The following is a 278,900-nucleotide window of genomic DNA, read 5'->3' as shown; positions in this document are numbered from 1 at the left end:
AAAATTATTTATTGAAAACAGCTTATTGCAATTGAAGCTTTCTCAGGGGTCAGAGTTGATAATTTTGTTACAAACCAGTGAATGGTGGCCTGTAACCATGAGTCTCAGCATGGCTGCATGTCACTGCTCGCAGCATGCCTGTCCCCAGTGCCGTGACACGGGAGGGGCAGTTCAGGGAGGAGCTGGGCTATGACCGAATGCCCACACTGGAGCGGGGCCGGCAGGACCCAGGCCGGCAGGACCCAGGCCGCTACACCCCTGACGCGAAGCCCAGCGACCTTCAGCTGTCTAGGAGGCTGCCCTGGTGCTTCAGCCACAGGACCTGGGTCTTCTCCATGCTGATGGGGGTGAGTAGCCTGACAACAAGCATATCCCTTCAGTGAAGGCAGTGGCAGGGGGCGCTGTTGGTTCCTAGGCTGCACACGGGCAGGAGCGGTGGCCAGGGGAATCCTGGGGAGCCTCTGGGATACTGACAATTGTATTGAGTTTGTGCCCTCGGAATTGCATTTCTCAACTAGTACCTACACGGGCCTGTGCTGGCCCACCCTGTGTCTGTCCCACCCCAGTAGGTCAGGGTGGCTGCCCTACTCCTGTGGGTTCCTGAGGCTGGGGCTGCAAGCTGGGAGGGGCTCTTGGGCTCTGGTGGCAGGCTCAGCAGAGTGAATGGCAGGGCTGTGAAGCAGGAGGAGCAGCACAGGCTGGGCCAGGTGGAGCCATAGGGAGGTCTGAGCTGGCCTGGGCGGGGCAGAATCAAACTTTCCGAAGGAGTGGTGTGGTCCCAAGGGCACCTAGTGGCTGAGGGCCAGGCCCCTGGACACACCTCTCCATGGCAGGACCCAGTTTCTCTAGGGCCCTGGGCTGAGAACCAAGATCTAGGCTGGGACTTCTCCCATGCTCAGGCTCTCCCATGCTCATGCAGCACCCCCCCATGGCTGGACACCCCTATATCTGGCCCTCTGCAGCCTCTTCACAACTCAGGGTACAGCCCAGAGCCCTTGGGCTTGTGGACCCTGACTCCAGCAGTCATTTTCTAGATGTTTGCTAGGATTTGCTTCTGCAGAGGGGGTGGGGCAGACACTGTTGTCCAGGGTCTGCGTGAACCTGGAGTCACACCAAGTGGGACCAGGACTTTCCTGGGGAGAGGCACCGCTTATTACCTTTGATTTTGACAACCTCTGTCCTCCTCTCTCCCCCAAATAACAGTATGGAGGTCTCTGCTTTGGCCCTGGGCACAGGACTGCATTTGACCCTGGGGAGGGCCAGGCCAGGCAGGGCCAGACGCAGGCTCTGAGGTGCTGCAGCATCAGGCGGGCCACTCACTCCTCGTGTCTACTCTGTAGACAGAACCACTCTGTGACCTGAGTTTGTGTTGCTCTTTTGCAGAGCTGCCTTCTTGTGACCTCGGGCTTCTCGCTCTACCTGGGCAACGTGTTCCCCTCGGAGATGGATTACTTACGGTGTGCAGCAGGCTCTGTAAGCAGCGCTCCAGCCTCGCCCAGTGCCCTAGTCCCTGCTCTGCCTTTGGGTCCTGCCATTCGTTCCTCATTCAATAGTCTCTTGTATAACTTTAGTTTCAAATAGGATTTACCACTTCTAAACCTCTGGGTGAAACAGGTCTGAATCTAATTACACAGACTTCGGTGCAAGAAATAGCACTTTGATTTCTACCTGTGGTTGCATCAGCTCTGGCTGACAGTGAGCTGGCAGGGGATCTGCCTTTGTGGACCAGAGCTTGGTGCCGTTTATGGAATTTCACTCACCGCCAAGGCTGGCAGGAGAGGAGGCACTGCTTCTCACAGGAGAGGGGAGGAGAGACAACCGCTAACCTCCAGGGCCCTGTGGTTCCAGCCACTCATAGAGCATGCTGTTCCTGGGTCCTCGTGTGTCAGTGGGAAAGCCAGGCCATGGGGAACTCCCCAGAGCTACCCTTAAAGTCTGCATCCTCCTCGGGATTCCAGCTGGTGACAGGCCTGCACAGGCAGAGGTCCTGGGAGTCTTTCCCTTTCCAGTCCCTGCCTAGTTCTCCTGCCCCTCCCGCAAGAACACTGTTCCTGACTGCCCCCATGGATGGCCACAGGTCCTAAGAGACAACACATGATCTTACCCACACCCCACATCTGGCGTCTCCCTTGGGCTCTTAGGACAGAACTTCTTAGAAGAAGCTGATCCTTCTCCCTGCTACTCCCTGGAGCCTTCTTGGCCTCAAGTCCTCAGCCAGTGAGCATCTCTTGTCAGGGCCAGTGACCTCCGGCCTTAGACCCAGAGTGCTCCAGGTCAGCTCCACATTAAGCAGTGGACCTTCCCTGTCATAGTTGCCTGGGTGAGAACCCATCTGTGGCCCTGCCTTGCTCTGCCTCTGGTGGCCTATCTTGGCCACCAGAGTTTGGCCCCTGGGACACCAGAGGGGAGCCCTCGCTGGGCCTGTGCCAGCCTATCCCCCCTGGATCCTTAGCCCAGGCCCCCCATGGGCTCTTCCTGCTCCCATCCCCACTGTCTGCAGATGGATGCATCCTCTCTACATCTTAGACACCCTGTTGGTAGCTCTCCCCAGGCTCTGGGTCCGATTGTCAGCTGGCCTACCCCGGCCTCCATCCAGCCTTCAAACCATAGTGGAGTCAGAGTGCATGGCCTGGGTGAGCACTCCTGGGCCGCGGGTCCCCTGGACACCAGGGACACTTCTGCCTCCCCCTCACCAAGGCTTTTTCCTTCCAGGTAGTTCTCCAGATAAGACCATTCTGGTCCTGTGCAATAGTACTAAATTATGTTCTGACTCTAAGTGCTCCTGGCAAGAAACCATTCTTCAGGATGAATTGTCTTGAAGTACCTGGGGCCATCAGTGTCAGGGGACCCCTGCATCAAATGGACTCGCCACACTTGTTTGCCAACACGACTGGATCATCCTAGAAACTCAGACATCATAGTGCATTGCTGCTGCTGAGGTTTTAACTGTCTGCAGGGCTAGGATCAAAGCCACGGCCAGCAGGGTACTCACCAGGCTCTGGTTTCTTTGCAGTGCATCCCCTCAGCCATCGTGAGCTTTGCTGTTTCAAGGAGAAACGTCAGTGCGGTGAGTCCTTCCATGCAGCTCTCACCGGGCAGCGGGGAGGGGGGAGGTGGCCAGCCGCAGGTCTGACAGCTGAGTGAGCCTGAGTGCCAGATGGCAGGCCAGGGGTGGATGGGATGGAGCTGGGTCACCCCCAGGGGGTTCCCTGGCCTGCCTTCTCCTGCAGGCAGGGCCCACCCCCCTAGTTCTTCCCCTCTCGGGGTCAGAGTTTTCATTGACGGCCTGCCTTATTTTCCAGATCCCCAACTTTCAGATATTGTTTGTTTCCACATTTGCCGTCACCACCACGTGCCTGATATGGTTTGGGTGCAAACTGGTCCTGAATCCCTCAGCGATCAATGTGAGTCACTGGAAAGGATCGGGGCCACACCTTCTGCTGACGTCAGCTGCTGGGGCTCTGCCAGCACTGAGGGGGTGAAGTGGACACCTGAGTGAGTGGGGATATGCCCTGATGTTTTCCAAGGCTCCCGAGTTTGACAGTGTTGAGAACTTTGTTTATGCTTTTGAGGAGAATTATCTCTACTGAACCACTGATTCCAGTGAATGACTTTATTAAGAAGTGATATTTTAACATCTCTTTGTAATAGCTTTTAAAAATCAATAGTAACAGGGCTCTGGATGTGGCTCAGTGGTAGAGTGCTCGCCCAGCATGGGCAGACTCTGGGCTCCATACCCAACACAATCAAAACACGTTTTAATAACTGCGATGCCGTCAGTACTACTAGGAAAAGTGGGAGAGCGCTGGTACCTAAATCATGCCTCAGAATAAAAATCTCACCAGCTGGCGTAGTGGCTAATGCCTGGGATTCCAGCAGTTTGGGAGGCTGAGGCAGGAGGATTGCAAGTTCAAAGCCAGCCTCAGCAACTTAGCAAGGCCCTAAACAACTCAGTGAGACCCTGTCTCTAAATGAAATACCAAAAAAGGACTGGGATGTGACTCAGTGGTTGGGTGTCACTGAGTTCAGTCCCTGGTACCAAAAACAACAACAAAAACTCACCAAAATCAAGGTGTCTAAGCCTCGCAAGATGAGAAACATGGACGCTGAAGGACAGGAAAGGGACTTCCACTTGCCATGTACAGAAGGAGTGATTCCTGCTGGTTTCACACTGTAACTCTGAATAGCATGTAGCAAGGTGCTGTTAGTGAAAACCAGCATAAAACTTTAATTGTATCAACAACCACAAAAAAATTAGAAATACAACCTTTATGGGCTGGGGTTGTGGCTCAGTGGTAGAGCATTTGCCTAGCACGTGTGAGGCACTAGGTTCAATTCTCAGCACCGCATATAAATAAATAAAATAAAGGTCCATTGCCAACTAAAAATTTTTTTAAAACATAAATATGCCCTATATGCAGATATAATTTTGTAGAATTAAACATACCAAGTTCCTGAGATACATCCAACAAGATCCGCTAGATCATGTAGTGAAAAATGACAACACTCCCTCCCTCCTGCCCTCCCTTCCTTTTTCAGGAAAGCAGATACACATTCCAGGGCGGATGTGGAGAGGAGAGTGTCTTTGGGGTAAAGTAAGAAATACACATTCAAGGGAGAGTGCAGGCCACCTCCAAAGAGAGAGACAACACCCCTGGTGTGGTGTTGATGTGGAGTGCAGGGGCTGGAGCTGGACAGAGATGAAGCCAGGCCCAGGTGTGCACTTCCTGGCCAGTTTTCCCTGTACTTGGTCATGGCCCCTGAGTTACTTTTAAGGCAAGGGCATGGATCAAGGGTGGGGGCCAAGAGTGGAGGCTAAGGAAAAGGTGGGGTTGTTCACAGTGCTTTGTTCTGCATTGCAAAAGTTCTTGGGTGTCTCCTATATTCAAAGCTCAGGGTACTTGTCTTTTGGGACAGTTTTTCTTTCCTTTTTTTGTATTCTTAAATTCCTATCTCACCTCCACCCCGAGACTTGTGATCCCTTAAAATCCATGAAGGGTGAAGACCCGTCTTCTATGGCTGCTTCAAGCTGGCAGGGGTGATGGCCCAGCCTCAGCAGGCATCTGAAATCCCTGACTGCCTGGTCCAATGGGAACAGAAGAGAGTGGTCTCAGCTGTTGAAATGGGACAGAATCTCAAGTTGACATCGTCTTAACCAAGGGAGTGTTGCTATCTGGAAGATCCAAGTTTAACTAGGAGATTAAGAAACAGCCAGAGGTCTTGATAGAGGCAGCAGCCAGGCAGAGCAGACAAGGGAGCTCTAAATAGCTTTTAGTTACCTGTACACATCTCAGGATCTGGATTTTTTTTTTTTTTTTTTTTTTTTTTTTGTGGTGCTGGGGATTGAACCCAGGGCCTTGTGCTTGCGAGGCAGGCACTCTACCAACTGAGCTATCTCCCCAGCCCAGGATCTGGATTTTTAAATAGCAGTTCTGTTAGTTCAGACTTAAATTAACTCAAAACAAATGTGATTTTTAGTAGAGTTTCTTTTGCTAGTTATTATCAGACACTCAGGCATATAAGCCTTCTTTCTTCAAGAATCCTAAACTGATGGAAGGCAAGTCCATGCAGGAGGCTCATACATGGCAGGGGGGTAGGGGATACCTCTCGGAACCTTCCAAAATGGATGCCTCTGCAGTTGGAATTCCTGCAGGACTGCATAGGGACTCGGACCAGGAAAGGGAGCCCCCTTGAAGAACAGGTTGAGGCACACCCCCAGGCTTATTAGAAAACTATCCTTGCCAGGGTGGTTTTGGCACATGCAGGGGAACCATCTCTTGCCCAGGTCAGCCTGGGGCTGCCCCGTGTATATGAATAGTAGTCTGTGACTTGGAATGAAGCAAGTGCCTGGTGACCTGGGGTGGACCCACCTTACCTCCCACCTCCCACCTGCCATGGAGATCCAGACCTGACTCCCTAGAACATGCTGTGAGGGAGAGGGTGATGGATGGGAAGTGGCCCAGAGAACATGGGCACCCCTTCAATCCAACAGGGAGACCAGTGACCCAGAGGAAGCCACAGCCAGTGAGAACAGTCCCCACCCCTCGCCCACGCCCAGGGCAACTCGGAGGCCCAGTGCATGTCCTTTGAAAAACCACCTGGGATTTGCTGGACATTCTAAGATACGCACTGTGCCCACCACAGGTGCAAACCCTGGAGAAGTGCTTGCACACCTGCGACCAGGCGGTGCAGGCATGAAGATCACAGCAGTGACACTTGCCAGCAACACCCCACATCTAAACAGACATCCCTTGGCCAGAACGGCGCCTGTACCTGGCAGGCGAGTCGCAGGGTGGAAGACAAGATGGATGAGCAAGCTGTGAAAGGGTCAGGAAGCACGTGCAGTGGTGGCCTGCTCAGGGTGGTGTGTAGCAGCAGTCCAGCATCTCCCGGACCTTGTGCCTGCAGAAGCCCAGTTCCACCTGTACTGTGTTGGAAGCCACAGGTGACGGCCTATGGTCCTGACCACGCTGACCTCTGGCAGGACTGAGCAGTGGCCACCTGAGATGGGGGTGTGCCCAGGAAGGAAATGCGGACTGCTTGTGCTCAAGGACAGGCGTGAGCTGTGGAGGGGAAATCTACCCAGCGGGAGGACAACCGGACAGGCCAGAGGCTGGGCCACGCTCCGTGTGCCCCATGGCCGTCCTGTTAGCCATCACCAGGTCCTCTGGGCTCTCTCTTGGAGGTGTGCCCTGCTGGCATCTGGTGGTACAGCACACCATTCTCAATCTTTCCACCTGCCCACCTCACCATGGGTCTCTGCAGCCCATCACTCTCCCCAGAGCTCCCAGCCACCACGTCCACTGGTGGTGGGCATGTGAATGCCTTGCCTCCTGCACCACTCCCCATTCCAGCTGACAGGGCCGGCTTCTCTGGGCTCGCCAGGAGTGGGGCTGCTGGCCATGGTGGCTGCGGCATCTGCACTCCATCAGGTCCAGAGTGCCGCCTGCACGTCCTCCCCACCAGCCTGCGTGTCCTGTGGCCTGGAAATCACTGGCTGGCGCTGTTCCCCGTCAGAGGGCTGCAGAGATGCAGGTTCGTTCACTCGCGTTTTCTGGTGGTATTCCCATGCTGCTGCCTGGGAGGCCTTCCTGTGAGATGCCCACCCACGTTTCTGTTGTTTCTGGTTGGCAGGAGGACTTACTTTTGGGTGGGACCTTAAGTCCTGTGTGGAAACCCCTGTGGCTCCCCTTGGCTGGTCTGTCCCTGGAGACGCCAGGCTCCCTCAGGATGACTTCAGGGTGCTCTCGCTGTCCCGCGTTCACCCTAGTTCCCTCTTCTTTCTCACACTGGACCTTTCTGATTTGAAGTCTATTTCTAATACGTTTACTGAGTTCCTCAAAAAAATACAGCTGAAATTTTATCATGTTTATTTAACTTTGCAAGCTGATTTGTGAGAACTTTCTTCTTAGTGCTGTCATCCCTCCCAGCTGTTCATGTCAATCTCTGTGCCTTTCTTGGAGCCGCCTTCTGAGGGTCATGTACTCTAGTCATGATGTAAGGACATTATAAATCACTAAGTGGCTGATATTTAAAGATAGCCTCACATGCCTGTTGATCAGGGTCCTGGCAAGAGGCAGAAGGGACAGTGAAAGGGGAGTGGGCCATTAGGGAGGGGACAGTTCACACAGCGTGGTGGGGGACAGCAGGTGTAGCCTCCATAGTGGCTGAAGGGGCAGGGAATGCTCAGACAACCCCGAGCAGAGCAGAGCTGTGGAGCTGCCTCAGCTTCCAGACTGGCAGAACCAGCCAACAGGGAGAAGGCCCAGGTCAAAATCTGGGGAACACGTGCCGCTCCAGAGCCGAGGGAGCCAGTTCATCAGGACAGTGCAGTGGGTGGAAGGGGTGCTGAAACTGCGGCCAGGAGGAAAGTAGAGGAGACGAGTGAGCAGACGCCCAAAAGCTGGGTGTCTGAACAGACTGGCAAGATAGTTGCTGTAAAGATACAAATTAAACCATGGAATCAGAAGGACTGGGGCGTAGCTCCGTGGCGGAGCTTGCCCAGCATGCGCAGCCCCTGGGTCCCATTCTCAGGACTTCCCCACCCCCCCAAAATAAAAGAACTCTGCAAGGTTGTGAGACACAAAACCAATTTATAAAAACCCAGTGCAGTGGGTACAGTGGTGCTCACCTGTGATCCCAGCAGCTCAGGAGGCTGAGGCAGGAGGATCAGGAGCTCAAAGCCAGCCTCAGCAACAGTGAGGCGCGAAGCAACTCAGTGAGACCCTGTCTCTAAATAAAATACAAAAGAGGGCTGGGATGTGGCTCAGTGGTTGAGTGCCCCTGAGTTCAGTTCCTGGTACCAAAACAAACAGACAGACCAACAACCCAGTGTAAGGAGCTGACAGTGGTGGTGCCACCTGCAATTCTAGCAAAGTGGGAACTGAGGCAAGAACCACAAGTTCAAAGCCGTCGGGGCAACTCAGCGAGACCCTGTCTCAAAAAAATTTTTTTAAATAAAAATGTAAAATATTTAAAAGGGTCACATAGGAACTTCGCATAATTTTTGCAAAATCTTTTGAGTTCAAAATATTTCAAAATAAAACTTTCTTTAAAAATTCAATAAGCCTTTCTCTGCACTAGCAGTAGTTATTTGAAACTACAACTTAAAAAAATAAGACTCCATTCTTACCAGCAACAAAGTCCACAAGCTATCTAGGACCCTATAAAACAGGTATGTGGGACTATTTTTAAATATCAGCCACTTTTCGATGCATAATATTATTGAATTATAACCAGAATACATGATCTAGAGTGCTTTGGTTCTTTGGAATTCACCAGGCTTGTTTGTGGACTAATAGATGGTCAGTTCTGTTAGTATCCTACTACTGCTATAAAGAATGAAAATTCTGTCTTGTTTGGCATGCAGAGTTTTGTAGATGAGCTTATTATTTCCATTTGTTTTAAAATCCAGATGTTATTACTGTTCAGGTATGGTGAGGTCAGCAGAGCAAGAGACACCTACCACTGAAACACAGTCTATTGCTAACAGACCTGAGAGGAGGGGGCTCCCCACGCCATGCAGGGCCACTCAGGGTCAGGTGCAGACAGGAGTGAGGGGGAGACATGGGCAGCACTCCACTGTGGCCTCCACAGGAAGGAGCAGGCAGGGCACGTAGGAGGCTTAGGATCGGCCAGTCTGAATACCTTCAGCAAGTGCTGGACACAGAGCTGTCTCTGGCTGCCCTGGGGTGACGGGGCAGGTAGGTGGTGGCCCCGCGTGGGAAGCAGATAGAGGGGTGCAGGTTGGATGGTTTGGACATGATGTGGCCGGCCAACCCTAGAAGTAGCCAGCCCTAGGAGGGTCAGCATGTCCAGGGCAGCTCAGCCCCAGATGGCAGAGCATCAGAGTGCAGAAAAGAAGACATGGTTAACGCAACAACTCTTTTCTGATTATAAGTTCTTACGCATTCGTCTTTTTCCTCTGCCAGTTTCCAAGGAAAGCATGTTAAATTCTTCACCTATCAGTGCTGGTTCACCTATTTCTTCCTGCAGTTCTGTTATTTGTTACTTTATGTATTTTGAGATGCTATTGTTAATTTCATGTGATTCTACGTTGTTTTTGCAGTATATAGGGGATTGAAGCCAAGAGTGCTCTACCACTAAGCCACACCCCAGCCCTTTCTATCTTATTTTCAGACAGGGTCTTGCTAAGTTGCTGAGGCTGGCCTAGTACTTGCAATCCTCCTGCCTCAGCCTTCTGAGTATTTGGGATTACAGTTGTTTATCACTGTATCCAGCACATCCTTTCTTTTATAAAATTATTTTTTAGTTATCAGTTAAATTGACTTGTTTGTTTTTTTATTTATTTGCAATACTGGGATCAAATACAGAACCTTGCACATGTCAGGCAAGGCTCTAGACTCCATGACTCAGCCACGGGGCCAGGCAGGAGGAGCATAGATCAGGCCAGCGAGGATGTGGAGCTGGGCTGTCGTCCAGTCCACCCTGGAGACATGAGGCCCGGCCTCCTGTTTCAGTGACGCCCTGGTTTTTGAGGTTGAGAGGTTATATGAGGCAGTGCGGGAGGGAGGAACACACAGCACACTTTTTGAGGGTGGGCAAGCAGGAGAAAGCACACACCATCTTGTGATGATGGACAGGCTGTGGGTTAAGTTCCCAGAGTGCACCTGCCTTTCTCCAGGGGCCTGACTATCTCAGTTCCGTGAATGTTAACGTGTGCATATTCTGGTAACTGCCAACACAGAATAGTTCTGTTGTTTCCAAACTAGCCTGTTGGCAGTTTTGGCAGTCCCACTGGGAGCTGACCGGAGTCAGGCTGTTGTATGAATGAGAGGGATTAGCTCAGGGGACGGCAGAGGCCGCCCAAGAACCTGATCCACCCGCAGCCTGTTCTTACATTGCCTTTGACGAGAGTGGGAAAAACAAAGATCCCAAAGGCCCGCGTGGGCCAGAGGCAGTGTGGGGACCAGGGCCCCCTCTGGGCCTGGAGTGCTGACCTGGAGCCTGGAGAAGCTGCTGTGCCGCTGCCTGCCGTGCACAGAAGCTGCCGGGCGCCGCTGAGGCTCCTGCTTCCTTGCAGATAAACTTCAACCTCATTCTGCTCCTCCTACTGGAGCTTCTCATGGCGGCCACAGTGATCGTCTCTGCCCGGTCCAGCGAGGAGCCCTGCAGGAGGAAGAAGGTGGGCGAACTTGGCAGTGTGAGGTGACCTGGCTGCAGCCCAGACCGTTACCTGGGGAGGCACCTGTGTCCCACTGTGTGGCCCTGAGGGGGGACCATGTGGAGGGGCCAAGTCTGCCCATGGGCTGGGACCTGCAGTGGTGGCCATTCAGCACATCCCTCAAGTCCCTTGGGCCACACTAGCAGTGGTCAGCCCAGCTGAACCCTGAGCCTGCGCACTGTGGCCAAGGGGTCTTGCTTCCTTCCAGGGCTCCATCTCTGACAGCAGCAGTCTTTCGGAGGAAGTGCCGTTTCCTGCTCGGGTCCTAAGATCCTACTCTGTAAGAAAACCTTCCCTTTTTATTCCGTTGCACTGCTTGGGTGTATGAGGCTGGGTGGGATCATTGTTCTCCTGTTTCAAGGTGGCCAGGCATGGCAGGGCCCTGCGTGTGAGCCCCACCCTCATCTGGAGCCACTCAGGCTGTTCTTGGCACAGTGGCAGGCAGCACCCTGCCCAGAGGCGCCCTGTTCCTAGCTTCCAGGGTCTTGGGGCAGGCTACAGCAGGTGGGCCCGGGGTCTTCTGGCCGGCTGCAGCAGGTGGGCCCGGGGTCTTCTGGCCGGCTGCAGCAGGTGGGCCCTGGGGTCTTCTGGCAGGCTGCAGCAGGCAGATCCTGGCTGGCACTGGGCATGGAACCTCGAGTCCCAGAGGCCCTTTCTGTCTGTTGGTTTAGGGTGGTTTGTTCTGCTGGGGAAGCGCAGTCGGAAGCCTTCAGTATGAGCATGGGTACTGATTTCTTGTGATTCTGGAGCTTTCCAGCTGGGACGGGGGAGCCCTTGTTCTTAATTACAGACAAGCCTAGTTGCCCCTGACAGTTTCATCAGTCAGCATTGTGTAGCATCCCTCTGTGTGGGGTAGTGCTGCCCATAGCCTCTTCCCCTGTGTGAGCACGTCATTGTCCTCCGCTGGCCTTGGCTGAGGGCACCTTTTCCCTTCTTACTTTTAGCTTCTCTTGTTCTATGATATTCTGGTAGTTTTCTTATACACAGTGCATGACTGTGTCTTAGTTTTATGTCTAATCTGCCTGGTTTTTGAGTCTAGCCCATTTCCTTTAAAGGGATTTCTAACATAATTTCATCTATTTTACTCTTTTTTTCTCCCTACTTCTGGGTTTTTCTCCTCTGCCTTTACCTCCTCCTCTGCCTTCTTTTCTGTGAGCTGAGGCTCCTCCCACCCTCTTCTCTCTGGTTTTGGATGGGAAGTAACACATTTCTTGGCCTCTGGAGACCCCCACATGCATGGGCCTGCCTCCTTGTGGACGGGTGTGGCATCCATCCCCGTGATCTGGTCCGGGTTGGGGGAGGGACACCAGGTGCCGTCCCGCCTGGCGCCTTGCCTGGCTCCTGACAGCCAGGGGTGCTCCTAGGCTTCCCAGGCCTCTGTCCTCCCTCCTGCTCCACTCTTCTCCGGTTTCATGCATCTTCCTCAGACATCTGGGGAGGGGTGTCTGTTTTGGTCGGCTTCCACCTTGGGTCCCCTCGTTCACAGAGACTGTCCTGCCCAGCAGAGGGTTAGTTCCAGGCCAACGGTGTCCCTGTGTGTGTGTGCTGGTGCAACACCACTGCCCTTTGCAGGTGTCCCCCCGCTTTGGGGGGCGTTGTGCCCTGTGTTGCGACTGCTTGGAGGGAGCAGTTTTCTCTGTCCACATTGGGTCTGGTGTGTTCAGAGTGCACGGAGAATTGCCAGCCAGTCCTGTCCCCATCCTGAGCCCTGTGACAGCGTGTCCTCTGGCACTCCTGCTGGCCACATCCACATCTAGCTTTCCCGTGGCCTCTGTGAGCCTCACCCAAGGCCAGGTGGGACCCTGTCCATCTGCCTCTGGGGGCTCAGCTACTGGCTTCTCCAGGGTCAGCCAGTCCAGCCTGAGAGCAGGCAGCCCACTGACCCCATGGCCTGCCCTGGGAGCCCAGGGTGCCTTCCCTCTTTCGTGGTGGGTACAGACCCTCAGAGTGGCAGCCCCATGTGGTGATGCTGTCCCACTGTCCCCTGCCAGGTGGTCGAGGTCATTGCTGGTGTTTCTGCTGTCCTTGGTGGGGTCATCGCTCTGAACGTGGATGAAGCTGTCTCAGGCCCGCACCTCTCAGTGACATTCTTCTGGATCTTGGTGGCTGTGAGTACTTCCTGGCTGGCTAGCCTGTCCATGCACAGCTGGTCTGGCCACGCAATCACGGCTGCACCTCTGGGCTCCCCTCCTTGAAGCAAAGCAGCTGGTCTTGAGCTGCTTGAGCTGTCAGTTTTGGTGGCATTCTGACAGGAAAGCACCTGGAGAGGGACCCCACTGACCCCTGATCCAGAAGAACTCGGAAATAGTATGAGATGAATCAGTGTGTGATTTTGTACTAATTGCAATTATTTTATTTTTTTATTTTTTATATACAATTTTTTTGGTTGTAGGTGGACACAATACTTTTATTTTTGTGTGGTGCTGAGGATGGAACCCAGGGCCTCACACATGCTAGGCAAGTGCGCTACCACTGAGCCACACCCCAGCCCTGCTATTATTTTGTATCACTCCTGTTTTTCCTAAGACAATCAGTTACTTTTATTATTCCATGCATCTTGCAGCTTTTATAAAGTGTGACATTTCTGCTAGTTATACTAAGTGCTGACGTGGAGGATACTCAGGGTAACACCTGGCACCTGGGAAGTGGGCATACGGCCTCTGTTCTGACTTGTTCCTCACGTCAGTGCCCAGGTCTCAGGTGCCATGACTCCTGCACTACTCGGGGCAGAGCTAAACCCACACAGTGTATTCCAGGCGGCTGTCCTGGCTGCTTTGGGCTCCTGGGCTCCCTCAGGATGGTCACATCAGATTGTCCCTCCACACCTGGCAGCTGCCCGCACCGGGCTGCACACCCAGAGCTGTGTCTGTCTGCACCTCGTGCTGCAGACGTGGGCGCTGGTCAGTCATTTTGCCCCATGCCACCTGTGTGGCCTGCTGCCAGCCACTGGCTTGTCCCACGCTGCTTGCCTGGCTTTGGGGATTCTTCAGTTTTGCTCTGCCATCTTGTAGAAATGAACAGGACATGGCAAGCACCCTGCGTCCTGTCCACAGGCTCCTCAGAGCCAGCAGCAGTTCTTCCTGAGGCTGCGCAGCAGGTAGAGCCTGCAGCTTGACTGTAGGGAAGCTGGCACTGGCAGGGTCTGATGTGGCTGGATGGCCATGGTTGGCTCCCTGTAGGGGGCTCAGCACGTCCCCATGGGCATGTGACTGAGCAGCAGTGAGCTCCCAAGACCCCTGTGCAGCAGGGGCTCCTGGAAGGTGGTGTGGAGCCGCACAGCTGGCAGGCACAGAGGAGAGCTTTTGTGGGCACAGCCTGACACACCGTCACCAGAAGGAGTAGGAGCTGTGTCTGAAATGTGGAGCTGACTGTGGGTTAAATCCTGAGCCACTCAGTGCAGAGACCTTCACAATGGAAGGTGCTCTTCTTGTCCCCATCACTGTGCCCTGGCACCCCTGGACAGTGCCCCCCAATCCCATCCTCCTTTGGGCTCTCTTCTCTCCCAGGAAGCCACCCCCTTTCCTGCCAGGTACCCTCCTGTCTCCTGGCCATTCTTAGCCCATTTCCCATAGTGCCCTCCCTTCTCTTCCAGGGCAGAAGTCACTGGTGGGTAAGGAGACCCCAGGAGAGGGCAGGGCACTCCAGGTGGGGCATTTTCTAGGGGAGGGAGCTACCTGGCTCGGCTTGCCTGTGTCCCGGCCGGGGTGGCCAGAGAGGTCAAGGGAACAGATCACTGGAAGTCAGGCAGGGTCCAGGGCATAGAGTTGGGCCCAGGCCCAGGTGGGCTGAAAGCCAGGTCCTTCCCCACCCTCTCCATGGCTTGTGGCCACCCCAGCTGCTTCCTGACTGGCTGTGCCATGTCTTTGATTCCCTCCTCTTCACTTGTTCCTACTGTGGCCCTTTTGGAAACGTGTGGATGCGTCTACCTTCTGGCTGAGGCCAAACCCACCTCTGCAGTGCATCTGGTTCCAACCCAGGGCCTTTGCACATGCAGCTTCTGCACCTCCCTCATCAACTCCCCCTCTGTTCACTCACCTTCTCACTAGGGCCCTGACAAATGGGTTGACATTCCTGTGTGGGAGGAGTTGGTCCTTGCTGGGCCAATAGTACTGCCCCAGGGTGAGGGCATTTCCTTTCCCTTTGTGGGTGTGGAGACTGCATGGGTCTCTAGCTCACTAGGCCATGCTAAAGGGATGGCCAGAGGGCACACCTGGGCGGGCAGTCACCCACTACGCTTGCCTCTGCCTGCGCTGTGGAACTAGGCCAAGCTCTTTGAATCAGGCAGGAAACAACACTTCTTGGTTGAAAAGGGAAGAGCCAACAGATTCCCTGATCCAGTGGGCGATGTGGACGCCTGGGAGCTGCAGCTCCTGCCCGCCCAGGGAGGCCGTGGCCGCTGGGGGTGCAAGCCTCAAGAGCATCAGGTCACAGGTGCCAGGGGCCAGGAGACAGTCTGACAGACAGACAACTGCAAAGTGTGATGGGGAAGGACCCTGGATCAGGAAGCAGAGGGTCTGCTAAGTGCAGTGCTGGGACCACGGATGGAAGCAGTGACTGCACACACCTGCTGTGTGAGGACCACAAAACCATGAGAGGCTACCTGCCTCTGCTGTGCCCAGGGACCAGCCCAGGATAGCTGTCGGCCCCGAGCGGCCCCCGCTTCCTGGGCTCTGGATGGAAGGAAAACTGCATTGGTTGGAAGAGCACATGCCCAGGGCTTGACCTCACAGCAGCAGGCTCTAAAACCTTTCTTTTTCACAGTGAGTTGGGAGGCTGAGGCAGGAGGATCATAAGTTCGAAGCCATCCTCAGCAGCTTATTGAGGACCTCAGCAACTTAGACCCTGTTTCAAAAAATAAGAAAAATAAGATCTGTTATTATTCTTCTCTCTTAGTGTTTTCCAAGTGCCATTGCCAGTCACGTGACGGCGGAGTGTCCCAGCAAGTGTCTGGTAGGTGAGGGCTGCCTGCCCCTCCCCGGTGCCACGGACGAGGCTCTGGCCCACACTGGCAGCTACAGGGCTGGGCAGGGGCCAGGGAGGAGAGGCTCCTGAGTTAGTGGGAGGACCAAGGCTGGACCACCCCAGCAGGGTGCTCAGGGCTGTGCTGAGGGCCCACTGCCCTATCTGTGGACAGCACAGAAGTGGGCCCTGTGGGCCTGAGGCTCTGTGCAGGCAGCACAGGGGCTGCAAAGGCCCTGAGTCTGACTGGCAACACCTGGGAGTTGGGAAGATCGGGAGGCCAGGAGGATAGATTTCAGGTGGGGGTCAGCAAGTGGTACGGAAGGGCTGGCTGACAACGCCCTGTGCTGGACAGCAGCAGCCTGCTCCCTGCACTGGGTGACCCCACCCGCCCTGGTCTCCCCTCTGCATTCCCCAGGTGGAGGTGCTGCTGGCCATCAGCAGCCTCACGTCCCCGCTGCTATTCACGGCCTCCGGGTACTTGTCCTTCAGCGTGGTGAGACTCGTGGAGATCCTTAAAGATTACCCGCCTGCCATCAAAGTGCGCATCTGTTCATTTTCTCTGAGACTTTCTAGAAACTGCCACTCCCGTCAGTGAGACCTGAGGAGGACTCTGGGGCACACTGGCTCTGTCCTGGCAGTGGCCAGCACAGACGGGCACCCACCACGTGGCCACAGTGGCTCTGCAGGGGCACCAGTGTGTGTGCAGCATGAGGTGGATCTGACGTGCCCTTCCCAGGGGATGATGGCATGGCTGCCACTCGACTGTCCTGTCCCCACCACTCAGCAGGCAGCTCTGCCTTGGCCTCCCCCCTGGGCTGCCTCTGCTTCTCCAGCTGTGGGCCACTGCCCCGCCTTGGGACGTCCGGTTCCCTGTCCCAGAGGCAGTGGGCTTCCCCACCGCAGGCGAGAGCACGCGGCCTCGCTGAGCTAAGCAAGCCTGCTCCACCTCTGGCCTGCTGTCTGGTGGGCTTTTGGGCTCTGCTGCCAGAGGCGCCCCCCAGGCACACACCTTCCTTGTGAGACGCTTCGGTGTTTTCTTTTTAATTAAACCCATCTTTTCCTCAGCCCCGTGGTCCACAGCACTCCTGCCTGGGAGTCTGTCTGCTCTCTTCCTGTCCTCACCACGGCCGTCTCCCCTGTGCCAGGACCCATGGCGGCGGGGCACTGCCTCCTTCCCTGCCCGGTGCTTCAGGTCCAGGGCCTGGCTCCGGAAGGCTGGCACTGGGTCCCCTGGGGTGGTGTCCTGTCTTCTCCTCCTTCCTCCCCTTCAGCAGCAGTGCTCCTTCCTATCGGTGCTTGGTTGCTTTGTATTTTATCGGGCCACCTGGAGGGACAGCCCTGTGTTGAGCAGAAGCTGCCGGGTGCTTCGCAGAGGTTTCCTCTTGCTGCACCAACACAGTGTCTGGCCCTGAGCTCTCTGGCCACCAGGACCCAGGGCCTGTCCTCCCCCCTGGAGCCCTTCCTGCCTCCTGTCCCCTCCCTGTGGCACTCAGTCCTGTGTCTCCCGCAGCTGGGTCACTCTGCTGGTGGGTCTGCGTCCCACTGCCCTGGACCCTGCCCTCTCTCTCCTTCCCTCTGGAGGGCTGCGGTCCCTCTGCACCTCCCCCCTGAGTGTGAGGCACAGTGGTCTTGTGGACTCCTTAGCTATTCTTGTGGTCAGTGGGGTGGGGAGAGGAGCAGCCACCAGTGCTGTCCACAGGCCCGGCAGCCTCTGGGTGGGCCGGGGAGGGACGTCCGCTCACGGCTGGCTCTGCCTCTGCCTCGCAGTCCTACGACCTGCTGCTGCTGCTGCTGCTGCTGGTGCTGCTGCTGCAGGGCAGCCTCAACACGGGCACCGCCCTCCAGTGCGTGAGCTTCAAGGTCAGCGCCAAGCTGCAGGGCACATCCTGGGATGGCCAGGTTGGCCACCAGGAGCGCCCAGAGGGGGAGGTGAGTAACCTGTTCTCCCAGACTCCCCGTCTGGAGCCTCTGAGGGCCCAGGGGAGGTGACTGTCCCCTGCACTGATGTCCTTCAAACCTTTCATGCCTTTTTGTAACTTTAAAATATCCAGAAAAACCTTGCAGAAATAAACAAGGAAATACATTATTTAAAAAAATAACTAGGCAAGCACAGACCCACTCCTGATCCTGAAAAGTACCAGCGCCTCGGGCTTTCTTTGCTCTCACAGACACCGCCTCCTCCAGGGACTCCCACGCATCAAGAGTTCCCTCCCTGCTCTGGAGGAGGGCTGCCCACCCAGCCCACCTGGCATGTGGACGCCAGTGCTCCCTGGCCCATGGGATGTCATGCCCACCCCTCAGCCAGGTCACAGCTACGTGGACGGTCCTCTGCCCAGATCCTGCCTCTTGCCCACCTCCTCCCCTAGCCCTTGGTCTGGATGCCCCCCACAGCTGAACAGCAGGGGCTCAGCAGCTCCTCCCGGTGAGACGCCCATCCTGGCAGTGTGTTCCCGGGCACAGCTGCTCTTGGCCCTTTAGGAGCAGCAGCTATAGGGCCCAGGCCGCTGGCTGCCCTTTGCTCTGAGGAGGTCTCTGGCAGGCTCTGCCTGCCTGTCCCAGCGTTGTGCCTGGCCCAGTGCAGACCCTCCTGGTTCTACGTAAGTCCAGAAGGGGCAGTGCTGGGTGGATGCACTATTCTTTCAGATTCTGGAACTGCCATGCAGGGCTCAGGCTGGACAGCAAGGCTAGTCGCCATCCTCCCTGCTGCCTGGTGGCATGGGGTCACCTCTGTCTCAGGTGTCCTCTTCCTCGGCTGCCAGGCCTGTACTTAGCCACCCCTGGAGTGAATGAGGGACATGTGCATTTTGAGGACAGCAAGACAATGGAGGCCTCTGACCCTTTCTTAATGGCCCCGGGCCTGTTTCCTCCCTTCTTTCACATGCAGATAAACCTCCTAACTAGCCTGCAGGCCGCTTGGGGGCTGCTCCTCTGCCTTCTGTGGCAGGCGTGGTCCTGGTGGGGTGACCCAGGTCCTGTCTCCCTCACAGGTGGCCAGAAGCCCCCTGAAGGAGTTTGACAAGGAGAAAGCCTGGAGAGCCGTTGTGGTGCAGATGGCCCAGTGACCACAGTGCACGTCCAGCTGTGGGGCCTTCACCTCCTGCGGCCACGACTCTCTAACACACCCTTTCCCCTTCCCGATTGCAACTCTTGTTCTCATCGTGCTTAATCTGAAGTAGGCGAAGGTGGACCGTTTTGTCCTGTGGGATCTGTCAGCTTAGTGCTGCTTAGGTGGCCCCTGGTGGGGATGCAGAGGGGAGTCTGGACAGAGGTGTCCCCACGTCCTGGTCCCCTCTGGCCTGGCATCCTTCATCTGGCCTGTGTGTGCTCTGCCAGTCCTGCTCTGCCTCACTTTACGCTTTCCCTTCTAAGATGACCCCGCTCCAGGGCCCAGCCCAGCAAGTGCCCCTTCCCCACCACAAAACAGGCTGAGCTCTTCTGTCCCGTTCCTAGAACTGGACACCCTCCGCTCTGTGGCCACCACTTTTCCCACACCCCAAGTCTCCATCCTGTCCTCCATTACACCCAGCGTTCCAGAGGCTCCACCTCCTCCCCAGCCCTGGAGGATGTCCCTGGGGTCCTCGCTTCCAGTTTGGAACTTTGCAGGGCTGCGGGAGGGAGCTGAGAGTGGGGCCTGGGAACCTGGATGTGACCTTGTTGCTGCTCGCTACCCACATCAGTGGTGGACAAGGCTGAGCCTTTCCACCTTTGCTTGGCTGCTGCAGGCTGGACCCCACTTGAGGGTGGGCAGTGCCTGGGCCCCAGGCCTCTCACGGCCTGAGTGGTCCCTGCTGGCAGGCTCTGACCAGCGTCTCCGTCTCAGCTGCTTGGTGTCGGAGCACTTGGGTGCTTCTCCGGCTTGTCCTGTCACTCCCCTGCTACAGGCTGCAGGGACAGTGTGGGTGAGAATGACATTGGCTTCAGGTAAAACCATGGCCAAAGAGTTGGTTTGTGCGCCATCTCCCGGCACCTGGAGGACACAGGACCCTCCCAGTTGACGTGGCACTGGAAATCCCCGGTGCATTGGGGCACCTTGTGAAACAGGAATGTGACCGACTGGGAATGGCTTCCCAGCTGGTTCTTTCGGTCTCGATCAAAGCGTTTCTCTTCTTACATGAGATGGACAGCCATGCTCTGGCAGGTACAGTGTCTGTGCTTCACTGAGCTGGGTGTATTAACAGCTCCCCTTCCCAGGGAGCCTGGTGGAAAGACCTGGAAGCCATTAGGACCAATGGACCAGTAGATCAGAGACTTGAAGGGATGGGCAGCCTGGCCAGGGGGTTGTGAGGGACTTCCCAGGCATCTTACTCCTGACCGCGGGTGACCCTGGCTGCCAGGAACCATGATGGGGGGGGTCATTATTTTCAGTCGTAGAAGAGGAATGCAGGTAAGATTCGGGAAGCTGGAGGGTGCCAAGAAAGCTGTCTCCAGCCCTGGGCGACCTCTCTGCAGCCCTTTTCCTGGGCAGATCCGGAGGACAAAGCTAGCTAGCCCAAACAAGCACCACCACCGAGGGCATTCTCCTGCCTGCATGAGACCCAGGTCCTCAGGATGGGTGGCAGCCTCCCTGCACTCTGGGGTGAGGAGGCCAGGACTGCCCTGGGGCAGTAGTCATCTTCTGAGGACCAGAGGTCAGCTTCCAGAGCCAGGACAATGTGGCTGGAGGATTACTGCTGGCTTGCACTTTAGAGAACTAAACAACCCAAGTAGAGTTTCAAAATTGTCAGTTTTGATTTACACTTTTTTGGTATCATTTAATATGCTAGAATAAATGCTAACATACCAAAGTGGCCAGCAGACTGTTTATGTGGGGTCTCAGGGCATCTGCCTGCCCAGGTTCTGAACAAATGGAGATGTAAAACAGAAGGGTGAGCTGAGCTGAAGGCACCTTGGTATCTCTTCCTTGATTTATGTAACCCCTAGAGGTGGGGCCTGTGGCCAGACCAGAGGTGTTGGTAGGTGAAGGGCAGCCCAGGAGAAGCTGCCCTCCCAGCATAGAGGGGAGAACTTCCCAAATTAAAGATGCATTTAAACCAAATGAAGATAACTTCTGTGTTCTGGACTGTCCCCAGCAGTGAATGCCCCGATGGAGCCAGCAGGTCGCTCCTAAACGCCCCCAAGATGCTGGGGTGGCAGGACAAAGAAGAAAGGAACCGTCGGGGCCCTGGGTGGCAAGCAATCCTGGCCTGGAAGACTGGTCCAGCGAATCACCGGGAAGTGCCCACGGGCGGGATGAGTCCCCCCAAGAATGACCCTGAGGGCGCCAAGGCAGCTCCAGGCTACTTGTGGGACGCACTACCTGTTCCCACCACCCCGTCACCACCACCCACGAGGGGTCACCCCGGTCAGGGAGAGGGCGGTGCGCAGCTCGTGGGGAAGGACCCCCACCACCACACCCGTCCCTGAAGCCCCCACTTCTGGCCTGGGTGGGGCGTCCTGTGGGCAGCAAGGGGGTAAAGGGCGGGAAGCGGGCGAGGGGCTGGGCTGGTGACCCGGGAGGGGCAGGGTGTGACCGCGGGTCTTTGTGACTTGGCGGGGTGGCTAAGTGCCAGGGCGGGTCTGTGTGACCCCGACCTCTGGCGCGGGGCGAAAGCGCGTGACCCGGGCGGGGGTCGCGGCCACTCGCGGGCCCTCCCCAGACGTATGGCCCGCGTGGTCCTGCGCCCCGGCCCCCGCCCCCGCGCTTGCTCGGACAGCAGCCGGGGACCAGAACCCCAGTCCGAGCCCAGCCTTAGCGCCACCGACTGCGACCCGGCGGAGCCCGCGCCCCGCGCGCCCCCCGCGCCCCCCGCGCGCCGCCGCCGCGGCCCCCGCCGCCCCCCGCCGCCCGCGCGCCCGCGCAGCCCCACGCCCCGGGCCGGCCGCCGCACCGCGCGACCCGGGCCCGGCCGCCAACGCCGGGGCCCTGCGCACAGCGCCGCGCCGCCGGGGCCCGTCGCCCCGGGCAACCGCAGGACGCCGGGACGCGCGGCGGGGGGCGGGGGCGCGGCGCTGGCCTCGGGGCCGGTCCCGGGTGAGCGGCGCCCCCGCAGCGCCGTCCGCCCGCCCCTCCCCGCCCCTCCCTCCGAGCCGACTCCGCTCAGAACCAGACCTCCCCACCCTGACCTGCAGCTGCCTGCCCCACCCGTGCGCCAGGGAGAGCTGCTCCCCATCCTCGCCCGCAGCCCTCTCAGTGCCTCCCTTTTCTGATCCCAGCCTGTCCCTCCAGCCTAGCTCTGTCCTCCCGCCCCAGATCCGTGCCCCGCCCCAGACCTGCTCTCTCCCAGATCCGTCCCCCCCATCTCCAGACCTCACCCTCAGACTTGTCACCGACCCCAGACACCTCCATCTGTGCTCCCACCTCCTGACCCATCCGCCCATCTGTGCACCCAGACCTACTCTCTCCCAAACCTGCTCCCCTGCCCCTTGGCCCGTTTCCCCTACTCCAGGCCTCCTCACCCCCCAGACCTGTTCCCTTGACCCGTCCCCCTACCTGGACCTTCCTACCCCAGCCCTGCCAGCTGACCTTGCTCCTGTGCCCCTCTCTCTGCAGGGTCCAAGGGCCTGAAGGAGGAGCCGCTGGAGGCCAGCATGGAGCCAGGCGAGAGGCTGTCCTCTGCCTTGTCGGATGGAGACTGCAGAGAAGCAAATAGTCTGTACCCGCCTTTGCTTCCCAGGGTCGGGCAGCACTCAGACAGGCTGTCCCCGCTGTCCTCAGCCTTAAGTGGGCAGGTGGCCAAGGTCTCTGGTGCTCAGAGCGCAGGTGCCTCACCCAGGGCCCACCAGGGGAGGCACTGGGTAGGGCAGGGTGGGGACTCGCACTCGGGCTTCCCCTCATGTTCCCTGCCTGCCTCCCTGAACTTTCCTTTCACCAGTCAGGGGTCGTGGTGGTCAGCAAATACCTGAAGTCCTAGGGGTAAAATCTGTGCGGCACATGGGTGCCCACTTAGCTTTGTAAGGTGCAGAGTGTTCCGCAACCATCTCAGGGCGATGTCTGGGTTGCTCTGGTGGGTGTGCAGGCCCCCTCTGCGTTTCCCGGAAGCCCTGTTGGAGACTTCCTTCCAGATTTGGCCATTGTCAAGTTGGGCTGTTTTGTTGGGAATTCCGTGTGTTCTGGATACCAGTTCTTGTCAGAGCCTATCATACACATCTGTGGGGCCACTTCGGTCACTAAACCATTCCTTCAGCAACCAGAGCTTCTAGTTTCACTGTGTTTGCTTATCAGTCTTCTATAGTTGGTGCTTTGGTGTCTTGTTTAAGAATCTGTGCCTACTCCATTGTCCAGAGAGCACTACCTTGAGTTTTCTTTTATAAGCTTTATAGTTCCACTTTTCCATTTGGGTACACAATCCACTGGGATTGAGTGTTGCATGAGGAGTGAGGCAGGGGTCACCCCTGCCATTTGTATACAGGGACTCAGCCTCTGCCTGAAAGGTCCCCTGGGGTCAACCAGGTGCAGGTTCCCCATTCTGTTCCAAGGACTCAGCCTCTGCCCAGCAGGTCCCCGGGGGTCGCCGAGTCGCGGATCCCCGTTCTGTCCCATCGATCTTGCTGGCCATTCTCACTCTGTACCATCTTTCTGGTTCTAGTAGCTTTCTTCTTTTCTTTTCCTTTTTAAAATTTTGAGACAGGGTCTTGCTCAGTTGCCCAGGCTGTCCTCAAACTTGGATTCTTTTGCCTTTTCCGTAAGAGTAGCTGGGATTACAAGCATGCACCACCTTGCCTGGCTCCGGTGGCTTTATGAAAGTCTTACTGTCTGGTGGCTTCAGTCCTCTGATGTGTTCTTCAAGATTGCTTAGGTTTTCTTGGACTTCTGTACTGCCATGTGAATTCTAGAATCAAATTGCTAATTTACATACATACAAACCATGCTGAGAATTTAATCATCATTACAGTGAGTCTATAGATCAGTTTTGGGGAGAATCAACATCTTAGCAATATTGACTATTCTAATCCATGAACATCTGACCTTTAATTCTTCCCCACAGCATCTTATAGTTTTCAGTGTGCATACATGCAGGACTTCTGTTGTTAGATTTACTCCTAGATATTTGATGTTTTTAAATGCTTCTGTAGTTTTTAGTTTCATTTTCTAACCATTTTTGTATATGGAAATACAGCTGTTTTAGTGCTTTGACATATGAATTGGTGACCTCACTAAATAACACTTATTAATTCTAATAGATTCATTTAGAGTTTCTACCTACACAGCCCTCCTATACAAATCTTTTCAATATTTATGACTTCTTTTCTTGCATTATTACATTGGCTAGCATTCATTTTGTCCCCAGACTTGAGGGGGAACTATGATGTTCTGTAGGTGGTAAAGTTTCCTTTTATTGCTGGCTTAGCAGGAACTTTTAAATGAACAATTGCCACATGTTATCTCATGCTTTCTTCTCCATCTGCAGAGGTGATAGTATTTTTCTCCCATTGGACTGTTAATGTGGTGTATTGTGTTGACAGCTTTTCAAGTAGTAAACCCATTTTTCATTCCTAGAACAGACCCCATGGGGCTATGTTGCAGTTTTTCCTGTCACTGGATTTGATTTACAAATGCATTAAGTTTTCATGCCTGTTTTTATGAGAGACATTGGCATGCCCTATTCTTTTGTCATAGTGTTCTTGTCAGGTTTTGATATTATATTATGGCCTCATAAAGAGAGTTGAAAAGTTTCCTATTTAGTGAAATGGTTTATATAAAGTTTTTCCCCCAAATATTTTTAAAGATTGAAGTGCAATACCCTCTAGACCTCGAGTTTTCATCTTGGGTAACACTTTTTATTTATTTTGTGGTGCTGGGAATTGAACCCAAAGGTGCTTTATCACCGAGCCACATCCCAGCCCTTTTTGTTTTTTATTTTGAGACAGGGTCTCGCTAAGTTGCTGAGGCTGGCCTTGAACTTGTGATCCTCCTGCCTCAGCCTCCCAAGTCTAGGATTACAGGTGTGGGCCACCATGCCCTGCTGATTTGTTTTTTGTTTCTGAAACATGCATTTAGAGCTGTAGACTTCCCCCTCCTTCCCATTTAACTGCATTGTAATGCTTTGATGTATAGTGCTTTCCTTCTCATTGACTTCAAAGCACTTTTAAATTTCCATTTGAGTTCTCCTTCATGTTTCATTTTTAAAGTGTGCTGCTTGACTTAGGAATGGGTCTCCTCACCTTAGAGTCATCACTTCCTGCTTTGCTTGGCAGTTGATGGAGAATCCAGGCTTTGTCTCATCAGCCCTGTGGAATGTGGTGAAAGCTGGCTGGGAAGTGCTCCCGGGACCCCGGATGTCCTCTGCATGGGGTGAGGTCCAGACAGCTAATCGCCATGTCCAGATTTCCTGTATTCTTTGAACCCTTTGCTTAATCTTTCATCTACTGAAGCAGGTTAAAATATCCCCATACAATTGTAGATCTTCTGTCTTTTACTTGTTTTTATGTATTTTGAAGCTATATTATTAGGTGTAAACACATTTGGAATTTTTGTATCTTCCTGACGAACTGATTTTTTTCTTTCTTTTAAAGTACCTGGCATTAAACCCAGGGACTTGCACATGCTAGGTAAGCACTGAGCTACACCCCCTAACATTTTTACCTTTTATTCTGAGACAGGGTCTCATTCAGTTGCTAGGGCTGGTGGCCTCAAACTTGTAATCCTCCTGTCTCAGCTCCCTGAGTAGATGAGCAGATTGATCTTCTTCTGTTTGTTTGTTTATACCAAGGATTGAACTCAGGGGTGCTTTACCACTGAGCAGCATCCCAGCCTGGTTTTGTTTTTGAGTTTGTGTTTGAGGCAGGGTCTTGCTAAGTTGCTTAGGGCCTCACTAAGTTGCTGAGGCTGGTTTTGAACTTACTGTCTTCCTGCCTTATCCTCCCAAGCCACTGGGATTACAGGTGCCACCGCACCACCCAGCCTGGTTGGTCTTTTCAATGTTATGAAATGTCTCCCTGAATTTTTATTAATGTTCCTGTTAGTATCTAGCCATTTATTGTGCATCTCCAAGAGTGAGTTTACTTGTGTAACCAAATTCTTTTTCCACACTCACTCAAATTAACAATAGCTCCTTCATAAAATCTGATTCGCAGGAGACGTTCTTATTTCCCACTTTCTTCAAAACTTCATTAGCCCTGGTCAGAATCCGCTCGCTGCCTGTCTGATCCCCATTTGGCCCGCACCCTGTGTTTGTGTGATCCAGGCTTTTTGTGCAGAAGGGCGTCTGTTCCATGGGAAGCCCCACTCTGGGTTTTGCCTGCCAGTGGCCTCCTGGGATTTGACCTGCCCCTTTCCCCGCCCTGGGCCAGGAGGAGACGCCAGCAGCTCCAGGGCCTTTGCCAGGACACCTCCAGGGTGCTGTGTGCTTTGTCCTGCCCAGCATCTGGAGTGGGACCAGACCCCATTGCACCACACTCTCTCTGCTGTCCTGGCTTTAATCAAAGAGCAGACAGGGCCACCCAGGCGCAGAGCACAGCCTTGTGTTCTCTGGTGCTGCTCTGGAGGGTGCGGCATCCCTGACAGGTGGGGCCGACCTCCGGGTGCAGGGATGGGATTCTGGAGGATGGCTGGGGGCCCTTGGTCGTATCCACGTGTTGTGAAGAACATAGGCCTGGGCAGGGGAACAGGCGGACTGCGGTGCTGACCCCACAAGACTCCAGGCGGTCATCCTGAACCACCCTCTGGTGGGTGTGATCCCAAGGGGTGTGAGGTGCAGCTGCCCCTATGGCTGGAAGGGGACCGGGGGGCCTCCTGCCAGCCTCTCCCAGGTGGTCAGCATTCTGTGTGTTTCCTCGGGCCACGCCTCCCACATGGGTGGCTGGTCAGCTCACCAAGAAGGGCTCCCTCCCCCAGGCCTCCTTCAGGGCCTTTCCAGGCCGCTGGGCACTCAGCCCCAGGGACTCCGGTGCGACAGTGTGTCTGAGAGGCTCTGGTGCAGTCTGGACTCACGTGCAGTGAGCACGTGGGGGTGGCTGCCTTTGGCTGTGATGCCTGCTGGTCGCAGCTGGCTCATGCAGCACCCTCTGGTCTTCAAGCACCCTGAGGTCACCTGGGCCTCCCACACCCCCACTCCTCCAGCGCCCTGGTCTCTCCTGTAGGGAGAAACCAAGACACTAGGCGCAGGGCAGCCGTGTTTCCTAGGGAGCTGAGGGGTTTGATCCTGAAAGGAAACTCATCCCAGTGACTTTTCTGTATCTACTGGGATTCATTTTTATTAATGATCTCTTAATCCTGAACGGAAATCAGTTAGATGCCAGCTTTTCTGTGTCCACTATTGGTTTTTCCTTACTCTGTTTGTTGGGGAACTGCTCTGTTTACTTTCCCCTGTGGCCGAGATCCACCCCTTATCTGCCTGTGGAGACAGGTCGTTCTGTGTGCGGCCTCACTTTCTTGCCTGTCCTGGCTGCGTCCAGGCCCCATGGACAAGGCGGGACCTTGTCTGCCCCAAAAGGAGCAGCTCGCCAGGGCTCACCCTGAGGCTGGCAGGCCTGGAGCATTCCTGCCAGGACAGTTTTAAGACTAAGATTTAATTTCTGTGTTAGACAGTGTTCTTTGTATCTCCCATTTCTTGAGTCTGTTTGGTAATTTGGATTTTCTGCAGAATGCGTCCATTTTACCCAGATTTCAGGTCCATGCGGCGAAGGCAGAGCATCCTCCTGTGGAGCTTCTTATGCTCTTTCTCTGCCTCCGCCTCCTCTGTGACTCGGTCTCGCCAGTGCATTATTCATTTTATGAGTCCAGACTTTGGGATTGGTTGATCTGCTTTATTATGTTTAAAATAACACATTTCATTGACGGCTGCTCTTTATTATTTTTATTATGGTTTCTTTGGGTTTCGTTGTGTTCTTTCCACCTGCTTGAGATAGACACTTAAACTCATTGTTCAGCTTTTTTATTTTCTGTAAGATGCTCATACAACTAAAAATTCCTTTGTAGACACAGCTTTTGGTGCGTTGCTCAGGATTTGGTCTTTGGTGTCTTCATTCTCAGTTCAAAGGTAGGCAGCCCGCCCCACGCAGCTCTTTGACCCATGGAGTGTGTGTAGGTCACATTTCTGAGGGTCATGTTCACGTCCTCATCCCCGCTGGTCTTTTGGCCCCTGAAAGCTGGCTTGCGACCCAGTGCGGCTGGGGGTGTTTCCAGGCGGTTTCGTGAGACTGCCTGCCCCACCCGGGTCCCTCGTGCCTCCCTGTGAGCCAGCCGTCTTGGCCCGGGGTGTTGTGAATACTTCCCCTGGTCTGGGTGTAGTTTTCCTCCTCGTAACGGAGCAGACGTTTTAATTCGATCAGTGCCGTTCATGGATTCCAGCTCCGAGGTTGATGCTCAGTGGGTGCCTTTCAGAGCACTGCCTGCGCGGGGTCTGACGTTTCCTGCCTGCCCTTCTGCCAGAAGCTTGCGCTCAGCATCCGCTTCTGAGCGCGGCTCAGTGCTCACTTTTTCCACGTGGACGTGTGGTTCTCGCACTGTCCCCCCACCCAACCCTCACTTCCCACTGCTTTGTGCTTTCATGAAGTCGCTTGGTCAGCGGGCATGGAGTGGACAGAGAGCACCAAGAGAGGAGGGCGCGGGCAGGGTTGGGCTGGCACCACCTGGGAGCTCCTTGAATAGCCAGGGACTGTGCACCCAGGGCACTTGGCTGTCAGCATGGTCTGGTGGAACATAAACATTTCAAGGGTCTCCAGACTAGACAAGGTGCCCTGGGCATAGGTGCGATGGAACAGTTGCAAGCCAGGGCTCCACACTAGGGCTTGGGAGAGAGTGGGGCTGCCGTGGGGTTGGGGACATGTGGGAACACTGGTAAGCCCAATGCCTGTGCTGCCTGGAGGGCAGACTCGCAGTGGACCACAGGGTGGTCTGGGTGTGTGTGGACTTAGCTCGGCTGCATCTGTGGATGCCCACCAGATGTGGGGTCCAGGAGGGAAGTGGAGAGGGTGGGACAGCAGAGTGGAGGGCCCTGGGCACTACAGCTTTGGGTGTGTGCTTGTGGGGATCCTGGCAGTCAGGGTCAGAGAGTTACCCATGTGTTAGCTTTTTGTCACTGTGACCAAAATACTCACAAGAAAAACTTAGAGGAGGAAAGATGTACAGTTTCAGAGGTATAGTTCATGGTCAGCTGGCTCCATTGCTCTGGGCTGAGGTGAGGCAGAATATCCATGACAGAATGGTATGGTGGAGGAGGCTGTCAGCTCATGACAGCCTGGAACCAGAGACAGAGAGAGAGAAAGAGAGAGAGAGGAAAAAATGTCTGGGCACAAGACCCAGTCCCCAGGAATGGCCTTAGTGACCCACCAGTACCTCCTCCAGCAGGGTCCCACCTCCTCAGTACATCTCCAGCTGGGTCCCACCTCCTGGTACCTCCTCCAGCTGGGTCCCACCTCCTGGTACCTTCTCCAGCTGGATCCCGCCTCCTCAGTACATCTCCAGCAGAGTCCCACCTCCTCAGTACATCTCCAGCAGGGTCCCACTTCCTGGTACCTCCTCCAGCTGGGTCCCACCTCCTCAGTACATCTCCAGCTGGGTCCCACCTCCTGGTACCTCCTCCAGCTGGGTCCCAACTCCCGGTACCTCCTCCAGCTGGGTCCCACCTCCTCAGTACATCTCCAGCAGGGTCCCACCTCCCAGTAGTCCACTCAGCTGTCAGTAGATGCATCCATCACCCTTGGAGAGGGGGTCAGAGCCCTTGTGCTCCAACTGTTGCCTGAAAGTCTCACCTCTGAGCACTTGAGAATTTGGGGGACATACTAAGCCAGACAATGCCACCAGGAGAGGAGCTGGTGTCGGGGAGGGCATCTGGAGGGCAGAGAGGGTCATTTGAGCATGCTCTGAGCAGGAGGGAGGATGGCCACTGGCCCGGGTGGGGCTGAGGTGCCACTCATCCTCTGGCCACACATTTGAAAGATCCAGAGGATGGAGATTCCCCAAGCCAGGGGACCAGGGGCAGGCGGGGAGGGGACAGAGGTGAGGAGGCAGGAGGTGGCAGCCTGGGGAGGAGGTGATGAGCAGAGGGGCTGAAGAACAGAACGGGGTGAGGCTGCAGGGCTTGGGCACTGGTCTGTAAGGCCGGGTGGACACAGGTGGGGCTAGCCCTGAGAGGTGGGGCAGAGGGACGCCCAGCCGAGTGCCCGTTGTGCTGGGGTGCGTGGTGCAGAGCCTGGGCATCCCCTCCTCTGCCCTGACTCCTGCTTCTCTTTTGCAGATTCAAAGCAAGGAGTTTCCCAGGCCTTGGCCCCTTCCCCCAGATTGGACAGATACAAAATAGCAAGGCAGTTGACAGAAAAGGCCATCAAGGTGAATGCCCTTGGGACAGGTGGGAGGGAATGCTTTTTAAAAACAGGAATTTATTTTGGAATTTGGAGGGTGTCAGGCTGGGGTGGCCCTGCATGTGACCTGTGCCAGTATCACTTTGGTTTAGCTGTGGGGACACTTCCCTGCCCTGCACAGAGGCCACCAGCGCCCTCTGCTGTGCGGGAGTGGCCACGCTCCACCTGCACACTTCCTGACAGGAGCACCAGTGTTGGGCCAGGGACCACCACCACCCGCCGCCCCGCTGATACCGTGACCCTGTGACATTGCGGGGTTTGGGCCACAGAAGAGGAGCTCTGGCCTGGGGTTGAGACACGACTCTGCGGGAGGGCGGGAGCCATCTGCTGGGCTGCAGCACACTCTTGTAGGGCTTGGGATATGGGGAAGGTGGAAGGCGGCCCCGCATTCGACACCCTGTGGATGCGAGGCTCAGTGGACAGGGAAGGGGCTGCTGCCTGAGCACCGGTTCTCCTGCCCAGAGGGCCTGGCCAGTGCAGGAACATGAAAGGCCAGTGGCACCAGCAAAAGCCCAGCCCCCTTCTGAGGCGTCAGGAGCAAAGGTGTCGTAGGCTGGGCTCCTGGGATGCAGCCAAGTTTCAGTCCCTGCGTGTGTCCCCTCCCCCCCAGTCCTGGCCACCGCGACGGGGGCACTCTTGTGCCTTCCGTGGCTGTCCTCTGACCTCTCTGGAATCCCATATAAGAAGACTGACAGCTCATTAATTTTCATATTTTTTCCTGAAATCATTGAACATATACACATTTAGGGCTACAAATGTTCCTCTGAGTACTGCGTTAGCTGTATATTCCAAGACTGTATTTTGTAAAATTTTTGATGATGTTCAGCCCAAAGTATTTCATAGTTCATGTTATTACTTATTCATTGGTCCATGAGTTACCTGAAAGCAGGGTTCTTAATGTTTGCACTGTGGATTTTCTGTGACTGAGCTGTTCTTGTTTTCTAGACTGCTCTGTGGTTGAGAATGTGAGGTGTATAGTGTTGTTCTATTGAGTTATGCCTGGACTTGCTTTATGCCTAACATTTTCTTACTTTGTCTGAGAGTGAGTGTACAGTGGTCTATTCATAGACATTAGGGTAGAGTTGTTATTTGAGTTGTTCAAATCTTCTGTGGTCTTATTGTTTTTTTAAAAAATCTGTGTTCTATCATTTACTGAAAAACATGTTAAAATAGCCTTTTGTAATTGTGGGTTTGTCTACTTTGTTGGTCTGCCCACTTTTGCTTTATGTAATTTCTTGCCCTCATAATAGGTGCGTAGAAATGTATATTTCAAAATATGTGAAATTATTTCTTCACTTTAATAATGTTTACTTATCTCAAAGGCTATGTTGTCTCATGTGTATATCCTTTATTTTTCTAATCTAGCTGTAGTTTATTTTTTTTTAATGATCTCTTGTAAAAACAACAGAGTTGATTTTTAAACAAAAATACATAGTCTGCCCTTTAACTAGAGCATGCAGTGTATTTGTCTGTAATCCTGGCTGCTGTGTATGCAGGCATGTCTACTGTCCTATTTCATTTGCTCAGCATATCCTGTTTGCTCAGTATTATTCTCCTCCCGTGCCTTCTTTTGAACTGATTACTCTGTGTGTGTGTGTGTGTGTGTGTGTGTGTGTGTGTGTGTGTGTTGCTGGAGGTGGAACCCAGAGCTTTGTGCATGCCAGGCAAGTGCTCTGCCACTGAGCCACATCCCCGCCCCAGACTGAGGATATTTTTTATTGCATGTCCCTGTCTTGTATAAGTCTTATACTCTTTTCGTCTTTTTGTGGTTCTCTTAGAAATTGTATTCTGCTTACTTACCAGAATGAATCCATTTCCTAAAGTTATTCGGTACAACTGAGCAGGGGCAGCCAGGCCTTGTGGAGCTGCAGGGCGTGAGCCCTCTCGCCACTGTCCAGTTCCCTGCTGGCAGTCAGCTTCCCGCACACGACCTGCCCACTGCACAGCCTGGGCGTGGTTTACCAAGTGGAAGGCAGCTGGACTACTGGCCACTTGATCATGGGTGGGCACAGGAGCTCAGTTCAGGGCTGCCGGCAACAGCTTCCTCAGCTGTGTGCTCCTGCGTGTGGTGCATAGGTCCCTTTTGGAGACCATGCCGTGATCTTACACTGCATGGCCTGTTCCAGGATCAGCTGCATGGAGTAGCACCTGCTGATCATCCTGTGGTCTCTAGGATGCAGCCTGGAGGTGTCTGCCCAGGGTCTCAAGGCTGACATCAGGCGGGTGGGCTGGGGTCTGTTTCTGAGTTCCCGCAGGCATCAGCAGAAACCCCTCCCTGTGGTGTCCTCATAGCTTGTGGAAGCGTGCACGGCTCTGTGGCTGCTGCAGGGCTGTCCTGAGCCTGGACCCAGTGGGGCCTGACTTCTCCCTAACCCAGAGTCAACCTGCAACGGACCCTGACCACAATTGCAGAATCCTGCCACACTTGCCAAGCGGTGCCAACCGTCCTGGTGCCATCCCATCCCCCCCTGATGCAGGCCTCTGTTGGTCAGGGTAGGTCAGAGGCCTGCCTTCAGCGCAGGAGGCGCTTTGCAGAGTTCAGCTCAGCAGGTCACCTTCAGTGTGACTCAGCCCCTCTTCCTGCCTCAGCCTCGCTGACCCTGTGCCTGGCAGTGACTGAGTCCAGGCTGTATCCTCTGCTTTGGTTTAGGGGTGCCCACAAGACTGTCAATCTGTTTTCTCTTGTTATAACAAAATACCCAAGATTGGGAACTTTATCAAGGAAAGAAGTTATTTGCCTCACGTATTGGAGGGTGGAAACTCCAAGCTCGGGTGGCCCTCTCTGTGCAGCCCCTGGTGAGGATCCCCTTTGGCGTGTGTCACATCACTATAGATGGCATCATGGTGGGACTACACACAGGAGGGAGAACACATGGGGAGAGAGGGAGCCAGAGAGCCAGGGGCCAGGTGGTCTTTATAACAACTCACTGTGGGAGAGCTAACTCACCCCCAGAGACCCAGGGTAGCCCCCAGTGGTCTGGCCACCGCCGCTCGGCCCCGCCTCATGAAGACAGCACCTCTCGGCACCCCACACTGGGGACTACGCCTCGTGCCCTTGAACCCTTTGGGCCCAGCAGGCACACCCTGCCTGCTCCCAAGGTTGCTGTGCTCTCTGAGCAGGACGTGGGGTCTGCCCGCTGCACAGTCTGCCTCGTTCTGCTCTGAAAACTCCCCTGTGGGGAGACAGTCCCCTGGTTCTTCTATGCTTCTGTTCAGACATGCTCTGCCATCTTAGGAAAAGAAGATTTTCTCCATCTACGGACACTACCCGGTGATCCGGGCCGCTCTGCGGAGGAAGGGCTGGGTGGAGAAGAAGTTCCACTTCCTTCCCAAAGCCCTTGCCAACATGGAGGACGAAGTGGGAGGGGTCTCTGGTAGAGTATCAGAAAGGCCTGTGCTTTTGTGGGCGGGGGGTGGGGTGCCCACTCATCAGTAGGGCCAGGCTGCATGTGGTGACACCCACCCACTCCGGCTGGGGTCTCACTCTGCGTCCACCACCTCCCAGTGTGCCCACCCAGGCATCCATCCCCTGGGCAAGCCCATCTGAGTACTGGTCATTTCTTGGCATCACCATGTCCAGGCCCAACCCCAGATGGCCCTCCTCTGGCCCAGCCCCCTGCAGTCCAGTTCTCAGGCACCCACAGTGTGGCTGGTCCCCCCTGGACCCTCTGTCTCTGCCCAGCTCCTGCTGTGCACAGTTTGTCTGCACCAGACAGTCCCCTACTGTGGAACCAAGCTCAAACCTCTCCCCCACCCCAAGCCCCAGAAGGGGCCCTCCCCACTGCCCACATCCTGAGGCTCCACCATGCGGACCTCTGGGCTGCCTCCCCTGCCCCTCACCACTGGGGACATCTGGGCCTCCAGAGCCCTGGGGCCCCAACCCTGGCACTACCCTAGGTAGGTGCCATGCCATGGCAATGGCAGGAGGCTGTACTGTCTGCTGTGGTGACTCTGATGTTGGAGGGGGAGCAGCCAGGTGCCCGGCTGCACCAGACTGTGTCTTATGTGTGTTTTGTTTGCAGACAATAAATGCACTGATGTCAAAGAAAACCAGGAAATGGCCCTGGAGAAGCTGGAGGACATCCACAGTGTGATGGTAAGCCCATGCACTGACCTAGGGACCCTGGGGACCATGCCTCAGCAAGGTCTCTTGAGCTGCTATCTTCTTTGGTGTACTCTGGCTAGTGTCAGAGCAGGGACGACAGACCCAGATCACAGCAGATGGGGACAGGTCTTTTGTGGACCCAGGGTGGGGTGGGCTGGCTATGCTATAGGCCAGACCCTGGGGCATGGCCAGAGAGCCAGATGGGGTCCAGGAATACAGCTGCAGGCAGCAGCTGTACCACCACCTTGCATCCGCCTGGCTCCTCTGGAGAGGACCCTCCGTGGAGAGCAGAAAAGTTAACTGCAATACAGGAGGGGGTATGTGTGGTGCAGATGACCTGAGAAATCATCCAGGTCATTTATAAGTATTTATAAGAACTCACAAATCAACTCTGCAAGGAAAGAAGAGGGGGTAGGTGAGGCCAGACACCCCAGGAATGGCCGGGGAGCACACCATTCTGAGCTCTCAGCCTAACTCCAGCTCCAGGTGGCAGTCAGGTGCTGTCCTGGTGTGCATGAAGGACACCAGAGCCCGAGTCGCCTGCTGCAGTGGAGGTTCTGGAGGCTGGCAGTCCAAGACCCGAGCTGCCTCTGGGGGCCTTCTTGCAGGGCCATCCATGGTGGCAGGGCAGCAAGGGGGGGAGATGCAACTCACAGCCCAGGCTGTTTCATACAGGCACAGGTCCGCATGTGAGGGTGGTCCACTGTGATCAGACACCTCCTGCTCTGGGGCCTGTGTGTCCAGCATAGGCTTTGTCAGGCATGCACCACTTATAGGCCTCAGCTCAGGCCGCTGTGACACATGCCACCGACTGGTGGCTGTCTCACAGTTCCAGAGGCGGGATGCCTGAGGCCAGGTGCTATCTGCCTGGTTTGTAGGTGGCTGACCCCTTGCTGTGTCCTTACTTGATGGGAAGGGTCTCTCCAGGGTCCTTTTATACAGGCACTAATCCCATTTTAAGGGCTCCGTCCCAGGGACCTCATCACCTCCCAGAGGCCACACCTGAAACTATCACCGTGGGGGTGAGGATGCTGGTGTGAATGTTGGGGGACAAAACATTCCACCTGTGGCACATGGAAGACCCATGCAGGGAGCAGCGGCAGGTGTCCACTCTGGCAGTGACGCTCCACATAGGGCATGGTGGTTACTGCATCCTGCTGGGGATTTTTATGCTTCTAAGAGAATTCATAACAGGCTTTAGTATGAGTCTTCCACCCAAAAGCAAGCACGAAAACCATGGACATCTCTCTCAGGGTGGGAAGAGGTCAGACCCTGGAAAGAAGAGGGCCCCAGAGTCCAGTGAACCCGGAAAGTCTGGGGCGTGGCCTCAGAGCAGGGTGGGAGGAGGTCCCAGGCCCAGCAATGGAGAACAGAGCCATTGTGGAACCTTGCTGTGGATCCTGCACCTGCCCGGGCACTCGGGTCCATGGGCAGCTCATGTCCTTGGGCTGCACTTGTGCTTGTCTGCAGAAACTGACCCAGAAGGGGTTATCTCTGGGGTAGGATTTTAGAGAATGTTTTCCTCTCCTTTTGTCTCTGCATGGTTACAATTTTAAAAACTCATGCCACTGCTGGTCATTAGAAGGTCACCTACAGCAGGGGTCTCCCTTGCCTATGCCTCCCCTCCGCCCGGTCCCTCCTCCCAGGGGTGGTGGAGGGCTTATGCCTGCCCTGGGAGCTTCCTTCCTGAGAACTGTGCTCCGAGGTCGCAGAGCATCGCGCTCACCCCACATAAGCAGGTGTCATGTACCTGGGTCACGGATGCCCTCGTGCCACCACCTGGGGCCCTTGACAGTGAGTGGCCCCAGCCACAATGGAAGGCGTGGTGGCGCTGTCAGGTCACAGCCCTCCTGGTCTCTCCGCGTGTCCCGCTGTCGTGGGAAGGAACCCGAGTGCCGGCTGATGACAGAGGTCTCTTCTTGCCAGTCTAGGTTGGTAAAGAACGAGATGCCGTACCTCCTCTGGACTATCAAGAGGGACGTTGTCGACTACCACAGTCTCACCTACGACCAGATGCTGAACCACTACGCCAAGACCGCCTCCTTCACCACCAAGGTGGGTGGAGCGTGCGGGCCCCAGGCACCCGCAGGTGGGCGGAGCGCCAGAGGGCGGGGCATCAGCGGTGGGCGGAGCACGCGGGCCGGCCCCTGGCCTCAGGGCTGGACAGGGCCTGGTCACCTCTGGCTCCACCCCGGGATGCCCCACCTCCTGTGGCTGGTGGCTGGATGTCTGCCCAGCCGACCCCCGGCCCCGGGGCACCCGTGTGCCTCTTGCTATGCCACTGGGTGCTCCTGAGGCCGCAGAAGCCCCCTCCTCAGGGCACACTGTCCAAGCCAAGGATAGGTCCCAGGTGGACGAACAGTCCTCGCCTTGCGGGTGCGGTGCAGCTGGGCTGCCCATGCGGGCCCCTGACGTGCCGCTGTCTCTGGAGATCGGGCTGTGTGTGAACATGAGGAGCCTGCCGTGGTACGTCCAGGCGAACCCCGACTCCTTCTTCCCGCGCTGCTACAGCCTCTGCACTGAGAGCGAAAAGCAGGAGTTCCTGGGTGAGTGGTGGACTGCCTCCTGGGTACCTACCGCCCCACCTGCCTAAAGCCTGAACCACCAGGCAAGGACCCCCATCCACTCAGCAAGAACCGACCCAGAAATCTCCGCAGGCAATATTGGGAGCGTGGGGGGGAGGAGGTAACAGAGGCTGCAGAGCTTGGTGTCTGCTGATGGACTCTGAGTCACTCTGCCTGCTTGTCACCTGGGCTAAGTGGCCACTGTGCACTGTGCTGCTGCTCAGAGCCGGGCTGGGCCTCAAGCCTGGGTCCACAGGACCCACCGCTGTGTTCTGCATCTACACTGGTGGGTGCAGGCAAGACCCCTGGGCCAGAGGGCTCAGCCACCTGAGGGTCCAGGGGACCGGGCAGCCCCTGGGATGGGGACAGTGGTTGGGAGACCTCAGTATCCTGGAGCCGTAGCAGAGGGGCCTCTCGAAAGATCCCTCTGGTCCCTTGCTGAGACAGGTGGGGATGGAGGCTGAGACAGGACGGAGGAAGCACAGGGAGGGAAGAGCAGGAAGCACGAGTGGACGGGGCAGCTGCAGGGAGAAGTGGGCCCTGCAGGGTGAGGTCTGCTGGCTGAGAGTGTCAGGGAGCCTGGCCTTGCCCGCTGCACCCCAGTCCCCAGTCCTGGAGATGGGCAGCAGACGAGGCCTCCATGTCCTTCCAGAGGACTTCCGGCGCACGGTGGCTTCCAGCATCCTCAAGTGGGTCGTCAGCCACCAGAACTACAACAGAAACAGATCCAGGAGGCGGGAGGAGGCCAGGCAAAGCGACCCCAGTCCCAGGAAAGGTGAGGGCAGCTGGGTGGCACTGTGGTGCTGGGGTCTGAGCAGCCCTGGACCTGAGGGGCCTGTGCATCTGGTTCATCTGTGAGTCTCACTGTGCTCGCCTTTCCTGTTTTTACTATGGACCTGAGAGGTCATGACTGGCACTCAGGGTCCCAGGCACCCTCATCCCTCAGGGGCACCACAGCCCGCAGGGCCACATCTGCTGATTCTGAAGAGGTCCACAGCAGGAGCGCCCCCCATGGCCTATGGACAGAAGTGGGTCACTCTGGTTATGTTTTTGTTGTTCACTTAAAATTTGTTTTAGCAAATTTTAGCTTCAAAGTAAAATTGTGCAGAAGGCACAGAGGCCTCCCATGTCCTGCCCCAGCACTGTCACCCCGCAGAGTGGTGGTTTGTTACAGTCAAAGGTTAAATGTTGGCATGTTGGCATTTTGATGCGTGTATTTGAGCAGACTGTGATTTGTGAATCCGGCAGCCCCAGTGGCTCGGGGGTCCCAGTTCATTGGAAGATGAATAAGGGGAAGGCTTTTATGGGTGAGTGTGGAAGCAGAGAAATGTTACTGGGCTGCTTCGAGTTGGAGCAGGTGCCTCATCGGCACCGTCCAGGTGGGAGGTTCAGGATGTGTGACCAGCGTTCCCTTGACCACCTGGTGGGCGTGGCCAGCCCCTTGGTTCCTTTGCTGTCTCCACGGTTTTCCCTTCCTGAAGTTCATGTAGGCGGAGTCACAGGCCCTAGCTGTTGCACACTGGCTTCATTCTCTGGGCCGCAGGCCTTTGAGGGTCTTCTGTCTACTGTGGGTTGATGGCTGTTTCCCTGAGGGGCTGAATAACTGGGCACTCTGGATGTGCCTGTTTATCCATTCACCCCAGGGCATCTTCGTGGATAAAGCTGCCGTGGACATCTGTGTGTGGGTTTTGTGGTGGTGAGTCTTCCCCTCGTTTGGGTAAATGCTGAGGAGCGTGATCACTGAGCATTGTGGCAGGACTGTGTTGAGTTTGTCCCTGGGTGGCGGCAACCTTCTGTTCCCACCAGCCTGAGCATGCAGGTCCCTGCTGCACACCCCAGGGCCTCTGGTGATGTCCAGTGCTTCAGGGTGGCTGCAGCCTCACGGTTTTAATTCCAGCCCCCCAGCGACAGCATGTGGAGCATCCTTTCCTGCGTTGCTAGCCATCTCTACATCTTTGCAGATGTGTCTGTCAGATCCCCGTCGATTTTAAATCTGGCTGCTTGCTGTCTTCTTGCTGTTTCAAGAGTTCTTTGCTGCTCTGGACCATTCCTTTACCAAACCAGGAGGTCTTTTCTTCCAGGTGGTGACTTGTCTTTCCTCCTCTTGACAGGGCCTCTCACAGAGCAGAGCATCTGCATCTAGCGGTTCTAACTTCCCAGCGACTTCTTTCATGGATGGAGCCTTTGGCCTCCCTGACAAGGTGCTGGGACCTCAGGTCATCTGGATTTTCTTCTGTTTCTTTTCCACTTTACATCTAAGTCTGCAACCCGTTGGAGTTAATTTGAGTGAAGAGTGTGCAGTCTGTGCCTGGATTTGGTTTTGTTTGTTTTTACGTTTGGACACCTTTGGGTGGAGGACTGTCTTTGCCTGTTGTTCCATCTGCTCCTTGGTGGAGACCAGAGGACAGAGTCTGCATGGCCCTGTTCTGGACTCTAGTCCGTTCTTGGATCCATTTGTGTACTCTGTCTCTGAGACTGTGCTGTCAGGCACAGGAGTTGCTAAGTCAGCCAGGTTTAGTCCTGCTTTGTTTTTCTCCTTTGATTTTGAGTTGAAGCAGATTCTGGGTCTTGGGCCTCTCTATATAACTTCAGAATCAGTTTGTCAATCTTCACAAAATAACTTGCTGTGATTTTGGCTGGGACTGTGTATAGACCAAGCTGTGAAGAGTCTTTCCTACTAGCCTATGTGGAATAACTCTTCACTTATTTAGTCCTTTGAGATGATTCATCAGAGTTTTGTAGTTTTCCTCACATAGATCTTATGCATATTTTCTTAGGCTTATTTATACCTAAATATTTCAATTTGGGGGCTGCTAATGTAAGTGGCATTACTTTAAATTCCAATTGTTCATTGTTGTTACATAAGAAAGTCATTTCCTCCAGGAGCGTGTGTGTCTGTTTTGGATTTTTTACATAGACAACCATATGCTATCAGTGAATAAAGAGTTTTATTTCTTCTTTTCCAATCTGTATACTTTTTATTTCCTTGTCTTATTGCATTATCTAGCATTTCCAACAGTATTGAAAGCAGTAGTGAGAGAGGACATCCTGGCCTTGTTCTGATCCCTGTAGGATTGCTGTTAGTTCCTACCATTAAGTATGATGCTGTTGTGCGTCTGTGGTGGCTGTTCTTTATCATATTAAAGAAGTTCTCCTCCACTGCTAGTTTGTCAAGGGTTTTTATCATGAGTGGGTGTTGGATTTTGTCAAATGATTTTCCTGCATCTGATCTTTAGACTTTTTTTTTTGGTACCAGGGATTGAACTTGGGGTACTTAATCATGGAGTCAGATCCCTTTTATTTTGAGACAGGTTCTCATTGAGTTGTTTAGGACCTCGCTAAGTTGCTGAGGCTGACTTTGAACTTGTGATCCTCCTGCCTCAACCTCCCAAGCCACTGGGATTACAGACATGCACCACCAGTTCCAGCTTCTTGCCTCTTGATGTGATCTGTTAAGTGAGATATTTAAATTATTTAAGTTAGGCTTAATGTAGTCAGATGTGACACATAGAGGGACATTCAGAATGGAATGGCAAAAGACTAGGTGCCTTACAGATCTAGAAAGAAGAGTGCAGTCTGCCTTGAGATCAAAAGCAAGGGTTTTTCACACAGAACATGTGCGCAATAAGTGTGTGGGGAGCAAGAGCTGGGGCACCTCTGGGCAAAGCCATTACTGGGGTCCACAGCACTGCTTAAGGTGGGTTTCCTGAGGTGTGATTGGCTTGGTTAACTTGAAGGGAATGCAAGGCCTAGTACAGAACTTGGGGTGACATTTTCAGATTTTTAGGCTTCTTGTAGAAGTGAAGTGGTCATGTGGCTCCGATGTGGGCCTTATCTCTCTCTAGAAACAACGCAGCATCCAAGTGGAGACTGCCACCAAGTACGCAGGCGTAGGGAGAGAAGCCAGGGACAGGGCGAGGAGCACTAATGTGCATGAGATGTGACAGCCAGACTTGATTTTCAAAAGTTGAACCAGGCTTTCATAACCTGGAACAAATCCCACTTGGTTTTGCATAATTATTTTTCTACTGTGGGATTCAATTTGCTAATAGTTAACTGAGACTTTGGTGAATCTATCTGTGCTTAGTTCTTTCTGATTTGGATTTTTAATTACTGATCCAATTTCTTTAATAGATAAAGGCCTGTTCAGATTGTCTATTTGTATAGGGGCAGATATGGGGATTGTGTGTCCTAGGTAAGCCTGTTCCACGTCCCCAGCCCTTAGGTTGTCTATTCTCATGCGAGTTTTGGCAGAGTGTCTTTTGAGGAACTGGTCCACTTAATTAAAAGTCCATGGGCTCTGTAGTGATATTCCCTCTTTCATTTCTGATGTTAGTAACTTGTGTCTTCTGTCTTTTTTCCTCAGCCTGGTTAAAGACTTATTGATTTTATTGTTCTTTTCAAAGAGCTGGATTTGGTTTCATTGAATTTTTTCTATTGATTTCCCATTTTAAGTTTCATTAATTTCTATTCTATTTTTTATTGTTTATTTTCTCCTGCTTTGACTTGCTTTGACTTGAATTTGTTCTTTTCTAATTTTATGAGGTGGAAGCTCTGATCACTAGTCTTAGATCTTTCTGATATGTGCATCAGTGCGTGAGTTCCGTCTAAGCACTACTTTTGCTGCATTCCACAGATTTTCTCTCTACTTCTGATCTATTACACCTTATATTGTGGTTCTTACAGAAAACAGAGTTGGGTCTTGCTGTTTAATCCTCTCTGGAAATCTCTGTCTTTCTCTCAGTGCATCAGACCCTTGACGTCTAAGTGTGGACTCCGTGGGCAGGTCTCGTTTCCACGTGTGTGGACCCTGTGGTTGGCCTCTCCTGTGTGTGTGGCCAGCCTCTCTGAGCTGTGGCTCTCCCTGCTTGCGGCCCTGCTCCTTGTTCCTCCTCACGTCCCCTCCATCTCTGTAGGCTGTGTTGCACCGACAGTTTATCACTGTGATGTGGGCTTCCCAGTCAGCCTGGGGTCTCTGTGTTGCCTCTCCATATCTCCGGCCCCGGGGGTGGGTGTTTGCCTCTGACCTCACTTCTCTGAGGGATCCAAGAAGAGCTTTGATCTTTCCCGTGCTCAGCTTTCCTTGTGAGAATGGAGTTGGACCCGTCTCCTCCCGTGTTGAATCCAGAAGTGCCGCCCTCCCCCTTAAACTGCTTCACGCCATCTGTGAATTTCTGCTCAGTGGATTTCAGGGCAGGGCTGTGGCTCAGTGGGGGAGCGCCTGCCTGGCACGTGTGCGGCCCTGGGTTCCATCCTCAGCACCACCTACAAAGAGATAAAATAAGGTATCGTGTCCATCTACAAGAAAAATATTAAATAAATCAGAAATAAAATAGATAAAATGAAGGTATGGTGTCCATCTACAACAAAAATTTAAGTAAATCATGAATAAATAAAATAAGGGTATTGTGTCCATGTGCAAAAAAAAAAAAAATTAAAAGGAAGGACTCTAAGTGCCTGCAGTCATCCGTGCGGCTGCCGCACACACTCAGTGCTCCCCCTGCAGAGTAGCTGGACAGGGCGGTGTGGCCTCACTGCTGCTCCTTGGCGCCAGTCCCTGTAAGTGAGTCCTGAGTCCCCTGCTGCTTTTACACACTGCAGGCTCCCTGCTGGCCACTCCCACTCACCTGTCCTTGCCCCACCCCACAGCTGGGCAGCCGGTGGTTGTTCTCAGTCCAGTACCCATATCCCTGAGGCTGCCCAAGACTCGCTTTCACCCTGTGCTCCCTGGGGTTCAACAGTGGTCCCAGGTGTGGGGTTCAGAAGGAGGCGGTGCTGGGTGAGGGACGGGCACGGGGAGCCTCGGAGGTCACCTGTGCAGTGGTCCGAAAAGCCCTGGGTGCTGGGGGAGCACCCACGGGAGCCCAGAGAGGTCACGTCACACTCCGTGAGAGTCTGCAAGGAGTACCTCCTAGCTGCCCGGAGAGCTGTCTGGTTGCAGGGTGTGCGCAGAGGGGAGCGAGTGCACACAGAGCAGAGGGGAGTCCCCGCCCAGAAGCGGCGTCGCTGTGGAGGCACCCAGAGGAGCTCTGTGGCAGTGCTGTCCCCTTGGTGTGGGACACCGCAGCACCTGTGCTTGGGTTTCAGATCCTGAGAATGCTGACGAGAAGTTCAGGAGCCTCTCGGGGCAGCTGGTGGACACAGCGTGCAAGGTGTGCCAGGCCTACCTGGGTCAGCTGGAGCATGAGGACATCGACGTGTCAGAGAGCAGCACAGAGGACCTCTCCGAGGCCGAGTGGAGCGACCTGACCCAGCAGTACTACTCCCTTGTCCAGTAAGACACCGCTTCCCACAGTCCCCGAGTGCAGAGGTACTCAGACCTGAGCACTCCTGCTGACCCGGCGCCCCGTGGGAGCTCAGGAGCTGCCTGGGCACGCAGCCTTCAGCCCTGGGCTCCTGCCTGGGTGTTGAGCTCCAGTGTGGGCATCAGGGGCTTCTGCCTAGGCGTCTGGTGTCTGCCCGGGCATTGGGGCTCCTGCCCGGTGTCAGGGTGCCTGCCTGGGTGCTGCTGCCCAGGTCTTCTGATGCCTGTCCCCTGGTCCCCTGCTGGCTGTGGAAGCAACGCCCTCGGCTGCCCTTGGGGTGCCACCTTCTGCCTGACTCGAGCCCTCAGCAGTCCCACAGGTCTGTGCACTGCGCCTGGCTGGCTCTGGGTGGTAGATGAGGGACTGGCCATGGTTCTGCCCAGGCCTGGACTGTCCAGGATGCTCACTGCCCCTCACTGCTGCAGGGACCCAGCCACCCTGCTCACCTCCCTCGCCTGGGGGCCAAGTCCTTTCCAGCGGCCACCAATGAGAAGAGGGGTGGAAGTGGCCCAGGCGCCTCGGGGCAAAGTCGGGGCCAAGCCCTCGTTCTGGAGGGTCTGCTGGGCCCGGCACCATCCCGGGCACTTTTGTCCCATTCCTTCCTTCCGTTCCTGCTGAGGCATCACATGAATCCCATTCCCAGTGCGAGTGTGGTGTGTGTGCAGGTGCTGAGGGCGTGTGCACCGGTAGCCAGGAGCAGACGCGGGCGCTGCCATCGTGTCCCTTGGAGGGCTCCGAAGGCGTCGGTGCTCCTCGGATGTCCAGATGGGCTGCCCTCTGTGTCCCGAGGTGCCGAGAGCGCCTTCGACCCGCCAGCCGGCCTCTCCACTCCTGCGGCCGCTGGCTCTGCTGCACTGAGAGCACCTTCCCTTCCATGGGTCAGAGAGATCTGTCTCCTGTCGTTACGAAACAGCCCTTCTCCTCTGGAGAAACTGTAGAGCCGTGCTGGCCTCTGTTTACTGCGTGTGTCTGTCTGTCTGTCTCTGTGGTGCTGGGGTGCAGCACAAGCCCTCTCCACTGAGCTATCCAGTCTTCCATACAGCTGTCTTTAATTTGCAAGGTATGTATTTTCTTTTTCTTTTTTCAATCTTGCTTCCTATCTACTGGTACCTTTGTATTTAAAGTGTGTCACAGTGTCACTGTTGTCCCAGTGACTTGGCAGGCTGCTGTAGGAGGATCACATTTGGGGCCAAACCTGGCAACTTAGTGAAACCCTGTCTCAGAAGAAAAGTGAGAATAAACAGGGCTGGGAGCAGCTCAGTGGCAGAGCACCGGGGTTCAGCCCCAGTGCTGCAAAACCGCAGCAGGGGGCCACGGCCAGGCGGGGCCCTTGGTGTGCTGCCCACGGTGCCGCGCTGTCTGCCGGCGCTGTCTGTCCTGGGGCGCCGACCTCCTGCCGCCGGTTTCGGTCTGCCGCTCCTGTGCACTTCTGTGTTACTCTCGGCACCCTTGACCCTGGGGTTCTGCCTCAGAGTTGTGTCTGCTGTTCCCTGGACACGTGGGAAACTCCCAGCAGCCCAGCGCCACCCAGGGTCCCCCTCCTGCAGGGGCAGCCCCACCCGGCACCTTCCACCAGTCCCCTCTGCTGCCCTGCAACTCCTGAGAGCCTTCTCCCCTGCCTCCGGTCTTCCCTGTGCCCTGCTCTGCTCACCGGGTAGATTTTCTTTTCCCTTTTCTGAAGTTTGACTCTTCTGTGCCTGGATGTGTTTTCTTTGGTTTCTCTGTCTCAGGGCTTGAGGGGCTTTACATGTAGGGCGGTCTTCGTGGTTTGGAGAAGTTCTCACTGTTGCCTCTTCTGATGAGGCCTGGCCCTGCCCCGCTGGCCTCCCCATCCGGCTGGCCTCCCGCCCTGCTGGCCTCCTTGTCCCCTGGCTTATGGTGGAAACCGTCCCAGCGTTCTGCTGTCCGCTTGCTCTGTTCTGAGCCTGAGCCTGGGCGTTCTGCACTGACCTGCCTGAGGTCTGCTGGTTCCGAGGGTGTTTGGACCTACGTGCTATGGCGCCACATCTTGTTCTCTCTCGCCGCTCGTCTGCATCCCCACTCAGATTCTGCTGCCGCTTCTTCTGCCTTCAGTTCTTCCCGTCAGCCATCTTGTGCAGAAGGCAGTGGGGACTGGCCGGCATGGACGGGGCCCACATTGTCCTCTGTCCACAGCCGTCAGTGATTCTGAGCTGCACCCTGGAGGCCAGGCCAGAGCTGTGGGTGGCCGTGGCCCAGATCCAGGTCAGGAGACTGGGGGGACATGGGAAGTATGTGTAGGCCCTGGCCCAGAGACCCCTCCTAAACCCCTGACGAGACCCCTCCTAAACCCCTGACGAGACCCCTCCTGAACCCCTGACGAGACCCCTCCTAAACCCCTGACGAGACCCCTCCTGAACCCCTGACGAGACCCCTCCTGAACCCCTGACGAGACCCCTCCTGAACCCCTGACGAGACCCCTCCTGAACCCCAGACGAGACCCCTCCTGAACCCCTGACGAGACCCCTCCTGAACCCCTGACGAGATCCCTCCTGAACCCCAGACGAGACCCCTCCTGAACCCCTGACGAGACCCCTCCTAAACCCCTGACGAGACCCCTCCTGAACCCCAGACGAGACCCCTCCTAAACCCCTGACGAGACCCCTCCTGAACCCCTGACGAGACCCCTCCTGAACCCCAGACGAGACCCCTCCTGAACCCCTGACGAGACCCCTCCTGAACCCCTGACGAGACCCCTCCTGAACCCCTGACGAGACCCCTCCTGAACCCCAGACGAGACCCCTCCTGAACCCCTGATGAGACCCCTCCTGACCTCCTGAACCCCTGACGAGACCCCTCCTGAACCCCTGACGAGACCCCTCCTGAACCCCAGACGAGACCCCTCCTGAACCCCTGACGAGACCCCTCCTGAACCCCTGACGAGACCCCTCCTGACCTCCTGAACCCCTGAGGAGACCCCTCCTGAACCCCTGATAAGACCCCTCCTGAACCCCAGATGAGACCCCTCCTGAACCCCTGAGGAGACCCCTCCTGAACCCCTGAGGAGACCCCTCCTGAACCCCACACGAGACCCCTCCTGAACCCCGACGAGACCCCTCTTGAACCCCTCACTAGACCCCTCCTGAACCCCTGAGGAGACCCCTCCTGAACCCCTCACTAGACCCCTCCTGAACCCCACACGAGACTCCTCCTAAACCCCAGACGAGACCCCTCCTGAACCCTACAGGAGACTCCTCCTAAACCCCAGACGAGACCCCTCCTGAACCCCACACAAGACCCCTCCTGAACCCCTGTGGAGACCCTCCTGAACCCCATAGGAGACCCCTCCTGAACCCCCAAGGAGACCCGTCCTGAACCCCAGAGGAGACCCCTCCTAAACCCCAGACGAGACCCCTCCTGAACCCCACATGAGACCCCTCCTGAACCCCTGACGAGACCCCTCCTGAACCCCACAGGAGACCCCTCCTCAACCCCCAGACGAGACCCCTCCTGAACCCCCAACGAGACCCCTCCTGAACCTCACAGGAGACCCCTCCTCAACCCCCAAGGAGACCCCTCCTGAACCCCAGACGAGACCCCTACTGAACCCCAGACTGGACAGCCTCAGGGTTCCAGTGCTCTGACTGGACTGCCACGGTGGAAGACGGCTGGGACACGCGGTGCCTCCAGTTCCTCTGGCCAAGTGTCCCGGGACAGTCAGTGGCCACGTGGCTTCTCCTCCCTCAGAGAAGCCCTCCCTAGGACTGAGCTGGCCTGTCAGCGGGGAGGAGAATGGCCATGCTGCCCCTGGAGGAGAGGCCCTGAGCCCGTGGCTCCTGCAGTCCGCTGGGCTTCCCCAGGGCCGCTGGATCAGGAGGTCGGCGCTGGCAGCACATCCTGTCCTCTTCAGGTCACCAAGGGCACATGGCCGCTGCCCACCCCAGGCCACCTCGTGAGGAAGCCCCGTGTGCTCCACCCTCAGCACACCTGACCTGCTGGGTGGTCAGTCCTGGACGTGCGCAGGCCTCTGTTCCTGGTGTCCGCTGGCACTGGGCCCCCTTCCACGCGGCCCCGCTCCACGCGGCCCCGCTGGTCCTGTGCTCCAAGCTGTTCTCCGTCGCGGTCAGTCGGTTTGCTCCCTTCCCAGGGCTGCTCCTGAGCTGCCGCCCACGCTGCTGTCGGACGTGCCGCTGTGGACCTTCTGCCCAGTGACGATCTGCTGGCGGGGTCCTCTCAGTTTCGTCTTTTCTGCGAAGGCCTGTTTTCCCTTCATTTTGGGAGGATGCTTTCTTGGAGCAGAGTCCTTGGGTGGCTCAGGCTGCGGCTCTGCCGGAGGGTCTTTGGGCTCCCGCTGCTTTGGGACTCTGGCTCTGGGCTCTGGCCGGCCGTCTGGCGCCGTTGCTGGGAGTCCTTTCTTCCTGCTCACCCTGTGGTGGACTTCTCCCTCTGCTCCAGGAGCTGGCTGTCTCCCGCCTCTTGCAGGACCGCAGGTGCTGCTGTGCCCAGCCCCTGGCCCTTCCGGTCCATGCTCGATTCTAGCCTGAGTCCTCCGTCATGGAGCATAGGGCGTGGTTCCTGCATGCTCACGACTCACGCCTGACCCTGCCAGCACATTCTGTGCTCACCTGGCGAGCTTCCCTCGTGCTTGCTCCTACCCGGGAGCTGTCTCTGTGCTGCTCCTCAGAGGCGCTTCTTCAGGGCCCGGGCGCAGCTCCTGCCCATTCTCCAGGCAGGCTTGTGGGGTGTAAGGAGTCCTGAATCAGGGTCCTGGTGTGGTGTGTGTGGCTGGGACCGCCTTCACTCTTGGACCCCGACCTACCTGCGTTTCTCTTTGGGAGGACACTTTGGAACCCCTGCTGCTTCTGGGTGCCCTGTTCAGCCTCTGTGCTGGCCAGCGGCCTCCAGCTGACTTCCATGTGTAGCTCAGGAAGGACCAAGACACACCTCCGTGTGGATGGTGAGATGCCTGGTTGTCGTGGCCCCCCTGGGCCCATCACAGGCCCTGGGCCACGTCAGGGATGCATGACTAAAAATACACTTATTGAGTTATAATTCTAACATAGGTTCTTGATCTTTACCATTTTGCCAATCTCCAAGCATGTAAGAAGCATGCAGCCCTTTTGAATATATGCATATATGTGAGTCCGTGTTAAATGTGTAAAATGTAATGCTGTGTGTAAGTAACACGTTTGCTCATATTTACACGACCTCTAACATATGCATGTTGTACATAATGTGCATAATTCAGATTAGAAATTAAGAAACAAAATCACCTCCATTCCACCAAATGCAGTAAGCACAGTGAAGACAAGCACTTCTGGAGTAATCTTTGAAAAAAAGCTCAGCTATGTTGGTGGGCGACACCTTCCACATGTGACCGCACAGAGGGAAATGAAACCAACAGAGACGCTCGGGAAGCAACAGCCAGGGAGGCTGGTGGCAGCTGGGTCAACGTCAGACTGACAGGCACCTTTGGAGCCAGAAAGTGAAGCTGGAGCCAGAAGTGAGGCTGGACTTGAAGCCCAATGCTGCCCATCAGACAGAGGCGCAGCCCTGTGGCAGGTGACCAGCAGACTGGCTCAGAACCCAAGGCTGAGCCCAGGTCCACAGCCAGCACACTCACAGCTGGGCATACTGACTCACTTGTGAGCTTTGCAGAGGAGGCCGAAAACTCAGCAGAGACACCTGCTGAGCGGCACGACTACACCAGCAGAGGATGTTAGGAAACTTGATCCAATAACTGAGGGACACACATCTTTGCAGGGCGTGGAGAGCACCATGAGCGCAATGTGGACATCACGGGTGTGGACTTTGGAGAGACGAACGTCAGAAGACAGGAGTAAAAACTGCACATTTGGAAACTAAGAAACACATTTTTTTTAAAATTCATTTTTATTGTAAACAAATGGGATACATGCTGTTTCTGTTTGTACGTGGAGTAACAGCATACCATTTGCATATTCATACATTTACATAGAGTAATGATGTTTTATTCATTCCGTTATTTTTTTCCTTCCCCCCACCCCTCCCACCTCTCTTTTCCCTCTATACAGTCCCTCCCTCCTCGTTTCTTGCCTCCCTCCCACTCCCCATTACATGTCATCATCCACTTATTAGCGATATCATTCGCCTTTTGGACTTTTGAGATTGGCTTATCTCACTTAACATGATATTCTCCAATTTCATCCATTTGCCTGCAAATGCCATAATTTTATTATTCTTTATAGCTGAGTAATATTCCATTGTATATATATACCACAGTTTCTTTATCCATTCATCAATTGAAGGACACCTAGGTTGGCTCCACAGTCTGGTTACTGTGAATTGAGCAGCTATGAACATTGATGTGGCTGTATCTCTGTAGTATGCTGATTTTAAGTCCTTTGGGTATAGGCCGAGGAGTGGGATAGCTGGATCAAATGGTAGGTCCATTCCAAGTTTTCTAAGGAATCTCCACACTGCTTTCCAGAGTGGCTGCACTAATTTGCAGTCCCACCAGCAATGTATGAGTGTACCTTTTTCCCCACATCCTCTCCAACACCTGTTGTTGCTTGTATTCTTGATAATCACCATTCTAATTGGGGTGAGATGGAATCTTAGTGTAGTTTTGATTTGCATTTCTCTTATTACTAAAGATGGTGAACATTTTTTCATGTTTGTTGATTGCTTGTAGATCTTCTTCTGTGAAGTGTCTTTTCATATCTTTAGCCCATTTGTTGATTGGGTTATTTGTATTCTTGGTGTAGAGTTTTTTGAGTTCTTTATATATTCTGGAAATTAGTGCTTTATCTGAAGTATGAGTGGCAAAGATATTCTCCCACTCTGTAGGCTCTCTCTTCACATTGCTGATAGTTTCCTTTGCTGAGAGAAAGTTATTTAGTTTGAATCAATCCCAGTTATTGATTCTTGCTTTTATTTCTTGTGCTATGGGAGTCCTGTTAAGGAAGTCTGATCCTAAGCCAACAAGGTGAAGATTTGGGCCTACTTTTTCTTCTATAAGATGCAGGGTCTCTGGTCTGATTTCAAGGTCCTTGATCCATTGTGAGTTGAGTTTTGTGCAGGGTGAGAGATAGGGGTTTAGTTTCATTCTGTTGCATATGGATTTCCAGTTTCCCCAGCACCATTTGTTGAAGAGGCTATCTTTTCTCCATTGCACATTTTTGGCACATTTGTCTAGTATGAAAAAATTGTATTTATTTAGGTTTGTGTCCATGTCCTCTATTCTGTACGATTGATCTTCCCTCTATTTTGGTGCCAATACCATGCCATTTTTGTTACTATTGCTTTGTAGTATAGTTGAAGTTCTGGTATTGCAATACCTCCTGTTTCATTCTTCCTACTAAGGATTGCTTTATCTATTCTGGGTTTCTTATTCTTCCAGATGAATTTCATGATTGCTTGCTCTATTTCTGTAAGGTACATCATTGGGATTTTAATTGGAATTGCATTGAATCTGTATAGCACTTTTGGTAGTATGGCCATTTTGGCAATTCTGCCTATCCAAGAACATGGGAGATCTTTCCATCTTCTAAGGTCTTCCTCAATTTCTTTCTTCAGTGTTTTGTAGTTTTCATTGTAGAGCTCTTTTACCTCTTTGCTTAGATTGATGCCCAAGTATTTTATTTTTTTTTTTTTGAGGCTATTGCAAATGGAGTTGTTTTCCTCATTTCCCTTTCAGCTGTTTTGTCGCTTGCGTATAAAAATGCTTTAGATTTATGTGTGTTGATTTTATAGCCTGCTATTTTGCTGAATTCATTGATGAAGTCTAAAAGTTTTCTGCAGGAGGTTTTTGGATCCTCTAAATATAGAATCATGTCATCCGCAAACAGTGACAGCTTAAGTTCCTCTTTTCCTATTCGTATCCCTTTAATTTCTTTAGTCTGTCTAATTGCTCTGGCTAGAGTTTTGAGGACAATGTTGAATAGAAGTGGTGAAAGAGGACATCCTTGTTTTGTTCCCATTTTTAAAGGGAATGGTTTCAGTTTTTCTCCATTAAGAATGATGTTGGCCATGGGCTTAGCATAAATAGCCTTTACAATGTTCAAGTATGTTCCTACTATCCCTATTTTTTTCTAGTGTTTTGAGCATGAAGGGGTGTTGTATTTTGTCAAATGCTTTTTCTGCATCAATTGAAACAACCATATGATTCTTATTCTTAAGTCTATTGACATGATGGATTACGTTTATTGACTTATGGATGTTAAACCATCCTTGCATTCCAGGGATGAACCCCACTTGATCGTGGTGCACAATTTTTTTAATATGTTTTTGGATACGGTTTTCCAATATTTTGTTAAGGATCTTTGCATCTATATTCATCAAGGATATTGGTCTAAAATTTTCTTTCCTTGATGTGTCTTTGCCTGGTTGGGGTATGAGGGTGATATTAGCTTCATAGAATGAGTTCGGTAGGGTACCCTCCTTTTCTATTTCCTGGAATACTTTGAGAAGTATTGGAATGAGTTCTTCTTTGAAGGTCTTGTAGAACTCGGCTGAGAATCTGTCTGGTCCTGGGCTTTTCTTGGTAAGAAACACATTTAAAAGTAATTCATGGCAATCAGCGGCTCAGGAGACTGAGGCAGGAGGATGCAAGTTCAAGGCCAGCCTTGGAGACTTAGTGAGGCTCTGAGTCAGAATAAAATAAAATTAAAAGGACTGAGGATGTGGCTCAGTGGTAGAGCACCCTTGGGATTCGCTCCCCTATACCAAAAAAAAAAAAAAAAAAAAAAAAAAAAAAAAAAAAAGATAACCAGCAAATTCCATCACCTTTGCAGAAAAGATAAGTGATGATCTTGAGGTATGCAAAAATGATAAAATTAAATCCCCATCAGCAAAGTAGGAAGAGAAATGCCTGTTGAGGGTAGTTTGTCTATAACAGTCCTACAGCTAACATTCTTAGTGGGGTAGAACAGAAGTGTTCGTCCTGAAATCAGAATGGTCCACAGATGCTCACGGCATGTGCCTGTTCAGCAGACCGGCAGCCATCCAGCAGTGTGGGAAAAGCACAGAGCAGAGGTGAAGTTCTTTATTTGCAGATGGTCTGACCATGCACATAGAAAATTTTAAGAAATTAAAAGATGTTAAAACTAAGTGAATTTAGCAAGGTCCCTGAACTCAAGATGAATACCGAATTCCATTCTATTTCTGGGTGCTAGCAGAGGTGGTAAAATGAACATTTAAAAACACAGCATACAGTAAAAAGCAAGAGTAGACGTCTGGAAATAAACCTCGCAAAACTCCTTCAAGTCCCTGAACTGAAAGTTATAACCTCAAGCTCAGAGACGTCAAGTGCCTGTTAAGTGTGTATGAGCATGTGTAAAATGTGCTCACAAATTGGAAGTTCCAGCATGGGGTGTTTATTCCTCCAGACCAACGCATAGGTCAGTAGAATTCCAATCAAAATCTGGGCAGGGATTTCTTTAGGGGCAAGATTAATTAAAGTGACTAAAATTTATACAACAGTATAATAATAATTTAAGATAAGAAAAGTTTGATCAAGAAAAACAAATTTAGAGGATTTTATGCTCCAATTTCAAGACTGACTCTAAATCTGCAATAATAAAGTATTGGGATAGAACAGGACATCCGTCCAGCGCAGCAGGACAGAGACCCCAGAAGCAGGTCCTCATTCAGGTGGCCATGTGGCCTGAGGCCAGGCCACTGGATGGACTGCGCTGGGGCCACAGCAGCGCCTGGAATCCTGCTTCACAGACACACAAAGAGGAGCCTGGGACGTGTTCCAGGATGTGAGGCAGTTAAGAGACCAACACCGGAGTGGTCTCCATAACCAGCAAGGAAGATCTACCACGCGGTCCACCAGGATGAGAAAACCAACATGGTGCACCTCACAGACCTCAAGGACCATCTCAGAAAGCGCCGTTAAGGGCTAGCTGTGAGGCGACCCTGGACGCTGACATGAGAGACAGTGTAAGGAGGTTCAGAGGCGAGGCGCCTGGGTTCAGGCGGACCTGACTGGTGGGCTAACCCCGGTAGGGATGAGCTGGGGGAGACTGGGCAGGCAGGTGCAGCTGGCTCACTGGGCGTGCCTTTGGGCTGCAGCCCTCGCTGCTTCCTGTTCCACGTCCTGAGCTGCTCTCCTCCGCCGTGATGTGATGCCTCACCTGGGTACAGAGCTACGCAGTCGGCCATCCACGGCCTGAACCTCTGAACTGTGAGCCCCACAGAGCTCTTCCTCCTCTTGTGCTCTGTCTCTGGGTCACAGTGGTGGCAGGCGGACTCCGCCCACCATGGAGACAAGGAGGCTGCACTGGTCAGTGCCCCCCAGGACCACGGCGGCCACGGCTCCAGAGAGGCCTCCCCAGACTCCCGGAGGGCTGCTACAGTCAGGAAGAGGCACCCAATGGAAACGTCCAGGAGTCCACCAGACAGGAGATCCCCAAGGACAGCGGCTTACGGCAGGTGACGCCACACACCCCACAGTGTCCTCTGCGTGGAGGCCACACAGCCCTGGAAAGGTGTCCACGCTCCCTAGAAATCAAGGTGTCTGCACACCCTGGCCCAGCTAGTCACCCCTAGGTCTTTCCCCACGAGGACTGGACCATGTCCTCAGAAGGACCTTGTTTTGAGAGCCCAGACCTGGTAGCTCGTGTCAGTGCACGTGGCACAGCGGCCGGGTGACCTTGCGGCCGGGTGACCTTGCAGCCGTCCCCTGAGAGGCGCAGAGCGCAGCGTGTGGTTCCAGCGTGAGTTCCAGGTGAGCTGGTTTGCGCAGTGGAGGTCCTGGTGGAGTCCAGCAGCCCTCCCGGAGGCCCGTCCTCGGGCAGCTGGGTGCGGAGTGCTCACACAGGAGCATCAGGCTCCCCTTTCTCGTGGAAGGCGTTACTCGCTTGATCGCATTTTCTTAAACCTCCTAAAAGGAGCTCCCAGGTGTTGACCCCGGGGCATTGGGTTGGGAGGGTGGACTGGCCTAGGCTGGGCTGGACTGCTCTGGCGGGGTTGGCAGGGAGCCTCAGGCGCTCTCCTCCTTACTTGCCGAGGCTCCCGGGATCCCCACGCAGCACCGCGCACCAGGACCCGCAAGCCTGGCCACCTGCACCCGTCCTCATCACAGGGCTGGACGACGCCACCTGTTCTCCTGAGCAAGGTGTGACCCGGGTCTTGACCTGTCCTCACGGGCCCAAGAGCGAGAGCTGCACCTCCCTCTCCCGCATGGCGGGCCAGGCGCTGCTGCTCCTCGTGGGGTGTCCTCTGAGGCTGGGCACCGTGTCCTGCGAGAGGCTGTGAGGGCTCCTCCCCTGGGGCAGCCACTGCCTGTCCTCCCTTCACTCCAAAGCCTTGGGAGCGGCCTGTGGCCAGGAGTCACCTTCTCTGCAGGTCTGGAGCCAGCTCAGGCCCTGGCTGTTCTGGGACGGGGCTGCACCTGCTGGCACCATGTCCTGCTGCAGTTGAGCTTTGACATCCGGGCTGGCCGAGGTCTGCCCCTGCTACCCAGGAGGGTGTGCGGGCAGCGGGCCCTGCCTGCTTCTCAGCCAAAAAGGCAGCCCCCATGGTGTCCCCTGCTGCCTGCCCCAGCAGGGCTGTCACTCCTGGGCTCCTGCTCTCCTTCTGACGGCAGCTCCACAGTGGTGGCCACCCACATGGCCAGGGGCCCCATGTTTCGCTTTCTGGACACTGCCCTCCCCTCCCAGCAGGCGAACAGAACACAGATGCCCCTCAGCCTGGGTTGTGGCTGGTGTGTTGGGCCCTGCGCAGGAAGCATGTCCTGAGGCTTTCTCCCGAGGTGCTGGGCTGCCACCTGCAGAGGGCAGGTGGCCCTGGGCAGCTGAGGTGCTGCGGGGTGCTCTCCCAGATGCAAAGTGCCCCACAGACTCCGAGAGCTGCTCGCAACTCCGCTGGCCTTGATGCCCACGATTCTGGGGGCCTCCAGGTCAGGCCCCTGCAGTACGGCTCTGCAAAGCCTCCAACAATATCTTGGGGTCCAGGCAGCCGTCAAACTCACAGGGCGGTCACTTGTCACGGGTGTGGATAGGCAGGTCTGCATGGAGTGTCAGGCAGCACGTGTGCAGGCAGAGCCCTGCACAGGACCTGCCCCCTCCCTGTGGTTTACACGTAGCCTCCGGCGTGGCCTCCCGGGGTGTACGTGCAGTCAGGTCCACAGGGTGGGATCCCCACTTCTTGACGTTCCCGTCCAGGAGCATCCTGGCAGGCCCATGTCCCCGGCGGTCCTCTGATTGGCAGGACACCCTGCCCCCGGCTGTCCTAGAATCCAAACACCCGCCCACCCCCAGCGGACCCTGCTCCATCTCTTGGAGTCTCATGTGCTCTCTGGCTCTTGCTTTATAGTGGCGATGCATTCATCTCTAGTCCAAGAAATTACTTTTCGCAGTGCCAGACTCTGCTGAATAAAATCACTTCCGTGAACCCTCAGACAGAGATCGATGGACTTCGGAACATCTGGATTATAAAACCTGCAGCCAAGTCCCGGGGCCGAGGTGAGTTCCTTAGGAGTGGTCACTCCACGTGGGCCTAAGCCACCCTCCGTGAAGTCCTCCTCATAGATGTCGGGAGCCAGCCATGGGCTCCAACTTGTGGCTCTGTGGGGCAGAGTGGGGAACTGAAGGTCAGGGTTGTGGGGAGGTTGGGGAGCTGGGGTGAAGGTCACTGGGGGCTAGGGACTCACAGGGGCTGGTGTGGAGGAGGAGGTGTCTTCTCAGCACATGTCCCCATCCCAGTGCTGGATTCAGGCTTGCCAGTTAATTAGGATGTCCTCGTCTGCATTCATAGGTTCAACTGGTCTACAGTTGTCTTTTGATATTACCTTGGTTGCTTAGTGACAGGCTTAGGCTAGCCTTCAAAACAGATGGTGGACTTTCATCTCAGGCAAAGCAATTCCTATGCCTTATATTCACCAGCAAACTCACTTCTAAAACCCAGGCTCTTGCTGGGTAGAGGGCCATACCCATAATCCCAGCAACTCAGGAGGCTGAGGCAGGAGTATCGCAAGTCCAAGGCCAGTGTAAACAATTTAGTGACACCCTCAATAATTTAGTGAGACCCTGTCTCAAAATAAAAAATAAAAATGATTGCAGATATAGCTCAGTGGTAAAGTACCCCTGAGTTCAATCCCCAGTACTAAAAAATAAACACATTAATTAACTAAAATATAAACCATGTTCTCTCGGAGCAGATCCTTAACATTGTTTAAATGTTTGTGGTTAAATCGTCTGTGTTTGTGGTTACAGCCTATTCAGGTTTTTTACTTCATCTTCTTGATTTCATCCATGATTACATTCTAATTTTTTTCCTGATGGGGTGTGTATGTCTTTGTGTGGTTCAGTAGAACTTGAGGTGGTTTTCTAATTTTATTTATGTTTTCAATCAACTTTTGGTAGCATTTTTCAGTGTTTCTGTTAGGGATTCTCCCCATTGTCTCTGACTTAAATGCTCAGTTTGTTCATTCCCAGTCTTTCTCGTGCAATGATGAAAGCTCTAGGGCTGTGATATTTCCTCCACTTATGGCTTTGGCTGCATCCTCTGGTTTATGTTCCATAATGTCCTCATTTTCCTTGGTGTCCAAGCCAACTTTATTTTTAGTTTGGATATTCTATTTACCTCTTCAATTATTTCAAATAATTTTTTTTTTTTAACAGCTGCATACAGTCTTTTATTTGGGTCATACTACTTTCATCTCTCTGAAAGTATTTGCTCCGTGGACCACAGAACTCTGGTGTCATAAGGCTAAAGCCCACGTGGCCCAGTGTGACCTTTCTTAGCTTTCCTTCCCTGGGCAGGAATGGTGGCAAACACATATACCCTGCTTTATTTTGAGATAAGAAGGTGACACTAGTGCATGTGCTGCTCTATAAATCAGTCTTCCCTTTAGGTTCGCAGTCTCTGTATAGGATTTTATATCTGTTAGAGCCCCTTACTTGTCTGAGCATGTAGCTTGGCAAAAAAGGAAAGGAGCAGAGCAGAGAAAGAAAAAATAGTAGAAAACGGGCTGGGGCTGCACTCATGGTCCTAGTAAGTCACAAAAATGCTAGCCTGGCATGCTTGAGGCCCTGGGTTCAATCCCCAGCACTGCCAAAGGGGGAGAAAGATATTGAGGGCTGGGGATGTGTCCACAACAGTGGAGCGCTTGCCTAGTAAGTTAAGGTGAACAAGAAGAAAACAAACCTGCTGGGGGTGGTGCCGTACACCTGTGATCCCAGAGGCTCAGGAGGCTGAGGCAGGAAGATCGTGAGTTTAAAGCCAGCCTCAGAAACTCAGCAAGGCCCTAGGCCACGTAGCAAGACCCTGTCCCAAAATAAAATATAAAAAGGGCTGGGGATGTGGCTCAGAGGTTAAGCACCTCTGGGTTCAGTCCCCCCATCCCCCACCCCCAAAAAAGAAAGCAAACCCAGGACTGCCAGTTACCGTCCCAGAACCTTGGACAGCTGTATGCATGACTGGGCCTGTTTCATAGAAGTGGGTTGTAGGCCACGTGTGAAACAGAGGGGGCTGCTCACTCTCCTCCCTATAATGATAATTTTCTAGTTCACAAATTCCCTTGGTAGTTGAAGACAGCTTTTCCATTTTCACCAAGATTTTGGTCAAACCATCCAAGGTAGCCTGCAATTCCTCACATAGCACCTCAAGCTCCTTATCATAGTGTGGATGCATCTTTTCTTCATTCCCACTGGAAGCTGGGCTGCTGCTATTTAATTCGATCTTGTCTTTACTCCTTCCATGGTCGGCAGAAATCCCAGCAAGGAGACCCAAGCCCCGCCCACCCACAGGAAGCGCAAGCGTCCCAAATAATTTATTTTTAATTCACGAAAGATTAATTTTTGTGATGTTAAGAATGTCCATTACTGTGGGTTTGTTGCACTTGGTCCTAAACATCTGCCCTGGAGCCTTCTCACTCACATTCCCACGTCCTGCAGACTTCTCTCTGCTCCTCTGTGCACCCTGCCCTGCACTGTGCCCTAAGGCTCCGTCCTATCCATCCAGCTAGACCTTCTTCCCTCTGCAAACACCTGTACCCCTGGGGACACTCCTTGGGCACCTTGGACCTCCTGTCTAAAGCCAAAGTACCCCTTTTTGCTCATCCCAGACTGTGCCCTCTCCTGCTCCTGGTACCATGTGTGTAGGACTCGGTGACATCAGGTTGGTTGCCATGTCCTGAGCTCTTGCTTCAGGCAGGGCTTCCACTCACAGTAACAAGGAACAAGTCTCGTGCCTTGTGGGGAGAACTCCCTTGTGCCTCTGGGGCTCTGTGGACAGAGCTTCCCTCCACCCTATATCCATCAGAATAGATCCCAGGTGTCATGAAACAAACAGTCCCGAATCTCAGCGGCCCTCAGCAAAACGTTCCCACTCAGCCTTGCTGTCCACTGCAGTTGGCCTGGGCAGACTGTGGGGGTGCTCTGCCCATCAAGTCCCCCACCTGGGGGCCCCATTCCCTCAAGCTTCAGGGTTGTCATGGCAGAGGAAGGCAGCTGGGAGGACCTGAAGCTGGCAGTGAGTGCCGCAGCACATGGTGACGCCTGCCCTCCCACCCACTCATCTCTGGCCACCGCCAGTCACATGGCCTAACTGGGTGATGGGAAGTTGCAGGCCTGCCACAGCAGGAGAGAGCAGAGGCAGAGAACTGAGGGCCCCCTGCCCCCCATGCACACCACATCTATCCAGGCACCTGCCAGTGTCACCGGGCCCTTGCAGCCCTCGGAAGATCCCCCAAGTCCATGCACTGACTGCTTCCCCCATGCTCACGCCACACCCAGGAGCAGGCCTGGGGAGGGTGCCTCTGCCCCTGTCAGGACCCTCCCCTGATCTCCATATCCTCTCTGGAGTGTGCGTGGTGACCCTGAAGAGGGCCAGCTGAGCACTAACTGCAGCTTCCTCCACTCAGGGCGAAGTGGCCCTGCCCAGCCTCCCAGGCTGCCTCCTGGTCCTGAACCCAAGTGCTGGTGGGCGTTGGGACTGAGCTTAGACCATGGAGGCCTTGCCTCAGAGCCTGAGCTTTGGCCTCTTGCAGACATAGTGTGCATGGACCGGGTGGAGGAGATCCTGCAGCTGGTGGCTGAAGACCTGCCCACCAAGGACAGCAAGTGGGTGGTCCAGAAGTACATCGAGACCCCCATGCTCATCTATGACACCAAGTTCGACATCAGGCAGTGGTTCCTCGTCACAGACTGGAACCCCCTGACCATCTGGTTCTACAAGGAGAGCTACCTGCGGTTCTCCACACAGCGTTTCTCCCTGGACAATCTTGACAGGTCAGTGGAGGGGAAGCTCATCATGCCCACAGCGTCAAGCATGGGGCCCCGGGCGGGTGTGGGCAGGTGTCCCACCTGCTGACTGCTCCATTCACTCATGGCCACTTGCCACCCCCAAGGCACTGGGGCACTAAGCAGAGGCTCAGACATCTGGGAACCGGGCACCCAGGGTGCATGAAACCCACGGCAATAGGTGCCAGTGCGGCAGGACAGTGAGGACCACTCTGGGATTGCTCAAGACTTTCCATGCACTCTGGCCTTCAGGATAGCCTCGGCCCAGCCAGGGCTCCCTCTCACAGTTTTGTGAGTGGCCCAATAGTAACCTTGCTAGGGGTGGACTCCCCTGTTGGCCCACATACTTACCCTGCCTGGCCCCATCTAGCCATGAGCCACATGCCTGGCAACTCTCCAACACACCCTCAGGCCCAGCACCAACTGACTGTCAGAGGAATCCCTGAAATGGTCCCAGGGGCTAGAGGACCAAGGTTAGGGAGCCGCTGAGTGCTAGCTGGCACTGTAAGTCAAGGGCCCCACCAGGGAGCACCTGAATATTAGCTACCACTGTGAGTCCAGGGACACTCCAGGGAGCAGCTGAGAGCTAGCTAGCACTGGAGTCCAGGGACACGCCAGGGAGCAGCTGGGTGCTAGCTAGCATTGGAGTCCAGGGACACTCCAGGAGGCAGCTGAGAGCTAGCTAGCACTGTGAGTCCAGGGGCACTCCAGGGAGCAGCTGAGAGCTAGCTAGCACTCTGAGTCCAGGGGCACTCCAGGGAGCAGCTGAGAGCTAGCTAGCACTGGAGTCCAGGGACACTCCAGGGAGCAGCTGAGAGCTAGCTAGTACTGTGAGTCCAGGAACACTCCAGGCAACAGCTGAGAGCTGGCTAGCACTGTGAGTCCAGGGACACTCCAGGGAGCAGCTGAGAGCTAGCTACCACTGTGAGTCCAGGGACACTCCAGGGAACAGCCGAGAGCTGGCTAGCACTGTGAGTCCAGGGACACTTCAGGGAGCGCTGAGTGCTAGCTAGTTCTGTGAGTCCAGGGACACTCCAGGGAGCAGCTGAGAGCTAGCTAGCACTGTGAGTCCAGGGACACTCCAGGGAGCAGCTGTGAGCTAGCTACCACTGTGAGTCCAGGGACACTCCAGGGAGCAGCTGAGTGCTAACTAGCACTGTGAGTCCAGGGACACTCCAGGAAGCAGATGTGAGCTAGATAGTTCTGTGAGTCCAGGGGCACTCCAGGGAGCAGCTGAGAGCTAGCTAGCACTGTGAGTCCAGGGACACTCCAGGGAGCAGCAGAGAGCTAGCTAGTACTGTGAGTCCAGGAACACACCAGGGAGCAGCTGAGTGCTAGATAGCATTGTGAGTCCAGGGACACTCCAGGGAGCAGCTGAGAGCTGGCTAGCACTGTGAATCCAGGGACACTCCAGGGAGCACTGAGTGCTAGCTAGTTCTGTGAGTCCAGGGACACTCCAGGGAGCAGCTGAGAGCTGGCTAGCACTGTGAGTCCAGGGGAACTCCAGGGAGCAGCTGAGAGCTAGCTAGCACTGTGAGTCCAGGGACACTCCAGGGAGCAGCAGAGAGCTAGCTAGTACTGTGAGTCCAGGAACACACCAGGGAGCAGCTGAGTGCTAGATAGCATTGTGAGTCCAGGGACACTCCAGGGAGCAGCTGAGAGCTAGCTAGTACTGTGAGTCCAGGAACACACCAGGGAGCAGCTGAGTGCTAGATAGCACTGTGAGTCCAGGGACACTCCAGGGAGCAGCTGAGAGGTAGCTAGCACTGTGAGTCCAGGGACACTCCAGGGAGCAGCTGAGTGCTAAATAGCACTGTGAGTCCAGGGACACTCCAGGGAGCAGATGTGAGCTAGATAGTTCTGTGACTCTAGGGACACTTCAGGGAGCGCTGAGTGCTAGCTAGCACTGAGTCCAGCCTGGCACCACTGCAGTTTCGTTTTCTGGATCTTCTCTCCTTTTCTTGTCGTATACTTGTATATGGAAGTGCTCCCATGTGTCTGTGTGTGCAGATCCTGCCCCCAGAACAGGTTGGAAAGTCCATCCCCGAGTGCTGGCCCATCATGGCTACTGCTCATGTAGAATTCCGTTGGTTCCAGATGTCGTATTTTATTGTCTCCCGAAAGGTGTTTAATTTGACTCTGTTTTGAGCAATGGGAGAGCATAACTAAGAAGTCACAGGATCTGTCTCACCAGATCAGCCCTTCAAGGTCAATGTCCCTATTGATGTGCAGATGGGGAAACTGAATCTTGGGGACATTGTTACAGTACCCTGGGCTTCTGCATGGCCTCGGTACAATCCTGGTGTCCCCCAGGCTGACCAAAGGCTGCCCTAAGGCTGCTTCCAGGTGGCACATCCTGCAGAGCCCAGCCCACCAGCACAGGCCCCTCCTGTGGCCACCTGGGCCAGGTGTGGGGTCCCTGGCACAGCATGACCTGAGCCCCCTGGCAGGCGATGGAGGCGGGCACCAGGCTCATGGCACCTTGCCTCGCAGTGCCATCCACCTGTGCAACCACTCCATCCAGAAGCGGCTCAGGAATGACCAGGGGCGCAGCCCACTGCTGCCGGGCCACAACATGTGGTCCAGCTCCAGGTTCCAGGAGTACCTGCAGAAGAGGGGCCGTGGGGCCATGTGGGGCAGCGTCATCTACCCATCCATGAAGAGGGCCATCACCAATGCCATGAAGGTGGCCCAGGACCATGTGGAGGCCCGCAAGAACAGCTTCGAACTCTACGGCGCAGATTTCATCCTCGGGCGGGACTTCAGACCCTGGCTGATTGAGATTAACTCCAGCCCCACCATGCACCCGTCCACGCCCGTCACCGCCCAGCTCTGTGCCCAGGTGCAGGAGGACACCATCAAGGTGGTGGTGGATCGCAAGGTTGACCGCAATTGTGACATCGGCAACTTCGAGCTTCTGTGGAGACAGGTGAGCAGAGCAGCTGCCCAACCTTGACCCCAAGTGTCCGTGGGGTGGGCTTGGGCCCCAAGCTGCAGCCACCTCCACTTCCTGCCACTGGAAGCAGGATGGAGCTACAGGCTGCCAGGCCTGCTGATCTCAGAGGACACAGGTCTGGCGAACCTGGTCCTGGCTGTGCTCTTAGTGCCTGGCCTGCTCTCCCTCCTCTGCACTGAGAAAGGGGCTTACCCTAGACCCTGGGAGGTCTGGGCAGCCCTGGCCACCTACTCCCAGGAGCCTTTGAGGTCTAACTTTACTCCCTCTGGTTTCCGGCCCCAATCCTTACTCTGTGGCCAAGGCTGGGGTCCTGGCCAGAACATACTGGGCTCCCCAAGACTCCAGGCTGTACCTTCCAGGACTTGCTGGGCCTTCTCCCCTAGGGAACTTTCCAGCAGGCTGGACAGCAGGGCTGCCTGGGCTTTGCCTCTGCGCCCCTTCACCATAGGTCAGGCCCTGTGCCCTGGACTCACTCTGAAGGAGAGGCTGCTTGCCTGGCTGAGGCCTCACCACCGTCACAGAACTGGGAGGGAAGGCATCTCTGGTCCCTGGGTGTGTGGTCAGAGGCCAAATCCCTGGCATGCAGGTCGGAAGAGCTACCTGGGGTCCTTATCACCCCGAGTCAGGTGTGCAGGTCCCGCTTGCCTGTGCGCCCCGCCCCTTCACCTGCACATCCTCCCCCAGCCCGTGGTGGAATTGCCGCCCTTCAGCGGATCTGACCTCTGCGTGGAGGGCATCAGCATGAAGAAGGCCAAAAGGCCAATGCCGCCCATTACCAACTTCAACTTCTCGGCTTCGCTCTGCGACGCTCAGCTACTCAAAGTGCGGTGCCCCTCGGCGGTGCCGGGCCTGGCGGGCGGCGCCCCGCGAGCGGCGGTGCCGCAGCAGGACTGGAAGCGGGGAGACGCAGAGGCGCTCTGCTCCGCCCTGCCCGCGTCACCGCAGAGGCCGGCCGAGCGGGGCTGCAGAGCTAGGCCGGCGCACGCCGCGGCGGGCGGGAAGCTCGCGCTGCCCGCCTGCGCCTGCCCGCGCGCGGACACTAAGGTCCCCAAAAGCACCTTCACCAAAGCCCAGCCGGCCGAACTCCTGGATCCGAACTCGCTGAGCGTGCGCGCCCTGGCACCGGCGCCGCAGAGCGCGAAGTCGGTGCAGACGTCGCTGTCCCCTACGCCACCCGCAGCAGCAGGTAAGGTGCAGGCGCTCAGGGCTGTGTTGCCTGCCCAACCCACCTTCTCCCCGCGCCGCCCCACGTCCCGGTGCTTGTCTGGGACTGCAGCAGTTGTGTTCTGGAGGGATGGGCTGGGGCAGAGGGTGTCCTAGTGGGGTCTCTGGTGGAGACAGTGGCTGGGAGCAGCACAGGGAGCCCCTCCCTTAGCCTCGGTGGGCAGTGCCCTGTGTATGGGTGTAGTACAGATGGGGTTTGTGCTCCAGTGTTTGAATAGCGCCAAGCAGGGGAAGTGTCACCTGCTTCCCCTGCTTGGCGCTTCCCAAAGTGGCAGAACCACCAGGCTCTGGCCCTAGTGTCTTGAAGGCTCTGATGGAACTGAGACATGCCTGGGACAGGGCAGTGTGGCTGGGCTGCACCTGCAGCCAGTGCTTCTCATGGCCTGGTACCTGCAGCTGCCTGGAAAGTGTAGCCCAAAGACCCAGGTCTAGCCAGGCCCCCACTTTGTCCTTTCCAGGTGCACTCGCCTCCCACCTGCTGTTCCCTCCCATGGTCTGTCTGTCTGTCTGACTGGTTGCCTCCGGCCCCCTGGCCCCACCCAGCAGCCCTCCTGGCCCTGCCTGTCTTCCCCTAGGTGGTACGCTCTGGGCCGGGCTGCCACTGCTGTTTTCTCCTTTGCAACCCAGGGCCTGGGATGGTGCCTGGCACTAGCAGGTGTGCTGGATGTGTGGGTGCATGGATTGCCCACAGGGGTGCCAGGCAGGAGCAGCCCCACACACACTTTCAGGGCTGGCAGTGCCCTTGGAGGACATTGTCAGTCCCATTGCCTGGTGCCTGGCATCCCAGCATGGGTGATGTTACTAAGGCTTGTGTTACTAAGTAGGTGTCTCCAGGAAGACTGTGGGGCTTCCACAGGCCTGGGGGAAATGCCCGTAGACCCGGCGGCTTCTCCTTCACTGGGTGTGTGAGCTGCTGTAACAACGCAGCCCCGCCTGAGAACAACAGAAACTCATCTCTCTCTGCCCTGGAAGCCAGAGTGTCAGCAGGACCGTGCTTCTGAGGGCTCAGGGGAGCTCCTTCCAGCCTCCTCCAGCTCCCAGCGACTGCTGGCTACATGGCTTTCCCTCAGGGCTGTCTCTGTGCAGACTACCCCTGAGTGTGTGTGTTCAGAATTCCCTCATAAGGAAGCAGTCGGCCCTCCTGCTCCAGCTGACCTCATTCATTGATCACACTGGCAGAGATTCTGTCTCTAAACAAGGTCACGTCCATGGGTTCCAGATGGACGTGAATTTCTGGGGACACTGTCCAGCCCATTCCCTAGGTGCTGCAAGCATGGCCCAGGGATTGGGCTGGTCTGCACTCTGACCACCACTGCACAGTGGCCACTGCTCCTGACCCCTCAGTGTGGGCCTCCCTGTGGTGTGCCATGGGACTCTGTTTTCCTACTCACTAATGGAATGCAAATTCTTCTCCTTTCGTTGACTTTCACTGACCTTCCGCCCCGTGACTTGTCTTTGCACTCCTTCAGGATGTCCTTTGATGGAAAGCCCCACCTTCCCAAGGGGTGACTTCTGTGGCCTGTTGATGGAGTCCTTGCCCCAGCGTCACGAAGGAAACTTCCCAAGGAGTCTTCCAGCAGTGTGGCTGCTGCCTTTTACATCCAGGTCTCCTGGAACGGGTTTGTGGTGTCATGCGGGTCAGGGTCTAAGTGAGTTTCGACACAGGTGCCACCACGTGACGGGTGTGCACACACTCCATCTGTCTCTGGACTTCCTGGTCTGCTCCAGGGGTCTGCTCCGCTGGGCTGGCATTCCTTCTGGCAAGTCCCAGTGTTGCTCCTCTTCCTTGGAAATGAGCCAAACAGTTCCCTGTGTGCCGTAGAACCAGACTACCAAAATCCAGCAAGGACAAACACCAACAATAGAACCATCACATCTTTTATTAGGATTAAGTTAAAATCAGGTATTAATTTGAGAACAATTGACTCCTTTGAAGCGCTGGGTCTTCCAGCCTGTGAACATGGGGTCTCTCTCCACTTGTTTATCCTTCAGTGTTTTCAATAACCCCTGCAATTCTCTGTGTAATCGTCTTGCTCTTTTTTTGGTAGATTTATTCTTCTTTTTACTCTACTGTAAATGTTACCTTTTGTCAAAATTTTATTATATCTACAAATTATGACTGTTTTATAGAAATGCAGTTGATTCTTTGAATCTGGTCATCTAACTGAACATTTTTTGTTGATTTTATTAATTTACTTAATGATGCACTTGGATTTTTCACATAGGCAAGTGTATCATCTGATGAACTTTCTTTATCCTGAGGATCATCATATCATTTTTTCTCATTCAGCTGCTCTTCCCAGGCTCTATTCACCCATTCATTCTTTTTCTCATTCCACTGGATCTCAGAAGCACACAGCGTGGCTAATCGTAGGTCTCATTTCATGAAGTGCCTTTGCTGTTTGTCCCTGCGTGGACGGTTTTCCTTCTCAGCTGTTCTGATGAAACACTGAGAAGCTGCACACAGCAACCCCTCCGTCCATCGCGGCGTCCGGCTCTGACTCTTCCTGCTTCCCTTGGCGTGAGCGTGTTTCTGGCAGGGCACCTGCCCTGAGCCGCCCCCAGCCTGGTGGCTGCTGTTCTCATGCCACGCTAGTGGCGCCTACGTGCAGTCGTTAGCAGACTGGACTTGAGAGTTTCTTACTTGTTAAGGAGGTGTTGGGCCCCATCGGAGGGGCCCCGGACATTTCCAGACATCCTATCGCTGAGACTGGTCCCTGTGGCCACTGTCCCTGTGTGGGTCTCTCCAGCTCTCGCACCTGCTCGCCTGTGCCTGCGTTTAGGCTGTGCTCAGGCTTTGCTCTTGGGGGCAGCACCTGTGAACCTTCTTAGGCGCCCCGTGGCCACCAGCAGGTGTCTTGTGCGTGTTTTCCTGGGATGGCATCTCTCGCTCAAGGGATATGCCGGCGCTCCCGTTAAGGAGACATGGGAAGCTGGCTTCCACACTGCGGGAGAGTCTGCGCTCCCGCCCAGAAGGCAGGAGGGGTCTTTTGGACCCACAGAGGGCTGACAAGTGCTGCCAGTACGTGGGCTGAAGAAGGGTCAGGGTTGTGGTTCCGGCTGTGCCAACTAATGACTGAGGCCGTGTCTCCGTGCGTTGTTAGCTGTGTGGCTTCCTCCCTTGAAATGTCGATTCCTGCTCTTGCCTTTTCCTTCTACAGGGTGAGCTGTGCTCATGGACTTCGTTTTGAATGTCTTCTCCCAGTTAGCAATTTGTTTTCAGTTTTTTAAGAGATGTCTTTTGATAAGTAAAAGTTCTTAATTTTACTGTGGCCAAATTATTGATCTTTTTCTTTTAGGGCTATTTGTGTTTTAATCTTTCCTTATCCCAAAGTTTATAATATCATTCCCCTGTATTAATTAGTAGAAGCTTCAAGTTCCATTTTTTAAAAAACATTTTTTTAGTTGCAGGTGGATACAGTATTTTTATGTGGTGCTCAGGATCGAACCTAGGGCCTCACATGTGCTAGGCAAGCGCTCTGCCACTGAGCCACAGCCCCTGCCCCTCAGGTTCCATTTTTGATATACACCTTTAGCCCATCTGAAGTTGATTTTTGTGTACAGTGTAAGGTACAGATCAAATTTCACTTTCATCTACCTAGATAACCATTTTCTCAGTCATTTGTTGGACAACCTTTCTCTCCGTGGGTCTAAGTCCCGTCTATGTGCATGGCTGGGCCTGGAGCCTGTTCTACGCTGCTGGCGAGTCTCTCTGTCCCCTGCACAAAGCCACACTGTCTAGCTGCCACATCTTTATATCTGGCAGGGAAAGTTCCCCTTGCTTGTACTCTCTTCTGAACACATGGCACACCTGTCTCATGAAGTTTCACAGAAAGCCCTACTGAGAGATCCTTTGAAACCACACTGGATCCATAGACCAATTTGGGGAAATGACCAAATTAACGATTTGCCTTCGTATCCATGAGCATCATGTTCCCACCTACTTGAATCTCAATGCGTCACACACCTTGGAGAGCGCGCCCGCGGCTTTCAGCACATGTGAAATGAAGGTTTCCGTGGTTCTGCACCGGTGTGTGGAATGCCCCTGACGTTTGCACATTGACTTTCTCGGTGACCACCTTTCTAAACTGCGTTGTTATCTTTCGTGACTCTACGCATAACCCAAGCCCTCTGTGTCTGACCCCAGTGTGTGCAAGGAGCCTGGCCCCTCCCACCCGTCCTGCTGCCTCTAAGTCTCGGTCTGTCTGGTGGTGCTGGCAATGCCCTCGGCCACCTTGGGACCTTGTCTGGCTCCTGATGTTTTTGAAGAAATGTTTCTAACACCCCCGTTTATAATGACATTTTCTTTGGGTCTTGATAGAGACCTAGGTATGGATTGACATTTAGTTGTGAACATAGATTCTCCAGCGTGTTAAAGAATGTAGACTGAATTTCATCAAAAACATTTTGCTTTCATGAAGTTATCATAACGCTTTTCTCCTTTCTTCTGATAAAGTGGTGAATAGCATGTGTTGATTTTTTTCATGCTGAAGCATCCTTGCTGCCAGGCACAGTGGCCCACACCTGTATTCCCATGTCCAGAACATTCATCTGGAGAGACTGGTCTGAGATGGACAAGGGCAGCTGGAGCCGGACACTGGAACAGGTGTCCCATCTGCAGGTTCTAGGACCACGTCAGTCAGGCAGGAGGACGGCACGTTTAGGTCAGCCTCAGCAACTTAGCAAGGCCCTAAGCCACTCAGTGAGACTGTCTCAAAAAATAAATAAGGACTGGGGATGTGGCTCAGTGGTAAAGCCCCTGGGTTCAGTGCCCAGTACCAAAGGGAACAGAGAAAGAAAGCAGCCTTACATTGCAGGAAGGAAACCTGTGGGGTTGTTGTGCCGTGGCTGCCTTTGGTTATTGTGCGGGGTAGTGTGTTCTAAGCCGAGGCTGTGTCCATGCTGTGAACAGACACTGTGAAGTGGCCAGCACAGGTAGGCACTCCTGGGGGAACAGAGCCCTGAGGTCCTACGCTGGTCCTTGCTGTGACTCTCCAGTGGTTTGCCCATTGGTACCACACCGTGGTGTGAGCCTGCACACAGGCCGGTATGGGGGTCCTGGCTTTGTATTTCAGTCGTCCTGGTGGATGGGCAGCAGACTCACATCGTGGCTCCAGCGGCATTCCTGCCATGCTGGTGAGCTTAGTGACTTTTGTATTTTCACCTGTCTGCAGGTACTTCTGCAAAGTATCTGGACAGACTCTCCTGTTGCCTGTTCTTAGGGCTCATGGGAATTCCCCATGTATTCTGCACGCGTGTCTCCCTCGGTATGCGGACTGCGTGCATCTCCTGTGCTGCGGCGGGCCTCACCCTCCCTGAATACTATCTGGATGCACAGAGTCATAAACTGCAGCACATTCCCCTCTGAAATTTTCTTTTACGATGAGCACTTTTTGACTTCTCTCTGAGAAACCTTTCCAACCCCAAAGTCATGAAGTAGTCTCCTCTGTTTTCTCGGAAGATTGCATCTCTTCCCTCTTCACCTCAGATCTCCAGCGCGTCTGGGTAGTCTGAGTGTGGCGTGGGAGGCAGGCAGTTCCTTTGCCTGCCTGACGGATTTGGCAGTGTGGGTTCTGTGGTCGCCACACCTGCCGTCCCAGGCTCGCTGACATCCCGAGGCCCACAACTCTGCTCGTGTGCTTCTGGTTCTGGATACGCCCGTCAGTGGTCTGTTTGTCCGTCTGTGCTGAGTAGTCAGGCTTCTTCAGGGTAGAGCTGCGTAACAAAGACCTCCCCCGAGCCCGTGGCTCAGAAGCCCTGCGGGGCTCCAGTGCAGGCCGCCTGCTTCCCTGCCAGGCCCTGTGGGCCCTGCCCTTCTCTCCAGACTGGGGTTGCATCTGCAGGACAAGGAGCAACAGTCTCCCTGCCGCCAGCTCCCAGGCTCTCAGCGTCCTCCTTGGCAGCCACAGAATCAATCTCCCCTTTTCTTCAGTCCCCCTGCCCGCGTCCAGAACCTTCATCTGGAGGGACTGGTCTGAGATGGACAAGGGCAGCTGGAGCTGGACACTGGAACAGGTGCCCCATCTGTAGGTCCCAGGACCACATCAGTCAGACGACAGAACAGAGGTGGCCTCCAGCAGGTGACCTGCTTGGTTTCCTTCAGTCTAGCTCAGGAGATGGCCACACCCACTAGAGGAGGCCAGAGGGGCAGGGCCACCCCTGGGACCTGGGGCCACCCCTGGCACCTGCTGCAGTACAGTGACAGACAGGTGCCTGTGGGTGGCTGGGGCCACGGGTGCCAACAAGTCCTTCCACTGGTGCCGCCGTGGGCTGCTTTGTGCAGTCTCTGAACTAAGACTGTTTTTATTTTTATTTGTGTGTGTGTGTGTGTGTGGAGGTAAATAACATTTTTATTTTGTTGATGTAATTATAAATTTCATGTTATCTGTAATATTTGAGTCAACATATTTAAGAATTTAGCCTAATGCAAGGGTTAGCATCAAGTTTCTCGAGTGTGTCTGAAACCCATTGACCTGGGCTGGGCTGTAGCTCAGTGGCAGAGCGCTTGCCTAGCATGAGTGAGGCACTGGGTTCCATCCTTAGCACCGCATAAAAGTAAATAAGTAATAATTTAAAAACTGAAACCCATCAACCGTACAGTGTGCCTACATGCCCCATTTCTAGAAACCTCCCTTTTCCCACAAGATCTAGGAAACAGTGACTAAACAATAGATTTCATGACAACCATTTCAAGGCCACCAGATACAGAAAGAGTTCAACAAGTTATTTTAGCTGGGCACAGTGGTGCTGTTCTTAAATTGTAAAGGCCTGCAAAACCCAACAAGGACTAATAAGTGAAGAGACCGGTGTGGCCTCGCGTCTGACCTTCACCATCTGACCCTGACCCTGCAGTGCTGGGGAGGGACCTGCAGGCAGGTGGATGGGGCTGAAGCAGTGGGGCACAGTGGTCACTGCATAGGAGGGCCAGGCCCACATGGCCACCTCCTTGTCATCTCTGCCACTGCCGGCGGGAGCCCCTCTCGCCCCGCTGGCCAGCAGGTCGGAGCTGACACCGCAGGAGGTGCAGCCTGCTCCGCAGGGTGCTGCAGGCCCGCACCAGCAGGAGGCGCTGCTGCACGGCTGCATCCCCCCTGCCCCGGGACGGGTTCCTGCTGGACCACGAGACTGGGAGGTAGGCTGGGGGCCATTCCCCTCTCCTGAGGTGGCAGCCCTGAACAGGAGGCAAGCGGAATAACCTGGGGATATGCACTGGCACAAAGCCGGGTGCTGACCAGCAGGTCCTCTGGCCCATGGTTCTTTCCAATGGGGCCTTCTTGGCCCAGGTCAGCTTTATGACCTTTCAGCTGGTGCTTACCACCCTCCCCCAGGATGTTGACAAACCACAGCTTTGGACGCCAGTTTCCTCCAGCCTGCAAACTCCTGCTGACTGATGGGAGGTGGGGGCTGCCCACACCCTTAGTCCGAAGGATGGGGATTTGCTTCCCCATCCGTCCAGCCCTTCAGTGGGAGCTGGCCTGGGTCAGACACACACACACACCCACAGAGAGACACCCCACAGAAGTGGAACTGGGTCCTCGTGGCTGCAGCAAACACTGATTTGGAAAGTGGACCATTTGCAAGCAGAGGCCGCTGCTCCACAGCTGGCTAGAGTCCCACTGGGTCAAGCTGTCCCCTCCCTGGGAGGCTGAGCTCTGCTCACCTGTGTTCGTGACCAGCACTGGCTCTGCCTCTGGGAAAGCCTCCTCCTCCCCGCTCCTGGGCCTGCTCTGAGGCGCGGAGAAGCTGCCTCCCTGAGGTCGCTGGGCTGCCGGCTCCACGACTGCAGGTTCAGCCCTCCTCACCCAGGCTGGCGTGCTTTGCTCAGTTAACACAGTGCCCCCCAGTCAACTCCATGTCCCAGGCCCACCTCAGGGCACTCCAGGACCCATCTGCCAGATGCCTGGAATGCTGGGCTCCTCTTGGATCCAGTTTGGGTGCCATGGGGTCTGCTTGGTCCTTTCCAAGATCCCTGGGCACAGTCACCAAACCAAAGCGGGCTTTGCAGGCTTTCTGAATGAGAGAGGTTCCATTTTGTCCTTTCCTGGACAGGAGGTGAGCGCCCGCTAGGTGTCTTAGCTCTGTACATCCTAGCATCTCTGGCCCCTGTGTGCCTCTGGATTCCCCATCTGCCATCATTTCCCGCATTGCCTGCTGGGTTCGTCTGAACCTCTTCTGAACACAGATCCAGGGGTTGTCCGTGGGCCTCTTGGCCTCAGATCTGCTGAGGAGGGTGTGGGGCAGGAGCATGGCTGGCCAGCAGAGTGGCCTCCTCCTCCAGGGTCCCCACATCTCTAATGGGACTTCCTGGGTATTTGGTGGCTTTCAATGCCTAGTAAATGGGTCCTCTTTTCACAGTGTAGTCAGAAGGCAGGACTCACACACAGCAAGGACAGATCTCACAGAGAGGTGGGTGAATGTTGGCATGCCTTATACCTGCATGACTGAGATCAAGATACTGGTATACTTCCAAGCTATTCCTCATGCCCAGGAAAGTCTCTTTGTGTCCCAGGCTGCCAGAGATGGCTTCCAACAGCCTTTGTGGGCCAGGCCTTGTCCGCGGGTCCCAGCCGGGCATTTGTGGTTGAGAGCAGACTCCACCACGTGAGTTTGCAGAGTGTCCAGTCTGCGGTCCATGGGAGGTCCCATTGCTTCCAGCGCAGGGCTTTCCTAAGTTGTTCTGATCATCCCTGGAGAGTCTCTGGACGTGAGTTTCTCTTGGTCGTGTGCCCAGGACTTGCCCTGTGGGTTGAGGGAAGCTTGAATTTCACGGTTAGAAATGAGAGTGTGCAGAGGTGTGGTCACTCATGCGGACCTAAGGAGCAGCGGCATTCTGCCAAGACGATGGTTTAGCCGGAACGAACATCGTGATGGGCAGGCAAGCGGCCGAGTGGGAGTGTTTGGGAGGCAGGGAGACTAGCGTCTGGAGGACAGCCGAGGGCGGCGCACAAGGCTGAGGAACAGTTATCCGCAGCTACAGGGCGGCGGGCAGGGAGGTGCGTGCGGTGTGAGCTTGCCCCTCTCCTGGCGTCTCCTTATCAGATGGGCTCAGGACCCCTGCCGACAACGTCCTGGTCATCGTTTTCTTAGGCTTTGACATGAGGGCCTCCATTCCGGCTCTGACAACTTTCACATGTATCACCGCCGTGAGTTTTTCACAAACACACATTATCAGATGGAGGCTGAGGGCAGGCTTTAGGTTTGGTCTTGGACAAGAGTGACACTGAATCCCTCCTGCATCTACTGAGATGTCCTGACAGTCTCCTTCACACTCTCAGGGCGGAAGCCAGCCTCGTGTCGCTTCCTTGGTCTCTGCAGGAGTGAGGACTCTTTGTTTTTATTGCTAATCTTGGTTATTTGTGCCTTTCTTGACTTGATCAGTCTTACCAGAGAAACTTGATTTCCTACCTGAACTGCATCTGAAGCAGATTTTAAATGTGGCATGTTTAGCATTATTCAGTTCAAGATCTTCTCGTTTTCCTCACAGTAATTGCTTTGGCCCTGAGTTATTGAGAATCTGGTTTCCTTCATGTGCATTAGTGTCAGGACTTCTTTCAGCTCTTTTTCCATCTCAGCCCACTTGTTTTGGTCAGAGACCTCCATCTGTACTTAGAAGTGCTGAGTTGCTTCATGTGGTCACCTTTTATAAATGTTCCTCACTGCAAATCATGTGAAATTCCACAGTTGAGTACCGTGAGTAGGGTCAGATTTGTTTGAAATCTTGGATATGCTTATGACTTCCTTTTCTCTCGATTATAAGAAAATCATGGTGAGACTCTGAAGATGCATCTTCTGCCTCCTGCAAGACTGAATTCCTGCTTCTGTTGTGTCAGACTCCTTGACTTTATTTTGATTCCAATTTGCCTGGTGTGTGTTTTTCTTTCATTATTCTCTAGCCTATGTCTTCTGCATAGAAGTCCAGCCTGACCACAGTCTTTCAGCCCTGCAGTTGACACATTTAGAGTGACCTTCTCTAGACCTGCTCTGTAGTAAGTTATTGCTGCAAAGCCCAGGGGCCTAAAACCGTAGGCATTTGTGATCCCGCGAATCTGTAGTCAGGAGGGAGCCTTGGGTGCTGACCCAGCGGCCACCTGGCTGCCAGCTCTGTCAGGGCATGGGCAGCCACCAGGGTGGTGTGGGGTGGGCTTGTAGTGCAGTGACCCACCTGCGGGGAGGGGGCTGCCTGAGCGCACAGCCCGGCTGCTCCACGGCCAGGGAAGGGGCAGGCCAGCAGGCAGGGGCCAGCGGTCACCCCCTGCTTCAGCTCTCTGCCCGGAGCCCAGCCATTCAAGCTTCCTCGTCCTCTGTTCTTGCCTATTGTGGATGGATCTGTTTTCCCCTCATTTCAGCTTTCCTTCCTTTTGGGGGGTGAGGGTTGAACCCAGGCGTGCTCTACCACTGAGCTACACTCCCAGCCCCTGCTTTTTTCCTCGGACTATTTCTATGGAAGAGGACATTGCACCACTACTCTGTTAAGAAAAGCATGTTTGCAGCCCAGAATCCTTTATTCTTTTGCCGCATTATACACAAAATCACAGGCTCAGAGTGGCCTCAGTGAGCAGGGCACTGGCCCTCAGGTGAGCAGACTTTCTCTGGCGACCTTTTCCTGATTGTTTCCTTCACAGGTTCAGGAAGCTATCTGGGCTCTGGGAGTGACTGAGTTGCTCAGTGCGCACACTGAGCACACTGTCCTCCTGCAGGACTGCCTTTTTGCCGGGTGACAGTGTGCTAGATAGCACCAGGCGCTCTCCCAAGTTCGCCCTGGGGACACTCGCATGGCATCCCCTTCTGAACAGCACCATTCCCTTAGATTCTGCATCACCTTGTAGGTGCATGTGGGGCCCCAGGGACAGCCCCATGCTCCCACCAGGCCTGGAGAACACCTGTGGGTCCCTCTCCTGCCTTGTGCTCCTCATTTTAGCAGATTGCGGAAGACAGAGGTTCTGGCCCAAAGAACCTTTTTATTTTCTGTTTTGAGGCAGGACCTTGCTAAGTTGCCCAGGCTGGCCTTGACTGGAGCGCCTGGGCCTCCCGAGTCAGGGGCTCGCTCCCAGGTACGCCACCGTGCCCTGCTGTTTCTCTTTTGGTTGGAGGTTATGCACTGTCTCTGGTTAAGTTACTGCTTAACAGAAACCCAAAGCAAAGAAAACCAAACTTTTGAGTTTGTTCCCCAGCACTGAAAAAAAAAAAATCACACCTTTGCCCCGACCCAGACAACATGATGACCTTGAGGCAGGGAAGACCCCCTGCCCTGGCCTGCCCTCCTGACCGGTGGCTGTGGACAGGAGGCGTTGTGCGGTCTTATCATCCGGGCCATCAAGTACCTAGCCTGGCCCGCGTGAGTTCCTTTGCCCTCGGCCTCCACACACCTCGGTGTGGGTCACTTTGACTCAAGCCAATGTGCCCCAGAGTTACTGGAACATGCAAGTGAGGTTTTGGTCAGCAGGTGTTTTCCTGATGACAGAGGTGGGCTCTGCAGGGGCACAGGTCCTAGACACTTGCCGATCCTTCTGCAGCTCCACATGTGCTTGGGAAACCTGGCCTTTAGACTATCTTGTTTTTTTTTTTTTTTTTTTTTTAATAACTTTTAATTACTTATGAAGTAGGGGAATGCCCACCTATAACTGAAGAGACAAAAGGAATATTTAAGTTATCAGGGAAGTAGCAGTTGCAGAAAGCAGCCAGGCTAGTGTGTAGCAAAAGGATGAGGTTGGAGTTATTAAAAATTAGAAGGGCAAGCTGGGCTCAATGACCACACCTGTAATTCCAGCAGCTCAGGAGCCTGAGGCAGGAGGATCATGAGTTTGAGGCCAGTCTCAGCCTCTTAGCGAGGCCCTAAGCAACTTAGCTAGACCCTGTCTCAAAGTAAAACATAAAAAGGGAAAAGGGGCTGGGATGTGATGGCTCAGTGGGTTCAATACCCCTGGGTTTAATACCCAGTAGCAACAAAACAAAACAAAAAAATCCCAGAGCTTAATAACTGGCACATTGCTACATTGCTACACTGTAGAACCCAGCAGTTCCACTTCCAGGTTTAAGGCAGAAAGCACAGATACAGTACATGCCTTTCATAAGGGGAATGGAGGGAGAAATAAGTAAACTGGATTTACATTGATCAATCTGGAGAGATCTTGAGAAGGTAGCATCACATAAAAAAAAATTTAAAAAGCCAGCTGCCCAACTGTAACCAGAGTACAACACCATTGGTGCAATAATGTCCCAAGATGCATGGCATTTTGCATTGCAGACTTCATACTTCACAAAACAAAACTCACAGTAGTTTGAAATTCTAAATATTGAAAACAATCTTCAACTGCAAAGGAAAGTGTAGGTGAATAGTGTCACTTTGAAACAGTGATAGTAAAGCATAAAATTTCAGCAGAAGAGAGCTGGCAAAATGGAAGAGCCAGCCTTGTAGGCTGTTTTAATATATGTCTGGATATGGAACTTCATTCTTATTTTTTCAACCTGGATTCTTTGCACTTTTTGATCTGTGCACTGGTGTTATTAATTGGTTATAGGACTCTCTCAGCCCCTAGCTCTTTAAATATTTCTTTTTACTTGTCAGTGGACCTTTTATTTTATTTATTCATGTGCTGTGCTGGGAATCAAACCCAGGGCCCCACACATGCCAGGCAAGTGCAGCGCCCCTGAGCAGCAACCCAGCCCCACTAGCTCTTTGAACAGTGCCTGGCAGACCTCAACCGACCTTGGCCCCTGACTCTGCCCAGTGGGACACATTTTCTGAGCACAGCTGCAAGCCTGCTTAGGCCCTGGTGCATTGATGGACAGGCCCTGCCTTTGGCCTCCCTCCTGATCACCTTTGCAGATGTGGCCTCCATGGCCTGAGATGAACCTGTACATGGGGCAGGGCTTGGCATAGACCCAGCCCATTCCCTGAGGAGGGCTGGATGGGCGGCCAAAAGACCAAGGGTCACCAGTAGTGGGCGTGGACAGGGGCCCCTGCTCTCATCTACTGGCTACCCTGTGCCTACCACCCACCGTGGTCCTGGGCCACAGGGAAGGGTTGAGAACAGGAGGGGCTGGGGCTTCTTCTCCCAGAACAGCCTGGCCACTGGTCCTCCTGAGCTCCACCCAGTCGAGGAGGCTAGAGGCAGACTAGGAGTTGGAGGAAGGGGATGGGATAAAACGGCCCCTTTGGGGACCCCTGGAGGAGGTATCACGGGCTAGAGGTGGGGGTAGCTGCGGCCAGGTGCGCATGAGCCTGGGGCCCCGCCCCGATTGGTGGGCAGGCTCCTCCTCTCTTGGCCTCCCAGCAGGGCGGGGAATCCTCCCAGAGGTGCTGGTGGACGCTGCTGTGTTCTGCTCTGCAGCGTTAAGAATGTCGCGGTGCCTCTGGAGGCCTGAACTGCTGTTCATGTCCCAAGACAAGTCCTTGCCTGGGCTCCCACAAGGCAGGGACAAGGACACAGTGCCCCACCCTACCCCCGCTGGCGGGGATTGCCCACGCTTCTGGACTGGGGAAGCTCCCCGATCTCCACAGGCTGCCCCCCAGACAGGACGCCCCCACTCTTTGGCCTGGGTTTGTGTGAGGTCCAGGATTCGGGAAAGCTGGAAGGGGATGAGCTTGGGAGCCAGGTGGAACTGGACTTCGTGGTTGGCACCGGCCTCGCAGAGGGCCGCCGGAAGTGGGACAGCTTGCCCGAGGGGCGTAGCCTCAGCCGTGGTGGAGCGGTCTCTGGTCTGATGGGCCGGGTTCGGGGACCAGTGAGCTAGGGTCAGCAGACGAGGTCTCAGGGACGGGCAGGCCTAGTTGGGATGGTGGCTACGGTCTTGGGCAGGTGCGGAGGTGGAGGCCGTGGGCGAGGCCGAGGCTGCCAGGCAGGTGGGCGTGGGCTCAGCCGCCTCTCTCCTGCAGGGCCGCCGGACCTGGAAGCGCCCTGCCTGGTGTGCCGCTCCCTGACGCCCTCCCGGCCCTTCTGTGCCGCCGTCCTGGAGGGCGCCGCCTTCGTGCCGCTCGGCGGCGGGCGGCCCGGCAGCCCGTGGACCCCGTGAAGGCCCAGGCGAGGACCGGACGAGGCGAGCTGCCCAGGCCGGCGCAGCCTCCTCGGCCGGCACACAGACCAGGGCGTGGTATACAGAGCTATTTTAGAGGAAGCGCGGTCTCCGCTGGGTGTTTCTTGCGGAGCCCCCTCCCCTCCGGCGCCCGCCGCCCCCGCCCTGCCCCGCGGTGCGCACCCCCTACCCCGGCGCCCGCCCCGGCCCGCCGGCCACAGGACTGGCCAGAGTGAGGCCCTCCACGCTGGGCCGGCCGGACACCTTCATTTACTCCTTCGCCTATTCAGCAAACCCCGCTGTGCGCGTCCAGGTTTCCTTCCAACCTGGTGCTGAGCGAGGGAGTGGGGGTGGGTCACCCTGGGTCCCGCCCCTCGGGTTCCATGGCAGGGGACTTCCAGGTCCTCTGGTGGCCAGTGGGCCAACTGGGCCCCAGGGGTGAGGGGCCCCGGGAGACCCAGGCATGGGGAGAGCCCCCAAGGCCTCTGGACTCAGGCTGAAGTGCCCCAGCTGCTAGCCCCAGTACAGGACCAAGGGGTCCTGCCAAGGGTGACTGGATCCAGGTGGACACGGCGCTTGCTGTGGCTTACATCCCCGGAAACCTGGCCGGGTGCAGCAGCACTGAGAGGCGGGGGAGCCAGGGTCACCGTGTGTTACAGAAGCTAGGCATGGTGGGCACCCTGGCTCAGCCTCCACAGCGAGTCCCTCAGTCGGCAGCACAGAGGCCACGAGCACCAAGCCTCGGCTGCTTCCCCACGCTCTTGGACTCCCCAGCCTCCAGAACCATCAGCCAAATAAACCTCTGTTCTTTGTAAGTTTCCCAGTCTGTGGTGTTCAGTTATAGGAACAGACACACTGGGCACAGAGGCCAGGTCAGGCAAGGGGCTCAAGGGGGCAGGTTTGGGGTGCTGGGGCAGGGGCCACCACAGGTCATTCTCAAGGTGCCCCAACCCTACCCCTCGGGAGTCTCAGGCCAGCTAACTGCAGCTCTGCCTTCACATCTCCTCCAGAGTCCCTCGTCCATGCACTTCAGGTGGGTGAAGGATGAGAATCAGAATCAGGCACAGGTTCCTGCTCCTGACTCCTGGTCACACAGGATGCCCTTAAAATGCCCGGGCCCCCACCCTGATGGGGGCTGTGCCAAGAACCCATGCTAGCCTGGATGTGCTGGAGGGGTGTTGCGGGACCCAGGAGGACCCAGCTGTCACCAGACAGGTACAGGCTCCCTGGAGACTTCACCACTGCCCTGGGTGGGATGGGGAAAGTGAGGCCCATGGCCTCCCACAGACCCAGCGGCAGCCATCTGCTGAGACCAAGGAGGCACTCCTGGAGGACGTGTGTGCTGCCCCCCAGTGGCAGTAGCACTGCAGTCCCTGTCCTGGGCTGGATTTGACAGCCACCTCCCCAGGGTTCTGAGACCACATCAAGGACCCACAGCCCACCTGGTCCGCTGCCACGCCAGACGCTGTCCGCACAGAAACCCCACCCCACCTGAGACCATACCTGAGCGCTGAGGAGCCAGGGCTCGCCGTTGGGGTGCACCTGGAGAAGCAGCACGTCCCCTAACTCGGAGCAAACCACCAGGGTTCTCACCCAGAGCCACAGGTTGGCTGGGTCTGTGCACCCATCAAGCATGTGCCATGCACCCCCTGGGCCTCGAGGCAGTGGCCCAGCACAAAAGAAATGTCACTGAGGAAGATTCTGGGGCCCTGCAACTGGGGGAGCCAAGTCTGGGTCTGCCCAGGACTGAGGATCCTGGGGTCAGGACGCTAACACCAGGGCAGTGTCAGGCAGACTGGGCCATGGGCCTCTCCACCCCGAGATGACCTCTGCACAGAGTGACAGACAGCAAGCCAGAAAGAAGCAAGGGGTGCGGAATGCCCAGCACCAGCCTGGCAGGGACAAGATACACCTGGGAGGGCCACTGGGAAACAGGGACAGTGCCACTTGCAGTAGGATGGCCTGTGGGAGCTGCGGAGTCCTGAGCCACTGCAGAGTCAGGGCCTGGGCTGTGGGTCCAGCAGAGGAGCCCAGGGGGCCTGGCCAGGGCATGGCAGGCAGGTAGGCAGATGTGTGGGAGGCGGGGCTGTGTCATGTCCTGGCTCGTGAGTGAGTAGGAAGGGGCAGTGTGGTGGCCTGGGTGCCTTGAGGGCCGAGCTCCGTCAGCTGAGGAGGGACCTTTGAAAAAAAAGTAACTTTTGAACTAGGAGGAGGACGTGGAGGAGGAGGAAAAGGACTCTAGCTCTTTCTGTGAAGCCAGCATTATCCGAATACCAAAGCCAGGGCACGCCACAAGAAAGAAAACGACCGGTGAATATCCATGTCGAGACAGATGCCGAGTCCGTCGCCTCTCTCCAGGAAATCGGACCCAGGGGCGCATCCGCTGAGCCACATCCCCAGGCCCTTTTCCCTTTTTTTTTACAGCATCTCACGAAGTTGCTTAGGGGCTTGTGAAGTTGCCGAGGCCAGCTTGCCTCCACGTGCAGGAGTCCATTAACACACCACCTTCGTAGAACTGATGCGGAAAAGGCACTTGAGAAAACCCAGCCGCCTTTCATACTGGAAATGCTCAATGAGCCAGGAACCGAGGGGAATTTCTGCAGGACCATATGTGGAAAGCGCGCAGTCACCGCGCTCAGCCCTCCAGAAACCAGACCCGAAGCTCGCCTTCGACACCTTGGAACAGTACCGGAAGTTCCAGCCACAGGGGCAAGGGACAGAAACGCGGGGCCGCCGGTCCCCAGGGCAGGGTGAGCGCACCTGCGAGTCCCGGGACCCCGCCCCGGCGCTCCGAACCGCAGCCGGAGCCGGGCCGCAGCGAGGCGGTGGCAGCGAGTACCCGAGGTGCAGCCTCGGACCGACTCGCGTCTGGCTACCCGGCAGCGCGAGAGGGCTCCTGGGCTCCCCGGCGGCCAGCGGTCCGGAGCAGGGCAGGGGCAGGGCTGGTGAGGAGCCGCGGTGCGGAGAGAGCCCGACGGTGCCGCTGAGCAGACCCCGCGAAGCGGCTGCGCGCGTCGCCCAGCCCACCTGGGGCTGGGGCGGGAAGCCCCTAGGTCAGGGTCGCCCAGGCTTGCAGCTGGGGGAGGACCAATTCCTGACTTTCCATCTCTGGAGACAGCGCGTGGAGGCTGAGGTGGGAGGACTCCTCTGAAGCAAGCCTTCTAAACAGCGAGCGAAGGCCGCCGCCCGGACCTCCCCGGAGAGCCGGCAGAGTGGCGCGCGTTCGGTGCCCGGCGCCAAGCTTCGGCGCGCACGGCTCTGCCCAGGCGCACACGCGCCGCTCCCTCCGCGACGGCTCTGCGCTCGGCGCCCAGGCACGGGACGGGCACCTCCGAGCGTTGGGAAGGGCGGGTGCGGTGTTAATAGCGCCGGGTGCGGCTCCCCGCGGACTCTCGGGCCCATCCCCTCTGCGCAGGGGCACCTGCACGGGGGCCGAGCAGCCGGCGACGGGAGGGCTGCGTGCACAGGCTGGGCGCCATCCTCGGCAGCAGGAAGCTGATGCAGACGTGGGGACGCAGACACAGCGCACACCAGCCATCCCGCACACCCCGCAGCGCACGCCCATGAGTCCGAATCTGGAAGCCCTAAAAACAGCCTCTGCCTGTTAAAAACCTCCGCAAGCAGGAATCGTAGTATTTTTAACGTTGGGTACCTTTAACGTCAGTTTTTTATTTTGCTAGTATTGTCTTCCGTATTGGTTTGTTTCAATCTCGCTCATCATTTGCTATTCACACTTTTATACAGTTTTACCTGTTTTTTCCCCCTATTCTCCTTTTGAAGTTAATATGTAGCCAGGCACATATTAACAGCAACTCCAGAGGCTGAGGCAGGAGGATGAAAAATTCAAAGCCAGCCTCAGCAACTTAGGGAGGACCAGTCTCGATACAGCGGTAGAGTGTCTGCCTGGTATGCACAAGGCCTTGGGTTCAATCCCCAGCACCACATACACACAGAGAAGTATCGAAATAATGATAACGATATTGATTATTCATTAGGTTTAGTCTGTCTTTTTTCTTCTATTTCATCTTTATGGTCCCTCCTCTTTCTTTCTTCCTTTTTCTTCCTCTTCTTTGCCTAGCCGTTTTATACTCTGTAGGTGTCATGTTAATTTACCTTCTTCATGGCCAGATTTTTCAGTCTTGTGTTATTGGCAAGTGGCATTGTAAGAGCATTTTTGATAAGCTTTTAATACATGTTAGTATGAGGTTTGCTTCCAAGTTGTCCCTGCTATCAGAGGGGTCTTGGGGGTTGAGCACAGTACTTTGAACATGCGAGAGGGTACTTGGATGCTGACTGTGCGCCCAGCCCAGAGTAAGCAGTCCACTAGGAAACCCTCACGTCGCTGTGGAGAGACATCCATCCCCGCACGTGGACAGCTCTCAACATGAACACATGGGAAACACGTAGTAAGACACCCCCAAAATCCATAGCTCCCCAAAAACTGAATCCATGGATACTGGATAAAATATCAAAGTAGACAAAATGCCAAAGCATTTTGAAAAAGTTGGTGGACAGACTATAAATTAATTAAAAGAAAAACTAAGGAATTAATTAAGGAAGCCAATACAGAATATGAAAGAGCATTTCAGTAGATACAGAGATTCTGAAAAAGAACGAAATAGAAATCTCAAAAATAAAAACTCAATAAACCAAATAAGTTCAGTGGCAACTCACCGACAGACTAGTTCAAGCAGAAGAAAGAATATCAGATCCTGAAGAGAGTGTTTTAGTCAGCGTTTTCACCACTGTGACCAAAAGACTGACTAGAACAATTGTAGAGGAGAAAAAGTTTATTTTGGGGCTCACCGTTTCAGAGTTCTTAGTCCAGAGACAGCTGGTTCCACTCCTCCGGCTTGAGGTGAGACAGAGCATCATGGTGGAGAATGTGACCCAGGGAAGTAACTCACAGGATGATCAGAAAGCAGAGAGAGAGATTGTGCTGGCCAGATACAGAACATCAACCCCACAGGCACACCCCCAGTGACCAACGTCTGCCAGCTACACCCCATCTGCCTTCAGTCACCACTCAGATAACCCCATCAGGGGATCACTGCACTGACTGATAACCCAATCATTTCTCCTCTAAACTTTCTTCTCTGTCTCACATGTGAGTTTTTGGTGGACACCTCATATCCAAACTGTAACAGACAGGTGGATAAACTAACACTCAGATAGTAATAAAGAAAAAATAAGGAAATATGAGCAGAATGTACAAGAACTCTGGGACATTAGAAGACCAAATTTAAGACTCATAGGTTTTTGTGTTTGTTCTGTTTGTTGGTACTGGGGATTGAACTCCGGGGCACTTGACCACTGAGCCACATCCCCAGCCCTATTTTGTATTTTATTTAGAGACAGGGTTTCTCTTTTGTTGAGGCTGGTTTTGAACTTGAAATTCTCCTGCCTCAGCCCCCAGAGCCCCTGGGATCATAGGTGTGCACCACTGCACCTGGCAATGATTCATAGGTCTTGAGTAAGGATTGGAGTTACAGGCTAATGAAATAGAAAACTTATGCAGTGAAACAACAGCAGAAAATTTCCCTAATCTCAGAAAGGAGATGGACACGCACCTACTGGAGGTATTTAAACCCCAAATAGATAAGATCAAAAAGAACCTGTGTCTTGTTAAAGTGCCAAAAATTCAGAACACAGAAGGATCTTAAAGCCATAAGAAAGAAATGCCAAGTCACTTATAAAGGCAAACACTTCACAGTATCAGCAGATTCCTTAGCAGAAACTCTAAAGACCAGGAGTGCAGGGAATGAAGTGTTTCAAGCTTTGAAAGAAAATAACCGTCAACCCAGATTACTATATCCAGCAAAGTTATCCTTCAGAATTAACGAGAAATAAAACCTTCCAAGATAATATAAAGGAAATCATGACAACTAATTCAGCATTGCAGAAGACACCTAGAACACTCCTAGCACAGAAGAGAAAGATAAATACAACCAAGAAGTACAGGGGAAAATCTCATTAGAAGAGCTGATAAGCAAATGAGAATTAGGAATGAGTCAAACATTAGGAATAAAACAAAGACAGGAAGTAGCACATACTTCTCTTTAATAACACTGAAGGCACATGATCTTACTTGTCCAATTAAAAGACAGATGGGTAGGGTAGATTAAAAAACAACACCAAACTGTATGTTACCTACAAGGAAAACACTTCTCAGGCAAAGACATTTAGAGAAAGAAAGTGAAAGAATGGAAACTTATATTCCATGCAAATGGAATCTGAAAGTCAGCTGTAGTAGCTATTCTCATACCAGACAAAGCAGATGTCAAGTCAAAATTACTCAGAAGAGACAAAAAAGTCATTACATTCTGGTAAAGGGAACAATCCAACAGGAGGATATAATGATTATAAATAAATATGCCCCAAACATCACTGGACCCAATTTCATAAAACAAATACTACTTGACATAAAGGCTCACATAAGCTCCAATAAAATAATAGTGAGTGACTTTAATAAACCATTCTAATAGATAGGTCATCCAGATATAAACTCAGCATAGATGCTACAGAATTAAACTGTACTTTAGATCTAATGGACCTAATAGACATCTACAGAATATTTCATTCAACAGCTGAATATACTTTCTTTTTATCAGCTCATGGAACTTTATCCAAAATAGATCATATATTAGACCACAAATTATTATTTGTATCTTATCAGTTCATAATGAGCTGGGCAAAATGGAATATGCCTATAATCCCAGCAACTCAGGAGGCTGAGGCAGGAGGATTGCAAGTTCAAGGCCAGCCTCTGCAACTTAACAAGGCCGTAAGCAACTTAGTGAGACTCTGTCTCAAAATTTAAAAAAAGTACTGGGGTAAGGCACCCCCTGGGTTCATCCCTAGTACCAAAAAATAATAGTGTGCAGATCATAATGAAATGAAATTAGAAATCAACAGTAAGAAAATCTATGGAAACTACACAAGAATATGGAGATTGAACAATACACTTTGTATCTAAGTTTTTTAGTTGGCAATAGGTCTTTATTTTATTTCTTTATATGCAGTGCTGAGAATCATACCCAGTGCCTCGCACGTGCTAGGCAAGTGCTCTACCACTGAATCACAACCCCAGCCCAGAACAATACACTTTTGAATGAGTGAATTATTGAAGAAATTAGGGGAAAATTTTTAAATTCTTAAAATAAAAGTAGAAACGCAATGTATCAGAATCTGTGAGATAGCAATTCTAAGAGGGAAGTCTGTAGCTATGAGTTCATACATTAAAAAAAGAAAAGATCTTAAATAGATGACTTGGTGATGCAGCTCAAGGTCTTAGAAAAACATGAACAAGCCAATCCACAAACCAGTACAATTAAAGATACAATAAAGATCAAAGCTGAGCCCGGTGTGGCGGCGCACACCTGTAATCCCAGGGACCCAGGAGGCTCAGGGAGGAGGATCATGAGTTCAAAAGCCAGCCTCAGAGCTTAGTGAGACCCTGAGCAACTCAGCAAGATGATGTCTCTAAATAAAACATAAAAAATAAACTGGGGGGGGGGGCTGGGCTTGTGGCTCAGTGGTACAGTGCTTGCCTAGCATATGTGAGGCACTGGGTTCGATCCTCAGCACCACATAAAAATAAACTAATTAAAAGGTATTGTGCCATCTACAACTAAAAATTATTTTTATAAAATGTATTTAAAAAATGGACTGGGGATGTGGCTCAGTGGTTAAGCACCCCTGGGTTCAATCCCTAGTAAAAAAGAGAAAAAAAAAATCAAAGCTGAAATTGAGAATAGACGAAGAGCAAAAATGATCAATGAAGTTTTTTGAAAACATAAACAAGATTGTGAAACTCTTAGCTAAATTAAGGAAAAGAGAGAGAAGACTAAATTAATAAAATTACAGATGAGAAAGGGGATAGTACAGCAGATACCATTGAAGCCCAGAGGTCAGTAGGCACCATCACCACCGAAGCCCAGAGGTCAGTAGGCACCTTACCACTGAAGCCCAGAGGTCAGTAGGCACCTAACCACTGAAGCCCAGAGGTCAGCAGGCACCTTACCACTGAAGCCCAGAGGTCAGTAGGCACCTTACCACCGAAGCCCAGAGGTCAGTAGGCACCATCACCACCGAAGCCCAGAGGTCAGTAGGCACCATCACCACCGAAGCCCAGAGGTCAGCAGGCACCTAACCACTGAAGCCCAGAGGTCAGCAGGCACCTAACCACTGAAGCCCAGAGGTCAGTAGGCACCTTACCACCGAAGCCCAGAGGTCAGTAGGCACCATCACCACCGAAGCCCAGAGGTCAGTAGGCACCATCACCACCGAAGCCCAGAGGTCAGTAGGCACCATCACCACCGAAGCCCAGAGGTCAGTAGGCACCTAACCACTGAAGCCCAGAGGTCAGCAGGCACCTTACCACTGAAGCCCAGAGGTCAGTAGGCAGCATCACCACCGAAGCCCAGCGGTCAGTAGGCACCTAACCACCGAAGTCCAGAGGTCAGTAGGCAGCATCACCACCGAAGCCCAGAGGTCAGTAGGCACCTAACCACCGAAGCCCAGAGGTCAGTAGGCACCTAACCACTGAAGCCCAGAGGTCAGCAGGCACCTCACCACTGAAGCCCAGAGGTCAGTAGGCACCATCACCACCGAAGCCCAGAGGTCAGTAGGCACCTTACCACCGAAGCCCAGAGGTCAGTAGTCAGCATCACCACCGAAGCCCAGAGGTCAGTAGGCACCTAACCACCGAAGCCCAGAGGTCAGTAGGCAGCATCACCACCGAAGCCCAGAGGTCAGTAGGCACCTAACCACCGAAGTCCAGAGGTCAGTAGGCAGCATCACCACCGAAGCCCAGAGGTCAGTAGGCACCTAACCACCGAAGCCCAGAGGTCAGTAGGCACCTAACCACCGAAGCCCAGAGGTCAGTAGGCACCATCACCACCGAAGCCCAGCGGTCAGTAGGCACCTAACCACTGAAGCCCAGAGGTCAGTAGGCACCTAACCACCGAAGCCCAGAGGTCAGTAGGCAGCATCACCCACTCACAGACAGGCAGACAGACTGAACAGACCCTTGTCAAGGAAGTAGCAACGAGTGATACTGATATGAAGGAAATGTTCAACGCCCGTCGCCATCAGAAACGCACATCAAAACCCCAGCCACAGTGGCAATCGTCGAGAGCACAAATGACAATAGTGCCGCGAGGGTGTGGGGAACGGAGCCTTCATACACCGTTGGGGGAATGTGAATTGGCACAACCACTGTGGAAATCAGCATGCTGGTCCCTCAGCAGACCAAAACTGGCACCACCTTAGGATCCACCTATACTCCTCCTCCGTATTTACCCCAAAGATCTGAAGTCAGTGTGCTTCAGAGATGCCTGCATACCATGCTCACAACAGCGCACAGCACAGTCGCAAGCTGCGGGAGCCAGCCCAGCTGTCAGTCAGCAGAGTGCATGGTGTATGTACTATGGAGTACTCTTCAGCCATGAAGAGCAAAAGTGTGTCATCTCGGGATAATGGATGGAACCGCAGGGCCTCCGGTAGGAGCTAGAAACCAGACTCGGAAAGACACGTGTCCTCTGCGATCTCTCGTGTGGAAGCCGGAGGGAAAGAGAGAGAAAGGGGCCCTTGGTGTTGAGGAAGGAATCCATGGGAGGGGGAGGGGCAGGGGAGGCCCTGGGAAGGAAGGGTCAAGTTCTCTGCGCATGTGCAAACGTGTAATGACCACATCCACTGTTCTGCACAATTAATATGCACCAGTGAAAAGTAAAACTAGAAAAAGTCAAGAAGAAATGCAAGGCACTCAGATTAGAGAAGAATCAGAGTGATTTCTATTCACAGTGTCAGATCTTAGGTGTAGAGAACCCTGAAGAATCCAGCGGGCACAGTGGTGCACACACGCATCCCAGCAACTCCAGAGGCGGAGGCAGGAGTACCACCAAGCTTGAGTCCGCCTCGGCTACTTAGTGAGACCCTGTCTCAGAAATAAAATCAAAAGGACTGGGGATGCAGACCAGTGTGGTGCAGCACCCCTGGGCTCCATCCCCAGCACTGCAAAAGATAAAAATAAAATGATGAAGTAAGGTCTCGTGCTGAGGGCTGACGAATTCTGCAGAGTTGAAGATGTGGCTGTTACGCCTGAGTGTGCTCCGGAGCTCTGGAAGCCTGGCTCCTGAAGCGGCACCGCGGGCTGGCCCTCACGGAAGAACAAAGCTGCTCTCCGGGGTTGGGCGGCCACACCGGGAGTTTGGCCCTCTCTGCCCTTCCACTCTGCTGCAGTGCTGTGAAGAGCACAGCCCCTTGCAAGAAGCCAAACGGAGGCTGGTCTTCCCAGTCTCCAGAACTGTGAGCCACGGTCAGCCTCTTTTCTTTGTAGATTACCCAGTTTTAGGTATTATGATATAGCAGAAAATGACTGACGGAAAACACAAAAATTAGCCACATGTCCATACACTAGAATGAACGATCCAAAATGAGACTAGGAAAACAATCCCATTTACAATAGCATCAAAAAGAACGAGACCCTTAGAAACTGATCACGGAGGTAGAATGCGCGGACACTAAAACTTGCAGGAAATTAAACAAGGCCCAAGTGAGCAGAAACACACCAGTGTTCATGGTCAGTGAGACTTGATCTTACCCACAGTACAGATTCAACATGATCCTTGTCAAAGCCTCAGGATTTTTTTTTCAGATAATAGAAAACCCATCCTAAAATTCGTGTGGAATCTCAAGGGACCAGGGTGGGAATGCAGCTCAGTGGTAAGTGCTTATTTAGCAAGGGCCTGAGTTTGATCCCAGAGCCAAACAGAAAAAAGAAAGAGGGAGAAGAAGCAGAAAAGGAGGAGAAGGAGGACAAAGAGAAGAAGCAAGCAGGGCCTGTGATCCCAGCGACTCAGGAGGCCAGAGGACCACAAGTTTGACACCAGCCTCGGCAACTTATCAAGGCCCTAAGCAACCGAGTGAGACCCTGTCTCAAGATTAAGAATAGCCGGGCACAGTGGCACATGCCTGTAATCCCAGCAGCTCAGGAGGCTGAGGCCAGCCTCAGCAATTTAGTGAGGCCCCAAGCAAATTATCAAGACCCTGTCTCTAAATAAAATATTTAAAAAGGACTGGGGATGTGGTTCAGTGGCTAAGTGCCCTTGGGTTCAATCCCACATACCAAAAAATTAAATAGGACTAGGGGTGTGGCTCAGTGGTTTTGGGCCCCTGGGTTCAATCTGCAATAAATAAATAATAAACAAGAAGAAGAGGAGGAGGAGGAGGAAGAGGAAGAGAGAGAGAGAGAAAGAAGAACAGGAGAAAGAAATTTCAGCATACCTGATAACCAAAGTAATTCTGGGGCTGGGGATATAACTCAGTTGGTAGAGAGCTTACTTCGCAAGCTCAAGGCCCGGGTTCAATCCCCAGCACTGCAAAAAAAAAAAAGTAATTCTGAAACACAAAAAAGTTCAAAGCATATTTCCTGATTTCAAGACTTACTACAAAGTAACAGTAATAGAAAACATGGTTTGGGCATAAGAATTGACACGAAGGTTAAGGGAACAGAATTGAGAGGAAGTGCAGTCTCACTTGTGTGGACCCTTGATGTCCTACAGAGTGAGAAAGACATTTCATGGAGAAAAGGTGGCCTTTTCAACAAAAGGTTCTAGAGCACCTGGATATTCACACACAAAGAATGGAATTGAACCCTTATCTTACATCATAGTCCAAAATAAACTCTAAATGGGTTAGAGATTAAATTTAAGAGCTAAAACTATAAAATTCCTGGAAGAAAATATAGGGGAAAATCTTGATGACCTTAGATTGTTATGAGGCGCATCTTAAGAACAGACCAATCACCACTGATAAGTTCAAATTTGAGAGTCTTTATTAGCTGGCTGGCTGACTGTCTCACACAATGCCCCAAAAAATGGCCACTGGGAGAACAGCCCTGACCATAGTGTTGCAGGGATTTTATACCATAAGTCAGTACATCAATCATAAGTGTCTGTTGCTTTGATTCAAAATTATAAACACCATGAGATCTAAAATCATCAGCAGAAGGGAGAAGTGGGTCAAATGACCTCACTTAGGTACAAATTAAAGAATGGTTACTAACCATATATAATCGCTGTTGACATCATGGTTAACATGGTACATTGTTTAGGAAAATAGGAATCAAAAAGAGAACAATTGGAGATCCAAGATGGCGGACTAGAGGAAGGCTGCGTTCCTTGTCACTCCCTAACGCCGGTTTCAAGCAGCAGATATCTGTTTCTTGGTGAGGCAGTTTTTGCTGCTTATCGATCCCCCATTTGTCTGCTGTGATGACCTAAAGTCTGCCAGCATATCGATGCCTTTTTTGAGTGCAGATTGCTCATTCTCAGGCGTCTATCATCCGCCATTTGCCTGCTTCTCGCCTGTCCATCGCCTGCCTTACTCCTATCCATCACCCAGTGCACGAGGTTCACCTCCCGATCCTCTGACAACAGTCAGCAAACTGATCGCCAACCTCCAGTGGAGCACCAGCTGCCTGTTGTTGCCTGGAAGTTCACTGTTACAGTACCTGCAGGTTTGATTACACGTGGCTGCTGCCATTTTGAGACAACAGCCAGTCCATGTAGGACCCCTGGCCGGACTGACTGAGCCCCATCTCCAGGATCCCTCAGCCTGACCGATCACTCCCTGCCTCTGGGGCCCTCACATCGACTGACTGCTCCCTGCCACCAGGACCCCCAGACCAACTGACTGCACCCTATCACCAGGACCCCAGACTGACTGATTGCACCTGGCGTCCAGGATCCCACAACCACACCAAACACACCCAGCCTCCAGGACCTCCAGCTGACCATGGCCACACCCTGAGCTGCAGCTCCCCATTTGCCAACACATTTGGAAGCCAGAGAGGCCATCTTGGATAATCCTGGAAGCCATACCTCCAATCTTTAGGTGGGGCAAATCCCATCCTGAGACGCCTGCTGGAGGCTTGAAGCTCATTGTCAGGTACCTCTCATGCATCAGGCTACTGAACACTGGGAGGTTTCATTACTATATGACTGTTATAATGTAGATTTTCTTTTTTCTCCTTATTGAAAAAATTCAAGTTTTTATTTCTTTACTTTTCTTGCTCTCTTTTCCTTTTGTTTACCTGTTCCCTCAGAGTCTCTTTCTCCCTTTTTGCATGCTAACATCTGATTTCTTTTGATTACACTCTCACCCTTTTTATTATCTAGAACTTCTGTATATTCTTTTCTTATCCCATTAACAGCCACATTCTACATCCCTCTGCATCCTCTTTGTCCTCCATTAAAACTGCGACCTTATTGCAAATCTGTTTGTTTTACTGAAGATAATATTTGAACTCATTCTGTTTATTATGACAATTTTGTTATTGTCCCCATATGGGCTATTTGGTCTAGGATTGCATAGTGTCTGATTTGGGCACTGCTGATATTGATCTCCCCTTAAAGAAAGGGTTTTAGAAACCTATAGGGCCACTATAAGCCTATAGGGGAAATCTGCAATACCCCAGATCTGCACTGCTAGAGGGAAAGATACATGAACAACATGAAAAAACAAGGGAAGGAAATGATCCAAACAAATCTAGATTCTATATTAATAGAATCCAATGACAGTATGTTAGAAGAAATGTCAGAAAAGGACTTCATTATACATGATTAAGATGATTCGCGAAGCAAAGGATGAGATAAGAGAGCAAATGCAGGCAATGACTGATAATACCAATAAGCTGAAAGAGCACCTGCAGGAAGCAAAAGATCATTTCAACAAAGAGATAGAGATTCTCAAAAAACCAAATGGAAATCCTTGAAATGAAGGAGACAATAAACCAAATAAAAAACTCAATGGAAAGCATCACCAACAGACTAGACCACCTGGAAGACAGAACCTCAGACAATGAAGATAAAATATTTAATCTTGAAAATAAAGTTGCCCAAACAGAGAAGATGGTAAAAAATCATGAACAGAATCTCCAACAACTATGGGACATCAAGAAAAGACCAAATTTAAGAATTATTGGGATCGAGGAAGGCACAGAGATACAAACCAAAGGAATGAACAACCTATTCAATGAAATAATATCAGAAAATTTCCCAAACCTGAAGAATGAAATGGAAAATCAAATACAAGAGGCTTACAGAACACCAAATGCACAGAATCACAACAGATCCACACCAAGGCACATTATAATGAAAATGCCTAACATTCAAAATAAAGATAGGATTTTGAAGGCCGCGAGACAAAAGCATGAGATTACATATAGGGGGAGACCAATACGGATAGCAGTCGACTTCTCAACCCAGACTCTAAAAGCTAGAAGGGCCTGGAACAATGTATTTCAAGCTCTGAAAGAACATGGTTGCCAACCAAGAATCCTATACCCGGCAAAACTAACCTTCAGATTTGAAGATGAAATAAAATCCTTCCATGATAAACAACAGTTAAAAGAATTTACAAATAGAAAGTCTGCACTACAGAATGTTCTTAACAAAATATTCCATGAGGAGGAAATGAAAAACAACAATGTATGTCAGCAAAGGGAGGAACTACCTTAGAGAAAAACCACTCAAAGGAGAAACCAAGCCAACTTAAAAACCAAAAATAAGCCAAATGACTGGGAATACAAATCATATCTCAATAATAACCCTGAACATTAATGGCCTAAACTCATCAACCAAAAGGCATAGACTGGCAGAATGGATTAAAAAGAAAGACACAACAATATGCTGCCTGCAAGAGACTCATCTCATAGAAAAAGACATCCACAGACTAAAGGTGAAAGGATGGGAAAAACCTACCACGCACATGGACCCAGTAAAAAAGCAGGGGTTTCCATCCTTATATCAGATAAAGTGGACTTCAAGCCAAAGTTAGTCAGAAGGGATGAAGAAGGACATTTCATACTGCTTAAGGGAACCATAAATCAGGAAGACATAACGATAGTAAATATTTATGCCCCAAACAATGGTGCATCCCTGTACATCAAACAAATCCTTCTCAATTTCAGGAATCACATAGACCACAACACAATATTTCTGGGTGACTTTAACACACCGCTGTCACCACTAGATAGATCTTCCAAACAAAAACCAAACAAAGAAACCATAGAACTCAATAACACAATCAATAACCTAGACTTAGTAGACATATATAGAATATTCCATCCATCAATGAGCGGATACACTTTCTTCTCAGCAGCACATGGAACCTTCTCGAAAATAGACCATATGTTATGCCACAAAGCAGCCCTTAGTAAATGGGAAAAAATAGAGATACTGCCTTGTGTTCTATCAGATCATAATGGACTGAGAGTAGAAATCAATGACAAAATAAAAAAGGGAAATTACTCCAACACCTGGAGACTAAATAATATTCTATTGAATGAAACATGGATAACAAAAAACATCAGGGAGGAGATTAAAAAATTCTTAGAGGTCAATGAGAATGATGATACAACATATTAAAATCTCTGGGACACTTTGAAAGCGGTACTAAGAGGAAAATTCATTGCATGGAGTGCATTCCAGAAAAGAATGAAAAGTCAACAACTAAATGACCTAACATTACAGCTCAAAGCCCTAGAAAAAGAAAAACAGAATAATGGCAAAAATAGTAGAAGACAGGAAATAATTAAAATCAGAGCTGAAATCAATGAAATTGAAACAAAAGACACTATTCAAAAAATTGACAAAACAAAAAGTTGGTTCTTTGAGAAAGTAAACGAGATAGACAAACCCTTAGCCACACTAACAAAGAGGAGAGAGAAGAATCAAATTACTAAAATACATGATGCAAAAGGAAATATCACGACAGACACCACTGAGATACAGAACATAATGAGAAGCTACTTTGAAAATCTGTATTCCAACAAAATAGAAAGTACCGAAGACATTGACAAATTTCTAGAGACATATGCTCCTCCCAAACTAAACCAGGAGGACATACACGATTTAAACAGATCAATATCAAGCAATGAAATAGAAGAAACCATTAAAAATCTACCATCCAAGAAAAGCCCAGGACCCAGACGGATTCTCAGCCAAGTTCTACAAGACCTTCAAAGAAGAACTCATTCCAAACTTCTCAAAGTATTCCAGGAAATAGAAAAGGAGGGTACCCTACCGAACTCATTCTATGAAGCTAATATCACCCTCATACCCAAACCAGGCAAAGACACATCAAGGAAAGAAAATTTTAGACCAATATCCTTGATGAATATAGATGCAAAGATCCTTAACAAAATATTGGAAAACCGTATCCAAAAACATATTAAGAAAATTGTGCACCATGATCAAGTCGGGTTCATCCCTGGAATGCAAGGATGGTTCAACATCCGTAAATCAATAAACATAATCCATCATGTCAATAGACTTAAGGATAAGAATCATATGGTTATTTCAATCGACGCAGAAAAAGCGTTTGACAAAATACAACACCCCTTCATGCTGAAAACACTAGAAAAAATAGGGATAGTAGGAACATACCTGAACATTGTAAAGGCTATTTATGCTAAGCCCATGGCCAACATCATTCTTAATGGAGAAAAACTGAAACCATTCCCTTTAAAATGGGAACAAGGCAGGGATGTCCTCTTTCACCACTTCTATTCAACATTGTCCTCGAAACTCTAGCCAGAGCAATTAGGCAGACTAAAGAAATTAAAGGGATACGAATAGGAAAGAGGAACTTAAGCTGTCACTGTTTGCGGATGACATGATTCTATATTTAGAGGATCCAAAGACCTCCTGCAGAAAACTTCTAGACCTCATCAATGAATTCAGCAAAATAGCAGGCTATAAAATCAACACGCATAAATCTACAGCATTTTTATACGCAAGTGATGAAACAGCTGAAAGGGAAATGAGGAAAACAACTCCATTTGCAATAGCCTCAAAAAAATAAAATAAAATACTTGGGTATCAATCTAAGCAAAGAGGTAAAAGATCTCTACAATGAAAACTACAAAACACTGAAGAAAGAAATTAAGGAAGACCTTAGAAGACGGAAAGATCTCCCATGTTCTTGGATAGGCAGAATTAATATTGTCAAAATGGCCATACTACCAAAAGTGCTATACAGATTCAATGCAATTCCAATTAAAATCCCAATGATGTATCTTGCAGAAATAGAGCAAGCAATCACGAAATTCATCTGGAAGAATAAGAAACCCAGAACAGCTAAAGCAACCCTTAGCAGGAAGGATGAAACAGGGGGTATCGCAATACCAGAACTTCAACTATACTACAAAGCAATAGTAACAAAAACAGCATGGTATTGGCACCAAAATAGACAGGTAGATCAATGGTACAGAATAGAGGACACGGACACAAACCCTAATAAATACAATTTTTTCATACTAGACAAAGGTGCCAAAAATGTGCAATGGAGAAAAGATAGCCTCTTCAACAAATGGTGCTGGGAAAACTGGAAATCCATATGCAACAGAATGAAACTAAACCCCTATCTCTCACCCTGCACAAAACTCAACTCACAATGGATCAAGGACCTTGAAATCAGACCAGAGACCCTGCATCTTATAGAAGAAAAAGTAGGTCCAAATCTTCACCTTGTTGGCTTAGGATCAGACTTCCTTAACAGGACTCCCATAGCACAAGAAATAAAAGCAAGAATCAATAACTGGGATCAATTCAAACTAAATAGCTTTCTCTCAGCAAAGGAAACTATCAGCAATGTGAAGAGAGAGCCTACAGAGTGGGAGAATATCTTTGCCTCTCATACTTCAGATAGAGCAATAATCTCCAGAATCTATAAAGAACTCAAAAAACTCTACACCAAGAATACAAATAACCCAATCAACTAATGGGCTAAGGATATGAACAGACGCTTCACAGATGTACAAGCAATCAACAAACATATGAAAAAATGTTCACCATCTTTAGTAATAAGAGAAATGCAAATCAAAACTACACTAAGATTCCATCTCACCCCAATTAGAATGGCGATTATCAAGAATACAAGCAACAACAGGTGTTGGCGAGGATGTGGGGAAAAAGGTACACTCATACATTGCTGGTGGGACTGCAAATTAGTGCAGCCACTCTGGAAAGCAGTGTGGAGATTCCTCAGAAAACTTGGAATGGACCCACCATTTGACCCAGCTATCCCACTCCTTGGCCTATACCCAAAGGACTTAAAATCAGCATACTACAGAGATACAGCCACATCAATGTTCATAGCTGCTCAATTCACAATAGCCAGATTGTGGAACCAACCTAGATGTCCTTCAACTGATGAGTGGATAAAGAAACTGTGGTATATATATACAATGGAATATTACTCTGCCATAAAGAATAATAAAATTATGGCATTTGCAGGCAAATGGATGAAATTGGAGAATATCATGCTAAGTGAGATAAGCCAATCCCAAAAAAAACCAAAGGACGAATGATCTCACTGATGAGTGGATGATGACACATAAAGGGGGGTGGGAGGAGGGCAAGAATGGAGGAAGGAGGGTCTGTATAGAGGGAAAAGAGGGGTGGGAAGGGTGGGGGGGAAGGAAAAAATAACAGAATGAATCAAACACCATTACCCTATGTAAATATATGATTCCACAAATGGTATGCTGTTACTCCATGTAGAAACAGAAACAACATGTATCCCATTTGTTTACAATTAAAATAAAATTTAAAAAAGAACAATTTTTCATTATACAAGAATTGCCATTTTGTGTTGCCAAACAAGTCATGCTAAGCAACTGTTGACGGGTATAGAGGTGGGGCGTTCGCAGGTGACATGGAATCTCAGGGTAAAATGGAGTCTGTTTAGTCTTTGCCCATGTAGCGTCACCTATAACATTTCCATCGAGCCAAATATGTCAGACTATCACAAGATTTGGCAATGGTTTCTTAAATATGGCAGCAAAAGCACACACAACAAAAGGAGAAAAATAAACTGAATTTCATCAAAATTTTAAAAAAATTGTGCATCAAAGGACACTATCAAAAGAATGAAAAGACAACTGACAAAATGGAAGAAAAGATTTGCACAGCATATTTCTGATAAGCTCTAGTATCAGAATATATAAAGAACTTCTACAAATCAACAACAAAAAACAACAATCCAAGTTTAAAAAAAAAATCGCCTTGAGTAAACATTTTCCAAGGGACATATACAAATTGCCAGTAATCACATGCAGGGAATCTCAACAACATTAGTCAGTGAGAACCTGCAAATAAAACCAGTGACAGGGATGGAGTGGGCAGGGCCCAGGGAGTGATATTTGCCAAATTTTATTGTTATATTGTGTATGTGTGTGAATATGTAACAATAAATTCCATCATTATATATATTCTAATGCACCAATAAAAAATGTGAAAGAACAATAGCTAAATTGTGGAACCAACCTAGATGCCCTTCAACAGATGAATGGATGAAGAAACTCTGGCATATATACACAATGGGATACTATTCAGCCATAAAGAAGAATAATATTATGGCATTTGCAAATAAATGGATGGAATTGGAGAATGTCATGCTAAGTGAAATAAGCCAAGCCCAAAACACCAAAGGCTGAATGTTTTCCCTGATAAGTGGAGGATAATATATAATGTGGCTGGGGGTGGGGAATGAGAGAATAATTGGGGAACTTTAGAATATGTAGAAGAAAATGAGAGGGAGGGGGTATGAAAATGGTGGAATGAGACAAACATCATTGCCCTATGTACATGTATGATTACATGAATGGTATGAATCTACATCGTGTACAACCGTAGAAACGAAATTATGTACCCCATTTGTGTACAATGAATCAAAATGCAGTCTGTAAAAAATGAAAAACCAAAAAAAAAAAAAAAAAAGAAATGGATCATCCAGTTCAGGAATAGGAAGCTATTTCTTAAAGGGACAGACAGTGAATGTTCAGACTTGTTGGGCCAGGTAGTTGTAATGATTCCACTGTATCATATACCTAGAAAGCAGCTCTACAAATATGCAAACAAATGAGCATGGTTGTGTTCTAATAAAACTTTACTTGTAAAATAAAAGAGGGTGAAAGAAAACAAAACCAAGTGAGATACCACTTCACACCCATCAGGGTGGCTATTCTTTTATTTTTAAAAAATAGACAGTGGAAGAGCACTTGCCTAGTCTGTGAGGCACTGGGTTCAATTCTCAGCACCACATCAAAATAAAATAAAATAAAGGTATTGCATCCGTCTACAACTAAAAATATACTTCTAAAAATAGAAAATAGTGTCGGAGATCATGTGGAGCCGTTCGATTCCTCATGCATGGCTCGTGGAGTGTAAAGTGCCACAGCCACAGCAGAAACGTCTGCAGGCTCTGCAGAAAGTTAAATTGAGAATCGCCCCTCGAGCCAGCAGTCCACTCAGAGGAGCCCCCGGGGGCACTGGCAGCAGGGCTGAGGCAGGTAGTCGTACACCAGGTTCAGGCCCGAGACTCACAGGGGGACGAGGGGTCCACTGGGGACCGAGCACCAGGGAATATCGTCCTGCTTTTAGGAGGTCCGGAGCCGGCGCCGCCTGGGCAAATCGCGGCCACCGTGCTGGTGACGAGGCCGCGGAAGTGCGCCCCCTGGAGAAGGCGAGCAGAGGCCGCGGGAGGACCTCAGAGCCCTCGGAAGGGAAGCGCTGGGCGCTGGGCCCTGGATGTCCTGATGCGCCACGCTCCACGCCCGGGGCAGACGGAGGTGTGACCTTGACCAGTGACGAGCGCTTTCTGAGGACGCCTGGACGACACCACCCGCGGGCACGGTGCGCGGCGGCTGTGTGCGGGAGCGGCGGGCAGGACCTGGACTCGGCCCACGTCAAAGCGCGGCCAGGCGCCGTCAGGTGGGACAGAGGCGCCAGGCCCTGAAGAGAAACGGCCTGGGCTGACGCAGCCCTCGGAGGACGCTGGCCCCGTCGGTGGCAGAGGAACGCCCGAGGGTCCCACCGCGAGCGCAGGAAGGGCGGGCGGGGACCCCGCGCCGCACGCGCAAGGCTGCCTTTTCGCTTCGCTCGGATCCCACGACTCGCAGGAAGAGCCCCCTGCGGGGCGGCGCCCTCGCGGGCGGGGGAGGCGGCCTCTCGGGCCGTAAAGACCGGCCTCCACCGCTGGCTACGGGACCCGGGCGAGGCCAGAAGCTGGAGGAGCAGCCCGAAGCCTCTGCGCCCGGCTGGGAGGCAGGGCAGCCGCGGTGGAGGAGCGAGCCCTCTGCGCAGAGGCCGCGGGGTGGGCGGTGGGCGCGGGCGGGCCAGGCCCGGGGGAGGGAGCAGAAAGCACGCAGCCGGGCCCACGGAGGCGGGAGGCGACCGCGGACCGGTAGGTGGGCAGCTGAAGGGTGATGGAGAGGACTGGTGGGAGACAACCTCGTGCGGCCATGGACAACAGACGGAGACAGCCACACAGACGTAAGGGACACAGATCATCGGCGGCCGCAATGTGTCCCCGCGCTCAGGGCGCGGCAGCGCGGGCCGGGGCTGCAGCCGGCGCGGGGGCACAGGGCACGAGCCTCGCCAAGAGGGGCCTTGGGGAGAACCCCGCCCCGGCGGGCCGCGGAGAGCCGCGAAGGAACAGAACCGGGAGGTGCGGCGTCCAGAGGCGGGGCTGTGTCCCGCACGCAGCGCCCGCAAGCGGGTCCCCGGGCGAGCTGCGCCTGGGCGATGTGGCGGGGCCGCCCCGCGCAGGGCCGGGGGAGGTCGAGGAGGCGCGGTGGCGAGGGGGCGTCCCCGGCGCCTCGGGCCGCGCCACCCGCGTCCTCCAGCGCGCGCCCACCGGCGTCACCACCGAGCCGCACGCCTGCGCGCCAGGCGTCCCTCGCGGAGGCGGCGCCTCGCCCACCCAGGCCGCCGCGCGTTCCGGTGGTGGTGGTGGCGGCGGGGGAGACTCGGTCTCTTGCAGCATAAAACCTAGAGAGATTTCTGGTTCCCAGCTTCCAGTTAGAACCTGGATTTATTTTAACGCTGCTTTGAATTCCGCTTATAACTTCGCCGAGTTAGTTGACGGAAGATGAGTTAGTGGTGGACGGCTCGCCTGGCATGCCTGAGGCCCTGGGTTCGATCCCCACACCGGGAGAATAAAAGCAGCAGAGGCCTCCTGAGAATCGATTGAAATTACGTTTTCCCTGAAGCTCTACATCATGCACATTAAAACGTGCTGTTTTCTATGGGCTGGGGATGTGGCTCAGTGGTAGATCGCTTGCCTTAAAAAACTGCACAGCAAATTTACTGCTTTCTGTGTTTCGCTGGTCCCGCGAAGAACGGGAGGGACGGGACACGCAGATTGTGGGATGCGCGTGACCATGGACTGCGGGGTAGAGCAGGAGACACCGGCGACAGACGTGGCTTTCCAGGGTGGAGCCCCAGGCGGCAGAGCTGGGGGCCGCGGGGAGAGCGGGGGAAGCGGACCTAGCGTGGCAGGTGGGCTGGATGCGCGGCGCAGGCATCGTGGGGGCCAGATGCGGGACGTGGAGGTGGAGATTAGTTATGGGGTGTGAGAAATGGAACTGCGGAGTTGAGTCAGGGAACCTGGCGCCTGCGCGACGCGAGAGGTGAGGCGTGGGATGGGGCACTCCTGGTGCCTGGGCCAATGACCGCCCGCGGGAGGGCATCCTGGGCGCGCTCCGTGAGGGCCTTAGCCCTGACCACGTTGAAGGACGGGAACCCCGAGGGGCCCAGAGCCTTCTCCAAGCCATTTTGGGTCAGAGATGCTCAGAGAGCTGCGGGGAGGAGGAGCGCCACCTGGCTCCCAACGAAATCCAACGTCTATGGCGGAGCCCGCGGCCCCGGGGGACAGGCGCATCCCCCAGGCCCACTTCCCTCCTGGATTTCGAAGTCTGGCTTCCGCCTGGCCCCCGAGGGTGGGGCCTTTCCCCTCCCTCTGCTTTGCTTTCCTCGGGGAATGTCTTTGAGGACATGCTCTCGTCCCAGGTTCCCAGGACATGAGCGGCTGATGCCCCCGGGGCCCCACCATCGCGCATGGAAGGCTTCCCTCACAGGAGAGATGGCCCCAGCCGTGCGCCCAGCGGTGCGCTCAGGGAAGGTGCGACCTCAGGCTGCGCAGTCACTCCTTTCTCTTCTCTGGAGAGTCTGGAGGGAGCCGGATAGTGCAGGTCTGCTGTGACTACTGCCTGGGTGACTCTAGGGCCTCTGGGCCTGTGCTCCCCTGGGGCAGCGTGGACAACCCCATGCCCCTGGGTCGCCTGACCCCCACCGCTGGAGAAGTGGAGCTCACACCTGTTCATTTGGAGGTCACCGAGGTGTAGGCGGTGACCCAGTTCACCCAGGTCTTCCCAGACACCCCGAAGGGTCTTGAGCGACACGTGTCCCTGCACCATGGCAGATAATCCCTTCTCTGAGCAGATCCTACGCATGCACCGAGACAAAATGGCTGCGTTTCCCAGGGTTTCTTTCTGGACCACCGCCGTGCCATCGCCTTAGTCTTGGTGGCCTTCATTGTACAGTCAGGAAATCGGGTTGTGTGACCCGTCCAACTTTTTTTTTCTTTCTCAAATTTGCTTTAAGTTCTGTTTCCATTTCCAAATCAGTTTCTCCTCATCTACCCAAAAGATCCGGCTGGAATTGACTGGTTTTCTGTTAAATCTATAGAGCACTTTGGGAAGAGCTGACATCTGCCTATGCTGAGCCTTCAAATCCATAAATACAGTAAGTCTTTCCATCTTTGTCTTTCTGGTGCTTTGGGGGTGTTTCTTTGTTTGTTTGTTTTTGTTTTTCTCCAAAAGGGTTTGTAGTTTCCCGCAGACAGAACTGTGCCTGTCTGTCAGAAGCTCACCAGGCATTTTGGGAGTGAGTACAAATGGCAGCCTTTGGTTTTCCAATGTCATGTCCACTTGCCACCTGGCTGGACTCGTTCTCAGAGCTTGTTTATTAAAAGACTCCCTGAGATTTTCTACATAGTGACCAAGGACAGGTTTTTCTCTTCTTCTGCAGTCCATGCATCTTTTCCTTCTGCTTTTGCCTTGTGTCCTGGTGGGAATTCCCAGCACCAGCAGGTGCAGGGTACATCCCCACCTGGACCTGTTAGCCCTTCGCCAGGGGCCACGTTATTGGCCACAGATTTTTGTCCAGGCCTGATGGAGGTTGAGGCAGCTTGCTGGATACAAAAATCTGAACTGATAGTTCCTGTTTTTCCAGCACTTTCCACTTGTCTGTCCCTCCTCCCAGGATTCTGGTGGGAAGTCCACTGCTCTTCCATGGGTGACACATCATTTTCATTTTTAGGTTTTCTCTCTTTGTCTTTGTTTTTCAGAATTTAACTACAAGGTAATTGTCCATATCTTGGAGTGAAAATCTCTGCTTCTAGAACCTGCAGGCTTATGCCTTGCACTACGTTTGGCGAGTCTTCAGCTGTCATTTCACTGTGTATTTTTCCAGCCTTACACTCCTCTCCTAGGACACCAAGAACAAGGGTATCAGCCCCACCACTGTCCTGGCTCTGTTCATTTTCTTAAATTCTTTTTCTCTCTCTGTTGTTCAGATTAATTTCTCCTCTGCTGTCCATTCTGCCATTGAATCTAACCAGCGAGATTCTTTTTTCTTTCTGTTATTCTGTTTCTCAGTTCTAAGATTTTGCTTTGGTTCTCCTTTTCAAGAGTGGTTCACTTTCTATTTTGAATACAGCCCCTGCTGCTCTGCAGCTGTGACTTATTTTTAAAACAGATGTGTTTCTTTCTCTTCCTTATCCCCTCCACCTCCCAGATCTCTCCCCTCCCTAATCTGGGGTGGTGGGATAGAGAATAGGATTACCTTTCTTCCCCATCCTAGGTAAAGTTATCAGTCCTTGAGCACACATCCACACTACAATGAAGTTATTCAGACCTCCAGAATGACAACAGAACATCTAAGAAACGGCTGTTGCCCATTACAGCTGCGGGCCACCTGGAATGTAGCCTTCAAGTCACCTCTTTAAAAACACCCCTGTTGTGGCCGGGGTTGTGGCTCAGTGGTAGGGTGCTTGCCTAGCACATGTGAGGCACTGGGTTTGATCCTCAGCACCACATAAAAATAAATAAATAAAATAAAGGTATTGTGGCCACCTACAATTTAAAAATATTAAAAAATAAAACAAAACAAAAAAACCTCTGCTCTCCCAATTGGCAGAATCACAGACTCTAAGACAGGAGTCCCCTATGTTTCTCCCTTGCTAGAAGAGCAATAAAACTTCTTTTTCCTTTTTCTCAAATTCATGTCCTCATTATTAGATTGGCATTGTTGCAGAAAGCTTGGTCCTTGTCCCTGGTGCAAATCCAATAAGGATAACAGGGTTTTGAGAAAAAGGAAAAAGAAGGCTTATTGCTTTGCTAGCAAAAGAGAAACACAGGGGACTCCTGTCCCAAAGGCTGTGATTCTGCTGAAGTGATTCAGAGAAATGAGATTAGGGAGGAGAGATCAGGAAAGAGAAGATCAGGGAGGAGAAGTTTAGGGAAGTGTAGGGAAAAGAAGATCAGGGAAAAGTTTGGAGAAAAGAAAAACCTTGTGAGTTTCAAACCCACAAGGGGTATAGTCAAAGCATCAAGTGACTGTGGTTACAATTCCCCACTGTCAACTTCTAGCTTCCATTTCTATGGGTAAACGGGCAATGACATCTCCAAGCTGCTTCCTGCTGAAAGGGGGTGAAGCTGGGGGAAGTAACCCAAAGTCCTTGCTTCTATCAGGTGGGGCGTGGGCAGTTAAGGGCAGTCAGCATCAGAGCAGTGCAGAGGTCCACAGTGGCAGATGGCAGGTGACTGGACAAGGCACACACAGGGCAGGGACTGTGCTAAGATGACAGTAAGCAAGACAGCAAAGCTTCACTTTTCTGTAAACAATTAGCACGGAAGCAATTAGTATTTCAGACAGTCTCTGAAAACCTTGAGGACAGTAACTCCTAATCGTATCAGTGAAAAGCAGATCAGGTTCATCAATGTAGGGAGTTAGGAAGATTTGTAGGTCTATGAAATCAGACTCAAGTCAACTCAGGACAAATTTGTGACTCCTGTCATTATTATTAGGCACTCCCACATAAGAACCCTTCCGTTATAGCCTCCAGCTTTACTTACATTGGGTAGGGCTGACACAAGCGTGCACCTTAGGTTACATTAAAAACCATGATTTTTCCTTCTTAATGTCCATGTAGGACTCTGCTTGGGTTATACTCTCCTTCCAGGCATTAAAGACCAAGTTGGTCAAAACTGACCTTGTTCCTATCTGTTCTCAAGGGTCGGCTGGGATCAGAGATCACTCTTGGGATGTGTGTAAAGCCTCCTGGCTCCTTTAGCTTCCCTCTGCCAGTGGTGCCACCTGCCAGGATGGGTTGAGGTCTGATTGACCTTATGTGGCTTCTCTTGGAAGCAGCAGGGACATTTCCTTCTCAGATGGCCCTCCTCTTTGCAGAATGTGTACTGGTTGGCTTCCTGTTCTCTAGGGTCCTCTCAATCTCCCTGATCAGCAGATTGGGTGACTCACCAGAGCTGTAGGGTCCAGAGAGGGGACCCATCATTCTCCAGGTCCTGGCTGACCTCAGAGGGAAAGGCCCAAAATGTTGGTGGCTTTCTCCTTGGCCCTTTCACTTCCTTGACTTTGGTGTCCAAGTTTTTGATTTTAAACACCCAGTAAGCCAGTTTCACCAGTCTCAAAGAGGAAATAGGTTATAACTTCAATATCTATGATTTTACAGACACCCTTTTCATTTATTTGGGATCAGTACTGCTACTGGAAGCCAGCATCATATACTGTCTACCTGTAGGTGATGGCTTATTATCTCAAATTAACCAAGGTTAGTAGTTTGTTTTGGTTTTGGTTTTGGTTTTGAAGCAGTATCTCTGTAAAAAAACTAACAGGAAATGGTTATAAAGTTTACAAGGAAAATGCAAAATGAAATTAACATCAAAAGAAACATTCAGTTTATGTAATAGCTATGAACCAAGAAAAATTACTTTTATAATATTGAAATTTTCTTAGCTATATATTCATTGTCTGATATCACAGTAATTTTTTTAACAAAATTAATCTTTTGAACACAACTTTAAATGAGCTGAAGTCTAGCCTATTGGGGGACCATTCTAAAATAGAGTAAGGTGGAAAGCAGAGCCTTATTTCAGGTAAGGTGGGCTCTTCACAAACAACACAATACCACATTACATCAGAAAGATGAAAGAAAGGCTAAGAGAGCTTTTAACTTTCTTTTTGTAGAAAAAGTGGCAGAATTCTCCCATGTTTTACAATATCGCCTTTAAACAGATCAGGCTCTCTTTAATACCTTTCAAAAATACATTTAAATTCCAATTTCAATGTGAAGAGTAACACAAAATTGTATATATAACTTATTGACAACAGGTTACTTTATCCAGCTATAAAACATCAAATCCACAAATAAATACCAACCAAATTTGTTATTTCCACAAAAATCTGAGACTTTTGCTACACCTAATTTATTTTGGAGAACACCAGCTTGACAAAGTGCTCCCCAAAGCTTTACATTTAAGAATCCAGAGTGTACGGCAACAATAATCACAGATCTGAATGGGTTAGCAAAACAAAGGATGGCATTAGGTTTCTTAGACGTTTAGCAAATAGTGTTAATCATCAGAAATTGACTTAGTCAAAGTGAACAAATATAAGACAGGTCTTCAAATGCCAGTGTGGCCTTCTATGTCAGCTACAATGAATAGAAGAGAGCACCTGTTGGTTATCTTTCCAGTAACTTTACATAAACTTTCATTTTATAAACTTTTACCCAACACTTAGACAAAGCTTAGAGAGAGAGAGTTCTCAGATGCATAAGTATGCTTAGTCACATATATTTAGGGTGTCAACTATATTGTTATAACCTAAGTAACATTTGTTTAACCAGTCACAAAGTAGTCATTTATTACTTTAAAACAGGTACAAGCCCTAATTCCTTAAAGACTTAGTTTTCCCAAGTAATAAAACCAAGCAAATACAAATTAAAGAAAATTATCTCAATAGATAAGAGCAGATTAATGTTTCAGACTTTGCTTCATATTAGTACATTAAAGTTCAAATAACCTTGTGCTAATTTATAGCAAATTTAATCACAAACACAAACTTGTTGGGACTGACCCTCCACAAGCCTTCTGTGACACACTTAAACTTCACAACTTCTTTATGGCCTTAGTTTTGCCCTCTTTCATCTTGGACTTTAGCCCAAGAACATTACTTTACCAGACAAAGTAATGTTGGATGACTTTCTCATCCAGAAACAATTCTTTGACCTTTTTAGTAATTTTCTGTACTAAAATATATTTCCATACCTATAACTATCTTTTCTGGTTTTGGACCCTTTCTTAAATTCATATTTTGAAATAGCCCTTATGACTGTTATCTGTGCATTTAATATTTAAACAACAAATTTCATCCTGGGAGAGGACTGGACTATCCAGCATATATGAAAAAACCGTGCCTCGATCTATTTTTCGCAGGTCGCATTCAAGGGGTTGGAGCACAGGATATTTTTGAGCCTGGCCTGTCTCCGTCATCATTATCACAATGTCATCAACTTTAAGTGGGTTCCCCACTGTCCCTTGTACCCAGAGGCTCCTTTGGGGCCTTTTTCTTACACTAGGTATATTGCTAGGCAATGAAGGAGGCCCTTTCCATCCGTTTCTCAGGCTTCCTTGAGATAGAGCCCTTTGCAGAGGCTGCCCACACAACACAGGTTGGCCTTAGTTCCTGTCTTGTTCTTTTCTGGGTGCAGTTGTTTATTCTGTCAGCCTCCCTGGGCATTTAGGTGGGTGGGATACTATCACAGCAAGAACTGCTTTGCCCCAGTGAGGAATATCCCCTGGCCAAATGGAATGTCCTGTCAGATCTTAGAAGGGGAGACTATTCCTGTCCCCAGGTCACAGCCTAACAGTGCTGGAACCTACTGCCACATCCTCTGTGGCCAGCAGCCTCCACCCGCCAGGGGCAAAAGGGACTGGAGGGCAGGGCAGAGGCCATTCTTCTACAGCCCAGGCAGCTTTTCTGTTTTTTTGTTTTTTTTTTTTTTTCCCAGTTTAGGGCTGGTGTCCTTGACCCACAGTGGGATGATCTGTGGATGCCTGGGGCCAGGCTGAGAAACAGTGCTGGGAGAGCCAGCGCTGGGTTTAAAAGACTTAAATCTGTTAACCCTTTCTTCTCGTGCCCTGCTGTCCATGCACACCAGAGGCAGCGCCTTCGGCACCTTCAGCTTAATTCCTGACTGTTCAACATCGACCGCATAAATGCCTGTGCATACAGAATCTCTTGCATATACTTTACCCCAACAGACCAACTTCAGCATCAAGATTGTATAATAATCCTAAAAACTATTCAAAGGCCAGATTGTGTTATGGTAAACCCTTTTTCTCTTAGACAGGCTTATCCCTGTAGGTGGCCCATGCAGCCAAGATCTCTCTGCTCAAAAGAGTAACGGTAAGATCAATGCAGCATGGCCCATGTCTTAAAGGACTAGTAACAGTTACAAAAAAGAAAAACAAAACAAACAAACAAACAAACAAAAAAACCAGATGAGAGTATCACCAAAACCAGGGCTGACACATGGGAACCTTTAAATTGACTGGCCAAGATCTTTCCCAAGAGACTCCCTGTGGGATCAGTGCAGTACTGGCCATGTCTTAAAGGGACAGTAACAGGTACAAAGAGAACAGACAACCAGAGGGAATCCCCAGGCCCAAGGTCGACAAACAGATGAGAACCTCGGACGGATCAGAAGGCAGTACGTGTCCCTAGGTTCTCGAGTCCAACTTAACTGTGACTCCTACTCCACTGGAGCCACAGATATCCCCAGAAAGAGGGACCAGTTGTTCCCACAAAGAGGACCAAGGTGTATGGAATCAAAGGTCTCGGTGTGCACACTGAGGGACTAAGCAAATGGCCAAGGGTGTTGTGAGTTTCCTGAGTTCAGTTTCCTTTTCCTCAAAGTAGAGCGACTGATGGAGCAACCTGTAAAGTTCTGGGAGAGAAGACAGGAGTTCCCTGAAGCAAAAGAGCTTGGGCAGCTGCAGGAATGGTCCCTCGGTCCCTCCCTGACTCACCCAACAGCTACTCTGGTTCTGTCTGAGGCAGACTCACACCATCTCCCAATTTCTCCAGGGGTCAGCTCTCAACCAGCCACTGTGTATCCTCAGCATGGAAGTGGGGGTCATTTGGCATGCCAGATCTACCCAAGAAAGATGAAGTGGGGGCTGCTCTCAGGTCCCATATAGGGTGCCAAATTTGTTGTTGAAAGTTCGGTCCTTGTCCCTGATGCCTATCCAATAACGAGGACACAGTTTTGAGAAAAAGGAAAAAGAAGGTTTATTGCTTTGCTAGCACAGGAGAAACACAGGGGACTCCTGTCCTAAAGGCTGTGGTTCTGCCCATCAGCAGGAACAGGGGGCTTTTATAGAAGTAATTCAGAGAGAATAAGATTAGAGAGCAGAGATCAGGAAAGACAAGATCAAGAAGGAGAAATTTAGGGAAAAGAAGATCAGGGAGAGGGTCAGGGAAAAGGCAGGGAAAAAGAAAAAACATGTAGGTTTCAAAGTGACAAGGGATATAGTCAAAGTATCAGCTGAACCCTGTTACAGCATCAGGGACAAGGACTGAGCTTACAGGGTCACATTACATCAGTTTTCTTTGCTGAATCATTCTAGTTTAATATTTACATCAGGGCTGTTTGCTGTTGCTGGTTCAAGCATTACTACAACACCTTCTTGGAGTCCTTGATGAATAAATCACACTTACAAGCTACAGCAGTGCTTCTGCCTGTGGTTGGGATTTTCACATTCCTCATATGTCCAGTGATTTTTATTTCTATTCTGGAAAATTTGAATGTTATAAGACCCCAAGCTGATATTCTCATTTTATTCTCCTGTGGGGTGTGGTCCCTATATCAGTTCAATTTCTAAAACTTTGCTGTACATTCAAGACGAGCCTGCCTGTGCACCACCTTGAGGGGAGGCTCAGATACACCTGCAGATTAGGGATGAACTCAGAAGTTCAAAACTTTCAAGCTCTGGGGATGTCCTCCTAAGTTTCTTTTTCTCTGCTATTTTCCTGGTACTTTCCAGTTATCGCTTCTGCATTTGTGATGCATCTGTGACCAAATGGCAGAAGAAAGAAGAGAATAGAAAGTTCAGGAAGTCGCAGGACCAAGAGCCACACACAGCAACGACTGCTGGCCTATATGATGGCAAAGAGCGGCAGAAATGAGATCGAGACAATGACTCCATTCACAACAGCCGCAAAAATAAAGACGCTCAGAAATGGTGATAAAAAGTGCAAGGCTGGCACCTTGACGTCCCACAGCACTCCTAAGAGATGCTGAAGAAGCTCTGAGCAATGGAGACACTCAACGTTCCCAGATCAGAAGCTTGGTGACGTTGGAGGCTGGTGTGCCATGTGCCCATCACAATGTGAACAGGCTCCCTTTTTTTTTTTGGTGGAAATTAGCAATCTGATCATAAAATTTATATGAAAAGTACAAAGGATTCAAAATAGCCAAAACAATTTCAAAAAGGAATGCAGTTGGAGGACTGACAATTCTGAATTTGAAAACTTGTTACAAACTATAGTAATAAAGAGAGCAGTCAATGTCCAGATCCATGGAGTCCAGACGGGCTCACCCGGACTGGTCAGTTAACTTGACAATGGTGCCAAGGATTCCGATGTGGAAAAGGGCATTCTGTTCAACAATGACACCATCGTATCCAGGTGACCCCATATCAAAGAGAGTGGAGACCCTCGCCTCCTGCCTGTCAGGAAAATGGCTCTAGTGAAACACAGACCTCAAAGGCCCAAGGCCGTAGCCTCAGAAGAAGAGGGGAAACCTCTGTGACCGTGTGCTAGGCAAAGTTCCCCTGGATAAACACCAAAGGGAGGATCCACGAAGAACAGAAGAACTGAACCCTGTCAAAATTAACAATTTCCACGCTTGACGACATCGTTGAGGACATGAAATTTGGGAGAAAACATTTGCAAATTGTCTCTATAATAAAGAACTTGCATTTAACAAAAAGAACATTTGCAACTCAGAAACAAGACGAACACTTAAAAGTGGTTAACTGGTGAGTTTTATGTTATAAGAATGAGCTGGGTGCAGTGACACAAGCCTGTAATCCCAATTACTCAGGAAAGTGAAGCAGGAGGATCACAGGTTCAAGGCCAGGCTAGGCAACTTAGCCAGCTCCTGTCTCGAGAGAATCATACCAAAAAAGGACTGGAGATGGAGCTCAGGGGCAGAACGTTTGCCTAGCATGTGTCAGGTCCTCGTTCCCTCCCCAGGACTGAAAAAATAAATAAAACAAATAGCACAATTTAAAAAAAAAAAAAAAAAAAAAAAGACAATCCAAGTAAAAACATAGGCAAGACATTTGACTAGACATTTCAACTGAGAAGATGTGTAAAGGCTTGTGGTGATGAAAAGGTGGTTATGCCATTAGCTAGTGGAAGTACCAAGTGGAAGCTGGAGGACTCACTTCACACCCTGGAAGGGCGGCACAAGAGAGGACACCAGTGCCCACGGGAAGCGGAAACAGACCTGCTCACACTCCCACCGGAACGTAGAGCAGCTTCTTTAGGACCCAATTCCTTTTCACCTGAGAGAAACGGCGTGTCTACACAAAGACCTGTGCTGGAACGGCCACAGCAGCTGGACACATGACAGCCCGAATGCAGGAACACACGGAGTGCCCATCCACTGGCCAGCGGACAAGCAAATGGGGCTGAGATGTCCAGGAAGGGAGGTCTGTAGAGGCAGAGGCTGCCTGGGGCGGGGACAGGAAGTGATGGCTACCAGGTACCAGGGTATCTTCAGGTGACGAAAATGTTCTAAAACTGGCTGGTGGTAATGGTTGCACAACTCAGCACATTTCCTAAATTCCCTGGAATGTGGGTGGACTGCCGAAGCTGTTCCCTGTGGGTGGATTCTAGGGTATGTAAATCACACCTCAATAAAGCTGTTTTAAAAATACCTTTCACAGACTTTATTAGATTTCCATCTAACTCTCTGAGAAATGTTTAGAGTGAGTCAGTATTAGTTTAGGGGAACTTTACCATATTAGAAGATCTCCCGCCCTGGGCCCTTCTGCGGGGGCCCAGCCTCCACACCGGAGGAAGACTGTCCTGATCAGCCAGCTCCCGCCCTGGAGCCAGCCAGCCAAGGCCCTCATCCTCGAAGCTGTGGGCCACTCTGTGGCCTGGCAGAGCCCAGTGCCCCATAGCCTACCTCCCCACCTGCCACCGGACCCCGAAGCCTGGGCCTGCAGTGCACTCCAAGCCAGGCCTCAGCACCCCCTCGGGGCCTGCCTCCGGGCCTCGCCGACTTCCAGATGAGCAGGCTCCTTCCCGTTCCCACCTGACCGTTACCCTGCACAGGTGCACACGCACACCACGTACCAGACACACACACACGAGGGCCATGCACACACCACCTCAAACGGAAGCTCACCCCCGCCATGGACACTGCGAAGAGTGTCCCCGCGTGTGGCCCCATCCCTTGGGACCTCCCAGTCCTTCAGGGACTAGCGAGCTGAAGGCGGGGAGACTCGCGCAAGGAGGGAGCGGGGTCTGAGCCGCCCGCCGGCGCAGGGTGAAAGGAGCGGTGCGCGGCACCTGGCGGGCGCCGGGGGCGCACTGCTGGGGGCTGCGGGAGGCACGGCGACAGCACCCGCGCAGGCGCCTGCGGCCCGCAGGGGGCGCCGGCGGCGGACTCCGCGAGGCCTGGGCGCGGTCAGGGGCCCGCACCCGTGGGCCCGGGGTCCCACCGAGATGCGCGTGCGAAGCGGCTGGGCCGGCCGCGCCTCCCACGCTGCCGCAGACCCGAGGCCAGGGTCCCTGCACGGTGCTCGGATGTCCCCTCGGTGAGACCACCGCAGCGTGGCCAGCAAGAGAGAGGGGCACACTCCACTGCGCGCCAGCGCGGGCTCGGGCCTCGCCTTCTTACTACTGGGCAAACCCCACTGAGCCGGAGGGCGGCGTCTTCTGCTCCTTTTGCCCCTGAGGGAATCGTGTGAGGGAATGAAGGGCCTGAGATGAGACGAGCTGGGCACCCCACGGGCAGGAAGCTGGACAGCGGCCAGCTCTGGAGCCGCCCCGCTCCCAACCCCAGCAGCCCACCCAGGACTGGGCTTAGCGTGGGAGGCTAGGCACGGTCCTCACCAGAGCCTGGACCTGTGATCCTGGCAGACTGCACCAGAGGTGTCCCCGTGTGACCTGGGCAAAGGAGCCATTCCTTCCTAAGTGGGGCCTCTTGCTGGGCACCTCCCTCCCAGCCTCCACCCCCGCCCCACCCCTGCTCACCCACAGCTAATCTGACCAGCCCCAAATGGGGCATAGGAGTCAGGTGCCCAGCAGACCATGTGTGCAGCTGGGCTCTGTTAACCTCGTGGTGGGGACAGAATGTCCCAAAGGCTGGGCGTAAGGGGAGGGAGCTGAGAGACCAGCGGACCACAGCCTTGGTCCTTGGTCCCTCCCCGAGGACAAGCAGTCTTGAAGCCCATGACCGGTCAGCACCGCCCAAGCCTACTCCACCCTGCTCCCACGTGCTCATCGCTGGAGCTTCAGAGGGAGGGGCCCCACATGTGCCAGCATCCATGGAGTGAGGTCTTTCCAGTCTGTCCAGCCTCCAGCCTGCTTGGGTCAGACTGACCTTCTGCTTCCCACAGCATCTCAGACGAACCTTCTCCCTGGGTTGGACTCTGATCCTTGGCCACTCTTCCTTGCCAGTGCTGAACTGCTGGACCTGGACTCCAGGCTCTGGGCATCTGGGTGCTCCACCTAGCCCGTTGCACCTAGTAGGTCCAGCCTGCTGGGTGGGTCAGTGCCCACCTCAGTCCCTCCTCTCTCCACACCAACCACCACTGCCCCTCCCCTTGCCCCAGACTCCACCCGCCCTCCTGCCTCAGCTGTCAGCACTGGGGTCCTCTGGGAGCCCACCCCAACTTTGCATTACTTTGAATTCCCTCTAGGCAGGGGTGGGACCAATGGGACCAGGGAATTCACCCAGGCCACATGGCACATGCATATGACCTTACTGTCCAAGAAGATGGTGAGGGAGCCTAGCAAGCAGCCCTGGGTAGGAAAACCCAGCTTGCAGGGCCTCTTGTGGCAGGGCCCTCCCCTGCCTCCCTCCCAGCTCCAGGCTGCTCCTCGGTGGCCAGCCCGTAAGCCTGGCTGGCAGGGCTTCCTGGGAGGCGCTGAGTCACGGGAGACTCCCCCACGTGCTGCGCCCTTCAAGGGAAGGGGGGGTGAGTCACGCTTGGTGTCATGTGGGGGTGGGGGAAGGCGGGCGACAGGCTCTGCCCAGGCTAGGTCCTGCATGGTGCACACACATGTGTAAGTACCCAGGCACTCACAGACATGCACGCACACACACATATGACAAACGTGGAATTACAGATGTACACCCAAATCCATGTGCACAGACTCAGAGGCACATACATACACCCACATGCACAAACACCAGACACTTGCACTTGGAGCACACGTAGATTCACATGCCAGTGACACACATGCACACTCATTGGTACCCAAGACAGGAGCGCACACACAACGCTCAGGGTGACAGAACCCGTTCTGTGAGGCGGAGCCTGCTGGCCCCTGCCGGAGGAGAATGAGGAGCCGCTTCATGGCCTGGAAAGGAGCAAGAACAGCACTGGGACCCAGGGTCCTCCAGGGCTGGGTCCAGTGCTTCAGGTGTACACTGTGGCTAGCTCCAGGGCCAGCATGGGTCACCTGTGCTGCCCCTCTCTGTCCCAATCCCATCTCCCAGCTGCAGCCCCAGTGCCCTCCTGCCCCTGAGGCCCTGCCTCCCTCTGCTCAGAACCCCGTCAGCTGACCCTTGTGGAGCGGGCTGTTGGGGGCATGCTGAGGCCTGGGGCAAATGTGCTAGACAGGGACTCCAAAGCCCTTCTGTTTCTCCCTGAGGGCCTGGGCTTCTCTGCATGGCCAGGGGCTTTGAGTCTGCTGCTCTGCCTGCTGGAGCCCCTCCCAGGTCTCTGCAGAGCTGCCCTGCTTCCCAGCTGCAACCTGGACTTGTCTCCTCATCGGTACTATCCTGCCAATCTGTCTTGATTGCTGCCCTTTGGCAGGGGTGAGCCCCATAGGGTACAGTGGGCGTCTGGTTCTTTCCTGAGTGAAAGGGGGGTGGAGAGCAGAAACTGGAAAGCAGAGGGACTGTGGGGGAGGGGGAGAACGAGAAACTAGAAGGGAGAGTCAGTGGGTGGCAGACGAGGAGGGGACCTTGAGTGGACCCCGGTGGGTACTCTGTGGGATAGGGTGCCCCTTTGGGGACCTAGCCAGCCATTGTGCATGTGCTCCAAAATTCCATCTGGGAACCTCCAGGCCCCAGTCCTCTCTGCATCTCCCCACACTCACACATGGGATGGGGGCCCAGAGAGCATCCAAAGCCTTGGGCAGCACCCAGGGCTCCAGATTCCTGAAACTGGGTTTGAAGAAAGTCATGATGTGGCCTAGCCCAGTCTGGTCCCTGATCCTAGGACGAGAGCACCTGCAGACTAGAGCAGCCCTGCTGCTGACACGGACACCTTCCGATCCTCCATCTGGGCCTGCTGAGGCCCCCGGGGGCCTCAGGGTTTTCTACAGACAGCCACCAGGCTGGGTCTGTCCTAAGACCTTGGGTACAGTGCCTCCTCTCTCCCTAGCTGCCAGGCTGGCCACAGTGTAGGGCCACTGGGCACAGTGGTCTTTGTGAGGTGCCCACAGGACACAATGAAGCAACGGCTTCCGTCTCCAGCAGCACAGCCTGAGACCCACCTGTGGACCAGAGCCGCATGGACACCACCCTGAAGACCCTATCTCAGAAGGCAGACACAGGTTTCAGGGTGGAGCCCGTATCAATGGAAGACCAGTGGGCAGCTCAGGGTCAGGCAGAGCTGAGTGACCTCCCAGCAGGAGGGTGGGTGGCTGGGACCAGAGGCCAGACCACAGTCAGCTTCCTTGCTGAGATCTCACACAACCATCCTGATGGAGCTGGGGCGGGCCTGCGGTCCAGTTGCAGATCTGAGCCTACTTGGCTGCTTATGACTTTGGGCCAGTCCCTGACCTCCTGGTTGATTCAATGTTGGGGAGAGGTGGCCCACCCCCAAGGGGCATCCAAGGGCAACCCTTGACCCCACTCTGGTTGAAAACTGGGGTATGGCCCTCTGGGAGAGGTTTCTTGAAGTGCCAGGCCAGCAGGAGGGCAGTGACAGTGCCAGAAAGGCAGGCCCTGCCCTACCCTGCCTGGCTAGGCCCAACTGGCAGGACCCCAAGGAGCTTGGGGTCCCTAAGGCACCCCACCAGAGACCTGTGCAAAGGAAAGGGGCCCACTGAGAAACCCTAGGGCAGGCAGTCACCTGGGCCTGCACCCCTCAGCCTTGGCAGCAGACCAGGGATGAACAGGGACCCCACACTCCCATCTACCACAGGGCCAGGCGTGCTACACCCCTCTCTGCTACTGGCCCTGGATCATCAGCTCCGAAACACACCCTGAGCCGTCCAGGAGCCCTCACAGACTCTGGTTGCCAGCAAGTCCCCACGGAAAGACCCCACAGGCCTCTGACTAGTGTGTCCAGCCACAAGCCGGGCACGCCTCCTGAGGCCCCGTGTGGTGCCAGTTATCCTCACACTCAAACACTTAGGCTGTGTACAGGGCCACCCCCGCCAGGGCTCGGGCCTGCAACTGAGGGTTGGATGGGTGAGTGCCAGCCTACTAAGCAGCCCTGTGTAACCAGGCCTGCCCTGGTCTCGCTTGGGGTGCTTGGGGTCCACGGGAGTCTGGGCACCCAGAGGGCAGGTGGCTCCAGGGCCCTCAGGGATCACTTCCCTCCGCCCTTCAGCTTCTGCAGCTTCAGCGCCCAGAACCCTGTGAGCTTTAGCTTTCGTTTCTGGACCTGCCTCAGAAGAAAGAAACTGAGCGAGGCCCTGCCAGCTGCAGGCCAGTTCTGGAGACAGAAGTCTACGTCCCAGCCTCCCTCTACAGGAAGCTGAGGTGGCCTCTGGCCCAGTGGGTGAGCAGGCCAGGAGAGGCAGGCATGGACAGTGGCAGAAAGAGCTGCCCCAAAGCTGGGCCTCACTACTGCGAGGGCACAGGGCAGACCAGGGCACAGCAGCCTCGACCCATCCCGTGACCACTTGGGGCCCCGTTGTGAGCACACCGACCCTCAGTTCACAGCCTGCAAACACAACAGGAACACCCCCGCCCTCAGCTCCCCTGCCAACAGGGGCCAGAGGTTTTCCAGGGCTTGACTGTAGAACCAGGGGGTCTACGGATCTTTATGTGTTAAGTCAGCAAAATTGGCCAGAGACATGAAGACGTGTGACCTTGGGGGCCTAAGTTAGCTGAGAACGATCAGGGCCACCTGATCAGGCCTGAGAGGCCAGAGTGAGGGCCTGGGTGGAGGGGAGCTCAGGCCTGGCAGTCGGTCCTGGGTGGTGGAAGGCCAGGAGGAAGAAACCAGGGAAGCTTGCAGACTGGATGGACAGACTCTAGGACAGCCTCACCTTTCTGCTTCAGCTGCACAGCCACCCACATGGATGACAAGCGCTAGCCTCAGGGAGGTCTGGGGTCCTGCTTGTGGCAACAGACCATCCTGGCCCTAAGAAGCTCTGGTTCTGAGGAACCCACTCTCCCAGATCCTAGACCCTGGATCAGTCAGGACAAACTCCACTGAGCAGACAGGTCCTATCCCAGCAGCGGGGGGCTCTGCACACACCCAGGACCCTTGCCCTCAGCACAGCTTCCTGGGCTGAGTGGGAGGAGGCTGGTGTGCCCAGACAGATCTGACAGGTGAGGTGCACGCCATTGCCTGATCCTGTGTGGCAAAAGGGTGGTGCTGTCCTGGAGGCTGCCAGTCAGTGAGGAAGGGGCCTGAGAGCAGGGGTGGGCCCTAAATGGCAGGCCACGTGGCCCTGGAGGCAGAACAGCAGCAGGCAGGGCTGCTGAGAGGGTGCATGTGGTCTGCACCTACAGGGGCCTCTCGGTCACGCGGAAGGCTTGGGCCCAGCCTCTGGTACTGGGAGGGGGAGGGGGCCTGCTGAGAGGGAACCTAGTCACCAGGTGTGCCCTTGAAGGGGATAATGGGCTCTGGCCCCTTCCTGGCTCTGCTTCCCAGCTCCATGAAGCAAACAGGGTGCTCTCCGCACGGCACACCACACCACCACCACAGGCCCCAAAGCAAGGCCAAGCACCACTGGTGCACCAAGAGCTCCGACAGCATGCCCACAGCAAGCCTTTCCTCCTCCATTGTCCACCTCGCCTACGGCATCACAGACAGCTGACAGTATGAATTCCTCGCATTCCAGCCAGGAAGTCCAGCCCTAGAATTCTGCCCGTTTCTCGGACTTGGGACTATGCCCCGAGATTTCTCTGGAACCTCAGTGGGGTGCCCAACCCTGCCAACAGCTGCGGTGGAAGGGTGAGGAAGGTCCCAGGGCTGACCAGGCCTATCTCCCAGGAGGCTGAAACGGGGCTGTACCACAGGTTCCTTGGCATGCCATCCCTAGGCCAGGACGCTGGGGCCTCAGCCCGGCACCCTTGCTGGGCTCTCCCCCAGCCTTAGCATTTCTACACATTGGCATGGTGGTGGTGGGGGGCGGAGTCGTAGCTTGGCAAACACAAGGCTCCTGACTCTCTGGGCCTGTTTTCCTGAGTACAATCTGGGAGAGTCCTTCCTTGGTGGAACTACGGGAGGATGCCCATGGTGTCCAGGCCAGGAGCGGGCAGACAGCAGCACCCAAGGGCCCAGGTTGGGCTGCCACTGGCTGGCACGAAGTAGGTGCTCATGGCACCTGGGCCCCTTGATCAGCATGGACAAGACTGTGGGGCAGGGGGTGGGGTGAGGTGAGCCCAGCAGTGCTTGTCTCCTCTCATCCTAGAGGGTCCCAAGCAGGCTGGACCCCCACAGTGGCTTGGCATTCCATCCCGGCCTGCTGGGCAGTGGCCTGTGGCAGGCTATGTGCTGCCCGACAGCACTCCGTCCTGATGTGTAGCCCCTGGACTCTGTGTGCCAGTGCAGGTGTGTAGAGAAGCACTTACCAGGCCTCCTGCAGCACGAGGCCTCTGCAGGCAGCCCCCACAGCCCTGCTCACTGACCTGTGCCATGCCCGCCAGCACCGCCCGCCCAGAACTCCTGGGCAAGAGCCTCCACCCTCCCACAGCCCGGATCTTCCTGCCAGGTGTGCCTGGAGGAAGGCCGGCTTTCCCAAGGCCGACGCAGGGCCAGCAAAGCTGACTCCCTGAGGACTGACCAATGGCCAGGTGGGTGGAGAGATGCTTGGGTGGACAAAGGGGTGGACAGATGGGTAGGACTGGCACCCTTTGCTAGCAAGTGGAGAGACCTGGCCCACCGTGACCAGGAACCCCTCCTGGGGTGCTCCACCCCTGAGCTCCAGCCCAGCGTGGTGCTGCTGTCTGAAGATCCCGTTTCTGGTGTGTGCAGGTGGGGGTGAGTTAACTTAAGAGCCTGTGTGGCCCTGGGAAGACTCAGGGCAGGCTGACCAGAGCAGGTGACCATATTCCCTGCCTACTTCCACTCCTGGGCTGAGGCTAGAGGTTTGCAGACGTGTCTCCCCATGGAGAGGGGTGCTGCAGAGGCTCCCAGTCTCCACAAATGGCTTCTCAGGAGAGGCAGGCCAGGAATCCCCTCCCAGTCTCCCCAGCCTCTCCCTGCTTGTTGGACAAAGGAAGGTGGCTTGTTTTTTCCCACTCCATGCTCCAAACTCCCAGCCTCTGCTGTAGCCCCAGGCTGCTGCCTATTGCCCCCCAGGGGTCCCCCGGGTCACAGGGACCTCACTCTGAAGAGGCAGCACAGTCCTGGGTGCAAGTCAGTGACAGCACAGACCCCCTAAGCAGGAGACAAGGCCACACCCACCTGACATACATGGCCTGACCCACTGGTCCCCTCCCCACTGGGTCCTGCTGGCCCAGTGCTCAGCCACAACTGAAACTCACTACTCCAGACCTGCCATCTGCACACACCTGCACTTGCTTCCGACACCTCCCGCCTCACCCACAAACTCCTACTAGTCCCAGGCATGAGGCTGCACAGACCTCTCGCCATTCACACCTGGGTGACCACCTCCACCTTTCACCCAACTCAGCCTCCTGGAGGTCAGAGGCCATTCCCAGGCACGGACTTCAGGCTGATGGCAACACTGTCCCCTCACGATGCTGCTGTACCAACCTGCCCCCAGCATGCTGGTGCAGAGAATGGAGTGACACCTGGCCTGAGGGTGGGGACACTAGGGAGAGGTAAGCTGGGCCCCTTCTCTCAGAGCCCCACTCTCCACCACAGCACCCAGTCCCGTCAACACAGGGCATCTATTATGTACCAAAAAAAAATTTAATTGAAATACCTGTATAAAAAATATGATCTCCAGACATCTCACACTTCCCCGATGCCTACTCACACCAGGGTCACAGAAACACGGCTGCTAAAATAAATTAAGGGCTTGAGACTCTGCCCCCCACCCCCAGCCTTCAGAGCCAGCAAGCAGACTGTACAAGGTCAATAATTTAAAACCCACCCCCAGGCAGAGCGCCCAAGGTGGCAGAATCACCCACTCCCCTTAAGTTAGCCACTGTACAAATTCCTCCTCCGACAGACACAGGTGGGGCTGGGGACCAACTCCAGGTGCAGGAATTAACACCAGGGTCATGGACCACACAGCCACCCACAACCTGCCTGCCCTTGGCCACCCCAGGGGCCTGGAGGAGGGCTGCTCAGAGGAAGTAACCTCAACAAATAAATTAAAGAATAAATAGCCCAGCGGGCAGGGGAGACCTCCAGGGGTCACACCATAAATAACTGACGTTGGCACGCGTGGACACAGATCGGTGGGCAGTGGGCAGCAGAGGCCCGACGTTGCATTGCTTGTGCAGGGACATGCCCAGATGAACACCGTGAGACTGGAGACCAGGAGGTGGGCTCGGGAACCCTGTGCCCACTGGTGGGTACTCCAGGTCAGACACCATCAGATGGGAAGACTGCCCCCCCCCCCTTACAGGGCACAGGGTGGGAAAGTCTCTGGTTCAAGTATCCACCCAGGGCAGGCGGGACCTCGCTTTGCCCGGAGCCATCTTTGGACAGAAAAGCTCGAGAAAACCCAGTCCCAGGGAGCAGCGTTCAAAAAGGCACTCAAAGCAAAGGAAACAGGCCCGGTGCCAAGGGCAAAGGTCACCAGGGATCAGAGGTCACTGCTTTCGCAGGAGACAGCCCAGGCAGGAGAAGTCGGTATTCTGGGAGGTTGGCCAAGCCCAGCCCAGACCCCCAGCTTGGAGTCCAGGCTCCTCCTCACAAGCTCTCACTGCTAGATGTGGTGCTGGCCCCATCGTCAGTGTCCAGGGAACAGAGCTGCAGGTCACAGTTCTCAGGGGCACCCTCCTCTCCCCCCAGCATCCAGGGGTGGGCAGCAATCTGGTCCAGCGAGGGCCTCTCGGAGGGCCGCAGGGACAGACACCACTCAATGAGCTGCTGGCACTCTGTAGGCAAGAGGAGAAGGTCAGGAGGGGTTCAGCTCCCTGCCCTCCCCGCAGCAAGATACACAGTACACACCTGGGGAGACCCTCCTCCGGAAGAACAGGCGGCCACGGAGGATCTCCTCATCCTGCTCAAAGGGGATATCGCCGCACACCATATCGTAGAGCAGCACACCCAGGGACCACACGGTGGCAGAGCGCCCGTGGTAGCGGTGGTAGCGAATCCACTCTGGGGGGCTGTACACCCGGGTGCCTGAGCGGACACAGAGAGTCAGGCCCGCGTGCTGGGTGTTCCCACTCATTAACTCCCAGCCGGGCCTCAAAATCCTGCTTGTCATCACGTTGGAAACACCCAATCCCGGCAGTGGGCGGGGCCTCGCCCCCAGGGACCGGCTGGGGCGGGGCCGGCACGCCCCCAGCCGGCCCTGCTGCGGAGGAACGCGTCACATGAGCCAGAGCTCGAGTTTCACAACAAACAGATGCGACGTGAAGCCGCGGGGCGTAGCGCCCTCTCGCCTCGGTCCCGCCCCAGCCCACAACGCCTGGTGCCTGCCTGCGGGCCCCGGGAGGGGCGGGAGACAGGAAGCCCGGGCTTCCCCGCGCTCCGCATTGCGGGGATTTCTGCCGCGGCGCCCCCGCGCTCTGCACGCACGCAGGGGAGTCCCGCGAGCGCCGCCCAGACTCCGGGAGGGGGGCCGCAGTGCCAAGCGTATGGCTGCGCCCTGCGTCACGCGCGCACCGCGGGGTTCCCCGGCTGTCACCCCCGCTCCCCAATGATGAGACCCCAGTGCCCCAACGCGCGCCCCTCCCCCACCCCATGCCCGGTGCTGCGCGTGGCCGCCCAACAGTCGCCTTCTTCTGCCAGAACGAGGCCGCCGCGACGCTCACCGTCAAAGTCGGTGTAGACAGTGTCCTTGAGCAGCGCGCCCGAGCCGAAGTCGATGAGCTTGAGCTCGCCTGAGCGCAGGTCCACCAGCAGGTTCTCGTCCTTTATGTCGCGGTGCACCACCCCGCAGCCGTGGCAGTGGCGCACGGCGGCCAGCACCTGCGCGAAGAAGCGGCGCGCCAGCGGCTCGTCCAGGGCGCCGCGCTCCGTGATGAAGTCGAAGAGGTCCTGCGCCGGCTCGGGCCGCTCCAGCACCAGCAGGAAGCCGTCGGGCCGCTCGAACCAGTCCAACAGGCGGATGACGCCGCGCGCGCCGCCCGCCGCGCCCACCTTGCGCAGCAGCACCACCTCCAGGGGCACAGCCGCACCGCCCTGGGGGACACGGCGGTCAGCGCACAAAGCCCAGGCGCGGCGGCACCCGCCCCGCGCCCGCCCGTCCGTCCCGCGCCCGCGGACTTACAAGGCTGCCCCACTCCGTCACTCGCTCCTTCACCACGTGCTTCACGGCCACCTGCGAGAGGACGTGAGCGGTCAGTACCGGCAGCCGAACCGCGGCTCGGGAGAACCAGGGTCCACCCGGCACCCTACTCACTGGGAGCCCGTCGGCGATGCGACTGCCCGCGTAGACGGTGCCGAAGCCGCCGCTGCCCAGCACGGCGCCCACCTGGTACACCTTCTCGAAGCTCTCCTTGTCCGCCTTGGCTGTGGGGACGCGCAGGCGGGTTGGTGGGAGCCAGGGAGCGCCCGCCGGCCCCCGCCCCGGCCCGCCCCGGCCCGCCCCGCGCCCGCGCGCGTACCTGGTTGTAGGATCTTCACTGGGAGGTGGTCCACGCCACCCGGCCCGCAGAGGTGCGCCAGGGAGCCGAACTTGGAGAGCAGCATCGCGGGCGGCCTCGCGCTCTGCGCCGCCTCTCGCCCGGCCGGCGCGGACGCGGGAGGGCGGCCTCCCGGGCCGCAGACAGCCCGGTGGATCGGGCGGGCGCGCCGCACACCGGCCCTGCGGGCCCGAGGCCGGCGCTCGGCGAGGCGGGCCGCGCGGAGACCGCGGAGACTCGTAGCAGGCCGAGCGGCTCACACGCCCCGGCCGCCTCGCCCCGGGGTTTTGGGCCGCGGCGGCGCGTATCCCTCCGCGGGGGCGGGACCGGTCGAGGCCCCGCCCCCTTCCGCTCGCGGCCCGCGCGGCGCAGCAGCCGGGAACCCGCCGGCGTGACGCCGCGGCAGCGGGCGTCGCCTGCCGGGTTGACGAGGGCTGCGCAACGGGCGGGGCGCGGCGACCTCCCGGGACTAGCTTGCCGTAGTGGCGTCGCGGAGGCGCACGGCGTGCCGCGGCTCCCTGCCGCGCGCTTGCTCACTCTGCGCACGCGCAACTCGCGCGCGGGCGGTGGCCTCGCACCTTCGGGAGGGGCCGCGCGAGCCAATGAGAACTGGGGTTTTGAAAGGACACCGGGACCCCAGCCAGTGGCGGCGCGGGGCGGGGCTTTCCAGCTCCGCCCCCAAGCGGTGCCGAGGAAGGTCACCTGCAGGGCCTGGGGACCACGCTCTTTTTCCCCACCGGCCCGGCGTGGGCGTCGGGAGGGTGTGTAGGGCGGTGGGTACAGGGTCCGGCCGATAAGAGACGTCCTCGAAGAACCCCCGCGGCACCCCAGGCCTTGCGTGATTTACACTGTGCGTGTACGTCTTTGGCGTCCTGCGCGCCACGGCTCATACGTGGCCCCGTACGGGGAGACCCCCTCAGCAGCCGCTCCGTGGCGGCCCAGTCCCCGCCTTTCCTGGGCGCCCTGCCCTCCTCCCTAGTTCAGACCTCACGGCCAGGCCCTCCGTAACACCCTTGCCCTCCTTGGCACCCTCGCCCTGCCAACCTCTGCCTGGAGGGCTCTCGATTTGCCCACCACCTTCTTGGCACCCTCCTGGCTGCTCTAGAGTACAATTGCTGTTCTGCTTTACCAGGGAGCCCTCCCTGATGGCAGTGATCAGAGCCCGAGCAACCCTAGTCCACATGGTCCTGCTCTGGACCTGAGCCTGCTCATTCCGTTTTCTGCTTCCTGTCCAGACCCTAGGCTCACCTGTGGTGTGACAATCCCACAGGTTGCTGCTGTCAGTCCAAAGTCATTAGCCTAAGAGCAACTCAAGACTCCGCGTGTGAATGGCCATCTGACAGCATCTGCTGGCCCCCAGACTAAGTTGAAGGCCTCGGGACCAAGAGGACCATTGTCAGGTGCTCCCAGTAAGTGTCCACGCAGGGATCTAAGCATCGTGGGGTTGTCCTAGCCCCCTGGTGCGGCCCTGCACACACCTGTCTTGGGGCTTCCCTCAGCACCTCCTGCTGCCCAGGCCTGGCCTGCCTCCTTCACCAGCACGGACGCTGCCCTTCCACTGGTGCCAGTAACCCCCACACCCCTCCCCTGCTGAGTCTTTCTGATCCTGCCGAGGGCCAACCCAAGGACCTCTGACTCAAGCTCCTGTGAAGTTCTCACTCCATCTGCCAGAGCTGGCCACCCCACCTTGCTTGTCTCTTCCTGCTCTTTGGGCCTGTGGTCCCCCACACTGACCTCCCTACTAGTCCCAGGAGCTCTGAGTGGTTCTCTTCTGTAGAGTGGCCCATGAAGGGAGGGCTGGGGCTGGTCACTTAACCATGGCCTCCCCATGCCACCAGCACAGAGCCCCCCAGGGGGTTAAGTCCCAGGTAGGATACCCAAGCCCATCCTCTGCAGTCAGCCCCACAGCTGCAAGGGAGGAGGGACTGTTGCCCACTGGAGGGCTTACAGAGGAAAGACTGAGGCTCCCTCCCCCATGACAGGACAGTCAGGCTGTACTGGACCTTGAACCTTCAGGCTGGGGAGGTGGCAGTGCTGGCGAGCACTCTGGGGTCTGGGTGGTAGCCATGGCAGATCCTGATGGCAGGGCAACTCCTGGTGCCTTCCCAGTGGGCCTCCAGTGTGTCAACCTCCAGGCCAGTTCCCCCAGCCCCCATCTTTGCTCACCCAGGCTGACCTTGGTTAGCTTTGGGAGACCAGGATCTGGGGAAATGTCATAGTTTAGATGTGAGGCGCCCTGGAAGCTCAGGGGTGAGGCCGTGCTCGAGAGCTCAGAGATGAAACGAGGGGTTATGAGAGCCTTGAACCCATCAGCGCATCATCCCCTGATGTGGGTCAACTGGGGGTGACTGTGCGAGTCCCTGGGGGCGACCCTGGAGTGGTGAGAGGGGCTCTCTCTCCCCCTCCCCCCTCTCCCCCTCCCTCTCTCTCCCTCCCTCTCTCCCTCTCTCCCTCCCTCTCCCTCTCCCTCTCCCTCCCTCCCTCTCCCCCTCTCTCCCTCTCCATCTCCCTCTCTCCCTCTCCCCCTCTCTCTCCCTCCCCCTCCCCCTCCCTCCCCCTCCCTCTCCCTCTCTCTCCCTCCCTCTTTTTCCCTCTCCCTCTCTCTCATTCTCTCTCCATCTCCATCTCCATCTCCATCTCCATCTCCCCCTTCTTGGTGGCTGTGTCCTGAGCCGCTTTCCTCCACCACACGCTTCAGCCATGATGTTCTGCCTCACCTCAGGCCCCACAGAATGGAATCGGCCATCTGTGGACTGAGACCTCTGAAACTGAGTGCCAAACAAACTTCTCCAACGTTGCTCTGCCAGGTCTTTTGGTCACAGCAGCAAAGACTCCTGATGGGAGGTAACCTCCCTACCACTCAGCTCCCAAGCCATGTTCCAAACACTCCAGGTGTCCCCAGACTCCCCTCCTCCCCTCACTTAGAAGGTGGGCTGGAGACCCTCAGCAGGGCTCCTGCCACAGCACCTCTGTGGGAGACTCCACGGGGTTCTAGGAGTGGGGAGGGGTCTTGCAGCCTGGTCCTGGGGGGAGCAGAGGCAAACAGGAGGCAGTCTTTGCTGGGGTGGGGTTTCTCTGAGAGCCTCCTCTCTCCCCGTGTAGTGGGAGCTGTGGATCCACACTGTGTGGGTGTGTGTGTGGCCTCGTCTGGGCTGTGAGCTGTGACGATCAGAACGGACCCTCGTCCCCACCTGCCAGGGGCTGCCCATCCAATATCAGCCTCATTCAGTCCTGGTCTGAGGAGTGGGCAGGTGGTGGGCCCAGTGGTTCTGCCTGTGTGGCCACCCAAGCCACCATGGCCGGGGCAGAGCACGTAGGGACCTGTGGGTCCCCAGATAGCCCCTGCCTGGTAGTGGGTGTGTTCCACTTCTCAGCTTGGCCACAGAGCTCTGCCTTCTGGGGCAGTGGGGCCAGGCTGAGTCTCACAGCCGTGGGAGACGGCCCTTGGGAGCTGACCCTAGGCCACACCTGCCTCAGCTCTGATCAGCACTTCCCAGCCAAGGCCCACACCGTGCAGGGCACGGTTCTTCCTGGTCCCTGGAAGGCCCATCCAGTGGACCTTAACAATCACTCCAGGCCCATGAGCAGGTGTGGCCATGGGCACAGAGCTGGGGCACTCCTGCAGGTGGAGGCCAGCAGGGAGAGGGTACTCAAAGCTCAGGCCAGCACACACAGGCGCCTCCATTGGGCCATCCTGGGAGGGGCAGCCTCCCAGAGGACCTGGGCCTCCACCTTCCTGTCCTCAAAGCAGGTGTTTCCCAAGGAGGGGGACTTGAGGAGCAGGGCAGATCCTGCCAGAGGGGATCCTGCTGTGCCCCAGCTCCTGAGCTGTCCCTGCCTGCAGTGGATGTGGACACCATGCACGCTCAGTTCCACAGGGTCACCCTGTCCTGATGGCAGGAGGAGCTGTGGTGCTGCCGTGGTGACAGGAACCAGACTGGCCCCCTGGATTAGGGAGGAAGGGAGGGTGGGATGGAGGGCAGCCCAGGCCCACTTAGTCCCCCCGCCCCCCACACACACACGCGCGCGCGCACACCACCACTCACACACACAGGTGCTCTTGCTCAAGACACTTGAGCACACCTGGTGCACACACGCAGACTCGTGCTGAGCTAGAGCATCTCAGGGGAGACAGGTGGGTGCACTTGTCACTGTCCTGTCCTGCCCTGCATCCTTTAGATCATCCTGGGCCCTCTTCCCCTTTCCCTGGGTCTTGTCCACCCAGTCCAGTGCCAGTGATGGGGCCTCCTTAGTATGTGTCCAGCTGGCCCTGGACAGACCACAGGCTACCCTGCACTGTTGTGGCCATCCTCAGTATCTCTGCAGCTTGGGCTGAGCCAGGTCCTCGCCTGCCCTGCACCCACCAAGGCCTGTGGCTCTGTCACCTCCCATGCCTCCCTCCCAAGGGCCCCCCTTTTCCTGCTTCCGGCCTGGTTTAGACTGCAGTGTGTGCTCCAGCCATCGGGGCAGTCCCAGTGACAGACGGCTGTAGTAGGACCCCAGGCTCCCACTGCAGGAACTCCTGGCCCTGCCTGGGCTGATTCTTCCCCAGCCCCCAAAGCCCACCTGGCACTCACTCCACACCCTGGCCACGGGTGCCCCAGGCTGGATGCTATGTTGGTCTGACCCCTCCTGAGCCTGGCCCTGACCAGCAGGGTCAGTATCATGCAGGCCCCACTGCACACCCTGTGCTGGCCCACCCAGGGTGGCCACCGGGCGATGCCAACTAGGAGTGGTACTGCAGGGCAGGGCAGGTGGCACCCTTTACCCTCCTGCCTCCACACTCCTTGGCACAGCCTCTCGCCCGACAGGGAGAAGAGCGGGAAAGGCTGGGCCAGGATTTTGCAACAGTTCCCAGAGGCTTGCCAGTGCTGGGATGGGGCTCCGTAGGAGCAGGGAAGAAAGCTGGCATGAACGCTCCCAGCCGCTGCGGCCCCCGCTTCCAGCTGGTCCCAGAGGCTGAGGGCCACCTCTCTGCCCAGCTGAGGCCACCTTGGGTTGGAGGCTGTTACTATGTTGGTGCACCCCTGCTGCCGTTGAACAGTGCTTACCCCAAGTCACCCTTCGGCCTGGGCCTCTAAGTGTGGATGGTCACTTGTCCTCACCTGACCCTGCAAAAACAGGGCACCATGGAATATCCAGGCTCAAAGAAGGCCCTCGACGGCTGAGTGCTTTCTGTGGTCCCCAGAGCATCCTGTGGCTGTCTCTGCAGTGTGCCTTAGGGCTGCAGTGACAGTGGGCAAGGAAACCCCAGCTGGGTTCAGCTGCAGTCAAGCCTGGGCAGCATGAGCTGGGGCTGCAGCACCTGTGTCCAGCAGGCCTGCCCTGGGGACTAGTCGGGCAGGTGCTTCTCTGCCAAGCACTCTGCCTGTGGTTGGGGCCAGGCTGCCGGCAGCGTTTGGCCACATCAGGCCACCTTGTCCAGACTCCCCGCAGTGCCTTCCCTGGCTCACCTTCAGAGAATATGCCCTGACCCCAGCCTGGGTTCCCCCTGCCCAAGCCCTGCTCATGACCCAGGCTAAGGCCTCGACCTGCCACTGACCTCCCTGGAATGGCAGCACGTCCCCAGCCCCTCCCATCTTCTGTTTGCAGATTGGAGCCTATGTAAGCCTGTGGCTAAGAGGCACTTTCTCAGCACACAGTAGGTGCCTCACTGATGTGGCTGTGGAGGCTGTAGCTTCCCTGCAGGCACAGACCCCAGAATTTCATCTGAGTCCTGGTGTTCCTTGGGACAAGTTGGCCTGAGGGCCCAGCACGCCCCCAGCCACCTCTAGGGGAGACCCTCAAGGCCAGTGAACTACCACTGGGCATGGTGGGGGCCAGGGGAGTGCTCAGTCACATTCCTCCTGTTTGTTCTACAGGGTCCACAGGGATGAGGGTACAGGGCTGCCTCTGATGACCCCTTGAGTGGGTGAGACTCCAGGTACCAGGCAGGGGATCCCCAAGAAGCCAGAAGGTTTTGCATGTGGCCCCTAGGCAGCTCAGGGCCTGTTGGCCCAGGCAGGCAGGAGCAGAGCTCCCTAGTGGGCTTACTCAGGGGCTCCTTGGAGGGGAGGCCTAGCTCTCCACTCCAAGTTTGGGTGGAGTAGGGGTCAGGTGGGAGGGTGCAGAACTTGCATAGAGGCCCAGCACCTGGCCAGGGCTGGGGTGATGACTGACCGAGGGTTGGGACTCAGGGCTGTGCAGTTTGGAGCCAGCCAGATGGTTCCCAGGTGGGTGGGGACTGAGTCCTGGGGGCTTCCAGGACCCTGGACCTTGCAGCACTGATGAGAAGTTCTGAAGCTGCTGTAGGTGGTCCCAGAGCTGGCCCCAGGTGCTGCCTGGGCCACCGTAGGTCACAAGGGAACACCCTCTGGGTGATCCCCAGGCAGCACAACCTCAGTAAACATTCCAACTGTGGGCTCAGGCATGATCATGACCTTGGAGGTGCACATTTAGTGAGCACTTGCTGCACACCTGCCTGGGCTCAGCTTATTCATGTGCCATGTCAGCCCTGGGGAACACTGCTGTCACACCCCCATGTGCACGGGTCAGAGACAGTAGTGGCCTTTGCTGGAGTGGGGACTTCAGGAGCAGGATGGAACTGTTTCTGGCAGCTGGCCCTGTGGGCACTCAGACAGGAGTGTTACTTCCAGAGCATGAACTCTGCCCAAGAACAGGTCAGGCTTGGACAGAACAAGACAGACAGCAACTTCAGATTAGGCCCAGCTGGCCCCTCCCTGCCAGCCCACATGGTTGGGGCTTGCAGCCTGTAGGTCTCCAACTTTAATGGCTCTGGAATAGGCCGGGGCATGGTGGGGGCAGCCAGTGGTTCTGAGCAAGAACCATTATGACCCAGAGTTCTGCTGGAGAAGCGTTAGAGCAGCACCAGTCTGTTTTTATGGAGCTCAGCACCTACAGGTGCACCATGGTACAGGAGGCCCATTGCCCTGCCCCTGTCCTCTTAGGCCTGCTGGCAGGGGCAGGAGCCAGGTCAGGCTGGGGCAGGTCCGCAGGAGAGCCCGTAAAGCTGATGCTCCCTTCAGGTTGTGCCCTGTTGCTCTCCAGAGAGCTTCCAGCCCCACTTTTGCCAGAAGGACCCAGATCTGGCTCCTCGGAGAGTCTCCCAGGCCAGGCAGTAAGAGGTACCAGGAGCACTTGGATTGCAGGATGCAGCAGGAACAGAGAGAGCTATGCTACCCCACCTGAGAAGGGCACTGCTGGGCTCAGCGGACAGCCCTTGTTGGCCTTGCTCCTGCTCTTGTTGAACCCCGTGGTTCTGTGCCTTCACACGCTCTTCTGGCCAGGAGGACAGCTAGAGCTGGGTCGGGGTCTGGGGCTCTGGGTTCCTCCAGCCCGCTGAGTCTAGGCGGGAACCTGCCTTTGGGAATGTCCAGAGGAGTCCACTGAGGCCTAGAGAGGGACCCCCATCCCCATATTCAACCAAGGCTCTCCCAGCCCGCTCTGACCCCAGGGCCATCAGGTGGGTCTGGGCAGGGCATTCAGCTCAAAAGTGGCTGGACTCTGTTCCAGCCGCAGGGCCACTTCGCTGTTCCTGGGAGGTGTTGGGGCAGAGAAGTCTCCAGGTCAGCCCAGAAGGTAAGCCAGCCTCTGCTGAGGGGATGCCTCCATCTCTTACCAGCTCACCCCACACACCCTGTACTTGCTCTGGGGTGCCCAGAGCCCCAGGCCAACCGTGCTGCCAAGAGTTTCCTGGAGAGGTTCTGTGCTTGGTACTCTCAGGCCTAGCAGCTGGGAAGACCCAGTCTGGTTTGGAGGACATCCCAAGCACTCTGGTGGCTGGTCAGTCTGGACCAGGGCCCAGGGAGCAGTGCACCTGTGTGCACACCTGTTCCCAGGTGAGAATTGGGCCATGTGCACATGCAACCAGCTGGCCATGCACCCCGGGCAGGCGCCTCTGCTGCAAGCTCTTCCACAGCACACGTGGCTCTGGAGCCTCCTCCTCTTTTCCCCTGAGCCCGTGATGCTCTAGAGAGAGCCAGGCCCATCCCAGACACCTTGGGGTCACCAGGTCAGGTGGGCATGGCCCCCAGACCTGTAGCCCTGGCCTTCTCCTCTCTTCTGGAAAGGAGATTACTGGACTTCATTTGGGTGGCCAAGGGCTGGACACCTGGGGTCTTGCCAACCTGTCCATTGTCCAGATGGGAAGCCTAAGGCCTAGAGAGAGGTCATCCTATCTGCCTCTCCCACAACCCAAGTGGGGCAGCTGAGTCACAGCAAGGGTGAGGCAGGACCCTCATGGCCCCCTGTGTCAACCCCCCACAAGATTCAGGGTCTTGTCCTCTCTCCCTGTGCGATGCTGGCAGGGAGACCCAAACTGGTGGTGAGATGGGCAGGATGGACAGGAAGAAGGGTGGGGCCCTGGGATGCTGGGGAGGGGGTTGCAGACTGGGCCCTCCTGGCCCTCACATTCCCTGGCCAGGCACAGGAAGCCCAGCAGCTGAGTCACTGCCTAGAAATGGAAAGAATGGTAAGAATCCTGTACTTTTACTCTCCGGCTAGCCTCCCCACCCCCAAGAAATTCCCCATCCCTGTCTTCCCTCCAGCTTCCTTTAGGCCCTAGGCTTCTCCCACCCAGAACCCTCTCCCCTTCCTCTGCCTTCTCTGATCTTTGTGGGTACTTGAGTCCCACCCGACTTACTGCTTGGGTTTGTGGGGCCTGGAAGAGGTCTGTCCACAGCACACCTGCCTGTGTCCCTTCTGCCTTCCAGAGCCCAGGGGCCTCCCAGGGCCTGCTCAGGCTGGCGGTGCTGCAGGTGTGAGCTGTTTTGGGGCTTCCCGGGTTTCCCTGGCCTCTGCTCCTGGAAGTGGCATGGCAGTGCCAGCTGGCCTTGCTGAGGCTGCTGCCCACCTGGCTCACACCTGTCCTGTCTGCCCCTTAGCATATGAACCCTTCCAGAGCACCGGCTGCTGCCCCTGGCTGGGGTGTTTCCCTGGGACACCAAACACTTAGGGAAAGGGCAGGTGGTGGGGAGCTGGGCTGCTGGTGGACCAGGGCACAGGGGTTAGCAGGCAGCCTGCCCAGCACCCAGCTGCAGGGTGTCTGCCACCTGAGCAAGCACTTTTGCTCAAACCCTGCCCAGAGACTCTGGGTGGGTCATTCCCCCAAGGTCCTCCACTTTCCGGGTTCAGCACTGGGCAGTGCCAAAAGGAGAAGGGAGAACTATAGGGTACATCAAGCTCTGGTGGGGCCAGGGGCAGCAGATGATCTGCCCTTTGGAGTCCTGGCTGGCCACTGCTATCAGCCCCTCTCCCCGTCTGCTCTGGAGTACAGGCCCACATCCACCAGGTGATGGGGGAATGTGCCCCCATCCCCTACTCAGAGAAAGAACCAGCTTCTTGCCCCAGCTGGTCCCTTGGGGAAAGAGCCGTCCACCTGAGCAGGAGGCCCCAGGCCCAGCACCACCGAGCACGGAGTGCTCCCCACACAGCCCGGCCCACTCAGAGGGCCAGGTGCTCCCCAGAACTGGAACCTAGGGCTTATGTGCCCACAGCAGTGCTGTGCCTGGGAGGGCAGGTGGCCACTGCGCCCATCTCCCCTCTCTGCCTTGCCTGCACTAGTCTCAGCCACTCCCTTCCTCGTCTGGGTCCTGGAGTGACTGCTCCAGGCGGTGGGAGGGAAGCTGCTGACTCCTGGTTTCTGGGACGCACCATTTTGGGGTTTCGACCCGGCCCTGGTGTCCCTCCCAGGTGGGCGGGTCAGCTGCTCCAGGGCCCCAGGGCAGAGTGGTGCAACACTGTCCCTGCAGCTCCTCTGGCCCTGCCCCTCCAGCTCCCAGCCCCTGCCTGCTGTCCTGTGCCCGGCTGGGCCCTCCTCCCTCCTGACGCAGCCTCTGGAGCTGTTTCTGATGGTGTCCCTGGCTCCCTGGTGCCTGTTCACACTGCGCGGGTCCACGCAGCTCCCAGGCCCCTCCACCAACCTCTGCAGCCCCAGGACTCAACACCTGCCCTTCCCATGCTTGCTCAGGCCTCAAGCTGGCCGCACAGCCCCTGCTGCTCAGGACTAGCCGGCAAGTCATGGGATGTGCCTTGGCTGGACTGGCCGGTAGGGCAGCTGCAGGGGCAGGCTCAGGTCTGGGGGTGGGGCCACAGCTTGTCATAGTGGGAGAGGGTGGCAGGAGAGACAAGCACCCACACAGTCAGACCTGCCCACCATCCCTGCCTCCTGTCCTCCTCTGGGTCCTCATTTACAGAGGGGAAACTGAGGCTCAGGAAGGCAAAGTGGCCATAGGGGAGCTAGGTTGGGTGGCTACACCTGAGTTCAGTCCAGGGCCAGGAGTGAGCAGGTAGGGCAGGGGCCCTGGCACTGTGGGACTGGCATCTCTCTGGGAAAGATTTGGTAGGCCAGAGTGCCAGGAGGAGCCCTCTTGGACGGAGGGCTTGGGGTGGCAGGGAGCGGGGTGTATCAAGGAAAGGAGGAGTGGGCTGGGGCAGGTCCAGCTGGGGTGAGGCGACTTCAGCCCAGGTTCTGCCCTCCTAGAATCCCCGCTGCCTGGGCGGCAGGGCTCTCAGCAGAGGTGAATCCGTGGCCACCCAGGCAGGGAGCCTCTCCAGGAGACCTGGGCAGGGGCAACATGCAGCCAGTCAGGTCACTGCAGCCACAGGCAGCCATCAGACTGGCCTTGCCTCAGCCAGTTCAAGGGCTCTGGAGGGCACTGACGGCTGCCCGTGGGCAGAACCAGGGTGGGGCTGTGGAGCTGGGTCTTGGCCTCCCCAGGGACCAGGCCCTGACTAGATCTGGCTTCTTGGTGGGGCCTGTTGGCTGCCCAGACTGATCCCACCCTCTGTGTTTTGTCCACATCTGCATCATGCAGCTCTGGCCTGTGAGGACAGGCAGAGCGCCTGCCTGGGCCCTGCCCACCCGCCTGCCAGGCCCTTTCTGGCCTAGCTATCAAGGCTCAGCACCCAGACCTGCCCTGCCATCCCCAGTTAAGCAAATGCCCCCGGCAGGTGGCCACCTGCCCACTGTGCTGCCGTAGGTGATGCCATGACGCAGGCTGTGGCCTCTGTCCCGCCTGCCTCCTGGTGGCCCGTCCACAAACCCAGGTGAGCAAGCACAGACACACCCCCACACACCTCCTGCCCCTGGTCTGACCAGTTCTGCACAGCCAGCCCTCCCTCTGCCGTGACTCACAGGCGTGCCCACTGCTCCTTGTCCTCACTGTCCTGGTGACCCCAGCCTCGGTTCCTGACTGGTAAGCCGGGCGTTGCTGTCCACCCCAAGGCCCTGAGGAGCCTGGGCGCGGGAGACACCTCTCACTGGGCAGGGGCGTGGCTGAGGCCTTGGAAGCGCACTCACCGCCCCACCATCCCCGCCGCCCCTGAAGCCTGCCCAGGCATGGGGCCCCAGCAGGCCCTCCCGAGCTCAGCCCACAGGGCCTTGGAAGGGGCTGCAGCAGCTCCCTGGTGTGTGTGGAGCAGGCCTGGCAGGGCAGCTGCCCCACGGGACCCTCAACAGTTATGAATAGGGGTGGGGGTCTCATGGCAGGTTGAGAGTGGGGGTAGTGTGGATGGGCCAGAGGGACAGGGCAGCCTGGGATACAATGGGCCCTTGTCCCTCACCAGGCTCTGGGCACCCTGAGCAAACACACACCCTGTTCTTGCTGCACACCGTGTCCCCAACTGGCCGTGGCCCAGGGCCAGTGGGCAGGGCAGCCCAGCCAGGACGTGCAGCAGGACGGTCCCTGTCCAGAGCCTGCAGACTCCACGGAGCCCTCCATGCCACACCTCCTGGGTGCTGGGCACCCCCGCCCCTGCACCTCAGGCTTCCTGGAGGCCCAGGGGGCAGGGCGTACCACCTCCACTGCAGCCTTGCAGGGCACCTCCTGGGTGGCCATACCCACTGGCTCTGGTGACCTGGCCTCAGCCCTGGGCTTCCTCTGCAAGGCTCACAGTGACAGAGGCCAGGCTGGGCAGGCCTGGCTCCAGTCCCTAAAGAGGACACCCTTCCTGGACACTGGTGCCCTCTGGGGAGTGAGTGGCAGCCACGGAATAGCCCTGCCAGGGCTCCTGGCTCCCTCCCACAGAGCTCTCCACCAGGCTTGCCCCAGAACTGCCCCAGAGCGGGGTGGCCGGGTCCCAACCACACTGGAAAGAGCCCTGGTCAGGACTGGGGGTCAGAGGCTGGGCAGGGACTCTGAGAAGAAGGGGTCCCCCAGGGCTGGGCTTCTCTTTGGGCTGATGGGAACCATGGATTCTGCCCAGCTGGGGGAGAGAGGGCTGGAGAGCAGAGGCCTCTGGGCAGCGGGGCAGCACGGGAGTGTCAGGTGGCTCCGTGTGCCGGCCGCCTTCTCTCTGCCTCGCACGGCTCCAGCCGCAGGAAAACCACCCGCTTACACTAAGCAACTGCCTGAGACATCGTTCTGCCTGGTGACAGAGGAGGCCAGGGGGACCCATCGAAGGGGCAAACAGCAAGAAAGTGCACACCCAGCTCCCAGGGCACAGACTGGAGGGTGCCAGGCCTCGAGGACTGTGCAGTGCCAGCTGAGGGCCCAGAAGGCCACCTGGCCACCCTGAGGCACAGAGGCTAATGGCGGGACCCAGCACGGGAAGCCTCTCAGGAGACCCGTTTCCCCTGCCCACTGGCAGCTCAGCAGCAGTGGGTCCCAGGCCAGTCATCTGTCTCCAGGACTGCTGGTAGCCAAGCTGGCACAGTCTCAGGAAGATGGGCACTGTCCCCATCTTGCCCCTGCCCCATGCTGGTTGGCTGCCCGGACACCGCACAGGGGAAGAGGGTGCCACTGAGTTCTGATGAGCCCGTGGGATGGTAGAAGAGCCTCTGTCACTGGGACAGTGACCCAGGGCCCAGCCACCCTACCCCATGCAGTACATGGGCCCAGAGGCTCACCAGCCCCAGGGCAGGGGCCCTCACCTACCACCTGGACACCCTGTGCCTGGACCCAAAGTGGACAGGGAGCAGACAGCCCTGTGGGGAAACAGCTATGGCAGGCTCAGCACCGAGGGCCTGGGGCCTTAGAGGGCTTGAGCTGAGACCTGGCCTGTGGGAGTGCAGGGGTGACTGGCTCACTGTCCCTCATGGCTCACAGTCCAGCACAGCGAGGACACGTGCCGAGGCCTAGGACCCCTGGCCCATGCTGCAGCATTCCAGGGTGCCATGCAGGCCTGTGGTCACAGCAGGGCTTCCCAGGATGCAGCTGGCAGGGGTCAGGCTGGGTATCAAGGCTGCAGCCACTGCCCACCCCCACTCCCAGCTGGGCAGGGTCAGGCCAGGCTTGGAGCTGGGCCCCTTTAATGAGGGAGTCCTTCAGCTGCCACCACTGCAGGGGAAGGACTCTGTGAGGTAACAAGCCAGTCCACCCTGGACAGACAACAGGACCCACAGGGAGGCTGGCAGGGCCAGCAGGTGCATCTGCATGACACATGGGTTCCCAGGAAGCCCGTGCAGCCCATGGGTGCAGCACTGTCCCCCCTCCTCACCAGCCCGCAGGCAGCAGCGGGCCACGCAGGGCTGAGTCTGGCCATTCTCAAATGTGTCCCTGCCCATCAGAGGTCAGGACCCAGGCCACTTGGCCCCACATGCCATGGTCCCCCAGGCTCTCTCCTGCTGGGGGACAGCCTGCTGAAACTCAGCCCTGGACCACAGACAGGGCCCAGGCCTCACTGGGTCTCAGAACATTTCCTCATCTGTCAGGAGGACCTCATCTGGCCCAGCCTGGGGGCCAGGGAGGGTGGGCATTCCGGGCTCAAGGACATCACTGCCCTATGCACCAGCCCCTGTGAGCCAATGGAGGCTCTGTAGGTCAGAGGGAGAGGACAGACTCCCTGTCCTCCCTTGTTCTGAGCAAGCACCAGGTCTCTCCCCTCTGGAAAGCCAGGGTTGGGGGCGGGTAGAGTGCAAACAGGGTTCCTGGTAGTGGGACCTAGAGGGAACCTGGGTAGGGGTAGTCGGGGACGGGGGTGGGCAAACACCCTCCAGCTGAAGGGAACTGGTAGGTGCTGAGGGGAAGGTCCAGGTGGATCTGGGAGGGTGACTGGTGGCTGAGACTGGAGGGGGTTGGAACCTGCTGGGTTCCTGGCACCTGTTAGAAACCCACAGTCCCAGCACCTTTGAGCTTTCGAGGCCAGAGGTGGGGGAGGCCCCTCCAGGGGAGTAAGGCCCAGGGAAACGTCTTTTCAGGGCAGAGAAGTGGCATGTGCCAAGCCCTGGGTTCAATCCCTAGCACAAGGAAAGATAAAAGAAAAGAAAACACGTGTGTGACTATTGACATTGTAAAAGAGCTCAGGAGCCTGTGACCTGTGCACTCAGAGGGGGATGGCCACCAGCTGAGCCCTGCCAGCACCTGCAAGCCCGCCCCTGCCAGCTCCTCTTCACAGCTTCCTGCTGGGCTGGACTCACCATGTCCACGTGGCTCCCCTGGGTCCTTTCGTAAGACCCTGTTGCCCAGGTGCCCAGCTCAAGCTGGCAGAAGGCCAGGAAAGAGGAGGTTCCGGCATCAAGTCCTCCCTGCCCCGGACTCTGCTCTTCTTCCTGTCGCCCGGCGACTGGCGGGCTGCTCGGTTTGCAGGGCCCAGTGCACAGTGAAAATCCAGGGTCCCTTGTTCAAAAAGCAGGAAACAGGACCCTGTCAGCGCTGAGGCTCAAGGGCTCTTCCTGTTCTAGAGTCTTCTCCTCAGCTCGTCCTGGTGTTTCTGCTGTGTACTTCTAAGTGAAGGAAAATTAAATTTCGAAGCCATTATTATAAATCTTACCGCTTATCTTTATATTGAGCAGTGCGAATTTTAAATGGCAGTGTTGGGGCCCGTGGAATCGTAGACCTCGTGGTCCCTGCTGCCTTGCTGGCCCACCTGTGGTTTGCTCTGACCAGACCACTGGACTACACTGCCCGGGCTGGGGTTGTTCCGTTTTGTCTTTTACTGGGGATCGAACCCAGGGCTGCTTCACAACTGAGCCACATCCCTGCCCTTTTATTTATTTATTTATTTATTTGTATTTTATTTAGAGACAGGGTCTCGCTGAGTTGCTGAGGCTGGCTTTGAACTCACCATCCTCCTGCCTCAACCTCCCAGGCAGCTGGGGTTACAGGTGTGCACCACGGCACCAGGTGGCTGCTCTGGTTGTTTTTGTTTTTTAGATATTTTTAGTTGTAGATAGACACAGTACCTTATTTTATTTATTCATGTGGTGCTGAGGTTTGAACCCAGTATCTCACACGTGAGAGGCAAGTGCTCCACCACTGAGCCCCAGCCCCAGCCAACTGTTCTGATTGCAGTAAAACCCAAATAACACAAAACTTTCCACATGACCACTTTGAAGGGCACAGTCCAGTGGCATCAGGCCCAACCCTGCGTTGTGCGGCTACCCCACCATCTCCAGGACTTGTCATCTCCCCCAGACTGAAATTCTGTCCCCTGCCCAGCTGCTGTGACCTCCATTCACCCCTGTCTATGAATGAGGCCACCCCAGGCACCTCCCCTAAGTGGACTCAGGCTGTTCTTGTCCACCAGGCCAGGGTCCCTCTCCGTGCAGCGTGTGTTAGTGTTTTCTCCTGAAGGCTGGATGGCTTTGCGCTGTGTGGCTGGACCACACTTTGTTCCTCGGCTCATCCGCTGGGGCGCCTGCTTCCAGGTGTGGCCATGGCAGCGATCCTGCTGGGAACGTGTGTTCCAGAAGTGGGAGCTAGGTCATGTGGTGCTACGAGATCTGAACGTGTCCCCCAAAGCTTGCCCCCCAGTTGGTGGGGTTGGGAGGCGGGGCCTCACGGGAGGTGCCAGTCCCCGGAGCTCAGAGTGGCGCAGGCTTCTGTACTCTCCACCCCTCTCACCTTTCTGCCTTCCACCAAGGATGGCGCAGCAAGGAGGTCTCCAGCAGGTGCAGCCCCCTGGCTTGGACTGCCCGGTTTTCAGAATGGCGAGCCAGTGCCCCCTGCTCACTTGGACCTACCCAGGCTCGGATGTCTGAGCCCATAGGGCTCCATGGTTAGCGTTTTGAGCACAAAGGCTGGGTTTCCCCAAATCCATGTGGCCACCTGCTGCTTCCTGTCTTCCAACCGCAGCCTCCTGGTGGGTGGGAGGGGTCTCTCCATGTGGCCTCCCATTGCAGTCCCCCAGGTTCTCCCCCCAGCGCCCCTTCCTGCCCCCAAATAGCTCAGATTCCACACACCTACCCTGCGGCCTCCCCCCCACACACACCGCTGGAGAAATCCCACTTGTTCCTTTTGCTCCCTGCCCAACCCAACAGCCCCCTTGGCTGCCGTGCCTGCTTGGTGCTGCTAACAGGCCCCCTCTGTGGGTCACCATGCCCCCATAGCATCTCCCAGACCACCTCTCATGGGGACGGCCTCTGCACCCCCTGCCTGGACTCCAGGCCAATCCCCAGGGTGTGTCTCTGTAGCTGCCCTCTGTTGGGCTGGCTTATCAGGCCCACCCTCCTTTGGTGGCCCATAGTGCCCAGCTCCCTCCTTCCCTGCCCCCTCCCTAGCTGGAGCTCAGGACCCTGTTTCTGAGGTGCTGGACCCTCTCTGGCACCCTGTCTCACTGGCTGGGCTTCCTCTGCTTCTCAGTAGCAGATGCCACTGCCCCAGGCTCAGGGCTTCTCCCCCGGCCCTCCTGAGGTCATGTCCTCCAGGTGGCCTCTGCTCCAGACCTCATTTACCTCCCTCCCTGATCCCCTGACACCAACCACCAATCCAGCCAGTGGCCAGGTCTCAGACCAGCATTCAGCTCCCCATCCACCTGCAGGGGACCTGTTCACATAAGACCTGTTTATTAGCTGGCGTCTGGGTCCAGACCCTGGTGTGGGTTGGCTGGTACTCTGTGCCTCCAGGTCCCCACCAGCTGACAGCCTGGGGGCTGGCTGTGCTGCTTTTTGCCTGGAGGGGGGTGTGCCTCCTGAGTGCTGTGTGCTATGGCTTGCAATATGAGGGACATTCTTACCACGCCTCTGACCCCAGGGGCTCTCCTGGGGCAGCTTGGGCACAGGCACACAGCCAGGGCCCTGTGGTGACCACAGGCTGCTGCCACCATGGCTGCAGGCTCTGGGGCTCTGGGCTCCGTCCTGAAGCCTGCAAGTCCAGGGACTGAGGCTTACGTCTGTGTGGGACAACAGGACCCCTGGCTTCCACTCCTGCAGAGGCCCAGGAGCTCCAGGAAAACTGGGCTGGGGCCAAGGCTGGAGAAAGTGGGGTCCAGGAGTCCGGGACAGTCCCCACAGTGGGTGGGAAGGGACCATGCCTGGGCTGACACTTGCCAGGTTCTGGGCAATGACCTGACACAGGACTCTGGGGCTTCCCTGGGGGAGGGCAGAGGTTGAGGACCAGGAAAAGCCTGTCTCTCTCGGCCTCACATGGGGACACGTAGTTGTGGTCAGAGTGGCTGGTGGCAGCCCCTCTGCAGGGCAACAGGGCCGAGACCCCCAGCGTGCAAGGTTTTGAGCTCAGGCCTCCCCTCTCCTGGCCCGATGCGTGCACACAGGCGCACACACGCCACCGTCTGAGCACTGGCTCCTGGAAGGCCTGCTCCCAAGGGACCACTCTTCCAGCTTCCTGCCACTGTGACAAGAGAAGTTCATTTGGCGCTCACAGCTTCAGAGGCCTCAGATGGCCGACTCCATAGCTCTGGGCCCAAGGTGAGGCAGAACATCATGGCGGAAGGGTGTGGTGGAGGTAAGCAGCTCAGGACAGGGCACCAGGAAGCAGAGAGAGAGCTCTGCCCCCCAGGGGCAGAATATAAACCCCAAAGACACCCCCAGCGACCCCCACCTCCAGCCACACCGCACCTGCCTGGGCCACCACCCAGTTAGCACCCACTCATCGACACACCAACCAGGCCACGGCTCGCACAACCCCTGCATCTCACTTCTGAGTCCCTTGCACTGTCCTCTCCTCACATCCAACCACAACAGGTTCCCTCCTCCAGGAAGCCCTACAGCCTGCACTTGCCTCTGCCTCCCTGGGTAGTATGACCCCTAATGACCCTCAGGGTCAGAGAGGGCTGCAGCCAGCGTGCCCAAAGGCAGGGGTCTTGATCAGTGAACAAGGCCCTCCTGTTTGCGTGGCTGGGGTCCTTCATTCAAGCCCGGCTCCTGCTTTCAGCTCACAGTGGGGAGCATGGGTGCTCAGAGCCTGGGGGAGCTGCCCCATGGCCTAGCCGGGCCCACCCAGAGGGGCTGTGGTCCAGTTCTGCTGTGGGGCTGGAGGACACAGCCTGGGGCTGGGCGCCTCAGGGAGCCAGGGCCCTGAGCAGGAGGACACACCACTCGGCCCCAGTCCTCTGCCCACCCTCCAGCCGGCAGGTGCCGAAGCAGCTCCGCTGTGGGGCTGGGGATGCGCAGCTTAGCGTGATTTTTAAGGAAAGAAAGTGCCTTCCGGGCGTGCTCAGGGTGGAGGCTGATCCCCACCCCAGGGGCAGAACCCTGAGTAGGCAGCGCTCTGGACACTGGAGGCCTGGAGGCTCCGGTGGGCACTAGGAGCCCTCACACTGCCCCCAACAGTGGGTGAATCCAGTGGACCCTGACCCTTCTCCTCCGGGGCCCCAGCCTGGGCCCAGCTGCCCTCACAACGCGGCCCTGCACGGGGCCCACTGTGGCCGGGAACAGCTGCGTCTTTGTGTCTTCAGAAGGGGGCGGTGGCCTCAGCCACCCAGACACCTCGGCGCTGCTGAGGCTCCAAAGTTACATGCTCTGCACGTCAGCCTCTCCTCGTTCCCACAGGCAGCCTCTGTTGCCTGGGCGGGTGGCCGCGGGGCCCACGTGGGGCAGGGGCTACAGAGAGCGGCTGGCAGGCTGGTGCATTCCTGGCGGGCTCGCGCGCATGTTCACGCACCAGTTCCCGCACTCCTGCCAGGCCGAGGGTGCGGGGGGCGGGGCGGGGGGCTGGAGGCTGGGTAGACAGGTGGTTCTTTCATTCATTCACCGTCCAGTGAACCTCTGGGAGGCTTGTGTCTGCGGCACTGCAGGCGACTGGAGAGGTGACCGTGGTGGACACATGTGGAGAGGTGGGTGCTTGGGAGGGGACACCAGCGCCCAGGCCCCTTATTCCTATTTTCCCTACTATCCAGCCAGACGCCCTCCTGGCCCAGGTGACACCATAGGGGCGCAGCGCCCCTCACTGCGCAGGTGCGTGGAGGACAGCTCTGCCCTGCCTCCTTTTCTCCCTGCCATGGGCTCCGACTCTCATGCTCTTTCAAGCATGCAGGTTCTTGGGTTCTGGAAGAATTTGGTGGGTGGAGCCCAAGCGCCTGCTGTATGCCTGGATCAGTGTGGCTGGCAAGAGTCCTCGGTGAGAGGGCGAACGGTGACTGCCGTGGAGGGGGACCTGGAATAGAGGGAACAGGCCCAGGGCATCAGTGAGCCCACGGAGGACGGCATCCAGGAATGGTAACACACAACTCAGACCAGGGACGCTGCGCCTGGACCGTGAGGACTAAACCTGGCCCAGGGGCGCCTGGCATGGACCGCCAACCCTGACCCGAGCCGCAGGCCTGTGGGAGCACGGAATGCCTCTCCCTGCCTCTCGTCCCCAGTCCCGGCTCTCCACCTCTGAGCGTGGTCTGCCCCTCAGTGGTGCTGTCCAGGCTGCTCTGCCGAGGTAAAAGGTCAATGCGTCCAAACCAGGCCCGCTCCTTGCTGGCTTCTGTCCCGCCTTAGACTCGCCCTTCCTCCCGGCTGCCCCATCTCAGCAAGTGCACCCACGCTCCAAGTGCCCTCCCACATGGCACACTGTGTTCCTCTCTGCAGCTGAGGGTCCCCTCAGCCTCCATCCATGCAGTTTCCACCCCAAGGGGTCAGTGCTGAGTCCTCCCTCGGCCACCAGGCCCAGAGCTCAGGCACCACACAGGACACCACAGGCCCAAGGGACCCAAACAGGGCGCGCCACCTGGGGAACCCACCCAGAGAATCGGAAAAGCAGCGAGGGGGGAGCCACTGCCCTGGAACCCACCCTGCGCAGTGCTGCTGGTCCAGCTGCTGTGAGGCCCAGCTCCCTGCCACCCAGGCAGCCTGGTCGTGGGACCCCTGCAGGACAGCTTGGGCAGGTGCTGGTGCCAGGACCAGGGAATGGCTGAGATGTGGCTGGAGAGGGGCACAGCTGCTCCCGTCCTGCAGGTGTGACAGGTGCCTGCCCGTGTGGGTGTGGGTGTGGGTGTGTAAGCATGTGTGTCCCATGTGTGCGCACCTAAGGACACTGAGTGCACCTGGGTGTGTGTGGTGCTGGTGCATGTATGAACACAGGTGTGCCCAGCCATCTGCATCAGGAGGGACTGGCTAGTGGGTGACGCTGGCCTGGGCAGCGGGGACACGGTGGCCTATGACCCAGGATCTTACCAGGGTGGGGAGAAGGTATGCATCCTGGGGGCCTCTGAGTGTTTCGGACCCTCCCCAGGCCGGCCAGCCAACCCGGCAGACGGCTGTGCACAGGCCCCCTGGCTCCTTGGGTTTAGCTCAGCCACCCTCAGGCATCACGCTCTCGCACTTCTGCCCGCACTCGTGCCCCGGGCTGCATCTAGGCTGGCCTTGGCAGGCTGCAGGGCAGCAGCACTCAGGCAGCCGCAGGGCCTGCTGAACCCCCGGTCCACCTGCACCCAGGCACGGGGGAGCACAGCCCGGTGTTCATTCCTGTGTGCCTGGGGAGCACCAAGAGCAGGAGGTACTCAGGTGACCAACCCTGCAGCATGAACATGGACAGACCTATCCCAAAGCTGGAAGCCTGGGCACCACAGTCCGAGGGGTGGACAAAGAGGGGGCCGACAGACCAGTAGCTGACGGCTGGCAGAGGCTGCTGAGAAACATCGGAAGCTGGGGCAGGCGGCCGGCGGGTGGCCGGGAAGGTCATGGAAATCCTCGCTTCCTGTTTTCCCAACAAAGGACCTCTGTCCCACCAGGAAGGCCACTGGCCAGCGGCACCGGACGCGCCTTTTCCGTAAACAGGGTTGTTTTCCCTTTTTCCTCTCTACACAATAACAGCAGCCCCCCAATTCCCCATCCTGTTGCCTGTTACCGCCAGTCACAGGGGCCAGGCTGTCCCAACAGGGAGGGGTCCAGCAGGGAAGGTTCTCCTGGGCTAGGCAGCCACCCTGTTAGCATGGGGACCACTGCTGGCCTGCTTGCTGAGACCTCAGGTGGGGGCATGGGACTGGAGTTCAGTGATGACCAGCCAGACTTGGGGGTCCCTGAGCAGGTGGGTGAAGGCCTTGGGGCTGGACAGGATCTTATGATCCTTATCCTCTGGGTACTGACAGTATCCAGGGCAGAGAGCCAGGTTGATCCATGTAGTGGCTGGAGACCTGAGAGTAGGCAGGGGTCCAGGGCCTTCCTCCAGGTGGGTTTCCTCTGCCAGGTGGGCTGCAGTGTCTGCCTCAAAGAGCTTGAAATTGAGGGAGTGCCTGGACAGGCCAAGCTCCTGAGTGGACCCACAGGAGTGGGCTGAGCTGTGAGGGAAGCCAAGCCAGCTGATGAGGGGCTGGGGCAGTGTCCCACTGCAGGCAGCGAGGGGCACAGGGACAGCGTCGGGTCTGTCTGGAGGGCTGGTGCGGTGGGGCTCGCTTCCCGCTTGGTCCTGAAGGGGCAGGAGCCGGCAGGGCGCCCAGTGTGCGCCTCTGAGCGGGCAGTGTGCAGTGTGTGTGGGTGATTGTGTGCACCCAGGCACAGGGTCTGATGGGCCTACATGAGGGGCTGGGGGCTATTGAGAGCAGCTCCTTCTCCCAGAGAGCTATTAATAGTGAGGGCGAGGGTGAATGGACAATGCGGCCTGCCTACTGGCCCTGGTGGGGTGGGGGCGGGGCAGGAGCCACCCGGGGCTGGTACCAGCCCCCACGTGGGCAGTCACACAAGGGCCACTGTTATCAGGGCAGCAGCTGAGCTGGGGGTCCAGGCTCACCTGGGGCAGCAGCTAGAGGGCTAACTCCAGCCACGCAGCGCCGGGAGAGGGTGCTGATGGGGGCCACGCAGGGTAGTGGGGACCCAGGGTGCCGCAAGATGCTGAGACCTGGGCGTGGCTCTCGGCGGGTGGAATGAGGCAGTCGGGCGGGGGCGAAGGGTTCTGCAGGCGAAGCGAGCGGCGCCCGCCGGGCCACTGCTTCTGTTATTCCTCCAGAAAGGATGTGAAAGAGTCCAGGCGGACCCTGCTGCCACCTGCCCCACCTCCAGCAGGTTAACCGGGTGCCCAGCAGTGACGGGTGATGTGGGAGGGAGTCAGCTGGGCCCGAGCCACAGGAGGGGCGCCCCGGGCTGCCGGCGGCCCACAGCTCCTGCGTCTCTCCACTTTTTGGAACTGCCAAAGTGATAGACCCGGAACCCACAGAGGGCGCAGCCTGAAGGAGGGGTGTTTCGCGGCCTCACGGGGAGGGCTGGCCTCCCGGTCTCCATAAGGCCAGCGGGGCTGCAGACACAACAAAGACCTGCGCCCGCCGTGTCCAGGGCCGGCCCGCGGCGGCTCCGCAGACCCCCGGCGTCCGCGGGGCTCGCTCCCTTGGGGAACCCCCGCCCAGTGCCGAGGCTGAACGGGGGCGAGGACGCCCCGCCGGGGTCACCTGTGGCCAAGTGCTTTCCAAGAAGCCTCCGCCCCGAAAGCTCCGGGGTCGCCGCCACCGTCACCCCCGTCGCGTTGTTACTGGCTCCCAAGGGGGGTTCCCGGAGCCGCGGCTGCGGGGAGGCCAGGGGCGGGGCCCGGAGCTGCGCTCGGCCGGCGCCCGGCCGCGTCCCTCGCCCTGCCGGCCCCTGGGGAGCCCGCGGACGCTTCCGGCGCCGCCCCTTCCCGGCAGCGCCGCGCCCCGCGCTTCCCGCCTGCCGCGCCCCGCCGGGACCCGCGGCGCAGGGCGCGGCCCCTCGGCGCAGGCCTGGGTCGCCGGGTCGGTGGGGACCGCGGGCCGCGCGCCCCCGCCGTCGTGGGGTCTCCAGGGCGCGGACCTGCGGGAGGGACCGCCGCCGTGGGGTCCGCGCGCCCTGGCCGAATGGACGCAGAGGTCGGCGGGCAACCTTCCCTCGAGCGGCGGAGGGTCTGGGGGCCCAGTCAGGGGCGCCCCGCACAAGAGCCCGGGCTGCAGGCGATGGGCGCCAGGAACCGGGTTCTGGACAGCGGGCGGGGTACTAAAACATCTCTCCAAAGACCCCCGGGATCCGGAGGCGCATCTCTGAGGAGGTCTCTCCTCTCCAGCGGCTCAGTGAGCGTTTTGAGAGCACGCTGCACTCAGGCACAGAGGGAGTGTGTCCGGAGGGGCAGGCTGTCCCCTCAGAGGCCCCAGGCTGGACCCAACCACATGTAGACACTGTCCCCAGGACCCAGGCGCTGGCCCTTCCAGCCTACTGCCCCCCAGACAGTGATACTCAGTTTCAACTCCTGGGTCCTACTGGAGCATGATCAGCAGCTGTCCACCCCTGTGGGTTTAACAACACGTGGAGAGGTGTACAGAGCCACAAGCCCCTGGGCTTTCCCAGTCCCCCCCATGATGACCACCCACCCCAGACCTGCCTCTCTGCTGTCCTGGCCATAAGGATCATGGGCAGGGAGGAGTCCAGTGAGAGGACATCATGAGAGCCAGAGTATGCACAGCTACCAGGGGTCATTTCTCCAGTCCCAGAACAGAGAGGGTAGACTACCTAACCATCATAGCTGAGAAGTCTGGTGCAGACCTCTGCAACTGTCCTCACCTAAGACAGTAAACCCCAAGGATGGCATCCAGGGAGTTATTTTGAGACCGAAGAGAGGAGGATGGTGGTCCCTGGCATCTTCATTCATGTCTGACCTCCACCGAGGCATGGGGTGGCCCAGGGAGAGGACTCTGCAAGAACAACCCGAACAGCACCAGACCTGGGTCTCCAGCAGAGCAAGGCTTCCCAGCTCCAGAGCTGGGGTGTGGCCCTGTCAGGAGTGTTGCTTCTTGGCCCCCAGCCCCGGCTGGAGGATCTGCAGCTTCACAGCACTGGGAGTGCACACGCGGCCTTTCCCAGGGCCTCCCGCCAGACTAGAGATCTGTACTGCGGGAAGTCCTGAAACATCACGCAGGCCCTGTGCCAGTGTCCCTGCTGATGAGACCAGATGGCAGAGGAGTGGCCAGCGCCCTGGAGTACTTGTGGGACCCATGCAGTGGAGAGAGAGGGCTTGCAGGGCTGCACCATGCCCTTCACTACAAAGGACACACATCGTCCAAAAGGCTGCAGTGGCCACGGAGCAGGATGTTCCACACCTGGGGCTGCTGCAGCCCAACACTGGGTACACCAAGGGGCAACACTGGCGCACAGAGCAGGAGAAACCTGCACACGTGTCCCCACTGCCACATACAACCTGACCCTACAGAGTGACATTCCAATGGGTCAGTCTGTGTTCAAAGCCAGCCTAGGCAACTAGGTTTATGGGGGAAACTGTGGAAGACCCTGCAGACAAGCCCAGGTGCAGAGCAAGGCTGACCCCGAAGGAGAGAAGATGCCTGGCCACAGGACATCCACGATGGGGTGCCTGGACTGACCATGGCACCAGCTCTTTTGGACCTGCCCTGCATGAAGGTTGGACGAGTCCAGGGATGATCGGCACAGGTGGACGGGGTGCACCTGGGATGGCAGAACACAGCGTGTTGCATGCATCCATGGTGCAGACCCGTGTGGACCCTGCATGTGGCACGAGTGGGCATCCTGCACCTTTGCCTGGCCCTGGGCTCAGGCTGTGGCCCGCCAGAGGTGCCTGTGGTCAGCCAACATGACTGGGAGTATCTGCACCAGTGTGTGGGTAGTGGTGGTGGGCCTAGCCATCTGCCAAGTGGAAAGTGGGTCAGTGGCCTGGCTGGCTGGTCAGGAGGCTGGGAGGAGAAAGGCTGGGGAGAGGCATACAGATGAACTAATACACAGATGCAGACATTTTTTTAAATTAAAAAATGAGACTTTTATTTATTTATTTATATGCAGTGCTGAGAATCGAACCCAGTGCCTCACATGTACTAGACAAGTGCTCCACTACTGAGCCATAACCCAGCCCCCTTTTGTTTTGTTATTTATACTAGGAATTGAACCCAGCGGTGCTTAATCTACTACTGAGCCACATCCCCAGTCCTTTTTTATATTTTATTTAGAGACAGGGTCTCACTGAGTTGCTTAGGGCCTTGCTAAGTTGCTGAGGCTGGTTTTGAACTTACAAGCCTCCTGCCTCAGGCTGGCATTACAGGCCTGCGCCACTGTGCCTGGCCTTTTTTACTTTTTATTTAGAGACGTCTTGTTGAGTTGCTTAGGGCCTCACTAAGTTGCAGGCTGGCCTCAAACTTGCAATGCTCCTGCTTCAATATCCTGAGTTGCTGGGGTTTAGGGTGTGCCACCATGCCCGGCTAGATGTGGACGTTTTAAATCCCTCCTAACACCCACCATGGAGGGGGCTTTGGTTAACCAGGTAGAACGGCCTGGCAGGTGACAGAGCCAGCCAGCCCTCGGTCTCACAGCAAGCACATGAACCATGCTGTGGTGATCTGGTCAGAGGCCACACACACTGGACATTGAGGTGCCTCAGGGTGAGAAGACACTGTCCCCACAGAGTGGCCCTTCCTTCTACCCACCTGGGCTGGGGTCCCCCTGGCCACCCAAGGGCTATCAGCATCTCCCCACCTCAGCCAGCACCCTGGTCCTTCTGCACGGGACTGTCCTGTGCATGTGAGGGTGTTGAGCACTCCCTCCCTCACACAGTCATAAGAACCAGTGTCTCCAGACATTGTCCCCAGCTCCTAGGGACACAGTGGCTACTTGCTGAGAATGTCTGGCTCACAACGGCCTTAGCCTCCAGCACCCCAGCATCAGGACACTCTCTACAGGAGTCAGTGCAGGGGTGGGCAGTGACAGGGCACTTCCAGAAACTTCCAGCCCCACAGGCCAAAGGCCAGGAAAGGCCACGTCTGCTGGGATGGAGCCTGGCTGTGTGCAGGGCCTGGGTGTGTGTCCTTCAGGACCTGAACAGAGACCCCAAAGTACCCTACAGTTTGCCTGCACAGCCCAGCCTCAACTCCCAGAGTGCGCCTCCCACAAGGGGCTGGCAAAGAACTCCTGAATGGCTCCCTGGGTCACGACTAAACCTGCTGCTCTACTGGAGAGAGGCCATCTGCTGAGAAGAGGGGATGGCAGGTAGGCACCTTAGGAAGGACCAGCTGTGGGTAGAGCCCTAGGCCAGGTGAGAAGGCACAGGGCATCCTGCTGTGGCAGAACCCAGGTCACCTTTCCCACCCTGCATAGTTTTGATACTGGCCCAAGAGAGGACTTGCCAGGTCCCCGCTGTGCCCACGCCTGCGGTTCAGGCAGGGGCACTGTGGGACCGAGCTGGGGGTGGGGTGGGGATCACAGTCACAGGGCGTCAGTGAGCAGCTGTCCAGGCGGTGGCCCCACCTGAACAGTCCTGCAGCACCGCCTGGTGGCCATGCACCCTGCCGCCCAGACCCTTGGTGTGGTCTCTGGGGCCACCTGCACCGTCCCAGTACTGAGGGGCAGGAGGGGTGCACCAGCCCCGGATGCCCCCAGGAGCTCTTGGCCTGGGTCCCAGGCCAGGTAGGGACCCTCAACCCTGCAGGGCCATGTCCCCGTACTTTTGCGTGGATCCCTCCAAGGGTCGGGGATCCCGCTGCGCCCCTCACCCCATCTAGTTAGTCCACTGCCCAACCGGCGGGTTCACGCCCCCTGTGGCTCCAGCTCCTTCCTCTGGGGACACCCCCCCCCTCACAGGGGTGGCTCCAGCCTCAACAGGAGAGAAGGAGCGGTGCCAGTGTGCACCGTGGGGGGATCTGGGGCGTGTCCCCAGCGGCTGGAACAGCTGACCTGTGTCCACCCACGCCTCCACCTCCTCCTCTGCCCCGGGCAGGCTACCCTAGCCCTGCGGTGGCTGGTGTCCCAGGTCTACCCATCCCAAGGCCTCTCAGGACCCCTGCAGCGCCACTGCGGGGGCAGGGAGAACCCAGGTGCCTGTGCCCACACCAGCCTGGCCGCTGAGCCGGGGCACAGCGCCACCTGGAGGACCCTCTGGATTCTAGGGACAGCCACGCCACAGAGAGCTGGCTTGACCTCACATGCTGCACCTGAGCCTGGACAGCTCCTGCCACAGCTGGGGACCTGGCGGGAGGCTGGGCTCACTGGTCCCGGCACATGTGGTGTGCACGCAGGTGGGCCCCACTCCAGCCTCCTGTGGCCTCCCACAGCTGTACTTGTGGCCCTCACCACATCTCAGCCTCTCCAGGGACCCAGGGCCAGCTTCCTTCCTGGCTCCCCACCACTTGTGACAGCTGCCAGACACACCAACTTGAACCCCTGGCACCCAGCTCAGACCCGCCCTGTCCAACAACCTCCTTCATTAGTGCCATCCACAGGTGGGCCCTGGTCACCCCGACAGCAGGCTCCACCCTTCCACTTGAGGTCCAGTGGTCATCGGGCCCCCAGGGACTCAGTCCACTCCCTACCTCTCCCTCCTCTCCATGTCACTGTGCCCTCCATGCTCTGCCTACCCTGTAAGCCCATGATGCCCCCAGCTTGCTGCCCCGCTGGCCAAGGCCTGCGCCTGAATCCTGCAGTTGTCTCTAGACAGTCCTCAGCTCCAGGGAGACAACTGTGGGCTTGCTGGCCACTGTGCCCTGATTCGGGCTCCCGACTCACCTGTGCTGAGTCAGCCTGCTTCCAGGTCCCCCTGGAAGATGGAGAGGAAGAGGGAGCAAAAGCTTGGCGGGTGGGATGGGCAGACAAACCTGGAAGAAACCTAATGACATGTTGCCCTGTGTGAGTGGGGCGTGGCCAGTGTGGCTAGTCACTCTGTCAGGTCAGCGCAGGGGGGAGGGAAGGGCACAGCAGGCAGGGGTCACCCTTCACATGACCTCAGTGGGGTGGCATGGAGCAGCAGAAGGGGCGCCAGGAAGCCATGGCGTGGGGGACAGGAGGACCAAGCAGTGGGGAAGGGGTGGCAAAGCCAGACCAAGCGGGTCCCAAGGGTCCCTGGGAACCAGAGCCCTCTCTCCTGGAGGGACATAGCAGAGATCTGTCCTCTGACCAGCTCTGTTGGGCAGGGCAGATACAGGGAGCATGTGTGTGGGGGGGTGAGCCATCCCCGAGGGCTGTCACTGGGGTTTGTGGCAAACTCATCTCCAAAGCAACACACTAAGTGGGTCCTTTCCCACCCAAGATCCCTTCCTCCCTGCATGTCTGGATGCCCTGGCTGGCAGGCCACAGGCTACACTGCTGTCAGACAGCTTTTTCTTCCTGAAACAAAATTCCTGAGATTATCAACTTAGAAAGAGAAAAGGTTTATTTTGGTTTTGCAAGTTCCAGTTCATGACTGACTGGCCCCCTTGCTTGGGCCTGTAGTGAGGCAGAGTGTCATGGTGGGAGCTAAAAGCAGAGAGGAAGGAGAAGGGGCCAGGGTCCCAACAGCCCCTTAGGGGACGCTGCCACGACTGGAGGGCCCCAGGGCACCGTGGGCTGGGGACACGGCACGGGGTGCTTCTGAGCCACAGCAGCCCCAGAAGAGGTTGATGGGCTCAGTGGCAGTGCAGGCAGGGCCCAGGCAGCCCCTGCTCAGGCACAGGACACACTGTCCAGCCTGCGTCCCTGCAGGCCCCGGCAGGCCTGCCCACCTCCCAGCTCCAGCAGGTCAGGAGAAACCGGGCGGTGCTGAAGGTCCACACTGCACAAGACCAGCCCACACACACATTGTGTTTCTGACTACGTTCAATGGTCAATTTTATTATAAAGACTGGTATCAAAATATACAGATCTGCTTAAGAACAACCGAGAAATGCAGCGTTTTAAAGGGCCAGATGAGCGTCGCCATTCCAACGCAGGAGCTTCTCCCAGCCATCCACAGGGCCACCTTTCCCACAGGACGCCACTTCAATAACTTACAGGGTGGGGCTGACTTCTGACCTGGACGCCATCAGAGATCCTCACGCAAGGGCGGCTGTGCTGGGCTTTCTCCTGTGGCTTCTGTCAGGAAGCGGCAGGGGTCATTGGATGAAGGGCCCGTGCCTCAAGGACCGGATTTCACTGGGGCACGCGGGAACCCACGTCCTGACACTCCCCTGGCCCACGCCCTGGTTCCCTCTGGACCTACAGTCTTCCAGGGGCAGCCCAGGATGAGGGCACTGCACCCAGCACCCAGCCAGGGTGCCCAGGCAGGCAGAGGTTGCCACAGAGGCCTAAGGCAGGGGCAGGGTCCGCGTGGAAACGGGCTGCCTCCAGCCCCAGCTCACTGCCGAGGTGGAGCTCTCTCCTCTGGCTCCCAGGCAGGTGCTTCCACAGCCCGTGCCCAGGCCGGGGCTTCTGGAATCTCATCTTCCTGGTGTTGGAAGGCCCTTGGCTGTGGCCTCCTTGAACACTGCCTGCTTCCTCTCCACCTTCTAGAACCCTGAGAGGCTCTCAAGGACTGCACTGTGCCTCCCAGAGATGTCCACGTCCCACCCGGCACCTGCAAGTGAGGTCCTGTTTGGAAACAGGGTCTCTGCAGATGATCCGGAAGACCAGGTCACTGGGGTGGGCCCTGGGCCAGTGGGACCATTGCAGTTGTCACAAAAACACAGTCAGACACCCACATGTGGACGACCATGTGAAGATGGAGGTAATGACCATCCATAGGCCAAGCACAGGGCCTGCACAGACCCTCCCTCACAGCCTCAGGAGCCAGCCCTGACACACCCTGACTAGGGCTTCTGGTTCCAGAACACAGCGGGCTCTGTTGCTCAAGCCCCAGAAGCTGATGGAGTCGCAGTGGGACCGTCTTGCTCTCCTATCCCTCCCCACTTCCCTGCAGCGACCTGTTCACCTGGCCTCCACCTTCCAGCCTGCACGCTGCACCTCCACTGGGTACTGTCCTCTGCCCTGGGCCTCTGTCTGCATCCTGTGGAGCTGGTGCCCAGGGTCCACTGCTGGGTTGCACGGTGGCCTCCCAGGGCTGCTGTCCAGCTCACCCTTACAGGCAGCGGGGGTCCCCAGGCCCAGCAGCTGGGCTGGGCTGCGCCACTCACCACCCTCTGCCACAGGCACACAGGCGTCCTCCGCCTCTTGGAAGCCTTCGGGACACACGCAGACGAAGCTCCCCGGGGTGTTGTAGCAGTTCTCGTCCCTCCTCCTACATGCTCTCTCTGCTAGTGAGCACTCGTCTATGTCTAAAACAGAAGTGCCCCGTTTCAAGGCATCGCTGCCTTTAGCAAACACCCCAGGCTGCGAGAGCCACAGCAGGAGGCACAGGGTCGCAAGTGCACTCAGAGAGAAGAGCGACAAGGTCAAGGGAGAGGCCAGGACTCGACTGGCAGACACAGAGCGAAACACTGGGCACTGGGTGGACAGAAAGCCTGGGACGTCACTGTGCAGGGGATGTCACCGTGGAGGTGACCTCGAGCCACAGGGCCGAGCACCCCTAGTCTCAGCACTCATGGCTTGTCCCCACCCAGGAAAGGTGGAGGGACTGTCTGCAGGAAGAGGAGGGTTCCTGGGCAGGCGATGGTCCCTGGGGAGGTCTGTCTTCTGCAGTAACAAACTCACTGACCTGCACACTGTCCGCCCTCTTTCGAGTAGCCAGAGACACACTCTTTACACTTGGCTGGGCCTTTTCCTGTGCAGCCGACACAGGTGGAGTCACACTCTAGAAATGAGGAGGGAAGGGATGTCAGACCGCCTTCCGTGCAGGGAGTCGGGGTCAGAAGCCACACTGCTGGGTGTCTGAGGCACCTTCGGCTGGGAATTTGGTTTCTTCCTCATCGACCACTGGAGTGACTGTAATAACCATCTGTCTCCTGGCCAAGCAGAGCTCGCTCTCTGCCACCATCATGCTCCTGAAGAGCGGAGATGAAGCACCCCATGCGGGAGATGCAGGGAGTAAAGCAGCCCTTCCCAAGGCCTCTTGCTGAGGTGGAAACAGGACTTGGACTTTCCCCAAAGTCACCTCTAGCTGGGTGACAGAGGTTCGTCTGTCCATGGGGAGCCTGGAGAACCTCTGGGCGGGGGCTACCGAGGCATCTGTGCAAGCGCACCGTCAAGGACCCTGCTGCAACGTGGGAGCGGCAAGTGCCCAGTGCCATGCAGCACAGGTCCGCGGGACTGCAAGTAGCACTGCCTTCCTGGGGACAGGGGACCCTCCGCATGTTCCCCTGACACAGCCATTAGGAAGTTAACCCCAAGTAACAGTAAACGTCAAAGCTTGACTACAACAAAGTCCAAATGATCAGGGTGAAAGAAGACATGCAGATCCTTCAGGGGAAGTAGGGCACGGTGCCATGCCCACGCGCTCTTGAGAGAGAGAGAAACCAATGCCTTGGCAGGAGGCCCGAGGAAGGGCCAGGTGACGAGGACGCGTGGTCCAAGACCCCCCCCAGCCCAGAAAGGACGCGCCCACGCCCGGCCACCTTCACACGTGTAGGAGCCACTGACGTTCTCACAGTACTGCGTCTGGCCGCAAGGAGGCGTCTCTGCCGCGCACTCGTCCACATCTGGAATGGAACAGCAGGGCTGGCTGGGTGGACACCTGTACCCACAGCCACCGTCCTGAGGCCTCCCAGGGCAGGGGTGGGGGCGAGGTGGCAGCCTGTCCTGCTGGGTACTTGGCACCAGGCGGAGGGGCTGCAACGGGGACCATGGCAGACCTCTGGTGCTCCCGTGTCTGGTGCTTCCACAGGCCTCTTGCCCACCCTACCCCAGGGTGAAACCTGTGGGCTGAGTCCCTAATTTGCCTAAGGCTGAGCAGCTGCTGAGGGGAAAAACCAAGGCGATGTCTGCAGATGGGGAGGGTACCACTGAGCATCTGGGCTGCAGCAAAGCCAGGCTGGCGCCAGCTCTCCAAGGTGCTGGCAGCTGAGGGGGTGACAGGAAAGAGGACTGGAGCAGCTGGTGGCCACAGACAGACAGGGAACGAGTAGAAAATGGTGCCTCCCAGCACCAGCCCAGCGTGGGACCTGGACCATCTCCCCTCCTAGACAACAGGCCGGAGCTGCTGTGAGTCAGGGTGGTGGAAGGTCACAAGCGACTGACTGTTGGACTCAGCTCTTGGGGGAGATGTGTGCCTCCATTTCTCTGTGGCTGCACACCAGCAGGACAGAGGTCCTCCTCATAAAGGAAGGGCACAGCAGGGTGTGCACCCAGGTATGCCTCCGACCTGGCCTGAGATGGAAGGTGAGCTCTTGGCACAGTCGGCCACCCAGGGCAGCTTGGACCAGCAGCTCCCAGCCACCCTGGGCCACTGGCAATAAGGACAGCTATGGCAGGGACAGTTCTTCCTGAAGCTTGCACACAGTGGGATCAGGCGCCAGCCCGCCAGGCCATGAAAACACCATCGCCTTCCCACCAACCAGAGCAAGGCAGAGGCAGGGCAGTGGACAGGAGCCAGCTTCGGCCCTCCTGCTCCTGAGGGCCCTGGCCTGGCCTGGAGAGGTGCCTCCCCAGAGCCCCCTCTCACCCCCGCAGGCCTCCTCCCCACCATGGCCCTCCTCACCCACGCAGGCCTCCTCCACGAGCTCCCAGCCCACTTCACACTCCAGGCAGTCTCTGTTGGTTGGGCCTGAGCATGTCTTACAAGACTCATCACAGGCTAGAAGGCAAGGCAGCTGCGTTAGGAACGGACTGTGATCTGGTACCTACGCAGAGCCAAGCTCACTTCATAAATGAGGAACTTGAGTTTAGCAGGGGGATGATAAAAAATGAAAACAGAAAAATTCCAGGCAAGACTGGTTCAGCAGGAAGATCTACTCATGTGATTCCCGACATTCACAGACTCCAGCAGGAAAGCAGCCTGCAGGCTTCAATGCCCATTAGTGATAGAGTTCTCAGCCTGCCAGGACTCCAGGGGCATTTCCAAGCCCGGAAAGGATACCTACCCAAAATCTGCAGCCAAAGGGCTGGGTGGGCACACCCACCAACGTCTGAGAGAGGGAGAGAGCCAGGAATCAGAAGGCCTGGCCTGACCTGTGTCCCAGAGATCCAGAGCAGCCAGGTGCTCTGAGAAGCAAGTCCTGGCATGCAGCTTCCCTGGGCAACACTGAGGAGGGGGTACTGCAGGAAGGAGGCTTTGCCGCCAACACCGTGAGTGTGCGAGCCCCTGCTGGCCAAGGCTGTGCTCCCTGTGCATCCTGACAGGCAGCCTAGAGACTCCCTCGAGGGAGGGCTCTCGGGGGAGCCCTCCCAGCCCTGGAGCTGTGACAATGCCAGGGTGAGCAGGATGCATCCGCACAATGGGAGCTGTGTGGGGGGCTAGGGGTCAGAGGGCATCTGAATGGCCTCCAAGGGTCCTTCTAGTTCCCATGTGCAGCCATCTCCTGCCAGGTTCAGCATGTCTCTGCTCCCTCCACTGACCATGAGCACATCCTAGTCTCTGTACCATGCACGGTGGTCCCAAGGACAGTGAGAACCTGTCCCTCCTGTGGGGACAGCCACAGGGGGAGCAAGTCTTTACCAAACACTCCAGGTAATCTAAAGGAGCATGGCCCACGCTAAGTATTAAGCCCAAGAACCAAGGGCACCTGCCACAGGGGTGACAACCTGCCACTCAGGGAGACCTCAAGTCCTTCCCGGCACAGCTCACTGCAGGAGTGAGCAGCTTTTCTTTCTGGGGCTGTTCAGGGGTGTTTCTTTGGTACTGAGAATTGAACCCAGGGGCTTTACCACTGAGCCACATCCCCAGCCCTTTTTTATTTTGAGACAGAGTATCACTAAGTTGCTCAGGGCCTAGCTAAGTTGCTGAGGCTGATTTTGAACTTATGATCCTCCTGCCTCAGTCTCCTAAACTGCTGGGATTACAGAGGTGCACCTCTAAGTCTGGCTCAGGGGTGTTTCCTTTTTTCTTTAAAATTTCTTTTAGTTATAGATGGACACAATAACTTATTTATTTTATGTGGTGCTGAGCATCAAACCCAGGGTCTCACACGTGCTAGGCAAGCGCTCCACCACTGAGCCACAGCCCAGCCCCTCAAGGGTGTTCCTTTTTTTGGAGGGGGCAGGCGGGGAGGGTACTGGGAATTGAACTCAGGGGCACTCGACCACTGAGCCACCTCCCCAGTCCTATTTTGTATTTTATTTAGAGATAGCACCTCACTGAGTTGCTTAGCACCTTGTTTTTGCTGAGGCTATCTTTGAACTTGCCACCCTCCTGTCTCAGCCTCCCAAGTCACTGGGATTACAGGCATGTGCCACCACATCTGGCTCAAGGGTGTTTCTTAAGGGTCACATCTTCAGGTCTCCTAGCTCCCCTGGATGCCTAGGACTAAGGAGTCACCAGTGCCCTGTTCCCACCCCCACAGAGGGTTGCCCACAGTTTCACTGTCAGGCCCTGTGCCTACCTGTGCAGATGCTGTGGGTCTCGTTCCTCAGTGAGCTGAAGTAGCTGCCCACGCAGTCCTTGCACAGTGGTCCCTGGTATCCCATGTGGCACTGGCAGGATCCATCCCCCTGTCTGCTGCCATCTCCGTTGCAGTGGCCATTCCCGCTGCAGGGTCTCTCAGAGCCCCCCTGGCATGCTTGGGGCAGGGGGACAAAAACCCATGCTCAGTGCACACTCCAGGGGCAGCCAGTGGGGTGTTCTCACACAGGGCAAACTCTAGGACACCCCTCAAGATGCTCACAACCAGAGTGGTTTGGATTTTTCACTAAAATATAAGCCCTGCACTATTCCTAAGGAAACAGATAAACCTGAAAGCTTACTGAGGGCACCTGGGGACACCGACTTCCAGGGGTTTACAGAGCAGATGCTGGTTCACCTGCATGGGAGCAATCCACAACTCCTGGCTTAATTACTAAGCATGGCTTTGGAAGACTCAAGGATATGTGTGCATTAGTGTGTGGGACTCACCAGGAGGCATGTGCATCCAGCACACAGCCAGGGAAAGTGGGAGAGGTGGGCAGAAGTGGTGTAGCACTGGGGGCAGGGTGTGAACATGAAGCTTCTGCCACCTGATCCAGCCTGACCAACATGACTGGCTTCTGTAACCCAACAGTAAACTGAGGCTCTGATCTCGATGTGTACTTCACAGCAGGGCCAGCTGACACTCCAGCCATGGCCCTCTGCAGTAGGGGGTTGCTTAGTCCGTGATTTTTTTTTTTTTTAATTTTTTTTAGTTTTAGATGGACACAGTACCTTTATTTTATTTATTCATTTTTATGTGGTGCTGAGGATGGAACCCAGTGCCTATGTGTGCCAGGCAAGCAACTACCGTTGGGCACAACCCAGTCCTCAGCCCTGATCTCTGCACTGAAAGAGCACTGGGCCTTGACTCAGAGTTCTGCAGTCCAAAGGAGAACTTCCCTGAAGCTGAGCAATGCTACCGCTGCCCAGGCAGATGCTCCATGGTGCTGGAGGGTACCTGCTGTACAGGAGGCAGGGGCCTGTCCACCAGCTAATGCAGCTAAAGCAGCCCGGGACCCTGCAGGCTTTTACACACTTGGGAACCAGAGAGAAACAAAAGGAATGACGTACGCTTGGAGCTTCCCTAAGAAAACACATACCACTGCAGTTTGGCCCGTAGGTGCCTGGAGAACAGCACACTTTCAGTGTCTGCACACAGAACCACTCAAACAGGTCAGGGTACTTCTTCTTCCTAAGGGTTTGAAACATCCACTGAATGCAGTGTCAAAGAACACTTGCTCCCCTCATCCTGTGGAAGATGCTCTAAGATGCCAACTGCCACTGGACAGGTGAACCCTGCAATACCAAGCCCTGGACATGCTTTTTAGCTACAGATGCAGACCTTTGATGAAGTTTAACTTATAAATCAGACAGTGAGAGACTATCAATAATAACTAACAATAAAAAAACAAATACTGTAACAAGGACTATATAAAATTATTAATTGCTCATTTCTGCACTTTCCATGTAATATTTTCAGGCTGCTGCTGAGTATGGGAACTAAACCACGGGAAGAGACCTGAGGGCGGAAGCACTGTAAGGGGCACTGTATGCGCTCCTGAGGCTACATGGTCTTGGGGACAAGAGTCAGGTGTGCACAGGACTTTCTAGCTAGCTTCCTGGCTGTGAGAGTTGTACTCTGATAATACAAAGTGGTAGCATGTGAGTAAAACCAGGGATGGGGACAATGGGGACACAGGAGCACCACTGACTGGGAAACTTCTGTATGTCTGGTGACTGCACAGGTCCCACCGGGCCACACACTCACAGCTGCAACCACCAGGCCTCCAGGCGCTCCTCCTGCTGCTCCACCATCTGGTTGCACTCAAAGTCGCTGCTCTCACACAAGCCCTCCAAGATCTCCAGGAGCCGGATCTCGCTGAAACACAACATACCATCAGCACCGGGAGGCACTGTCTTGCTCACTTCAGACATCCTGAGCCCACCTGTGGGACCACAGCCCATCTAGTGAAGCAGACCCCGAACCAATACACCAACAGGGCATGGCAATCTCTGCAACCCATACCCTGGGGTGGTCAAGGAGGGCAGCAGGTGCCAGGCTCTGGGCAGAGGGGAAAGGGGGTTTATCCCACCTGTCAGGGGAAGCCAGGAGCATTCCAAGGAGGCTGGTGTTCAGTTTACATTTTCATCCCCTTGTATGCAAGGAGAATGGACCACAGGGCACAGGGGCAGTGTTGAAGCAGCCAGGCCAGTGAAGGGCCAGCTCATTAGATCCAGGTCAGAGGCAGAGGGGACCAGGGGCAGGTGATGGCATCTAAGGGACCCTTCTGTTTATCTGTCTTCATGGCAGGTTCCAAAGGCAGACCCTAGGCTTCTCAGGACAGGCCCTCCAACAACCTTGGTGGTGCTTAGGGGCCAACCTGAATTCGTATTTGGACAGCGTCTTCTCCTCCCAGGCTGTGTTGCCGCCACCAAAGTTCTTCTTAGCCGTATTAGCCATTCCCTGAAGAGACGGACGGGCTAGACTACTCTGCACCTGGGCTCCCGGGTGGGGGAACTCCACCACGACCCAAACCTTGCGGTCCCCGATGATACTGATCCCCACGGTCCGGCCCCGCGTCCATAGCCTTGTAGTTCCCGCGACCCTGCCCCGTTCCCATCCCCCTTAGCTCCAGCGTCCCCAGGACTCCCGCCGCCTCCCCACCGCCCCAGGACCCCTTCCGGGATTCCTGCAGCTCCCGACCCCCGCCCCGGCCCACCTGATTGAACTTGTCCACCAGCGTCCGGCACCGCTGGCAGGGTGTCGGCTTCCGGGCAGCGTCCGACCCGGATGGCGGCAGCAGCAGCAGCAGCAGCAGCAGGAGCCCAAGCGCCGTGCGGGGCGGCGGACGCATGGCGGGCGGGCGACAGGCGGCGAACTGCGGCCGAGCGCTGGGCCTCCGCCCACCCGGCCAGCGTGCCGGCCGTTCCCGGGGCTACTTGACGGCGCCGCCGAGGCTCCGCCCATCCCAAAGCCCGCGCACCGCCATTGGCCGGCTGGGTCTGCCCCGGCCTGACGTGGCCCAATCCGAGCTCGCCACGAGAGGTGACCAATGGGAAGGCCCCGGGTCAGCGACCCACGGGAGGGGGCGGGGCAGCGAGATCGGAAGTCGTCCTCGTGCCCCGCCCCCCGCGCACTGCCGGCGGAGACCATCTTTACTTGGGGCAGGTGAGTGTGACGCTGTGGCGGCAGCCCGAGGCTCAGCGGCCATGTTCGATTCGGGCAAGGGCTTTGCCTCTGCCGTTGCCGCCGCCCGGCTTCTGGCCGAGGGCAGTTCAGGCCACCGAGCTCCGAGGGACTTGGCGGGCGGTGAGGTCAGCGCGCTCCCCTGGGGCTGGGAGCTCAGGGGGCGGCGAGGTCGGGCGCGGGGAGGGTGGAGGAGACCCCTAGCCTGCCTTGGTCGCAGCGTTCCTCGGGCGTTACAGCGTGTCGACGCTTCCTGTTTCTTTTTTCCTAACGACAGTGGGAAGAGTGGAGAGTGTCCTGTGAGTGTTCTGCAGCCCCCTCTGCTTTCCTGGAAATCAAGGCTTAGCATGTTCCTAATAAAAACGGAGGCTGGTGCGATGAGATCCCCACTTTGGGCTTTTGTCACACTTCTGCGTAGCTTATTGTGTGCCCACCCCCGGTGGCCTGCCGGGCCTGCCTGGGCTGTGCACCAGGGAGCCCTCAAGCACATTCAGACCGCAGGTGTGCCCGTCCTCAGGGCCAGGCTGTTTTCGGTTGTGAGGTGACACTGGTGGGGAAAAACAGCAGAAAACCCTGGCCTCAAGTAGTTTAAAGGAGGGGGACAGCTGTGGACAGTGTTCTGAAGGCCTTGAGATCTCTTTGGTACCGAAATGGTGCACGTGCATGTGCAGTGCTGGGGGTTGAATCAGGAGCACTCCACCTCTGAGCAACACCTTCAGCCCTTTTTAAGATTTTTATTGGGGGACAGAATCTTGCTAAGTCACCCAGCCTAGTTTTGAACTTGGACTCTTCCTGCCTCAGCCTGCAGTTGTGGCCAGGGTGCCCAGCTTGGTACCACATTTTAAAGTTTTTTCTGTGTACCATTTTGGTCTTTCTAAAATCATTGAAGTCTCTTTCCACCTTCTCCCCACTCCCCACCACATGATCCCTGCTCCTTCTGGTATGTAGATGTTCCTTCCTTTGATGACTCCCCATCTGCTTTCTTTTTTTTTTTTTCATAGATAGTTAAGAAGTACCAGCTCCTTAACTATCTAATCAAGTAGTAGTGTTAATAAAAGGTAAGCTCCTGGCATGGCCTCCCTTTGCTTCTGGCTTTAATGTTTTTCACTGAATAAAATCAAACTTGCTTTTAAATAATCCAGAAACATGAAGAAGCCTTTTCCCCCCTCCTCTCTCTAGGTGTTCGGGGTGCAACTGGGTGATCTCATGGATTCTCAGCAGCTCTATGTCAGGGGTCCCTGAGGCCATCTTTAGGACTGGATGACTGCTGACAGGCAGTGTCAAGGGCACACATTCAGGTCTGTGGCCAATGGGGTGCCATCTGGAACAGCCTGTGTTGCTCCTCCAGGCCCCTGGGAAGTTCAGAGCACAGCAGGGTGGACGTCCACAGTCCCATCCCACTGTTCTGGGGGGCAGGGCTCTGCGGAACCCTGAACCCCATGTCCCCAGCTGCATCCAGCCTTCTGTGCCCCAGTGGCTGTTCTCATCCTCCGGGTGTGGGCCGCCCCTGACCCCTACTGTGCTAGCACCTGTTCATCCCCTGGATGGTTCACCTGACTCTCGGGACAGGGCTGTCCTCCAGCTGGGCAGACTGCAGGTTCCACACAGGCCTCCCAACAGGACTTGACAGCACTCGAAACTTAAGACAGCTTCTCAAGCATGGTTCTCCCTCAATCTCCAGGTTTCTCAGGATTCCTCCCTACCTCCCCCAGATCTCAGAAATGTGACCTCAGGTGTGGTTTCTGAAGCTCCAGGGTCCACTTGTCCTTTCAGAATGTGCAGGATAGGCTGCTGACGGTTGGTATTTGTTCCAGGCACGTGAAGTCTAAAGCCCCACATGGCTGGAAGGAAGTCGCCCAGCAGGCAGCCACTGCTGCTGCTGGGGCTGCTGGTCATGGTCGCTGCTGTCCACCTCCTCACCTGTCCCTACACCAAGGTGGAGGAGAGCTTCAACCTGCAGGCCACGCACGATCTGCTGTACCACCGCCTGGACATGGACAAGGTGAGGCTGCTGCTGCTCTTGGGGAGGACCTTGGTGCTCCCTGCCTGGCCGCCGTGCCAACCGCCCCCTCTCCTTGCAGTACGACCACCACGAATTTCCCGGTGTTGTCCCCAGGACGTTCCTTGGGCCTCTATTGATGGCGGCCGTCTCCAGCCCCCTGGTCTATGTGCTTTCACTGTTGGAAGTGTCTAGGTTTTATTCTCAGCTCATAGGTAAGAGCAGACTGCAACGTCAGCCCATGGTCTCTGTGGGCCAGGTTGCTTCTCATTTGAGAAAGTCCCCCTTACATTCCCAAATGTCAAAAGCCTTCAGTTGCTTTTATTTGTACTTTTTAAAAATTGTATTTTTTGGTTCTTGGGATTGAACCTAGGAGTGCTTTATCACTGAGCTACATCTTAGTCCTTATTTTTCATTTTGAGACAAGGTCTCACTGTTGCTAAGGGCCTTACTAAGTTGCTGAATCTGGCCTTGAACTTGGAATCCTCCTGCCTCAGCTTCCTGAGTGTCTGGGATCACAAGGTGTGCCTGTACCTGGGTGCCCTGAGTCACTTTATGCTGGGGCTCAGAGCTGGCCTTGGAGGCAGATCCGGGTCAGGCGAGCACGCTCTGCCTCCACAGTCTGCTGCAGGGCCACAGTGGGAGGGGAGGCACCTATGAGGCCCTGGGCTCCCGCTCAGTGGGAGAGCCCTGCAAAATCAGAGACCTTTATTGTTGCAGGGACAGTGTGCCTGCTTGGGGAAAAGACAGACCAGCCTCACATTCTTAGAGGCCACCACACTGGTCTGCGTGCAGGTCTGCTGGACGTCTCTGTGCCCCTGAGATTTGTGATGACACGATATGCACAGTGCAGTGGTCACATCGGGGTAGTCAGCATTTCTGGCTCCTGTACCAAGGGCCATGTCTATGTGAGAACCTGAAGCTCTTCTAGTTCTCTTGAGAATCCTGTAAACTGCTCGCAGTCACCTTTCTGTGCCATGTGTCCTGTGGGGCACCAGAGTGCGTTCCTGCTGTCTAACTGCACTTGGATGCCTGTGCTTTTTTCCAAACCAGACTGAGAACCTTCTGTGCACATTGTTCCACCACCTGATTCTTTTTAGGCAGTGATCACCATTTTTCCACTTCAGTAAGTTTTTAATGCATTTAATTGGACCATACTCAGGTTTCCCCAACTCACTCAGAAGTGTTGTTCCTTAGCCCATTTGAGCAGCCTGTACGGAGACCCTTAAAAAGTGCAGCTCTGCTTCTTGGAAGGACAGATCAGGACATGGAAGTTGACCACCATGTGGGTAGCTGGCAAGCCATGCCTGCTGTGCAGAGGCTTGAGGGGAGCCACAGTGGGGGAGGGGTTGGGCCACAGTCAGGCCAGGAAATATGCATTTCCCAGATTGGGATGCACTTGCCCCAGAGGCTTCTGTATTCTGGGCGGTGGTGAGAGGCTTAGGAGCTGAGCAGTGCCTGGCTGCCGTCTGCATGGCCACTGTTCTCATTCCTAAGAATGAGAACTAAGGCAATTAGGCATTGCACTAAGGCAATCTGGAAACAGTTTTTTGGCCAGAATAACTCCTCACAGGATGATAGTAATTTCCCTGGGACTGAGATTGTGTCATTCACTGTCTGCCGGCCCTTTCTTGGGTACTGAGGGATGGTCAGACATCCAGGAAGATAGAAAGGCAGAGGAACCCCCAGGTGCAGGTGACAGACTCTGAGACAGACTTGGAGGAAATAAGGAAACTTCACAGAGTGCCACATGGATGCTGCCAGGGGCACCCCAGAACTAGAGTGGCAGCTGGACTCGACTCCTCATGAACATCAGTTATACGTGGCCAGCACCACACAAGGGAAGTGCCTGGTGTCCAGGCCAGGCTTGCTGAACAGACACCAGGATCAGCCCCCTGAGGTTGCCTACATCTGTAGGCCTGTGATCTTTTAGATGTTGATGGACCTTTATTTTATTCATTTATTCACATGCAGTGCTGAGAATCAAACCCAGTGCCTCACACCTGCTGGGCAAGCGCTCCACACTGAGCCACAGTCCAGTCCCTAGCCTGTGATCTTCACATGGGCACTTTGCAGTCCTGGCCTTTGGGCAGTTGGCAGGGCACACCAGGTCATTTCCTCCCAGCTTCAGTCTTGGGCCAGCAGCCAATGAGGTCTGTCCACTCCAAGAGCATGTGGTCTGCCAGCCCTGTCCTGGGCACTTCTACCTTCCAAGACCTACTGACCCTGGGCAGCTTCCATTTAGCATCCTGCCCAAGGCCACTGCCCCACACCTGGCCTGCTCACTCAGGCACCTGGCCAACACTGCCTCCCAGCAAGGGCCCCGCAGCCAGACTGTGTCGGACTCAGCTGATCACCTGCCCTTCCCACTGCAGCAGAACAGCCCATGAGCTCGAGTGGCCCAGAGGCAAAACCAGGGTCAGGAGTGCAGTTCCCAACACAAGCGCCATGTACAGGGCATAGGTCATCCGATCCTGGTGCCAGAGATGACCCCTCTGCTGTTTTGCTGTTGCCTGAGTGACACTGGAAGGGCGGGTGCGTCCCTGTCCTCTGCAGTCCTGCCCCTTGCTGTCTGTCTGTCTGTTTAGTCCGAGGAGTCCTTGGGCTCGGCGTGATTTCAGGGCTCTGGACATTACAAAAAGAAGTGAGACGACAGTTCGGGGCCACAGTGGCTGCCATGTTCTGCTGGGTGACGGCCACACAGTTCCACTTGATGTTTTACTGCTCACGGACACTTCCCAACGTGCTGGCCCTGGCTGTGGGTACGTAGTCGCAGGCTCTGCCCGCAGACCACCCCATGCTGAGCTCCTCATCCAAAACCAGGCCTCTCTGTCCTCAGGGATGGGCAAAGAGCACCCCTGGACCCCTGCCCAGCAGTTGTGACTCTTACAATGAGATGAGCCTCCGTGTTGCGGGGGTGCCTTATGAGCTGGGTGGGCTGATGGGGTTGCCTGTGTCTCCCAGTCCTGCCGGCGCTCACAGCCTGGCTGCAGCACCAGTGGACCCGCTTCATCTGGCTCTCGGCCTTCGCGACCGTGGTCTTCAGGGCTGAGCTGAGCCTGCTGCTGGGTCTCCTGCTGCTGCTGACGCTGTACCACAGAAGGATTTCTGTGGCTAGACTCCTGCAGCACGCCCTCCCTGCGGGGGCCCTCTGTCTGGGTGAGTCAGCCTTGCCCAATGGCTCCTGGTGGATTTCCTTTTGCTTTATTTCACAAAGACAGAAATTTGCATTTTAAGAAATGTTAAACAAAATTACCTTAACTTTTAGCAGTATTAAAGGGTCTTAGTTCAGCTACCCCGAAGCTGAACTCCATGGTGGCTCCATGGTAGCCTAGGATCCTCTGCCTGCCCCTCTATCCTTGGAGCTGAGGCTGGGTGGGAGGACTTGGTGGGGAGGGGCAGCTTGTCCACTGCTCTGGGAAGATCCTGTTTGGGAAGTGGTATCCCCAGCCTGGTCAGCATCTTTCCTGTGGAGCAGACGGTGGTGTCTGCGGCCAACAGGCTGTTCTGCAGAGGCTGACCACCCATGTGTAGGACTCCAGGGCCCTGAGCCTGCCAGGTAGCCGTGCTCCTTACTGGGAAACTTGCCTTCCACAGGACTTACAGTTGCTGTGGACTCCTATTTCTGGCGCTACCTTGTGTGGCCAGAAGGAAAGGTCCTTTGGTACAACACCGTCCTGAACAAAAGCTCCAGCTGGGGTGTATCCCGTGTACCTCTGCAGGCGGTGCTGGGTGTGGAGGGCAGCCCTTGTCCCCAGTCTCCCTCCCTGCCGAGTGGCCCTGGTGGGTGGCAGCTGTTTACACCTGGGTGTCCCTGGCCCCAACGGCCACCCTGACTCCCTTCTGCCCATCCTGGGAGCACCCACCTCCCTGTGGCGTTGCCCTGACCTCGCCTTGAGTCCTCTAGGTGACCTGCTCCATAAGGGCACTGGCTGTGGAGTTCTCAGGTGCACACACAGGTGGTGTGTGGCTCCCTAGCACCCAGCGCCGGTGTTGTCCACTGCTGAAGTAAGAACAGGGTGGGACGAGAGAACTCCTGCAGCCCTCCTGGGGTGCCTCCTGCCCTTGCCGACCCCGGCCCTTGCCTTGACCGAGCCCCGGCCCTTGCCTGTGACGTAGGTTATGACGGGTCCCATGATGGTCCCTACCGTGTCCTTTAGCAAGCTGTGTAAATAGGAAGGCCAGGTCGGCCTTGACCCTGTTGCCCAGCTGGAGTTCCATTAAGTGGACATGGCCTCCTTAACCTGGCTGGAAGACCTCACCGCTGCTGTGGTACTTCTACTCGGCCCTGCCCCGGGGCCTGGGCTGCAGCCTTCTCTTTGTGCCCCTGGGCTTGACGGACAGGAGGATGCGGGTGCTGGCTCTGCCGGTGCTGGGCTTCGTGGCGTCCTACTCCCTGCTTCCGCACAAGGAGCTGCGCTTCATCATCTACGCCTTCCCAGTGCTCAACGTGGTGGCCGCCAGAGGCTGTGCCTACCTGTGAGTTGCCACTCTCTGGCCATCTCTGCTTCCCTCGTCCCTCATGGTGCTGGGCATGAGACCAGGGCCTGATGTGTGCGGCCTACTCGTGTCTCAAGATTCAGGCAGGCCTGCTGCTTTCTGGGAATTTACAATGGGCATATTTTAATGCCAGGGTACCTGTGGCTGGACGCAGTGGCCCTCGGTACTGCGCCCTGCCTGTCTGGTCCCCATCTGGGGGCCTGCTTTGCTGCCTGTCCCAGGGCTGGTCCTGGGAGGGGGTTGGTCCATGTGGTAAGGCCACCAAGTGTGCATGCTAGCTTGTCAAGAGCAGGAGCCGGCCTCTGCACCCACCATGGCCACAGCAGGTGTGCAGGGTGGCGTTGGGCCCTAGTCCAGGAGCAGCACGGTGCTTCTGGGTGCTGTGTCACTCAGTTCTGGGTGGTCAGTTTTCGTCTCCCAGGGTGGGAACAGGCTATACGCTGTAGGCTTTCTGAGGCAACAGTTGTAGCAAACAGGAAGTGCCCAGCAGTACTGAACCCCTCCTGCAGGCACTTAGGGCCCAGGGCCATACTGGACCTTGCTCAAGACCTTTGACTGGGGTGGGGGTCTTTTGAGCTGAAAATCTGCATCTTAGCTGGCCTAGGTGGAGGCCTGGTCCAGGAGAGGCCATCATGAACTTTGACCTCAGTTGGCAAGCTTCCTGTAAAGAGCCAGAGAGTCATGGATGTTTCATGCAGGCCATGTGTGTTGCAGCTCCTAACTCTAGTCACTGGCCAGCCCCAAGGCAGCAGAAGCGTGGGCAGCTCTGCTCAGTGTCAGGCTGAGGAGAGTGCTGCTGGGGACGCGGGTTCACAAGCAGTGGCCCTGGTCTAGATTCAGGCCGTCTCGGAGGCAGAAGCCACAGGCAGGCGGGAACCTTGTCGGGTAGGCATGTGCACTGGGTCAGGTGGGTAGCAAGGCCTTAGGGAAGGACTGGGTAAGAATGCTTACAGGCAGCGCTTAGGTGGCTCGAAGGTCACAGTCAGCAGCTGGGGTGGCTTGAAGGTCATGGGTTAGTAACTCTCAGAAAGGGACGGGGCAGGACAAGGAAAAATTCGGTCACAGCTAGGGGCCCTCAGCAGGGGGCTGTGTGGTGGTGAGGCCTGGCCTGGTGGGTCTCCGTGGAGGTGGACAGGACTAAGCCAGTCCTCCCTCCCTCTGGGCCTGGTACTGTGGGTCCCTGGGTCCAGTCTGTTTGCTTCTAACTGTTCACAGCAGAAGCAGGCGGTGAGCTGGGCGTGGGCCCAGGCCCTCTGACCCCACAGTTCTCAGGAACCCTTGAGAACCTGTGTCTTTCTGAATGTCTGAGTTTTAAACTGGCACCTTGGGTGGAATGGGCTCCTGATGTGGCCAGGGACCGCCTTGGCTGACGGCGACTCGCTGTGAGGAGTGCTGGAAGCAGGCTGTCCTGGACATCAGGGTGCTCTCCTCCTGCCGGCGTGTTCTCCTTGTTGAACGCAGCCATTCCTTCTTCAGGCTGAGTAACTACAAAAAGTCTCGGCTCTACAAGGCAGGGGCCCTGCTTGTGGTGGGACATCTAGTGCTGAATGCCGCCTACGCTGCCATGTGCCTGCGCGTGTCCCACTTCAACTACCCTGGTGGCACGGCCATGCAGCGGCTGCACGAGCTGGTGCCTCCCTGGACAGGTGGGTGCCGGGGCGCCACGGGCCAGCCTGTGGGCCTGTGCGGTTCTCACCAGGTGTGATCTCCCTAGATGTCTTCCTGCACATTGACACCGCTGCTGCCCAGACGGGTGTGTCGCGGTTCCTGCAAGTCAACAGCGCCTGGAGGTAGGGTTCTGTGATGATCCTGAGAGGCACCTCCAGCCCTCGGGGCGCCGTGGCTGTGGGCGGGGCACTGGTAGCCTGGATGGCAGGTGGGAGTGGGTGTCTGTGGGGACGGCCTGCTCCTCTTCCCAGGTACGACAAGAGGGAAGACCTGCAGCCGGGCGCGGCAGACATGCTGACCTACACGCACGTCCTCATGGAGGCAGCCCCTGGACACCTGGCCCTCTACAGGGACACACACCGCATCCTGGCCAGCATTGTGGGTACCAGTGGTGTGAGTCTGAACCTGACCAGACTGCCTCCCTTTGATGTCAACCTGCAGACCAGGCTGGTACTTCTGGAGAGACTTGTCCAGCCATCCTAGGGGCAGGGACGACAGCATGCCCCTGACACTGCCCCAGAGCAGGGCTGGGCCCTGTCCACCACTACTTCTGGGCACGTGGCTTGAGGGACAAGGGCCTGGCTGGACATCCTCGGAGCCGCTGCCACAGGCACTGGTTGCGCTCAGGGCCCTTTCTCGTCATCTGGGCTCCACTCATAACTGAGAGGGCACAGGAGCAGCTGGGCTGGTTGGTGGCCCTCACTGAGCACTGCCCCTGGCCACGAGTGCTGTGCACGCCCGCGGAGCCACGTGAGCCGGGCCTCAGCACCTGCCAGTCCACCACGGCACAGGCATATCATGTGCATTTCAGATGAGATTTCAGGAGAGAAACATGTTGGAAAAGGAAGGAGAATAAACGTTTAAATGTTTTTATGCAGCGTCTTTTGATTCATAGTCACTTTTGGAGACTGCCTCTGTCGAGCTGTTCTGAACACACTTAGTGCGACACTGCCAGGCACTGGGGGCAGAAGATGGGTCACTGCTGTGAGCACACGTTGCAGGTGCCGCGTGTACACACATGTGCATACTGTGCACGTACCATGTGCTGCAGACACCACGTGAAGGGGGGCACACTGCTTATATGAAGACAGGTTTCCTGAGCCTTTTGAGAGCAAGCTGTTCACAACAAGCCCTTGGCCCTGGTGCTTTAGGGTGACCTTTCCCAGGGGACAGAGGTGTCCTCGGCAGCTGGTGAGCTCTGTGCACAGTCCCAGACGCGCACCTGCGGTGCTTCTTGCTGGGACACTGCTGTGCAGGCTCCGGGCCCAGTTGCCTTCTGTCCCAGAGCCGGCACTTGGCATCCCGCAGGCGCAGGCTTCCTCCTCGCCCAGGTACGTGTTCATGGGTACTTAGCTGCGTACGCACATTTCTTACTGCTGTGCACATGACACCTGAGCTCAGTGCTGCCATTCCTCTTGTCAATCTTGGGAGCCCTGCACACTGCCTGCCTGCACTGTGCTCTCTTCTGTGAGACCCTCCTGTCCAGCATGTGGCATCCTCTGGGCCTCTGGGACCAGCGCTGTCTCACGATTTTGCAGCCCAAGGCCTGGTTGGTAGGTATGCTCCTTGCCCTGTGGACAGGGCTAAGAAGTGCAGCTCACCTACACAGGTAGACACGTGTGCACACCTGGCACACGGGTCAGAAGCCGGGCCAGACCTACGCTTCTAATCCACCCCATCACCATGGCGTTCTTCTGGGCTCTCCACTCTGCCTCCCATTCCACAGTGAGAATCCTGGCTCCCCACAGTATCCACACGTTCAAGACTTGCTAATGACCGAGTAGACGTTAAGCAGTTTGAGAATCGAACAAAACACATCATGAAAAGGTGAGCTTTGTGAGAGAACCGTACTGAGTAAGCTCCCAGGGTTGGCTCTTCCCCCACTTGCCAGGTGCGGTGTGGGGCCATCTTCCCCTGCATCCGAGGCCCACTGCCCTTCCTCCTCCTGGACTTGCATTTCGTGAGCACGCTTGCAGGCCCCACACCACTCCGGGAGGTGAGCTCTCTCCCCTTGCGGTAGCCAGCGCGGTTTCTGAGCACACTGGGAAGGCAAGCTCACTCGCCTTCATTTCCCTTTACAGGGAGCGCTCTGCGCAAGCTGATGCGGAGTGGCGCACTCCTGGGGCCACCCGGACTCGGATGTGCCTGTGCTGTGGCTGCTCTCCGTAGGGACATCTGATTCCCAGCATCCTACAAATACAGATACTGCGACAGCCAATAACCCGGAGCGCTCGTATTTTCCTATGGTGCATCTGCAGGGCAAACGCCGAAGTCGGGTGCGGGGGTGGGAGCGCGGCCACACTTCATCCTGCTGGCCTCCCAGAGGCCTCCGCAGGTGCCTGTCTGCTTCGGGCAGGGCCAGTTCTGTTCCCCGTTTCGCGTGGGAGTAGTGAATTCCCTTTCTGTGCGTTCGAGGGCTGGTTTGAGTCGTCTGTTCGTCCCTTTGATCCCGTCTCTGTCGCCTTGCGTGGGACGGACCTGATGTCTGGGGGTGTCCGCCTGCGGCCCGGGACTTGCGGCGAGCGGCCCCGAAGCTGCTCCGCACGCTGGTGTCTACGCGGCAGCGCGCCGGGGCCTTCGGGGCGGTCTTCCGCGGCGGCGTGGGGCCGTGGGCCTCACCTCGGTCTCCCCAGTGCCCGGCCGCCCTGGCCGCGCCCCGGGCCCGCGCTCTGCCCGCTCTAGTTTATTTTGGAACCGGAGCGCTGGTGTGAACTCCGCCGGCTCCGTAGACATTTGTGGAGCTGCGCTCGGGCGCCCGCACATCCCGCGGTTGACGCGTGCCAGCGGGGCGCCTCGGCACCTCTCCATCTGCCACACCCCTCTTTGGGCTCTGCAGGGTGTCTTAGGACGTCCACCTCCCTCGGCCGGGTTCTGGGTATGTGAAGCGCACTGCGCGGGTTTATCTCCCTTTCGCTCCTATTGCACACGGAGCTGGGAGCTGCCCTTGGTCCCATCTCCCACCCCGCTGCAGTTTCTCCTCTGGCCCAGCCTGACGTCACTCACTTTTGCTGAGTCGCCCTCGCACTTGCAGTTGGTGCTCTGGTCATCGCACTCGGTGTGGACCCAACACCCACGGAGGCAGCACAATTGCCCCGGCCCCCTCCCCAGGGCAGCTGTCTCTTCTAGAATGTCCTGTGAATGGAACCTGCCCCCGCCCTCCAAGCGTTGACCTCTTTCATCTGTGTGTCACGTTTTCCCCTCTTCCTTTCGCTGAATGGAGGCACCAGCTTCCCAGGGTGCTGCCAGCACGGTCACTGGTGCTGGCAAGGATACCTGCAGGTGTTCTCGTGGCACGAGTTTCCATTTCTCCTGGGCAAGTCCCTGGCAGTGGGACAGCTGAGCCAGAAAAGGATGCCTGCCCAGGTCATCCTAATTGTGCAGCAGCGCAGGGCGCTGCTCACCGGGACAGGCATGTGTGTAAGGACCAAGTCAGGCTAGTTAACATTGCTGCTCCTTAAAAAAATTTTTGAGTTCCTTCCAGCAGTGTAGGAGAGTCCCACTTGCTCTGCATTCATGCCCAAAGGTAGTGGTGTCAGTTTTTGAAATTTGAGCCATTCTAACAAGTGTATGGTAGATTTCAATTTGCATAATTTGCATTTAATTGATGACTATGAAGGTAAATATTTCTTGCGTGTATTGGCCATTCATGTCTTTTTAAATGAAGTATCTGTTTAAATATTTTGTACATTAATTTTTTTCTTGTCTTATTTAGTTGTGAGAGTTCTTTGTATTTTCTGGATACAAGCCCTTTATCAGATTTTTCTCTACAAAACATTTTTTTTTTTTTTTTTTCTGAGAAAACACATCCAACCCAGTGCCACAGAAAAGAAAGGACGGGGCGGGGCTGGGGCTCAGTGGTGGGCACTCGCCTAGCACATGTGAGGCTCACCGTGGAACAGGGGACACTGCTGGTATGCTGGAGAGGGGACAGAAGTCTCCGAAGCACAGTCTTGCTGAACAGCTCAGGTCCGGGGCTGGTAAGATCAGCTGCACCCCTGCACCTGCCGGACCCCTGAGAGCATTTCTATTGGATACGTGTGGGTCCTAGAAATGGAATCACTCCAAAATACAGCGTGTGTATTTCTGACTTTATAAGGCTTTCCAACTGTTTTTTTTTTTTTTTTTTTTTTTTTTTTTAGTTGTTCTGGGTACATTTAAAATTTTTCTTTTTTCCATTTTTTATTTAAAAATGTTAACATACAGAAGTTGAAAAATAATCCAATTACCACAATATACCCCAACACTAGATCAAATAGCTAAATATTTGCCTTGTGTATCTATACATATGTTCCCCTAGAGGCATAAGTTTGTGATTTGCAGACTCATTTGATAGTACTGCCGACATCAGGTCCCTAAGAACCCTGAGGTAGACCTGAAGTGTCTGGCCATGATGCCTCTCCTGGAAACAAGGCTGTGACCCGACATAATTGCAATACTGTTTTATTTATTTACTTTGCAGTACTGGGGATGGAACCCAGGACTTCCCATATGCCAGGCAAGTGCTCTACCATTGAGCCACATCCTCAGCCCTTTTTATTTTGAGACAGGGTCTCACTAAGTTGCTGGGGCTGGCCTCCTCTCAAATCTCGAGTTGCTGGGATTACAGGCGAGGACGCGGGGCCTGGTGATGGTCTTTTGTTTGTCTGCAGTGCTGGGGAGGAAACCCAGGGCTTCAGCCTGAGGCTGGCCCTCATGGTGGTGCACAGTGGTGGTGCACAGTACAGCCAGTGGGAGCAGCACCTGGGCACACTCGGGTCTCCCCACTGTCCTGAAGCAGGACCTGTATAAAGTTCGCAACCTCTCAATCAGATTGGCCCCTCCACACCCCAGGCTGTGGATGGCGACCTCTAGGAACACCAACAGGGCCAGCACACTGCGTTTCCCGAGAGCAGTCTGCCTGCCCGCCTGGTCCCCACTGCCCAGGCAATCACCAGTTCTTTGCTGTTGAGTGTTCAAAGTTCTCTGCATATTCTGGACTCAAGTCCTTCAGCAGACATGTGAGTTGCAGAAGACTGTCTTTGCACTCTGAGAGCTGACTTTTGGAGAAGTCTGATTTACCCATTTCTTCTTTCATGGACCATACATTTACTATTGTATTGAGAAAATCTGCCTAACTCAAGATTTTGAAATTTTACCCTGTCTTCCTGTATAAGTTTAGTGGAGTAACATTTGATGTTCAGATCAGTGCCTGAGTCAATTTTTATATGGCATGCAGTATGGGATATTCTCACAAATGAGAATATCCAATCATTCTTGCACATTTGTTGGAGACCATCCTTTCTCCCGGACTTCCTTTAGTTCTCTTCTCAAAAACCAATTGACCTAGGAGCTGGGGGTGCAGCCTGACACGTGCAAGGTCCTGGTTCCCTCCCCAGCACTGCAGAAAAACATTAAAAAATCAGTTGACTTAAGAAGAGAAACCACAGGCTGGGAGATGATATCAGTGAAAGACAAGACATCTGAAAAGGACTGTTGCCCAAGATATACAAAGAACTCTTCAAACTCAATCCTAAGTGCACAACAGCGTGATTTTAAAATGGACAGAATATCTGGCCTCTTCACTAAGAGACACAATTGGCAATGAGCACATGAAGCGAGGCTCCAGGTAAGGTGGCTAGGAACTTCCATGTAGGACAGCAATGAGGCTCCCGCAAGCCCGCTCCAGTGGCCCAACCCGGGTTGATGGCCCAGTGCAGCCACTCTGCAAGAGGGAGCCAGATGTCCCCCACGGAGCCCTCCCCAGGGCCTGGTCTTTGCCCAGGGGAGGTCAAGCCTCAGGCAGCAGCTGAGTTCCAACACTTGTGGGCACCCAGACTGTGCGACTAGCACTGCAGAGAGGTGAGGCGGAAGGTGTGAGGGAAGGGAACACAACCCCTAAGGCCAAAGACCACCAAGAGCCCAGGCGCTGCGGACCTCGACTCTGGGATGTGTGGGAAGGAAGCAATATGGAATCAACACGGAAAATCGGTAAAACCAGTATGTAGTCTGTAAGATCAGTGGCTGGCTGGTGTGGCAGGATGGAGGGGCCCAGTGACAGTGCTCTGCAGGACACGGCAGCGTGGGCTCGTGTCCCCTGAGGGCGCTGGGCAACCGTGCTGGGCCAGTGGGAGGCGGCAGTGCAGGAGCTGGGGGCCGTGTGCGGGGGGCCTGGGAGAGCTCTGCTTCTGCTGAGCTACTGGGAGACAGAGCTGCTGGAAGGCAAGTGACGCTGGTTTTGAGGAGGGCTGCGGGGGCCTGGGGAGGGTTCAGGCCTCCAGTGTCTGCAGTGGGGGGCTTCTCACACACCCGCACCTCAGCTCTCGCTAATGACCTGAGTTATGCAAGGGTGGCCCTGACTCCGGCCGTGGGCCAGCCACCCCTTCCAAGGCCAGTTGCTCTGCCCTCCCCCTGGGCTGGCTCTGGTGGGTTGATTCCAGGACTGGTGTCTTACCCACATGGAGTGACGTGGTACTGGGGACTTTTTGAGTCTCCTGGGACGTGTGTGGCTTCCACTGCAGAGAGTGCATCCTGGACTTAATGGGAACACCTCACATTCCCAACACCATGGCAAATGGTATCAACACTTGCCAGTTTCTTTTTCTTTTTTTTTTTTGGGTGCTGGGGATCGAACCCAGGGCCTTGTGCTTACAAGACAAGCACTCTACCGACTGAGCTATCTCCCCAGCCCCTCAGTTTCTGACATTCGTTGCTGGTGCACAGAAATCTGCTAAGCTCAGTTGGTGCCAGTGGCTGCCACAGGACCCCTGCACAGTTGTCCCACCCTGGGTCCTGCCCACGCTGCCTGGACCTCTCAGTCTGCAGCCATGGGCTTCCTGCAGGTGGACTCACCTGCACTTGTCCCGTCAAGAGGGCTCATGCCGCACGCACCAGGACCCCCTTGCTCTCCAGCAGGACAGGACTCCACAATCAGGCCGCACCTTGTCCACCGCTCACAGACACACAGCTGCTTTCCTTCCACCTTCTGGCCACTGCCAACCACCCTGCTCTGAACAGTTAACAGGCAGCTCTCTGAGGCCCTGCTCTACATAATTTTGATGGCGTGCCCAAGATGTGGCTGGATCTTGGGGGCTTCCTGGGCCGACAGTGCACAGGTCCTGGACCTCGAGTCTCCGTCTTTGCCAGCCCTTTTTTTTATGGCTCTGCCCCACTGGCTACAAGGTGGGATCTCACTAATGACCTGCGCTTTCTTAATCATCTGCGACACTGGGCACCTCCATGTGCTTACTTGGCCATTTGTACATCTTCTTCGGAGCAATGTGTGCTCACGTCCTCTGCCCACTTCTGTGGTTATTGAATTTTAGACCTTCTCCACATAGCCTGGTTCCATGGGAAGCTTTCTAATGTTGATTATGTCTTTCGGTTCACGATTAAATCTTTTTCATAAAGTCCAATGTGTCCATTGTTTAATTGCCTGTGCCTTTGGTATACCCCCCGAACCACTGCCAAATCCAACGTCATGATGGTTTTGCCCTGTTTGAAGAATTTTATAGTTTTAGGCCTCACATGTATGTCATGGATCCATTTTTAAATTTTTGGTACTAGGGCTGAATTCAGGGCACCCTACCACTGAGCCACATCCCCAGGCCTCTTCCCTTTTTTGGGGGGTTACCAGGGAATGAACTCAGGGACACTTAACCACATCCCCAGCCCTATTTTGTATTTTATTTAGAGACAGGGTCTCACTGAGTTGCTTAGCACCTCGCCATTGCTGAGGCTGGCTTTGAATTTGTGATCCTCCTGCCTCAGCCTCCCATGGCACTGGGATTACAGGTGTGCAACACCATGCCCAGCCATCATGGATACATTGTAATTAACTTTTTTCCTAATACTTTTAGTTCAGTACCTTTATTTTATTTATTTATTTTTATGTGGTGCTGAGGATCAAAGCCAGCGCCTCACACGTGACAGGCAAGCACTCTGAGTCACAGTCCAGCCCTATAATTTAACTTTTGCATGTGTGGCACGAAGAATGAAGGTCCAACTTCATTCTTCTGCACAGATACCTGTTTGCTCAGCAGCATCAGCACCAGGTGCCTCCACTGAATGGTCTGGCACCCTGGCTGACAGCCAACTGATCACACAGGAGGGTTGTATGTCCATCTTGATGCCTGGCCCACACTGTTTTCTTTCTTTTTTTCCTTGTAAGTTTTGAAATCAGAGAGTCCTCCAGCTTTGTTCTCTTTCAAGGTTATTCTGGCTACTTGTGATCCCTTGAGGTTTCATATAAATTTTAGGGTGATCTATTTCTGAAAAAACGAATCATTGGGATTTTGATAGGGGTTGCATTTGAGCCATAGGTTGCTTTGGGTGGTATTGGCATCTTATCTAAATCCAGCCTCCTAACCATAAACCACGGAATAGCTTTCCATTTATTTGTCTTTAATTTCTTTCAGAAATGTTTGTAGTCTTCATTGTACATGTCTTACCAAAGTATTGAATCTTAAAAATGCTATTAAAAATGAAATTGCTTTCCTAATTCCTTTTTTGATTGCTCACTCTGTATTGCATGGTGACTGTATCCTGCTGCTTTGTGAATTCGTGCATGGCTAACGCGTGAGAAGCCTGGAGGGTTTTCTACACATGAGCGTACAATCTGAGCAGAATCATTCCACTCCCTCCTTTCCAACTCAATGCTTTTCTTTTTCTTGTCTAATTGCTCCATCTCGGACTTCTGAAACTGCGTCCAGTACGGTATGCGTGCCTTGCTACTGCTTGGGTCTGGAGATGCTGCTGCAAGCCCACTCCTCATCACGTTGACTCGCTCCCTTGTCTGTCGCTGTTTTGTCATTAAAGGATGCCGAGTTTGTCAGCAGCCTTTTCTGAGTGGCTGTGATGGCCACACTCTGTAAAGGTGGTGTGTCACACTGGCTGATTTTCAGGGCTGAACCACCCTGCACCCCAGGAACAAGCCCAGTTGATCGTGAGCATGACCCTTTAACATGCTGCCGAATCTGGTTTGCGGCACGGTGCTCAGGGTTTTGCACCACTGCTCACGGGATACTGGTCTGCAGAGCCTCCATCTGCTTTGGAACCAGGGTGATGTTTAGTTTCATGAAATAAGTTGAGGAATGTTCTTTCCTCTTCAATTTTTTTTTTTTTAACCCTGAGAAATACTAGTTTTCTTTTAAATATTTGTTAGAATTCATTGGCAAAGGCAGCAGGTCCAGGGCTTTTGTTTTGGGAGATTTTTAATCACAGACTCGGCCTCCTTAGTAGTTGTAAGTCATTACTTCTTGATGGCTCAGTCCTGGGAGGTCTTGTCTCCAGGTCTGTTCATGTCACCTGGGTCACACAGTTTGCTGGCAGGTTTGCTAATGACTCTCTTCTAAACCTTTTTGTTTCTTAGAATTGGTAGTAATGGCCCCACTTCCATTTCTGATTTTAGTAACCTGAATCTTTTCTTCACTTATGTGTTAGCCAGGGGCTCACACGTCCTAGGCAAGTGCTCCACCAGAGCCACATCCCCAGCCCTTTTTAAAGGAGACAGGGTTTCACCAAGTTGCCCAGGCTGGCCCTGAACTTGTGATCTTCCTGCCTCTGCCTCCCAAGCAGCTGGGATTGTAAGTGTGGTCACCAGGTCCAGCATTCTCTTTGTCTCAGTCTACCTAGATAAAGGTTTGTTTCAGTCTTTTCAAAGCAGCAACTTTTGACTTTGTCATTTTTCCTCTATTGTTTTCTGTTCCCTATTTCCTCTGTCTGTGCCCTGACTTTATTATTTCCATTAGCTTCAGGTTTCTTTCTCTTTTTTTGTGGCAGTGGGGGTTGAGCCAAGGGGTACTCTACCACTGGGCCACCCTCCAACCTTTCATTCTTTTTATTTCTGAGACACTCACTGAATTGGCCAGTCTGCCTTTGAACTTGCAATCCTCTGGCCTCAGCCTCCTGAGTCCCTGGGATTACAAATGCACACCACCATGTTCAGCTGGTTTCTTCTTTGTTAGATTCCTTAAGTTTCAAACTTAAGTTTTTGATTCAAGGTCTTCCATCCATTTTCATTCATCTCTAAGTATTTTCTAATTTCCCTTGTGACTTCTTTGCTCTTTGGATTGTGGTGTTAATTTCTACAAATTTGTGAATTTTCCAGTCTTCCTTCGGTTGAATTCCAACTCTATCCCATTGTAGATGGAGGAAATACTCTGCACGATATCTTTTTAAGCTGTCTTGAGACGCAGAGGCCACATAACCTAACGTGGTCTATACTGGGAAACGTCGCGTGTGCCCCTGAGAAGCACGTGTACTGCCGGGTGGTGCTCTGTACCAATCTGTCAGGGCTTGTCGGCTCATTGTGCTCTTCAAGTCTCCATCTCCTCATGCAGCTTCCAGTCGTTATCTCTCGTTTAACGTGGGGTACTGCAGTCTTCAGGTATTATTGTAGAACTGCCTATTTTTCTCTCTATTCTTGTCAACTTTAGAATACTTTTATGGTCTGTTAAGTTTATAAATTTTATAATCATATCTTCTTTCTGTATTCTGTAAATATTTTATTAATATATAATATTCTTACCTCTTAAAACCTTTTTTTGGTAGGTGGGGGTACTGGGAATTTAACCGAGGTGCTCTTAACCACTGAGCCACATCCCCAAGATCTTTTTATTTTGAGTCAGAGTCCTACTACGTTGCTTAGGGCCTTGCTGCTAAAGTTGCTGAGGCTGACCTTGAACTTGTGATCCTCCTGCCTCAATCTTGGGAGTTGTTACAAGTGTGTGCCATTGTGTCTGGCGAAACCTTTCTGTGACTTCAAGTCTGTTTTGTTTAATATCAGCATGGCTTTCCCTGCTCTTTTGTTATGATTTCATGGAATACTTCTCCCTTCTTTCACTTCCAACCTATGTCTTTGTATCTAGATTCTCCTATAGACAACGTATAGTTGAATTACATATTTTCATTCTCATCCATTCTGCCAATGTGGATTTTGCTTGAAGAGTTTAACATATTTACATTTAAAGTAATTATGGATAAATAGAAACTTACTTCTGAAACACTAACTTTTTTTCCTTTTCCTTTTTTTTGGCACCAGGACCACTTACATCGCTCGCCTGTGGCATGCCGTGGGTGGAGAGTGACTCAGACCATGCCCCTCACTGCCGCAGAGCTGTGGCTGCACTGTCCTGGACACTTCTGTGTGCAGGCGCAGGACAAGACTGCCCAGGCGCGGCGGTGATGCGCTGCCTGAGGAAGTACTGTGAAAAGGTACAGACCAGTAACGGCCTTGACCTTGGGCTCAGCTGCTGGGGACAGAGAGAGCCAAGCACGAGGTGCCACAGTACCTTGCTCAGGACTTTGAGCCTGCCTGCCTGCAAAACTTTCCCACAAATAACCTTTCGATGGAAAAACATATACAACAAACGTGCTGTGCCAGCTCTGGGGTGCTGCTCCTCCATCAGGGGCGAGTGTCCCACCTGGTCCCAGCTTTCTCTTTGTAAACGTCTGTGTGTCTGTCTTGACCCCCTACTGCCCCTTGGGTCTTCAGGATTCTGCTCTGCAGGTCGTGGCAGTTGAGGCTGGCTTTGAACTTGCCATCCTCCAGCCTCAGCCTTCCAAGTTGCAAGGATCACAGGTGTGCACCCCCATGTCCAGCTACACATTAGCTCTTAAAAATCACTACGCCAAGTACCTGTAGAACATGCAGGTACATCTATCTGATTATTTGCTCCAACTTGATCTCTAAGTTCTGTTTCCTATAAATTAGAAACTTAATCTAGACCTCTGCTCTTGGTCCTGCCCACGAGCTAGCAGTGCCCTGTGGAGCCCAGTGGTGCTGCCCTTGACCCTGTGGTCTGGTGCTACTGGCAGCTGTCCCCCAGGCAAAGGTCGGGCGCCAAGCCATCAGGGAGGACCAGCAAGGCAAGCTGCTGGAGGGGTGTGGAAGGCTGGGAAGGGAGGCCTAAGGCCAGCAGGGACAGGGTGGAGGGCACGAGTGGGAGCGGGAGGCAGAGAAGCGAGCGGAGCCGGGATGAGGAAGCGCCAGGCCAGCTGGATGTGGTGCTGGATCTGTGGTGGCCTTTGGCACGACCGGGGTGGGAATCCCCGTGTTGGCTGGGGTCTCCCACTGCCTGCAACAGCCCTGAGGGCTTCGGAAGTCAGTCCCAGCACAAGAGGCCCAGGACTTGTCAGCAGGGCACAGAGGAAAAGAGCCCTGTGCAGCCAGAAGCCCAGCGCTGCTCCAGGAGGTGCAAGGCCACTTGGCCACTGTGACACCTCGGGCCAGCCTCCGCCGGAAGCAGCGCACATCTGGCATGTCCACTCCCCAGATGCATCCATGCCCCACAAGCCAGAAGGCAGCGCAGGGTGGCCAGAGTGTGCCTGGCCGGGTTCCTGCAGAAGCGGAGGAGGGCCCTGAGACTCACCTGCCCTTCCTCTGTCCTCCAGGTCCTGGTGCACAGACAACACAAGGCTTCTGGTCTGGTGGCCTGGAGGACCTGGGGCTGGCATCATGGGCAGCACACTCCCAGCGGTTCCCTAGCCCAGTGGCTGGGCAGGTACAGGGCACAGGGGGCCACATGACCCTGCCCCCAAACCTCCTTGAGAAGGTGCTGGAGATGCCCGGGTCCTGGCCCAGCCAAGCAAGGTCTGCTGTGCGCACTGGGAAAGGCCATGTCTGCCCTAAGAAAAGCAGCCTGGAGGCAGAGTCTCAGCCACACGTGTCCTGCTGGCCCAGACCCCAAACGGTTGGGGCACCAGCTGGGTTCCCCCTCTGGTCGCGGGTCCTGCGCAGCATCAGGAGATCCTGGAATCCCTGAACCAAGCCTTGCCTGTCGACAGGCGGAGCATCCAGAGGTCAGTGGGAAGCGGCAGCCTGCCCTGAGCAGAGCTGGGCAGCTGAGGCCGGCGGACAGCACCAGGCCCCATTCCATCAAGGCTCCTCGAGCACGGTGCTGCTGGATTTCTCTAATGGGGACAGAAAATGGCCTTCTAACAGGAAACCCTGGTAAGTCCTTGGCTGCCGCCTCAGGTAAACCAAGTGGGTTTTCCCCAAGGACACGGACCTCTCACAGTGCCAGGCAGATGCCTCAGGGACGTGCCCAGAGTCCAGCTGGAGCTGGATCCCTAGGAACAAGGGCAGCGTGTCCTGCAGCGGAGGCAGCACACAGGCCTGCACAGTGGTGCGGGGAGGTCAGGCGGAGGGCAAGGTGCTGGCCACACCCACGGGCCACGGAAGGCGCTGAGCCCAGGCGGAACTCCCGCCAGGCCTCCCTGCACCCAGGGGCTCACCCCCAGGGTGCTGCCCTCCCTGCCAGCTGGCATCATGGGGCTGAGGTGGAGGAGCTGGGCGCTCCAGGGCTGCCCAGGTGTCAGGGGAGTGCCTTCCACCTGTGCAGGGGCCTGCCGCCCAGGCGGCGCCCATGGGTTCCTTTCTCCTTTACCTCTCTCCACCCTAGCAGCATCCCGAGGCCTGTCCTTGGGTCCAGATAGCCTCCTGGAATCCTGGCGGGACCGTGCTGGTTCCTGCGGCTTCCTATGGGCTGGTGAGTGCAGGCAAGCCCCTCTCCTCTATCAGAGCTCCACAGGCGTTGTCTGCTTTCAGTGGCCTCCCTGGGATGGTTTCTGAGCACCTACGCTATTTTTTCAGCATGGGATGAAACCAGAGCCTGGCCCACTGAGCTCCATCCCGTCCTTACTTTGAGACGGTCTCCTACGCTGCCCAGGCTGCAGGCCAGCTGGCCACCTCCTCCCTCAGCCTAGGGGAGCAGGGCTGGCGGGCGTGGCCACGCAGTCCTGCACTCCACCAACACCGCAACAACCAGTTCTAAACGCTGGAAGACACTGTTCCACTGCCTGCCAACGTGGACGACGTGCTTCACAACCCCAGGGCTCCTGCCACAGGCCTGGGGGCGTCCCTTCCGTCTGCACAACTGCAGGAGGTACACAGGGTGGCTCTGCTGGGGACCAACCAGAATTGTTGTCTGAAACGTCATTTCACTCTTGTTGTTTGTGGAACCTTTTCGCTGGGTCTCCAAGTCTAGGTCCTCCATAACTTTCTCCCAGTACTTCCAGGGTGTCATTTCACCGTCCCAGGAATACGAAGTTTTAAAAAGCCAGCCACCTGCTGTGCTGTTCCTCTGAAGGAATCTCCCCCACCCCATCCTACGTGGTCCTGAGCTTTGCTGGACGGGCCTGGTGTAGGTTTTTAAATTTTTGGGGTGCTGGAGATAGAACCCAGGGCCTCACTCATGCTAGGCAAGTGCTCTGCCACTGAGCTGCACCCCAGCCCTTTTAAAAGTCACTGCTTTGAGACAAGGTCTCACCAGGTTGCTTAGTCTGGCTTCAAACTTGCCTCCTCCTGCCTTAGCCTCCTGAGTCATGGTGCCCAGCCTGGTCCGATTTTAGAGTCTGATTTTTTGTCCTGAGTCAAACTGTAGATACGTACAGATGCAGATGCTATGCCTTTTCCCTGACAGCAAAACCAAAGGCAGGACGGGGCAGGAGGACCTGCAGCAGTCAGGCAAGAGACGGCTCTGGTGGTCCAGGCCTGCGAGGGCTGCTTGTGGTCTCACTGGGAACCTCAGGGTTTCTCGGTGGCAGGCATGGAACTCTAAGCTTGCCTCCTGTGCACCTGTTTGTCTCCTGAGAACCCAGGCTGCTGGGTCTGGGCATGGGAAGCCTGGCAGGAAGCGGCACCTGTGCCGGGCAAGGTGTGTGCAGGACGCCAGGTGCACGTCCGAGGCTCCCTTCTTTCCCAGACGTTGCTCCTGGCGTCCTGGAGGTCATCATGGTCCCCACAACACATGCCCCAGCGCCAGCTCTGGCTCCCCCTTCTGACAGGCTCACAACCAGGAAACCAGCCAGTGTCCAACAGGAGCAAAGTGGGAAGCACAGGACTCGCCGCCTTCACTCCAGCCTCTTCCCAGCTGGCTGTGTCTCCCCTCCTGGTGCCTCGACTGCTCTCTGACGTCTTCAGAAAGCTTTTAAGTGTGTGGGGCTAGGAAGTGGCTTCGGGGCAGAGCTCTTGTCCAGCACGTGCCAGGTCCTGTGTAATCCCTAGCACAGCAAGAAAAAGAAAAAAGCAGTGCTGTACCTACCCATGTGTCCTGTGTATCCCTGAGAGCCCCAGGGGGTGACCCTGCTGCTGCTCGGGGTCAGGAGCAACGGGAAGGGAGTGCCCAGGCATTTAACTGGCAGTTTTACTCACTTAACCAGACAGTTCTGAGGCTCACGCGAAGGCCCATCACCAAGACCTGAAAGCAAGGACCGCCATGGCCCAGGGCTGGGGTCTGTGGAGACTTGGGGAGAAACGGCTGAGAACACGCATTTTTCCAGTGGCGCCCAGAACTGCCTCTGAGCTCCTGTTAGGTCCTTGTAGGCCTGACTGCGCCTGTTCTCGCCCTCCTGCAGGACCGCCAGTCCTGCAGGACAGGGATGGCTAACCGCCCCTCAGCACCCACTGGCCACACAGGCAGCACTCGGGTGAAGACCCTCTGGGGTCACTGGTCAGGGACAGACAGCTGCTGCAGAAGACAGGCCACGTTTTCCCCGTTTCATGCACGGACTGTGGCTCACAGCCCTTCCAAGAGGACGTGGAGAAGGTGGAGCTCTGAGAAAGGGCTCCAGCTGCGGCCACTTCTTGATCCTGCCTTGGCAGCCTGAGAAAGTCCTGGGCGATTCTGGGCAAAGAGCTGTGCCTGTGTCCAAGACACATTCCCTGGACAGCACTGCACGGGTGGTGGTCTGCCATTCCCACCCAGATCCCAGGTTCTGTCTGTGCAGGGACGTGCCCAGGTGGACACTGCTGCACCTCAGTGCTGGACCAGTCCTGCAGACAGGAGGGCACCCCACCTGCTGGATCAGGGCAGGGTGTACTCCTGCCAGCTACCGGGGCCACCCTGCTTTAGAGGGGAAGTCCTCAGAGCTCAACATGCCCAAGTTCTAAGGCTGCTACCTTTAAATCATGATCCCAAGAAGAACGGGGTGGCAACCTGGACATGGACACTGCTGAGCAGGAGCCTTCAGCCCTCCTTCCTGCCTGGAGCGAGTGAAGACCCAGAACACAACCTGGACCTGCAGCCCAGGCAAGCCCACGCCACTGCGCACTCCTGACCCCTGCCAGTGACATCACCTCCTTCAACGCTGCTGTAGGAACCCACCCCCCCGCCGCCTGTCCGGTGCTGTGGCCCTGGTTTCTGAGCCCTGGCCCACAAGGAGTATACCTGTGCTACCACCCTACAAATAAAAAGCCAGTGTCCACCAGCACTGGAAAATTGCAAAAAAAAGTTTAATTTTAGAAACTGAATTCATCATTTATAAATACACTAAAGCACAGTCCACTTGAATTCAGAGTAAGCATCGGTACAGCATTTCAACAAAAGGACAACTTCCTAAGCGGTCACGGCAGATGAGCGAGTGTCTCACCCACAGCACTGACCCATCTGAAATGAGGAAACGAGCCTCATTTAGATGTTAAAGCAAAGACTCTGACAACTGACTATTTCATTCTGGTGTCCTTGGGATTCCCTAAAATACCCCAGTGATGGCTGAATCTTCCCTATTGAAAAAAAAGAAAAATCTAAATGCCTAAGGCCAGCCTCACTACTTGATGTGCCAGCCGCTGCCTCTGGGGCCCCTGGCTGTGGTCTCGGCACCGCGCTCAGGGAGGCTCGGTCAGAGCAGCCAGAGCAGTCAGCAGGCCCTCTGCCGCACTGCCGAGTCCTCGGCGTGGACACACACAGGGCTCTGATCTCAAGGACTCAGGAGAGACCGTCGGGACCTCTGACTGAATGGACCGTGTCACCCTGAATGCACAGACCTGAAATGGGAATGTCCCCATGACCACAACTGCACACTCTGACTCACTGGAGTACAGTTTCGTTTCCTGACACTTTGTCTGTGGTAAACAGTTAGCTTCCAGAATATTCTCTTCACTCCTCGACACACTTTAGAGCCTGCAGCTACGAGCTGCTCAGTCAGGATGGCTTCACCTCCACGTCCTATTTACAGGTTTCATTTCACAGCCACGAAAGCTGTTCTGCTGCAATTAAAGCGATATTTAACTAAAATACAGTACCTGATTCATGGTTTTTACACAATTGAATAAAAAGCCTACAGGATAAAATTGTTTACATCTTGTCTGCATTCTAATAAAACAAATTACTGACTCCTAACTTTTAAAAAAGTGTTGCAGTTACGAATTAAAACCTGATCATCCCACTTCATAATTGACAAGACGGGCTGCTTCTCGTGGGCTCTCAAACGCACTGCGACCTGGCCTGATGAGGAGTAAGGCACGTGTGACATTACGGTGTGAGCCGGCAGGCGGCCCCGGATGCTGGCCTGGTGTCCCACATAGCCCCGCTGGGTGGGTCCCAGCCCTGGCACAACAGCCAGCCAGCGCGGCCAAGAGCAGCTCTGGTCTGGCGGCTGTCGTGAGTTCAATACTGAAAGTATATCAAGGGAAGGTTCACCTTCAGGAAGATGAGTTTCTCAAAATGCTCCATTGTGAGCCGGGGCTGGCCAAAGCTGCCGTTCTCTGTGGGCGTGCTGAACAGCTTTTCTGATGGGACGGTACTGGGGGGACAGCCCAAAAATCTGACGGCCAAGGTGGACAGCCCGGGCCAGGATGCCCTCTTCAGGTTCCAATAGGCCAGCGGGTCGCAGCTGTGGTCCAGCACCTCCTCCTCCAGGTAGGCCAGCACCACGTCTTCAGGCAGCCGCTCCCGCCGGTCTCCCCTCTTCACCTTGGCCACCAGCGACCACAGGCTCTCCCCTCCGCCAGAGTCTCCCGACGGGGGCCCTGAGTCACAGCCTTCGGAGGTGGCTGTGTCCTCTGAGGTAGAATCCAGTATTTCTAGCTCCCTGATTAGATCCTGCCTGTACTGCTCCGCCTCCTGCTCTGTGAACAAGGAGGCTTTGTAGCGAGGGTCCAGCAGCGTGGCAAAGACGTACCTGGGGTCATGGAGGCTGGCAGACAGGCGGCTCGCCATGGCTTCCTTCAGCGACTTCAGCATGGTGTCGATGCCCATGGTCTCCCCAAAGAGCATCTCGACCTTCCTGCTGAGGATATGGATCATGGGGATGACCTGGCTCAGAGTGGACACGTGGGCGCTCATCTCCCGGCTTGCGGCATCAAAGGGCCTCAGCGCGTGGCATACGGACTGCATGACCTCCCACTGGTCGCAGCTGATGAGCTCTCTGAAGCTGCACTCAACGGACATCTCGTTGATGGCCCGCTTCTGCTCCAGCAGCCGCTCCAGCATGTGCAGGGAGGTGCTCCACCTGGACGGCACGTCCTGGATGAGGGGGTGCTGCGGCAGCCCGTATTCCCGCTGCAGCGCGGCCAGCTTCTCCTTGGCCGTGGGGGACCGGTGGACACGCTCGCACAGCTTCCGAGCGATGCTCAGTAGGTTCTGCACCATCCTCTGGCTCTTGACGGCCTCATTCACGATCAGGTCCACCGTGTGGCTGAAGCAGGGCACGCTTGAGTGCTCCGCCTCGTCCAGGATCTTGCCGACGCTCGGGTTGTCGGTGACGGTGATGCCGACCTGCAGGCCGATGGAGGTCACCCACGCGTCCCACCAGCACTCCAGCTGCTTCTGGATGCTGCCGCCCCCGTAGTCACAGTCGATCTGCGACACGTCCAGGAGTGCCGAGCAGTGGTGGTCCTCACAGTGTGGGCGGGCCGAGGATGCGAAGGTGACCCAGTGGGCAGTGAGGGTCAGGTACTCGCGGGTCTGAGTGCCCGTCCATATTCCTGACGTGAAGTGGACCACGCCACTCTCGGCCTCCTTCAGCTGCGACAGAACCATCTGCTTCACACTGTCGTACATCCCCGGGATGGCGGTCCTGGAGAAGTAGGAAGGGGAGGGCAGAGAGTACTGGGGTTTCAGGTACTCCAGCAGCCTGCTGAAGCCCACGCTGTCCACAAAGGAGTACGGCTGCAGGTCAAGGGCGAGCATCTCTGCTATCAGACTGGTGATTTTTTTGGCGACTGGGTGAGAGTCGTAAAACTTCTCACTGGGGTCATCAAAGGAGGAAGTGCTTGACAACTCCGTGCTCAGTGGCCCCAGGGCGCCTGGAGAGCGGGACGGGGTGGTCTCGGGGTGGACGTCAGTCTTGAGCACATGGCCGTGGAACCTCTGCAGGTGCCTCAGGAGGCAGCTGGTGCCCAGGTTGGTGGGCTTCTTGCCCCTGCTGATGGTCCGGCCGCAGTGCAGACACACCACCTTTGTGGAGTCCGCAGAGCACACAGAGAAGTGATTCCACAGCTTTGAGGTCTTCTTGCTGCTGACGGGAAACATGACTTGGTGGTTTCTTCTGACTACCGCTGGCAAGCCAGGTAACTTGGAGGAGGAACTTTCTGCAGAAGCCAAAGTGGCGTATGGAGAGTTCGCCAAACTCGCACCCAGGAAGCCCTTCTGGGTCCCGGCCACCTCGGGGTGGCGTCTGTACAGATGCCGCATCAAACAGCTGGTGCCCACATCCCCCTTCTTCCCACGACTGATGACACAGCCACAGTACCGACACACGGCCTTCAGACTGTCTGTGGGGGCCAGAGAAAAGTGGTGCCACACCTCTGACTTCAGCCTCTTCATGACCTTCTTATTCTGCTGGAAGACGGCACCAGACTCACATCTTCTCGGGCTCAGCCCGCTGGCCTGCTGCTCAGGAGAGGTGCCCACAGAGGCCTCACCCACATCCTCGGAGGACGACAGCACGGATGCGTCCCCAAGTGCACCTCCAGGGTGTGCGTGCAACAGCAGGTCCTCAGTCAGCCTGTCCGGGGACGAGGAGGCCGAGGGGCACTCTTGGACCGGCTTTCCTGGAGAGGAGGACACGGAGTCCGGCTCCCCCTCCGGAGGCAGCAGGGCAGGCAGCAGGGTGGGCGGCGTAGGGTACAGGGGCGGGAGGCCTGTGCCACCGCCGTTCTCCTGCAGCACGATGGAGCGGTGCGCCCGCCACATGTGGCGGATGAGGCAGCTGGTGCCCAGGTCCTTCCCGTTCTTGCCCCTGCTGAACTCGTTCATGCAGTGCACACAGACGGCCTTGGAGCTGTCCAGCGGAGATAGGTAGAAGTGCTTCCAGACGGCTGACCTCCTCCTGGACCCGGACGTGCTCTTCGGAAGGCGAAGGCTTCTCTCCGCCACGCCCTCTGTGGTCTCGTCGTAATGGAGCGCCGCAAGGCGGGGGGAAGACCCAGCCAGGGCCTCCTCTCTGCTGTACTTCTCAGTGACCGGCACATCAGGGACTTCAGAAGAGACCATGGACATGGGCTCCTCCTGAGTGTGGTCAGGGGATGGGATCGTAGATGTCATCTTCTGGGCAAGTCTGACAGGGGGAAGAGTGGAGCCCAGGTCCCCCACGTCTGCAGGCTGTGGCGGAAGCAGGAGCGAGGGCGAGGGAAAGGAGGAGCCTGCGGACATGCTGCCGCTCTCCTGCCCGAGCTTGGTGGGGTGCGCCCGCCGCACGTGCCGCATGAGGCAGCTGGTGCTCAGGTCCTTCTCGTTCTTGCCGCGGCTGAACTCCTTCATGCAGTACCTACATATTGCTTTCGTGCTGTCTCGGGGGGAGATGAAGAAATGCTTCCATGCTGGAGACTTCTTCCTGGAGCTGACGTGGTGGCTGGAGAGCAGGCTCTGGGCCACAGCCTCCATGGCCACGCTGTACAGCGTGCTGCTGTACTGGGAGAACAGAGCCCCATAGCCATCCTCGCCCTCAGCAGGGAAGCACTTCCCGGGGGGCCGGCAGGCACGGCCCACCCCGCCCTCTGCCTGCTCCTCACCACTGTCCATGTGCCTCACGTCCTCCTGCTCACTCTGAAAGTCCACTCCTTCCAAACAGTGGCTGGGGACTGGATCATCTTCTTCCTCCTCTATTTTGAAACTTATTTTATCAGAAACAAAATCACTGTCCCCTTTGGGGCCAGTGTCCTGGTTGTCCTCCATGGCCGACCATAACTATCCTGGCTCCTTCCTCATGCTAGAGTCTCAGGTCGGTGGAGAGCTGGTCCGAGTGCCCCTGAGTGCCGGCACTCATGGCGGTCACCCTTTCACAGCCGTTCCGTCTCTCAGGCCGCTCCCGTGAGCCTCGCCGTGGGGACGCAGGTCTGTACAGGGGGCACTGGCCGCTGGTCCTAAGGACGGGGGCCCCACCACCGCGACAGCACACACACAGCCCCTCCGCACGTCCTGTAAGAGACGACACCAGAGTCAGCACAGAAGCAAGCCACGCAGTTCCCAGCCACACGTGGTGGAGACAAGGACATGCGGATGGAGAGGATGCAGGTGAACACCAAGGGAGAAGCCTGTTCCTACCGTGGCCCACTGCACAGCACAAGCACCTGCTCCTGCACAGCAGGCACAGGGCGCACACGGCACTGACGCTCAGGCCTGCTGGTGAAGCGCCAAAGACCTGGTGCCAGGCCACGGCGCTTGGGCCATCTTCTCCTAGAGCTCACCCTTGCCTTTGGGTTTGCCAGGGCTCCATGAAACTGACTCAGTGTACCTGGATGCAGGCAGCACCACCATGAGACCTGGTCCAGCCAGCATGAAACCACGGAGACGGGCCAGGTGGGAGGTGCCAGAGTAATGCGGGGGCACGAGTGGGGACGTTCAGTAGGGAGATTAAAAAGAGCAGCAGTGAGACTGGTGCTGGCAATCGGGCACGGAGCTGTCAGGCAGAGCCCACAGCACACGAGTGGGAAGGCTCTCGGGGCCGTCCAGGGCAAGCCCACTCCCTTGCTGCAGGAGCCATAGCCCTCAGCTCCCAGGCTACGGCACTCGAGTGACAGGTGCCGACCGTCTGGGGTAAGCAGGGACACGAAGCACCAGGTCAACAGGCCTGTCAGCTTCCCCAGGGGGAAGGCATTCCCTGGCATGGAGGCACAGAGCAGCCAGACAAAACCCACAACAAGGGCGAGGGACATGACCCAGGGGTCAAGTGTGCTCAGCACACAGAAGGCACAGGCTCAAGTCCTGGCGCCACGTAAGAAACACCCAGATCAGTGATCAGCACGAGAAGCACTCGTCCAGGGACAAGCCACCAGAGTCAGTCAGCAACTCGGCGGGCGAGTCTGGGACGAGGCCTTGCCACACACAGGACGCAGAACCACAGGCACCAGAACCCACTCACCGCACTCTTCCACCTGCACGTCCCACACACAATCACACACGTGCATACACGGGGGTGTGCACATGTGCGGATACACGTGTGCAATAGTTTTTAAATTAAAATGTAGAAAACAAAGAAAAATGAGCAAATAAGAGACGACAGAAACTGAGAAGTCGAATTTGGAAAAGAATCAAGCAGGACAATTAGAAATGAATACAGGCAACTGCAGACTCAGTGGGTGCCAGCCCGCACCACCAGGATGGCGCCGGGACATGCTGCTGGCACGCACTCCAGCAGGCCCTGGAAAAGCTAAAAGCCAGCAACCTCGCTCCCGGATGCACCCAGGAGTGAAAGAGGTGCTCTCCCCAGACTCAGGAATGCCTGCTGCACGGGCATCCCCCAAAGCAGAAGCAACCCACGTCCAGCAACTGCACGCAGGTGGTCCTGCGCCAGGAGCAAGGTGCTGGCCCAACTGATGCGCCTGTGCAGGGAGCCCAAGACCAGCCCTGAGGACCCAGCGGCACAAGATGCCCAGAGGGCATGCCCTCAGGGGCCGAAGAGCACCGGCAGCAACCAGCTGTAGGCGAGAGGACAGGACGGGGTGGGTGAGCTACTGTGAAACAAGGGAGCCCGGTCCCAGGGAGCCTGTGAGAGCTCTCCAAAGAAGATGCAGAACACAGACTGATAAAAACAAGTGCAGACTTCCTTTTAAAACTTTAATCACGCAAGCACAAGGTCCTGGATTCAATCCCCAGCACTGAAAACAACAACAACAACAACAAAACTTTAATCAAAGGCCAGACGTGGTGGCACATGCCTGCAATCCCAGCTGCTCAGGAGACCGAGGCAGGAGGATCACGAGTTCAAAGTCAGCCTCAGCAAAAAGTGAGGTGCTAAGCAACTCAGTGAGACCCTGTCTCTAAATAAAATACAAACTAGGGCTGGGATGTGGCTCGGTGGTCACATGCCCAAGTTCCATCCCTGGTAACCCCACTCCAAAATTAACAAAAAGGATAATACACCATGACCGAGTGGTACTGCAAGACTGCAAAGCTCATTTAACATGCAAAAATAAATTGTCCTTGGGAAGTCTGGGGTAGAAGAGCCAACTCCATGGTGTCAAGAGACTGACGGTGTGATCACAAGTGGCAGCAGAACCCCAGCTGGTGCAGACAGCGCCTCACACCGCTCCTTATCCACAATGTGCCGGGACACCACATGGGGAAAACCCCAGGGTGTTGCGGGAGGCTGCAGTCAGGTCGGCCGGAGCCTGCACGATGATTCACCACGCTAAGGTTGTCAACAGAGGCCAATGGCCACTTTAACAGATGCAGAAGGAGCACCTGTCACTGAACATCCTGGTGAGAGGAGCCACCAGCAAGGGAGAAGCAGGAGAAGTGGTTAGTCTGCTAAGAGGCAGACAGCCAGCCACTGCCAACAGCCTTCAGCGTGAGGAAGGGGCCTCGCACCAGGCACACGGTGCCTGAACAGACCACTTTGGGTCAGCGTCACATTGCAGCAAGAGCTCAGAGCTGTTGAGGGAAGGGATGAAGGTAGGCAGGCAGGGAAGGCAGAAGCAGACCTTCATCCACACTGGATGTCAGGAGGTGAAGTGATCACAAGGAACCTATGACCCGCAGAAAAATGAATTTAGAAAGCCACAAGACAAATGGCTAACATAAAGAAAGCAACTGTATTTTTATAGATGAGCAACTGGAAAATGTAATTTAAAAGAATTCCATATATAACAAATAATTATGAAATTGAGAAATGTTTAAAATATGAAAACTATAAAATATTGCCGAGAGAAATTAAAATGAATGGAGAAATATGCTAAATTCATGGATTAGAAAATTCAATATTGGTAAGACATCAATATTTTCCCAAATTGATCTGTAAGTTTGACATAATCCCAATCAAAATCTCAAAGCTTTTGTGCAGTAGCCAATAAGCAGAGTCTCGAATTTTTGTGGGAAGATTTCTCAGGAACAAATAAAATCACCTTGCAGAGGAAGAGTGAAGCTGGAAGTGAGTCCATGTCCAGGCCACAACGGAGGTGTGCAGGCTCCCCCACTGCCTGGACGACCAGGCACCTGGGACACACCACACACGTCCCCCAGGCAGTGACGGGAGGAAGCACCGGACGGCAGCCACAGACGTACCACACTGGTGACACGAGCCTGCAGAGTCCCAACTTAGCACCTCGAGGAGCACAGGCAGAGCCTGGTGGTCCTGCAGAGTAGTCTGGCTCAGGTCTGGGACAGAGCACCGAGAAGGAGGTACACACAGCAAAGACAGTCACAGAGGGTTGCTGTACCGGTAGACCTGCATGCAACCCCGAAGCCACACCTGAAGACTCAACGTGAAAAATAAGTGGGACAGAAGGACCAAGGGGCTGTGAAGAGCAGTGTCCGACCAACAGAGAAACACGGGCTTCAGAAGGGCATGGGAATGGGGTCTCCAAAGCTGCTAGGGAGCTGCCTTACGAAGCTCAAAAGCAAGCCTTCGGAAGCACAAGCGACTGAAGACTCCCTGTAGCCCAAGGCAAGTCTCAGGGGTATTTCTCGTAGTATTAAGAAGTCCTGCACCCAAAATGCTCAGTTCAAAGAGCTGACAGCAAACAGACCACTAGGCAGGCACAGAAGCCCAAAGCAGGGCTGACCAGAGGGAAAAATCAGTGGTTGCAAACAGACCCAGATGTGAGTCACGTGACCAAATCAGTAGCCAAGAACACTAAGACAGCTAAAATAAACACCCTACACAGTTTGAGGAAGTAAATGAAATTATTAAAATAAGAAGGGAAGAGATTTTTAAAAAAAAAAAATTCCAAATAGGGGCTGGGGCTGTGGCTCAGCAGCAGAGCACCTGCCTACCACGTGTGAGGCACCGTGTTCAATCCTTAGCATCACATATAAAATTAAAGGCATGTGGTCCATCTACAAGTAAAAAAATAAATAAATAAAAATTTTTAAAAAATCCAAATAGAATTTACAGAGATGAAAAATGGAATATTTGCAGTAAAAGCAAATCAAATAACTGCAACAGATCAATATAATTCAAGACACAGAACAAAATCAACACAAGATAAAACAGAAAGGAAAACAACTGAAAAATAAAGGACTTTTATGCATCAAAGGTCAGTACCAATAAGTATCAAACTCGAGGAAAACCATGAGGCCACCCACACCCACAGCATGGCTGCTGATGTCTAAAAAGAAAAGGTGCTGGGAGGCTGTGGACCAGTGAAGCCCTCACACCCTGCTGGAGGGAGTTCTGCGCAGCACGTGGCCCTGCAGCTCACAGCGGCTCCTGGACAGGCTGACCGTGGAGTCAGCACAGGCTCCAGTCATCCCATCTGGGCAACGGGCTCCCAGTGGCCCTCTTCACCAGAGCACCTCACTGCTCCGGCACGATCCCAACTCGGAGCAGGGACTCTCGAGAGAGCCAGAACCGGGGCGTCTGCTGGTCTCAGAAGATCGGTAGCACAGCTCCTCTACACGAGGAGGACAGCAGCAAGCCCACGGGGACAAGGACCAGGAGGGGACAGGCGCTCACTGCGTGGCTCTGTGTGCAAGAGGTTGAGTTTTGGAAACAGTCGCACAATACTATGTGCATGTTAAAGCCACTGATCTGTATGTGAAAGAAGGGTTAAAAGGGAGAATTTTATGTTGTGTACAACATAAAAAAAATTTTTTAATTTTTAAAAATTTTACAGTTTTAAAAAATTAAGGTAGAAGAAACACAGCAGAGATAATTTATCATTAGCATACCTGAAATGAGAGCAATAAGAAGGAAAGTTCTTCAGAAGAAAGAGAATGATCAGAGATAGAAATTTAGATTCATAAAAAGCAGTCAATATAAATGGAGGCCCGGGCAGGGGCACATGCCAGTAGCCTCAGCTACTTGGGAGGTAAAGTGAGGCAGAAGGGTCATCTACACAATAAACTTACACAGTGAACTGCGGGCAGCACGTGCACACCTTGCCACTGTGTGGGAGACAAGTGAGGAACAGGTGTGCACTGGGAGTTCAGTGCCACAAAAACCCCAGCGAGGACAAGAGCAGAAATACAAGGGGGGCTTGGGCGCAGAGCACTTGCCTGGCACAGGTGAGGCACTGGGTTCAATCTCAGCACCACATAAAGATAAACAAATAGAAGAAAGGCATTTGGTCCATCTACAACTTCAGAAGAAAGAAAGAGAGCAGAAATAAATGGGAAAACCCAACCTGAAGAGCAAGGGAACAGTAGTGCCTGGCAATCCGTGTCCCGCCCCTCCTGCACCCCGCCTGGCACACCCTACTAGCATGTTCTGCAGAGCAGAAGTCCTTTGTTCTAACAAGCCTACCATGTTTCATGTGGGCTGTGCTTCTGGGGTCAGGATTAAGACACCTGTCTGGCTGGGGTCACAGCTTCTTCCTGGCATTTCCTCTTACAAGCCTTCCAGCTTCACATTAGATTTGTGAAGGGTCTGGGAGGTCTAACTGCTCTAACACCCTTGTGGATGGAGAAGACCATGCTCTCTCCACTAAGTTCCTTCCTGACCTTGCTGAAAGCCCAGTGTGCATGGGCGTGTGGCTACTTGTGGACTTCATTTATCTAGCGTTTCTGCTTTACAACCACCTATAACCTGGCCATCCCACATCCAGGTGTTGGCCTACAAAAAAATGTGAACTACACATGCAAATTTCACACAGCTTTTATGTAATACCCCGAAACTGGAAAACAAATGACACCTCCACTGGATGGGTCACTACCCAGAAAGGAAAGAAGGAGCTACTGACACAACACCAAACTCCCACAACTACACTGGGCAGAAGTAGTCAGACCAAAGAGCAGCAACAGGCATGTCCACAATCTGGATGAGGCTGGGCTTCGTGATACAGGCATGACCAGCACACGTCCCCGCAGACCACGTCAGTGCTCACAGCAGCCACCGTGTACACACAGAGATAGGACTGTGCACTCTAAACACGTACAACGTACTGCATGCCCATTCACGCAGTCAAAGCCTTCTTTTCAGACAGGGATGACCAGAAGGATGAGTCACGATACACTGCCTCCAAGAAGCACTCTGTATTTTTCCTTTTTTAAATCTGTTTTAATTAGTTACACATGACAGTAGTAGAAGCAGCATTCTTTAAACAGAAAGATGCCAACAAGGTAAAACTCAAGTATGGAAAGAAGCACATGCTGCTGACAAAATGGAAGAACAGCAGAAACAGATTTGCCAACAGCACAGCAGGACCCAGCCTCTCAGGAGACAGAGGAAGGAGGATGCAAGTTCCAGGCCAACCTGGCCACCAGAGGGACTTTGTCTCACAATAAATAAGGGCTGGCAATGCAGCTCAGTGGCAGAGCACTTACCTCGCATCCCCCATGCTCTGGGTTCAATCCCCAGCACTGCAAAATCAATCAAAATAAAAATCAAAAGCGCTGGAATGGAGCTCAGTGGTACAATCCCCAGAGTCTCTCTCTCTCACTCACACTCACACATACACACACCATACAGGAGTTGTAGGAAGCAGTGCACAATCACAATGTGCCCAGGGACAGTCCACCCTGGACACATGGTCCCCCATGTGGATACATGTACAAAGACCTTCAAACACACCATGCAGGCTGAACCGAGCAGAGGAGTAGGCCTGCCCAGAGAGGCAGATGGAATTCGGCACGCCCAGCAGGGAGACAGAAGACAGGAGTGGGACAGCACCACTGTCAGATGACCTGCAGAACCACACCGACACACATGTGCCCCACACATCAAGGCAGATGACAAACTGACACTGACGTCGGAGAGGATGGGCAAGGGAATGGAAACTCAACAGCAGCACCATATCTGGAAAAATCCAAAATGTTTTCAAATATAACACTTCTATATTAAACAAGGTGCCAAAGAAATCAAAGTACAGCAAATTTAACCCCCAAATAAGCAGAGGGGAAAATTTTTGAAAAAAGATGTAAAATCATGAAATTGCAAAAAAGAAAAGAAAATCAATGATGGCAAACACTAGTTCTTATGAAAGATCAACAAAATTGAATAAGAGCTACACAGACTGATTAGAGAAAAAAATCACAGAAGACAGGACTCACCAGTACCCAGGATGAGGGGGGCTGTCGTCATAGACACTGCGGTCATAAACAGGATAAGTGCACAAATAACTTTATGAAAATAAATTTGCATCTCAGAGGAAGCAAACGAATTCCTTGAAAGTCACAAGCTACAAAACTCACTCCAGAAAAAACAGCCTTCACAGTCTTTTACTTCAAACCTGAACCTGCGGTTAAAACTCTTCCCACAAGGGAACTGCCAGGCCAGATGGATCCACCAGAATTCTACTAGGCACTCAGGAGAAGCAACTGTGGACACAAGTCCTTCTGGAAGCACAGCAGCACTGCAGCCCCAGCCCCAGCCCCGCCCAACAATGGGCCCAGCCTTGGAGGTGCTCAGCAAACTCCCCAACTGACTCTACACCCATACCACACTGGACGAAGGCCTGCACAGCAGTGGCCCCAGCACTCCCAGCGCTGCCCTGGAGTCCCAGCCAGGGACAGCCAGGGAGGGAGGTGGGAGTCTGCCTCGGGGGCCTTGCCTGCTGCTCCTGTGGTCCCTCCCAACCACAGCCCTCTCTCCCCCGCAGGCCAGCCGCCGTCTCACCCTGGCTGCTTGGGTTCCTGGATGACCTTGCCCCTGCACCCCTGGGCCCTACAGAGCCCAGCTGATCTCCATCTCCCACGCTGACTTGGGCTCTTGCAGAGATGTTCTTGGGGCTTCAGGGGTCAGGTGGTAAGAGTCAGCATCTATGGGGTTCTACTGCAGGTCATCTCTGAAGCCCTTGAGCCTCACAGGGGAGGGGAAGGTCCAAGTACACCTCCCTCCTAAAGGCCAGAGCCACGCAGGGCACTCAGGTACAAGTGGTGGCGGTGTATGCAGGTGAGTGCTGTGAAGACTGGCGGGGACAGAGAGCAGGGAGAGGGGCTGCAGCTCTACATGCCACACGGACACAACACTACAAGGGCTTCAGAAATAGCCCAGAGCCAACAGGCAGAAGGCGCCAGGGACAGAGGCCCTGAGGACTAGGCCAGCAAGATACAGACATAGGAGTGCCAGGCACACACGATGCACTAAGAAAAGAACGTGGGAAATCTGCACGCTGACTGATCACTTGACAGTGATTTCATTAGTTTTTAAAGGTGTGATAGAGAACATGACTTTCAAAAGAATTCCACGTTTTCAAGATGAATAGATGCATATTTGCATATGCACACATACTTTTTGGTACTGGAGGTGGACCACTGACCTGCATCCCAGTCCTTTCACTTTCTGTTTTGAGAGGAGGTTGCCCAGGCTGGCCTGCAACCTGGGATCCTCCTGCCTCAGCGGCTGCTGCTGACAAAGACACCTAATAAAACACACCCAGAAACAGTATCTGGCACCTGCTTCAAAATGACTCCAGTGGGGACACAGAAGAAGTGGGTAGTGGGAGGTGGTGCCACTGAAGCAGGGGACGAGCACGGGCTCACCAGGTCATTCTGCTCTCACACTTGAAGACCACGGCCACTCAGAGTATCCCAAGGACAAACTCAAGAAGATAGAGCAGCCCCCTGACCGGTGCAGAACACCTTCCAGATCCAGTGGACCGTACTGAACCCTGCACATCTTACATGGTTTCCTATACACACGCGTGACAAAACTGACCTGTACACCAGACACAGCTGGAGAGTCACAAGAGGGACAAAGCAGGACAATCACGTACTGCACTGTGGTCAAAGCCAGCAGAACATGGTCTGTCTGTAGAGTCAAGACAAACATCCATGTCTCTGAACTGTGCTTGATCACAGGTTCCAGAAACTGCAAAGTAAAACTGCAGAAGAGCATCCACTGCATCCTGCTGTCTTCCCAAAAAACAACATGAACCAAGAGAAACAAAACAATATCTACAAAATTTTTTAAAAAGCTAGGTGTGGTGGCCCACACCTGTAAACCCAGTGACTTAGGAGGCTGAGGCAGGAGAATCTTAAATTCAAAGCCAGTCTCAGCAACTTAAAAACCCCTTGTCTCAAAATAAAAAGGGCTGGGGATGTGGCTCAGTGGCACAGGGCTAGCCTAGCACGTGTATGGTCTGGAGTTCAATCCAAGCCCTCCCACCACCACCCAAAACTAGTTCTACAAAGTAACAGCTGGGCTGAGGATGTGGCTCAGTGGTTGAGCACCCGAGTTCCATCCCTGGTACCACACACACACAAAAGTTGCTAGATAAAATCCAGCATAGAAAAAGAGTACCCAGCCCCCAGAAAAGTAAGGAGGCAAAGTCCGGGAAAATACTAAAAGTTAAAAACCTTTCCTGAAATAAAAATCATGAAACTACATATCAAAAAGGGATATGAAAATCCATCCTGAACAAGTCACAGTGAAATACACTCCAGCAAAACCAGCGACTTCAGAAGAAATCCTTGGGGCGCTCAGGTACAAAAATGAAGTCATTTATGAGGGAAGATAACGAAAGCACCACGGGCGACTGCCCTGCTTCACACCAGAAGACAGCGGGAGGGCGTCTGAGATGCCAAGGGAAGAGAATGCAAACCACAAGACGTACACCCAGCCAGACTGACTTCCAGCCACAGGATGCAGCACTGCCATTGGTGGGGAACAAGGGGTGCCCCGGACAACACAGAGGATGTGGGTGGGGTAGGCAGGTAAGCGCTCTTGGTGTTTCTTCCCTACTCCCCAGTGTTTCTAAAATAAGCAGCTATTCATTATCATTGCTGTAACAAGAGTACTGAGTAAAGAAAAAAGACCCATCACTACTTAGAAAGCGAGGTACAAAATTCTACCTGTGTGCTGGATCACGTGCTTTAAAACATGACCATAGGTGGGCATGGTGGTACACAAGTGTAATATCAGCAAACTGGGAGGCTGAGGCACCAGGATTACAAGTTAAGGCCAATCTTTTTTCTTTTTTAGGTGGTGAGGGTACTGGGAACTCTACACTGAGCTGTATCCCCAGTCCTTTTTATTTTTATCTTGAGACAGGGGACACAGCTCAGTGGTAGAGCACCCCTGGGTTCAACCCCAGTACCTCCAACCAACCCCCATCAAAAAAGAAAAACAAAAAACTGCCATCCACATGGAAGCATTCAGTACCAGTTGTTTTGAGTCTTTCCTGAGAACATACATGAGAACAAATCTCAACCAAAAAAGTAGGAACACCACATCAGGACCGGGAGCGAGCATTCACCCCACAGCTACCTGCAGAAGCAGGACAAAACAAAGGTCAGGGGGATAACACAGCAGACCATGGGTGCGTGCCACCAGGGTAGACACGGGAGACAACCCAGAGAGCACAGCTGCATGCCACACGGGGTGGACATGGGTGACAACGCAGGGCACAGGCGCGTGCCCACACGGGGTGAACACGGGTGACAACGCAGGGCCACGGGCGTGTGCCACACGGGGTGAACACGGGAGACAACACAGGGCCACGGGCGCGTGCCACACGGGGTGGACATGGGTGACAACACAGGGACACGGGCGCGTGCCACACGGGGTGGACACGGGAGACAACACAGGGCCACGGGCGCGTGCCACACGGGGTGGACACGGGAGACAACACAGGGCCACGGGCGCGTGCCACACGGGGTGGACACGGGAGACAACACAGGGCCACGGGCACGTGCCACACGGGGTGAACACGGGAGACAACACAGGGCCACGGGCGACAACACAGGGCCACGGGTGCGTGCCACACGGGGTGAACACAGGTGACAACACAGGGCCACGGGCGCGTGCCACACGGGGTGGACACGGGAGACAACACAGGGCCACGGGCACGTGCCACACGGGGTGGACACGGGAGACAACACAGGGCCACGGGCGACAACACAGGGACACGGGCGCGTGCCACACAGGGTGAACACAGGTGACAACACAGGGACACGGGTGCGTGCCACAAGGGGTGAACACGGGTGACAACACAGGGCCACAGGCGCGTGCCACACGGGGTGGACATGGGTGACCACACAGGGCCATGGGCGCGTGCCATACGGGGTGGACATGGGTGACAACACAGGGCCACGGGCGCGTGCCATACTGGGTGGACATGGGTGACAACAGCAGGCTATGGGTGCGTGCCACATGGGGTGGACACTGCACAACTACACACAGGATGTAAAGACTCAGGAAATGTGTTCAGGCTTTTCACCTGTGACAGAGGAAGTAGTGGCATGGTCACTGCTGTGAAATCATGAGGTGTCAGGCGACAGAAACACGTCATCGCGTGATGGTTCACCTATCTCATCTCCTGTGCCCCTGAAAGGCAGGATTTCCAGTGCAAAACGGAAAGAGAGATGTAAGGAAATACAAGGTCAAGCAAACACCCTGCAGTCCGTGAGGATCACACACTGCTGTTTGCTGCTGAAACAGTGACCATCCTACAGCACGGACCTTTCCAAAGTCTAGACCGTGGTCCTGAAGTAGCTCTTCAAAGCCCCCGACAGAAACCAGGGCTGAAGAAGTGGTGTTCCTGCACTCCAGGTCTAGGGCAGGAAGAGCTCAAGATGAGCCAGAAGCTCTTGGTATCCATACAGCCAGCAGAAGAGACCAGGGCTAGGGCAAGAGTCTCGGAGCCCAGGTCAAGGTTCACAGGGCCCAGAGAGGAGACGACGTCATTAGAAAGGTCATAAGAGCAACACATGCACATCCATCAAATGTTTAAACTTGAGTTCGTAATACCAAAATAGAAGCCAGTGTGACCCCTGCTGTGCTATGGGTGCAAGCTGAGAGTCCCTAAAGGTCCATATGTAAAAGCAGGGTTCCCAGCATGGTATGGTGGGAGGTACAGTGGAACTTTGAGAGCTGAGACCTATGGGAGGTCCCTGCGTCACCAGGACATGCCCTCAGAGGGGCTGTGGGACTCGTCTCTCTGCTTCCCACCGTGAGCTGTGACAACCTGCTCCAACGGACTTCTGCCATTGCTGCCTGGCAGATACACTCACCAGAGGCCACACAAACAGGGCCACCCAATCTTGGACTTGGGCTTCCAAAACCTCAGGTATTTTGCTATAGTAACACAAAACCGACACCTCTTGCCAAAGGTGTCAAACACACAGTCACCTCTGGAGGATGGTAGGAAAATGATTATTTAGAAACTGATATAAAGAATCAAACACTGATCTTCAGTTCCCCATTGGTGGGTAAGGGACAAGTCTCTCCTTAGATGACCTATTAGAAGGTCATCTAATACAAAGAAGCAATAAGCCAGAACTGTACTTGCTATGAATTAACATGTATGGGCGTGTGCACCAACAGCTGCCAATGCTGAAGAGAGCTGGGCACAGTGGCCACTCCTGCAATCCCAGCTACTCCGGAGGCTGAGGAAGGAGAATGGCAAAGTTCAAGGCTAGCCTGGGCAACTTATCGAGGTCTGGTCTCAAAAAATAAAAATGACCAGGAGTATGGTTCTGTGGAGAACACTACTGAGTTCAATCCCCAGCACCATAAGGTTTAAAAAAAAAAAAAAAAGAAAAAAAAAGAAAAACAGATACCTGGGAGCACAAAACACCCTTGAAAAGGAATCTCTCACCAGAAGTCAAACCTGAGCACCTTTGGGCCTCCAGATCCAACTACCGATTTACAGGAGCCATAGGACAGAGGAGCACACAGTCCTCACCAGAGGACCAGCACCAGCAAAACCTAGACAGTGAGAAACCCAAGTGCAGCCAGCTTCCTCAACAGGCAGCGTCCACAGGAGGTGGCTGGATAATGAAGCCTGTGAAAGAAGAGACCAAAAGGTCATTAAAAAATAAAAAGAGGCCAAACTAAACTAGCATTTGGAGGTGCTCAGTTCAGGCATAAAGTGATACAGTACAGCCATAAGCTAGGCTGTTGGGCACCTGCATTCAGAGCCGGGGATGAACCCAGCCAGGCACAGAGGGCAGGTGCCTTCCTCCTTCCCTTCATTCAGGAGTTGAGACTGGACGTAGGGGTGCTCCACCACAGAACTACACCCCGACACCTTTCTATTTCTTGAGACAGGGTCTCACCAAGTTGCCCAGGCTGGTCTCAACTTGGCAATCCTCCTGCCTCGGCCACTTGAGTAGCTGGGAGTACAGGCCTGTGCCACTGTGCCCAGCAAGCAGGGTTTATTTTTTCACCCAAGAACCAGTTACAAGAATCTGCCTTATGGTAATTCACTGAGCTATACATTTATTTTTATTTTACACAGTTTCAGCATCTGTGTTGTACTTTAAGATAGAAAAGATTTTAAAACACTTATGAAACTACAATCACTATGCACTGCAGCCCAGGTGCCAGGACTGACAGACAGGGTCAGACCAGCACCTACACACCCCCGCTGCAAAGCACTGCCGAGGAGGGTCTTTTCAGGGAATGGTGCCAGGACAACTCTGGCTTGCACGGCTTGCTTCCTCTTGTCACGCAGGCTGGAAGCTAATCCCCATTAGAGCGCGCACGAGTGGGCCCAGGTGGCACCTTGGAGAGGTGATTAGGGCTCTGCCCTCAGGAAAGGGTTAATCCACTCAAGCAATTACTGGATTAATGGTCATCTCCAGGGGTCAGCTATAAAGGCCAGCCTGGCCAGGGCGCTCTCACAGTCCCTCTTGACACATAGTGCTCTGCCAGCGAGAAGGCATCACCAGATACAGCCCCTGACCTTGCACCAGAGTCCTGAGACAAAATAAACTGCTTGCCAAGCAAGCTGGAGCATACCTGCAGCCCCAGCTGCTCGGGAGGCTGAGGTGGGAGGATCACTCAAGGCCAGGAGTGTGGGGTCATCTTGGGCAACAAGCCGAGACCCCATGTCAAAATGAAAATGAGCCAAGCGTGGTGGCACGTGCCTGTAATCCCAGCAACTCAGGAGGCCGAGGAGGATGACAGCAGGGTCAAACCAGCTCAGCGACTGAGTGAGGCCCTGCCTCAAATGAAAAAGCAAAAAGGGCTGGGATGCGGCTCAGTGATCGAGTGCCCCTGGGTTCAATCGATCCTGGGTACTCCCAGCAACCCCCAAAAGAAAACAAAAACAGACGAAGTCAATGAGATCATTCTGTGGAAAACATGAATCTTTATGTTCAGTACACACCAACCCCCAAATCAACTCCCAGGGGACAGCCGAGGTAAAGCATGAAATACAAAACGCAACCTAGGGAAAGGTGCTCTGCCTCATTAGAAATCAAAGGGATGCAGGGCTGGAGGTGCAGCCCAACCCTGAAGTGCTGCCTGGGTGTGCAGAGGCCCTGGTTCAAGCCACAAGAGCACTCAGCCTGCAAGGTGGTGAGGCACAAACAACAAACCAACATTGGTGGGGATCTCAACAGGTCCAGAGGGCCATGCAGAAGAGTCTGCTACTGCCTACAAGACCACACCAGGCCCTGCCATCACCACAGCCCCACGGCCTTGGTCTGTTCCGCCAAAACAAAAGCCCACAAACTGAGTGGCATACAAGTAAGAAGTTCGCTTCTTGTGATTCTTGAGAACTGGAAGTCCAAAATCGCAGGCTCCAGTTCTGTGTCAGAAGAAGGCTGCTTCCTGCTCACCATCCTGTCTCGCAGTGGAAGGGACGATGGAGCTTGCTGGGGTCCTTTTTATTAAGGAACAAGCCCCACATGAGGGCTCAGCTCCCACAGCCCCGTCACCTTCCCAAGGGTCTCCTCCTATACCAACACCTGTACACGGTGGCACAACCACTCACGAGGAAAATGGTTCCTCCCAGAACACTGAGCCCCTACAGCTCCAGCCTCACTGCCCATCTCCAGGGCCAGCTGCGCCTGAGGCCAAGGGTCCACTCACAAAACCCACTTATTAGAATGAATACAGATCAAAGGCAGAGGAGGGGAAAAAGCAGAAGGAAGCATTCAAAAACCCAAATTGCCGATTTTCACCTTACATTTTCTAGTTTCAGATTTAAAGTTCTGGCCAAGCACAGTGTGAATAACTAAAAATGTTAGCTACTCAGGAGGCTGAGGCAGGAGGATCCCAAGTTCAAGTCCAGTCTGGGAAAGTTAGTGAGGCCCTGTTTCAAAAAATAAAAAGAGCTACAGATGTAGCTCAGTGGTAGAGTACCCCTGGATCAATCCCTGGTACTGCTATCAATCAATCAATCAATCAATTAAAAAAAATAAACAAGCTCTGACTAGTGGGAGAACCTGCTACCTCCTATTGAAGACTCGGAAATGGCCTCCCACTGCCAGGTCTGCGGCCTCACCATGCAGCGATCATCCTGGAGATCTTCTAATGTAGCAACCAATTTGTGTCAATGAAATCAAATCAAATCAATGCTCCACTACTAACACACCCAGTTCAGGTGAGTGTATTGTCTCCATCCTTCACGTCCTGAATTGAAACACATTAAGTGGAGACCATTCCAAGATACCACTTCTCACCAGATCGTCCTGACAAAAACCCTGACTCAGGAGCACCAGACGGCACTGTCCTGACGCACCACAGAAGGGAACCGCGGACGGGCACAAGACGACACCACAGGAAGAGACCCAGAAGCTGGCGCTCACCACATGCAAAGGTGCACACGACCTTGCGTCCCCAGAGCAACCCACACTCAGGGTGTGCCAAGGAAGGAACACACAGTTGTCTGCTCCCTGTGCAGACGATGGGGGCGGCGGCAGGGCTGTGTCACTCGCCCCGGCAGGAAGTGAAGACGAGGGCTGCCTTACAAGGGAGGACTTAGGGCCAGTTGGCTGTTTTTGTCTTGCTTTGTTTTGTTGCACTAGGGATTGAACCCAGAGGTGCTTGACCACTGAGCCACAGCCGCAGCCCTTTTGATTTTTCACTGAGACAGGGTCTTGCTATGTTGCTGCAGCTGGCCTCAAACATGCAATCCTCCTGCTTCGGCCTCCCAAGTCTCTGGCATTACAGGCATACAGCACTGCATCTGGCAGGGCAGGTTTCGGAATATTGACTGTTTAGTTCTGACTTTCAAACTTTGTAATTTTGTACATAATGCGAGGATGTAAAAACAAGAATCTAAATCTGAAAACAAACCTAATTGTATATTGAATGGGCAACATAACCAGAGAAATAAATACCTGCCAAGGGACTTTAAACACAGTACTGGGCTGGGGATATAGCTCAGTTGGTGGAGTGCTTGCCTTGCGTTCAATCCCCAGCACCACACACACAAAAAACCCCACAGTACTTCGGGGCTGGAGTTGTGGCTCAGTGGTAGAGTACTTGCCTAGCAGTGTGTGAGGCACTGGGTTCGATTCTCAGCCCTACCTATAAATAAATGAATAAAATAAAGGTTTATCAGCATCTAAAAAAATTAAAAAACACAGTATCTCAACCACTTATCATAGGGGAATATATCAAGGACCGAAAGAACTTTAAAAATTACAAACTTTCCAAAAAATCACGAAGGAGTTTTATTAGTGGTAATGTAATATTTTTAACTTCATGACCAAATTTTTACATATATTTCAGCATAAAACACATATGTACTCATGCCCATGGCAGTTGTCCTTCAGTATCTGGGGCACTAGTTCAATGGACACATCACTCCCACCCACGACGACACCAAAATATCTGCATACACACTCTCCCCTTATGCAGTCTAAATCATCTCTGGATCATTCATGACACCTAACACAACTGTGAATGCCATGCAAACAGTTGTGTGATGACAGGAAAACATCTTCAAAAATCATCTCCAGATATTTCTTTGTGGTTTGAATCAGGATATGGAAGCCACAGATACAGAGGGCCAACTATATTAAGAATTAAGACTTTCAAGATATGAAAAAATAGACAAATGTTAAGAATCAAAGGAATTAAGTAAAGCCATATAATTAAAATTACCATTATTTGGTATTGGGGATGAACCCAGGGATGCTTAACCAGTGAAGCCACTTCCCCAGCCATTTTTTATTTTTGAGAGAAGGTCTTCCAAAGTTGTAACCATGACTGGTGTAATTTTTAAATTGTATTAAAAATATCAGTGTAGTCAGGCACAGTGCATACCTGTGATCTCAGCAGCCTGGGAGGCTGAAGCAGGAGGATCACAAGTTCAAAGCCAGCCTCAGCAAAAGAAAGGTGCTAAGCAATTCAGTGAGACCCTGTCTCTAAATAAAATACAAAATAGGGCTGGGGACGTGGCTCAGTGGCTGAGTGCCCCTGAGGTCAACCCCTGGTACCCTCCCCCCCCCAAAAAAATCAGTAGGAACTCATGATGCTTGTTTATTTTTTGATTCTGGAGATTGAACCCCGCACCCTGCACAAGCCAGGCAAGTGCCGTATCACTATCAGCCCAAACTTTTTGAAGACATGCTTCCCAGCTGTGTCCACCAGGAGGACCACAAGCAGTCAGGAACAAATGGGCACTGGGAGTGTGGCTCGATGGTGGAGTCCCCAGCACAAGCAAGATCTGGGCTGACCCTCAGCTGCAAAATGAAAGCACAACTAAAAGGAACAAAACACTCAGGGCATGGCTGGATGTAGGTGTGAAAGAAGAAAGTGAAGGTGAAGCCAGGACACCAGGCCAGGACTAGCCCAGCACAAGGGATGGGACAGCTCACCAGGGCTCCCGCTAGCCACCTTTACAGTCTGAGTGCCACACTACAGTGACAGGCTTTGGCGGGTTTGCCGTGATATTCACAAAGGAAAAACAAACACCTGCCACCGTGGTGCCCCAGTGACAACCCAAGGGCTCCCCAGAACTGGCAACTGAGAAGAAGCCCTGCACATGCCCGGATCTTCTAGGTGGCCAAGCGGTGAGGGACAGCAGCCCCAGTGTGGGAAGGCCTGCGACAGTGGCGGAGGACAGCCCCATCCGGAGCACACAGCAAGACCCTCAGGCCACACACCGGTACGGGGCGCACAGAGTAGGCAGCAGAGAACGGAAAGACCCAGCGTCCACCATGACACGGGACTGGGCAGGGCACAGAGTCACTCAAGGACCGGCGGGGCAACTGGAAAGCGGCTGTGGGCTGGCCCCTCAATGGCATCAGGCTTTTCCACATTTCCTAGACATCTCAGTGATGGAACTGCAAGAAAACACACTCTTGTCCCCAAAAGGGACGTGTAGTCGAAAAGTTTTGATACCTGAAACTCCTTCAAAAAGGTCTGAAAGCACTTGTCCAATGGAGATGGGGCAGTTGTGAGGGCTCCCCCTGAGGGCAGGTTAGAAAATTCCTAATACAACCTTTAGAAACCAGAGACAAGCCAGGCACAGTGGCACACACCTGTAATCTGAGCAACTCGGGAGGTTGAGGCAAGAGGATCACAGGTTCAAAACCAGCCTCAGCAAGTGAGTGAGGCCCTAAGCAAGTGAGCAAGACCCTGTCTCAAAATAAAAAATACAAGAAGGGCTGGGAGTCCAGGCGTGGTAGCACATGTCTGTAATCCCAGCAGTTTGGGAGGCTGAGGCAGGAGGATCTGAGTTCAAGGCCAGTCTCAGTAACTTAGTGAGGCCCTAAGCAACTCAAGTGAGACTGTCTCTAAATAAAATACAAAATAGGGCTGGGGATGTGACTCAGGGATTGAGTGCCCCTCAATCCCCGGTACCCGCCTTCACCCAAAAAGGACTGGGGGATGTGGTTCAGTGGTAAACCACCTCCAGATTTAATCCCCAGTACCAAAAACCAAACCCAACGTCCACCTGTTTCAGGTGGGTGTGCACATGCCCTCAGGAAGCTACCAACACACCAAGGGACTCTGGGAGCTCGGGACTGCTGCCTGGCGCAATCAGGAAGACAGCAGTCTTTCCTTTGGAGGACACAAGGCCAGGTGCACACCTGGAGGTAGCCCTAACACGCTGACTGCACGTGGCAGGACCAACACACCACACATGGCACTGCAGAGAAACAGGCCAGGGCAACCTGTGAGGACACACTGAACCCTGAGGATGGCAGCAAAGGGTTAAACTTCAGAAACCTGGACCCAGAGGAGACCTGGTCAGAAACCCTGATAAGGCTACCTTGGAAACGAAGCACATTCCAAAGCAAGCAAACAGACTATGTTAAGGTCAGCTGGTCCTTGTCCCAGAAATGTTCTGGTCACGAACCAGGGCATGGACTGACCTGCTGTTTTCTTGTGGGTCCTCTGAACTTAACACCACACCCTTGCCACCCACCCTTTCCTCAGGGAAGTCCCACCAGGGGCAGGCCTGACTTGCAGCTGTAGCTGAAAGCTGCTAAAATCTTTAAATGTCCTTTTACTTACAGGATGTGGCACGTGGCTTCTGTGATGTAGCAACAAAATAAAGCTCTTCCCAAACCCCCCACACAACCCTAACCTGCTCTCTGTGGCAGACAGGAGAAACAGACATCACAATGTGAGCCTCAATTAGTGGCCACATAGCTGCTTTGAATGAAAAGTCTGCCCTTCTTGGCTTATGTCTGCAAAGGTGGCAAAGCTGGAGGACAGAACAAGCCCAGGGTCTACAGGGCCACTCCCAACCCAGGCCAAGAAGCAGGTGGCTAGAGTAATCACTGAGGGCACCCTTGCAGGCCAGCAGGGAGGCAGCCAGCCCCACTGGTCTCAGCTGCTGGTGGAAGACTGTGTCTGTGGCCACAGGCCCCCGAGAGCTGGACCAAACATCCCCTCCCTACCAGTGGCTTCCCGGAGCACACTGCTCACACATAAGCAGCTCACTCTCTGCCCTCACCTGCTGGCATTGCTTCTCAGAGAACTTATTGAGCTTTTTTTTGGAGACAAGGTTTCACCGTTACCCAGGCTGGCCTTGAACTACAGGGGCTCAAGTGATGCTCCCGTCTCAGCTTCCTGAGCAGCTGGGAAAACAGGTGCACCTGGTTACAGGCCTTCTTTATGTGGATATCCACCACTACCATGATCTCTGAGGGCAGGTCCTTCTTAAAAAGCCACACTGCTCCAGCAGTGGAAGAGTGCCAGGTGCGGGGGTAAAGAAGTATGAAACACCCCCAGAGTGAAGATCCTCTGTCTCTCTGGGTGACCTCTGTCTCAGAAACAGGATTTTATTTTATTTCTAGCAATGCCTTCCAGAATTTGAACTACCAAATATGTATCAAATAACTAGCAAGGAAATGATTTGCGGCACTCCAGGATGAGAAAAGACAGGCGCGAGCAGAAGGCCAGAGTGAGACACTCAAGGGTAGAGAGGGATAAGGGCACACTGTGATTCTTATGCAGCTAGTTCAGGGTAAAACCGATTTTAAGAACAATGATTCCTGCAACTTATGTCTGCTGGTCTTGAGCGTCAAAGGGCAGTCACAGGAATGAATCATTGTTCTGTGCAGGTGCTCAGAAGGAAAGAGAATGCCCACAGAAGAGCCCACTTATCCTCTAACCAGGGGTCTCCACCAGTGTGGCCTCCAATCCCAAGTCATGAAGCCCAGGCATTTACCTGCTCCCTTCTCTTGTGAGGCCACCACTACTAGGAAGAAGGAAATCAGACCGGAAGTCGATACTGATGCAGGGGAAGCCAGGCACAGAGAAAACAGGTACGAAGTGAAAGGAGGATGGCACTGACCATGGTCACTTACTGTCTTCATGCTTCCAGAGATCCACTTCCTAGTTGTCCTCACTCTGCAAACTCTAGGCCTGCCAAGGATCTGAAACATACATACACGCATTTCTTTCAGTAAATAAATACTGCTTATCAGCTTCACTGTGCATACACAGAATTCAATCAATTCCCCTCATAATTTACTTAAAAGCTTTGTTCTAGACATTGGGGAACCTCTGTAGGTGCACGTGTGTTGACATCAAAGAGCAGAGCTTCCGCATCCAGATACTCGGCTTTCAGCAATTAGCTGGAACACAGGTGGGGGCGCGGTGAAGTAATCACCCGTCCAGGGACTAAGGCTCTTAGCTCTCTTCCAGTGTAGATTAGCTGTGTCCGGTGCCCAAAAGACTGACTTGGGAACCTTCTGAAGACTCACAGAACCTCTTAACTTGCACTAGCTCTTCCCGAAAAGCAGACATCATCTGTTAAGGATTCCAGGAAGTGAGCATCCTTCAGACACCACTGCAAACCCTCGGGGTCAGACCTTGCAGTCTCCGCTCCAAGGTAACAGTTTAGTAACTGGAACTAACTCTCGGCTGCACCTTGGCTTATTCGCAGCACTCTTTTAAAGCCCGCAGCTAAATCCCTCCTGGCCCCTCAGTCGTGCCAGCACGATAACGGAGACGACACAAAAGCGCGTTTCCCGGTGAAAGTCCGGGGGTGGCCTGCTTAAGCACACGGGGCTCCTCGCCGAGTGGGTTTCCCGAAGTACGCACGCAGCCCGACCGAGTGGACCTGAAGCGACAACTTCCCTTTCCAGCGGCCGGGCGTCGGCGGGAGCCGCGCCGAGCGGGCGGGCCGCGCGCTGGGGACAAAAGGAGCCAGGGCGCCGGCAGCGGCCGGCCGGCCGGCGGGGCGAGCGGCGGCGGCGCGGGGGCTCCGGGACGGCGCCGCGGCGGCCGGGACGCGGGGGAGCGCCCCGCGGCCGGCCTCCCGGCGGGCGCTGTCACGGGCGGCGCCACCGCAGGCCCCGCCCGCGCGGACAATGGCGCGGCCGCCCGCCCGCGCGGCGCGCACCGGCAGCGGACGCGGTTCGGGCCCGGGCGCTCCCGCGCGCACTCACCTGGGCGCCGGCTCGGCGCGGCGCGGCCCGCGCGCGGCGGGACGGCGGACGGCGCGGCGGGCGCGCCCATTCATTAGCCGCTTTGTCTGCCCCCGCCGCCCCTCCCGCGGCCCCGGCCCCGGCCCCGCCGCCCGCGACGCTGCCGGACGCTACGCCCCTCCCAGGGCCCCGCGCGGCGCGGGGGCGGGGCCGGGGCGGGGCCGGCGCGCGCAGGCGCACCCCCGCGCAGCTGCCCCGCCCGGGGCCGGGCGGAGTCAGCAGCAGGAGGGGCAGAGGCTCCGCGGATGCGGCGGGGCGGGGCGAAAAGCGCAGGCGCAGTCCCGTGTGATTGTCCAGCCCAGAGTCCCTCACTCGCGTAGACTGCGCAGGCGCAGTCCCAAGTGCCCGCCCAGTTGCGTTTCCCCTCCAACACACAGCCCTCGCCGTAGACCACGCAGGCGCAATCCTGTGCGCCCGCCCTGTCTGGAGTCCGCCTCGAGGTACACTACGCAAGCGCAGTTACTCGTGCCAGCCCCGCCGGGTGGTGCCACGCGGTAGACCGCGCAGGCGCAGCCTCGCGGACCTGCTCTGCCCGAGCCCCGCCGGCAAGCACGCAAACTGCGCCTGCGTATCTGCCCGTGGTGCTCGGGCGGGGAAGTAGCGGCCTCCGCGGTTTTTTCCGGGGTTCGGCCGTTGGCGGAGGTCGGAACCCACCCAACGGCCGGCCGCGGAGCTTCCGGTCTGGTGGGCTGGGCGGGCCTCAGCGACATTGGTGGAGACCCGCATTCCGGCCCCACCTGCCCGCGCGCGGCGGGTCAGCGCGTGCGCCAGGTGCGCCGGGCGCGGAGGGCGGAGGCCGGCTGTGGCAGGTGCTGGCCTCCGGGCTTGCGGCCTTTGAGCAGGAGCGAGAAATGCGGGTTACAACGTCGAGTTTCCCAGCTCACATTTCTATGCCGAGCAAATAAATTCTGTAGGCGGGTTTTAGCCCAGCGTCCCTTGTGGCTGACGCTTTACGGAAACGAAACGAGTATGTTCGCTTCCTTCGCCTCCACTGTCATGACCCGGGAGCGATCGGCTGCAGCCTGGCCGAGGGAGTCCGAGGGCGGTCGGGTGGGACTGCGCCTTCCCCCCGGAGCCCTCCCCGCTCCGGCCTCTTGGGCCCCAGAGCCACCCTGCTGCCTGAGTTTGCAGGGCCCCGCGCAAACAATGACATTGTTCTTTTTAGGTGGTTGAGGGGAAGAGTAAAATAAGTAACGTTCCATGACGTGTGAAAATCTTGCGAAGTTGTGGGCATGGCCTTGCGTGGAGTTTCACCAAAACCCAGCCTTCCTGCTCCTGCCTTACAGGGCATGGCTGCGGGAGCTGGCAGAGAGCTGCCCAAGACGCCGGATGGGCTACTGTCCAGGCCTTCGCAGAGCACGTTGTCCACATCTCCACTGCTGCTGGTGGATAGGTTTCCCTGAGTGGCAGAGCTCTCGTCTCTGCCCTGCCACCACCTCACCAGCCGGGCAGGTGGCTGCTGCTGCCCAGGGCTTGGCCTAGAGGCTTCATCTGAGACGATAGGGTGCATGTTCAGGCCTGGAGGCAGAAGTCTAGACCCCCTGCTTTGCAGTGAAGGTGCTCCAGCGCGGCTTTTCTGGGGGCTCACGGGCTGGAATAGCCTTCCTCTTCTCAGAACCTATAAGGTCCTGCTCAGACTGCACTGGAAACGCTGCCTTGGGACCCCACAGCTCCACAGATGGTTACCATCAGTGGGAGCCTAAAATCATTCCTTGTTTCCTTTTGCTTGGTGTCGGATGGACCCAGGGCCTTTGGCTTGCTAGGCACAGGCTTTACCGCTGAGCTGTGCCCCAACATGGTCATGTTGAATGAATACCCGTTGCACCACATAGGTGTGGGCACACAGCACTGTGGCAGTGTGACATAAATGAAAAAAATATATTTCACCTCTGTCCTTAATTTTTGACAACTCCTAATTTCCTGAGTGAGGGAGGTAATAGGAGTGTCTTGCTCATAGCTCCTAAGGTTCTTGGAATTTTTGTATTTATTTTGGTACCAGTGATTGAACTCTCGGGCCATTTTTTATATTCTATTTAGAGAGAGGGTCTCACTGAGTTGCTTAGGGCCTCACAGTTGCTGAAGCTGGCTTTGAACTTGGAATCCTCCTGCCTCAGCCTCCTGAGCTGTCTGTTGGAATTACTTGAATGACTGAGTACCTAATGAGGCAGCCCCAGGTGATCACCTGGTTGGCTTCAGGAATGACCAAGCTACGATTGGAAGCTTGGAACTTTAAAACCCACTGCCAGTCCTCTGGGACTGGAGATTGAGTTCATGGTGGATCATGCCTTGGTGAGGAAGCCTCTGTAAAAATCCCTAAATATGTGAAGGCTAAAATGTTGATCTTCTTTTTTTTTTTTCAGTGTTGCAAACACCCTGTTTATTCTACAAACAAGGTTCAGAAATGTGCAGACACGATGCACAGGTTGGGCACGTGGGGTGGTCACGTCACACAGCAGGCTGCCTCTGCCTGGGCTCTGGTGAGCAGGAATGCGTCACCCAGTCACCTCCAGAGGGCCGGGCGTCAGTCCTTAAGAACCAGGGGTGACTTCACCTGGTTGGCCGCCTCCTTGCCGCTGAGCGCTCCCACAATGGTGAGGGCAAACTCGAAGCTGGCCCCGGCCTGCAGCTGGTGAGGATCAGGCTGGCCCACTCCACGTGGCTCTCCGAGTAGCTATCATGACTCCTGTTCATCATTTTGTCTTTTGCAAGTGGGTGCGTTGTAACTGCTTCCAAAACCTATTTCACCAGCCAGAAGAGCCATGGAACCTGCAGAGAGGGCAGCTACGGGGCCCTTCCTGTTCTCCTTCCTGCAGGATCTCCTTCACAGCAGCAGACTCAGATAACTCCTGTGCACCCAGATTAGCTCCTGGTAGAACCACCACGTCGTGCGGTCCCTGCTTCCCAGCATCTTCAAGAGTGGCGTCAAGACCAATGAAAACATCACGGTCACATTGTACTGGGTCTTTTCCAGACAGACCTGCAATGGTGACCTTAATCCCAGCTCTCATGACATCTACAGGGGCAACTGTCTCCATCTCTCTGCTCCTTTGGCCAGGATGACCAGGGGTCTTCTCGAAGCCATCTTGATGTGTGTTTTGATGTCCCGTGGAGCGAAGGCTGCTCGCTGCGGGACGCACCTAGAAAGCTGACCTTGAAGAGGGTGGAATGGTGGCTTTCTCAGCCCGGAAGAGTGTGGGGAGAGGCAGGGAGAGGATGGTCAGTGGGTCAGAGGAGCTGTTGGACAGGAGGAATAAATATTCTGTAGCACAGCAGGACAACCAGGGTGGACGACAAGGGGTTGTTGGAGTGTTGCCAACAGATAGGACACTCTGGTAAGCTGATCGACTGCATTGATGGATGACCCTAGAATTTTTTAAATTGAAAATTAAATTTCATTGAGATACTTGCAGGCTCACTTGAAAGATCTCAAACTCTGTGCTTTGCTCAGTTTTTCCCCTGGTGACACTATGGTAGAGTGTCACAGCAGGATATTGATTTGATAGGATCCCTGTCTCATTCGACTCCCGAGCCCCACTTGCATTCAGGGGGCTGGTAGTTTCTGCACAGGTGAGTCCCCGGCAGGTCTGGGTGCTCACAGTCGAGGTACTGAAGAGCTCAGCTGTCCCTTTGTAGCCACTTCCTGCCTGTCGGGAACCCTGGGCTTGTACTCATCTGCCCTCCATTTCTGAAACGTCATGTGCATAGAACCACGTTATATGCAGCCTTTTGGGATTGACCATTTTTGCTCAGTATAATTCCCTGGGAATTTATCCATGTTTACATATGTCAATAGTTGATTCCTTCTGCATGCTAAATAGCATTCCAGGGTGATGCACCATGTTGCTTAGCCATTCCCCTGTTGAAGGACACCTGGGTCAATTCTAGATTGGTCTCTCACAATTATAGCTGCTATCAACATTCAAGTACAGGTTTGGTGGGAAGAAAAGTCTTCATTTCTCTGAAATAAATGCCCACTAGCACAACTGCTGGGTCATAAGGTAGTTGCATGTTTAGTTTTTGAAGAAATTACCAAACTGCCTTCCACTAGCAATGTGTGAGTGAGCCAGTTTCTCCACATCTTTGCCAGTGTTCAGCATTGTCACTGCTTTGTATTTTAGTCATTTTAATAGCTGTGATACTTTATTGTGCTTATTTATTTATTTGCTTATTTATTTTTTGGTAACAGGTATTGAACCCAGGGTTGCTTAACCACTGAGCCACATACCCAGCCTTTTTATTTCTTTTGTAATTTTGAGACAGGGTCTAACTAAGGTGCTGAGAACTTGTGATCCTCCTGCCTCAGCCTTCTCTGAGTTACTGGCATAACCAGTATGGGCCAGCACACCCAGCTTTTTGCCCCAAATTGGATCAGTTGCTTTTTCCTTTTTGGGTTCGAGGGTCTTTCTTTATGCCCACCCTTGTTAGTAGATAAATGGCATGCACATATTTTCTCCTACTCTGTAGCTTGTCTTTTTATCCTCTTGACGGGTTCTTTTGTGGACTAAAATTTAAATTTCAATGAGGTTCCATTTATGATTATTTTCTTTTGTGGGTCATGTTTTTGTTGTCAAGTCTAAGAAATTTTTGCCTAGCCCTGAATCTCAATGATTTTCTGCTGTATTTTTCTAAAAGTTTTATACTTTTGCATTTAAATTCTTGATCCAGTTGAGCTGATTTTTGTGAACTGCTTATGTCGCGGTGACTTCCCCATCCCTCTTCTCTCCCCTCTTCCCACTTCTTCCCTATAGATGTTTGATTGCCCCAGTATAATTTGTTGAAAAAGCCATCCTTCATCCCTTGAAATGTTTTTCTGGGTTTGTCAAACATCAGTTGGACGAATCTGTGCGGGTTAATTTCTGGGGTGTCACTTGTTCCATTGACCTTTGTGTTTGACTCTCCACCAATACCACAGTCTTAATTACATAGCTATGATAAAGCACACAGTGATTCTTCCTACTTTGTCACCCTCTTCAAAACTGTCTTAGCTATCATTCCATGTGAATTTTAGAATAATCTTGTTTGTATCTACAGAAAAATCTTGATGGGATTTTGATTGAAATTGCCTTAAAATTGTATATCAATTTGGAGAAATCTGGCATTTGTACTATTTTGAGTCTTCAGTTCATGAACATGGTATATCTTGTATATTTAGACCTTTGATTTCTTTTGTTGTTGTTTTGTTAGCAGGGATTGAACCCAGGTGCTTAACCACTAGGCACATTCCCAGTCCTTTTTAATATTTTAGTTAGAGAAAAGGTCTCACTGAGTTGCTTAGGGCCTCACTAAGTTGCTGAGACTGGCTTTGAACTTGAAATTTTCCTGTCTCAGCCTCCTGAGCTACTGGAATTACAAGAATGTGCCACTGTGCCTAGCATACAATTGATTTTTTAAAAAAATATTTGCGTGCTGTCGATACAGCCCATCACTTAGAGTGCCTGCCTCACATGCGCAAGGCCCAGGTTCGAGTCCCCAGCACTGTGGGATTGTGGAAAAAACAAACAAACAAACGAAACCAATTCTGAGGCTCCAAACTTCTTCATCTCGCCTTTTGGGGCTAGGGATGTAGCTCAGTTGGTAGAGTGCTTGCCATGCAAGCACAAGGCCCTGGGTGCAATCCCCAGCACCGCAAAAACAAAAACAAACAAAAAATATGTGCTTGTGTCCTGAGACCTTGCTGAACTCACCTGTTAGTTCTAGGACTTTTGCTGGTGGTTTCCTTGGGTTATTGATATAGGTACTCATGTCATTGCAAATAGAGACAATTTTATTTATTTATTTTTTAATTAATGCCCTTTTCTTTTTCTTTTCTTTTTTTCTCTATTATACCAGCAAATGTTCACAGAACTATGGTAACAGTGCTGAGAGTGAAATCCTTACCTTCTTCCTGACCTTAAAGGGAATCCATCCGTCTTTTGCCATTAAATATGTTAGATGTAGGTTGTTTGTAGATCACATTCACCTCTTCTGTCTCTTCTCCCACACTCTGGGGTTCTGGGACTCAAAACTAGGGCTTTGTGTGCCAGGCAGGTGCCCTACCACTGGGCAGTATCCACCCAAAGCCCAATTCCCCACTATTCTTTTCTCAGAGTTCTTATCATGAATGAGTGCTGGATTCTGTAAGCTGTCCTTTCCGTATCAATTAATATGACCATGTGATTTTTCTCCTCAACTGTTCATATAGTGAATTACATTTTTTAATATTACTATTGAACCAGCCTTGGGCTTCAGAGTAAACCTCATTTGGTTATAGTGTATAATCTTTCAATATCACATTGAGATCTACTTAGTAATATTGTGCTAAGGGTTTTTGTAAGGGTATTCATGAGTGGTGTTGGCTTGTAGTTTTATTTTGGTATCGTCCTTATTCGATTTTATTATTGGGATACTAGCTTCATGAAATGTGTTGGGATGTGTTCCATTTTTCCTATTTTCTGAAGAGGACTTTTAGAACTCATATTAGTTCTTATTCAAATTTGGAAAAAGTCTCCAGTGAGACCATCAGACCTGAAGATAGATAGATCTGTTCATTTCTTCTTCCTTTATTTCCTCCCTACCTGCTCCCTCCCTCCCTTTCTCTGTTTCTTTCTTTCTGCCTTAAAATCATGAATTCAGTGTCCTTGATAATTGTGTGGCTCTTTAAGTTCTCTATTTTTGATGTATTAGGCTAGTTTGTGTTTTTGGAGGGACTGGTTCATTTCACCTGAGTTGTAAGATCCACGTGTGCAGAGTTGTTCATAGCATTGCCTGATTGTCGGTGTTGTAGGGCCTGGGTGGTGTCTTGTGTCAGTCCTGGTGCTGGTGATCCATCTCCTTTCCGTCTCTCTCTGTCCACCCCTCCCCTTTTTATGTGTCAGTGTTCTTCAGAGAAACAGGACCAGTGGGATCCAACTTATCATCTTCATGTATTGGCATAGGTTGGATGTCCACCTCTAGGTCTCTTTACGCAGATATGGACTCACAGACAGAGCTTGGGGGTGCTGGGGGTTGAGAAAGGGCCTTTCCCGTGCTAGGCACACCCTCCACCACTGAGCTACAACCCAGTCAGATCATTCAAAGGAATTGACTCAGGCAATTATGACTTCTTGAGCCCAGTTCTCTTTTATCAGTTCTGGGGACTTAACCCAGGGGTGCTTTACCACTGAGCTACATTCCTACGTCCTCAACCACTTTTTCTCGTCTTCAGACAGAAGCTTAGATCACTGCTTCCAGACATCTTTCCAGGATATGCATTCAGTGCTGCAGATTCCCTCTCCACTACTTAGGATCTTTATATATGTCACATTTTTGTTTTAATTAAGTTTAGTATTTTCAAATTCCATCATGCCTTTTTTTGAACTGTGGATTATTTAGAAGTTTGTTGTTTGGTTTCTAAGTGTTTGCAGTCTTCCTGGTGGTCTTTCCGCTGTTGGTTGCTGCTTTGATGCTTCTGTGATCAGATAACGCACTGTGCTGTTCTGTTCATTTAAAATTTGCTGAGGTACATCTTGTGAGCCAAGGTAAGGTCTGTGCTGGTTCGTCTGCCACAGGTGCTTAGCAAGAATGAGTCCTCTGCTGTCCTCTGTGGGGTGCTCTCCACCTGTTGTCAGGCCCTGCGGCTGGTAGTGTGGCAGAGTTCCTTCAGTTGCTGAGATGGGGGCAAGAAAGCCTCCAGCTATGATTCCAGGCTTCTTCCTTTCTTGTTCCAGCTCATGCGTTTGCTTTGTGGATTTTAAGTCCTGTGTTTTGGTGCATACATGTTTAGGATCACATCTTTCAGGTGGACCAATCCTTTCATCATTGTGTGATGGCCCTCCTGTTCCTAGTAATTTTCTTTGCCCTAAAGTCTATTGTATATGGTTTTAATACATAACACATAAAAATATGTGCACTATGGCTTGGAAATCTGTGTTCATACAGGAATGTTCAGAGGGGAAGGGATTGGATTGTGAGAGCTGGAACCCAGTCAGCCATCCTACCTGGAAGGGACTGACTGCGTGGTACTGGAGGAGGGTGGAATGTGGCCGGAGGAGGGGTCACTGGGGCTGCCCTGGGGTGCATCTGCCTGTGGCCCCTTCCCCACCCCGCTTTCTGACCCTGCCGTGAGTGACACAGCTTTCAACACTTCCCTCGTGACAGTCACCTCAACCTGAGCAGTGGAGTTGGCTATCTAGGGACTGAGGCCTCTGAAACCATGAGCCCTAAATACACTTTTCCTCCTCTAGGTTTGTTTCTGGTTTTTTTGTTTTGTTTTGGTACCAGGGATTGAACCCAGGGTTGTTTAACCACTGAGTCACATCCTTAGCTGTTTTTATATTTTATTTAGAGACAGGGTCTCACTGAGTTGCTTAGGGCCTCGCTAAGTTGCTGAGGCTGGCTTTGAACTTGCAATCCTCCTGCCTCAGCCTCCCAGGCTGCTGGAATTACAGGCCTGTGCCACTGTGCCTGGCTTTCTGGGTTGTTCTTGTTGGGTATTTTGGTCACAGTGTTGCAAAAGCTGACTAAAATAATGTGTATCACGTATTATGTATTATAATACAGTAACCCCTGTTTTTTGTCTTTTTTTGTCATCATATTTTTATACCTTTATTTATCTGTTTTTATGTGGTGCTGAGGCTCGAACCCCATGTCCCGCACGTGCCAGGCAAGTGCTCACCACTGAGCCGCAGCCCTGCCCCCACCCGTTCTTTCACCCATTTTTATTCAGCTTTGCGTCATGTATTTCTTCCATTACTTTGTTTTTGACTGACTTATATCGTCATGTTTGGAATGAGCTTCCTTTATACAGCACATAGTTGAGATGTGTTTTTAAAATCCGTTTTGACAACCTGTGATTTTTAACCAGTGTTATATATGTTGACCGTCTACATTTACAACAAGCTCTGGTATGTTAAGTCTGCCATTTCGTCCTTTGTCTTGGTTCCTTCTTCCTCTTGTCATGTTTTTTCCTTTTTGCTTGCCCTCCTGTGGGACATCTGAACACTGTTTAGAATCCCACTTTGACTTGCTTGTGGTGTTTTGAGCGTGAAGCTGCGTACTTCTCTGGGTGTCCCCAGGCATCACAATATGCGTATGTCAGCTATCACAGTCTATTATGTTGACATTTCAGCACTGGAGAGAAGTGTAGAAATCTTTCTCCAGTTAGTTCCCTTTGCCTTTCCCATCTAAAAAATACAATTATCCGAACTTTTTCCTGTATATACATTTAGTTCCATATTAGTATTATGATTTTTGCTCCATGTGTAGCATGGTAGTGCATACCTGTAACCCAGTGAGTTGGAGGCCAAGGCAGAAGGATCACAGGTTTGAGGCCAGCTTCAATAAGTTGGCAAGACCCTGAGACTGTGGCATCAGACCTCCATCTCCAGGACCAAAAAAAATAACTGCTTTTGCTTCAACCATTCGATCTGGTCTAAGAAGCTCATAGTGAGGACAGCCCATTTTACATGCTGGCTTTCCCCCCATTCCGTTGTTCTTTTTCCTTGAGAAGGTTCCAGGCCTTCTGTTACCATTGCTTTTCTATTTGAGAACTTCCTTTAGCTGTTAGAGGTATGTGCTGGTGACAGATTCTTTTAGTTTTCCATGGCCTGAGAATGTTTTTATTTCTCTGTCATTTCTGAAGGACACTTTCACTAGATAGAAGATATTTTTCCTTTCAGCATTGAAAACCTTGATGCTGCTTCTGTCTGACCCACGTGGTTCCTGGTGAAAGGCACGCTGCCGTTTCAGTGGTCCCTCCCCACACACAGTGTGTCATTTCTGTGTCCACTTTTGAGACTTTTCCTTTGTCTTCAGTTTTCAGAAGTTTGATTATGATGTGTGTAACACTGATTTCTTTTGGTTTATTTTCTTTGGGTGTCACAGTCTTCTTGAATGTGTAAGTTTATGTTTTTTGTCATATTTGGGAACTTTCTGCATTTTTTAACCCATACTTTCCTTCTTGGATTCCCATGATACAGAAGTTAGGCTAAAAAAAAAAAAAAAAAATAGGCCCCAGAAGTCCCTGATGCTCTGTTCATTTTTTTTTTTTTTTTTTTTCTATTTCTCTCTGTTGTTCAGACTGGGTGACTTTTATTGCTCTATCTTCCAAGCCATGGATTTGTTCCTCTTTCATATTCATTTTGCTATTGAACCCATCCAGTAAGTTTTTATTATTCTGGTTTATTTTATTTTTCAATTTGGTTGGTTCTTTACAAAAGATTTTCTCTTCTTTCATTTGCGTCAAGACTATTTGCAATTGCTTGTTGAGGAGTTTTTGTGACGACTACTTTACAACCCTTGTCAGACACTTCCAGCTTCTGATTCATCTCAGTGTGACATCTGTCCATTGTCTTTTCCATGAACTTGTGAGTTCCTAAGTCTTAGCATGACCCGTCGTCTCCTGATTAGCCTGGACAGTGGGGTAGATGTTAGGAGGCGCAGAGTCCTCCTCCAGCCCTCCCTGTGGCGTAACAGGGCAGTGCAGGGCAGGGCATTCTAGCCGACTGCTGTGGGCAGTGGGCCGAACGTGATCTGTTTTCCGAAGCTCAGCATTTTCAACCTGGTCTGTTCGTTCGTCTGGTGTCAGGCTTTACTTAATCCTGCAGGTACTGCTGTCGGGACAGAGGTGCTTCTCAGGCTGCCCAGAGCTGCTGGGTGGGAAGAGGAAAAGTGGCACAAGATGGACCTATGGCCACAGGGGTCCTGCCTCCCTACTGACTTGCCTAGGGCAGGGCACCTAGACCTCCCTCGCCCTGGGTGGGAGGCTGGGAGGCCCTGGACTTGACACCTCCTGCCACTGGCTGGAGGGTCAGGAGGTGCTGGTCGGCACTGCCTTTGATGGCTAGGTGGACAGTGGAGGCTCCAAGCCCAGCTCTGGTCAGCCTGCCTTCCTCCTCTTGCCGTTTGGGGTCCTGTGATTTTCTGCTGTGTCATTTGAAAGCCGTGTTTAGCTGGAGGAAGGGGAAAACCACTCCACACCATCTAACCTGAACAAGAAGCCTCTGGTCTTGTCTTAAAATCACGTTCACGTAGTCATCCATCCAGTGCGTTTAGAGGGCGCGTCACTGAAGCACAGTGTGCATGCGAGGTCTTCCCCAGAGGGTGCCGTTCCATGGCGTCCGCCCGGAGGGTGCGCGGGCCTCCCTGCAGGGTCCTGGAGAAGCCGTGCCCTCAGCATCGCTCCCCTTGCCTCCCCCAGCCCCTCCGTAAGCCTCTTCTGCTGTGCCGACTTCTTACTCTGAACTTTCCCTGAGTGGCCTCGTGTGGCCTCTTGCTCTGCCTCTGACCGAGCTCGGTGTTTTCCTGGGTCACGCGTGTCAGTGGTCCGTCCTCTTTCCTCTCTACATTCTGGCTGTGGATCCCACAGCGCGACAGCATGCACCTTTACGTGGCTTTGAGCGCGACCTGAATGTCCTCGGTGGCGTCTCACCTGTATCTTCTTCGGGTCCTCAGCTCGCCACGCCGAGCGGCTTCCCAGGTGCTCACTGGCCATTCGGCCTCCGTGTGTCTTCTTTGGAGAAGTGCCTGCTCAAGTTCTTGGCTCTTTTTTCAGTCATTTTGTTTTTGCTTTGTTGTCAAGTTGAAGGCTTTGGCTCTCGTCCTGAGGGAGATGGGGCATCAGGGGGTGTCTCAGCACAGAAGTGACTGCAGTGGCTAGGCTGCTGCACAGAAGCAGAGGTGAGGGATGGAGCAGAGGGCTGCATCAGGGTGCTGGGGAGCCCCAGGGGAGCTCTGGGCTGGACACACTGTGAAGGGAGAACCCCCAGGACTTCCGGATGGACCTGACCTGAGTGCCCCTCTCAGGAATCGTGAGGTGCCTGTGACTGACAGGGCACATGCATTTTCTGCCGCTGCCATGACAGGCCACGCACTGGGCAGCTTAAAACAACGGCCGCTCCTCACCTCGGAGTTTTGGGGGTCAAAGTCTGACGTGGGCACAGGCAGAGCAGCCTCCCTCTGAGACTGCTCAGGAGGACCTTTCCTGCCTCCTCCAGCTCCTGGTGGTGGTCAGTCCTTGGTGTCCTCGGGTCCCGTTGCACTCCTCCACCCTGATGGCACACATTGCAGTATCTCTGTCCCCACCCTTGGTGGCCCTCTCCACACTGTACGTGGGCTCCATCAGACACTTGTCCCTGGACTGGAGCCCACCCTACAACCCAACCTCGATCACATATGCAAAGACTCTACGTCCAAGCCAGGTCAGGGTCACAGGTGCCGTGGTGAGGGCTTCAACACGTCTTCGTAGGAGGCATTCTTTCCATTCCTGGGGCACGAGAGAGTTGCTTGGGGAGGAAGGTGGAAGCTGAGCGTCAGGTGGTTGAGAGTCCCATCAGACTTCCCCGAGGAGACGCCGAGGGGGTGGCTAGATACAGCGTCGGTCAAAGCATGATTTTCAATGAGTTAAAAACATGACTCAGGGCTCTAAATAGAGGTGCGTCAAAGATTTATTTAATCACTAATGAGCGTGAGGGCGAGGCTGGTTCAGAAGATCAGAGAGAGAGAAGTATTCACAGTGTCTGAAAAAAGTCTGAGTGATTTAGGTTAAAAAAAAAAAAAAAAAGAAACTTGGTTAATGCTCGATGGGACCATGAAACTGTCCCCATTCCTAACTGTGATCCTTTCTGCCAGACAGAAATGATTTCTGTCACTCACTCCTGGATAGAGTCAGTTTGCATTGCCCCATGTGACAAGGGTAGTTTTACTTAGCCATCTGTTTTTCACAAGTTAGTTTATCCTTGCTGAATTGTAAAATACCCTAAATAGCAAGTTAAACAGGTGCACACTCCAGGAATCAGAGCGCCCCTCGGTGGGGCTGCCGGGTGGCACCCAGCCTGACACCAAAGGGCACGATGCCGTCCTTCTGCCTAGTCCTCCATCTTGGAAGAGTCTTCTTACTGGTTTTCCCTATGATAATGACCTGCAGAGGGTCTGATGGTGGCAAGCTCGCCATCTGTGTGCTGACCTGACTCATCTAAACAGACGTAGAAAGTGGTGACTAACAGGTACCAGCCTCCCTGTGAGGAGGCATATCTAAGCCTGATGCAAGACCAAGGCCAGAAGATCAACTCTGGAGATGTCGTCGTCACCAGCACTGTAGGCCTGAACCTCTGTGATTTAAGTCTCTGATTTGCTCTTCTCTGCCTAGGGTAGGAAACCAGCCACGCTAAAGGCTCTCACATTTGCCTGCAGTTCTTAGGAGGGTAGGGAAGGCCTGTCTGGTAGTTCCTGGCTCGCCAGGGAGCACATTCTTACTACTTGTGTGGCTGCAACTTAGTACACCAGAGATCAGATGCCTAGCCAGAGTGGTCTGAGGCTGGCGTGGGCAACGGTTCAACTCACACTCTCTGACCTTGTTCCTTCAAGGTGGGTGTGTCATGGGGCTCACATGAAATTTATTCTCAAGTGTGACACCCACGTGAGACCTCAGTTGTACACCCATTTGTCTGATTATTTCCTGGTGAAAAGGAGGATGGATTTCCATTGCAGCTATGTGAATTGCTTGATTTCTATTAAAGTAAATGTAGTTTAAAATAGTCTTTCTTAATTCTGGAGCAGGAAAAATACTAAAGAATGTCTCATTTGTTTGTGAAACAGTCTATTAAAGATAGATCATGAAAAAGAAAAAAAGACTTTATCTTATTCATGCCAGCAAATATAATATTTAAAAAAAGAAAAAAGCAGACCATCGATACCCGCCTCCTTTCCCTCTGTTGGGTTGAGCTTTCCACCAGTGGACCTAATGGTTTTGAGGGTCACTGACGTCCCACAGCCAAGCCTTTTTCCGGTCCTGGAGGTTTCACCCAGGAGAGCTCTACCACTGAGTTATATCTTCAGCCCTTTTCATTTTTTATTTTGATACAGGGTCTTGATAAGTTGCTTAGGGTTTTGCTAAGTTGCTGAGGCTGGCCTTGAACTTGCAATCCTCCTGCCTCAGCCTCCTGAGTCTCTGGATAGTAAGTGTGCACTACTGCCCCTGGTGTTGGAAGGGGACGGGCGGGGGGATGCATTTGGTATGCCCAGGGGTAGCTCCACACAGGGGAACTGAGTTAAGCAAATGCATGGGAATTTCTTACTGTTGAGTCATAAAGATAGAAAGGGGATTAAGTCTATGTTACACTGGAATTAGAAAAATCAGTATGAACTCAAGGTTTGTAAAGAAATATCAAAGACAGCATCAGGGTATATGTGTGTATGTGCATGCATGTGGGTGTACATAGGCATCTCCTGACTGTCTCTGCTGAGCGTAAGTGGAATCATCCTTCAAAGTCTTCTATGACTTGCTTCTTCCATTCAGCAAGTTGTATCTGAGATTCAGTCATATGGTTTCAAGTGGTGGGATCCATTCATTTTTGGTGCTGTTGTGCTATAAGGAGATACCTCTATTTATACATTTTGTAACCTGAGAACATTTGAGTTTTTTTTTTTTTTTAAATAGTTGGAGATGGACACATTTATTTACTTTTATATGGTGCTGAGGATCAAACCCAGTGCCTCACACATGCTAGGCAAGCACTCTGTCACTGAGCTACAACCATAGCCCAAGGTTTGAGTCTTTTCCCCAGTATTTTTTTGCTATTAAAAATAGTGCTGCTTTGGACATTCATGCTCATATCTTCTAAAGAACAAGTGCAACTTTCTCAGGCAATTACCTAGGCATGGAATGTACCTAAGAATATATATGGACTTATCCCTCCACCTGGGAGTGGTTATGTATACTTAAGCAGCTTGCATGTTCCCCAGATGACTGTGATTTCTCCTGTACAAACTCCTCCTCTTAAACATGACCCTAACTCTTCTCCCTTCAAGAGATGGGGTCTGTACCCTCATCCTTTGAAACTGGATGGGTTTGTCACTATGGCATCAGTGATGCTATGTGACTTCTCCAGCTAGGATATGAGAAGTGATACAGGTCTCATCTGGTTTTCTTGGGACTCTTGCTGTAGGAATCTGGCCACCATCCCACAAGGAAGTCCCCAAGACCCTCAGCCCACCAAGCTACCAGCCACATGAGCGCATCATCTCTGAAGCAGTTGCTCCAGCCCACAGTGGCCAACGCTGAATAAGAACAAGCTGTGCCTGTTGAGTCCTGCTCAGTAGCAGACCCGTGCACGGAAGGAACGGTTGTTGTTTTAAGCTGCAGTTTTGGGGGTGGTTTGTTATGCAGCAATAGATAACTGATATACGTGTCTGATTTCAGGAGGTGATGCCATGCTATTTGCCAAGATAATCGTACCCCTGGATGTTTTGGCCATCAAGGTATGTATATTTCAACAGCTCCATTCTCTAGCATCAACTGCATATTGTCAGACTTTAACATTGGTGCCTTTCAGGTGTGCTCTTAGTTTGCATTTCCAAAACTATTCAAAAGATAATTGGCCCTTTTCATGTTCTTCTCTTCAAGGTGCCTGATTACTATCTTGTTTCCTTGCTGATTATGGATCTTGCCCATCCTTCTATTGAACTGTTTCTTTCTCAGTGATTTTGAGAGTTCTTTATATATTTTCCATGCCAGTCACTTGCAAGACATGTTGCACATATCTTCTAGTTCCCTTTTCTTCATTCTCTTTGAACTGTCTTTTTTTTTTCTTGGTGGGGGGAGTACTGGGGATTGAACTCAGGGGCACTTGACCATGGAGCCACACCCCCCCCAGCCCTATTTTGTATTTTATTTAGAGACAGGGTCTTACTGAATTGCTTAGGGCCTAACTGTTGCTGAGGCCGGCTTTGAACTCGTGATCTTCCTGCCTCAGCCCCTCGAGACACTGGGATTACAGGTGTGTGTCACTGCGCCTGGCTTATACTGTCTTTTGAGAGACAAAAATAGGACTCACTCATTCCATCCTTTTATTTTTAATCTGTGTCAATTTTCAGGTGTGTTTTCTCATAAAGTATAATTTTTATTCCATTCCTGAATTTGTACAAAGTGATAGAAGTCTTAGCTGGGTGTGGTGGTGAATACCTAGCAGCAATTCAGGCTGAAGCAGGATTGCAAGTTTGAGGTCAGCCTCAGCAACATAGTCAGGCCCTAAATAAATAAATAAATAAATAAATAAATAAATAATAAATAGGACTTGGGACATAGTTCGGTGAGAGTGCCCCTGGGTTCAGTCCCCAGTTCTGCAAAACAATCAACCAACCAAAAACTCCACAAATAGACATTCCTACTAACAAAAGAAGTGAATTCTAAGCAATTGAGAAATTTGGGTTAAGCATAGGCAAAGACCAAAAGTGGGCTGACAAGGACAAGATTTGTCCTTTGGTCAAGGCAACTTGAGGAAATGAATTTGGATACCCATCAGGTGCATGTCTGCTTTTTTTTTTGGTAGTGCTGGAGACTGAACCCAGGGCCTAGCTGCTCTAAAACTGAATGACATCCCCAGTCCTTTTTAAAAATATATTTTGAGACAGGGTTTTGTTAAATTTTCCAAACTGTCCTTGAACTTGTGATCTCCTTGCACAGCTCTGGAGTAGCTGGGATTATAGGCGTGAAGTTGAGTAATTGGGATTACATGCATACATTATCATGCCCAGCAGGTTTATAATAGCATTTAGCATTTAACAATATTTACATTCTAATCTTAAAAGTCTCTTTTAATAGATGAATTTAATTCAGTCACATTTTTGGGGGTGGGGTACTGGGGATTGAACTCAGGGGCACTCGACTATTGAGTCACACCCCCAGGCCTATTTGGTATTTTATTTAGAGACAGAGTCTCACTGAGTTGCTTAGCACCTCGCTTTTTGCCGAGGATGACTTTGAACTCACCATCCTCCTGCCTCAGCCTCCTGAGTTGCTGGGATTACAGGTGTGCGCCACCACTCCTGGCCACATTTTTGATCACTCAAATGTCTGAACCTATTCCTGCCACCTCATATTAAGTTCCTCATTTACTTTTTCCTTTATCTTTTTCCTGTTATGTTTTGGTGTCAGTTTTCTTGGTTTCATCTTTTCCTTTCATTTTGAATGTTCTGAATCCTATTTCCATTTTCTCGTGGAAGCTTTGATATTTTAACATTTTAAACCTTTTCCTATCCATTCGAAAATCCTCTAACCAAGAAATACAAGAACTTTTGTGCACTTTCACTTCCTGCTGCCTCCTTTCCTTGTCATATCATGTTGAGTTCATCTGGGATTTTCTGTTACTACTGATTTTAACAGTCCAAATTGGTTTCTTGGTTGACATTCATGTTTCGTTCTTGGATTCACTTTTCATTTTGCTAAAATACTGTTATGGTCTAGATATGAGGTATTTCCCAAAAGCTCATGTGAGGCAGTGCAAGAAAATTTAGAGGTATTGGGTTCTGAGTGAATTAACCCCCTGATAGGGATTAACTGGGTGGTAACTGTAGGCAGGTAGGGTGTGGCTGGAGGAGGAGGGTTATTGGGGGCATACCTTTGGGGTATACTTTTTGTTCATGGTGATGGGAGTCTCTCTCAGCTTCCTGGGTGCCACATCCCCAGTCACATTCCTCCATCACACATTTCCACCATGATATTCTGCCTCACCTCAGGCCCTGAGGAATGGAGTTGACCATCTATGCACTGGACCACTGAATCTTGAGCCCCCAGTTGTTCTTGTTAGGACTTTTGATCATGGTGGTGAAGAAGCTGACTAAAACAGGTGATGTCTTTCAGTACTTTTTAAAAAGTGTCTGTTTTGCTGTTTCGCGTAAGTGCTAGTTTCAGTCTAGAACTCTAAGTTCGATTCTACTAAAAGTCTGACAGTTCTCTACCATACATCGTGTGATTGACTCTGAAGAAGGTCCTCCTTTCCGAAGGCTTTTTAAGCTGGTCTCTTTTTCCTTGGAATTTTAGAATGTCACTCTGACATGGTTGTGACTTTTTTCTTCACTCCTTTGGAACATCATCCTTTGTCTGAGAAACCTCATCGTGTCTCTGTCTCCTGTTTTGTGAAGGGTTTTGTGTTCTTTCATCTTTTTCATGAGACTGTGTCTCACTTTCACTGTGTCACGGCAGGTTCTCCAGCTTGGTGGTTCGCATCTCTTTTCCCCGGGGTGGAAGAAAGGAGGTAAGCCGAGCCTGCTTACCCTCCGCTTCCCTGGCAATTCAGCCTCGGACAAGCAGACGTCTGTGAGCAGAGGCAGCGTTTGCAGTTCCTGGTCTGGTGTGCGTGTGGTCAGGGCCCCGTGGCTGGGCCCGCTTCCACCAGAGCTGCATTGTGTGTTTGGAGGGATTACCAGTTTGGGGTCCTCCTGAGCCAGAGAGACCCTTCTCCACGTGGATATGAAGGTGGGACTTTGCTCAGGACTGGCCAGCGGTGTCCGTGACTTTCAGGTCTAGACTGCAGGTGCAGGGAGGCACGAGTGCTGGCCGGAGGAAGGACTGTGGGGCTCCAGCTCCCACTGGAACGCGGGGCCAACGAGGCACCCTGCTGCTCACGAGGAGGTGTGTGGAGCTCAGGCCTGCTGCCCTGCCTCTTCTGGGCCTCCACCCTGTCAGGAGCCCTCCCGTCCTCCCCCTTCCTGCCCATACCCTCCCCAGCCATCCACAGGTGACCCATAAGGTGACCTGTACCCCAGGCATTCACTGCCCCAGTCCTGGTTGCTACCCCTTCCTAAAGGACACACTCTCAGGGAGCTGGTGACCCTCCCACAGGGACCCACGTCCTAGGCCCCCTCAGGTCCTTGCTGGTCTTCACTCCTCAGAAGCTCCTCAGGACCCGACTTCCACCCCAGGCCCTTCTGCAGGAGCCACTTGGCTACCTCACATTCTACGACACCTACTCCTGCCCTCAGCACCCACCTCCGGTCACCCCAGGTCTCCCCTCTGGCCCCACAGGACCCCCTCTCCCCTGGTACCAAACCGGGTACTCCATCAGCCCCCTCCCTCCCAGCCCCTCAAGTCCCCTCAGGTCCCTCAGCCCCTCAGGTCCCCTCAGCCCCTCAGGTCCCCTTAGGTCCCCTCAACCCCTCAAGTCCCCTCAGACCCTCAGGTCCCCTCAACCCCTCAGGTCCCCTCATCCCCTCAGGTCCCCTCAGCCCCTCAGGTCCCCTCAGCCCCTCAAGTCCCCTCAGCCCCTCAAGTCCCCTCAGACCCTCAGGTCCCCTCAACCCCTCAGGTCCCCTCAGGTCCCCTCAGCCCCTCAGGTCCCCTCAGCCCCTCAAGTCCCCTCAGGTCCCCTCAGCCCCTCAAGTCCCCTCAGACCCTCAGGTCCCCTCAACCCCTCAGGTCCCCTCAGCTCCTCAGGTCCCCTCAGCCCCTCAGCCCCTCAGGTCCCCTCAGCCCCTCATCTCCTCAGGTCCCCTCAGCCCCTCAACCCCTCAGGTCCCCTCAGGTCCCCTCAGCCCCTCAGCCTCTCAGGTCCCCTCAGCCCCTCAACCCCTCAGGTCCCCTCAGCCCCTCAACCCCTCAGGTCCCCTCAGCCCCTCAGGTCCCCTCAGCCCCTCAGCCTCTCAGGTCCCCTCAGCCCCTCAACCCCTCAGGTCCCCTCAGCCCCTCAGGTCCCCTCAGCCCCTCAAGTCCCCTCAGGTCCCCTCAACCCCTCAGGTTCCCTCAGGTCACCTCAGCCCTTCAGGTTCCCTCCCGTCCCCTCAGGTCCCTCAGGTCCCCTCAGGTCCCCTCAGCCCCTCAGGTCCCCTCCCATCCCGTCAGGTCCCCTCCCGTCCCCTCAGGTCCCCTCAGCCCCTCAGGTCCCCTCCCGTCCCCTCAGGTCTCCTCAGTCCCTCAGGTCCCCTCCCGTCCCCTCAGGTCCCCTCAGCCCCTCAGGTCCCCTCAGCCTCTCAGGTCCCCTGCCGTCCCCTCAGGTCCCCTCCCATCCCGTCAGGTCCCCTCGCGTCCCCTCAGGTCCCCTCAGCCTCTCAGGTCCCCTCCTGTCCCCTCAGGTCCCCTCAGCCCCTAAGGTCCCCTCCCATCCCGTCAGGTCCCCTCCCGTCCCCTCAGCCTCTCAGGTCCCCTCCCGTCCCCTCAGGTCCCCTCCCGTCCCCTCAGGTCCCCTCAGCCCCTCAGGTCCCCTCCCGTCCCCTCAGGTCCCCTCAGCCCCTCAGGTCCCCTCCCATCCCGTCAGGTCCCCTCCCGTCCCCTCAGGTCCCCTCAGCCTCTCAGGTCCCCTCCCGTCCCCTCAGGTCCCCTCAGCCTCTCAGGTCCCCTCCCGTCCCCTCAGGTCCCCTCAGCCCCTCAGGTCCCCTCCCATCCCCTCAGGTCCCCTCAGCCCCTCAACCCCTCAGGTCCCCTCAGCCTCTCAGGTCCCCTCCCGTCCCCTCAGGTCCCCTCAGCCCCTCAGGTCCCCTCCCGTCCCCTCCCCCTTCCGCGAGCCCCGCCCCGCGGCCCCGGCCCCGCCCCGCGCCGCCCTCGGCCCCGCCCCTCCCCCGCGGCGGCGGCCGGGCGCGCGTCATGGCGGCGGCGGGCGGGGCGCGTCTCGCACGCAGCGCGCCGGGCGGAGCGCTCGCCGCATTGTTTGCTTCGCTGGGGAGCGAGCGGCGGCCCGGCCGGCGTCCGAGCAGCCCCGCGCCCGCGCCCGCGCCCGCGCCCGCGCCGCCCCGGCGGCCCCGAGCCCGCTGCCGCCGGCGCCCCACCCCCGAGCCGCGGCGCCCTGCGGGCCCGGAGCCGCCGCGGCCGAGCGCGCCCCGGAGCCCGGCGGGGCCCGCAGCGCGGCCGTTGGCGGAGCAGCCGCGGCGCCATTAGCGCCGCCTCGGCCGCGCCGGCCCCCGCGCCCGCCCGCCCGCCGGGCTCCCGCGGCCGCGGCGCCCCGAAGGTGAGTGGCGGCGGCGTCCCGGCCCCGCGGCGCCCGCCTCCGGCCTCCGGGGCGGCGCTGCCGGCGCCATGTTTGGCGGCGGCGACGGCGGCGGCTCCGCATTGTCCGCGGGCGGGCGGGCGGGCGGAGGAGGCCGGGGCCGCGGAGGCCGGGAGGCCGGGAGGCTGGAGGAGGGGCGGGCGGCGGGCGGGCCCGGGAGCGGAGGAGGCCGCGGAGCCCGCGGCGGGCCGGGCGGCGGGCCGGGCGGGGCGGCGGCGGGTCCCGGGCGCGCCCCACGTCGCCGGCCGCGCCGCGCGGAGCGGGCCATTATGTAACCGCCGGCCCGGCCGCGCGGCGGACGGCTGGGCAGGCGCGGGGCCCGCGCGGCCTTTGTGGGCCGGCGGCTTCGGGGGCGCGGGCGGCGCCCAGGCCGAGGCCGCCGCGCCCAGAGGTGCGCCGCGCGGGGGGCGGACGCGGCCGGCAGGAAGCCCGCGCGGCCCGCGCCCGCCGCCCTCGGAGTCGGCCGCCGCCTGCGGGCAGCGCCGGTGTGGGGCGCGGGCGGGGCGGTGACGACGCGGCGGCGCGGCCGCGGCCAGGTCGGGGCGCCGGGCGGCTCGCCGGGCGCGGGCAGTGGGCGGAAGGACTGCAGGTGCTTCGTGGCGAGGAGGTCGCACGTTCGTCGCTGGTTCGGTGAGCAGCCACCTGTTGCTCCTGCCGCCTCCGCGACGACGTGTGGTGCTACCTGGGCGCACGGGGTCCCGGGCGCGGCGTCCCGCGCGCCGCGGAAGCGATACGGGCCGCAGCCCAGGGTCAGCCGGGCGTGCTGGCCGCGCGTGGGAGTCCAGCCCTCAGTGCAGGAGGCGGGCCGGCCGGCCGGCGGTGGCTTCTCCATGGCCAGTCGCGTCCGGTTCTGCGTGAAGCGCAGGAAGTGAGATAGGGTTGCGGGTGTCCTCCCGGGACGCAGAGAAGTCCGCCTGGGCTTTTCCTGGAGACCCGCTCGGTCGCCCAAGCCCGAGTCCAGCACCCTCAGGTGCCCATGCCGGCTTTGCTGAGTGGGCTCGTCTTGGGGTGCTTGTGAGTCGGTCGCTCAAGTCACTTTGTGCTGTCGGTGAGATGCGGTTGTCTGCAGGGAGGGGCCTGGCAGCCCTGTCACCGGTGCAGGTGCCGCCTCGCTCGGCAGGTGGAGGTCTGTAGGGAGCTGTCTTCGCAGGGGCGCCCGGACACCCGCGGATCAGGGAGAACTGGAATAGGTGCTGCCAGTGACTCTGCAGCAGGGTGCAGGCCCGCTAGGGTGCAGGCAGTGGGGCAGGGCTGAGCCTCTTTGAAATGTGTCAGGAAGGACAGAGATGCCCTTTGGCGTGTTGTACATAACTGGGTTTACTTGAAAAAGAGGAGGACGTGGTTTAGGATAATGGTCAGGCCATGGCTGAAAAGTCACCCTGATGGGAAGGGGTGGGCTGGTGCTACCTGCTGAAGCTGGGTTGGGCCACCCAGGGGTGCTGATGTCCCTGTAGGTCAGTGTCAGGTTCTTCTCTTGGGTCCTGCTGTAGCAGGTGGTCCTGGCCTAAATGTGTGTGGGGAGGTTGTATTAGTGGAGAGGATGGACCGGCTTTGGTCTGTGTCCCACTGCCTTTCATTGTTGGGACATGAACAGGAGCTTTGGCTTCAGCAGAGATGCTGCGAGGACTGTGGTGCGCTTCTGTTCACAGGGCACTCTCCTGGGCAGCAGTGGAGAAGATGGGTTTGTAGGGAGCATTTGTTAGGACCAGAGTGCCGCTGAACATATTTATCTTGTAGCCACAGCCTCTGAGCCCGGTGGACTAAAGTCCTGTGCATGGGCCTTCCCAGGGGGGCAGTCTACACACCATAAAAATACTCCTGCAGTTGTGGGCTGGAGCCTGGGGCCCCTCTGGAGGGCTTTCTGCTGTTCTCTGGGTTACCTGTGGCTTGGTCTAAAAGTTGACTGAGTGGTGGGGATCTGGGTCCTTGCTGTCCTGTGCTGCCTCCCTGCCTGCTGTCATTTCCGATCCTGAGACAGTCTTGAAGTTGTAGTCATGAATCCCGGGAATAATAGTTTGGAAACCTCGGACGCGTGTTAACAGAGAGTGTTTCATTCTGGGGGCATTGAGTTGATCATTGTTGCCGCAGCATACTTTTGTGGTTTTTTTCCAGTTTCTTGTCACTCTCCGTGGAATTGACTTTTCCTTTGATTTTATTTTAGGTAATTATTGCCAAATGAGGAGGAAAGGACGATGTCATCGAGGCTCTGCAGCGAGGCATCCTTCCTCCCCGTGCAGTATTAAACACTCTCCCACCCGAGAAACGCTGACCTACGCTCAAGCTCAAAGGATGGTTGAGATAGAGATTGAAGGGCGCTTGCATCGGATCAGTATTTTTGATCCCCTGGAGATCATATTAGAAGATGACCTCACTGCTCAAGAAATGAGTGAATGCAACAGCAATAAAGAAAATAGTGAGAGGCCACCTGTTTGCTTAAGAACTAAGCGTCACAAAAACAACAGAGTCAAAAAGAAAAATGAAGCCCTCCCTAGCACCCACGGCACACCGGCCTCAGCTAGTGCCCTTCCTGAGCCCAAGGTTCGGATTGTGGAGTACAGCCCTCCATCCGCGCCCAGGAGGCCCCCCGTGTACTACAAATTCATTGAGAAGTCGGCTGAGGAGCTGGACAACGAGGTGGAGTATGACATGGACGAGGAGGACTACGCCTGGCTGGAGATCATCAACGAGAAGCGGAAGGGTGACTGCGTCTCTGCCGTGTCGCAGAACATGTTTGAGTTCCTGATGGACCGCTTTGAGAAGGAGTCCTACTGCGAGAACCAGAAGCAGGGGGAGCAGCAGTCCCTGATCGACGAGGATGCTGTGTGCTGCATCTGCATGGACGGGGAGTGTCAGAACAGCAACGTGATCCTCTTCTGTGACATGTGCAACCTGGCCGTGCACCAGGAGTGCTACGGCGTGCCCTACATCCCCGAGGGCCAGTGGCTCTGCCGCCATTGCCTGCAGTCCCGGTCCCGTCCCGCGGACTGCGTGCTGTGCCCCAACAAGGGCGGTGCCTTCAAAAAGACGGACGACGACCGCTGGGGCCACGTGGTATGTGCCCTGTGGATCCCAGAGGTCGGCTTTGCCAACACGGTGTTCATTGAACCCATCGACGGTGTGAGGAACATCCCCCCGGCCCGGTGGAAATTGACGTGCTACCTCTGTAAGCAGAAGGGCGTGGGCGCCTGTATCCAGTGCCACAAAGCAAACTGCTACACAGCATTCCACGTGACGTGTGCCCAGAAGGCTGGCCTGTACATGAAGATGGAGCCTGTGAAGGAACTGACTGGTGGTAGCACCACCTTCTCGGTCAGAAAGACCGCTTACTGTGACGTCCATACACCTCCCGGCTGCACACGGAGGCCTCTGAACATTTACGGGGATGTTGAAATGAAAAATGGTGTCTGTCGAAAAGAGAGCTCAGTCAAAACGGTCAGGTCCACATCCAAGGTCAGGAAGAAAGCAAAAAAGGCTAAGAAAATGCTGGCGGAGCCCTGTGCGCCCCTGCCGACTGTGTGCGCCCCGTATATTCCCCCTCAGAGGTAAGCACATTTGAACACTGGGTGAAGAGTGAGCCTAGAGTGAGGGACCTGAGGACCTGAGGGGGACTTGGGTTAACGCCTGCAGGGAGTCCTGCCAGATGGCCTTCCCACTTTGCAGGAGTCCCCTAAAGTGCCTCACACTCACTCACCACTGCTTTCAAGGGCAGCAATATTCTAAGAGACTTCAGGGGATTTATAGTTTCCTTCGTGCCTACTTGGTCTACAGAGTAAGCCAGACATGGTCATGGTAACTGTGGCTGTACTAGTGTTCACTGCATCAGGGTCTCTGTCTCACGGCAGCCCAAGTTTTGTTACCATCCTTAACGTAGCAAAACATACCCCCACATCAGATCTTGGACCTTGGAGGATTTAAAAAAAAAAAAAAATTGGAAAAGTGAAACTCTGACCATTAAGGCAGCTCCTGGAGTGGAGATTAGAATGGGGTCTGTGTCGAGAGTGGTAGCTGTGGGGAAGGAGATGGTGGCCTCTGTTCCTCTGTCTTGCTTTGTGGCAATCTTTCTCATTTTTCTGACAATTTCTTTTTTTGGGTGATGGGAAATTGAACCCAGGGGCGCTTCACTGTTGAGCTGTATTCCCAGACCTTTTTTTTTAATTTTGAGATTTCTCAGTATGTTGCTTAGGGTGGCGCTAAATTGTTGAGGCTGGCTTTGAACTTGTGATCCTACTGCTTTAGCCTGCTGATCCTCTGTGCACCTCCATACCTGGCAGATAATTTCTTTAGTAGTGCAGACATTGATCCATAGAAGTGCTCCCTGGTGCTGCTGTTCTGAGTTCCGGGTGGCTGGAATCTAGCCCAACCCTGTTCCTCTGTGTGACCCAGGGGTTGTTTCAAATCCTCCTTTTTATGTCTTGGTCTGTCCCCACCCCACAACTTGTATCTTCCTGACCTGTTCTGTTGCTACTGACTTGCTCTGTTTGTTCCCTTATCTTTAAAAATGCTCTTTGCCACTGGGTATGATGGCCACCCCTGTAATTCCAGCTGCTCAGGAGGCTGAGACTCTATGATCACAAGTTTGAAGCTAGCCTGGGCAACTTATCTCAAAATAAAATAAAATTTAAGAAAAGGGCTGGGACTGTAGTTCAGTAGTTAAGTGCTTGTCTAGCACGTGAGGGCCTAGAGTTCAGTCTCTGGTACTGCCAGAACACAAAAAAAGGCTCTTTGCTGTGCGAATATGAGGTAAGTGACTAGATGAGTTTTACACTGGAGCCTCTGAGTGCCAGGTAAGCACTCTGTTTCTAGGTGAGTCTGGTTCCTTTTGAACCTCTGTGAGCACTTCCTGAGCTTTGAGGAAGTGACATGGCATCTTTGTAGGGCGTGGGCTTCCAGACAGTCTGGTCAGGTTGGTCAGACAGTGAGGTGCAGAGGATGTGGACAGCGGCTCCTGAAGGTGCTTTGTATGGTGTCTTCAGATGGGGCATATGCATTAATAAAATTGTACTTACTCTGCAAATGAATGGAAGACAGACATGCAGGGTATTTTTATTAAAGTGCATAATTTGTCTTTAACATTGAATGTTGTTAGCCTTTTGTATTATTTCCCCAGGTATCTGTGGTTTGAAGTTATCCATGCTTACCAGTACGCTGTGACTAACGTGCTGCAAGTATATAGCAGGCTCACTGGCTGGGCTGGGAGTGTGCTGGAGTCTTCCATTTAGAAAACAGGTTTCACCCTAACAGGAGTGAACACTAACTTTGTGTTATGAGTTAGAGTTTAAAATGATTTTTGTAAATGTTGTTTTATTTCACTGACTTTTTCCCCAAATGGAGTCTGGTTTCTTTTCATAGAGCTGTACATAGTCATTACAGAATCAGTAAATTCAAAGCGAGTAAAACGTGTTTATAGTCCCTCTCATTCAGAGAAGACCCCTGTCAAAACCAAGGTGCCTGTCTTTACACATCAGTCAGTCTGACTTAAAAGACTGTTTCACTGGGATTCCGACCACCTATGAGTCAGAATTGATGGGATTGTATCAAGAGCAGATTTCAGCTTAACCAGAATTGAAGTGAAACAGAATGCAGTCTGCAATAAGAAAAACTAGAAGTCTGAAGTGCTCCTTTCTTGACTAGCATCATGAGATTTCCTGCTCTGGCATTCCACACCCTGTCCTGTGGTTCCCATTATTCAGGGTTTGGGATATCAGAGCCCATCTGGTGGGCAGGACTGTTGGCAGGTGAAAGCATCTGTAGGTGAAGAACGTGGGCGCTCCTGGCCTTCGGTGGCCTGGGCTGATGAGAAGGACACTCATGCTTGGATCTGAATATTTCAGAGAAGCTGGTGTGGCTTAGTGACTAGCCAAAGGTGCAGTCTGGGTCGTGTTTGTCTGTTCATCCTTCCTTCCTTCTCTACTGAGTTGAGGAAGAAACATCAAGCTTTGAGCAGAGTCAGAAAGGCACACCTGAGCAAGTGGCTTCAGGCTTTGCCGTCTGAGTGTCCTGTATCCAGGACAGGCTCCCCATCCCCTGCACTCTGCTGGTAGTATGATGTTGGACCTGCCTTGCAAGGTGTGAAGGGCAGGCCCTGAGCACCATGGTGGGTGTTGTTGGAGGCTGAGGTTTGCTGGCTGCTATTCATGGATGAGTTTGCAGCAGAACTGGTGGCTCTTGTTCAGCCTGAGGTGCTGCCCTTCGTGCTCGTGCACCCTTGGTTGGGGTTCCATGTGCAGTCGCTCAGGCTGTGGATTTCCTCTGGCCTCTGGGCAGGACCTGTCCAGAGCACCTGTCATGACTTGACAGTCCAGGCCAACTCAGAAAACCCGTCACATGGAAGGAGGACACAGGCCTGTTTAAGCAGAGAGATTTTAGAAAAAGAGGATCTTCCTTATGTAGTTTTCTAATATTTAGCATGTCTAAACCATGAAGATTGCATTTTATTTCTCTGAGCTACAGGTTCTGGACATCATAAGGATATTCCTGGCTTTGCCTACCCATTTGGGAACTTCCTCTGGAGTCCGTGCCAGAGGTGCTGTTTTCATCGGTGGCTCCTTGGGAGTTCTCTGGTGGCACCTGCCGCAGCCCAGCTGTTGAACTGCTTGACCCTCTCTGTGTGAGGGTGTACTGTCTTCTCTTCTGGCTGGACATTGTGGGTTTCTTCATTGTTCTGCCTGTGAGGGTCTCAGCCTTCAGGCCTGGTGGGCAGCAGCCGAGGTTTTGGAACAATCGTGGCAGTATCTGAGTCATGCCCCTTTGTTTCTGTGTCTTCCTCACCACTTTCTAAGAAAAGGTTTTCAACACAGAAACAAGAACAGGCACATGCCACTAAGTGGTGGGTGTGATCTGAGAAATGTGTCAGTAGTGATCTGGTCCTTGTTCTGTCATCACATGGTACTTGCAGAAGCCTGGATGGTTTGGGTCAGTCACGTGGTAAAATGAGATGTAAGAGGCTGCTGCTGGTGTAACTTGCATTCTCTTTTTCTATGAAGTTTTGTTTTTTTTTTTTTTTTTTATAAGAAGGACTTACTCCAGAACAACTGTTAAAAGTATAGTTTAGTAAATATGCTGGCCAGTAATGTTAATTTTCATGGTCAAGTACTGTGTACTGTGCATGCCTGTGTTCGCTGTACTTTCATGTGACAAGCAGTGTAGCAGGTTTCTTTACACCAGTCTCCCCACAGACACAGGAGTAATGACATTGTGATGTTGATGCTGGATGTGGTGGCACTTGGCCTGTGGTCTCATCTACTGGGGAGGCTGAGATAGGAGGGTTGCTTGAGCCCAGGAGTTCTAGGCCAGTCTGGGCAACATAATGAGATCTTGCCTTCTAAGAAAAAAGTGACCTTATTATGAGGGAACTGGTCATAGGAATTTCCAGCCTGTCTTATTTTTATGGAAGTACCTTTGTATATGTAGCCTCTAATAACTGAAATCTTATGCTGTGCATGACTGTATTTAAAATTGGGGAAGATACAGGAAGGAGAGTCTAAATTAGAAGACAAATTCTTTTTTTCTTAAGAAGAATCACATTTTGATGATTGTGGTTTGTGGTTTTTTTTTTTTTTCTTTTGGTACTGGGGATTGAACCCAGGGCTTCTTAACCACTGAGCCACATCCCCAACCCTTTTATTTAGAGACAGGGTCTCACTAAATTGCTGAGGCTGGCTTTGAACTCTCAGTCCTCCTGCTTCAGCCTCCCAAGCTGCTGCGATTGCAGCTGCTGCACCTGGCTTGATGCTTGTTCAGGGAAGTCCTTTGCCTCTGCTCCTTGGACAGGATTTGACCTCTGCTCACTCATCCATTTCACGCTGTTTCATGAAGTAAGAGATGGGACAAGCTGGGGAATGCTCTGGAAGAGGAGGAAACGGTAAGGTTCTCAGAGTCATGAGCTCCACGTCCCCAGAAACATCAAACCTGGTGACACCCACTTGGGCTGTGCTGGGGATGCTCTTTCCCTTTAGAAGAGGGCACGTAGTTGTCGGTGCCCTCAGCCACTGGGATAATTGTGTGTAGTTTATCCAGTGCTGATGCTGGGTAGTGGGCATGTTACTGGGTAAATGAAGAGGATGGCACTCCTTGTGTGTGCTCTTCACCGTGAGGCTCTGCCCTGCCGCCACCAGATGAGGACCGAAGTAGAGCGTGACAGCCTAGTTGATGCTTCGCTGGACAGAGTGATGTCATGCTTTTGAGTGTGACAGTACAAAGTTCTGGGAATCAAGAATATAACTCGGTGGTAAGAGCTTGCCTAGCATGAGGAGGCCCTGGGTTCAATCCCTAGCACCACCAAGAAAAAAAGAAAAAAAAAACTGGCTTGGGTTTTGCATTTTATTTTGTTTTCCCTTCATGTTTCTGGCAGTTAATTTTATTATACAGATGTTGCCTGACTTAATGATGGTTTCATTTGCGATATTTTGAAAACAATGTGTGTGAAAATGAAACTTGTTCAGTACAGCATTTTGAATTTTGTACTGTTGTTTTTCCTGGCAAGTGATAATGCAGTGTGACACTCTGGAGATCCTGGGCAGTGAGCCATAGCTCCAAGTTAGCAGTGCAGGCCGAGGGCAGGCAGTGGGTCCTCCATGGCATACTCTGTTCCTAAGCGAGGGTGTTTGGTAGGGTAGGTGCATTCAGTGCATTTTTGACTTCAGATATTTTCAACCTAGGTTTATCAAGTTGTAGCCCTGATGTCACAGAGCATCTGTATTTGTTAAGTTTTCATCTGCCATGGATGGGTGCTGGAAGTCCTGTCCTGGATGTGCCGAGGGCAGCACGGTCTGAGTTCTCTCCTGTGAATGGGCTGTGGGGAGGCATCAGGAGCCTGTGGCTGCAGGTGGCAGTGCGCCTTGAGCTCAGTAGTGAAGTGATGTCAGAAGTAGTCCCTGGGAAGAAAAGTACCATAGCAAGAAACTGACAGGTCTCGAGGTGCCATGTGGAGCTCAGGACCAGTGCTCTCTGAGCATCCTGTTGGACTCCCATTCACTCTGGAATCTGCTTTGTGGCTGGAGCAGTCTAGGGGCTCCTGCTGCATGCCATAGAAGTCAGGCATCTCTTCCCTGCCCTGCTTATTTTGCTGCTTTCCCTGGCTCTCCTGGGTGGGAGGAGCTGAGGCACACTTGAGAGGGGAAGACAGGACATCTGGCAAACAGATTGGCTTTGGTGGAAGTCTGAGTACTGGAAGGATGTGTGGCCTGGCACTGCCCTTGTGCCCTCTGATGTATCCCTTGACTCTTTTTAAAAGCAAGATCTGCCCCTCTCTCCCCCGCACCTCTCCCCTCTGCTCCTAGCAACTCAAGCCTCTCCTGCCTGGGCCTGGCCTCTTCCTTGAAGCATTCTAGGTACTTGGTAGAGGGGACTTGGCTAGAGTGGTCGACTTTCCGTTTCTAAGTCACTTTCAACCATAGTTGTGTGCTTTTGGCAGAGTTGGGGTCGAATGTTTATTTGATGTTTTCTTTAATAGTGGGGGCAAGTTAGTATTGCTGTCCCACCACAGTCCCTCAAGGTGTGACTGGATGCTCTGAGTTTGTTTGCAGTTAAAACAGCAGGACAAGTGGGCCTTGTTCCAGAGCCCCCGAGGGCACCTTCCCCTGGAACCCTGAGGAAGGCAGCAAGGACCTTGCTTTCAGTTCTGATTTGGAAATAACTTTAAATTTCCAAAATGTTGTAAAACAGAGTTAAAGTGCACCCGGCCATCGGCAGAGTTATCTCTTGCTGGCAGTTCACCGTGTGGGCGTGTCCCTCTTGCTGCGGGGTTGTACCTGTGCCAGGAGTGCACCTCCCGTGGCCCACTTTCCAGGCACACTTTTACCAGGAAAGATGCTGGTACCCTGCTGGCTTCTCCCTCCTCCTGTCAGGGCCCAGTCCCGAGCCAGTTACTGCTTGAAACTGCTCCCTCCAGCCTTCTTGGAGTGGGATGCTCCCACAACTTTCCCTTCTTTTTCATTCTTCTGTGCCATTTTTGAAGAATGCTTTTTGTTTTGGACTGGTCTGGCATCTCCTCATGGCTTGCTGAGGTCATGCCTGGACACTAGTGTGGGCTGGGTGTGCTCTCACCCGGGGCAGCTGCAAGTTCGCGGTGTGTGCCCACCTTGACGCTGTTGCTGCTGTGTCCACTGTGACTTCTGGTGTAGTACAGTCAGAAGTCTGCAGGGAGACTTCAGGATGTGGAGGACCAAATTGAGGGTTGTTGGTGGTCCCTGCTTGGTCTTTCCTGTGAAGACAGGAAGTTGAGTGTCCATCCCTCCAGCTTCCCTGCCCAGGGTCCTTCCCCTCTCTCAACTTTTGTGCTGATGTCAGTCAGTGTGAACTGGGAAGACCTGACTTTCTGTGTGACCTACCACAGCAGGACATGGGTGTGGATGGGGAGGCCTTGGGGCCCTGGAGAAGCTGCGTCTCAGCAGCCTGTGGGGGCGGGTTCAGGCCACTCATCAGTGAGATTGATAATAAAATTGTACTCTTGTCTCCAAGGAGTCCTTGACCCCTGGGTGTGTGCTAGAGTAGCCAGTGGGAGGACACCAGCCCTTCAGTTCCCTTTTGGTGACTGGTGATGCTGAGGCTTACCGTCATCTCTTGGCCCAGAGGTGTCCTATGATCTAGCGCACCCCAGCAGTACACGTCCAGAGACAAATTCTGTGCTTTTAAGGCTTTGCGGGCATAAAATAATGTTTTAAATGACATTGTTTCTCATTGTCATGATTCTGTGATTTTGCGCATCAATACTGAGGGAAAAGGCTTTCGCCAGTCTGACCTGAGCTGTCCTGAAAGTGAGTCGCATCCACTATGAAGTTTAGACAAGTTGGAAGTGTTAGGCAGGAAGGGAGAGAGAATCGCAGGCTGCTGTCCAGTAGCGATGTGTGGAGCAGGAGCAAGGGTGCTCCCAGGGCTGCGCACACGCCTGCGCAGTGGTGGTGATTTTTAGTGGCTTTTCTTCCATGTTTCATGATCTTTACCCAAGGAGTTTTCAAATGGGAAGCAGTGAAGCGTCCTCTGAACTGCTTGGTGTGGCCCTAGTACCACACGTAGCTTCTGGGACCCTGCAGTCCTGTTGTGCCCCTACAGCAGCACTCTGTTTGGGTGGGCTCTCGTGAGCGTGCTGACACGCTTTAGCATGGGCTTACGTCCTCAGGTCTTCATGTGTATTGGCCCCTGGCAGCTGCTGTTTGGTGCCAGCCTGGCTGAAGCTGGAGAACTCGTGCTGTGCCAGGTGATGGGCAGGCTGGACGCCTGGCCCCAAGCCTCTGCAGGAGCTGTCTAGGGTGGGTGAGTGCCTGCACCCTTTCAGGGAGCGGGGGAGTTGTGGGTTACAGATTGGCACTGTCATCTCTGCCGCTGACCTGGGTAGTGCTTTTGTGTGCATCTTGCCCTGGACTGTGTGCACTAGTGATTGGAGCTCTTGTCCCCACCCCCTTGGCTTGGTAGCTTATTTTCAGTGATGTCTGCAAAAAGTATGTATTTTGACTTGAAAATCTTCAAAGAGAACCCACATGTTCTGCAGGTTAGCTTCAAAAGTTCATGTCCCTGTCTAGGATTCCCTCACCTGTCCTCCCTTTCCATTGTGGAGAAGTAAGACCCAGTCACATAATGCCACCCATGAATGTGTCTGTGGATTCTTAAAATTATAACCAGAGTTTGACAGTACTACTCAAGTGCATGTAGTCATGTGGATCGGGCTTTTCCCACTTGGTGTGGGGTCAGAAGGCTCTTGGAGTCCATCCTTCAGGGTGATGTGAGTCTCAGTGCTATTGGCCATGTGGCTGGGCCTGCTGGTTTTGGGGCCCAACCCTGCCTCTTGCCCTGTGGTGGCCTTGCACCAAGCCTGGTCCAGTTGAGGCAGCCACCCTCCTTCCTGATAGTGCCCTGTCTGCCCTTGGGGCTTTTCTGTGCAGTGGTGGCAGCTCTGGATAGGTCCCGGCGGCATCATTTTGACAGGAGCCTGGCCTGCGTGGCCTTACCTAGCTTCTCATGCAGGACTTCCTGAATGTCATAGTGAAGGTTCGTGGTTTATTTTCTAAAAAATCGGTTAGATTTATTTCTAGGTAACTTACTTTGTTAATATAGTGTATTCTTTAAAATGAGCATTTTGTGTCTGTAGGTTTTTCGTTTTAAGATTTACATGTAATACGTTGTAGATTTTGGAGTATCTTTGTGGACAATGAAAAATGACAGTTGGGGTGGGCTTTACTGATCTTTTCTTTATCTGAGTAGGTTTGCCAATGGTGAGCTGATTGGAAGGAGGTTTTATAAGTGCCCTTTTAAATTAAGGCTCCCTTTTATTTTTCTTAACAATAAAAGCAAATTTATGATATAAAATGTTAATAGGCATTAATATTTTAAATTTTTAAATTTTTTTTGTGGTGCTGGGGATTGAACTTAGGACCTTGTGCTTGTGAGGCAAGCACTCTACCAACTGAGCTACATCCCCAACCCTCAAATGATTTTTTGAGAGATTTCTTTGTTAGTATTGTATATTTTAAGAACTGATAACAGTCAACATATATCAAATAACCGTGACTGCATGTGAAAATGATGACTCCAGATGATCCCTGTGAACCCATCTGGCATCTTCGGTGTCAGAAGACTGAGTTTGCTTACACACCCCCTTTTCTACTGCTCCCATCGTTGGAAACCTTTTATCACTTCTTTTAAATCAAATTTACCGAGATACAACTCACGCATCATAAAATTTTCACCCATTTAAAGTATACAGTTTAGTAGATTTTATTTATTTATTTACTTATTTATACCTTGACCATTTTTATCACCCCAAAAGAAACCCCAAACCCCATCCTGCTAGCCTGCTTTGTCTTGGTAGCTTGTCTCTTTGGGTGGTGTCGTGTAAATAGAACCCTGTACTGCTTGTCTTGTAGTGCTGGCTTCTTGGACAAACTTTTTCAAGGTCCATCCATGGATCAGTGGTAGCATGTATCAGGGCTTCCTTCCTTTTTTATGGCTGAGTAAGGTTCCATCATATCAGTGAGCCACATTTTAAAAAATAGACTCATCTTTTGGGGAATATTTGGGTTGTTCCTGCACTGTGACTGTGATGAGCAGCTCTCATCAAACATTTGTGTACAGGTTTTGTGTGGACCTGGGTTTTTGTTTCTCTTCCCAGGAGAGGAGTTGCTGGGTCATGTGGTGATGCTACTGAACATTTTGAGGAACTGCTGCATATTCTCACACCCTTGTCTTTTTTATGATAGCAGTTTAGTGGTGTGAAGCAAAAGTTAATTGTGGCTTTGATTCACAATTCCCTCACGGCCGAACCTGCTGAACTTCTTTTCTTGAACTTGTTGGCTGTTTTGTGTGTTTTCTTTGGACAAATGTCCATTTAGGTCCTTTGCCCCCCCTTTTGTTACCTGACTTACTGTTCAGTTATTATTATTTTTTTTGGGGGGGGAGAGGGTATCAGGGATTGAACTCAGGGGCACTCAATCACTGAGCCACATCCCCAGCCCTATTTTGTATTTTATTTTGAGACAGGGTCTCACAGAGTTGCTTAAGTCTTCACTAAATTGCTGAGGCTGTCTTTGAACTTGTGATCCTCCTGTCTCAGCCTCCCAAGCCTCTGGGGTTACAGTCTAGTTCAGTTATTCATTCTTTATTCTGACTACCAGATTCCCATCAGATGTATGATTTGCAAGTGTTTCTTCCCATTCTGTGGGTTACCTTAATATTTTGTTCGTGGTATCCTTTGAAGCAAAACGGTTTTTAAATTTTTAGGGTACCCTTCCAGTACTGGGGATTGAACCCAGGGCCTTGGGTATGCCACACAAGTGCTCTATGACTGAGCTATGCAGCCTTTTATTTTATTTTTTGGAGCTAGAATCTTGCTAACTTGTTGAGACTGGCCTCAAGGTTGTGATCCTGTACTACCATGGTGGCTCTTTTCTCTTTGGGTGCTTGTGCTTTTGATGTCTTGTCTGAAAAATGTTTTTGCAAACCTGAGGTCATTTCACAGGAGCTTCAGAACTGCTCTGTGTCTGTAGTAGCTGTTTAGCTTTAGTAACACGTTTTGCCCTGGGGATGTCTGTAGCACCTCTTGGTCCTTCTGGGCCTGTGTAGCTGTGCCTGGCTCCCTCCACACCTGTTCTTTTGTCGTCCTGTCTGTGGATCAGGAGGTGTGTTTCCAGTGTTTTGTTGTGCTGCCCCACCCCCTACCCCTTCAGGCTATACTAGGGATTGAATCCAGGGATGCTCTGCCACTGAGCTATGCCACTAGCCCTTTTTACCTGAGGCTGACCTTGGACTTGTCATCCTCCTCTGCCTGGGCATGTGTGATAGGAGACCAGCGACAGGACTGTTACATCTTTTCCCTGGGCCTAGTGACCCTGCCTGTCAATCAAAACTGCAAGTGTGCTCACCCTGGTGAGTGTGAGAGTTGAAGGATGCAGCTGCAGTCAGGAATCTGCCTGGCACCTTGGACACTCTCTATCAGCGGAAGTGGGCTGATTTCTCTTCCACTGTCCGTCAGGATTGTCTTGTAAAGGCATCTTTCACTGTCAGGGTGTTCTCCTGGCTTGTGCTTATTGTGTCTGATTTGAATAATCCCTCATTTTTCTGTGGTCTCAGATTTTCTAGTGGCAACTTCAGTTTGCATATGCCTTCTGGTCATCTCTGCCCATCTCTGCCCTGCTTGTTTTGGTCTGCCTTGGTCCCTGAGGTTACCCCACGACCAGCCTGGTAGCACATAGAAATGCTCAGCAGACACTGTTCAATGAAAGTTGCTTGTTTGGGTCTTTAGTCCACTTAGGGTTGAGTTTTGAGTTTTCAGTGTGGGTGCTTTTTGTTCTAGAAATCACTGCTGGGTGGCTTCTTTGTCCCTAGAGATCTGTGACACCTCTTGTATACTGTACAGGTTTGTTTTCTCCATTGCCAGGTCTCTTTGGAGTTCTGCACTTTCTCAGCCTGCACACAAGGGTGAGATTTGCCACTGCCTTCTGCAGGTGTGTTGGTGGTGTTGCTCTGGATTGATTCTTAAGAGTTTTAGGGTCAAGTGATCAGGTTTCTTTTTTTTTCTTTTTCCTTTTTTTTTTTTGGGGGGGTGCCGGGGATTGAACCCAGGGCCAGTGCTTGGAAGGCAAGCACTCTACCAACTGAGCTATCTCCCCGGCCAAGTGGTCAGGTTTCTTGACAAGCCATGGGAAGATGGAATTTCTGTGAACTCTGCACTTGGATTTGGAGATGATTTACACGTGATATTTTGTCTTCCCCTCTCCAGCAGGCCTTCGTGGTCACTCAGTAACAGCATGTAATTTTGTCCCTTTGCAAGAGCTGCCCAGCCAGCCTGTAACCTCCTATGGTTCTTCCTTGCAGGCTGTGGCAGTACCCCACAGCTCTCCTGGAAGCTTACCATGCACCCGAGGAGGATGCTGGCTTTCCAGGGTCAGACTGCCAATGTCCTCGGTCCGGGAGTGTCGGGGCTCCTTTTGTCCCTGAAACCAAGTGTCCCTGCTGGTGCATAAACATTGCCCCACTGTTGCATCCTCTGAGAAGCTGTCCCATCAGATCAGACAGGGCATGGCACACTTAGCCAATTCCTCTTCTGAAGAGTCTTCTTTTTGTGTTCTTTTTGGGATGGGAGTAAATTTTTCAGCTGTTGAATCGGCTTCTAAAATAATTATTATATTGGTGTACTTAGGTTTTCTTTTTTTTTTTTTTTTTTCACGTCAGTTTTGACAGATATTTTTCTGCTGATTTGATTTGTATCTAAGTTTTCCAGTTTTTTGACTTAAGGTCATTTTAAATTGGGCTTCTGATTGTTTTTTTCCTTCTCATTCCTTACATTGTTTTGGTTTTTATTCTTTGGGGCTTTACAAAGCTTACTAGCCTTTTCCTTCCAAGAACAAAGTTTTGGTTTTCCTTAGACTTCCTCGTGTGTTCTTTTTTTTCCTTGTGTGCAGTGCTGGGGATGGAACCCAGGGCCTTGTGCATGCTGGGCCAGTGTTTCACTTCTGAGATGCACCCAGCCCAGCGTTGTCATCTTAACAATGTTGACTCTTTCAGTCCGTGTGTTGCATTTCAGGTCGTCTTTGTTAATGTAGTCATCCGTCAACAGGCGTCCAGGAGTCTCCTCTCCTTGACATGCAGTGAGCACCTGACTGTCACTCTGGTGATCTTCCCTCTTTGAGGTGTCCCTTCCTCAGTCTCCCCTGATGGGCATTGTGTTGCTTTTTTGGCATCTCAGTCCAACTTTCAGGGTCGGTCTGTTTCTCGCAATTGTATCTTTGCTGAGATCAGTTGGAATCTGTTTCCCCTTAACTCTTACATTCAGGTTGAGATGGGAGCTCAAGTCTTTGCAGCCTGGAAGCTTCTCTTCCATTCTCTTCCCCTTTCAAATTCTGTGCTCTTTAGATCTTTGCTTACATGAATCCCTAAAAGAATTTTAAAAAGCAGTTTGCACTTTGAGTTGGAATCTGGCATTTTTCACCCCAGGGTCAAATGGTGGAAAGGTGTAATGTCTAGGACATGAAGTGATGTGCGCACCACTTTTGAAGGCATTGTAGTCCGACACTTGACCCGGCACTCATCACTTGGGACATCTGGCCTTCATCCAGGGCCACTTTCTATTGACTGTTGTCCCAATGCATGTCAAGCACACCGTGGTTTCCTCTTGATAAGTTGTTGGTACACGTGGAAACTGCAAGTGTACGGTTTGAGAGTTGACCACAGGTGATGTTTAATGGGGATGTGTGTCTGAAACAAATGGAATTTTAAAAAGACAGTCTAATCTTTTCAAGGATGAACATTACTTACGGTGGGAATGAGGTTCACTCTCATTTCTCATCCTGGTTTGTTTTTGTAGGTGTGAGTGCTGGAAACGTTGGTTGCATCTAGAAGTAGATTGTATAAATGCAGTTTTGTTGTAGCAATGTACTCAAAAAAATTTTTTTTTTTTGGCTAAGATTTACAAGAGTTTTTTTAAATTTTTATTGTAAACAAATGGGATACATCTTGTTTCTTTGTACATGAAGTAGAGGCATACCATATGTGTAATCATACATTTACATAGGGTAATAGTGTTTGATTCATTCTGTAATGTATACAAATTTTAACTTACAAAAAACTTATTTAAAATGTTATACCAAAAATTACAAACTGAGGTTTATCAGCTGACCTCCACTTAAGTGCTTGAATTTCTCCAGAAGGTAAAAGTGGGCAGCCTTGGGCCTGAAGGAGGCCTAAAGTAACCTGCTGTTGTAAGCTGTGTTTTCTCTCTCTACTTTGGGTTTATCTCTAAAGGCTTCATCCCCAAAATGTACATGTAACCTTCCCTTTGAAGACAACTTGCTTTAAAAATTAGCTGTATTGAGAAAATCTTGAGTGTACTCTTGTTGATGCATATTTAAAAATGTAGTATATAGAATACAGGATTGGAAAGACAGTAAAACTGATGTGTGTATCAGTGGATCACTGTTAACACCCCTGTCACACCATTCATGTCGGGAGAGGAGGCCTTGCCAGCTGCATCCTCTGCCAGTCCCTTCCCATCCTCTAGGGCCCAGCAGCTTTTGGAGCTGAAAGACCAAGCTGGGGCAGCCCCATGGATTTGGCCTTTGGTGGGAGCATGTGTGGCAAGGCAGGGGCCAGAGTGTGGAGAGCAGCTGGTCTTGTGACCTTCCACTGGGTGCCTCTTCACATAGCCGTGCTGCAGTCAGGCTTCCTGTCTGTGGACTCTTGGGACAGACCATGTCCAGACCACGGCAGCACCTGTGTCCTTTGACATCTCTCCTTCAGTCTCTTTCTTGCAGTTTAATTGTTGAGGGTCCTCCCAGGTTCCTGTCTGCAGGAGACCCCTGACTGAACTTGGGTTGATGTGTGTCCTTGGTGCAGTTTGGTGTGTTGTTCCACCCTGCATGACCAGTGAGCTGGTAATTGGACTGGGGCTTGATGGGTGCAGGTTGGAGTGTGGCTGTGTGTTCTTGAGGTGCGACGCTGCTCATGTCACTGCTCATGAGGGCGGAGCCAGTGCCACACCTATGATGTCTGGGCCCTGTTTTCTGGGGGTGCACTGTACTTGTGATTCCATCACAGCCCAGAGATCCTGCTGCTGCAGAAGGTGTGGTTGGTCTTATGAGGCTCTTCATGAAACAGATAGCAACCAGCATTCCTTTGGCTCTTCACATTGCTAAAACAAACTTCCACTATATTGCCTCATCTGATCATCAGAAGGACCCAAGTGTCCGTGTCCCAGCATCCCCGTCTGTTTGCAACTGCCCTGGGCTGTGCGTGTTAGGATTCACAGAGTTTACTTTGAACAGGGTATGCCTCAGTCAAAAGTGGTAAAACAGCTGTTCCAAACAGGAGCTCATGATGTGAGCAGGACCAACCTGTCCAACTTGTGGGTATAGACCCTTGTGTGGGTCCACTCATGGTCCCCAAGGGTCCCCACTCCCCTTTTGCTGGAGCCCATCCTTTTAGTGTCCTGTGATCAGCCTTCATTGGAGATGTGCTGTGTGGGCTGGGTACCTGGGCTACCTCGAGCATGTGGATGTAGAAAGGATCCTGGTGACCCCGGATGGGGACTGGCACCCCAGCCTCAGGGCCTCAGGGCAGGGGACCTACAGTGAAGAGATAGGGAGCAAGCAGTCTTGCAGGGCAGCTATGCTTTCTACCTGATGTTTTTGTTTCTTGTTCATTCTGTAAACGTTTTGATTTGCAGTCTTCAAAAAGTTGAACTTAAAATTCCTTAACATCTGAAACATTGATGTTTGTTGCATGGGGAAGGGACCTCTTGTTGCAGTTTGTATTTATGTTCAAGTTCTGGTTTATGATTGAATGTGCCACTTTTCAGTGTCCTTGTGAGGCAAATTGATGGTGGGCCATCTTTTGTTCTAGCAGGAAGGCTCTCTGGCTGACTTCTAAGGGTCTAAATGAGGATCTCATTCTCATGCAGGTGTTTTTACAACACTTTACATTTGGTAGTCCCTGGGAAGATGAGGTTTCTGAGGAGACTAGAAAGGCCTCTTGTCATTTAGTCAGAGCAGACTCTTCCACCCTGGATGTCAGCTGCTGTCCCGCCCCCAGGGCTGAGTGGGATCAAGGCTTACAGTGTCAGTCTAAGAGAAGCCTCAGCACAGCAGTGGTGACACCGACCAGCCCGTGAAAAGGCGAGAGAGCACACAGAATCACAAGTGCTTCGAGTGTTGCTCAACTCTTTCTTTTTAGATGTTTAATCTGATATATATTTTGGTGGGTGAGATCTTCATATAGTTGAATTGTGAACTTTTGTTTCTGCATCACCAGGGATAGTAGAAATGATATATGTCATGGCTCAGGGAGAAGAGTAAAGTGTGAACCTGTGGTCTTATTAAAAGTAATGCTTTGTTTCTAGTTTCTTTGATGAAAACATTTGAATGTACTACTTCAAAGCTAAACTCTGAGTTTTTCCATGTTTTAGATTAAATAGGATTGCGAATCAGGTGGCCATTCAGCGGAAGAAGCAGTTTGTGGAGCGAGCCCACAGCTACTGGTTACTCAAAAGGCTGTCTAGGAATGGCGCTCCCCTGCTGCGGCGGCTCCAGTCCAGCCTGCAGTCCCAGAGAAACACGCAGCAGGTACGTGCACGCGCCTCATCAGCCTCAGTGTCTCTTGCCTCCTGACACACTGACCACACTCAGTAGACAGCCCCTGGCACGGAGGACACTTTCTTCAGGCCCCTGGGCCTTTGTGCTGGGGTTGTGCAGGTGACACATGTATTCTCATGGCCTGTATGTCTGCTCTTCCTTCTGTTAGTGCACAGGCTGATGAATTGTTGACCCTGTTCCTGGCACTGGGCAGCTTTGGGGGCAGAAGGTGATGCCCATGGAAGCTGTTGTCACATGGGCTGCATGGGTGTTTGGAGCAGGGACAGCAGGAAGGAGTCTGGAGGAGAGTCTGGGTCTGAGGGTGGTCTGCAAGGTGGGCCCTGGCAGCCTCGCACAGGGTGATTTATTTCAGGTCTTTGCTCTGAAGGCCAGTGTAGCGTTGACCACAGTGAGGAAGTAAGGAGCTGAGAAGGTCCAGAGGTTTCCTTTTTAGAAGAACAAGCCCAGACAATTTAACAATTTAACATTTTGGCTGTTAGTGTGGGCCTGAGGAACCATAAGATATTATAAAACAGTTTTGAAAGAATGGACTTAGAAAGTAAAGAATTGACCTCTATAAGGTGTCACAAAAATAAATTGAAAACAAAAGTGGTCTTCTTGTACACTGCTCAGAAGTACATATCTGGCAGCTCTGTTCACTTGTGTTTTACAAGGAAAGGCCAGTGTCTGGGAGAGTGGTGTCCTGTGTCAGCCACCTCCTCAGGCTGAGAGGCTAGGTGGAACCTCACGGACCTTTTGTGCTGCCCTTTTCCTGTGCTCCCAAGTCCTGAGCAGGGAGTAGCATTATTAGGCTGCTGTGAACGTTAATTCTGGTTTTGGTAGGTGTGCGGGTCTGCACAGTTCCTGGTGGGGCCCTGTGTGGCTGGCTGTACCTTTTTGTTAGCGGGTGAGTGCAATTGGCTATCAGTGTAGTGGTGCTGCCTGGCTGAGCCTTATGTGGACAGGTTGCCTGCACTTGTGAATGGCTGCTGTATCCTGATTCCTGGGGAGCTGAGCAATGGCAAATTCATATGGGTGAATGGAGTCCTTGGTGCTTAGTGGGAGCTATAGGTAGAAACTGCTCCTCACTACAAGCTTGTTTTGTCTGGAGAGTCTGGGGCCTCCGTGAGTAGGCTCCCACACTTGCATTGTTCCTCCTTCTGTGTTCTGCAGGGTAGCTTGAGCTTGTGAATCAGCCCCTCAGCAACAAGCATCCTTAAATTGCCAAGCTTTGAAGTAGTGGCTTCAATGAGCATTTTTTGGTTGTTGAGTGACTCAACCTTGTTTTTCCCCCTGTTGTGCTGTGAGGCACTGCTGTTCACCCTTCTACATCCTTTCTTCTTACTACACAACCCTGCAGGGGCTCCAGGTGGCTGCATGACCCTAGGTACTGGAGGAGAGGAACTTGGACTTTGAGTTACAGAGTGGAGGAGCGTGTGGCCATGGTGGACACTGGCAGGATCAAGGCTTTCAGCTTTTCTTCTGTGATGGTGATGTGGGAAGGAGGGTTGTGGCCAGTGGCAGTGGAGAATCTAGACTGGATCTCATCTGTGCCTGGAGGGGCTCTCCACTTAAGCCAGGACGAAAGCCATAAAGGAACAAGTGCTGATAGAGTCTCTGGGAAAACAGCAATGGCGTGGCTGGGGGTGTGCAGCTGTGGGGTTCCTCACCCTTCACAAACACTGAAGGGGACAGGGCTTATGTGGTCTGTGGGTGGCTGGGCCTGGGTAAGGTGGAACTAGGAGGAAGGCTGAGGGAGTAAAGTGGGAACACAGGGCAAGATGGGAGAAGATGGTGCCACTGGGCTCTGAGGTTGGGTCAGACTGATCCAGTCCCAGGAAAGTCTGTGAGGACACCTCTCTAGGAGGTGGAGAAGAAGGGTCTGTGGACTGGAGTCCAGCATGCTCCACAGTGGTGTCAGGATGCCTGCAGTACCTTTCTCGTCTGTGAGTCTGATCTGCTGAAAGGACTGTGGAAGGCCGTGCTGGCCTCCTGGCAGTGCACATTCACCTGCAGTGCTATGTTGGGGCAGGCAGGAAGTGGTGGGTGACGGTCCCCAGACCACTCCTGCATTGTCCTAGTGAGGGTTGATTTTTCTAGGGGTGTCTAAGACAGTGATGCTGTTCAGAGAATGTTGAAGGCTTGAATTAATCTTTTTCTTTTTTTTTTTTTTTTAGTTCTAGGGATTGAATCCAGGGTCTCGTGCTTGCTAGGCACATACTCTACCACTGAGTCACACCCCAGTTCTTTTTATGTTTTTATTTTGAGACAGGGTCTTGCTAAGTTGCCCAGGCTGGTCTAGAAACTAGAAACTTGCTCTCTCCTACCTCTGAGAATCTGGGATTATAGGTGTGCATCACCATGCCTGGCTCTTAATGGTCTTTGAAACTAGAAATACTTGATGTTGGAATTTGATTTGCTCAGATTTCTGGGTGTCTACTCTCATCTAGGCCCTGGGAGAAGACAGGCAGACCCCTTTGGTCCTGTGGCTGACCTTTCAGGGGTACTGCAGACAGGATGGATGAGCTGCTTTGAAAGGCGAGGCCCCTGAGGTTGCTAATACTGCTGCTGGGGTCAGTAGACCATTCTGAGGTCTGTGTACCTGGTTCCTGCAGGCCCTGGACAGTGGAAGGACAGGTACCGTGTTCTCTGCTGTCTAGAGGAAGAAACAATGTGGTTGCGTACCCAACAGTCTGGCAGTTGGGTACTTGGCCTGGCCTTTCGCCATTTGTCCTGCTCCTTGGGCTTTTATTTTTTAAAGGACACAGCATCTTTACTTTTTAAATTTATTTTTATGTGGTGCTGAGGATTGAACCCAGTGCCTCCCAATTGCAAGGCAAACTCTCTACCACTGAGTTATAACCCCAGCCCTCTGGGCTTTCTTTTCTTGCCATGTGGGTTTGTCTACCAATTCCCTGTAGGCTGCTGCCCCTCCCAGCTTCCTGCTGGTGTCATCTCAGGGAGGCAGGGGTTGGTTGGGCTGGAACTGGCTGCCCTCTGGGTCTCAGGCCCTTGGTGCAGTGTCCACAATGGGAGTTGTCACTGTGGAGCTGGCCAGTGTCTCACAGCCCCACTGGCATGTTCCCAGCACAGGGGTTCTTACTGTGACTGCTGAGCCAGCCCTCACAGTGGTGGGTCTCCCATCCCAGCACTTGGGTCTCCTTCCTGTATTTGGAACAGAAGCTGTGCAGCTCGGTGTTTCTTCCTGGCAGTGGGCAACCACCTCTGTGCTTCTCCCTCTCAGAAACCTCTTCATTTCTGTCCTGTGAGGTGCCTTTCAGAATTGACATTTGCAGAGCAAGGAAGTTTGGGACTTTGGAGTAGATAAGGCTGCCTATACTCCAACCCTGCAGTCATGATGCCGTGGTGTGCAGGAGTGAGGGCCACAGTGCCCCATCACCATGCATGTGACCAGGTTGCTGCTGGATGGCATTTTCAGAGTAAACCTAGGCCTCGGGTAACCAGTGCATTTTGCTAGACCATGAACACGTGGAAGGGGCTTCTTGGTATTTAGAAGATTCCTTGGCTTCATGGTCCAGGCCAAGTATTCTTTTGGTCAGCATTCTCAGGATGTTTCTGAGTAATGGGCAGTATGGTTTTGAGATACTTTTGGGGATTTGGTTTACCAGATTCACCTTTTTAATGTATTTACTGGCATTGTTCACGTGGATGATATTGTTAATCCTGATTCAGTGCTTGAGAATTTCCAGTAACATCGAGGTGTTCCCCGTGACCTGTGCCGTGGGGGATTCTGACACTGCTTCCCTGCTGGCAGGAGCCTCCTGGTTGGAGGTGGGTGCAGGGTGCACTGGCTTGTGGGCCTCCTTGCCCTCTTGCACCATCTTTGCTCAGGGCTTTTTCACTGTTGAATGGTGGTTCTGAGGAACTCAGCGTCCATGACTGCTTGCCCTCAGATAGATGTTGCATCTTTGAACAAGCACATGTGTCCTCTGGGTGTGGGGATGTGAGGGGTAGAGCAGCCCAGAGAGAGTGTGGTCTTGTGAGTATAGGGCATGTTCCAGAAACTGATGGCAGCTCCTAGCTTGTGGCTGCCCAGGGCTGTGTATCCAGGGGTCATCCTGCAGCAGTGCAGGTCAGACGTCCCAGGTAGGCCATTCTCTCTCCCATGGTAGTAGGGTCAGGCCATGCTGAGCCATTATGAGGAGGTCATCCTGGGCATAAGCTGTGTCTTGTTTGGTCCTACAAGTGGGGAGTAGTGTCCCTGCTATGTCCCTTCACCATAAGGAAGAGGGTGGGTGTACAGTTTGGGCAGTGACCTGTAGGTGTGCATGAGGACCAGTGCTCTTAGTGTGGATGTGCCCTGGCTGGGCAGGAAGGTGAAGTCCTCCTGAGAGAGGACTGGAGCAGGGGAGCAGAGTGTGGTTCTTGGTGGGATAAGGTATGGGGAATGCTGGAGGCCTGGTGGCATGTCTCTCCTTGGCTGGCAAGGCTTCTGGTTGTCATTTATTGCCATGTGGCTAGAGCGCTTGTCCTATGCTAGGAAGGGCTTTGGTTGTCTGGCTGGATACTCTGCAGTGGTTGCTGTAGGGGTGTGTGCCTGCGCTTCCGTGAGGACACCCTCTGAGAGGCTTCTGTGAGTCTGCGGGACCAGCATGGGTTGCTGTGGTGCTTCATCCTGCTATGAGCTCTGCATAGCCAGGGTGACCGCCCACATGACCAGGCAGACCCAGTGTGCTCTCCACCACCTCTGTGCCATGGCTTTTGCAGTGCTGTGCTTTCATCTCGATGGGAACCTGTTGGCACTGGCCTCGGGGACATCAGGCCACATGCTGCCTGGTCTACCACCGTCCCCCTAAGGAGGGAAGGCAGGAGAAGAGCTGTTTGTGGAACTGCAGAGTGTAGCCATCTCCAGGGGCAGGGTTGGGTGTGAGCACTCCTGCCACATGCCTCCCTGGAAGCCCAGAGCCCAAGCCACTCTTCACTGTGAGGTGGAAGGGTGCAGACCTGACTTCTGCATTCCTTCTTGTCATTCCCTCCCTTCCCAGCTCCCCTGAGGTCAGCTTGGGGCTCTGTAGCTCTACCGGCTCCTTCTGTCCTCATCATTGTGCAGTCTCAGGGCCTCTCTAGCCAGAATGGGTCCTAGGTCCCAGCCAAGACAGGCCTGTGGGGCGCCTGTGGGGCTGGCACTGTCATGCACGGTACAGTGGGCTTTGCTTGTGCGGGCATCTGAGGCCCTTGGCAGGAAGAGTCTGGGGACTTGACTGAGAGGAAATTTCAATTAATGTTTTCAGAGAGAAAATGATGAAGAGATGAAAGCCGCGAAAGAGAAGCTGAAGTACTGGCAGCGGCTCCGGCACGACCTGGAGCGTGCCCGTCTGCTGATTGAGCTCTTGCGCAAAAGGGAGAAGCTCAAGCGTGAGCAGGTGAGGTTTCCCCCTCACCCTGGGCTGTTGCTCGAGTGACCTGGGGGCATCTAGGACCCCCTTTTTGCCTCACAGGAGCTCTGGAGACACCCTTGGGCAACACTACCTCCCGGCATGTTCCTGCTTCATAGTTAGCCCCACAGTTGTACCTCCCTTGTGCCAGGTCAGGTGATTGCCCCTGGATTGCAGGTCCTTAACGGAGGGCAGTGTTGACCTCTTCCTTTAAATAAGTACAGGCCGGGCCCAGTAGGGCTGCCTTGCAGCAGGGGCTGGCCAACACATGCATGGCCTGCATGAGTTGCTCTGTGGCTGTGCAGAAGGTGAGGAACTGAGGTTCCCAAGGGGCGTGCCTGTAGTGCCTGGAGGTGAATGTGTGCTGTTGTTGCAGGTAAAGGTGGAACAGATGGCCATGGAGCTGCGGCTAACCCCACTGACTGTGCTGCTTCGTTCAGTCCTGGAGCAGCTGCAAGAGAAGGACCCTGCTAAGATCTTTGCCCAGCCTGTGAGTCTGAAGGAGGTGCGTGTTGTTCTCTCTCATGAGTTGCTGTTTGATTGGTTAAGGTGCAGCTGGGGAACACTTCAGACTTGTATTCTTAATTTTATCTTTATTTAATGTGTATATATATTTTTAAACATAAAAGATAGCTTTCACTTTGAAGTATTGCAAGTGCCTGGGTGTGTCTCCTCTCAACCTCAGCAATTGGTGCCCTTGTCCTGGGCCTGGCCAGTGGTGCTGGTAGCTAAAGAAACTCGGGTCAGGAGGGTCCTTGCAGGGATCTGGGTTTATGTTGATTTGCTTTGGTGCTGCCCCTTGTTAGCTGTATGAAAATACTCTGGGATGGGTGTGTGACTCACAAATATGATTGCTAAGGTAGGTAAGTAGAGTAAGCTCAGAATCCTGCTTTAGTTTGTAAATGATTGTTTTCCTCCCTAAAATCAGGTACCGGATTATCTGGATCATATTAAACATCCCATGGACTTTGCCACAATGAGGAAGCGGCTAGAAGCTCAGGGGTATAGAAATCTGCGTGCTTTTGAGGAGGATTTTGACCTCATTGTAGATAATTGCCTGAAGTACAATGCCAAGGACACCGTGTTTTATAGAGCCGCAGTGAGGCTGCGTGATCAGGGTGGCGTGGTTCTGAGGCAGGCCCGGCGCCAGCTGGACGGCATTGGCCTAGAAGAGGCCTCTGGAATGCACCTGCCCGAGCGGCCTGTCGTGGCCCCTCGGCGGCCTTTCTCCTGGGAAGATGGTAAGAACCAGCGCTGTGTCCAGGCAGAGACAGGAGGATGCTCTTCCTAGCCCACTGTGCAGAGCATCAGGATTCCTGCATGTGGTCAGTGCAGACATGCCAGACGGTGCTTTTGTTTTGGTTTTTATTCTCTGCCACCTGATGTGTATTGTATACAACATATATCACTTGGGTCCGCCTACGTTTCAGGCACATGTGACCTGCAGCAGCCCAGGTCTCCATGATACAGACCATGAAGGCAGTTGATTTAGAGATTTGTGCCCAGCGGTGTTTTTGGTCAGCTCATGAGGATGTTATACGGCTCTGTTTCAGAGTTAAAGGACAAACACAAAGACTCTAATTGGTTCTGCCTCTCACCTCTAATCTCGTGGTTTGCACATGTTGCAGAAAGACTGAGGAATGGCTTGTCCCTAGCCCTCTCAACCCCAGTTGGGCCTGTACTTCTTGGCTGTCTGCCTCTCATTTGCCTTCTCCTCTAAGCAATCCGTGGAAACCTTGCTTGACCCTTGCTCGTCAAACCCATGTTAGTGTTTGTTGGGTGGCGTGAATGACCATATGGGTTGGCGAAGCACCCCAAATCATGGTTTTCCTGAATTCTGAGTTGTTAGTAAAAGTCACAGTATCATTTGTTCAGAGTTTCCATATTCCTGGTTTCTTGGCCTGACTTGTCTGCTGGCAAATTACTGACCTTGGACTGATGCAGTCTGGGTTTCTTCCTCTCCTTCCATTCTCTGTTGACTGTGGCTTCCTGACTTTACCTTTTCCCTTGTGCAGCAACTGTGACCTCAACCAGGACGCAGGTCTCCCTGCGGACTCCTGGCTGCTGGCCCGTGTCTAGCCAAAAGGCACCATTTCCCGCCAGCAGGATAGGTTGAACTCTTCTAAAGAAAGGAATATATTTTATTTTTTTGTCTCTGACTTCAAGGGAAAGATGCATTTTTTTTGAAAATTGGAAAATGAAAACAAGTTCAAAACTCAGAGCTGATGGCTCTTGGCAAACCCAGATAGAGCCAGTTAGGTCAGAGCCATCCTATTCTGTAACGTTTCCTAGGGTCCTGGGTAGAAGTAGGTCTGAAAACCATGGGCTTGCAGTGACCTCAGTGTTCCACACACATGTTCCGTCCCTGAATGTCTTCTCCAGCCTGCATGTGGGGAGCAGGGGTCAGCCCCAGCCTTCCCTGTCTGATGTGGAGCTTCGCCAGCCATTGGCCCTGGGCTGATACTGTTCCACATGGTGTTGGTTGCCTCTGGAAACAGGAGAGCTGGGTGTGGTGGCACATGCCTGTAATCCCAGAGGCTTAGAAGGCTGAAGCTGGAGAATCGCAAGTTCAAAGTCAGCCTCAGGAATTTTGTGAGGTCTTAGGCAACTCAGTGAGACCCCATCTCCAAACATGAAATATGAAAAAGCGATGGGGATGTGGCTCAGTGGTTAAGCACCCCTGGGTTCAATACTTGATTAAAAAAAAGAGCGAGAGAAAGAAAAGAAAAAAGAAACACAGGACCCATGTTACACCAGGGAGCCCTTGACCACACAGGCCCTGATCATGCACTCTGGCCATAAGATTTCCCTGAACAGCAGGCAGGGCTTAGAAGCCTCTGAGTTGGCATCTTTGAGAAAATGATCATGCACACAGCTAAATAAATTTCTTCACCAGACTTTTTGCTGAAAAGTAAGAATGAGAGTCCTCACGTGATTTCTTCCTCTGGTTGGTGTGGGAAACACTTGAGCCATGATGTTGCTCAAGGAGGGTGCAACCGCTGTTTGGTTGGCACAAGGCACCCCAAGTCCTATGACAATGTCCTGCAGGCACAGATGGAGGAACTGCTGGCCCTGGGGAAGAGGCAGGCGTTGCAAGGCTATTTCCTTGGGGGCTGCAGATGACAGGAGGGGCTGTCTTTGGAGTTTTTGTAGGAATGGTGACAGGGAAGCGAGCCACACGTTGCAGGTGCTGGTTCATTTCCCACAGTAGGGCCATGTGTCCTGTGGTGGAGGACTGGGCGGGGGGGTTCTGCAGACGGCTGGGCCACTGTGCCAGACGCACCCGATTTGACTTTGTCTTCCTTTGGCTCCTGGTTTTATCTTAGGTAGCTTTAAGAGTAGTTTCTTTCTTGGTCGTCTCTCACTAGTGTAAGGTATTTTGCACTCCATGAGTTCTGGTGTTCTGTTGAAATTTTAAGGACTTTTGTAGTAAATATACCTGGATTCAGAACCATCCGTGAGCTCTTCAGCACAGGCTCAGAATACCACATGGTATTCTGTCTCTGAAGACTGGCGGGTTGTGATGAGCTCCAGCCCTGGGTGGGCCTGCCATCACTTTGCCGGCAGACTTGGTGCCGTCTGTCTTGCCCTTGGGGTTGGTAGAGAGCATGCATCTCTCTGGTGGCCCTTGTGCACTCTTACTCAGATCTGGCTGTCCACCCAGGAGGACCTAGTTTCCTAGGGTCCTGGGTAGACCTGGGTATTGGACACTGCCCCTGCTTGCCTACTTTGTCCCCATTGTGCCTGGTGGCCGTGGGAGTAGGGGTTCTCCCTTAGGAGTCTCCTGTGTCTCCTTTTGGCAGTTGGCCCTCTGTGGGTTCAGAGAGTGGGTAGAGGGGCCTGTGCATGGCTTTGAGTGGCCAAGGGCAGTTTTAGGGACACCTGGGACCAATGCAGTGTTCTCAGAGGAGTCCCAGAATCTGATGACTCATGGTGTATATCCTCTGGTTTAGTGGACAGGTTGCTGGACCCGGCCAATAGGGCCCACCTGGGCCTGGAGGAGCAGCTGAGAGAGCTGCTGGACAAGCTGGACCTTACCTGCTCCATGAAGTCCAGTGGCTCGCGGAGTAAACGGGCAAAGCTGCTCAAAAGAGAAATTGCTGTCCTTCGAAACAAACTTAGCCAGCAGCACAGCCAGTCCCCACCAGAGGGGTCAGGGACTGGAGGCTTCGAAGAGGACGCCGCTCCGCTGGGGCCCGATGCAGGGGAAGAAGGTAAGCATGGTGTGGGGGTCAACCTTAACCAGTGCTCTGTGGTTGTCACTAGTTTTGTAAGCTTTGAAATTCACAAAACTCTGATCAGTGCTTTCCCACCAGGTTTTGTTTCTTTTGAATGGACAGTACAGTTTGTGCCATTTGTATCATATTTTGGCACTTGCATAGTTCATAGACTTCAAGGCACAGAATAAGACTTTTTTTTTTCCCCTCAACTCAGGCCTGAAAAAAACATTTTAAAGAATGATTTAGCTCTTACAGTGTAAGGAAGAACATGGTGATTTGTATGGAAGAGTGAGAAATACTTCTGTTTTGTAACTGAGGGGTTGAGGAAGTATGCACTAGTCATCAGAGTGGCTGCTGTCCCTGAAGTCTCCCCTAGTGGTGAAGGGTGGGGGGAGGCTCAGTGCCTCCTAGCAGGGACCAGAGCCCTTCCTGTGAGAACCCTCCGTGGACCTCTGCTGTCCTGACAGCAAGGCTTCTGCAATGGGTCAGAGGGAAATACAGGAGGACAGGTCCATCTGTCTAGTGACGACACTGGGGGAGTCCAGTACAGATGCAGCACGGAGGCAGCAGGAAGGTAATCGTGTACCTTGGGTTGAGGGAATGGGGTCCAGGCAGGAGTTAGAAACCAGCTTGAGTGAAGCCCACAGGCCATCCCCGCTGCTCACCACCCCCTTTTCTGATTCCAGTTGCAGAGTGGAGTAGAGCAAGACCTGCTCCTACCACTGCTTTCCCTGCCACCACTGTCTGTGGTGGCTTCTTATCTCCCTGAGTGCCACCCTCAGGTATCCAAGTAGGGATAGGGACGCTTATAGCAGGCCAGCGCCGATCCACGCAGTCTTCCCACTTTTCGTCACACAGGTGTGGGTGTGGATGTGTCACACTGCCTGCAGCCACCCTTTGGTAGCTGCTGAGTGTGACAGGCACCCCCTACATGGTCAGACCTTTCATCCTGTTGCTGTCAGGCAGCCAGTAGGCAGTAACTCCAGCACCCTGGCCTATCTTGGGCTTGGGAAGTTCCTCTTGCGTGTCCAGCTGGGGCTTGCTGGTGCCCCTTTCCCTTCCAGCCTCTTGGGTGATGGTGTGATCTGTCCACATGGTAAAGACTTGATTTCTTAGCCTGTCATATACATTCACCCTGTGCTCTGTGAGCCTTTGTCACTAGCATGTGACACCCTACTGACTCTAGGGTCCTGCACATTTCTTTGAGGAACATTTGCTCATGGGACCTTTGACAGCCAGACCTGCTGGCACCTACGGCTGCCTTTGTGCCCTGGTGGGTCCTAGATGGTGTCACTGGTTTTTTCCCAAGGTGATCTTCTTGCCCCTGCGTGAGCCAGTCCTCTGGCTGAGGATGATTCTGGGGTCTAACCACTCTTGGGTTACTGTCTGTTGGCCTTGAGCAAATCAGTGAGGAAAGAGATTTGCCAGCAGGTTGGTTTACCCTATGGGAGCAGCTCAGTCCTTGGAGTGCTCCCTCCCTGACACCATCTTTCCTGCTGCAGTCATGTGCTACCTTTGTAGGTCTTTCCTCAAAGGTGCCCTCCACCCACAGCGTGTGCACAGGGCCAGGGACCCTCACTTGACTGTGAGTGTGACTCCCCACATGTCCCCAGGCTTGAGCATGAGCCACCTGGAGTCATCTTAGAGAAAACACACATGGTGATATCTGAGGCAAGATGTCTAGAATGACTGTAGGTTGTTAGGTCTGTGTTTGAAATGACTGAACTCACAGAAAGGGTGTTTTCCTTCTAGCTAAGGGGAAAGGTAGATGGGGAAAGAAACAGCCTGACGGTCATTTCTGAGTGAGGGGAGTAGACGGCAGCATCACATCCCCAGGCAGAGCAGATGCTATGGGGGATGGCATGAATGTGGGGGAGGCAGCCAGAAGTGTGCCTGAGCTCGTGTGGAGGTGTGCTTAGTGTGCCTGTGATGACTGAGACCAGGCACCAGATGCTTGGAAATACTTCAGCACATTCTTCTGAAAGATTAAGACCTCTCTTTTTTTCTTATGTATTTGCAGTATTGTTAATTACTGTAAAGGCAGAAATTCCTTAATATCAAGTGCATGACCTCACTTATATTGCAGTGGAAAGATACTGATGTGACATTTATGTTGTTTGCATGTGAAGAAACTTGGGCAGGATAACCCTGGGTGTAGGCGTCTGGCAAGCTGTGAGTTGATCTCTGGCACCAGAAGTGGGTGGCTACTGAGCTTTGGCTGGGTTGAGGTCCGAGGTCTATGAACTGGGACGTGGTGAGCCTTGTAGGGTGAGCTTGAGCTCTTAGGAGCCTTCTTTTCTGCCTTTATACCCATTTTGGTTTTGGGTTCAGTTGATTGAGGGTGGAACAGTGAAGCAGAGGCTTTAGGAGGAGCAGAGTCCACACCTGCTGGTGAGTGGAGCTTGCACCTCACTCCTGGGCAGGTCATGAGGAGGTGTGCTTGTCCCTTGCCGAAGGCTCCAGAGACGGTGCAGTCCAGGCATGTGGCACCACTGCGTGCGCAGTAATCAGGTTCATGCTGTCCACCATGCTGTGGCCAGAAGGGACAGACATGTTTGGAAGGGATTTTTAACTCAGGTGTGAAGTGCTTAGTGTGTGAGCTCTGCTCCTGCAGGGTGACTGAGGAAAGTAATAGGAGGCAGATGTGGTGGTGAGGATAGCAGTTGGCAGCATTAATTGGAATGTCCCTGTGGGCCACCTCCTGCACCCCCCACACCCTGTGGTTTCCAGAGGTGCTTGTGGCTTTGATGGAAGCATTCAGGTGGTGTGGTGGCCAGGTGTGTAAAAGCGTGGTAGCCGGATCCCTCAGTTTGATGGAGTAGCTAGTCTGGATCTGACCCTCTGTGTGAGGCTGCTTCATGGTCAACTGTTCTGCTCTGCATGAGCCAAGTCCTGGCCCAGGGTACCTTTTTCATGTTCACATCCAAGCTGCATGCTTGAGTTGTGTAGAGTTCATTTTAGAAGTTAATCAGACATTTCTCACATGCAGTTAAATAACAGTATATGATTGTTAACAGTCAGTGATACAAAGAATTTTCACAGACATGTATTAACTTCCCATCTGACTTCACTCGGGGGCCTGACTAGGCCTGTTGCTCTGTCAGCAGGGCCCTGGCAGAGGGGGTGTTAGCTGTTGGGGATGTGCTGCACAGCAAGCCGCTGCAGGGGCTCACTCCTTGGAATTGTCTGGAGAGACTGAGGTGCTATTTCCCCATTTTATGGGTGGGGAAATGGAGGCACAGAGAAGGATGAGCAGCCTCTATGGGTCCCACAAAGGGTGGAGGTGATTTTGAATCTGTATATCTGGGCAGCCTCCTTTCTCCGATGCTTGCTTTCTGTGTCCATCTGGTAAACATCACAGCAGCATGTCCAGTGAACCAGGTAGTGGCGACTGGGAACCTGGGTGTGCATGTGGGCTGACTGCAGGGCAAGGTAGAGGACACATGGGGAGTGTGGACAAGCATGTGTGGCCACACCGTGCCATGGGTTAGAAGTTGTGACTTTGGTGGATCGCTTTGTGCCCGAGCACAGGACCCCCAGGGCTGAGCCAGAGGTGGTGGGTAGATGGATTTCTCATCCATGGAGAGGTGTCATAGCCAGCATGTGAGCTTCATGCCCGCAGGCCCTGGGGAGAAGTAGAGGCAAGTGAGTGTGCCCTGTGCCCCTCACCAGCCAGCTCTTGTTTTAAGGACTCAGTGCAGGCACAGTGTTAGCAGAGCTTCCAGCAGGCTCTGTGTGTTCCCCAAGCCCAGCTGCTTGGCACTCCTGTGTGCTTTGTGAGCACATTCTCCTAAACTGTTTTATTTGTTTATTTTATTTTAAAATTTTTATTTCATGTATTTTAGCATGTTCTCCTAAACTATTGGTTGACTTAACCAGGGCCAGCTAGGAGACTTGTCCGCACCAACGGTCAGCGATCCAGTGATTGGGGGCTCAGCGTTTCCAGTTCCTACACATTGTGATCTACAGATGTAGGTTGCTGGCCCTGGGGCAGGAGTTTTATGTACTAGATACATTTTTGCCTCCTGTGTAACACTTTTTAAATCGAAAGGTGTTTTTGTTGAGGCAGCACTTGTGCCTTGGTGCTGGGGTTTGCTGAAGCAGGCAGTAACATGTCTGGGTGTGTGACCAGCCTTGCTCTGCTCTGCTCTTGAGGGTTAGAGACAGCTTTCTGTCGCCATACTTGGAACATTTGCTCTGAGTTGATCAGATGGCCAGATACATAGTGCAGCTTGTGACTGGTGAATCTTTTCATTTTCAAAGTGACTTCTTGGATTTAAAATATTAACCTTACATATTTCAAATGATTTGTGGGTAGTTGCAACTTTAATAAAATAAAAACAACACCTAGTGATAATGTTTACTACTGGATCATTTAAATTGTTACTTATATATTTTTATATTATACCTCCTCTAGCCCAAATCAGTCCTACCCTGAAACCCCAGTGTCTTGGCCTCACGCTCTCTGCGGAACCAGACAGCTGCCTCCCAGGGTCAAAACCTGGGAGCTTGGCTCCATGTCCTTTTGTGTTGGTCGATTTTAAACACCTGTTGTAAGAGGCTAAAATAGTCTTCTCCCAAAGACTGTTCGAGTCAGGAATGTGAAGAACTGCCATCAGAGCCTTTGGGGCTTCTGTGCAGATGGTACTCTGAGGGAATGGGCATTTTCCTGCCCTTCCTGGGACTCCTTCCTAGCCCCAAGCCACTGCAGCACTTTGCCCTGGTCAGAACCACTCAACGTCTGTTCCCTTTTGGTGGCTTGTTTCGGGTGCAGCATAGAGCCTGTGTGAGGTCCCCTTAGTTCTGTGGCTTGTTCTCCTCAAGGTAAGTGAATGTGATTGTAGAAATTGTGACGAGCTGGAGTTGTACAGCCAACACTGGTTTATGCGAAGCACACGTTCAGCTTTCTCCAAAAAGTAAATGTGCACTTGGGCCCAGGGCATCAGGCTGCGGTCTCTGGTTAGGGACAGGCACACAGTGTGGCCCGAGGGCCCGGGCTGCCCCACTGCTCGACAGATGGTTGTGTGTGATGCTTTGTTTCCTTGATTGAATTAGTGTATTGGTGGACTTCACATTTATAGTAAGTTTTATGATAGATTTTATAATCTTCAGTTTCAAAAATCACTTTATTTATAATTTTTTCAGGAGATAAATCTCCCCCTAAACTTGAACCATCAGATGCATTACCTCTTCCTTCAAACTCGGAGACTAATTCAGAACCACCAACCCTCAAACCAGTAGAACTCAACCCCGAGCAGAGTAAACTATTCAAAAGAGTCACATTTGATAATGCATCACATAGCACTTGCACTCAGAGCGCACTGGTAAGCGGACACCCTCCAGAGCCCACCCTCGCCAGTAGTGGCGATGTGCCGGCGGCGGCGGCCTCCGCAGTGGCGGAGCCATCAAGCGATGTAAACAGACGCACTTCTGTTCTCTTCTGCAAATCGAAAAGTGTAAGCCCCCCAAAGTCTGCCAAGAACACTGAAACCCAGCCAACTTCTCCTCAGCTAGGGACCAAAACCTTTTTGTCTGTAGTCCTTCCGAGGTTGGAGACTCTACTGCAGCCACGGAAAAGGTCGCGGAGCACATGTGGAGACTCCGAGGTGGAGGAGGAGTCCCCGGGAAAGCGCCTGGACACAGGTAAATGTCAGGGGCGGCTGCCGTGCTACGCACTCTTCCTCCAGGGGTCTTCCTGTGAACTGTTCGGTGCTGAGCTGGTTTTGCAGTGTTCTGTTGCCTTATTTCCAGAGAAGATGACAACCAAGATGTGCTTTTTTTTTTTTTTTTTTCTTTCTTTCTAAAACCCTGGATTAAGTCCAGGGTTGGCGCCTGGACTTAAGTGCACCTTACTGAGGTGCAGGGGAATGCCCTGCTTCTCCTTTGCCCCCTCTCTTCTCTGTTTTTTAAAACTCAAGCAGCTTCACATGTGGTTTGGTTGAGCACCTTGACCATTGTGTATCTGGGTGAACTGTGACCTGAGTGGCTGCAGCTGGCACTTGCTGGTCCCTCAAATCAGCCCTTACCAGCCCTCTGGAGGGTCTCCTGAAGTCCCTGTGAGACTAGGACTCTGATTGGCCCCTGGGCCTTCTGCTACAGCACTCTGCACATGAGTCTGAAGAACAGGTTTTCCCAGTGTTTCCTGCAGCATGTTAGTACCTGTGCAGCGTGGCCTCACCATCTGCTGAGATAGTGCTGAGCTGGTTCAGCACCTTGTGCCAGTTTATCAAGATGCCCCAGGCACCCTCCATGGCACTCCGTGAAATTGCATTGTGCTGCTGTTAAAGGGAGCCAGCTTGGCTCCTTGGCTGCCTCCAAACCTGCCCCTCAGGTGAAGGCCAATGAATTTTTTGTGTTCCTTAAAGAATGCCTGTTTCCAGTCATTCCGTAATGGCTATACAACTGGGAGGTGCCAGGGTCAGATCTCCAATGTCTCTTTTTTTCTGGACGTGTTTGTCCTTTGATTTCTGGCCCTGATCAGAGCTTGGTTCCTGTTTGTTCTTTATCCACCAGTTTTATTTAGATAAGAAGCAGTGCATTTCCTTTCCACTGCCTAAGTGCTGGGTGTTTTATGTGAATTTTGGCAGTGAGAACACAGGGCTGGTATAGGTGTTACTTTATGTTCCCAAGTGGCTACTGGTGAGATGGTGGGTATGGCCAGTTGCAGGGTGTCTGCAGGGCTACCCTGCCCCTTCAGGGACTGCTGGAGGTCTTTATGCTGAGGTGCATTTCTTCCTGGAGCCAATAAAGAGACCATGCTTTTATAAATTTTGTTTGTGTGTGTGTGAGAGAGAGAGAGAGAGAGAGAGAGAAAGAGAAAGAGGGGTTGGGGGAGAAAGGCGGGGAGATAATAGGGATTGAACCCAGGGCCTTGCAATGAGTGTTCTTTCGATTTGCTGGTATAATTGTATAGGAACTTTCTACCTATGCCCTCTAATTTCAGTGGGTGGGTATTGCATTATCATTTAGCAATTTGATGAAACCTCTGTTTCTAAGTGATATGAAGTGATTTCAGTGTTTTATAAGACACTGGTGATGGTAGTAATTGAACTTTTCCAGCCCTTGGGAATCCCTCTTAACTACGCTTCAACCTTTCTCAGCCAAAGTTAGTGAGAGACTTGTCCACCTTGTGATTTGAGCTCATTGAAAAGACCCAGAGACGATAAACAGTTGATCCCAGTGGCAGGGCAGGCCCTAGCAGAGTGCAGGGCACTGTGGGAAAGGGGACCTCCATGGATCTGGTATCCAAGGCTGTGGTCTTTCTCTGCATGTGCAGGTGGCAGCTTCTGCCTGGCAGCCCCCGTCCCCACTGGGTCTTGTGGGATGCTGCTGGTGGGCTGTACCCAGAGATTCGGTTTCAGGGACTATGCAGACTTGTTCCTCAGGTGTTGCTTGTGGAAAATGACTTAAGCCCTTTCCATTCTTGTTTCCACATTTCACTGGAGTGGTTTGCAAGTTTTCACTAGTGACGGTGAATCTGAAGGCAGTCTTACTGCAAACCTGTGATGGGTGTGATCCACAGTGTGCCTTGGCCCTGACTGAAATGGAGGTTTCTGCTTCTTGTTCCAGAATGGCCGTAAAGTCAGTGGATGCGTGGTGGATTCCTAAGCGCGCTCTTGAGCAGCTGGGAGCCTTAGTTGCACTAAGATCAGACTCCTGGGAACATGAGGTGTCCGCAGCTGTGTCTGCTCAGCCCAGGGTGGGCCAGGAGCAGACTGAGTGAGCCAGTCCTGCTGTGTGTACTGGCTCTGCCTCCATCTGAACCGTCTGGTGCTCTCTGTGCACCTGGATTTCTTGTGGGAGTTGCAATTCTTTGCAGTCTGAGGACTTGAAGTATTCAGAAATCCTGGTTTTTCCCAGATTCACCTTTGTTCTCTGAACTTGTAGGGAGCTCTCTGGTGTTCTCCAGTGCATTGCAAGATTCCAAGTTAGATCAAGTAAAGACTTGTTGGTCCTGGTCCTGAGACTACTCATCTGTCCGTCTGTGGGCTGCCCTAGCTTGTGCCTACGGGACAGGCGTGTGATGCATTAGATCTTACATTGGCTCAGGGCCTTGTGACTTTGCTCTCCCAGTTGTCACACCTTTGGAGCTGGCCCTGTCTGGCACTTTCTTCCTCTGTGACTGCTTGTTTATTTCCAACACTAGACCTTCAGTCCAGGACCAGTGCTGGAGATGGTTGTGAGTGGAGGGGTGAGTCAGTGAGCTGTCTCCCGCCCGTGGCCTGGACTGTGCAGGGAGTGGGCTGATCTGTTCCTGCACTTCCAGTCAGACTAAATGGCTTTTTCGCTGTTTTCCAGGTTCTCATTTAACTGCTAATATGCTGGGTAGCTCCCTCTTTGGATCCTAATCCCTTTCTCTTACCTCGACTTGGACTGGAGTGGGACACAGAGCCATCGCTGCTCCTTGCCTTGCACGTAATTCTTGTGGATCATATTGGGATCATCCGTCCATCCATCCTCTATTCAGAAACACAGACAGCAGCCCTTGGAGAACTCTGCCGCGGCCAGCCCACCCATCTCTAAGTCAGCCCAGCGGGGGGAGTGGCACTGGTGCCCCAGCACCCCACTTCAGCTGGTGGAACTTTCCAGCACCTTGGGTCTCCCCGTCTGGATAGTTGTGAAGGAGGCGAGGAGAGCCTCATGCCGCGGCAGAAAACTGTCATAGCATGGACAACATAATTGGACAGTCTAAGCTCCATCCTGAGCGTGCCCAGACCTGGCCTGTGATGACCTCTGAAGATGGGGCCCAAACAGCGTTTTTCTTCCTCATTTGTTAGCGTCTTTCATCTCTTGGTTCTCTACCTGATTTCCCCTTTCCCTCTGCTTCTCTTTCCTTTGCTTTTTCCTGGAGTATCAAGCAGCACCCACTCTGGCTGACTGTGCAACACCTGCTGGGCCAACTGGCAAGTCCTGCCTGCGGGACCTGGAGTGACGTCTCATCCTGGGCTCTTGGCCTGTCTTGACTGTCCCTAGCTGTGTCTGCATGGAGTACATCTTTGCAAAAGCAGGCGGTGGCTGGAGTCGTTTTTGTTTGTTGTACTTTTGTTGAAAGGTGGAAAAGGGGGCCAAAAGTGCAGTCCTTTGGGCAGGCAGGAGCTAAAGATGTGCCAGCAGGAGATGTGGCACCTCCCACCACCCTGCTATGCTCTGACGCCACCCCCGGCCTGGATCAGGGCAGAGGCTGGATGCGCCTGGAGCATGTGGGCTGCAAATGGCCGGCCTTGGTTCAGTGCCCACTTCATGTCATGTTTCAGATGAGTCCATGAAACACAGTGGTGGCTTGGTGGCCACATCAGCAGTGGGGAGGCTTGTGTCCTGCTCACACAGGCTGAGCGCGCACAGTGTGTTTCTATCCTTAGGTGCATCTGAGACCATAGGACCTGGAGTGGAGGGCCAAAAGCTGGCCTACCCACCTTACCAGGCCCTGGTGTTCTCATCCAGTGCAGCCAGAGGATTTTTGGCATCCACCTGGGTGGGGAGACCTTGACCTCCTGGGGGACTACTGGGGACTTTTCCCTGCCATGTGTGCAAACCACTCAGAAAAGGGGTTCCTGGCTGTCTCAGGAAACCCTTATGGTCACCCCAGCAGCCTCTGGTGTGCCTCAAAAAGTCCTCGGTACAAGGAAACTGCTAGGGATGCTGTGACTGTTTGAGAGGCTGTGATCACCCTGGGCTTGACTGCGTCAGTGCCGTTTCACAGTGTCCTCTGGAGCAGAGCAGTCCTGGGTTTGGTCTTCCCAGGCTCCAGGGGGCTCCCAGGTGTGTGCTTGGGGCTTGGGGCACCAGATCCTTTTAGGAGCCCTTACATCTTTTCACTTATTCTTTATGGTAACACCAGCTTTCTCATTGGCTTAAAGTTACCACTATGTATACGTGTTAGAGGCTTGGTGCTCTGCGAGCTCCTGCTGTTTGCAGATGCCTTGTGGACCGGGTGCCCATCTCTGCCTGGACCTCTGGTTCCCAGCAGAGGCTGTCCTAGACTGGGTGTCATTTTAGTTCTTTGCAGAGTTTAGGGGCGGGATAGTGGTGAGCTCAGTGGCCTGAGTGCCACAAGAATGTCTTGTCCTGAGCTTGCAACTGGTGGGAGGGGTTGGTGCAGGAGACCAGTCCAGGGGCTGTGATGGAGGTAGAGGCAGGGAGGGCCTGTGCCTGGTGCTGCATCATAGCCCTGTGGCCTACAGGTTGTGGCCACAGGACCTTTCTGAGGCTGGCCCCAGGTTCCCTGAGCCGTGCTGCCTCCTGGGGCATGTCCAGGACAGACCTGAAAGCCCTTTGGGGTGTTGTCTGGCTATGCAGATGTCCCAACCCTGCACCCTCCTGGTAACCTGACCTAGACTCTGCTTCGTCCAGTGTGCCTTGCTCCCAGCAGGCACCCGCCCCTTCAGAGGCGCTTACTGTGGAGGCCTTGTGAAGTGGAGTGCTCTGGGCACACCTAGCTGTCCAGCCCACACGTGGGGTGCCTGGAAGAGCATGCTCTGGAAAACTAGGAGGCGTTGAGCATTCTCTTCTTTCTCAGAACTAGGGACCTTCCTCTGTGTTTTCTTTTTTTTCTTTCCTGGGTGACTTTGGAGTCCCAGCCAGGCACCTTGGTATGGGTGGAGCTGGTGCCATTGTCCCCGGGAGCATTCGGATATCTCCTGGGTTGTGTGTGCCTCCTCTTGGCTTGCTGTCACCAGTGGATACAACTGGTCAACTCATCTTCATCTAGCTGGCCTCTACCTACTGTGTGGGTGAGGCTGGCCACTGCTCTACCCTCAGTTCCTTCCTCATTTGAGGTCTTCCCCAGCTGTCCCTGATGGACTTGATACCACTTCTAGAGAAACCACCTCATCCTGCCTGGCTGTGCCTATTTGACCTGGAAAGGGGCTCCCTTTGCAACTGAGGGGTCTTGGGTTGTGCACATCACAGGGAGGCAAGTGTCCCTTGAGGTCGCAAAATTGGTGCATCAGGTTTTCACTTAGGATTTTGGAATGACATTTGTTCCTGTACCCTGAATGAGTGGCCTTGACTACTGGGCCATGTGTGTGGTCCTGGCTGGTCCTGGTGACATCCTGGGCTTTCTCCTGGGTGGAGGCACCTGTCCTGGTGCCTGCTGGTTTGAGACCTCGAGACTTGCTTGCAGACCTTCCTGTGGCAGCTCAGTTTAGCCATGGGAGAGGGCACTGGGCTTTCAGTTCCTTCTCAGACAGACCCTGGGTCCTGAGCATGGTCTCTGTCTGTCCCATTTGTCCATTGATCCATGCTGAGCAGGCTACCTGTACTGACTTTGGCCAGAGTTGGGGAGTGCATTCTTTGCTCCTGGATCAGTCAGCCTTGCAAGCACCTCTGTGACTTGAGTGTGGGGCCAAGTCTTGCCCCTGGCCTGCGTGTCATCTACACTGCTAATGAGCAAATGTCAAAGGGTGTGAAGAAGTTGTTGCAAGTTGAGCCCCGAGTCGGCATACCAGGTTCTTTCACGAAGGGAAGGCAGGAGGGAGAGTGCACGCGCAGATGGAAGCTCTGCCAACTGGCCACGCCCTCCAAAGGATCCATGATAAATGCTTTACAAGTTTACCTTTGGAAATAGATTTGCAGTTGATTTAAGAATCAGAATATGCATGAAGATGGGAATCTGTTTTGAAAAAAGCACTCCTCCTCCCCCCCACTGACACCAGAGGGAGCCCTGCCAGGTGTGCGTCCTAGGACACACCACCCCTACCAGCCTCCTGACCCAGAGTCTGACTTCTTCAGGAGGAAGTGCAGTCAAAGCTGAGCTCTGCCTTGATTAAAGCACTTTTCACTCACTAAGATGATGCGATTGTGTTTGTCCAGCTACTAAGACACTGGGACCCCTGAGAGTCCACCTCCCTGAGCACTGCACCCATGTGCTTTGGTGCTGGTGGTTTTGGAGGGAACCTTGATGAATGGGGGCCTCACTTCCTATCTTGAAGTATTTTACCAGCATTTTTCAGGTTCATGTTAATACCTGTCTTTTGAAATAAAACTACTTTTTTTTTTTTTTTTAATTTAATTTACTGTTCCCTGCAGGTCTGCAAGTATAGATATTTTTGGTGGTGGTAGTAGTGCCTCACTGCCCTGGGGATCTGATGGGCCTTGTCCAGGCGTGGTCCCTATAGGGAGGGCAGGCTGGCCTTTGTCACAAGTTTGTGGCAGTGTTCGTGACCTGGTCCTGCGGGAAAGGCTGGCAAGATGCCCTTGGCTTTGCCTTCATGGAACCTCTTGGAAAGACTCCTTCTTTAAGAAGTGTGCCTCCCCCCCACCCCCCTCCCCACACACACAGAGTAGTTTTGACCTGTGTTTACTTTACTGTTCATTTCACTTCAACAAGTGCTTCTGGGCCTCCTGTGCTCTGAGTGCTGCGCTGGCTGCCTTAGGTCACGGGAGGTGAAGTGTTCTTTGGAGAATGCAGTCCGTGTTTGAAGAAGGAAGTGCAGCACAAGTCCTAGAAAAGTCAGTTGTGAGCAGCAGCCTTGGCGGCACTTGACCCGGCACCTGCCTACCTGTGTTCCAGGTCTCACCAATGGCTTTGGGGGTGCCAGGACCGAGCAGGAGCCAGGCAGCCTGGGGAGGAGAGCTGCACCCCGACGGCGCTGTGCATCCGAGTCTAGCATCTCTTCCAGCAACAGCCCGCTCTGTGACTCGAGGTGGGCACTGGCCTCGTCCCTACTCTCATGTCTCCCAAGCTCCTTCCTTCCTTTAGCTCCCATCTTAAGGCCCCTTGAGAAAGGCTGACCTGGGGACCATGTGCATTTTCTCCCCTGTAAGAATGATTTCCCATGCGATACATTGATCTGCTTCATAAAACTTAACAAGAAGTGGAAAATAAAACTACATAAAGATTGGCACCATTTTAGAATCTATAGTTAATTTATACTTTGTCCTTTCCGCTCCAAATCTTGCCTTTAGCAAGATGGTGGTCAGCACAATCCAGCAAGCCTGTCTGCCCCATGGAGGCCACTTTGGTGGCTGCGATAGCCCTTGCAGTGACAGGCTTACCCTCCTCCAGCCCCACCTGCAGTTGTTAGGCTCTGCCTTTGCAACCTAGCCTGGTGGTTGGCAGCTGTGCCTTGCAGCCTGGTTTGGGGGATGCTGTGGGCAGGGCCTTCTGTGCTCTGGGCCTCAGTCCTGGACTGAACTCTGCTTTTCCTTCTAAAGTTTTAGCACACCCAAATGTGGGCGAGGCAAGCCTGCCCTTGTGCGAAGGCACACATTGGAAGACAGGAGTGAGCTGATATCCTGCATTGAAAATGGGAACTATGCCAAGGCAGCCAGGATTGCAGCTGGTGAGTTATGCGTGTGGTCTCTGGTGAGCATTTCTGGGTTGCAGACACTGCAGACTGGCCCGGGGACCACTGTGCCGTGTGCCAAGCCCACCGCCCTGATGAGAAGTGTGTGCCCTCCTTCTCCCCAGAGTGACTCTTGTGCTGGGCTCCCAGGCTTGCCCTGGGCTGCATCTAGCAGGTTTCAGGTGAATCCAGATCATCAGATGATGTCCTGTGTTTGTTGGGACTATCAGGGTGGAGACCTGAAGTGGGGAGGGCAGGGACAATAGGGAGGCTGGTGTGGGGCAAAAGGTGACCAGGCCAGGTGGGCTGCAGCAAGGTGCCATGGGGGCTGGGGAGGCTGATGGATAAAGCTGTACTGCCATGAGGAGGGGCTGGGGCTAGCATGGGTTTTTGGAGGTAGTGGGTTTTGGGTTTGTGTGGGGATGGGTCCCAGGAACAGGTGGTTGTTTATTGGAAGTGGCCAAGATTTTGAATTTGAGGTTTCAGTTTTATAAGATGCATCTGTAACAAGCCAGGGTCCTGTCCTTGGAGAGAGGGCTCGGGTAGTGTAGTGTCGGGGACCTGGCATTATCGGTGTCATAGGCCTTGGAGCTAGGGGTGGCGTGAGATTTTCCAGGTCACAGGGAGCCAGGTGGACCATGGGCAGGCTGCATGGGGAGTGGAGGGGTGTGTGGGCCCCAGACCCACACAGAGGGGCAGCTGGGTGGCGCTCTTGTTCAGACCCAGGGGTAGTGTTCATGGGACTGCCTTCCTGCTTGAGAGGCGGGGAGCTGGGTGTGTTTGGGATTCCACAGCCCTTAGACTGTGTGACTGTGCTGGACCCTAGGGGCACTGCGGCTCTCCTGGGCCACTCACTGCTGGGGCTTCCTTCTTTCCCAGAAGTGGGGCAGAACAGCATGTGGATTTCCACTGACGCCGCGGCCTCCGTTCTGGAGCCCCTGAAAGTGGTGTGGGCCAAGTGCAGCGGCTACCCCTCCTACCCGGCGTTGGTGAGTCGAGCCCTGTGGGGCAGGGCCTGCTCTGCTGGGGCCTGGGACTCAGCCCATGACCTGTGCCTTGCCATGTGGCGCCTGCCTGTGCTATCGGGTGTGTGGCCAGTCATGGTGGGAGGCAGGTGTGTGAGTGGTTGCTGTGGATGTGCTGGGCCTGCAGCTCTGGGTGTGACCTCTCAGAGTAACTGGAGTGTGCCCTTGACAGATCATCGACCCCAAGATGCCTCGAGTGCCTGGCCACCACAATGGTGTCACCATCCCTGCCCCACCCCTGGACGTGCTGAAGATCGGAGAACACATGCAGACCAAGTCTGATGAGAAACTCTTCCTCGTTCTGTTCTTTGACAATAAGAGAAGCTGGTGAGTGTCAGCAGCCAGGGCTCTGCAGGACAGGATGGGGGCTGGGGATTGCTTCCTGTCTCAGTGCACCGGGCCCTGCCATGTTGTGTGGGGGTTGAAGGGCTGCAGAGTCCTTGCTGCGTCTGGGTCCTCGCACTTCCATTGTCCCTGTGGGGGCTCAGAAGGGCATTGTCCATTGATTCCACAGGGACAGTGGGGAGGACCATCGAGCACTGACCAGTCTCTTCTTCCTCTTCTGAGTCCTGGCCAGCCTGGACTCTGTTCTTCTTTTCCTACTGGTGTCTACAGTAGTATTCCAGGGGCCAGTGTGATGGGTTCCATTACGCCAGTACTCTGTCAAGACGCAGGTCCCCCGTTCCCCCTCTGCTTCGAGCTCCCTGCATGTATCATCTGGCCCTTTCGTCCCTCAGTTCTGCCCAGAGCACCTTGGACCCCCAGTGTGCCATAGGTCAGATTGCGGAACCCCTCTGAGGATGGGGCACATCATACCAACAGTCCTGACCATCTGTGCCACCAGGAGGAGCATCCAGTTGGGTGCGGGGCTTTCCCTGTGTGGCCCTAGGGAGATGCTTCACTGCACTCCAGGGAGCCAGCCCCTTGGGGGTACATATGTGCATACCCTGCTGTATTCTCTCGCCTTGCCTACCTGCCTCTGCTGGCTCCTTGGCAGCTGCTCCTCGTCAGACCTGGAGGGAGGCCCATGTGGCCTTGCTCATTTCAGGGGCCCCTCTCATAGATTCTTGCTCCTCCCATCCTAGGGCATCCCTGTCCCTTGCTCTAGGGCTCACCTGGCCTGTGTTGAATGTGTGCTTGCTTGTCCTGTTCAGCCCCTCAGGGAGGAGATGACTGACTGGTTCTTGTGCCTTGCATGAGCCCCGGAGTGGGACAGGGAAAGTGGGGGTGCACTGTGCATGTGGCCTGCTCTGCTCCTGCAGGAATCTGGCCCACACAAGCCAGCCTCAGCTAGGTCCCTTCTAGTCCACAAGGGCTGGTGGTTAGCGGTTACAGAGTGTGCCTGTGAGTCTTAGTTTCTCCATCTGTTTCTTTAAAAAGGCAGTGGCTTCCTAAGTCCAAGATGGTTCCTCTTGGTGTTGATGAGACCATCGACAAGTTAAAGATGATGGAAGGGCGTAACTCCAGCATCCGGAAGGCTGTGCGAATTGCTTTTGACCGGGCCATGAACCACCTGAGCCGTGTGCACGGGGAGCCGGCCAGCGACCTCAGTGACATTGACTGAGGCAGCTCCTGCAGAAGGCTGCCTGGGTCACCACTAGCCGTGAGCCTTGTCCATAGTGTTCATAAGCTGTACATGTTTGTATATGGTTCAAAACTTAACTTATTCTGATTTCGTAGTCGTAGTTCTTTTAATTCTTTTTCCCAGGGGCGGGGGGAGGTTTTGTTTCCAAGTTTTCTATGAAACCGTCTCGTCGTGGCGCTTGGCGAGTGGGGTGCAGTGTACGCAAGTCACTCTGGTGGTGCCGCGTGCCTCACTTGCTTCCATCTGTATGTAGCTTTTTTTTTTTTTTTTAAGACTTTTGAATGTTGAATAATTTTGTAAATCATGCTCTTTACACAGAGTACCACTTATTTAATAAGACGGGGATGTAAATTTACAATGACAAATGTGTATTTTAAGAAAGAAAATGACATTATTTTGAATGGTACTTTGTGCAAAGAGGTGGAGAGTAAATTTATGCTGTGTGCACCACTTGCAAATCACCAAAAACACTCCGCCGGCGTGAAGCTGGGCGGGGCCCTCCTTCTCATCGTCCTGTCTGCCCCAGTCTCCTCTGGTCCGCCCCGACTCCTACAGGCGTGCCTCCCAGCGGATTATTTATTGTAGAAAGTGTATTCAGTTGCTTTATAATGAAAAATAAATTTGCAAAAGTATATTGATATGCATTTTTATACAGGCACATAAAAATTCAACTTGGTTTGGGAGCAGAATGTGTTGCGTGATTATATAAATGATTCTGGCCTGTGTGTACTTTGATTTTGTAACTTGTAATCTTTTGTTTACAATGAGGGGCTTTCTGTAACTTGTTTTAATTTAGAACACTTTGGTAGCAATAGAACTTTGGATACATTTTTGTATGGTACATGTGATGTATATAGAATTAGTACTTTATTTTTATTTTCAAGAGGTAAAGCATTATGTTAGGGGGGGAAGTAGGGTGGGTTTCCAAATTTGCATTTTTTATATTAAAAATAAAGTCAAGATTTGGACAGTGTGGGCCTTTCATTCCTATATCACTAGGAGGCAGGGCACAGGAGTGGCCTGAAGGACAGGGTGCTGGGGGGATGTGGACGGATGCAGAGCAGGGCCAGGCCAGGCAGACGACATGCCTTGATCTTAAACATTGTCCTGGGATGGCATTATTTATTAATTTGCCTAATCATATTTTTATTTTAAAGCTATAGTTACTTAAAAAATTTTAAGTGTTCTTTTAAGTCTACATTGTTTGTAATATCTCCATAGAAACTTGAAATAAAAAGTCTTCCTTTTGGTAGTTTTTGTCCGGTATTTGGCAGACGCCTCCTGTTTGCTGTGGGCCTCCTCTGTGGTCCTTGTGGCTGGCTGACCTTGTCCACCAAGGCTGGTGCACCCAGGGCCCGGCTAGGCTGGAAGTCAGTCATGATCCCAGGACCACTCTGGAGAGGCATGTTGGCCTGGGTTTGGTTTCAGGGATCAGAGACAGGAGGAGGGGCCAGAATCCTGGTGGAGCCTGCTCTGGGGGTCTTCAGGGACCCAGGCAGTACAGAGTGCTGGGGGATGGGGGCTGCTGGGGACCTGCTCGAGGCAGGGACTGTTTGCTTGCTTGTTTCCCATCCCACATCCTGATGTGCTCCAAGTCAGTCAGGCTTCTAGCACTTGTTTCTGGAATAAGCTCTGGTTGGTTTTTGGCTTCTGGTGCGTTGTGTCTAGGACAGCCTGTGCTGGGGAGAGGGGAACTGGGGGCAGGGGTGGAGGGCTACAGGGACAGTCAGTGGCTGGGCAGGGGTGTTTGGGCAGCAGAAGGGTGGCTTGTCCCTGTGCTGCTGATACTGAGAAGGTCACCTGGGCAGCTGGCCTTGGGTCGATGCCCTCGACCTCGGGTCCCACATAGCCATGCCCCAGAACTCCTACCTGGGTACTGTTGAGTGGCTTCCAGAGCCTGCATGGTCTCTCCAGCTGTCACCACCTGCCCTAGCCTGTCCCAGCCCTGTTGCCTGGGACCCTACCTTGCTCCCACTGTGATGTAGGACCAGCTTGACCCATCTGTCCAGGACTGTCTGATGTCAGCACTGGACTTGAATAGACGGTGGCTGACCACCTGGCCTTGTGCTGGACAAGGCCTGGGTCCCTGATGCAGCACCCTGAGATGCTGGCCGCAATCAGGAATAATGGGAGCTTGGCTGTTTAGGGCTGAGGGTGTTTCGTGTCTCTTGGGGACCTCCTAAAACCCCTGGGAGTGGGTATAGAGGATCCTGAGGCCCTTTCACATGCACAGGCCCCTTCCTGAAGGTGGATGGGCCAGGGTCTTGTCACCATCTCTCCAGAGGTGACCCTCGCAGTCTTCTGAGGCCCACTCTGTGGGGTTCCCCTCTGAGGCTCATTCTGACCCCCCACCTGTCCCTGACTCTGGCAGGTGCTATTTGAGCCTATCTCGGTACCACACCTGGCCCCCGTGGCTTGGGTTCCTGTGCAGCCTTGGGCCGAGTTGGGCTCTCTCCTTGGGGCTGGTCCAGCAGGCACCCCTGTCCTGTGTGTACTGCATGGAGGCCCCAGGCCCGATACCACCTGATGGCCTCCTATGGAGTTGGCTTGGAGCACTTGTGCTCCCTTTTTTTTGCTTGGTTATTCCTGGGTAGCCCCTCCTCCCTGGCACCGGCGCCTTGTGCACAGCAGGCTTGTGTCCCTTCACATTGGGGGCCAGTCCAGTCTCACTCTCCACAGGGTCCACCCCAGAGGAAGACTATTGGTTAGGTGTCCGTAGGCAAGGACACAGTGACCACTAGAGCCTATGTGCATGCTGATGTCTGTTTGTGTCACTGTGGGAGCCCTGCCATGAGTGCCCCTGGCCAGGCATTCTGGGACCTGGATGCCCCCTTGTGGGGAAGTCTTTGGGAATTTGGGCAGGTGTGGGTGTGGCAGAGCCACAGGCTGATCCTGCCCATCCTCCTTGCTTCTCCCAGCTGAGGGAGAGTAGGGCTTGTAACAACCTCAGGACACCTCAGGGTTCCTCCTGCCCCTGCCCCCATGGTGTCAAGCACCATGGCCAGGGAAACTTCCAGATGTTTGAGTGGCTTTTCCTGGTCTCAGATGTTGGGCTCACAGGGTGCATTCTCTCTGCAGATGCTCAGAGGTAGAAACAGATCGGGAGGGTCAGGAGACCCCTGGATTCCCAGGAAGCCCCCGTCCCAGGGTATAGTTGGTGGGGTGGATACTTATATTAGCTCCTGCTCCTGGATGGTCAACACTTGAGAGGGAAGGCGCATCTGCCCTCTCTCTAATATTGAGGAACCAGATATGAGGCTCAGAGGTCATGTCCAGAGGGGTGGTCCCTTGCGTGGTGTCCCTGTCAGGTGTTCTCTTGAACCATAAGCACAGAGCCCAGCGATGTTCCAGGCTCGTGCCATATCATCCCTGCCTGGCTGCGGGGCCTGTGGGGCCCAGTAAGGTAAGAGACTGCAGCGTCTGCAGGGCCGCTTACCAGCTGGCCCTCAGCTCTGCAGGAAAAGCCAGTGATGGGCTT

General features: G+C 53.9%; 7 protein-coding genes, 1 long non-coding RNA gene and 1 pseudogene across 29 annotated transcripts in view; 4 read left to right on the top strand and 5 right to left on the bottom strand.

Annotated features, from left to right (window-relative positions):
* The window catches only part of MLC1 (modulator of VRAC current 1), a 20,747-nt gene extending 313 nt beyond the window's left edge, over positions 1-20,434 (top strand). The window contains exons 2-12 of one of the 4 annotated variants that reach the window (XM_079142673.1): positions 149-347; positions 1,384-1,473; positions 3,014-3,067; positions 3,303-3,404; positions 10,544-10,645; positions 10,893-10,964; positions 12,676-12,792; positions 15,578-15,634; positions 16,062-16,184; positions 17,414-17,575; positions 18,634-20,434. In XM_079142673.1, coding sequence (XP_078998799.1) covers positions 198-347; positions 1,384-1,473; positions 3,014-3,067; positions 3,303-3,404; positions 10,544-10,645; positions 10,893-10,964; positions 12,676-12,792; positions 15,578-15,634; positions 16,062-16,184; positions 17,414-17,575; positions 18,634-18,708 — 1,104 coding nt within the window. In that variant the 5' untranslated portion in view covers positions 149-197 and the 3' untranslated portion in view covers positions 18,709-20,434. Of the gene's footprint in view, positions 1-133; positions 348-1,383; positions 1,474-3,013; positions 3,068-3,302; positions 3,405-10,543; positions 10,646-10,892; positions 10,965-12,675; positions 12,793-15,577; positions 15,635-16,061; positions 16,185-17,413; positions 17,576-18,633 lie in introns of all 4 variants that reach the window. The other 3 variants (XM_079142672.1, XM_079142675.1, XM_079142674.1) reach the window with 3 other exon arrangements.
* An 852-nt stretch (positions 20,435-21,286) lies between these two features.
* Positions 21,287-78,107, top strand: TTLL8 (tubulin tyrosine ligase like 8; the record flags this gene model as incomplete). The annotated part of the gene is made up of 14 exons (XM_079139934.1): positions 21,287-21,656; positions 22,176-22,385; positions 29,803-29,894; positions 33,162-33,300; positions 33,949-34,022; positions 35,958-36,086; positions 36,463-36,577; positions 37,248-37,370; positions 42,683-42,869; positions 55,162-55,310; positions 58,838-59,078; positions 61,584-62,019; positions 62,731-63,232; positions 77,147-78,107. The coding sequence occupies 14 exons, from the start codon at positions 21,287-21,289 to the stop codon at positions 77,281-77,283; spliced, it is 2,904 nt and encodes a 967-aa protein (XP_078996060.1). The 3' UTR covers positions 77,284-78,107.
* Positions 78,108-118,518: 40,411 nt separating this feature from the next.
* On the bottom strand, positions 118,519-121,897 carry PIM3 (Pim-3 proto-oncogene, serine/threonine kinase). Its single transcript, XM_079142605.1, has 6 exons — positions 121,357-121,897; positions 121,152-121,261; positions 121,020-121,070; positions 120,562-120,931; positions 119,750-119,926; positions 118,519-119,676 (listed from the first exon to the last, which is right to left on the bottom strand). The coding sequence occupies exons 1-6, from the start codon at positions 121,439-121,441 to the stop codon at positions 119,489-119,491; spliced, it is 981 nt and encodes a 326-aa protein (XP_078998731.1). The 5' UTR covers positions 121,442-121,897; the 3' UTR covers positions 118,519-119,488.
* Positions 121,898-135,572: 13,675 nt separating this feature from the next.
* LOC306662694 lies at positions 135,573-146,174 on the bottom strand. Its single transcript, XR_013764200.1, has 2 exons — positions 143,857-146,174; positions 135,573-136,036 (listed from the first exon to the last, which is right to left on the bottom strand). It is a non-coding gene; the product is annotated as an uncharacterized lncRNA (long non-coding RNA).
* Positions 146,175-149,990: 3,816 nt separating this feature from the next.
* Positions 149,991-158,606, bottom strand: CRELD2 (cysteine rich with EGF like domains 2). Of its 4 annotated transcripts, XM_079142679.1 has the most exons (10): positions 158,369-158,604; positions 158,030-158,112; positions 157,417-157,527; positions 156,749-156,840; positions 155,587-155,763; positions 153,747-153,842; positions 152,665-152,748; positions 151,809-151,904; positions 151,288-151,428; positions 149,991-150,250 (listed from the first exon to the last, which is right to left on the bottom strand). In XM_079142679.1, exons 1-10 carry the CDS (start codon positions 158,501-158,503, stop codon positions 150,201-150,203), a joined length of 1,065 nt encoding a protein of 354 aa, XP_078998805.1. In that variant the 5' UTR covers positions 158,504-158,604; the 3' UTR covers positions 149,991-150,200. The 4 variants fall into 4 exon arrangements, with proteins under 4 accessions (XP_078998805.1, XP_078998806.1, XP_078998808.1 ...); XM_079142680.1 differs by lacking the exon at positions 153,747-153,842 and having other exon boundaries at positions 158,369-158,606; XM_079142682.1 differs by lacking the exons at positions 158,030-158,112; positions 158,369-158,604 and adding an exon at positions 157,742-158,002.
* Positions 158,607-160,583: 1,977 nt separating this feature from the next.
* Positions 160,584-167,674, top strand: ALG12 (ALG12 alpha-1,6-mannosyltransferase). Of its 2 annotated transcripts, none has more exons than XM_079142670.1 (9): positions 160,584-160,837; positions 160,917-161,049; positions 163,423-163,596; positions 163,799-163,993; positions 164,432-164,535; positions 165,090-165,313; positions 166,811-166,980; positions 167,049-167,124; positions 167,254-167,674. In XM_079142670.1, exons 1-9 carry the CDS (start codon positions 160,673-160,675, stop codon positions 167,483-167,485), a joined length of 1,473 nt encoding a protein of 490 aa, XP_078998796.1. In that variant the 5' UTR covers positions 160,584-160,672; the 3' UTR covers positions 167,486-167,674. The 2 variants fall into 2 exon arrangements, with proteins under 2 accessions (XP_078998796.1, XP_078998797.1); XM_079142671.1 differs by having other exon boundaries at positions 160,709-160,837; positions 160,952-161,049.
* Positions 167,675-172,252: 4,578 nt separating this feature from the next.
* ZBED4 (zinc finger BED-type containing 4) lies at positions 172,253-209,476 on the bottom strand. 6 transcript variants are annotated; one of them, XR_013764188.1, is made up of 4 exons: positions 208,525-209,476; positions 184,399-188,118; positions 179,350-179,890; positions 172,253-172,379 (listed from the first exon to the last, which is right to left on the bottom strand). XR_013764188.1 is itself a non-coding variant. In XM_079142622.1 (3 exons), exons 2-3 carry the CDS (start codon positions 187,873-187,875, stop codon positions 179,720-179,722), a joined length of 3,648 nt encoding a protein of 1,215 aa, XP_078998748.1. In that variant the 5' UTR covers positions 187,876-188,118; positions 208,525-209,476; the 3' UTR covers positions 179,217-179,719. The 6 variants fall into 6 exon arrangements, 3 of the variants coding, with proteins under 3 accessions (XP_078998748.1, XP_078998749.1, XP_078998750.1); XR_013764189.1 differs by lacking the exon at positions 172,253-172,379 and adding an exon at positions 181,371-181,981 and having other exon boundaries at positions 179,755-179,890; positions 208,525-209,475; XR_013764190.1 differs by lacking the exon at positions 172,253-172,379 and adding an exon at positions 181,249-181,981 and having other exon boundaries at positions 179,765-179,890; positions 208,525-209,475.
* A 954-nt stretch (positions 209,477-210,430) lies between these two features.
* LOC306662688 (Parkinson disease protein 7 homolog) lies at positions 210,431-216,700 on the bottom strand (annotated as a pseudogene). Its single transcript has one exon. The product of its transcript is annotated as a Parkinson disease protein 7 homolog (transcript).
* A 7,849-nt stretch (positions 216,701-224,549) lies between these two features.
* Positions 224,550-276,674, top strand: BRD1 (bromodomain containing 1). Of its 9 annotated transcripts, XM_079142626.1 has the most exons (14): positions 224,550-224,726; positions 224,804-224,862; positions 232,519-233,899; positions 249,745-249,901; positions 255,163-255,294; positions 255,683-255,811; positions 256,235-256,547; positions 259,260-259,520; positions 264,672-265,169; positions 272,038-272,170; positions 272,682-272,809; positions 273,692-273,801; positions 274,010-274,164; positions 275,218-276,674. In XM_079142626.1, the coding sequence occupies exons 3-14, from the start codon at positions 232,533-232,535 to the stop codon at positions 275,399-275,401; spliced, it is 3,567 nt and encodes a 1,188-aa protein (XP_078998752.1). In that variant the 5' UTR covers positions 224,550-224,726; positions 224,804-224,862; positions 232,519-232,532; the 3' UTR covers positions 275,402-276,674. The 9 variants fall into 9 exon arrangements, 8 of the variants coding, with proteins under 8 accessions (XP_078998752.1, XP_078998751.1, XP_078998753.1 ...); XM_079142625.1 differs by having other exon boundaries at positions 224,550-224,862; XM_079142627.1 differs by lacking the exons at positions 224,550-224,726; positions 224,804-224,862 and adding an exon at positions 230,115-230,318.
* Positions 276,675-278,900: the final 2,226 nt, after the last annotated feature.

The sequence above is a fragment of the Sciurus vulgaris genome (assembly GCF_902686455.1).
Source record: "Sciurus vulgaris genome assembly, chromosome: 5".
Taxonomy (NCBI): Eukaryota; Metazoa; Chordata; class Mammalia; order Rodentia; family Sciuridae; genus Sciurus; species Sciurus vulgaris.
This window is presented reverse-complemented; position numbering and strand designations above follow the sequence as displayed.

Coding starts and splice junctions, on each gene's coding strand:
- PIM3 (XM_079142605.1), bottom strand. CDS start 121,441: ATGCTGCTCTCCAAGTTCGGCTCCCTGGCGCACCTCTGCGGGCCGGGT. Junction 121,262..121,356: donor AGTGAAGATCCTACAACCAG/GTACGCGCGCGG, acceptor GCGTCCCCACAG/CCAAGGCGGACAAGGAGAGC. Junction 120,932..121,019: donor TGACGGAGTGGGGCAGCCTT/GTAAGTCCGCGG, acceptor CGTGTCCCCCAG/GGCGGTGCGGCTGTGCCCCT.
- CRELD2 (XM_079142679.1), bottom strand. CDS start 158,503: ATGCGTCCGCCGCCCCGCACGGCGCTTGGGCTCCTGCTGCTGCTGCTG. Junction 156,841..157,416: donor GAGGCCTGGTGGTTGCAGCT/GTGAGTGTGTGG, acceptor TCAAACCCTTAG/GAAGAAGAAGTACCCTGACC. Junction 155,764..156,748: donor CTACGGGCCAAACTGCAGTG/GTATGTGTTTTC, acceptor CCCTGCCCCAAG/CATGCCAGGGGGGCTCTGAG.
- ZBED4 (XM_079142622.1), bottom strand. CDS start 187,875: ATGGAGGACAACCAGGACACTGGCCCCAAAGGGGACAGTGATTTTGTT. Junction 179,891..184,398: donor AGAAACTCATCTTCCTGAAG/GTGAACCTTCCC, acceptor TGTCCCCATTAG/AGAAATCCAGCAGCACCGTG.
- BRD1 (XM_079142626.1), top strand. CDS start 232,533: ATGAGGAGGAAAGGACGATGTCATCGAGGCTCTGCAGCGAGGCATCCT. Junction 272,171..272,681: donor AGCCCGCTCTGTGACTCGAG/GTGGGCACTGGC, acceptor TTCCTTCTAAAG/TTTTAGCACACCCAAATGTG. Junction 273,802..274,009: donor ACCCCTCCTACCCGGCGTTG/GTGAGTCGAGCC, acceptor TGCCCTTGACAG/ATCATCGACCCCAAGATGCC.
- ALG12 (XM_079142670.1), top strand. CDS start 160,673: ATGGCTGGAAGGAAGTCGCCCAGCAGGCAGCCACTGCTGCTGCTGGGG. Junction 164,536..165,089: donor ACAAAAGCTCCAGCTGGGGT/GTATCCCGTGTA, acceptor CCTGGCTGGAAG/ACCTCACCGCTGCTGTGGTA. Junction 167,125..167,253: donor CAAGTCAACAGCGCCTGGAG/GTAGGGTTCTGT, acceptor TCCTCTTCCCAG/GTACGACAAGAGGGAAGACC.